The sequence below is a fragment of the Tamandua tetradactyla genome, chromosome 7 (genome assembly GCF_023851605.1).
Source record: "Tamandua tetradactyla isolate mTamTet1 chromosome 7, mTamTet1.pri, whole genome shotgun sequence".
In the NCBI taxonomy this organism is placed as follows: Eukaryota; Metazoa; Chordata; class Mammalia; order Pilosa; family Myrmecophagidae; genus Tamandua; species Tamandua tetradactyla.
Genome location: NC_135333.1, coordinates 115540122 through 115783914, shown reverse-complemented (window position 1 = coordinate 115783914; position 243793 = coordinate 115540122). Strand labels below are relative to the sequence as shown.

The 243793-nt window shown below is 47.9% G+C and overlaps 8 protein-coding genes and 2 long non-coding RNA genes across 24 annotated transcripts; 7 read left to right on the top strand and 3 right to left on the bottom strand.

Moving 5' to 3' along the window:
* Positions 1-3574: 3574 nt before the first annotated feature.
* Positions 3575-25561, top strand: ITGA5 (integrin subunit alpha 5). Of its 2 annotated transcripts, none has more exons than XM_077110916.1 (30): positions 3575-3785; positions 10758-10888; positions 13212-13324; positions 13801-13921; positions 14093-14154; positions 14253-14298; positions 14566-14691; positions 14920-14964; positions 15108-15151; positions 16148-16204; positions 16430-16482; positions 16771-16979; positions 17244-17435; positions 17650-17695; positions 17874-17975; positions 18158-18213; positions 18344-18498; positions 18787-18924; positions 19056-19123; positions 19472-19622; positions 19719-19811; positions 19966-20045; positions 20163-20243; positions 20351-20456; positions 20858-21010; positions 22060-22146; positions 22253-22366; positions 23009-23110; positions 23650-23772; positions 24456-25561. In XM_077110916.1, the coding sequence occupies exons 1-30, from the start codon at positions 3757-3759 to the stop codon at positions 24537-24539; spliced, it is 2967 nt and encodes a 988-aa protein (XP_076967031.1). In that variant the 5' UTR covers positions 3575-3756; the 3' UTR covers positions 24540-25561. The 2 variants fall into 2 exon arrangements, with proteins under 2 accessions (XP_076967031.1, XP_076967030.1); XM_077110915.1 differs by lacking the exon at positions 3575-3785 and adding an exon at positions 4214-4735.
* A 3694-nt stretch (positions 25562-29255) lies between these two features.
* ZNF385A (zinc finger protein 385A) lies at positions 29256-49571 on the top strand. 4 transcript variants are annotated; one of them, XM_077168008.1, is made up of 8 exons: positions 29256-29314; positions 35841-35977; positions 43201-43311; positions 44996-45158; positions 46961-47203; positions 47536-47705; positions 47941-48036; positions 48223-49571. In XM_077168008.1, exons 1-8 carry the CDS (start codon positions 29305-29307, stop codon positions 48451-48453), a joined length of 1161 nt encoding a protein of 386 aa, XP_077024123.1. In that variant the 5' UTR covers positions 29256-29304; the 3' UTR covers positions 48454-49571. The 4 variants fall into 4 exon arrangements, with proteins under 4 accessions (XP_077024123.1, XP_077024124.1, XP_077024125.1 ...); XM_077168009.1 differs by having other exon boundaries at positions 29267-29314; positions 35845-35977; XM_077168010.1 differs by lacking the exon at positions 29256-29314 and adding an exon at positions 34634-34730.
* A 3061-nt stretch (positions 49572-52632) lies between these two features.
* GPR84 (G protein-coupled receptor 84) lies at positions 52633-54679 on the top strand. The gene is made up of 2 exons (XM_077168007.1): positions 52633-52710; positions 53247-54679. Exon 2 carries the CDS (start codon positions 53255-53257, stop codon positions 54434-54436), a length of 1182 nt encoding a protein of 393 aa, XP_077024122.1. The 5' UTR covers positions 52633-52710; positions 53247-53254; the 3' UTR covers positions 54437-54679.
* Positions 54680-63665: 8986 nt separating this feature from the next.
* COPZ1 (coat protein complex I subunit zeta 1) lies at positions 63666-82284 on the bottom strand. The gene is made up of 9 exons (XM_077110914.1): positions 82171-82284; positions 72242-72310; positions 70859-70940; positions 70161-70252; positions 68876-68931; positions 67478-67555; positions 67263-67314; positions 65962-66000; positions 63666-65078 (listed from the first exon to the last, which is right to left on the bottom strand). Exons 1-9 carry the CDS (start codon positions 82186-82188, stop codon positions 65031-65033), a joined length of 534 nt encoding a protein of 177 aa, XP_076967029.1. The 5' UTR covers positions 82189-82284; the 3' UTR covers positions 63666-65030.
* On the top strand, positions 81543-101948 carry NFE2 (nuclear factor, erythroid 2). Of its 3 annotated transcripts, none has more exons than XM_077110905.1 (3): positions 81543-82802; positions 99428-99597; positions 100700-101948. In XM_077110905.1, exons 2-3 carry the CDS (start codon positions 99484-99486, stop codon positions 101705-101707), a joined length of 1122 nt encoding a protein of 373 aa, XP_076967020.1. In that variant the 5' UTR covers positions 81543-82802; positions 99428-99483; the 3' UTR covers positions 101708-101948. The 3 variants fall into 3 exon arrangements, with proteins under 3 accessions (XP_076967020.1, XP_076967018.1, XP_076967019.1); XM_077110903.1 differs by lacking the exon at positions 81543-82802 and adding an exon at positions 95075-95298; XM_077110904.1 differs by lacking the exon at positions 81543-82802 and adding an exon at positions 98954-99298.
* Positions 101949-103807: 1859 nt separating this feature from the next.
* Positions 103808-110256, bottom strand: HNRNPA1 (heterogeneous nuclear ribonucleoprotein A1). Of its 3 annotated transcripts, XR_013155676.1 has the most exons (12): positions 110123-110256; positions 109474-109590; positions 109045-109191; positions 108721-108931; positions 108547-108639; positions 108372-108464; positions 108063-108137; positions 107739-107888; positions 107081-107236; positions 106638-106699; positions 104168-104246; positions 103808-103941 (listed from the first exon to the last, which is right to left on the bottom strand). XR_013155676.1 is itself a non-coding variant. In XM_077110906.1 (11 exons), the coding sequence occupies exons 1-10, from the start codon at positions 110135-110137 to the stop codon at positions 106644-106646; spliced, it is 1113 nt and encodes a 370-aa protein (XP_076967021.1). In that variant the 5' UTR covers positions 110138-110256; the 3' UTR covers positions 106072-106406; positions 106638-106643. The 3 variants fall into 3 exon arrangements, 2 of the variants coding, with proteins under 2 accessions (XP_076967021.1, XP_076967022.1); XM_077110906.1 differs by lacking the exons at positions 103808-103941; positions 104168-104246 and adding an exon at positions 106072-106406; XM_077110907.1 differs by lacking the exons at positions 103808-103941; positions 104168-104246; positions 107739-107888 and adding an exon at positions 106072-106406.
* A 534-nt stretch (positions 110257-110790) lies between these two features.
* CBX5 (chromobox 5) lies at positions 110791-138284 on the top strand. Of its 5 annotated transcripts, XM_077110910.1 has the most exons (7): positions 110791-110937; positions 116045-116725; positions 117796-117962; positions 125135-125312; positions 132136-132322; positions 135760-135860; positions 138011-138284. In XM_077110910.1, exons 4-7 carry the CDS (start codon positions 125176-125178, stop codon positions 138159-138161), a joined length of 576 nt encoding a protein of 191 aa, XP_076967025.1. In that variant the 5' UTR covers positions 110791-110937; positions 116045-116725; positions 117796-117962; positions 125135-125175; the 3' UTR covers positions 138162-138284. The 5 variants fall into 5 exon arrangements, with proteins under 5 accessions (XP_076967025.1, XP_076967027.1, XP_076967023.1 ...); XM_077110912.1 differs by lacking the exons at positions 116045-116725; positions 117796-117962 and adding an exon at positions 124318-124455; XM_077110908.1 differs by lacking the exons at positions 116045-116725; positions 117796-117962 and having other exon boundaries at positions 110794-110937.
* Positions 138285-183586: 45302 nt separating this feature from the next.
* On the top strand, positions 183587-189497 carry SMUG1 (single-strand-selective monofunctional uracil-DNA glycosylase 1). Of its 2 annotated transcripts, XM_077168005.1 has the most exons (4): positions 183609-183691; positions 185213-185345; positions 186659-186960; positions 188012-189497. In XM_077168005.1, the coding sequence occupies exons 2-4, from the start codon at positions 185243-185245 to the stop codon at positions 188537-188539; spliced, it is 933 nt and encodes a 310-aa protein (XP_077024120.1). In that variant the 5' UTR covers positions 183609-183691; positions 185213-185242; the 3' UTR covers positions 188540-189497. The 2 variants fall into 2 exon arrangements, with proteins under 2 accessions (XP_077024121.1, XP_077024120.1); XM_077168006.1 differs by lacking the exon at positions 185213-185345 and having other exon boundaries at positions 183587-183691.
* A 27474-nt stretch (positions 189498-216971) lies between these two features.
* On the bottom strand, positions 216972-219747 carry LOC143642469 (uncharacterized). The gene is made up of 3 exons (XR_013155675.1): positions 219379-219747; positions 218736-218790; positions 216972-218309 (listed from the first exon to the last, which is right to left on the bottom strand). It is a non-coding gene; the product is annotated as an uncharacterized LOC143642469 (long non-coding RNA).
* Positions 219748-238137: 18390 nt separating this feature from the next.
* Positions 238138-242825, top strand: LOC143689986 (uncharacterized). Of its 2 annotated transcripts, XR_013178981.1 has the most exons (3): positions 238138-238362; positions 242299-242461; positions 242654-242825. It is a non-coding gene; the product is annotated as an uncharacterized LOC143689986 (long non-coding RNA). The 2 variants fall into 2 exon arrangements; XR_013178980.1 differs by lacking the exon at positions 242299-242461.
* Positions 242826-243793: the final 968 nt, after the last annotated feature.

Sequence of the window (243793 nt, the reverse complement as noted above, 5' to 3'; positions counted from 1 at the left end):
CACAGCTCCCACCCCGGATGGGTTTCTCCTCCAGCTTCCAGGGTCTTGAGCCAAGGGGCCTCAGGCACCCCTTAACTTTCCAGAGGTAGGAACATGGCAGCAAAGGGTATTAAAAGGAAGGAAGATAACAGGGGTGGGGTGAGGAAACAAAGTGAGGTCAATGCTTAGGACACCCCAGAGTGTCTTATTTCCCTTTTAACTTCCTATCTGCGGTTGTTACAGTCTGCTTTAGAATTCTGGGATCGCAAAACATGCAAAAAAAAAAAAAAAAAAAAGAAGAGGAAGAATAGGAAAACTAAAGAGAATTTGGAAGAGAAGACACTAGTTGAAGTGGGGGAAATTCCTCACCATGGATCTGCTTGTTCTGGACCCGTGGTCCTACATATTTTTTCATCTGTCCCTCCCCAGCCTACTCCAACCTGGAAAAATTCCCAGTTTGGTCCCTACAGAGACATCTGGTCCCCGTCTCAATCATAGGTACAGGAAAAGAAGTCCTGGGCACCAAGAGGACCCAAGCATCTTATCTCCCAGGACTGTCATCCTAGCAAACATCTTTCATCCACCCTTCCTACGCTCTGAGCAAAGCAGAAGTGGAAAGGAGAGGAGAGTCTGGGTTTATTTTAGGTCTGGGACATAAGGCAAGGTTTTCTCCCAGATCAGACAATGTGGGGGTGGTGGGTGGTGACTCACAGATGACGGAGCCGTCACCCCCAGGCAGAGACCTTAGTCAGGGTAACCAACGGAGCCCAAGGACTCAGATGGTCTGCTCCTGTAGTCTTTCATCTCTCTCTCAGACACATACACACATGCACACATACATGTGCAAGCACACATACACACACATTGGCAAGCTCTAACTTATCAGGTTCTGGACCAAGAACCCTAATATAAACTGCCTCCCACTCTACCTCCCCAAACCCCTTACTACTGCTCCATAATCTTCATAAGTATCCCTCCTTCCTTCCCTCTGTGAGACACAGCTCCTACTTATCACTCCACCTCAGAGCGGATGGAATGGGGCCTCCGATCCAAATCCGGGAGCCACAGACCAGCAAGCTCCTCTGACCCCTTGGTTCCACAAACTCTTTCATCAGTGCTTCCTAATCTTTTTTGTAAGATAACACATCAAGAAAATTGGGGTAAGCAAGAGAGGTTGTTCTGACTAGAAGCCACCAGCCTAGGGTCTCTGGTGGTCCCAAATCTCTATCCGCTGTAAAGATTAAGGGGATCGATATTTGTTAACAGCACACCATTTGTGTTTGCTACAACACACCAGTTTGCAGAGTTTTATTTTGCAGAAACCGCAGCCTAAGCCAACTCTACCCAACAGGGCTTCTAACAGCCCCAACAAGGACGGGGCCTATTCCTTGAAAACATGGCCTCCAGCCTTGGTGTTTTCAGAATCTTCAGGTATTTGAGGATATGAAAGAAGCTACCAGGTCTCCCCCCAGAGAAATCACATACATTTACACTCAAACTTCCATCTAGTTTCAGGGGATTACTGGATTGTGCCCCCAGCCCCACCCCTCCATTGTCCCGGGATAATGGAGCTAGGATAAGGATCCTTACTCTAGAATCTTCTTCCCGGTAAAAACACCACCCAGTTACTGCACTTTGGGAAAAGCAAGGGTTTTGGAATCAGTTGGGTTTGGGTTAGGAGTCTACCCTGTCCCTTTCTCTCTATTTATCTCAGGTTAAATTAGTCACTTCACTCTTCTGAGCTCAGTTCCTAACAGTAAAATGAGGACCACCATATTACCTTCAGTGCTGGATAGTTAGGTAAATTAAATGGGATGAAGCAGGTTAAAGGTCAAGCCCAGGACCTAGTACATACTAAATAAACCATTATTAATATTTCCTATAGCTCTCCCACCCTGTTGAAATACAGCATGGCTCTGAGTTTTAGAACTTTATCTATATCCTGAACACTGTGGGAATTCCTTCTTGTTCTAAAATTCCAGTCTTCAGGACAGGCAGGCTGGTGACAGCAGGGGTCTGGTGAGTTCTCTGCCCTTGCCCTTCGCTCCTTCTGCTCCTCCATTGAGCAGATCATGATTAGTAATAATCCACAAAGGCTATGATTAGTAATAATTATCACAGCGAATCATTCCTGATGAGCAGTGAAGGTACAGTGTACTTCTCAGGGTACCATAAATAGAGATACCTGGAGACACAGGGGCTAAGCCAGAGAAAAACTGAAACATACGCAAGACAGAGAAAAAGCTGAAAGGAGACAGAGCATTTAGAGGGGCAGTGGGCTTAGAAAGGAGAGGACATGGGGTTTGGAGACAAAACACTTAGACTCACCACTAACTAACTAACCATGTGACCTTAGACAAGTCACTTCACCTCTCTACTCGATTTTCTCTCCTGAAGAAGAAGGTTGGACTGTTGACCTCTAGAGACTACATCTTGGTTGGCCTTTCTAGGCCAGTTTCCGGGCCTCAAGAGCTGTACAGCAGCAGCTCCATTAAGAGGGAACCCCAAGTTCAGGCCTGATCTGGAGCAGAGGAAGGGAGGGCCAAGCAAGGCATAGTAGGAGGGAAAGCAGGAGGTGTTGGGGCCACTGGGAGAGAGGACTTATAAGGGCAGAGAGAGCCAAGAGAGGAGGGATATTGGGGAGAGGAGAAAAGCCAGCCAGAGAATGACTAAGGGGCTCCCGGTATAAACAGGAGCAGAGAATGGACAGGGAGGGGGCCTATTTGAGTTGGCCAAGGTTTGGGGGTGGAGTGGAGAGGAGGACTGAAGCAGGACGCTATGTCCCCTGTCCCCACCAAGGCTCCTGGGAGGAGCTGAGTCACAGACCTCCCTCTCTGCACCAGCCCCCACTCTCCACCCCCACCCCAAGCTCCGAAATCCTGGGAAAAAAAATTTCTCTGGGCTGAGGAACAAGAAAGCCTGGTTCATACACATGTGCTTTGCAGTGTTATACAGCAGTCAGTCCTCAGCCCCTCTCCACCCAAGGGCAGTTCCCAGGTCCTGTGGCTTGAGTAATTTTCACCTAGAGGTTATCTCTGCAGCAGTGCTGCTCTTAAAATCCTGACCAGATTCCTTAGTTCCTCACCTAAGAAAGGGCCAGGACCTGCGTATGTGAGAGTGGGATGGGGGCCAATGTTGCCCTGCGGTCTGACCAGCCAGCCTCCTCTTTGGATGCAACTGGCCTTGGAGAGAGCTTTTACAAACAGCTGGGTGATTTGGGTCAGGAAGGAGAGGGGAAAAGTGAGAAGAAGATTCATGGCAGAGAAAAAAACCATTGACTCTGAGCATTTTCATTCAGAGTGGGGCAAGAGACTGGGGAAGAGAGAGGGCAGGGTTATTCTGTAAAGGGAGGAGTCCTAGAGGAAAAGAGCAGGAAGGGGGCTGGAAAGAAGAGGGGTTTAGGAGAGAAGTTAGGTGTCTTGGTCCCCCTCCCCTAGACTAAGATGAAGATTAGAATCCTGAAAGGTGATCTCATTACAAAGAGCCAGGGCCGGGGGAGGGTTGGACTGGGAGTCAACTGCCTTCCCTTACTACACAGTCCCTCCCTCTATTTCCACAGGGGATCTAGGGGTAGAATTTAGAACCAATAAAAGCTGAAGGATGGGCCCCTTTTCAAGATCCCACCACCACAACTGCCTCAGTTTATAGGAATCCAATGAGTCTGATCAAGAAGAGACCGGGGTGGCTAAAGCCCCATCGTACCAATTCCAGGCTCTCGGCCAACTGCCAAATCCAAGTAAGGGGTTCCACAGAAGTTTCTGTACCCTGCAACCAAGAATGGAGAGAACCGGGGCACAGCCCTCCTGGTGAGTGACCCTAAACTCCTGGGTTTTCCACTCTAGCAGCTTGGGGTGAAGAGAGGCAGCTGAACTGGAAGAGCTGGTGTAGGACCTCTGTAAGGCTCCTAGGAGCACTGTGTACCTCAACTCCTGAGTCCCAAATCCAGCTGGCAGGAGCCCAGGCAGCCGGTGGCCCCGGAAGGCAAGGGGGAATCCCAGTTGGCCTTATGCCAGAGGAGTCTCCTGCCTCTTTAGACCCCAAAGTCTCTTCTCTGAAGAAGTGAGGAAGACCCCACACACGGATACAGGCTCCGTCAGCCCTCCAGAGGTGATTTCTTTCCTCATTAGGAAATTCTCCGCTCCCTTTTTCCGACTCCTTTTCCGAGCGTTTACGTTGTACATCTGGAAAGGAGGGAGGAGGGAGGAGGGGGAAGCAGAGAGAAGGAGGGGGAAGAGCCCAAACCCGCCCAGTCCGCCCCAGTCCCGACAACCGGCCTCCAGCTGGGGCTGTGGGAAGGGGGGCAGAGAGGTGCGGCCCCCCACACCCCTTCGGGGTGGGGGGCGCGGGCTTAGCGTTCCAAGGACCCAGGAATGCCCCCCCGCCAGCCCTCCCGGCGGGCGGGGGAAGGGCTCAGCCGGGAGTTCGGCAAACTCCTCCCCGCGTTGAGTCATTCGCCTCTGGGAGGTTTAGGAAGCAGCTCTGGGTCGGTGGCCCCAGGACAGGGAAGAACGGGCGCTATGAGGAGCCAGACGCCAAGGTCCCCTCTCCACGCCGTACAGCTGTGCTGGGGCCCCCGGCGCCCGCCCCGGTTGCGGCCGCTGCTGCCCCTGCTGCTGCCGCTGCTGCTGCTGCTGCTGCCGCCGCCGCCCCGGGTCGGGGGCTTCAACTTAGACGCGGAGGCCCCAGCAGTGCTCCCCGGGCCCCCGGGCTCCTTCTTCGGCTTCTCGGTGGAGTTTTACCGGCCGGGGGCGGACGGGTGAGCGCCGAGGGCGGGGGGCGGGTGGGGGGTGGGGGGATTCTGGAGACCCGGCGAGTCTGGGGTCTGGAGGGGACCAGGGCTTGAGTTGGTGAGGCGGAGCAGAAAGGGCTAGGGTTGGAGTCGGGGGCCCGCGCTGGAGTAGAGAGCAACAGTGACCCGCGTGGAAAGAGGCCTGGAGTTTGAGAGAGATTAGTGGGGAGACATGTGTGGCGTGGGGAGAGGACACGAAGCTGGAAGCTGGGAAAGTCTAAGCTGGGGTCTCAGGGCCACGGGAGAGGAGAGTGCGTGAATGGAGGGAGCGGAGAGCCTCGGGCTGAGATCCGATGGCTGCGGGGGAACCGAGGCGGATGGGGAGGAGAGGGGGCGCGGAGGCCGGGGCGGGGGGCCTTTGGGGGGCACTGCGGGACCTCGGGATCCATGGGGATCATTGTGCAGAGAGAAAACGTGTCCAAGCAGAATGAGCTGTGTGTAATAAGCTGGGAGGTCGAAGACTGAGGGGCTCGGAAGTTTAAATGGGGGCCCGCTACCCTTCCCCCTCAACTCAGACTGGGGAAAGACCCGGGAGGGGGGCACGGCGCCTCTCTTCTCTTCTCCTCTGTCTCCTCCTCTGCCCTCCATCTCCAGTCTGTTCAGACAAGAGGATCTGGGTACTTGGGGGGAGCCCCGGGACCCAGGCACTGAGGAACCAGTGCTGGGGGCAGGTTGAGCCAAGGGCGGGTGCTCGGTTGTGTCGGGAGGGGTGTGTGCGCGCACAACGGGGAAGGGGGGTGGGCGGTTTCCCTCTTCCTCTAACTCCTGAGAGGAAGAGAAAAACTGATTTCCTGTAGCTTTTCGGCCAGAGCTGAACTGAGAGTGGGACTTCTGGGGCTGGGGTGGGAAGTTGGGAAGACATCAGATGGGCCCAAGAGCCCAGAAAATGGGCTGCAGAGAACCGGACATCCCGGAAACCTCAAAGGAGGATCCTCATTCTCAACTCAGCAGGCCAGACCCTGGGTGCCTGGAAAATGAGGCACCCGCAAGCTTGGGGAAACCAGAGAGAGAGCAGAGGCAACAGTAGATAACAAGATATTTGTTTAAATGCGGGGAGGTGGTGGGAAGTAAAAGAGGAAGGTGGCTGCTCCTGAGCTGCCCCAGGAACCCGCAGAGGCCAGATTTCTGATCATCCAAAGGCTAGAGTAATCCTCTTTCTCCCACAGAGATTTCTGGGCTGTGAGTTTCCCACTCCAGACCTCCTCCAAGTATCTCAGGTTTGATAGGCCCTCTGTCAGTTGTGAGCTGCTTTTCACACGTGGAATACAGTTAACTGATTTCTACTTAGTTTCTTAAATATTTGAAGAAAAGGAGTTAATCTAGCTAATTGATTTGTGGGACACAAATTTCTCCATTGTCTGAAGGACTTGGGGGTGGGAAAAAAATGAGAGAAGTTTAGGTTCCAGCTCTTGGTTCTGGGCTATTCAAGGTCCCCACCCTAACCCCCTGGCCTCTTGCCCAAACCCCATTGCATCACCCCAGCCTGGAACCTCTGCCAGGCCTGACCTCCCCCGGGTTCCCCACACACTTCTAACCACAACCTTATTTGAATAGAGATGGAGGAAGAAAGAGATGGATCTCCTCCCCAAAATCAGAGGGTCTGACTTTTTACCTTCCTCTTACACCCCAACTAACAAGAGTGTCACCTCCCTTTTAAAACACTTCTCTAAAACACGGGAACTTTAACTCACACTCCTGTCCCCTAGGTGTCTATTTGACCTCTGGCCTGATCCTAGAGTCCCTAAAGCCCTCTTCTCAAACAAGACCCGGCTTTCTCCTCCCTTCCCCCTCTCCTCCTCATCTCCCCTCCCAAGAGAACCCAGGTGTCCAGCTAGCACTCCTCCCCCTCTCGCTTTCTCTTTACAATCCTCTTTTAGAGCAAGACTCAGAACATCCTACCTCCCCATAGCCTCCCTCCCACCGCTGCTGGGCCTTCAACCCCCTGCCCTCTGCCTGGGACAAACGAACAGCCCTTCACCTGTGGTCATTGCCTGAGAGAGAGCCGCAGTGTTGTCGGTCTCTCCTGTACCACCTCTCATGGTGTACACAGCATCAAGGGACAGGGCTTAGCATCAGGGAGGTTACGTGGTAGGGAAAGGTCAAAGCATTAAGGCCAGGCAGAGCCAGGGGTGAATCCTGGCCCCACCACTTAATGCATTTTTTGTGTGACCTGGGGAGAGTGACTTCAGCTCTCGGGGCCCTGGTTCTTCTCATCAAAAACAGACACCAATTAATGGCGTTCAGAGGATTAAGTGTGACAGTATATATGAAAGGTGCCTTGTCTACACAGGGGCTCAATATCTGGGAGAGATTTGTATGGGATAGCTCTTTTCTGTCTCTGATTCTCTCCCTAGCCGCCACCTAATACTTTGTCTACGTTTTCACTCATTTCTTACTGTTTTTCAGTACTTGCCTGTAATAGAGACAGTGATAATAGCACCTCGTGTTCCTTTTGTACTTTTATAACTATTTTCCCATTAGATACATGAGCTTGAAAGGTAGACCAGTCTCGGCCCAGTTCCATATTCCCCTCTGACACTGCCGGGGGGAAGCAGCCCTTCCTCCGCAGTCAGCCAGGCAGCCCCCTTGCGAATACACCAGGAGACCCAGAACCAGGTGTCCTCCTCTGACCTGGCCAGGGCTGCTGGAGGACTCGCGGGAGCCAGGCTCTGGGGCCACAAGTTGCTCCCCATCCCCGACCTTGTCAGTCCAATGGAGTCAAACAGTAACCGCATATTGAACGGACGCTCGGTTAATGAAAAGCCTAGCTGGGGAGATAGTGGAAAGGAGATGAGGGGGTAAATTGGCAAAGTAGTGGATCAGGACACTGGCCTAGGAGTCAGAAGTCCTGGCTTCAGGTTTTCATGCTGGCAACAACTTTGAATGAACTTGGGCATGTTACTTAACCTCACTGAGACTTAGTTTTTCTGTTTGTAAAATGACCTGGAACTAGATCAGTGGTTTTTCAAGTTTTTTCCTAAGAAGCAGAATTTTTTTACTCAAGCTTTTTTCTTTGTTTTTAAAATTTAAATGATATAAAAGGGTATCCAGTGAAACAGAGTCTTTTTTTAAAAAGAGAGATGATATCTTACAGGGGCAGTCTGTCTAAAATAGGTAAAAGAGATTGCTCTGAAAAAAGATGGGGAGAAGGTCAGGATCAAGCTGACCTTCCCTTGGTCCCTGTGCAGTCCTAAGGCTTAAATCCCATGGATGCTCTCCGTGTGCTTTGAGCTATGGTAACCTATGTCTCCAAGGATCAACCCTAGAATTTCAGAGTTCAAAATAAACTATGGCAAGGGTGCACGGGTAGTTCAGTGGTTAGAATGCCCGCCTTTCATGTAGGAGACCCGGGTTCAATTCCCAGACCATGCACCCCCCAAAAAAGAAAAAAATAAATAATGGCAATTATTTCTCCCCTTGGACCTCATATTTTGGAAGAGTTTATCTGCCAAACTGCATTTGCTAAGGAGTAATTCATTCCTTTTCCCACTTTTCATTAACCAAAAACATCGATACTTGCCATTTGGAGCTCCTGACCAGCATGAGATAACCAAGTTCTCCATGAGTTGATATAATTCCAGCCAAAAGCAAATACACTTGAGGTTTTAGTTAACCTAGGCAGTCTTATCAGGTAAATGCATAATTTCCATTAGGCTTTCTGAAATATTGAAAATAGCCCAAGGACCCTCTATTGTTTACTTTCTTGGACCCCCATGAGGGTCCTAAGCAAGAACTAGGAGTGGGAAGATAAGAACAAGCTACCTTATGTGGCATCCCTGGCACCAGGTGCCTCACCTGGCACACAGGGGGTGGCACTGTGAATTGGATTGACTTCAGGAAGCTGAGATGGAAGAACCACCGAATGCTCAGGTATAAGCCATGGGTAGTGGTCAAGGGCAGGACTGGGTCTGTGCCTCCTGCTTGCATGCCAGGTCTCTTAAATCTTCACAGAGCCAGGACAGAGGTCTCTGGGCTCGGGCTTGTGGGCTTTCTCAGCTTTGTCAGGCCTCTCACCTTCCATCTCTGCCAAACTCCAAGCGTCTTCCTCAGGCCATCCCAGGAGTCCTCTGGCTGAGCTTTTCCCCAAGAGCATGGGGTGTTGGAGAAATTATGAGTGAGAGTAGAGTCCCTTGGCCCCAGCCCTGTGCTCTCCTGGAAATAAAATGTGCAAGCTCCAGCAGACTTTGAGATAACCTGTTCAATCTCTTCACCCAAGTCACCGAGGAGCTAGTGCCTGAACCAGACCCCCCAGTGCTCTTTTCACTGCCTCCTGGTACCACAGCTCCTCTGATCTGATTCAGGTCAGCGGCCCTTACTGCTTTCTGCAGACTGAGAGCATCAGCCAAGTTGTCAGAGGGCTGCCCCCTACTAAAGGAGGAGTGCATTCCTCTCTCCTCACCCAGCCCTGAGGCCACTCAGCCTCCCCCCAACACCAGTGTCACCTATTAGGCCCTGGGAACTGACCACGTCACTCTGCCTTTAGAATGGCCAGCTCCCACCCCCTAACTGGATATAATGCCTGAGTGAGAGGGGTGGGGCCCAGTGGGTAGCAGACAAACGGAGAAGTGAGATGTTGGAAACAGACAGGAAGCCACAGGCAGTAAACATTTCCTGTCCCCAGTGTAACTGAGGCTGGCACCCCACCCCCCACCACTCCAGGAACTCTCTTCTGCCCCCCTCTTCTATTCCTCCTGGACCTTGCCTCTTCCTTCTCCATCCTGGTTCTCACAGACCTCTCCACATTCCCCACTTCGGTCCCCTGAATTTACTGTCTCTGCTGTTCCCATCCCCTGTTCCTCATGGACCCCACCTCCTCTCTCCTTCCCCTACTCAATGTGCCTGGTGTTCTTTGAACACACTCCAAGCTTTTGTGACTTCTACCACAGTCCTCCCACTTGGGCCCTCTTTCCTAGTGAGAAGGGCTGAGGAAGGTACCCAAATGTCAGGGAGTGTTGAAAGCTGAAAGGGGACAGAAACCAATAAAGATAGAGAAACCCAAGATATGAAATCTAGAGAGAAGCGGTAGCGGTGGGGTGGAGAGGAGCAAAACCAAAAACAAGAGAAAAAGAAGCCATAGAGGCAGATGTGGGAGGAGAACTGGCAGGGTTCAGTTGCCCAGCTTGCCAGATGCAGTCCTCCCGGGAGAACCTGATGGAGAAAGCCAAGAGGGCTGGGAGCTGCACAGATGCCTCGGAGGCAGGGAACCCAAGAAGGATTGCATGCAGAGCCCAAGGCAAGACGGTTGCCTGGCACCTTGGCTGTGACTAACCTAAGGGCTACCACCAGAGACAAATTTCTGTCATCTCAGGGGGAACTGAGGCACCATGTCCAGGACCACCCCTGTCCCCAAAAGAGCAGGATCTAGATTCAGACTCCTGGGGTTGGTGTGTTGGGGACGGGTTCTGGGGCAGAGCAGGAGACCCGGCCAGGATGGGGAGGCCCAAACCAGGGCCTGAGGCCAGGCCAAGGCCAGGGGAACAATATTTTTTCACCCATCCTTCAGCTCCTCTCTCCACTTCTGCCTGATTTCCAAGACTCACATTTTCCTCCTACGTTCCCCAGGACTGGCCAGCTCATTGCCTAGGTCTTGGCCCAGGGAATCAGGGAAGGGCTTTGCCTTGGGACGAGAGGTGCAGGTTAGGTGAGAGGACTCTGGGATACCACGGGCTACATAGCTAATCTTCAAAGAGACATAGGGGAGATGGAAAAACTGGGATCCAGGCCCCTTATTAACAAGAGAAGGCAGGAGAGGAGAGAGTGATAGGAGGAAGGGAGGGGGACTGTTAGTGACAGCAGCACATGGGGACCGCCTGACTCCAGCTTGTGCCTTTGGCATCTGTGGCATCTTCTGAGATATAAATACAACCTCTGGGGCATCTACCCCACCCCCCGGCCAGCCCTGGCCCAGAGGTCTGGGTCCTTCCTGCCTCAAGAGCTTGGGGAAGAGCTAGTAGCTGCCCCTGAGCCACCTCTCCTTTTCCCTCCACAGCGTCAGCGTGCTAGTGGGAGCGCCAAAGACCAACACCAGCCAGCCGGGAGTGCTGCAGGGTGGTGCCGTCTACCTCTGCCCCTGGAGCACCAGTCCCTCACAATGCACCCCCATCGAATTTGACAGCAAAGGTAAACTTCCTGGTAGTCTAGGAAAGGAAAGATTAGACTAGGGCTACAGCTCTGGAGTGAGCCTGGGGTGGGGCCTGGAGCAGGGGGTGGGGCCTGCCCAGTTCCTGTGGCCACGTGCCCTCCCAGCCCTCGCCCTCCAGCTCCCTGCAGCGGCTCCCTATGGCACTCACACCACGTTCCCAGTCCAGCCCAGCCCAAAGAGGGCGGGCATGATTCAGAAACATGTGGCTCTCATTTCCCCTGAATCACACACAACTCAGGGAGGCCAAGGCAGTAACACAGACAGACTGGGAGAGTCACACAGACCATTGGATTCATTTAACTAAGCACTGACTAAGTGATCGTACATGCCAGACACTGTGCTGGGATCTTCAGGGGATTTTTTTTTTAATACAAAAAAAATCAATTAAATGCAAACATTCCTATTTTGATCATTCCGTTCTACACATATAATCAGTAATTCACAATATCATCACATAGTTGCATATTCATCATCATGATCATTTCTTAGAACATTTGCATCAAAACAGAAAAAGAAATAAGACGAAAACAGAAAAAATATATATATATACATACCATACCCCTTACCCCTCCCTTTCATTGATCACTAGCATTTCAAACTAAATTTATTTTAACATTTGTCCCCCTATTTATTTTTATTCCATATGTTCTACTCGTCTGTTGACAAGGTAGATAAAAGGAGCATCAGACACCAGGTTTTCACAATCACACAGTCACATTGTGAATGCTATATCATTATATAATCATCATCAAGAAACATGGCTACTGGAACAGAGCTCTACATTTTCAGGCAGTTCCCTCCAGCCTCTCCATTACATCTTGAATAACAAGGTGATATCTACTTAATACGTAAGAATAACCTCCAGGATAACCTCTCGACTCTGTTTGGAATTTCTCAGCCATTGACACTTTGTCTCATTTCACTCGTCCCCCTTTTGGTCAAGAAGGTTTCCTCAATCCTTTGATGCTGAGTCTCAGCTCATTCCAGGATTTCTGTCCCATGTTGCCAGGAAGGTTCACATCCCTGGGAGTCATGTCCCATGTAGACAGGGGGAAGGGGGTGAGTTTGCTTGCTGTGTTGGCTGGAGACAGAGGCCACATTTGGGCAACAAAAGAGGTTCTCTTGGGGGTGACTCTTAGGCCTAATTTTAAGTAGGCTTGACCTATCCTTTGTGGGGTTAAGTTTCATATGAACAAACCCCAAGCCTGGGGGCTCAGCCTATAGCTTTGGTTGTCCACATTGCTTTTGAGAATATCAAGAATTCAACTTGGGGAGGTTGAATTATCCCCCGTTCTCACCATTCCCTGAACTTCAGGGGATTTAAAGATGATTATGCACCCACCCTCAAGAGGCTCATGGTCTGAATAGAGACAAAGCTGGATGAGGGAGAGACAGAGGCTAGTGATGAGTTAATAACATTTTCAGGGTGCTTGCTCTGGGCCAGCACTTTACATATATCAAGTCATTTAATCCTTTCAATGGCCATAGGAGGTATTATCATCCACATTTTATAGGTGAGAAAACAGAGAGGTTAAGTTACTTGTCCCAGTTTACACAGCTAGTAAATGTTGGGGTGAGGATATGAAATCAGGCAATCTGGCTCCAGAGAGAAAGACTGCGGTGAAGAGTGAAAAAGGGGAAAGCAGAAAAGACAGAGACAGGGTATGTATGTGGCAGGGAGGAACCCAGAAACAGAATGATAGAAAAAACTCTGAGAGGCAAGTGGGAACCAGAGGAATAAGAAAGGCTGTCATATAAAGCTCAGATTTAGGGCTTGGAAAGAGACAAGACAGACATACACAACACACGCACACAGACAGAAGGGACAGAGGTCCAGAGATGTGAGAAAGGTCAAAAAAGGGATAGAGCCAGATGCTGTCAGAAGCACAGGAACAAAGTATGACCAGAGGGTTACCCTCTTGAAAAATAACCATCCGTACCCATCAACCCCCACCCCCACCCCAGAGCGAGTATCCTTGTCCCAACTGGGTGAGGGGGTGGGGGAAGAAGCAGGATGGGGGCAATTCCCAGCAGGAAATGCCGGGTCCTGTGTGTGTGTGTGTGTGTAAGGAGGGTGAATCACGCTGTGCAAAACAGACTCCAAAGAGCCTTGCCTACTCTCCTCTCCCAGTGAGTCATGGTGGGGCCTGGAAGGGCTTGGAAGGGACCAAGCATTGCCAGGTGGAGGGTCAAGGTCCCTTGCGAGGGAAGGCGTTGGGGCAGGGAAGGGGTGCCACTCTAGGGCTCAGCTGCCCGTGGGGCCCTTGGCCCAGCATGACTCTCCTTTCCCACTTCCCCAAGGCGCACGCGTCCTGGAGTCCTCCTTGTCTAGCCTAGAGGGAGAGGAGCCTGTGGAGTACAAGTCCTTGCAGTGGTTTGGGGCAACGGTTCGAGCCCACGGCTCTTCCATCCTGGTGAGGGGGCAGCAGGCTCGGTGGTGAGGGGGCAGCAGGCTCGGTGGTGAGAGGGCAGCAGGCTCGGTGGTGAGGGGCAGCAGGCTCGGTGGTGAGGGGGCAGCGGGCTGGGCGGTGAGAGGGCAGCAGGCTTGGTGGTGAAGGGGCAACAGGCTCAGCAGTGAGAGGGCAGCGGGCTGGGTGGTGAGAGGGCAGCGGGCTTGGTGGGGAAGGGGCAGCAGGCTCAGCGGTGAGAGGGCAGCGGGCTGGGCGGTGAGAAGGCAGCAGGCTTGGTGGGGAAGGGGCAGCGGGCTCAGCGGTGGGGGGACAGCGGGCTCAGTGGTGAGGGGGCAGCAGGCTTGGTGGGGAAGGGGCAGGGGGCTCGGTGGTGAGGGGCCAGGGCATGGGCAGTGGTTGAGCAGGGCCAGGTCTAGAGGGAGGCAAGAGGGGGCCCCATTGAACTAAACCTGAAGCCCCCCTCCCTGGGGCACTCCCAGGCCTGTGCTCCCCTGTACAGCTGGCGTACCGAGAAGGAGCCCCTGAGCGATCCGGTGGGCACCTGCTACCTCTCCACAGACAACTTCACCCGGATTCTGGAGTATGCGCCATGCCGCTCAGGTAGGGCCTGCCTCTCCGCAGTGCTCACCCCCGGTGGTTCTTTGACACTCAGCACCTGGTCCAGGGAGGCCTTTCTGTGGTTCTCCCTCCACCCTCTTCCCACGCTCTCCCCTCTTTTCTGACCGCCTCCTTTGAGCAGGGCCCGTCCTCACTGCCTTTCCTCCCTCACAGATTTCAGCTGGGCAGCAGGACAGGGTTACTGCCAAGGGGGCTTCAGTGCCGAGTTCACCAAGGTAAGAGGGGAAGCTGCGAGGGAAGTGGCTGGGGGGGGTGGACCCAGAGAGATCAGGACCCAGTGAGGGATTCAACCTCCTTCCTTCCCCCCCAACAGACTGGACGTGTGGTCTTGGGTGGACCAGGGAGCTATTTCTGGCAAGGCAAGTCCTTCCTCTGCCACCGTTTAGTTCCCTGGCACACGGGCTCCCATCCCTGCTCCTAACCTAAAATCATTGGTCCTTCCTTCCTCTGTCTCTTCAGCCCCCACCCCAGCTGTCCTCTTCCTTTGAGACTTGCATGTCTTATTCCACCAACCTCCACACACTTCCCTCCCCTGGAACTGGACTTCTGAAATCCTACCCAGTCAGCCCCCAGTGTCCCCCTGCCTCCTCCCCCTCCATCCAGCCCCTCCTTGCCCCCTTCCCCAGGCCAGATCCTGTCCGCCACTCAGGAGCAGATTGTAAAATCCTATTACCCCGACTACCTGATCAACCCGGTACAGGGACAAATGCAGACGCGCCAAGCCAGTTCCATCTATGACGACAGCTACCTGGGTGAGCGAGCAAGCAGGGAGGCGCCGGGAAGCACTGACCTTCAAGTGCTTCTACCCCCAGTCACCCCCCGCCATCCTTCTCTTACTCTGATATCCTGGCCCCTCTGCCCTGCTGGATGTGTGCAGGCTGCCCCAGGCCCAGGAGGGGTGGAGAGGGGACTGGAGGACGGGCCAAAGCAGAGGGATCTCCAAAGCAGGAATCCTAACATCCATCCACCCTGTCCCCCAGGATACTCTGTGGCTGTGGGTGAATTCAGTGGTGACAACACAGAAGGTGAGTGTGTCTGCAGGCTGGGACCCAGGGATGGGGAGGATGGAGACTCGGGACCCGGGAGCACAGGAATGGAGTCGCCAAGCACGTCGTTGTCTGACTTTCTTTCCCCAGCCTCAGCCCGCAACTTTCTCTTCTCTTTGCAGACTTTGTTGCTGGCGTCCCCAAAGGGAACCTCACCTATGGCTACGTAAGACTCAGCCTGAACTCCCACCTCACCCTGCTTCCTTCTTCCCCTGGTTAATCACGAAGAATTGTGCATGGCAGTTTGTGAGGGTTCGAAAGATAGCTCTCAACACAGGCTCTGTAGTAAGACCTGGGTTCAAGTTCTAGTACTTACTCTGGCTGAGTTATTCTGTTATTTGTGCATACCCTGCTTCATTCTGTAAAAATCTTGAGCCTGACTAACCTCTCTGAGCCTGCCTAACCTCTCTGAGCCTTATTCTTCTCTGTATAATGGGACAATAATAGTTCTGACCTCACAAGTTTCTTGGAGGGATGCAATGAGATAAGACATGTGAAAGTACTTAGTGAACCGATAGGCAATCTGCAACTGGTGGCTGTTATTGTCAGACCATGACAAGTGCTTTAAAAATGTAAAGATAAAGGTAAGCGTGCATAGGAGTTCGTTCGATTAACAACATTTATTAAGGCAAGGTAAGAGATAAGAAGATGTATAAGACATAATACCCCATCTCATAAGTTGCTTCTAATAAAGTATGTAAGATAAGACACACACACATAATTATAAGGGTGAGAGTGAGAAATGATCTAAGTTTTGGACATATTAAATTTGAGGCCCCAATGTGCCTTCAATCACTCAGCTAAGGATTGCTGAGTGTTTAGTGTTTGCCAAGCACTACTTTGGGTTCTGGGGATAAAGGAAAAAGCAAACCAAGTTTCTGTTCTCATTGATCTGACATTCTTGTGGGTAGAGACGGACAATAGGCAAATATGAAATCTGTCAGTAGTTGACAAGTGACAAGGAGAAAAATAGTATAGCAGACGTAGGGCGAAACTACCAGTCATTGAGATGGGAACATGAGAGCAAAGCTGCAGAGGGAGTCAGGGACATGTGGTCTGCGTCTCGGAGGAATACATGCTCCTGGGAGGAATACATTTGTCCTCCGTCCACAGGATGGTCTGAGAGTCCAGGACTTACAGGCCTGTCTCCTCTTCTCCCTAGGTCACCATCCTTAATGGTTCAGACATCCGATCCCTCTACAACTTCTCAGGGGAACAGGTGAGGACACCCACCCATGTGGCCCTCTGACAACCATGCTTCCAACCTGACCCAACAGCCTCAGCCCATTTCCCAGCCTCCCACCTCCCAAGCCCCAGACCTGATCCAACAACCTTAGCCCACTTCTCAGCCTTCCAGGAATCTCTGAACTGCCCCTCATGGAGCCACTTGCTCCTATCTATTGTTGCTAGTTCTGACTCAGTGCTCCCGCTTTGTCCTCCCCAGATGGCCTCCTACTTTGGCTATGCAGTGGCTGCCACAGACGTCAATGGGGATGGGTAAGGCATGGAAAAGAGGCAGAAACTCTGCATAGGCCCAAGAGGTTAAGGGAGGTGGGGGGACATGAGCAGTAAAGGCAAGGAAAGTTTTCCTCTAGTACTGTTTCTTTGGGTCTCCCTTGCTCAGAACAAGGAGTGGGCTGAGAGCTAAAGACCAGAAGTCCTCAGGTCTTCGGACTTGGGTGGGAGGGAGTCTGGGGTCCAGGGTGCCTGGGATTTTCTGGTAAGATGGGGAGAGGTGCCAAGGTCCAGAGTATCAGGATGCCTGGCCTGTGCCGTTCTCCCCAGGCTGGATGACTTGCTGGTGGGTGCACCCCTGCTCATGGAGCGGACAGCTGACGGGAGGGCTCAGGAGGTGGGCAGAGTCTACGTCTACCTGCAGCACCCCGCTGGCATGGAGCCCACCCCCACCCTTACCCTCACTGGCCACGATGAGTTTGGCCGATTTGGCAGCTCTCTGACTCCCCTGGGAGACTTGGACCAGGATGGCTACAATGGTGAGCACCATGGGCCCAGGTTTCTGGGGAAGAGTCAGGAGCCTGAGTCAGAAGAGATTTGGGAAGGGTGAGTGTCAGCTAAGATACCCACCCAGGCCTCAGTGACTTCCCAAGGACATGGAGATTTTAGTCCTATGTCTGGGTCTTGGGACCTGAAGAGATTAGAACACTATGATTGAAAGATGGGGGCAAAAATAGAATCTTGGGTTCTGGGGTCCCCCTGGATTCCTGGCCTGCTGATTGGTGTATGTGTGTGCTTTGCAGATGTGGCCATTGGGGCTCCCTTTGGCGGGGAGACCCAGCAGGGAGTGGTGTTTGTGTTCCCTGGGAACACAGGGGGCCTGGGCCCTAAGCCCTCCCAGGTTCTACTGCCTCTGTGGGCAGCGGGCCACACCCCAGACTTCTTTGGCTCCGCCCTGCGAGGAAGCCAAGACCTGGATGGCAATGGATACCCTGGTGAGTTGTGCTCAAGGCTCTTTCACCTTAGAGTCCCTGGTCACAGATCCCTACACTCACTCAGCACCTTTCTTAAACTCCCGGGTACAGTTCTGGGCTATGTCCTCTGGGTGGCAGTGTCCCTTCACTTCAGCCTCCATAAGTAAAAGAACCACGCGATCCTAGATCCCAGCTTGGGGCTTACTGTAAGGGCTGGTTTCTTGACTTCTTTCAGATCTGATTGTGGGGGCATTTGGTGTGGACAAGGCTGTCGTGTACAGGTATGCATTCCAGAGGGGCAGCCTGGGGGAAGTGGGAACTGGGGAGTTTCTCAACAGGGCTGAAGTTGGGAAAGTCTGTGCAGAGGACACTGGGGTGCTGGAGCTTGGGCCTCAGGGTCTCATGCCCAAGTTAGCAGAGGAGTCTTGGGTCTATTCACTCCATATCCGCTCTTGGCAGGGGTCGTCCCATCGTGTCTGCCAGTGCCTCCCTCACCATCTTCCCCGCCATGTTCAACCCAGAGGAGCGCAGCTGCAGCTTGGAGGGGAACCCTGTGTCCTGGTGAGCCGGGGCCTGGAGATGGCAGAGCCTGAGTCTTGGATACCTCAGTCTGTACCTGAGAGTGGCTGGGGGACTGGCCTGTCTTAGGAAAAGGGCAAATGGAAGCATCCTCACCTGGGAGGTAGGTGGAGGATAGGATGCCGGTGCCAGTTGTGTTCACTTTCCTCTTGATCTTTTTCCAGTATCAACCTTAGTTTCTGCCTCAATGCTTCTGGAAAACACGTCCCTGATTCCATCGGTGAGGAAGGCTGCTTGGCTTTCTTAGGCACTAAGACAAGGGATGGGGGCACTGGGGGCCTGGGCACCCCCCTTCTCTGGGTAGATTAGGAAGAAGAGGCAGAGTCTCCTGGCCCTGTCCCTGGCTGCAGGCTTCACGGTGGAGCTCCAGCTGGACTGGCAGAAGCAGAAGGGGGGTGTGCGGCGGGCGCTGTTCCTGGCCTCCCGACAGGCGACCCTCACCCAGACCTTGCTTATCCAGAACGGGGCTCGGGAAGACTGCAGGGAGATGAAGATCTACCTCCGGGTACGGCCCTGACCGTGGTGGGTGTGGGCTGGCCCAGAGCGGGTGGCTGCATACAGTTGAGGGCCCCTGATGAAGGAAAGGCGACGGGGAGAGGTAAAGGGGACCCTTTGGTCAGATGGGCTGGGGACCAGGCTGTCATCCTCTGAAGCAGTGAGGATGGTCAGGTTTGGTGAGCACCTGGATTCTTCGGGGCCCTGAGTGGACAGAGATAGATGTGAGAGTCTGAGAAAAAGGTGCACCAAGTCCCCAGAGTCTCCTAACTCTGTGAACCCTGTCCCCTGGCCACAGAATGAGTCAGAATTCCGAGACAAACTCTCCCCCATTCACATCGCCCTCAACTTCTCCCTGGACCACCAAGCCCCCATGGACAGCCATGGTCTCCGACCTGTACTACATTATCAGAGCAAGAACCGGATAGAGGACAAGGTGAGGGCAAGTTGGGGAGAAGGACCCAAAGAGGCCTGGGTACCTGGGAGTGGGGCCCTGGGGAGGGGGGAGCTGCCAACCCGGGGTGGGGCGGTCCAAACTGCCCCTCTCAAGGCTGCCGTGCCCTCCAGGCTCAGATCTTGCTGGACTGCGGAGAGGACAACATCTGCGTCCCTGACCTGCAGCTGGAAGTGTTTGGGTAAGTGGGGCTGAGCGTGAGCTGGGGTTCCAGAGGCAGGTCGCCTGAGTCCTGGCACCTGAAAAAGTAGAGACCTATTGGCAGTGTGATATTGAGAAGTGGCTTTACTTCTCTGAGCTTCAGCTTTTTTTGTCTGTACAGTGTGAATAATGTCATCTTTTTCTCCCTCGTTTGGGAGGCTTACACGAGATAATCTACATAAAGCATCCACCCTAGTGCCTGCCATAGCAGTAGAACTCAGTAAATGGTGTCTGTTGCTATTGTATTACTGCCATATTGTGATTATGGCCCACGTGTGGGGATTGATGCTCCCTCACCCTGCATGACCTCTGTGCCACCCCCCTCCAGGGAGCAGAACCACGTGTACCTGGGTGACAAGAACTCCCTGAACTTAACTTTCCATGCCCAGAATGTGGGAGAGGGTGGTGCCTACGAGGCTGAGCTGCGGGTCACTGCCCCTCCGGAGGCCGAGTACTCGGGACTCGTCAGACACCCAGGGGTGAGACAGGGGACTCTCAGGCGGGGCTGGGGAGAGTGGAGGGAGACCCCTCCGGAGGGGGCACCACCCCCTGACCTGCACCCACCCCACTTCCAGAACTTCTCCAGCCTCAGCTGTGACTACTCGGCTGCGAACCAGAGCCGCCTGCTCGTGTGTGACCTGGGCAACCCCATGAAGGCAGGAGCCAGCGTAAGTGTAGGAGGGAAGAGCAGGGGGCTGGAGGAGAAAGGACCTGAGCGTCCTGCGCCCAGACTGGTAGGGCGCGGAGTGGAATACAGAAGGGAGGGAGCAACTGGGGTGAACAAGCACCCATCCTGACGGCCCCACCCTCCCTGCCCTGCAGCTCTGGGGCGGCCTTCGGTTCACAGTCCCTCATCTCCGGGACACGAAGAAGACCATCCAGTTTGACTTTCAGATCCTCAGGTAGGGAGAGGGTGAGGCTGAGTTGAGGGTAGGGTCGGGGAGGGCCAGGCAGGAGGAAGAGGCTGGCGCTGGGTAGCATTCTGGCTGCCACCACCGTGCTCTCTCGCCATCCCACAGCAAGAATCTCAACAACTCACAAAGCGATGTGGTCTCCTTCCGGCTCTCCGTGGAAGCTCAGGCCCAGGTCTCCCTGAACGGGTCAGTGCCGGGGTGGAGTGGGGCCTGTCTGGGAGGGGAGGCAGATTTTTAGGGAAGGGAAGCTACAGGGTCCCTTCCACCTTCCTCTAAACCACCCTCCTCCTCAGTGTCTCCAAGCCAGAGGCGGTGGTCTTCCCGGTGAGTGACTGGCATCCCCGAGAGCGGCCTCAGGAGGAAGGGGACCTGGGACCCTCTGTCCATCACGTCTATGAGGTGAGCAGGGAGGGTGGGTCCCGGGCGGCAGCGGGGAGTGGAGAAGTGGAGCCAGAATGAGTGACAGTAAAGGAGGAGCCAGGCTGAGGGACTGGTGGCTAGGGGCAGAGTGAGGGACAGAGAGGGAGGGGAGGGAGGCACCAGTGGCAGGCAAAGATGTGGGCAGGGTCAGCAGGAGAAGCAGCTAGAGGAGAGACAAGCCAGTTGAATGATTTGGAAAGAATGGAGCCACTGCCGGAAGTGTCCGCTGGAGAGGATTTGGTCTCCGCCCATTGCTTCCCTCCTTCCCTCCTGAGATCAGAGCCTTGCAGCGGGCTTCAGGGGGCCATGGTGACCTAGAGGCCCAGTGGAGCAGCGTCATTCCCTTCCTTCTCACGGTGACTGTGTTCTCCCCTCCTCAGCTCATCAACCTGGGGCCCAGCTCCATCAGCCGGGGTGTGCTGGAGCTCAGCTGCCCCCAGGCTCTGGAAGGTCAGCGGCTCCTCTACGTGACCAGGGTTACAGGACTCAGCAACTGCACCACCAGTCACCCACCCAACCCACAGGACCTGGCGGTGAGGGGCTTGGAGACTGGCATGGGGTGGGAGAGCCAGAGGATCAAGACAGAGGCATGGGGAAGGTTGCTGGTAGCCTGGAAGAGCCAGCGAGGATGTGCCTAAAGTTAGGACTGAGGCCCCTGGGAGGCGATCCAAAGATTCATGGATAGCTCAAGGCCCTGGGAGGAAAGATGTCTCTTTTACCTGCTGCATTTCTGTCCTTCTCTCTGAACCATCCTTCCCTTATTTCTTGCCCTGACATACTCCTAGGGCCCCCTTCTGTGGTACCTCCTCTGGAAAGCCGTCTTCAGACCTGCTCCTCTGAGCCCTTATCCTCATTTTAAAGTTTGCTTACTATTAACACTGAATTAAATTAGTGCCCACACTAAGCACTGCAGTGGGTTCAGGAACGATCTCACTGAACAAAACTGACAAGGTTGCCACTTTTCGTGAGCTTCCAGTCTAAGGAAGGAAAAGAGACAATAAAAAAAAGAGAGAGAGAGGGAGAAAATAACAGGCAATGAAAAGTGATGAGAGTTTGGTGCTGATGTGCTCTGGGGGGGCTGAGGGCTGTTTAGCTGAGCGATCAGGGAAAACCTCTTAAGGAAAAAACAGCTGAACTGAGGCCTGAACAAGGATGAGATTAACTGGGAAGACGAAGAGTAGAGCGTTTCCAGCAGAGAAAACAGCCCGCCCAGAGGCCTAAGGCCAGAACAGGGATTATTTGTTTACATATCTCCTCCATGCTCTCCCTCACTTTTTTTTTATTAATAATTTTTTATTTTTTTTAGAGAAGTTGTAGGTTCACAGAAATACCATGCATAAAATATAAAAAATAGAGTTCTCCATGCTCTCCCTCCATGTAAACTCCAGGACCAAGTTGTATTCGTTCCCATATTTCCATGTTGAGCTCGGGGCCTTGTCCGTAGGAGGGGGTGGTCATTGGATGGATCGATGAAGAGATGGATAAAAGAATAGGTTGAAGGTATGCTGGAACGCAGATGCAGTCTGCTGTAGAAGCTGAAATGAGGTGGGAGAGGCAGCGAATGGTCTCTATCTTCTTCCAGTTGGAGCCTGAGGATTCCCAACACCACCGGCTACAAAAACGGGACGCTTCAGGCCGGAGCCCTGCCTCCGTGGTGCCTCAGGTCCTGGTAAGTCGTACTGGGAATAAAGTCTGGGCCCAGGCATTGAAGCACGGGGTTCTCAGGGCCTTCAAAAGGGCAGAACTTCAGGTTCCAGCCTCCACTTTCTTCCCAGAAATGCCCAGAGGCTGAGTGTTTCAGGCTGCGCTGTGAACTTGGGCCACTGCACCGGCAAGAGAGCCGAAGTCTGCAACTGCATTTCCGAGTCTGGGCCAAGACCTTCCTGCAGGTGAGGGAAACTTACTTCATTCCTGCACCATGACCTTTAGCCCTACCTGGACGAACCCTCTCACATGCCCTGGCCACCTCACCTTTGGTGAGTGGGACCCACTAGGCACTCCAGCTCCTTGCCCTTGACTAGACTGAGGTGTGTGTGTGTGCGCGTGTGCCTGTGCGTGTGTGTCCCTTGGTACCACCTAGTGGCCACACTGGGAGTGACAACTTCCCTTTCTGGACCCATTCAGAGGAGGAGGGAGGGCTGGAGGGAGACCAGTGTGCAAAGAATGATGGAAAAACAGAGAAGGACGAGGAGTGGAGAAGCAAGCAGATGTAGGAATAATGAAGGCAGCCATCATTTGAGTGTATACCATGGGCCAGGCACAGTCCTGGTTGCTTAACCCACATTAATGATTTAAAAAAATGTTTTATTGAACATTCATTTATTTTATTGAACATTCATCTATCTAATTATACATTATCTGGTTACAGTTATTCAGTTACATATTTATTGTATCATATAAGGAACATGGAGTCCTCAGAAGAGAAGGAGTCAAACATAGGGAAAGATCACAACCTAAGCCAGACCATGGGAGTCCCATTTCTTCTAGATCCCGAGACAGGCTGTCCTGACCACCTCTTTCCCCACCCATAGCGGGAGCACCAGCCATTTAGTCTGCAGTGTGAAGCTGTATACGAAGCCTTGAGGATGCCCTACCGAATCCTGCCTCGACAGCTGCCCCAAAAGGAACTTCAGGTGAGCCCAGAGCCAGAGGTCTTGTCCAAGGAAGGCAGTGCTAGGACTGGGACATGGGTGGGGGCTGAACTTGTTATTGTAACAAATATTTATTGAGCATCTACTAGGTGCCAGGTACTGTGCTAGGTGCCAGGAATACAGTGGTAGGCAAGAATGACAAGGTATCTCCTGCTGGATCCAGTTTAGGGGGCAATGACAACGCAGTGTGACAAGTACCGGGATGTTTATGTACATCGTAGGGGCACTTGAACTGGGCCTGTAGGGTCAAGGAAGGCTTCCTAGAAGAAGGAATGCTTAAGCTGAGACCTGAAGAATGAATACCCAAGCTCACCAGTCAGGAAAGAAAGATTCTGAGGAGAAGGAATAGCAGGTGCAAAGGTCCAAAAGGAAAAGACAATATTACATATTTTAGGAACAGAAATTTCGAGTTCAGAATGCCAAAGTGGGAGGTAAGTCTTGGTCTAATCGCAAGTGGGGGCCAGGTGTAAGATGGAAAGAACCTCTGGGTTTTCAGTGATCTCCCCCAACTCACTCTCCAGGTGGCCACAGCCGTGCAGTGGACCAAGGCAGAGGGCAGCCAGGGCGTCCCCCTGTGGATCATTATCCTCGCCATCCTCATCGGCCTCCTGCTCCTAGGTCTGCTCATCTACGTCCTCTACAAGGTCAGCCACATCCTATCCACTCTCTCATCAGGTTCTGCCCTTGACCCAGCACAGCCCCACGGACTACCTCCAGACTTAACTTCTCAGCCACATGCCCCCACCTCTGAGCTGGCCCTGCGCATCCCACCCTGACCTTGTCTAGAAGATCCACCGCCACCACCACCCCTTGATTCTATAGCCCCCACCTTAGAAAGGAGCTCTTGCCTCATGTAGATGAGTTTGCCTATACTTGCTAAATCTGTGGAACTCACAGGTGGTAAATATGTGTCATTCATACTGCCACTTACCTCCCAAATCCATGATGGCTGTCACCCATCACTCCCTAATTAATAATACTTTGGAAGTATCCTCAAAAACCTTTTCTGATTGGCTGCCGCTAGTAGCCAATCAGAACTGGCACTTAAGTTCAAACCTATTTGTCATCCCTGGCTTAACTGGGAACATTTTTCTGGCACAAGGGAAAAATGCCCCCCTATACCAAACCAGCCCCAGCTTTAGCCCTCTTGGCCCCACTGGGCCTGTCAGAGGGGTAGTCTTAGTAGCCTGGATTCAGAGGCCACTTTTATAGAATTGGGGATGGATATGCTGGGCACTCTAGAGGGCTTCTCATTCCCTCTTGGAATAAATGCTGGGGAGAAATGTGAGCTAAATTATCTAAACTCTCCCTCCTTTCCCCTCTTTAGCTCGGATTCTTCAAACGCTCCCTCCCATACGGCACTGCCATGGAAAAAGCTCAACTCAAGCCTCCAGCCACCTCTGATGCCTGAGTCTTCCCAATCCCAGACTCCCAATCCTGAAGGCCCAGACACCCCCCTTCCCCCAAGTCTGCTGACAAGGAGGGGACTGGGTGCTTCCTGAAGGTGCTGAGGGCCAGGGAGAATTTCCTCTCCCCGGCCCAGAGACATACTTGAAGGGCCAAAGCTGGGAGCAAGGAGCTGGGGATCCTTGCCCCGATGCACTGTGAAGGACCCTTGTTTACACATGCTTTCCTCAGAGATGCGGGACCTCAGATCCAGGGGCCGAGGCCCCAGCCTCCCTGTAGCCTTTGCGTTTTGGAGAAAGAGTCCTCTGAAAACAACTTGGAACCATTACTGGGGAATCCAATCCCAGTTTTCTGGGCTAGACATGCTACCAGGACTTCTCGTCCAGCCCCACAAGCTGTCTTGTGACAGCCCCAGCCAAGGTCTGTCCTCAGCTTTGCCAGAGACCCCGGAGGAAGCCCCTGCTAAGAATCTGAGATCTGGGAGTGAGACCTGGCAGCGGTGGACAACCCTCATCAAGGAACACTAATGTGGATGGTGCCCCAGGACCAGCTCAGGGCAGATCCCAGCCAAGGATCAATGCTGGTCCAGAACCCAGCTCTACAGGGAACCAGAACTCAGATAGGGCCAGATCCAGCTGTGGACTGGGGCTGTTCTGGGACCCAGACTCAGACCATTGGTAACCCAACCAGGGAGATCCATGACTACAATTGGGCCTGCTCCAGACCTGGGCCTGGAGGCCCAATCCACCCCTGACTCAGAAGAAGTCAGGAGTTGCCCAGGACCTTGAAGGAGCCATGATGGCAACATATCTGGAACCTCAGCCTGACCAGATACAGGCCCTCCCAGTCCCCTACAGAAAGGGGAGCCCACTGTCCTGGGCCTACAGGATTTGGGTTCTGCCCACCAGCTGCACTGACGCTGAACTTCCCTTGCCCAAACCTTCCCTCGCCTCAGCTCCGGGATACCCGGGACTTATTTAAACTCTGTTGCAAGTGCAATAAACCCAGCCCAGGGCCCCCACTGACCAGAGCTGGAATCTGTGTCCTCCTATCTCCCCTCTTCCCAAATCCATCCTAGAACCAGATGGCTTAGTGGGAACGAAATATTTCTCATACTTTCTTTCTTCTGGGAGCCAGGAGTATGAGCCTCAGAAACCAGTTTCTAGGTTTCCCTTCTCCTAGGGAAGAGAGATGATAGAAGGGAAAGGAGGACTTGACTCCTCCACTGCTCACCCTGCCAGATCTAGTTGCCTCAAGGGAGAACGGGAAGAATTGCGTTTGCTCTGGGCAGGAGATTAGAAATGAATGCAAAGGGGGAGGTCCATGCTGACAATGGGGGAGATGGTCTAGAGGACTCATCAGGGCTTTTCTAAACCAGGATAACTTGGGAGGAGGCTGGTCATGAGCCATGAAATGAGTTGAGGGAAAAAGCCATGGAACTAAACCAGAGAGAAGAAAGCCAGTTACGTTTTTCTTTGGTTGTATGTTGTGTTCTGCTTCTTGGGTGCTGTTTGGAAAGAGTTTTTAATACCTTACTACATTCCCTCATTTAATTTCTATCAATAATCCTGTGAAGTAGGTACCATTAACCCCATTTACCCAAGGAGAAAGTGAGGTCCAGAGAGGTTATGTAACTTGCCCAAGGTCACACATCGAACGGCAGAACAAAGTCTCTCCCAGCCTTGTGGGACTGTGAAAGCCATCAACCTTAACCTGCCAGAGGGTTCAGACCTTCGAAGAGAAATCATGCATTTGAAGGAACCCCTTTGGGTCCTCTGACTCCTTGAGACCTATCCTAAAGTGCAGCAAGAGGAAGGAGAGGAGGGCTGAAAGTCTAATGGGGTTGTTTGAGGCAAAGATGATCATGGCACACGAGACCAGAATTTAGCCACCAGGGGGCAGCATAGCCATAAATTTATGGGGATTTTAGAAAAAATGGGTACGAGGTCCACTCACCCTTGTCTCCCATCACCAGGGCCATTCTTATTCACTAGCAATGCCTGCATCACTTCAAAATATCCTTCCTGGGAGACCAAGCCTGTTCTATCCTCCAACTTGTGTCTTCTTCATAATTCTGCATCTCAGGAACTTCTTCCCAGACCCACAAACAAAGAGGGACTTACAGGGAAGAGAGACTTAATGAAGCAAAGAGCTCCCCAGTACTTGCAAGAATGGCAGCTGTGGCCTAACAAGGCATCAGGAATTCTCAAGGAAGGAATTCCCTTACTTCTGACAATCACATTCTCCAAGAAGAGGTCCCTATCTTGGAGGAGGGGTGGGGTGGCACAACTTGGGAGCCATTTCTGAGATTTCTGGTAGTGTTGTCAGGAGAAAATAAGGAGGGGAAGTCAGCTGCGAATGATGGGCTGGTGTCATAGGTGTGTTTGTGTAGTGCCTGTAACTTTGAGTCTCAGAGTGAAAAAATCTTGCCCAAGGATGCGCAACACAGGGAATTCTTTGGGCTCAGAAATGCCGCAGGTGTAATCTAGGACCAGCCACATTCCTGCACTGAGACTCCCAGGCTGTGGTCTAGGTTTCCTCTCCCAAATCTCCCACATGCCTCCAATCTTTTAAGACTTGAGTGATCCAAGGAAACATGAAGGTGGGGGGCTAGAAGGCCTGAGTCCTCTCCTTACTAGTCTGTTTCAGTGGAGATGGGAAGGAAGAATGAGGAGGCTCCAGGAAGGGAACAGAGCAGCCGGGGGATGCAAGGAGGGGGAGGGGACTCAGGAGAGGCAGCTGGCAGGCAGGAAGTTGATCTGGGGGTCTCAAGTTTCTTGACATCAATTAGAGCAGCCGGCCTGGACTCATTAGTAGCGCAGGGTGCAGGGCTCATTAATAATGAATTCACCCCACACACTGCTCACCCCCACACACACCACCCCAACCTCGCCCCAGGCTGCCTGCAAGGTCACTCCGCCCTCCAGCCAGCTGCCTCCCCTTGGTGAGCTAAGCAACTCCTCTTCTGAGACCTCCTTAACTCGGGGGTCCCTGGAGGCAATGCGGGTGAGTGGACAAAGGCTGAGGGCAAACGGGTCCCTATCACCAAACAACCATGCCTCATACCAGTCCTTGTTTTGCCTCAGAATCCACCCAGGAGGAGGACGAGTGGGAAGAGAAAAGGAGTGTATGTGGGCTGGGGGTGGCTAGCAAGGTCTGGGGAGAAGCCAGCTGTGTGATACTGGAGTGGTGGTAAGTCAGATCTGGAACAAGAGGAGCTCCTCTAAGGACCGAGATACCACGCCCCCTTCCCAAAGGTCAGACCTGGGCAGCAAGGGCACAGTCCACTCAGACCTCTAGGTCACTAGATCAGAACAAGCCCAAGGCCTTGACGCCCCAGCATCTTCTTGCCCTTGAATCAGCCTGCCTGGCAGGTGCAGGAACAGATCCTTCCTTCAATCCAGATCAGTTGCATGGAGGGCAAGAGATTTCTGGAGTCCAGAGACAGGACTCAACCTTCCATTTAGTCATTCAATCCTAACCTCCTTCCAAAACCCAGGAATGCTGACCTATCATCCTCTTCCCCTCCTCAGTCTGTTTCTAGACTCCAGTTCTTCCCCTTTCACCCATCTTTTCCCGCCTGCTAGAGCCCTTCCCAGATCCCAAGTGTTCTGGTTCCCAGACACACCCCCTGCCCCTTTTACTGGGGCAGGCCTGAAAGCTGTCTGCTAAGAATTCTGGGAAGCTCGCCTGCTGCCCTCCCTCTTGAGGCAGGTGCCAACAGGTCCCAGGCTGCAACAGCTACATCTTCCCCAGTCTCCTTGCAGATCCCCAGTCTCCAGGTTCGTTCTGGGGATCCCAGTCACTAGCCTCCAGACAAGTTTTCCCCATTGGCCCCTAGAAAATGCCCTCATGGCATTCTACTCAGCCCATACATTCAGCCCTATCCTCCAACCCTCCCTGCCTGTCACAAAACACTCCCCACCAGTCCTCTTCAATCCAGTCCAAGCTTACCTTGGGGAATGTCCTGGGTTTAGACCCTGGGTTGATGCTCACTGCCACCCTGACCCCCTAGTCCAGGTAATCCTTCCAGGGTTGTTCCTCAGTTCTGGGTCTTCTGTCACCTTCCGGTTGCCCTAATGATCTCAGCTGCAGGCTTCTATTTCCACCTCCTCTGGTCCATTGATTACAGTCTCTTCCCTTAGCCCTTCGCTGAGGACCCAGGCATATAGATCCAAGAACCAGGGATCAATCTGGGATCCATCTTTAGCCCGTTTCACCTCTGAGACCCAGCCCCCAGGCACTCTGCTCCAAAACCAAAGAAACAAGAGGAACCAAACATTCTCTGCTCCTCCTGGCAGCCCATCACTGGAAAGAAGACCCAGCTGCCCCACCCAACCCGTGCTCCATGGCTCCCTAGAGTACTGAGGCATCCCCCCACCCCATACCAGCCTAGGGTCAGACATCCCACTTTCAGCCCTTCTGGGGAACCCAGGTATCTTGGTTTCCAGCTACTTCCATCACCTCACACTGTCTTCTAGATGTCTTGTGCCCCAGCCTTGGCTGCAGTGACACAGTTAATCAAGACCCAGAGGCAGCAGGTAAAAGGGCGGGAGGAAGCGGGAGGGGCCGGGAGTCGCCAGGACACCCCCTCACGGAGCGGGTCCTGGTCTCCCCTCCTCCCATCTTCACCTGCTGCGGGCCCCGCCCCCGCTCCGCCTCGGCCGGCCTCTGCTCCTCCCCCGACTCCTCCCCCCCGTACCCCCAGCCTGGCCAGTACCGCCCCCGGGACCGAACGACGCGGAACCCCGGCCGCTTGGGTCCCCAACATGATCCTCGGTGAGTGGGCTCTGCGGCTCTGCGGCTCCTGGGTCCCTCTCAGCGGGCCACCCCCCACCCCCAGCAACCTCCCGGCACCGCGGTGACTGCGGCCGCCCGTCAGCGACCGGTTCCCCCTCCCCCTTCATCTAGCTCCACATCTGGGGTCCCCGAGTCCCCTCTTCCTCAAGCTGTCGCTGCTCCCGGCAATCTCGGGAGTGGTAGGAGGGGAGGTAGAGCAGAGGGGAGTGAGACCCCCACCCCTTAAGAAGGTATTGCATATTCATGAGGTTCATGAATATTATATGATAGTTTACGAGAGGCTGGGGGAGGGGGTGGGTCCTGGCCTGGTGAAGTTGGGGGAGAGGTTTTGACCTGTCCTCCCCCCTCCAGCTCCTTCCCCTTTCCTGAGCTTAGACACTCCGACATCTAGAGTACTGGGCCTAGGATAAGAGGGAAGGTGGGGGGGGGGTGAAGATGGTGGGTGTAGCTTCGAGGTGTGTGTGGTGGGAGGGGGGAACCTGAGGGCTTGGAGATGAGGGGCCTGGAGAGAAGGGGTGGGAAACTGTCCATTCCAGGGCCCCTGTGGCTCCGATCCTGTCTCTGCAGCCGTCCTGCCCCAACACGCCGGAACCTGCCCTCTCCCTGTTCTGGCTGCCTGGGCCCTTCCTCCCTGTCTTCCTTCTTCCCACCCCCACCTCTTCCTTGGGTCGGGGGACTCCGGGCGAGGGAGAGGCGATGGAAGAGTAAAGATGGGGGAGGAGAAGTCCCCGCTGGGCCCTGACAGCCTGTCAGCCATAGCCACCCCATCCTCATGACCTACATCAGGAAGGGAGCCCCAGGGGTGGGGGAGGAGAGGGCCTCGCCAAGCGCTGGACTCCGCATCAGCTCCGGCTCCGGGCCCCTGCCCTCTCCCCTGCCTCCACAATAGTCCACAGGCCTCCCTGACCTCTGCCCTCTACCCTGGCTAGGCCGGTTCCTGGGCCCTGTTAACGGTGGGAGACCCCCATCAGGTCTAGACGCTTGTGGTCCCCCTGCCCCCCACTGGGGGACACCTGACTCCATGTTAGAGCCCGAGGGCTTGACTGGCTCCTGTGAGTCCCTCTGCTGTTTGTCTTCCTCGTTCCCTACCTACTCCGCAGCTCCTTTTCTTTTTTTCTTTCATTTGCCTCCCCCTCCCATTTGACTCCCCGTGATCAGTCTTTCTCCCCTTCTGCTCCCCTTCCTCCATCTCTTTTCTCTCTGCCTCCTGAAACTGCTTGCTCTCTCTCATCACTTGATGGCCTACCCCACTCTGCATCTATTAAATAAATGTGTGAATGAAAGAATGAATGAATGGTTGCCTGCCTCCTTCCTAAGACTATCTCTAGCAAGGGAAGATATTCTTTACCCCTTCTATGAACACCTCTCCCCACTTAGGGTAACTTCCACCAATACAGCTTGGACTGGGGCCCCAGAGCACAGGCTCCACATTCCTCCAACCTATACGATGCCTGCACCCTGCCCCACCCTGGGCACGGAGCCCCACCCTGGGCACAGGGCCCCACCCTGGGTGCAGGGCCCCAGAGGCAGAAACAAGCTTGCCAAGGACTGTCCCTAAAGAGGGCCACAGGGACATGCTCAAGCCCAAACAGAGGCCCCAACCACAGGCAGAACGCTTGGGCCCTCCAATTGAGCCCCAGCACCTCTCCCTGGAGGACACTCTAATTAAATCCTCCACGTGCTAACCCATGAAGGGGCAGAAAGCCAGGTGGGACTGCCACACCTGAGCCCTCTTTAAGGGAGAAAGGAAGGAGAGGAGGAGAAAGCTGCCAGCTGGGGCTTAGACCACAACCTCTGGGCGTGTCCAGAGGTTATCAGGACCTGGATGCTGAGATCCTGAGTCCATGCGCATGGTGGCCCTGCCAACCAATGAGGCCCAGCCTGGTGCTCAAGACATAGGCTCTGGGCCACAGGTTTAGGGTGGTGGTTCTGTACCTTCCTCTACAACTGAGCCCCTGCTCTGGTGAGTGGGCAGAGGGCCATTGGAGGAGGTCCTTCCAGTCAGGTTGGGAAAAATTTCCCAGCGGTCTCCCTGCTCTTCCCTTCTCTGTCAACTCCTCCCCGGAGGCCCCGCCCCCGCCCACATCCACCCTGGGGTCATTGGTGATGATGTTTTGAGTTGTTGTTCATAATCATCTTCTTGTCGCTTTCATCTTTGACTTCAAAGACCTTCCAGCCCTCAGCTTGCCTCAGGCCAAGAAGGGGGAAATCAAGGCAGAAAGGAGCAGATACATGCGACACAGTCAAGAAAACCAAAACCCAGGGATTCAGGGCTCTCCTCTCGCCTGCATTTCAAATATTTCTGGTGAGGGAGGAGAGATCAAAAGTCCAGAAGGAGAAAAGAGATGGATTCGAGATGAAATCCACATCCAGACTCCATTCTAGTTTCTCCCTTGGCCCTGGATTCTAAATTCCATTTTACCCCAGTGCTGACCCTGTGCTTTTTAACACCACGGCCCTAACATTACTTGCAACTCTAACCTCAATATTAAGCTCATCCTGGCCCGGTCATCAGACCAAAACTAGCCTACAGCCCGACCCTAACACTTTTCCTGGCCCCTGTTCTTACCCAGACACGGACACTCCCTGAACCAGTTCACAGCACACACTATCATTCTTTACCATCAGAGCTTGAGGCCCCAGACCCCACCTAAGATAGCCAAGGGCACTGGGCTCCAAACCTGGACAGAATTTCTGGGGGAAAGAGTATGGAAAAGACCAGACCTCAGTGGCATGGAGGGAGCTAGATGGACGCTTGTGTGTGGCTTGATTCTTGCAGGTGAAACCTGAGCAGGGCCAAAGCGCCTCGGGCTAGGTAGAGCATGGGCATGTTCAGGTGGACATACACCCACAGGTCTGCAGGTGCATCCCCTCTAAAATGCACTGGGATCTCTCTTTAATAAAGCATTTGGCAATTCCCCATGGAGCTGGGTGGGGCTCCATCTACTGGAGGTAATTACGCTAATGAGCTTCTCTGTGGTGTGACCTGCCCCAGCCAGGCCCCAGCTCCTCCCTGCCCTGTCTGACATGTGTTGTGTGTGCACAGACGTGCACACATGCACACACACCTATTTGCTCTCCACCTCCTCTTCCTCCAAACATGCCTGAAGCCCTCACCTAGCCAAAAGTCAGAAGCCCTGGATTTTCTACCTCATTTACTGCTTCTCCAGTCCTTCCTTTCTTCATTCCTGTCTTTCCCCATCCCTTCCCCAGTCTACGCATAAAAGTGTAGTTCTTAAAAAAAAAAAAAAATGTAGTTCTTGAAAACCCTGTCTCTGAAGTAAGGCAGAAAGGTTCACATCCCTCACTAGCTGTGTGACCTTTGTCAGGTTACTTCCCCTCTCTGAGCCCAGTGTCATCTTCTATAAGATGAGGATTAATTTATTCAGCAAATATGTATTGAGCTCTCATTGCTGCATGCCAGCACTTTTACATGGATTTGTTCAATCCTCTCCCCAACTCTATGAGGCGGGTACTATTGTTCTCATTTGACAGATGAGACATAAGATTGAGAGATTCCAAGAAACTAGCCAGTCACCTGGCTAGTGAGCAGCGGACCATCTGCAGGGAGATCTGTGTGCTAAGTGCTTGGCATGTAGTAAGACTTCAAAAAAAATGGCAACTATTTTTATTCTCAGAATAAAAGGGGGGAGGGGGAGAAGATGAGGTTTCAGTTGCATGAAACCTCGAATCCATTTCTGCCCACCTAGTACATAAGCTGCCATCTGCCCCTGCCCTAGCTCTGATCTCAGAGTGGACAGAGGAATCTGGAAAGCAGGAAAAGGAATCTTCAATTGCCTGTCCTGCTTCCTTCCCTCTTTCTGCCCTCATTCTACCTCTTTCCCACTTTCCCTCCTCTGGCTTAGGGCTCGCATCAGCAGAACAGAGGTACTAGCTGTCAGGGAACTGAGTGGCTGCTACCTGCCTGTCCTCTTGATGAAAAATGAAGATGCCAACCCCAAGAAATGCATGGAGTTTTCTTTCCCCTTCCTCTCCTTAAGCAAGGTGGAAGGCTGTGCTCTCGTCTCTGCTTCAGAATTGGATTAGAGCCCTTTGAGGACAATTTGCCATAGAGTGAGGCAAATCTTGGATAAAATCTCCTCTCTAATATTTATGCTGTTTGACATTAGCCAAATTTTAACATTTCTTTGAGTCTCAGTTTCTTCATCTGTCTAATGGGGACAATATTAGCTACCTCGTCAAATCATGGTCAACGCATAGGCTGAGCTCCCTCAGAGATTAAATATGGTAATACCAGGTATTCATCACCCTCACCCAGCACATTGTGGCTCCTCAATACATTTTTTTCTCTTGCATTTCCCCTGAGATGGGCTTTTGTGAGATGGGACCTGAAGAGTCTAGAGCTAATGAGCTGGTCCGGGAGCTGAGCTGTAGTCTCTGGGGCCCTGAGGCCGGCAAGTGCCAGCCCAAACCCAGCAGCTGGGGGTGGGTGCTGGGTCCTGAGGACATTGGGAACGCTCAGGTTTCTCTCACCATTCCTGATGCCACTCAGGGCTCGTTAAGGCTGCCCTGGCCTCATGTGCCAGGCAGCGAGGGAGGGGGCAGCCAGGTAGGGCACAGAGAGGAGAAGCCGTGAGGGGACAGACCTGGAAGGGGAAGTGGTCAAATTGTCCATCAGCCTGCCTGTCGCTCTCTCACTCACCCCTCTCTGTCTTTTGGACCTTCTACACTAGTCCCTAGTGTCCAGATTTCTGGCACTGTTTCTCTGGCTGTTTTAATGTCTCATTTCATCCTTTTCCACATTGTTCTCTATCCTTCTCTCTCTCAGTGGTCTCTGTCTCTTTTCTCAGTCACCTGTTCTTCCCTGTCCATCTCTCCCATTCTCTCACTCACTTTTTGTTTCTCCATCCCCTTCTCTTTCTCTGTCTCCTCTCCCCTAACCCCATCCCAACCCTGAAGGTTGCAAAGGGGGGAATAGATCTGAGGCATCCAGACCCCCAGCTGCCCAAGGGCCAGAGCCAAGCATCCTGCTTTTCAGCTTCAGCTCTTGAAAGTCTGGAGCCCAAGCCCCCCGCAGCCCTGACCCCTCTCTGCTTCAGGCACCTTGGCCCCCCAATTCTGGCATTGGGTGGAAGAGACAGACCCCTCCAGACCTTCCTGGACCAGCTCCCTGCCCCCAGCTGTGCCTGAGCCCTCCCCACCCCCTCCCTCTCTCCTCGGATTCCCCTAATCCCTGCTCCCCCGCCCTCCCCTCTGCCCCACTTTTCCAGGACTCTGATTGGCTGATTCTACTGACTGGGCTGGGGAGGGGGAGGGGGCTGGTAAGGGAGGGGGTAAGGGGCAGAACCAAAGGAAGGGGACGCTGTCAGGCCCAGGCCCCTAGGGGGCCAGGGCCAGGCCACTGCCTGGGGGCAGCAGGCACCAGGTACTGAAGGTATGAAAAGGGGGCTCTCCATGGGAGGAACAGGAAAAGACCTCAGGGAGCCTCTGCTCCTGTAAGGTCAAGGAAGGACGGGGCCTCCTGCATTTATCTTTGTTCCTGGGAGCACCAGTCACTGGCAGAGGGTCGCTGGAGCAGAGAAGGGCAGCCAGAATCCCCGACTGGGGGACAGCAGGGTTGCAAAGGGAATGAGGCCAGTGGAAGCCCAGAGCAACCTGAGGGCCTTTGGGCTGTCCCTTCAGAGCCTGGAGTGGTTTCTTCCATGGTTCTGAGGGAGGAGAGGAAGGTTGGAGGGGAAGACAGTTGAGTGAGTGGCCCAAACTTTCATTTCCCCTTGGGGTCAGACCCAGGCATTCCCCACCCATAAGCCGGTTGTAGTTCCTCCTGCAGAGAGGGAGCTGGGTGCTCCCCATGAGCCAGAAGGACACGGGTTGAGGGCGGGGGGGACATGGGAGGGTTGAGGAAGGTAGAAAAAGGGGCTCTGAGGATGGCCCCAGGCAGTCTGCCTCCCAGAATCAATACCACCTGCCCACCACCTAGCCCGAGAGATGTCAACAATTACTTAAGAATTATGATGGGGACCAAGTCATAACTCTTTGGGGAGTCTGAAGGATTTAGCAGCCTCCTTCAGGCCTCACTATCCCACCCACTCTGAGAAGTGGAATGAACCACCCACTGGACTCTTTCCTCCCTGGGGGCGATACCGAGCTTCGGGGATCCCCTGGGGGAATCTCAAAACCTGAAGAAGGGAGTGGCTGGGGGCTTGGGGCCCAGGAATCCTGCTGGTCCAGCAGGTGGCCTGCAGAGAAGGTCTGTGCTCTTCCTGGGTCTGTAAGGTGCCTGAGGGCCTTGGGGGAGGGAGACTGGAGAAGAGGGAAGTGAAACATCCAGAAGGGAACAAGGAATCTGTCCCCTCCCCACAGGCTCACGGCACTGTGCCAGCAAGCAGGGGAAGTATGTATGTGTGTGTGTGTGTGTGTGCGCGCGCACTTGGGGTCACACTTCTGAGTGTGGGGCCCCAGCTGGGAAGTGGGACCGATGGGCTTGGATGGGACCCCCAAGCTTCAGTCTTCCTGCCCACAGAATGTTTTCTTTGCCCTTCAGGCAGCCTGAGCCGGGCAGGGCCCCTCCCTCTGCTACGGCAGCCCCCCATCATGCAGCCACCACTGGACCTCAAGCAGATCCTTCCATTCCCACTTGAGCCAGCCCCCACCCTCGGCCTCTTCAGCAACTACAGCACTGTGAGTAGCAGCCTGCCTGCCCCACCCCTATTGTCCTGACTGACCCCTTCTCTCCCTCAGTCACCCCCCGCATGTTCTTGGGACCCATCTCCCTGAGACTTCTACCTCCAGTCAGTCACAGATATTGTTGGCTATCTGATATGCTACTAACAACAATAATAATCTTAGCAAATATTTACTGAAGTCTTGCCACAGGCCAGACACCAATCTAAGTGTCTGTGTGTATACACGCACACACGCACATATATATAATCTCATTTAATCCTCCAGTGAATCACCCCACCATCTAGAGAAGTTACTTGTAGAGAAGTAACGAGACCTTGGTTTGTAGGTCATGACAGTAGAGAGGTGGGGAAGGGTGTTAGAAGCTGAATCCAGAAAGGGTTAAAAAATGCCTATTTGTGAGACAGTGAGGTATCCGTGTCTCTGGAACCCCCAGTTGGGTGGGGAGGGTCAGTGGCATAGGGCTTGGAGGGCTGGCAAAGTTGTTGAGATTTAATACAATATGAAGTAGGGAGCCACTGTCCATTCTTGAGCAGGAGAGCAAGAGCAGTGTTTGCAGAAGATTAGTAGGCAGCTGGGTGGAAGGGAGCAGAGGCTGCATGAGGGAGGCCAGTTGGGAGGCTCTCCCAGGCCTGTGGGCCTGTAGGGAAGCCTTGTGACCCAGACGGGGCTGTGACCGTGGTGGTGTGATGGGGAGGAAGGAAGGATGGGAGAGGTGTTTCCAGGGAAACAATGACAGGCCATGATGACCATGAGAAGGAAGAGAAGGCATGACTCAAGCATGATTCCTGAGTTAAGGCCTCTGTGACTGGGAGGCAAAAGTCACTGTTGGCAGAGGCAGGGGCTTGGAGGAGGAAGCCATATGGGTGGGTGCTGAACTCATTTGAGGATATGATGAGTAGGTATACCAGTAGGACACTAAGCCAAAAATATCCAACAGGCAATTAGAATTTGGGGTCTAGAGAGAAGGCTGGGGCCGAAGATTTGGGGCAGAGTAATCTTATTCAATTCAATCTACCATCAAACCCAAATTCAGTCACAATACTGAGCACTGACTCTGTGCCCAGCCTTGTAGTAGTTTCCATACACAATCTCATTTAATCTTCATCACAACCAACAATGTAGAGAGTATTATTCCTTTTTAACAATGGAAGACAGAAACGAAGATTCAAACGGGTTTAATCGTTTATCTTAATTGACACAATGAGTACCTAAGCTAAGATGTGAACCCACAGCATCCGACTCCAAGTAGAGTTCTCCTTATTCCACAGTTGCTTCCCCCAAACTCCTCCCAAAGAACCCAAACCAACATTTGCATTGTGCTTCCAAAATGTGTTTCATGTCTTGATCTTTATAGCAACCCTATGGAGTAGCTGTTGTTATCTTCATTTTACAGATGAAAAAACTGAGTACTGACCATAAGCAAGGCGCTGTTCTAGATGCAATGGAGACATGAGAGTATTTGTGATATGGTCCTTTTTTGAAGGAGCTCATATTCAGAGGAGAAGATAGAAGTGTATACAGAGATCCATAATTCAAAACAGACAGAGGATTATACATATTATGACAGAGATACTAAAATAAAATTGCAATTTAGCAAATATTTTTTGAGCCCCTATTATGTGCCAGACTCTGTTCAGTCCCTGCCCTTGGAGAGCTCAGTTTAGTAAGAAAGATAGCAAGTTAACAGTTACCCTGCAGTGTGAGAAGAGCTGTCAGAGGTTCTTAGCATGCAAGGAAGCCCAAGGGGGTATCAAGAAAGAGGAAAGACTTGCTGGAGGTGGTGATGCCTAAGGGACCAACCAGAGTTAAGCAATCAAAATAGAAGGCAGAGAAAAACAGAATTTAACCTGGAGCTGGTGACATGTGAGTTGGGCTTTGAAGAATTATTAGTAGGATTTTAATAAGTGGTCTTAGAGATCTGGAACATTCCAAACTGAGACAAACAGCATGAGAAAGGCTAGAAAAGAGCTTTGGAGAAAGTGCAATTGTTTGGGTGTGAATGAAGCATAAGGTGCTGGGAACAATCCCCCCACCCCCCATCTGCATACCTGACTTACATTTACCTTCAAGCCTTAGTAACCCCACCATCGTGCCCATTTTATAGATGAAGAAACATTTTTTAGATGAGAAGCCCAGAGAGGTTAAGTGACTTGCCTAAGGTCACAAAGCTACTTAGTCGATAAACCTGGATAATCTAGGGTTTCTGACTCCATCCAGGGTCCCTGGCTCCACTGCCTGTAGTGGGGACCAGCTATTTAAAGCCACGAACACAGATAAACTTGGAGAGTACAGCAAGGTGTTGAGCAGCACCAACTTTGGCATCCGACTGGTAGATTTGAACTATTGTTCCAAACACACTAATGTGTGACTAGCGGTTAAATGACTTAACCACTCTGAACCTCAATTTTGTCAGCTGTAAGATAAGATAGTAACAGCACTAAGTCACAAGGTTGTTGTGAGACTCATATCACATCATCATAATGCCTAGCACAAAGAGCTTGATCAGTGTTAGCTGCTAACTGGCTGCTATTATTATGTAATTGCTATTATTATTACTGTTATTCCTATTTAAGGGTAGACTAGACAGAGAAAGGTAAGATAGCCAGGGCCTCAGCCGTGGGGAATAAACAGAAATAGGCAGGAGGAACAGGAGGAGGCGCCAGCAAAGGAAATGGAGGAGCCATTGGAGGGTGTGGGGAGGAAAGCCGGTTTCTGTAGAGTTGGAGAAGCCAAGGGAGAGAGTGTAGCAGGCTGCATCAATAGTGTCAAATTCTGCAGGGGAATGAGGACTGCAGAAAAGCTGCAGATGGACCTTTGGCAGTACTGGTGCAGCAGTTGGGCTTTGGAGTCAGGCTGCCTGGGTTTAAATTCAAATCCCCGTTCAGCCACTTAACCAGCTTATGACCTTGGGCAAATTATTTAACCTCTTTAAACCTCAGTTTCCTCATCTATAAAATGAAGGTAATAATAGTGCTTACTTCAAACAGTGATTGTGAAGATTAAATTTAAAAATCCATGAAAAGAGTTCAATACAGTGGTTGGCACATTCCAAGGGCTCAAAGCATTAGGTGGTGGTATTACTATCATCATGGCAGAGTCTCTGCCTTTGGGTGGGCTGGTACCCCCAATTCTCTCTCCTACATGGGCAATCTCTAATCTTATCTCTCTCCCGGAAGTACCCTTTCCCCTGCCCTTGCATGTCCCACTTCCAAAGCCTGCTCACTCTAGATCAGGTCCCCTGCTTCACTCATCTCTCTGCCCTAGGTAGAATCGGAGCGGAGGGAACCCAGACATAGGAAAATGGGAATCCCAGGACCTTTACGGAGAGGGTGAGGGGGTGTCTGGGGGGAGTGGGGCCGCGCTACCCTCCTGCCGCTCGCCCTCTAGCGCTACCTGCACTCGGCCGCCAGAGGGCAGCACGTGCACGAAGCGTAGGCTTTTAGGGACCCTGGTTGTCTGGCAGGTGGAGTGCGAGGAGAGGAGGTTGGAAGAGGTTAGGGAAGGGAAGATGTCCCCCAGTCTAAGGCTGCTTCTGTCCTGGCAGCCCCCCTCCACCGTTCAGAGGAGTCCCTGAGAAAGCAGTGCCAGACACTGGGATACCTGGGCTTGGTTTCCAGTCCTTAGTGGGGGAAGTGACAGGTAAAAGGTAACAGCTCAGGGGCCGTGTGCTAAGCAAGCGTCTTCTGGGGACTCGGAAGAGAAGCTGGCAGCAGAGGTCAGGGGTGAAGGAATGAAAAAAAAAAAGGGCAAGTCCGAGCAAGAGAAATAGGGTCCTCTATGGGATTAGTGAGGACACGGGACCCAGAAAAGGGGCCCAGTGGAGGCAGCCGAGGTCATTTTGTCAGTGCCCCCGCCGCCAGGCCGAGCAGTCATCGCCAGGACAAGGTCTTTTCTGGGAGGAGTATCGGGACATAAACACCCCCTCCTCTCCATCCCTCTCCCTCTCATGCTCTCTGTCCCCACCCACGTCCTCGGCCCGCCCTCGGCCCCGCCTCCGGGGCGGGCTCCGGACCCGGCCGGCCCCGCCTCCCGGCCTCCCGGCTGGCCGGGCCGCACAGCCCCGAGCCGCCCGGGCAACGAGCGCCGCGTCCCCGGCCTGCCCCGCCCGGCCAGGCTCGGGCCCCCCCACCCGGGTCCGTCACCTCGGGTCATGGAGCCGCGGCCCCCGGGGTCCTGCAGGGTAAGCCACCCGGCCCCTCCTCTCTCCCTGGCTTCCGCCGCTGCCGCAGCGCCCCCCCCACACCCCATCCCCGCCCGCCCCTGCCGGGCTGACTACCTCTCCCTTCTCCTAGTCCTTGGGTTATCCGACCCATCCCCCACAACCGGCAGGGCCCCAACCAATCTCTGGATCCCAGCAAGCATCCCCAGAATATTGCCACCATACTAGATACCCCGGCCTCCCCGATCCCTGGAGTCCCCCAAATCTTCAGACTTCAATCAAGTCCTACATCTGCCTTCAAATTACCATGCTGCCCAGATCCCTCTTATCCAGCCCTGGCCCCATCTCAGCCTCGCTCCCCTTCCCAGTTTCCCTCCCCCACCACTTCCACCTGCTCTTTAGACCCCTTTACCTCCCTCTGTTTCCTATCACAATCCGTCCTTTCACTCAGGTCTTCCCATCCCCTTTCCTTTGCGCCTTTATTTTGGGGAATGGGGGTGGGGCAGAGGGTGGTCAAACAAGGGCCAGCTGGTTCCATCAGATAAAAGGCAGTGGAAGGAAATATAATCATAGCCCTCTCCCCACCCTCCTGTTCCTGATCTGGTTTCCCCTCTCTTCCCTTTTGCCCTTCCTGATTCATTTTGCCCCAGCTTCAGGGAGCCATTCCCCTTCATGGGTGCTGCTGGAGGGCAGGTGGGAGGGGACTGCTAGGTGGGCCTCTCCAGTGTCTAGGCCAACATCCCAGGGAAGGGGCTCAGGAATGCGATGGTCTCTGGGAGATGCCGGCCCCCACCCTCTCCAGGGAGCCCTCATCTAGGTCACCAGGGCCTCCTGACCTTGGCCTGGAGTGGCACTTCAGTGGCTCACGTTCCACCTGGGCAGGGATTGGGCCCAGGAGCCCTCACCTTCAGTCCCGATGTCTCCTCAGTTCCTGGAGATGGTGAGAGGGACTCCCTGACCCAGTTGCTGCCCCCTACCCTGCCTCCACCCCCCCCACACACACATCACTTATAGGTGGTTATAGAATTAAACCTGCGGAGGGGGTGATGCGAGAGACAAGGCCATCACCCTAAAGGAAGGACCCAAGTGGGGCAGGGACCATTCTCAGGGGATGGGGATAGAGATGGTGAGCCCAAAAGTCATCTTCAAGACACTGAGTCCTCAGCCCACCCGGGGAACAGGCTTGGGGCCCAGACAGAAACACCCCTCTGTTCTCCCCTTTCCATCCCACTCCTCTCCCCCTACTGTTTTCATCCGACTTAGGTTTCCTGATCCGGATTGGGTTTCTGTTTGGACAAAATTCCCAGTCCCCACCCAGCATGTGAGGAAACCAAGGGGCTAGGAGAACCCTGAAGCCGAGTTAGGGGTCCCTGGATAGACAGGACTGAGACCTGAGTATGGGAGCCGAGCATAGCCATCTGTCCCCCCTGCTGATTAAAGCTTCTCTCCAACGTGGTCTGTCTTTCTTTCTGGCAGACACATCATACAGTCACACAGATAAACACACAGCTGAAGATTACACAACCTGGACGTTCATGGCGTCGGCAAAGCCCCTGACAGAAATGTTGATACATAAATTATGTACACACAGTACATGACACTTGCTCACACTCCACCCATACACAGACTGATCACAGCCAGCCTAGACACACACACACACACATACACACACACCCATTCTTTGCTTGTTTGGCTTTTCCTTAAAGAGACCAGGACTTCCAGGAAGCTTGTGGGAAATGAAAATGAGCCACTGTGAGGGGCTGCTTCCAGCCCAGCTCAGGTCAAGAGACTGGCACGTCACTCAGACCAGTTATCTGAACTTGGTCGTGGCTCCTGCCCCCCACCCTCACCCGGCACTACCGAAATGGGACAGAGATCGCAAAGCCCCTCTCCTAACATTAGTCCCATTCACCTAGGGAGTCTCAGGAGAAGTAGAGGGCAGGCAGGATATCTGGGCTGTCCAGAATCTAAGCACCCTCCTCCCACTGCTTCACGTTCCCGTCTCTCACTAGGATCTCACTTGGAACCCTGAAGACCTCGGGACAGGGAGGGGCTCGGCTGAGGCACTAAAGAGCCCTAAGTCCCCAGCAACTAATTTTTACTTGATCCCTCCATCTGGAAGACAAGTTTTCAGCCCTAACTTGGTCAGGTTCTTAGGAGAGTTCCCAGCCATCACCCAGTCCTTGGCTGTGAGAGGGGAAGAGGACTGTTCAGGGAGGTGGATTTCATGCCTCTAGGCCCCGGCTTCGTCCCCCATAGCAGAAGGCCTCGAGAAGCTCCATCCTCTCCCTTCCCCAAGCGAACTCTTGGCAAGGGACTGCAAAGACATCTGGTGACCCAGGGTGGGGGCAGAAGCTGTTCCTAATCCCTCCCAGGCCTGCAGCCCTACCCCAAAAGCTCTGGTGATCAAAGAGAAAGGGTTCAAAAGATCTCTGGGCCACCTCAGGCCAACCCAGCCATTTAGATTGCCCCCTCCCCCAACTTATTTCCCATTGTCCGCTAGAGCCACCTCCTCTCTTTTGGGGCCCAGAGATGGGAAGCTGGGAACATTTGTCTCCTGGGACCAGAGGCTGGGCTTGACAGAAAGTCTTGTCCAGAACTGGGGCCTAAAGGATTCAAAAAGTTCTCTCAGCTGGAGGCTCTAGGATCTGGGGGTGCTTTGAGCCTTCACATCAGCAGGCCTCTGATATATCAGCGTAGCTGTAGGAAATAGGATAGGTCAAGGTGACAGAATTGGATCTTCATGGCATAATGCACCAAGACATGAATCGCAGGTTCAAGTCCCAGCTCTGCTACTAACTCACGTTACGACCTCGGGCAAACCACTTCTACTTTCTGTCAAATGGAACCATTGGGCCGATTGATACATCAGGGCCCTTCCAGGGCTGTGAAAATTGGGCTGGGGGAAATCCAGGGACTGAAGCTCAGAGCCTCTGGCATATTAGAGGAGGAGGACAAGGATCTGGGGAACTTGGTTTAACCCAGCTGCTGCTGGTGGGGGGACGATGGACATGTGCTTGTGCTGGGGTTCCCGGCTCACCCCAGCCTGCCTCTGCAGATGGACCCTGTACAGAAGGCTGTGCTGTCCCACACTTTTGGGGGACCCTTGCTCAAGACCAAGCGGCCCGTCATTTCCTGTAATGTCTGTCAGATCCGATTCAATTCTCAGGTAAGAAGCCATCAAATGGGTAGGGCAGAGGCAGCCAAGGGACCCTGGGGGAGGGCAAGGGCTGGGGGAGGGCTGGGGCTGGGGGAGGGACTGGTGTGAAGAAGGCACAGGGACAGAGCAGAAAGCAGGGGTACTAGAAGAGGAATGGGAGCTGGTGGGAGGCACTTAAGAAAGGCAGGAGGTTGCTGTATGTTTTGACGTGAAATAGACCAAGTTCTCTCAGGCTGACCCCTCCTTCCCTTGGGAGCTGGCTATTCCTGGTTCAGGGCTTCTTGGAACAGAGGTGGCCATCAGCATCTGAGTATCTAGGTGGGAGAGTGGCCTCTGACCCAACTTGTCCTTAGGGCCAGAGCTGAGTAAGGTCATTAGCCTGTGTCCTCCTTGGCCTCTGTTAAACTCCTCCCCTGACCCGCCTACTTCCCTCTAACCTGACTCTCTTCTCTCTCCACACCATTTCTACCTTCTTCCCTCCAAATCACACAGAAGGCCTGGCCCCACTCCCCTCCCATGGGATGCTCCCATGGAGAGAAGTCACCCAAACTCAGAACTCAGGTGTCTGGCCTTCTAGCTTTCCTCCTTCTGAGGTTTCACTGGAACTTCTCTGTGGGTATAGAAAGGGCTTTGGAGGTACAGGCTCTGAGATATTTTGAAGAAAAACAGCAGAGCCTCATTCCGCTGAGTAGGGGGAAATAAAGCATGTTCTGTTTCACTACCCAGTCCGCCACACCCACCCCTGCTATGCTCCTGGGCTCTGCACACCACCACCTCACCCCTGCTATGCTCCTGGGCTCTGCACACCACCACCTCACCCCTGCTATGCTCCTGGGCCCTGCACACCACCACCTCACCCCTGGGCCGTCAGCCTTCTTTTCTTGCCTTTCCACACCTTTTATTTCGACCTGACTGGGTGATCTTATGGATCCAGGATTGTCCATTCTTAGCAGTGGAAGTGGGGGCCGGGAGGAGGTGCAACCAGGGCCAACCCAGCATCAGGCTGATCCTTTAGCTCAGACCCCAGGCATCACCTCTCCCAACCCTGCCTCCACTCAGGAGGGTGGAAGACTGGAAGGATGGAGGGCCTATAGTAAACAGCCGTCCCCTCTTTTTGCCCTTCTTTTCTCCCCCCCACCAAGCAGCTCTGTTTTGACAGCTGTCTCTACTGCTGTTTCTAGAGCTAGGCTTGGGGCCAGGGTCCTTCAGGCATCCACAGAGGCTTTAGGGAAAATGAGACCCAGCGGGGAATAGTCGGGGTAGAGCCCAAGCACTGGAGCTCCTGGGACTCATAGCCTCCGAGTAGAAGCAACAAAGGCAATTCTAGGGGCCGAGAGCATAGGCACATGCAGCCTAGGATCTAAGAGGATGCTGGCTGGCTGGCAAGGCCCCTCCCAGTTTAGGATTCTAAGAGAGGGATGGGGTCCTGAGTCAGCAGCCAGGCCCTAGGTGTGGCGGTAGGTGGGGCCTGGGTTAGGTGAGGATCCGTGTTCCCAGCAACTCAAGTTTGAGAATTCTGACCTGAGCCCCAGGAATAACCAGGGCTCCTTGGCACGGGCCTTTACATCTCACCGGTGGAGGGAGAGGTTCACTATAGCCTGCTGAGACCATTCCAGGGCCTGAAGGAGCTGTGTGGAGAAGGATCGGATGAAAGGTGATCTCAGATTCCATTTTTCTCCAACATCCCTTAAAGAGCCAGGCTGAAGCACACTACAAGGGTAATCGCCATGCTCGACGAGTCAAAGGTATTGAGGCCGCCAAGACCCGAAGCAGAGAGCCTGGTGTCCGTGAACCTGGAGATCCAGCTCCCCCTGGCAGCAACCCCCAAAATGGGGAGGGTGCAGCCTCTGGACCAGGTGGGTCTGACACCCCCACCTTCTTCAACTGGCCTCTCTGTCTTCTCTGTTCTCTCCCCTGCCTCCATCTCTTCTGCTTCCATCTCTCTCTTCCTCAGTCTCCTCTCCCCCTGCACAAGGTGAGTCCTGGAGCCAAGCACAGTGATGTAAAATTTCCATCATGTCACCCTCACCCCCGCCCCAGCTCCTCTCAACAGCGTCCCAACTGTCTGTTCTCCCTACCGCCCAGTGACTCAGAAAGGGGCTAGGGTGAGGCGACCTGGCAAACCTCTCCAAGAAAACCGGAACCATCAAATCTAGGGAGAGGCCCCTTCCTCCTGGGGAGAGGAACAGGGGAGGGAATCTAGATTTCTGAGTGTATGCCCTCAGGGAAGACTGAGAGAAAGTCCAGGAAATCCCCCCAAGTGACTTTAGGTAGATCTTTTGACCCCTCTGGACCAGAGTTTTCTCTTCTGGAAGTAAAGGGATGATGACACTTTAAGAAATCTGAGGTCTTTTTCAGGTTTACGAAAGACAACTCTGAGATTCTTTCTCCTTCATGGCTGGTGGCCATCCTCAGCCATACTCCAAGCCAGGAATCTGGGAAGAAGAAATATCTAGAGAGGAAGATATAAACCACCCCCCTTCCCGGGATTACCACCTCAGCTGTCAGTCATGGCCACGCCACAGAAACCCAACATCCGTGTTTTCCTCCTTCTCCTTCCCTATCCTTCCAGGTACCCCACTCTTAGAACACACACATACACACACACACACACACAACTGCCCCCAGGGATGTGGAGATCAGGCAGCCAAGTTCTAATTGTGATCAGGCTGAAAGGTTGGCTCGTTAATATTTCTGTAAAATGGGATGATGATGGTTGTGATTATCTGACATTTATTAAATAGCACTGTTCTTGGTGCTGTACACATATTACTTCATCATTGCAATATTACATATACTAACTCATTCCTACAGTATCTCTCTAAGGAGACAATTCCTTCCTTGATTCCATATTCCATGTAGTCCTGTCCAGAGGATTTGCTGTCTGGATTGGGATGGAGGTAGAGGATGTCCAAAATGAATAAGAGAAATCAGGGAAAAGATCACAGGACAAGCAAATGGATACCTGCAGAGGTTAGGAGTTTCCCTCCCACCAGCGCCCCACCCCCTCGGCCAGCCTCCTCATGACCCGGAAACTGGATCGTCTGCTGGAGCGAGAATGGGAGCGCTAGAGTTTCCCCTGTATAGAGGCCAGAACCCAGCGCTCAGGCCTGGGCCTGTGCATCTTTAATCGAGCCATGAATTATACAGCAGCCTGCATCCCTGTCCCTTCCCTCTCTGGTTCTGCTGTTTTGGTTTCCCTTTTGCTATGTCCATGTCTGTCTCTCTCAACCTCTTCTCACCCTGCCTCTTCCCCTCCCTAGGGCTCTTTGGCATGCCTCCCTGGGGGGCTGGACAGGGCCCTGGGGAGGGGCTGGCTGGGCAGGAAGCCCAGGTTGGCTGGCAGGCCATTGAAGGGTGAATCCTCTCTCCCTGACTGGGCTGGCTGACAGCTTTACCCTGAAGGGGAGGCTGGTGGGGCTGAGCCCTTCAACCATTCCCAGATTATGGGGTATGAGCCAGGCGTTGGATTTTCACACCCAGCCTGCAGCAGCTGGACCACATCTGGCTCTGGCCCAGGGCATGAGAGCATGCATATTGTCACAGGGTGGGGACTCCTGGGCCCTTGCCCTCCAGGAAAAGGGGTGGGGCTCCTCCACATGAAGAGCCTTCGCCAAAAGCCATCTGGGGTAACCCTGTGCTTCTCTCCCACCAACAGTGTCCATGGAAAATGGCTTGGATCCAGCTCCAGGGTCCCCAGAGAAACAGCCTGGCTCCCCATCTCCTCCCAGCATTCCAGAGACTGGTCGGGGTGCGACCAAGAGTGAAGGAGGGACCTCAGCCCAAGCTTCCCTGCCTGGGGGCAGCAAGGAAGAAGAGGAAAAGGCCAAGCGGCTGCTCTACTGTGCTCTGTGCAAGGTGGCTGTGAATTCCCTGTCCCAGCTTGAGGCACATAACAAAGGTATGGACTCCCCTGACCCATGCACACTCCTGCCCTCAGCTGACCCTACCCCTATGACCTAACTCCTTAGAGGTCTTATGACCCTCTAAGACCTACCAGCCTATTTCCATTCTCTGTCATTTCCCCCATTCAGCCCTTAGCCCCTTACTTCCTCAAGTTACCTTTTCTCCCCAGGATTTTCCTCCTGACTTACCTTATGTTTGAGAGGGTCCCAGGGAGCTTGGAAAGCTCCCACACTTGACACACACACTGGGAATGTGGGTATTTGGGGGCCTAGTAAGCCTGGAGAAGTTTTCCTCCATCCCTTACCTCCTGCCTTCTGTGGGCTCCAGGTACTAAGCACAAGACAATTCTGGAGGCCCGTAGTGGGCTGGGTCCCATCAAAGCTTACCCTCGACTGGGGCCTCCCACCCCCGGGGAGCCAGAGGCCCCTGCCCAGGACCGAACCTTCCACTGTGAGATCTGCAATGTCAAGGTCAACTCGGAGGTCCAACTGAAACAGGTGGGTCCAAGGCCCTTCATAAGAATCCTGGGGCAGTAACCCCAGTAAGGGGGTAGGGGTGGGAGTGGAGAACAGGGAGCTTGGCTGAGGCTCCTTCTTCAGGGTCATCCCTGGGATACCAGCAACAGGGGCCAGGCGGGTGCTAGGGGTGCAGATATCCGAGCTTTGGCCCTGCCAGCTCCTGGTTGCTCCTCTCTGGGTGGCTCACAACCCTGGCATCTATTTGCCCCTGCAGCACATCTCCAGCCGGCGGCACCGAGATGGCGTGGCTGGGAAGCCCAACCCGCTGCTGAGCCGTCACAAGAAGCCTAGGGGCGCCGCGGAGCTGGCGGTGAGGCCTGGGCACTGGGTGTTTGGCCTGGGAAGACCCTGGTGGCGAGGAGGAGGGGGCCCTGAGGCCATGTCAAGAGAGAGGTGGGCTTACAGGACTGAGGGTGACGTCTCTCTTCCTCTCTCTCTCTCTCTCAATCCTCCCTCCTTCTCTTAACCCCCACCCTGGCTCTCCTCTTCCCTACAGGGCACGCTGACTTTCTCCAAGGAGTTGCCCAAGTCCCTGGCGGGCGGCCTGCTCCCCAGCCCCCTAGCGGTGGCTGCAGTGATGGCGGCGGCAGCAGGCTCCCCGCTGTCCCTGCGCCCGGCCCCAGCTGCACCCCTTCTCCAGGGACCGCCGATTACCCACCCTCTGCTCCATCCAGCCCCAGGGCCCATCCGAACTGCGCACGGACCCATTCTTTTCTCCCCCTACTGACCTCAACCCTGAACCCCCTCCCATTCAACCCCCCACCTCCAGCCAGGACCCAGGCCTCGGGGCTCCCAGCCCGCCCCTCCTCCTGGCACTCCCTGAATGATCTCTCTCCTTCCCCTCCACCCCGAGGTACGGGGTTCCAGGAATGGGGAGGGACAGCGGAGGAGGGGGGCTTCAGAAGGGGGGGATACCCCAGATCTCAGGGAACCCCGCCCCCTGCTCTTCCCACTCCCCTAGAAAAGGGGGGGCCGTCTCACCCCCGAACCCCCTTGGAGACACCCCCCTCCCAAAAAGCCATGGCCATCCAGCCCTTTCCCTCCCAAACCTAGCACAAAACGGGGTTCACAAGCCATGGTCGGGGTCCGGGGGACAGATATGGATTTTCCTGGCAATAAGCGGACTCTAGGACTCCGGCCCCCTACCCCCAAACTGAAGCGCTTCCGTGAACACCCCGCCCTCCGCAGGGGGAGGGGAGCAGGCGGGACCGTGGGTCCCTCATAAGCACTTTGGTTTTACCGCCTGCGACCTCACTGTGCCCGCCCCGCCCCCGCCCCAGCCCCCAGGGCCAGCCGGACTCATCACGAGGGGCAGCACTTGGGGACATCTCCGGCACTTGGGTGGGACCAAGGAGATGCCCCCACACACCCTTCCCTCGCCTTCTCCTCCAGCCTGGGTTCCATTCTTTTCACCAGCACCCATCGCCCAAGGGGTATCTAGGGGGGCACGGGGTGTCCAGTCCAAGTCCACCCCCGCCTCGCCTTCCGCAAAACTGTGAGCAAAAAGCAATAGAAGCCTTGCCCCCGCCCCTCCCCTCTTCCGCAGGATTCGCCGAGTCTGTAGCCTCCCCCGCCCCAGTTCCTAGACCTCACGGCCGTACCCTCCCGCCTCCCAGACAACTCCACTGCACAACCTGGGCTGGGGCATGACACCCCCTTCCTCTGTGGTTTCCGTATCGTCAGCCCTTCCAGCTGCGGACCCCGGGAAGGAGACCGGCCCCCTGTGGCCTTCCCCTTCCCACCACCTCTTTCTGCTTGACGATGTAGCAGCCCTGGCCCCCCACCCCACCTCACCCCGTTTTTCCCTTTTCCCTTCCCCTGACAATAAAGTCTGGATTCGTTCTGCCCTCCGCTCCCTGGACTCAGACTCTCTTAGTCTTTGCCGGCTGTTTCGGGGGACAAGTCTATAGAGGGATGGATGTATCTGTATGGTGAGGGGGGCAGTCCGGCACACAGGAAAGAGGGCCGGAAGGAGGGAAGCGGGAAAGAGGGGTTAGGAAGAAACATAAAATGAGGCTTGTGCAAAGCAAGCAGACTGCCCACCCCACCCCCGCCATCCCATTCCGGCCCAGCTCCAGTGTCGGGAGATCAGTCAGAAGGAATCGAGTCAAGTCTCGGCTCGCAACCGCGGCTGTTGAGGATTCGCCGCGACTCCAGCAGGCGGCGCCAAAGACACGGAAACGGGGTCTCCCCTAGGCTAAGACGCTACAATGTTATGTCTCGCGTGATTCTAGGGAGACAGGTCTAGACCCAGTCCTAGACAAAGGAGAGAATCCAGGCTTTTGTGCCTCTGGAAGGGTGGCTGGGTGGAATCCATGCTAAGAAGGCTCAAGTGATGGGACGAAGAGGGGCAGGGACTGGAGAGCTGAGCTCTAGCCTCTGCGAGGCCCCATATAAATAGCGACCTTAAGTCAGTTCCTTGCCCTCTCTGAATCTCAGTTCCCCATCTGCAAAATGAGCAGGTTTGGGTGGTCTCATAAAAGCTCATTGAGCCCTCAAATGCCCACGACTAAAAATCAGGAAGGTACCATTTACAGTTACGCCACACCTCATCTGATCCTCTAAATGGTCTGTGGGGACAGGGCGGATGTTCAACAGCCTCTCATATGGTGGTAGTGGTGCTAGGTCTCCTCTTTATCCCCAGAATTCATGTCAGTCACACCCTCCTAAGAGCCTCCAGTTGTGAACCTTTTCTCTGGTCCCGCAGGAAAGAGCAGACGAAAAAGTTAAAACTAGAACCCAGCACCTGTCTGGAGTCCTTCTGACTTGCATCTTCTTTGCTCACTTCCCCCTCTCTACCCACTTCCCAATCTTGCAAAAGAAAGGGGAGAAAAAGTGGGATGGAAACTGTTAAAGAGGAAGGAAGGGGAATAGGGCCTCCTGGGTTGGCCAATCATGAAGTTGGGTTGGGGGCTTTAGTGTGGCTTCAGAAGTAGAATATTTTTTTCAGGTAGATCTAGCTCAAAACAAAATAGAGACAGGAGATCAAGAAGGATGAGGGGCAGGCAGGCCACGGTGACTCAGCAGGCAGAGTTCTCACCTGCCATGTTGGACACTTGGGTTCGATTCCCCATGCCTGCCCATGCAAAAAAAGAAAAGAAAGATGATGGGCAAGAGAGATCCTATAGGAGAGTTGGTGGAGAAAAGCAGGTCTGGGTCACACAGAGGTAGAGAGAGGGATAGGAGCTGGGATACTGGCATATGCCAGAGAAACTGCAAACAATCCTGCTGATTTAAATCTGAATTCATTATTACCCCTTTCTCTAAACCTGCCCCTCCTCCCACATTCCCTACCCTAATTAAAAGTACCACCATCCACCTGGAAAACTAGCAGTCATCCCTAGCTCTTGCCTCTTCTTAACCCTTCATCCTGTGAGCCACTAAATAAGTCCTATTTGACGTCTACAACGTATGAGTCCTGAGCATTGTTTTCCATCCCAGGACCACTGCCCTATCCAGGCCTGGGTACATGATTTGTGGGACTCAGTGCAAAATGAAAATGCAGAGTCCGTCACTCAAAAATTATTAAGAATTTCAAGACAGTGACAGCAGAACATTAAACCAAGCACAGGGCCCTTCTAAATATGGGATCCAGTACAACTGCACAGTTGGCCCTGGCCCTAACTCAGGCCCTTCCTATGTCTGGTCTGAACTGGTGCCTCTTTACAAGTTCCTTTTACTTCTGGCCTGCATGCCTTCACTCCCCACTCAAAACAGCTATCTGTGCGCAAACATCCCCACCCTACAGGATAAATTCTCAACTCCCTAACACAAAACCCACCTTGATCCCACTTTTGCCCCCGTCTCCAGGTTCTTCTCTCCTGCTCCTTGCCTGATACCTTTTGTGTCACCTCTACCTTCTTCCCAGGATATCAAACTTTCCCAAACCTCTGTGCTGCTGTGCATGCCATTCTCTCTTGTTTCAAATGCTTTTCTTCTGCTTATCTCCTCCCCCAAATTTCCCCATCCATCATCCAAACTCAGCTCAGACATATCTCTGAGAGCTCTTCCCTGATTTCCTCCTTAGTATCTCGCCCTTTCTTTTCTCTAAGTCCGTGCTATACTTTAAAGCAAGGGCTGGAAAACTTTTTCTTAAAGAGCTAAATAGTAAATATTTTAGGCTGTGCTATCCATGAAGTAAAACTGAGGATATTATGTAGGTACTTATGTAGTCATTTAAAAATGGAAGAAGCAGTCTTAGCTTATGGACCATACAAAAACAGATGACAAGCCAGGTTCAGCCCACAGGTCAAAGTTTGCCAACCCCTGCTTTAGGGAACTAATTGTGTATTTCCGTATTTACATCTCTGTCTCCCCTACTACGCTGTATGTCCTTGCATTCCACATCTAGTTCAGGGTCTGGTGCACAGTAGGTACTCAAAATATGTTGGTTGAGTGAACAGATGAGTGAATGATTGACTAAGAGTTTGAGTCCCTGTGAGAAGAGAAGCCAGAATTCTGAGGCCCTCATTTCCCACCTGTCTTCATCAGACTTCTTTTCCCAGATGTGCTAGGGTGTCACATGGGACCCTCTGATTTAAACCTGGAGCAAGGGAAGGCAGTGCTCCCCACAAACAAATTCAAGGCTTCTGGGGTGTCTAGAGTTGCTACTGAAACTTGGTCTTGTCCCTTTGTCCCTTCAGAAGTGACTCAGATGTTCTTATTATCTGTGTCCATGTCCCCACAATTCTCAGCAATGATCCTATAGGGCCCTGCCATGCAAAGAGAGGAAGGAAACAGAGTTTGGGTCTCAGGAAGGAGACGGGAAGGAGCTCTGGGGTGAGCAGCAGGGAAAATTTCAACAAAGGTGCCCAAATTTCACTAGCCAAAGCTAAAATGAGGAGGACCGGAGGTGAGAGAGGAAGTGGCTGAGTTGAGCAACTGGGGAGTTTCTCATTTTTTCAGTGTGGTATAATAGGAGACATGAGAGTAGGATACCACCTAATTGAAGCCTGACTGCCCTCCAGAAAAGGCCACTCTTTGGGTGAGTTGGACTTCTTCCATTAGAGAGAGTGGAAAGCTGGGAGACTCAGGTGCATACTTTTTTATGGTGAATGTGCTTTTAGTTTCTTTGTTTCCACATCTCCCAGGTGGCAAACAGAAAAAAAAGTTGAAGCCTGCATTTATGTACAGTGGAAAGGGTCAGAGGGGACCCTAGCAACATCCTGAATACAGAAAAGGGACTCCTGGGTGGTCTGGTCCTACTGAGAGTATCTGGATGGATATGGAAGGGGTCTGGAGTTTGGGCGTAGGGCCGGGGCCGGGGGTCAAAGATGGGACAGAGACTAAAAATTATTTACATAAGAACTTGGCAAAATCTTTGAGAATGAGAGAGGACTAAGAGAGAGTAAAAAGAGGGTTGGGGATCTTGGGATGAAGGGGCCTGCAAATGACTCAGAAGGCTGGAGAACTAAGGTGAACTCCAAGAGTAGTTCAGTTATCCAGGGGGCGGGAGCTGTTCAAGAGATTTAAGTTCCAGTCCGGGTTCTGACTCCCTCATTTCCACCCCTGCCTCTTCAGCATTCGTCATGTGGAACACCTCCAAGGCCAACTTCTCCTGCTACCATGAGTCTGTGCTGGGCTATCGTTACGTTGCAGTTAGCTGGGGGGTGGTGGTGGCTGTGACAGGCACGGTGGGCAATGTACTCACCCTGCTGGCCTTGGCCATCGAGCCCAAGCTCCGTACCCGTTTCAATCTGCTCATCGCCAACCTCTCCCTGGCCGATCTGCTCTACTGCACCCTGCTCCAGCCATTCTCTGTGGACACCTACCTCCACCTGCACTGGCGCACTGGCGCCACCTTCTGCAGGGTCTTTGGGCTCCTCCTCTTTGCTTCCAATTCGGTCTCCATCCTCACCCTTTGCCTCATTGCGCTGGGACGCTACCTCCTCATAGCCCATCCTAAACTTTTCCCCCGAGTTTTCAGTTCCAAGGGAGTGGTGATGGCGCTTGCAGGCACCTGGCTGGTGGGCGTGGCCAGCTTTGCCCCACTCTGGCCTATCTATATATTGGTGCCTGCAGTCTGCACCTGCAGCTTTGACCGTATCCGAGGCCGGCCCTACACCACCATCCTTATGGGCATCTACTTTATTCTTGGGCTCAGCAGTGTCGGCATCTTCTATTGCCTCATCCACCGCCAGGTAAAGCAAGCAGCACAGGCACTGGACCAGTACAAGCTGCACAAAGCAAGTGTCCGCTCCAACCATGTGGCTGGGACAGATGAAACCATGCCCGGACATTTCCGAGAACTGGACAGTGGGCTGGCATCAGGAGGGCCCAGCGAGGGGATTTCATCTGAGCCAGTCAGTGCTGCCACCACCCAGACCCTGGAGGGAGACTCATCAGAAGTGGAGGGTCATGGCCACAGCAAGGTAGCAAAGCCGAAAAGTTCTCCCCAGGTACTTGCCAAGGCCAGGCCAACCAAAGGAGCTCAAAAAGCCCAGGACTCCCCATCAGAGTTTGGGAAAGTGACTCGGATGTGTTTTGCTGTGTTTCTCTGCTTTGCTCTGAGCTACATCCCCTTCTTGCTTCTCAATATCCTGGACGCCCAAGTCCGGGCTCCCCGGGTTGTCCACATGCTGGCTGCCAACCTCACTTGGCTTAATGGTTGCATCAACCCTGTACTCTATGCAGCCATGAACCGCCAGTTCCGCCAAGCATATGGCTCTCTCCTAAGACGAGGACCCCAGCGTTTCCGCAGACTCCATTAGAACTGTAGCCATAGTCACCAGAATCCAGGACTGTCTGGATTTGTCTCCAAGTGGCCATTTGGCATGGACGTAGGTGAAAGTACACCTTATGGGCATCTTCACAGCTAACCCATGCCCCCAAAAGTCCAACCTTTGATCAGTGTTTCAACCCTTGACTGCTCAAGGATCATTATTAATAAATGAATTCTATGCTTTCAACGCTCAGGTGTGGTCTCTGGGGAAGAAGGAAAGAGGCCAGGGTTGGTTTGGAGCTGGAACATAGTAACTGAGGGTTCAGTCAGAGTACAGGCAGGAAGCACTGACCAAGGACAGAGTTTAAGCTGAGGAGTTTCCAAGTATAAAACATGTGAGCTAGTCTGAGAAGATTAGCCTGCCTTTTTATTTACTTCCCCCCAAAATGGCCTTCGCCCATAACCACTTTGCTGCCAGGATCCTCTTTCCCATGGTCACGTTGATTCCGCTCAAAGTTTTGTAACCCAGCTGTAATGTCCACTCCAGCAGGGGCAGCACCCTGGCTCCTGCCCTGTCCAAAAGAAATGGTTATGGATGAGGTCTCCTTTCTTTGTGGCAGTGGAAGAGCTTACCTGGGGTAACAACAGGCAGGCACTCCGGCTGCCCTAGCAGGGTCCCACAGGTTGAGGCTGATTGGCCTGGTCCGGGCCCTCACTTCCCCCTAGACTTGTTTTGGTTATTCCTGGCTTGTGAAAGCAAAACAGAGACTCTGCTTCAGAGGGCTCAGGGGCCAGGCTGGGGTAGACCTTGCTAGAGATACCTGTGTGCGTGCGCATGTGCATCCTTAAAGCACCTGCCACCAGGTGACGCTGGTTCCCTGTATTTCTTCTCTTGCTTTTTGATTGAGATCCTCTGACCGGCAGGGGTGGAAACCCAAGGATCTATCCCCTCCTTTCCCCCCAAAGCTTAGGAGGAAAAGTGAAGAATGAGCCATTTTATTATTCACGAGATATTTATTGTCTACTTGGTGCTGGGGGTGCCGGAGGTGGAGATGCAGGAGACGATGGGCGCTGTGCTGGTACCGGGATGGAGGGTGAGTCATGCTGTCCTGAACACTGGCTGCACACTGTTCCCTCCCAGACAACAACAGAAAGAGCCACAGTCTGGGTGGACAGATTGATTACCTCATATTCAACACAATTCCAGGACCCAGGAACCCTGCCTCCTAATCTGGAACATACGTTCCTGAGTATCCTCCGTCCACAAAAATATAGCGGCCTAAGCCAAGTCAAATTCCAACAAGTGAGGGAGGGGCCCAGCCAGGTGGGATGAACAGCAGGACCAATGAAGAACATCAGCCTAGTAGTGAAGAGACCAGGGTTCCAGGCAAGGCTCACTGGACCACGCTGAGCCTCAAGTTTTATAATCTATACAAAGGGTGGGGGGAGCAGGGGCAGGGTTGCACTCTTACCATGTGCTCAGTGCTGTTCTAAATCACATAAATACATTATTTCATGTAATCCTTACAAAAATGCTATGAGATAACTATTATAATCCCTTTCTAACTAATGAGAAAATGGAAGTGCAAATAGGTTAAGTAATTTGTCCAAGGCAGAATGGCTAGTAAGTGGCATGAGCATGATTTGAACCAAGTCTAACTTCAGTGTCCACTTACATGTCTAACAAGTACAAGACAGCTGCTTTTCTAAAACTAGAATCGAGTGGCCAGATGATCCCTAAAAGTCCTTCCAGCTTGGAACGTCTAAGAATCTAAAAGTTGGCAATTCTCTGAGGGTTGTAAAAGCGTTCACTTTTCATATTCCTTGAAGGCAATTCGAAAGCTTTGGCAAGGAGAGAGGAGCAGCAATGGAGATTGAGGTTAGACTTCAGGAGGGACTTCCCAAGTATTAGCCTCTGGAAAAAAATGACCCAGGGGACAGAGAAGGAAAACCCTGGAGTCTGAGACCTTAACAGGAAAGCAACCCCTTCCTCTCTCGCCATCCACCGACCACACCAACCCTCCCCTGCCCCTATTTTTAATAAGGATTGAATGAGTGAGACAGAAGAAAAACAAGATAATCTCTTCAGGCTTGCTCGCTCCTGAGGTGCATGGCATGTATGTGTCCAGGCACGAGGGGTCCCTCATGGTGCAGAGCTCACTCGTGTCTCAGGGAAGTGTGTGCGTTTGGGGACCCTGTATGTTCATGAGTATGAGTCAGTGTCTGTCTCTCTTTTCTCTCTATCTCTGTCAGTCTTCTCCGGAGCCGGAGTTCTATCGGTGACTTTCTGACGTTATCTCTCACGGCCTCTCTTTGTCTCTCTCCATCTGTCCGTCTCTCCTGTAGGCTGTCTTCATCTCTGTTACCTCTGTTATCTCCTTTTTCTGTTCAGCTCGGTCTCTCCCTCCCCCTGCTCTCTTCTCGCCTCCTCCCAAGTCCCCCGCCCGGGCTGCTCTTGCTCGCTTGCACACTCTCTCTCTTTCGCTGTCTCTTACGGGCAGATTTATGGTCAGCCCAGGGTCTTCCATTGGCCAAACGTTGACAGGACTTGATTTAACGCCGCTTTTCATTGGCTAAGCTTGACAGGGCGATTTACGAGACACTCTCCCATTGGCCGAACCGCCGTGGCCCTGATTTATGGCTCAGGGGCTGCGGGGAGGGGCGAGGCGCAGCTGGGGAGTGAGGCTGCCCCTCCCCTTGCCGCCGCTACCCTTTCCCTCTTTCCTCCTTTCACCCCTTTTTCTCTCCCTCCCCTCAAGGAATAATGCTTCCTCTACCTGTTTCTCTAGTGCCCGACTCCTCTTTCATCTACCAGCAGGGGAAAATGGGGGATTAAGGGGAGACAGAAGCAGAAGATGGGGTCCGATGAGGGTAAATATGGGCGGAGGAATCTGGAGATGGAGGGAGGTATAGCAGGGAAAGAAGACTGAAGAGGAAGAGAGCAGACTGAACTGGAGAGCTAAAGAGAAACTGAGGAGGCAGATAGGGTGAAAGAAAGGGGAGAGTTGAGGAGAAATGGAAGATTGAGAAGAGAAAGAGAGGGCTAAAGGGCTGGGGGGTCTGAGGAGAACAAAAGAGAGATTAACGGTAAAGAGAAAGCGAAGGTTTGAGGGCAAATGGACTTGAAGCTGGGCTATCCTGGCCCTGAAGGGAGACCTTTTCATTTCAAACCCTACTATTCAGACAATAAAAGATGGAAATTTCCTCATCAGACTGTGAAAAAGGTGAGGCTTAGAGAAGCAAAGACATGGAGAGAGGTGCAAAAGGGAGGTGAAGGAGAGAGAGTAGGAAAGGAGAACTGGAAGGTAATAGCAAAGAAAAGACGGTGATAAAAAGATAGAGAACTAATGGGGAAGACCACAACGAAGGTTAGTTTTGTGGGGGGTTTTTTGGGGGGGGGAGGGGCAGTGGGAGAGTGCAGTGGAAAAGGAGGAAATATTGAGAGAAACAATTCCTACTCTTCTTTAAAAAAACCATTGGACTGTACATGGGGACAAGTCAGGTGCCTCCCTCAGGAGACGTTCTGCTATGTCAAGGCTGCATTTGACTCCCCATTTGCTACACCTCACTCCTCCCCTTTGCCCACCTCTCCAGTTAAATTTATGAGTTCTGGGCTGGCCTTCAGGAATTAGGGATATTTATGCTTCTTTGAGAGTGAGGTTTGGAGGGTGATAAATAAGGGGCCATTGGGGGTGTGCTGGGAGCTCCTATTTTTAGTGTGGCCACTTTCACAGGGCCCCCACCCATTAACTCTCATACTGAGCCAGAGAAGGAAGCATTGAGAGAGATGGGGAGTGGGTTTCAGATATCTGGAAGGGCGTAAGCCCCTCAGAGGAATTCACAGCCTTTGCAGCAGAAAGGATTGAAGGTAGATGGGGGAGGAACTTTCCAAGCATCCTGGCATCCTTCCCTCGGTACCATTACAGCATTTCTGTGGAGGATAGAACAAAAGGGGGAGAAGCCAGTTTCCCCTCTGCCCTCCATAAGCTTAGTTGCTGAGGAGCAGGGACGAGGAGCCAGGAAATTCAGTGACAGGTTTCTCTGGCCTGTCACACACATGCACACACACAGGAAAAGGAAAATTTGAAATCCCCCACCTCCCCCACCACACACACACACATGCATACATGCGCAGAGACCACAGCCTAAGTCTCTGGGAGAGGAGGCTAGGAATGTTGGTCATAGGCCATCTCTTAGGAGTCTCATCCCCAAATTGTCTACCCCCACTGCTAGCTGAGAATTAAAAGCAGCCAGTAGTCCTTGACACCCCTTGCCCTGGGCCTCCAGGAAATGAGGGAGGGAGAAGGATTCTGCCCCGTGGATCCAGCATACAGTCTCCAGGTCTCAGCTCTAGGAGCCATGTGTCCACGATCCCCAGCCCACTCGGAGGGTTTGTTCTGGGGCTGGGTAGGTATTGGACAAAGATGGAAGGGGAGGGGGTGGTTAACAAAGAAAGTCTGTGATATAAGAAAGGTCTAAGGACAGGAGAGAGAGTTGGAGTAGGGTCCCCTTCCCCCAACTCCCACTCGAACATGCTTTCCCTCCACTGTAGCCTTAGCAGGGATGGCTACAGGGCGCGCACACACACACACACACACACACACACACACACACACACACACACCCCAGACTGTGCTGCCTATAGTGGGAAGCAGGAGGGAGGGAAAGGTCTAGACTGGCCCTTTAAGAGCCACTTAGGGTCAGAAAGCCTGGACTACAGAGAGGGGAAGGAGCTGATGTCAGAAGATGGATGGGCAGCAAGATGGGGATTGATGCTAATGGGGGAGTTAAAGCTAAGTACCCAGACACTCAGAGGGCAGAACTGCAGATCTGTCTTCCTTATGCTCACCCCCCACCCCCAAACCAAAGCTGTAAATCTGTCTCCTCAATTGGGGGGAGGGGTGAGTGAGGAAAAAAAACATGCTTTCCTCTCCCTTTTCCTATTGCTTCCTTACCCAGTTCAGCCCCCCAGTTCTTTTGTCCTCTCCCAATTCTCCCAATCCATGATCCCTTCCCACTAAAATTTCCAGTTTTCAGCTTTCCATTAGAAATTGAGGGAATGGTTTCAGCTTGTGGAAGAGTTTGAGAGGAAATCACAAAAAGCTCTTCTTCACTAGCCCCATGCTAGAACTGGTTAGTGGGATTGTGGGGAGAACCTGGTATGCTGGGAGCTCACAGTTGCCTCACTTGCTCTTCCTTCTACCCTTTTCTCTTGAAGAGAACCCTGGCAGCCTTTTCCCAGGAGAGTAGGGAGAGGGAGAGGTGGAAGCAGGATGTTGTGTGCCAGGGGTTGGAATGGGTATGGGAGCTTTGGGTTGGGTTTTGTGGAGGTCTCGGATACACTGGAGTTCTGCAGGGGCTGGTGGGCCTCCAAGGACAGCTGGGGAAGCTGCAGGAGCAATCTACTGAGAGATATATGGTCTAGTTTCTCGGAAACTCCTGGATCATATCATTCTCTCTCCTTGAGCACAAACCTTGTCTGCTGACTAGAGACAATTTCAGGCCAATAGTCTATTTACTGTAAAGGCAGACCTGACTGCTCCCTCTCACCTTTCAAGAGCGAGTTAGGGATCCTTCTCAAAGTGGCTAGAACTAGAATGCTTGGAGAATTCCATTTCTTTCTTTGCTTCCTAATGAGACTGTGTCTCCCATCTTTCAGGATTCATAATCACCCTTATCTCCTTCCCTATTGGCAGTCAGGGTCTGTTCTTGGGAAGTCCCTCTCTAATTGGAGAGAAGTCCCTCTTCATCTCATCTGTTGCACTGCTAGACCAAGGATTCCTTCCTAGTCCTGGGAACAATTGGTGCCAGAGCGCCCCCTGGTTCTTGAATTCTCAAAGAGTAGCATTCTTTTAAGAGAAACACTGGAAGACATCAATCTCACCCTTCTCCTCTAAGCTAGTTTCCCTTCAGGGACCTAAAATCACCTTGGAGTCATGATCTTCTCTGTGTCCTAGGTCTTCTGGGACAAGGAAAAGAACGAGGCCAGAGTGGGAAGAGTTGGTGGTCGTGACCATTTGCCTCTGGAACCCAGCCTCCCAGCTTCCCAGCCTCCCAGCCTCCAGCCCAGCGCTCACTCCCATCCCAGCGAGGTCAGCCATTGCTCTCAGCCCTGGGCTCTGGCTGCTTCTCTAACCCAGCGATAAATCCTGTCTTTGTCTCCCCTCCCCAACCTGGGCCCCAGGCAGGCTGGGGGTCAGAGGATGGGGGAGGGGTCAGTGTGGAGAAGGGGGAGATACAAGGAGAGTGGGAGGAGAAGACAGACCAGAGCAGCTGGTGGGCAGGCCTGGGGGGTGGGCCATGGGGGAAGAGGGCCTCTTGATTCCATGGATCCTGACTGCACATTCCAGCAGGCTGGCATTCCAAGTGAGAAAGCCAGGATTCCCTAGAAGATTTGGAAATACCTTGGGAATGACCCCTGGAGCATCAGGAATGCTAGGAGATGGGGAGAGTGGGGGTAGGTACCTCAAGGAAGGAGGTTATTGAAGGAAATGGGAGAATGTTGTGGGCATCATCCCTATCCCCACAAGACCCCATTCACATGCAAATTCCCCCCAGTCACACACACACACACACACACACACACACACACACATGATTTATGGCCTATCAACAACAGCAAGCCCCAGAGAACCAGTCTGCCCCTTGCCTGGCCCCTCCCCAGCGGCATTCTCTTACTGTGACTCCTGTCTCCATCTTTGGCTTCTTTTTCTCCCAGCCTTGCTGTCTGTCAGTTTCTCTTACTCTCCCAGTTTGTCATTCTTACTTTCTGTTAACACTCAGCCTCTGCCTCTGTCTTGTCACTTTTTCTCTCTTATGTTTCTCCTTTCATTTTCCTATCCCTCCCCTCCCCCACTTCCTTGGCGTCTCCATCTGTCCTGTCTCTGAAACTCTTTGATCCAGTCATCCTTCCCCTCATTCCTACCTCAGAGCCCTTTGTCCTGGCTCAGAAGGACCACAGGGAGTCAAGCTGCAAGGAGGAATAAGGCTCCCAGCGAGTCCCTGCTTTGGTGGGAGGTCTGGGATCATATTGGGATATGATGCCGGGAGAGGAGGCCAGAAGTCTTGGGCCAGGAGATGACCAGAGAGGGTACAACTAAGGGAAGAAAGATGAAAATGCAGAAGGGCAAATACTAAAGGGTAAGGATTTAGGGTTCCCTTTGTGTAATTTGGGTCATTCTGAGAGGAGCTGATGGGCAGTCACTGAATCATATTGAAACACAAATCCAGAGGCAAGGTCTGGAGACCTGGCTAGAGAAATGCAGACATGATGCCCACCAGGCAGCCACATTTCTGGGCTCTCTCTCATACCTGGGAAGCTCTCAGAGACCTTTCTCCTCTGCCAACAGTCTGAGTGCAGGTCTCCTCCCCACTCCCCCAGTTAGCATGACATCAGCTCTGGCTGCCACTGTCTTCAGCCCTGTTGATGTACTCTCCCATGGGTGAGAAAGAGGCCCCCGTTCACTCCGTATGCCAGATGCTGGGGCTTACACAGTCCAGCACCCCAGGGCTGAGGGTGGAAGGAGGCTGTACCAGAAAGGCAGTAGCAGGGCATGGTGGGAAAAGAGGGGGCATGGGCACCAGGGAAAGGGGAGGTGATGGAGGGGGACAGTTGAAGAAGAGAGCCTGCAACACTAAATCACCCTGTAGGGGGGATCCCTCTGCCTGAGCTCAGTGGGGTAGGGAAAGGATAGACATTTGTGGTGGGGAGGGGGAGATTGGAGAATTGCCACATCTGGCAGGCAGGTGTCTGGCACTGTTCAGGCTGCAGTCACTTTCCCCAGCCAAAGGGGGGAGAAGGAGGAAAGAGGAAGGAGGGGCCTCCCAGGGTCCCTTGGGGAAGGGAGAAAAGCTCAAAATAGAAAGACAGAAAGGATCTGACAGAAAGGATCAAGGAAGGGAGATAATCAGACCCTGCTCCCCTGTCTCTGCTTTAGTCAGATGGTGGAGTTTGCTCATTTCTGGCCAAAGAGTTCCATTCCTAGTGGGAAACAGAAGGCAGGGGGAGTTCAAACCATGCCAGGCTAGGAAAACCGAAGCTCAGAGAATTCCAGGTTTGGAGACTGGCTAGAACTCCACTCTCCACACCATCACTGATTACCATTCCTCAACTCCTACTGACACTGAGGCCTCCCCCACCCACCCAGAGTCAATGCTGGATGTTGAGTAGCATGATTAGGATAGAAAGGCTATGCACTGCTTCTCCCCAGCTCAGACAGCAAAGACAAAGATACCCGACCCTCATCGAGGCCCCTGTACTCCAGCTTTCAATGCAGGACTGCCAGGGTGGTATACCCAAGCATTTCTCTTTTTTTCTATCTGCTGAGGGGGATGCCAGGCTCAGGGGCCCTGCAGTTGGTGAGCTTTATTGCCAGGTTCTCATAGAGGAGCAGGCAAGACTGGACAACTCTGTTTCATGTCCCTGTTGCTGGAGAGGTTCTCCCCACTCCCATTACCTTACTCTCATCTTTCCCTATCTGGTGTTTCAATGCGGTCTCCTTTGCTTAATCCTGGAATTGCAGGTCCATCTTAGGAGTAGTAGAGGTGACTGAGGAGACCCTTAGAATTGCACTGGAGAGGAGGGCTCCCCACACTCCCGCCTCCTTAAAATCCTACAGAGGAAGGGGGAAAGAAAACCGAAGCATTCTCCTGTCGCCGCGGCAACCATAAAACCCCCAGCTAAATCCATCTTGTGAGCTCACCGCCCCATTAAGATGCAGGGCCAGGCTCTACGCCAGCTCAGCCACATTCATTTGTGCGAATAAAGGTGGAGGAGGGGGAGGGGAGCAGACTCTGGAGGGACGGGGAAATGGCGAGAAGAGGTTATTTACACCACCGTCCTGACCTTCTGGAGCAGCACTGGCTCCGATAAATAACCCGCTCAGCGCCGTTTTAGAGCAGGAGTGGGAGGTGCAGGAAGGGAGCTGGGGTTGGAGGAGAGCCCCCACGCAGGTGTGCATCTCTGGGTTACTAATGGCTGAGGAGAGAGCAGGGAGCAAGCAGCTGGCTTTGGGGGTGGGGAGTGGAACTCAGTTCTCCGGGACTCCCACTGAGAAAACACCATCTCCACCCCACCCCTGGCGCCAATTTCCAGTGGAGGGGACGGAGAGATGCCAAGGAGGCAAAAGCCCTGTAAATTAGGGATGGAAGGGGGAAACGTTGGGGGAGTCTCTGAGGTAGGAGAGAAGAAATATTGTAAGATGGGGAGTTAGGGGGGCTGGAAGAATGGGAGCAGCTGCCAAAAAAAAAGGAAGGGGAACAGAAACATCACACAAAGGCAGTTTGGAAAACGCAATGTTTTATTCCTTTTTTACACAGAGCAGCATACAAAGGTGGCTATCTCCTGATTCCATACAACTCTTACATAAAGATGCCCCCTCAAAAATGCCCAGTCTTCCACCCTACTTCAGTCTTGGAGAACTGGCAGTTAGTGAGGAGAGGAGAACTCTTAAGTCTCAAGAAGTTTTTTGTTTTGTTTTTTTTTTTTGAGACATTTTGTGGGGAGGAAGTTTGAATCAATGGGAAAGATTAGATCCAGAAGTGGGTGCTCCATCCTCCATCTTCCTGGGGAAATCTAAAACCCCAAAGGTTTTATAAAGGAAGGTATCTCTCTCAGTAACTGAGGGAAGGGATGGACCCAGACCTACTGCTTGGATACAGGGCAGAGGTAGAGAGAGGATAGGGTTAAACAGCAGAGATTTCAGACCCAAGGCAAAGGAGTGAAATGCATGTGGGGGAGCTGAGGGGACTGAGTGAGCCCAGAGGCCCAAGTCATAAATTCCACCCCCTCCCCAGTTTTGAGCAGAAACTCTTCTTCCCAAGACTAGAATGGAGTTTTAGTTCCAAGGAGTGGCTCTGCTCCAGGGGACAAGCCAGGCAAAGATCCCACGGGTAGTAAAGGTGACAAGTTAAGGTAGTGGACCAACAGAACAGACACTTGAAGTTCTAAGCAAGGATCGAGGATCACGGCAGAGAATACAACTTTAACTGAAATCCAGAATTTTATAAGCCCTATCCAATAAAATTTAAATCACTGTTTTGCCCACTCTGTCCCCTTCACATAAGCTGTTCCCAATCTCTTCCCATTACTAAGAAGTAATGGGAGAAAATGCTGAATCCAGTAAGGCTGCAGCTGAGATTAAATGCACCTCTCCCCACTCCTACTCATTCCACGGAGAAGAATTCTCTCCCTCCCTCCCTCCCCTTGCCGGACATATGGGCTGTTGGGATGAAGGCCGGGTAAAGGCAGGAAAATACTCAGCACATTCTTTCTCCTGCTTTGATATGAAGTATATCTGCAGCAAAGGGTACATAAGTTGAGGAGAAAATAAAGTAGGTAGGGAGAGTAGGAGAGCATGGGAGCATAATCCAGTGTAGAAAGAAAGGGGGTGTTTTCCTGCTGGGAGATTAACTCCCCAAACTGCAAGAAGTGACAGGAACAAAGGGGAAGTATGTGTGGGAAAGGGAGGGGGTGTGAGGGGCATGGGGATGGGGGAGACAACAATCACAGACAGGAGGGAGAGTAAAGCATACTTGTGATCCCCAAGATGACCCTTAGAGCATTATTTGGGGGTCTGGGTAAGAAGTCACAGCAGACGTGTGGATGTTTGAAAGGGGGTAAAAAGCTAACAACTGTAGGGTCTTCACCGAAGCAGTGACCACTTTATCTGTTCTTTGGCTGACTGCAGCACCTGCAGAGACAAGGGCAGCACTGAGGAAGGCTTTCTGGGGGGGGGGGGAGGGGGCTGGGGGGGGCGGCGGCAAGGTAGGGATGGGGATTGGAATTGGAGATCTTCTTCCCCTCCTTGCCTTCCCTGTCCTTGGAAAAATGGGATACAGAAAATCCCCAAGGGGTGAGGCTTGGGAAAAACCTCTCAAAGACCCCAGAGGACTGTAAGTTTGGGAAATTCCAAAAAAAATCAAATCCACTAGGATTTGAATCTTTCAAATCTCAGTAGCTACCTCTTCTCTGAAGAGAAAAGAGACATACCTAGGGGGAAAGAAAAACAAAACAAAACTGGGAGTTACTAGACTCGTTAAAAAGAAGGGGGGGGGGGGGGAGTACCACATCCAGATGGACTACTTGATGAGAAATCCCAGTGGGTAGAAAACAGAATCTTTCCCTTGCCTCCCACATCAGACAGACAATCTATCTGCAGTCAAGGTAGCAGGACTGATCTGAAAAACCTGCATATTCTGGAATATGAATTTCCAGTTTAGTCCTCATTTGAATAATAAGAGAAAGAGAGAGAATGTGTGTGTGCATAGACCATCTGCTTAAGGCAAGCCTCTGCTGAGGAATAAATCACTGAATGAGGCAGCAGGCACGAAGGGTTTGAAGAGTATACAACAAGGCTGACAGTCACTGTTCACAGGAAACTGGGATAGGAGTTGAGAGCAGGGATAGAGAACATTTGGCTGTATGAGTGTCAGTTCTCTGGAATAAGAGAGGGGCAAAGATGTGTCTTCAGTCTCTAGTCACATTCAGCCTTGGTGGGTTGGGGTGGAATGCTATTCTCGCATAATCTTTAGTCACCCAGTCCAGCTGCAGAGGAAGAGGGGAGAAAGCCATACCTGAGAAACTGTCTGCTCCGTAAGGGGCACATCTTCACCCTATGGCACAGAGAGACATTCAACGTGAGAGAAAACTGGAGTAAAACCTGATTGGAGTTTGGTAGCTGAGACGGAAAAGCTGGTCCTTTAAACTGAAGCAAAGGGCCGAGACCCTAGACTTCTCAGTCTCTCAGGGAAGGAGTCATCCATCATAGGACAGTCAAAATTTTACTTGAGCAAATAGGGCTCATTTCATTCCTCTGTTTTAAGGCAGGAAGCCTTCTTCAAAGATTTATTCTATTCCAAGTAATCAGCAGGTTTTCAGATCCTCAACTCCCTCAACATGGGGGTGGGAGACCTGATTCCCTAGTCAGAGAAGACCTTTCCTGAATACCAATATCACTAGGGAAAGGATGGGGGGAAGCCAGGGGTAGTTTAATGGATTGTGCAAGGCCTGATGGGTAACGACAGCATGTTAATTTGAAGAAATAAACTGCTGCAACAGCAGCCTGAGAAGAGGAAGGGGGGAGCAAGTGGGGAGGGACCCTCACTCTTGCCACATAGAGACATATGTTAGAGGAGAAGATTAAACTATGCAAATGGAGCCCACGGCAGTTAAAAGAGAAGACTTCCCATTACCCAGCACTGTCAAGTCTTCACTTTGTGGAGGTCAGAACCAGGACATTCTTTGAATGGGAAGATGTGCTTTACTCAGATATCACTATACCCCCCAAATTTGCTGGTAGACTCTCTCTGCACCCAGTATCATCTCCCCAGTAGACTCGAAGCCTATTATGGCTAACTCAGAGGCCCCTTTCTGATATCATTAGTACCAAAAACGACCGAGGTTCTGGTAAATAAGTATTTCCTGATGGAGAGGTGCTGACCTCACTCAGTTAAATAAGACTTTAAAAGACAAGGAAGGCACCCATTTGCCTCAGATGATTAGGATCCACCCCCAAAGGTGGAATAAGCCAACCTCAAGTTCCTTTATAGTTTCAGGACCATGGATATTAAAGTTTCTTTAATTTCATTTACTCATTCAATAAATATGTATTCAACATTCACTTCATGCAAAAAATGTATGCAATGCTAGGCACCATGTTTGTTGTAAAAATAAGTTCATTCTGCTTCCCTTCTCTGGGACAATGAGAAATTGAAAGGGAAACAGAAGGTTATATTTTATGAGCCCCAATCCTTAGATGCATTTATGTAAACAAAACATTAAACACAAACAAACAACAACAAAAGCATTCAACAGGTGTGGCTCCAGAGGGTGTTTGTGAGTAGATGGGGGTTTAGGGGAACATGCTCCTGCTTACCCTTAATGCCACTCGGTGTACTACTTGCTGGGGATCACTCTCTAGAATCACCCTGCAAAGACAAAGATCAGACCGTTGTTCACTCTGTCCTGAAGGACCAACTTGCTATGGGGATAGGATCGCTGGCCAGTCAGCCCACTTGAATTACAACTGAGGCATTTGCCCTACTCTATCAGCCCAGATCCTGGTAGGTCTGGACAGGTCAGAGAACTCACCCTCCATCCACGATTTCATCCACAGCTAAGAAGAGCCCCTCCATGTTCTCCAGCAGAGCTCGCTTTTCCACATTTTTCCTGAGCCCCCAAGAAAAGAGAAAATACAGCCTGTGTGTGAAAGGACTCCTAAGACATTATTTCAATTGGGGATCCCAAAGTAGACCAATAAATGTCTCCGCCAACCACAAAGACAAAGAGCTTTTTCCCTAATCCACTCTAAACCCTTTCCTACTCTTTGCTAAGTAAGGATCAAGGATGTCAGGAAAGAGATTTATAAAAAATAGCCAATTTTTGACTACTCAGAGGTTGGTTATTCAGATCTATTATTTCTTTCCTACCTGCTGTGTACCATGCTGCTCATGACACTGCTTGTGAACACAGACATGAATGAGTAAAAAAAAAAAAAAAAAAAGGAAAAATAAATGGAGTTAAAACTCAATCTGGAATGGCAAGAGGTTGGGAAGGACTTGAGTGCAAATAGTTTGCACTCAAGCTCTGATAAACCTCCTGTCCCCTCTCCCCTCTCCTTCCTCCCTCTCCCTCACCAGCTCTGTTCAGGCCCTGAAAAGAAGCCCAACCAGAGGGTTGGAAACAGTCAGGGCCCACATCCACCAAGCTCAGATCCGGTGGTTGGTGCATGTGGCTAATCCCATCCGTCAGTTTGATTCCTTCACTAGATCATCCAAATGAAGTCTATTCATTCGCCTAACTAAGAAATAAATCATTCCCTTCCTGAGGAAATCTGAGCCATTTGCCCTGCTGATTTTGTGGGGCTGAGAGAGCCTGCTGCTCTGTTCCAGATGGCTGTCTATACTGGGTTCACTTGGGAGTTGCTGGGAGAATGAAGTTCAGAGCCCTGAGGATGTTTTCAGGAAAAGTATCTTATATCTCCTCTACTACCCATCTCCATGGGGAACAGAGGACTGGTGGGGAGGTGGAAAGGGAGGAGAGTGTCAATGGCACATTCTTCCTGTTCTAGCAGAAGGGAAAAATACAAAGGGCCAGAAATGAAAAGCTGAAGCACTGCCTCAATTCCTGGGGTACTGATGTTTTGTTGGGGACATTTCCTATACTTGCCTTTTTCCTAACTTTTTTTCTAATGTAAAAAATGAAGTCTGTGAAAGCACTCTGAAGGTGCCTCTTAGAACTCTGATGGAGCCATGGGGAAATGAGAGAATAGACACTGAAGTAAGATTCTATTCCCTTACAATTTCCTTCCTTAGCAGAAGAATTCCAAGGTAGGGGCATGCTCGCCATCCAGTCGTCCCTGTCAGCATGAATTATTCAAGTTCTTTTACTATATCAACACCCTGGGGCCTCTGTTTATCCCTCACAAATCCCAGGTCCTGAAGAATAGATACTTCCCTCCCAAACCAACATCAAGAATGGTGTGCTCACCTTAGCATCTGGCTCAATGAGTCGAAGAGGCAATTCAAAACAGCCATGAGCATCAGCTGTTGAGGGACAAAGGAAGCAGAAGGATAAGGCTCTGGTGGCTACTACCTGGAAACAAAATCCTCTAATTCATTGAGCATCAAAAGACAGACTTTCACAAAGAACCAAAAGCATAAGGTGAAAGTGAGAGCAAGATAGGAAAAGGACCTGTACATTCTCACAGAAATAAATTTTGCTACATGATCCCCACAATTTGAAGTCTCTTTTGTCCAGAATGTTCAAACAGAACTTTTGTGTCATAGTCCGCTACATGTCTTTATCAACTGTGTATGTGTTACCTGATGTCTTAGGTAGAAAAGTCATTAACCAATCAATAGCTGAGGTCAGAGGAAGGTAGCAGAGTGAGTGGAAAGAGCATGGGCTTTGGAGTCAGACAGAAGTGGGCTTGAATCCCAGTGAGTTATTTACTAGACATGTGACTCTGGTAAGGTTGTTAGGTTGTACTATATGAAACTGACACTTCTGTAATTCAGCAATGGTCAAATACAAGTTATTTCATATGGTTCCTCGTAGATCAGTTTCCTCATCTGTAAAACAAAATTACTAATGTCTACATTAGTACCCACAGAAATGTTGCAAGACCATAGAAATGTTGCAAGGTCTGAATAACAATGTTAATGTACAGCAATAATGAGAGCTCGATAACAATTCGTTCTCTCAAACTTTTACTTTTGCCTCAATTTTTCTGGGAGTAGGAAGGCTTATTTTCACTTACCCACTCCCCCGGACGTTGCTACCTGAGGTAAACAGTTTTTCCTGTACATAGGAAACTGGTTAGGACTACACTCACAGCCTCCCCAAGTGAGTGACCCATTCAGAATGTATGGCTTCACACATTCAATTAGGGTCAATTAGGATGTTGGCTAATTGATCCAGACTAGGTCAGGTGCAAACCCTTCACAGCAACAGCAGGCATCTCCCCCTCAACCTGGACCACACCTCAAGGGAAAAAAAAAAGATCTATCATCTAGGGAGGGCCACTGATATTATGTTACTATGAATGAAAACATATACAGTGTCTCCCACATGGAAATAAAGGAAATAAACTTCCTTTCTAGGCTGACTCGTTTGCTGAGTCGTGTTTGTGAGGCTGGCACAAAGGGATCTCTGACACCCTTACTAGCCCAGTCAGAAGCCAGAGGGATGAAACATGCCTAGAGACCAGAACCAGTGGTTGCATCCTGCCTGTGGTTTAGGAAGTGGGATCAGAGAGGGTAGGGATTCTCACCTCATTTTCATAGGAGCTGCCAATCACATAGAAATAGAGATCGATACTGCTTTTATATACCACTGTTAGGCCTTCCAAAAGGGCAATTTCACCTAGGGAAGAAAAATGGAAACAGCGGGTATCCTGAGATAAGGAAGGAGGAGTCACCATGGACTCCTAGTATCCAGCTCTTTTGGGTTGCAATAAGGCAGGTTGTAATGATCCCCAAAGATTGAAGGGGAGCTGCTTTTTCTTTTCTGGAGGTAGCAAAAGAAGGGAAATATAAAGTTGGGGGAGTTTAAATGTATCTTTTTCCCTAACCCCCTGCCACTACCCCTTACTCCCCTCCTTGTATTAAGACAGGATACTAGTCGATCCTTCGGAGGTGAAAATGCAGAGCGGTCACCTTTACAGACTTCCATTTACCTGCCCTAATGGATGCGGTACAATAAGCAGAGCTGCAGTTAAATTTGTCAAGTGAGGCTCATAAATCCAGGGACTAGACAGGTAGCTAACAGCCAACCTTCCAGCACGGTATTCCCGTGTGAGGTACACTCACCTCCCCATTACATTTCTGAAGAGTTTATTATATGAGGGGAGGAGGAAAAAGAGAGAAAAAGGAGGCAGAGTCATTTGACCCTTTCTCTGTAGTCCTACTGCCACCCCCTTCTCACCACGGCTACCCTGACACAGGGAGTAGTGAAAGGAAAACGACCTACTGTCAGTCCGATGGGTCTTGTTGAAAATGTTCTTCTCAAAGGTCTTTTGCTCCTTGACACTGGGATAGGTGTCGTCATAGTACTGTCAGAAGGAAAGGAGAAGGAGTTGGATCATTAAAGCTGGAAGCCCAGAATGATTAGTGACTATGTTTTGCCCTGGGATCTTGAATTTCTCTCCTTCAAGGCACAGGAGGAAGGAGAAATATTGGCAGGGAAATGGAAGACGGACTGTAGAGGCAGGAAATGAACAGTGAGTAATCTAATACAAAAAAATTTTTTAATGTCCCTTCTGTGAGCAACCCCTCCTCATATTTCTAAAACGGTGTGAGGACTGAAGCCTATGAGCCTCATCATGAGACTCTATCCCTGTCTACACTCTGGGAGAGCTCTTCTGAGATGATGCTCGGAAAGTGCCTCCTAGGAGCTACCCTGTCGAGGAGCAGTATCAGTGGACAAAAAAGGCACTAGATGCTCAGAATATTCCTCTCAGACTTCATTCGCAGTATGAAGTTGAGCAATGGGAAAAGGCTGCAAAAACCTCCTCCAAAGAACAGCAGACCCTGCTCTGGGCTCTCTTATACCTTAGCTTTCCTTTGTACAAACTGAAAGAAGCAGGAAGCAAGCCAGCACATTGCTGAGCCCACTCCCAAGCTCACCCTGGCAAGGGGGTGGAGAGGCAGGCTGCTAAATCGCTCTGCTCTTTAGGGGCTAATCTGTCGCAGTCAGCTGAGGACCTATGACAGGTCTGGCATTTAGTAACTGGATAACTGTTTCAAAAGGTATCCTGCATAGTTACATCCAATTACAGGGAGGAACAGCTGGTGAATTCTAAACTAATCTCTACCTGCTGATTGATTTATGCTATGCTCGCCCGGAGTTAATACACCAGGGACAGAAGAAATTTCTACAGGAGGGGGAGAATATGGAGGGAGAGACAAGGGGTGTCCTTTCTCTTCTCTTTCAATAAACCCAAAGTTAGAAATGTCACACTGGAGAAGTCAGACAACAAGCTTGGTGGTAACTAAAGACCCAGGGCTGGAACCCTAGACCTACAAGGGATGTTCCTGGCAGTGTGATGAGGTAAGAGGAAAGGGGACAAAAAGTGATGGGATGGGCTGACTGCTTCTCATATCTAGGCACTGCTTCTGCAAGAAGCAAGGCTCTGAAGTTTTTTCCTGCTTTAATGCTGATAAGGTCTGAGGGTGGTAAGTGGGAAGCAGGGCAACTAAGGGACAGAAGCAGCTCAGGTTTTATCTGGAATGGACAAGGTAAGGTGGAAGAATTTTCAAAATTATAGTATCAGTGAATAAAAGTTGGTAGGATCAATCCAAATAAAAATAAGTCTTTGTCCTACTCCTGAACAAGCATAGAAGGGAATCTCACCTTGGCAAAAAGTCGATCTCCATCATTGTCCAGAATCAGGATGGCTTTGACAGTATACAGGGAGGGTTCCTGAAGAGATACGAACAAACTTTCAGCCTGAAGGATCCTGCCACTACTGGCAAACCAGATACCTTCTCCTAGTCCCACGGGGGTTGCAAGCAAGGTACAGTGGTGCCTTTATATGTCACCTATCCCAACCCACTTAGATTTTGACTTTTCCCACTGAGAATGACCAAGTGGTGAGTGAACTCAATTGAGGGAGGAGGCATTTCAACAAAGGACTCAAAAGCAGCATCAAAGAACCAGTTTCGTTGAGCCAGCTTCAAGAAGGCTTAACCTAGGTGGGTCATGCAGATATTTCCAAATATTAAACTATAGTTATTTTCCAAATTACCCTCCCTCCCTGGTCTTGCAGGCACAGGTGGCTAGGGAATGTGACTGGATTAATTAACAGGCACTGCACAAGGCCATTTGAAAACAGGATTGACTGCCCTAGTGTACCTGAAGTTTCTGCAGTCCCAATGCAGTAGCAATGCAGAGGCATAAAGTAAGTCTTCCCTAAACCACCTACACACCGGGCAGAGGGATATGAGCGTGCACAAATACAGACATGCTTGCACAACAGTTCTGAATGCAGCCCCAGTGAGACATCCATCTTCCAAGACCTCCCATATAATCTTAATTCCTTCACTACACTCCCAGCCACTACCACTTAGCTTGCTGCAACAAAGACCAACCTGAATGTTGGAGGAGTTAAGAAGCAGTGAGAAGATCTGTCTGAAAAATACTCTAGGGTCTGGAGATAGTCAGCAGGAGGGGGTTTTTCTTTTACTACCAAGAATCAGACTTTGCGAATACTAGCTTTCATAAGGAAGTGCAGGCTAAGCCTTGATAGTTACAAATACTTTCTTCAACTACAAGCCTATCATTTTGCAAAAGCTGCAGTGACCTGATGCTCTCTTCTCTCCCTCCAACTTCTAGGGAACCAGCTAACTAGGAGAGGAAGGAGAGAAAGGAAAGGAAGGCAGGGGTGTATGCATGGAAGTAGTTTCCAGCCTCACTATTTTTTAATCAACACTGCTTGCCATGGATGGCCCCTGTGCTATAATACAACGCGTTTCTTTGTCCTTCCCTTCCTGACCTTACCTAGAAAACTCACAGTCCTCACAGGAGCCAAACACATTCTCTAAGCACGTGTTTAACAAAGACCCAAGGGTAAGGAGGAAAGAATCATTGTCAAGGCCCCCAAAACTGTAGCTTCTGAAAAGGTAAACTGTCCTATGGGGCTCCAGGAGGTTTATGGTCCCACATAAAGAACCAACACTAGCTCAGGGGGTGTTAAGAATAAGAGTAAAGGGAACCCAATCTTTTGACAACAAGGTGATGGAGAATGTAAGTTTTTCCCACTTGAATTTCAGGGCAGCAATTTGTGTGTTTTGTTCACTGAATTATCCCAAGTGCCCAGAACAATGCCTGGTACATACTAAACTATATTTGTTGAATGAGAGAATAAATGAAGTTTGAACACAAAGTAAGAATTTCTAAGTATTAAGAAAACCTCTTACTATTAGACTTCTACACAAAGGTGGATTTTCTGTTGGGGAACCTTGGATGACATACTACTAATCTTGTCTCTCCTCTGATATGCACTCCTTAGAGATGCCCACCCTATAAACACTAATCTTTGGAATAAAAAAAGGCTTAAAGAACTCCTGTCTCAAACCAGGGAACTCTGTGACTAGCAGAGGGAAGTCCAGAGTCTCAGTGAAAAGGATACAAATAAGAAGCAGCTCTCGTAACCCCTAAATCACCACAGAAAGGTCTCTCCACAAAGCAGGCTCAGATCTACAGTAACTTGGATCTTCAATTCATCAAAACGGGGCCACCAATGGGATTCAATTTCCTTAACAGAAAACAAGAAGTTCACAGGGAGGGAAAATTAGAGGAAACAATTTCCCCCACAACTTTTTCCCTGAGATCTTTGGCTCTTTACTTCTACTCACATTCAGAGTAATCCTAGAGAGCTGCCCACTGGTTTAAACTGGGCTCTGATCTGGCATGGGTAACTGGTTTTTGCAGCCACGAGCCTGGCATCCCTAGAAGGATTGGGAACCTAGACAAAAGAAAAATCCTCATGGCCACTAGCCAACTGGGAGAGCCAGACATTGTCCTTCATGGCCAACAGGGTATAAGTGTCTAAACCAGCCATGCTGGCAAAGAGAGAAACAGATCCCTGGGTTCTGCTCCTGGCTCTTTTCAATGGTTTCCTGAAAGATGTTAACAAAGAAACCAAAAAAAAAAGAAAAGAAAAAGAAATACTGGATCTTCCTAGAAAAAATAAAAGGCAAAGGAAGGCAAAAAGAAAGACCAAATTTGGTGTATTATGGCTCCAAAAAGAGTAAGAAGGCATTACAGAAAAGGCTGGTCATTTGAAACTTGCAAAAGAAGAACCACACTAAATAAAGTTGAGAAACAAGACTAGAGCTTAAACACTGCTTCCATTCTCTACTCTGCTACAGCAGGAGCAAGCAGCTGCTCCTTCACTTCTCCTGCCACCTCCTGACTGCAGCTGGTTCCACTTCATCCTGGGGCCCTTACCTCTTTGGAACAGGGGAGGGCCAGGAGCTCCCCTAATACCATAAAACCAGTCAATTTAAAGGCCCCAGAAACCATTACTGATGATATAATTTTAAGTTTTTGCAAAGGGCAAGTTTATAAATAACTCTTAGCTATTGAGAAATGGGCTTCCTGGACAACGGACTAGGCTTGACCTTGTAAGAGATTAAATGCTGATTACTGAGAAAGACACTACAAGCTTAGGGGCATGTTCAAAGAACTTAAAAGTTTTATTCTTTCCTCTCACCCTCAAAATGCGTAGCTGCTAGAAAGCTTTCGAGACAAAGTTCTGTGATGCACTGACTTTCAGAGAGCCACAGCCTGAGTGTATAACAGAACTTCACCTCAAATGCTAACAGTGCCTGGAAATGATGTGTACGCAGATTGGTGTGTGGGAGGTTGAGTGGCTCAGATAAGATTTTCATATGTCTTTATTATCAAGAAAACCAGAATGCACTCCTCCAGAGTTGAAACAACAGTGAACAAGAAACTAGGCAGCTGAAAATGAGTCCTAAGATTTAAATCAGGGGCTTCCGAAGCCTGGTAAAAAACATCAACATCTTCCAGTACCCTCTCCCAGCACACAGAGGACTAGAGGGAAGAATCATTCCTAGTGCTGCCCCCTATGGACCTTCTGGAAGGCCTGCAGCTTCCTTAGGCTTGTAGTCATTAGCCAAAATATCAAAAAGGCAGCTCTGGATAATGTCTCTCTATTTGTGCTTCTTGTAAGCCAAGGTAGGGGAGGAGGAAAAAGCCCTAAATTAAGTATGTTTTTTGTGTGTTTATGTATGGTGTATATACGTACATACACACTTTGGGGAAAGCTCAGGAAAGAACTAGGGGAATAGTGTTTGAAGCAGGTGGAGAGGATGTATGGGGGCTATGATTAATTACTTATTTGATTCATTTAGGTGAAAAAAAAATCAAGATGACTTTAAGGAGTTAGAAGATGCTATCCACAGAGCAGAAAGAGGACAAGAAAGGATGTGATTGAGATTCCTGGAAAGTTTTTCATTTCCTACATACAAAGAAATCCTTAGGGAAATGTCAATAGCTTTTGATCAATTAGAAATGATATAGCAGTATGCTCTTTCCTCAACCTTATTTATAAAGTAAAACCAAAACAGGTCAGAGATCCTAGAAGGAGAAATTCCTAGCCACCACCCCCAGTTCTACAAGGCTAAGCAGGTATGTGCCCCCTTTCTGTGTGCCAACTTCTTTCAAATGAAATGCTCCTCAGGGACTGAGGATCTAACTTGTCAGCCACAACATTCAAGACCTCAGATGAAAAGAAAAGAAGAATTAGCTAAAAGTCTTTGACAGGGAAGAGCAGTTTTCACATACCACCTAATGATTTGCTTAGATTCAAGAAGCATAGCTGAGAAACGAACAGGAGCCACAAGTATCACAGAAACCTACCCACGTGACACAAGACTGACTACTGGTTATAAGGAGGGAACTGAATACCTGTCTTAGAAAGAAATGATGGCAAGAAGAGACATCTACAAAGACTCTTCCTACCTGACATAGATATAACACATAGTACGTAAAGCACAGCCATCAAGAATTCCGACATCACATATAATGCAACAGGATGGGATACACAGGTGGTTCGGCGGGAGATGCCCATCTTCCACTTGGGAGGCACAGGTTCGAATCCTGGATCATGCACCCCCTCGCCCCCCCCAAAAAAAGTTCATAAAATGCAACAGAAAATGTCTCTGAACTCCTGAAACATTTATATTATACTTTGGCTCAGCCATTAACTCAATAACTACCTTTCTCTAGGACTCAGCTTCCTCATGAGAGAAATGAGAGGCCTGACCTGTATCAGTTGAGGTTAATGCCTTTTTTGAGTTACAGAAGACCCCTTTGATAAGCTGATGAACTACGTACCCTGTTCCCAGAAAAATACACATTCACACATTTTTATGAGTTCAGGGTATTCATACACCTAAGTTTGGAATTAAATAAGAGATTCTCTCTGAAGACAACAATGGTGGGGGGAGGAAAGAAAGGGGGGGGATGAGTGATACTTTCGTAAAATCATCCCCTCCGCTTTCCCTGGTATCCAGCAATGACTTCAATAAACACGCAGGTGGCCTTCATAAATTAATATGATTGAGAAAACACACACAGCCAGCAGGGGGAGCAAAGGTCAGCACCATATTCATCCAGGTTTTCAGGGCTGAATCTGGTGGTTGTGAGATGGGCAAGACACAGATAATGAGGCCCCCAAGTTCTTCAGGAATGCAAAGTCTCAGTTCCTTCCTGAAAATTCAGAAAACCTATCTGTTGGAGAAATTTTTTGCTCAGAGATAACAATCTCTAATTCTTCAACCACCACGAAAGTGCAAAGAATCACAGAAATGCAGGACAATGCAAGACTGCTGGGAAAGGAGATAAATAAGTAGAAATCATATTGTACTCGACACCCTTAGGTCCAGAGCAGCATTAGAACTTCCTACCTTTCCAGTCTGATAATCTAGGAGCCCTCATTTAAGTGTCACTCAGAAAAGGGAAAAAACAAATGGGGTAAGGTCCTAGCTCATGATTTGTGTCATGATTTATGGCCCTCCCCATCCCCAGCTACTGTAAAGGAAAGGCCAGTCTCTGAAAGAATGAACCGATAACCTCTGTGTTCATCTTTATCTATTTGCTCCCCCAAATCAGCCTCTGAGGGAGAATTATTATCCTCTCTCTTATTCCAGGATCCCTCTAAAAGCCACACAGTAGTAGAAAAGGAGTAGAAGAAAACAGGTAGACAGAGCTATCTAGGATAGGGAAACTACAGACAGGAGTGCTCCCTCCAATCAATCTCATTAGAAGGGTTATTCTGCCCAGAATCAGGGGAGGTAGGGCAGAACACTGTGTGAGGGCCCTTGCCAGGGCAGGCACCTTATAATAAAAAATTCGGACTCCCTCTTCCTAATTACTCTGGCAGAAGTGGTTAAGTAGGCAGTGATTCAGTGATTCTTTATTCCCATTCCACCCTCTACTTGTCTCTTCTAGTTCCCCTCTTCACAACTAGTTTTCCTGTCAGTATCCTGACTCTAACCAGGTTATGCCGGCAGCATAAAGTAAAAAACAGTAGTCAAGTATCTAGATGAAAAAGACCCTAAATCTGCCTCCCAGGAAAGATTTGGCTTCTCAAGGGTCTGACTTTCTTCACAGGGAGGCCCCCTCCTCCTCTTTTGACCATATGACAGCTCCCCTAGACCTTTGCTATAATTTATACCTTGCCGGGGACCAACTCCTTCCCACTACTGTAAAAGAGAAGGAAAAAATATATATAAATACGTCGGAAATCTATAACGAGGTCTTCTTGGAGGGCAAGACATGGGGAGAGTTAGAAGCAGCGTCAATTGCTCTTTGGGGGTTTTAGTTCAAGCCGAGGTCTGCTTCCAGCAATCAACCATTAAAACAAGCCGGCCAGAGTAACAGCACAGTTTATTCTGATCATTTAATGTGAAGTGTCAATAAATTAAACTTCAATCAATTAAACTAGGTGTGCAATAACCCAGATGGACACCCCGACACCAACATAATCACAATAAAAAATTTTATGGCTGCCAGGGACCTCACCGGGGGCAGTGCTGGCACTGCTTGCGCCCTAGCTGAGAAATATATCTCCACAGTGCAGGAAGGAGGAGATTGCTTCTCCTAACGAAATGGAGGGGCCAGGCACTGGCAAGGACGCAGCTGGGAGAGGGGCACAGGGGACTGCCAGGGACGAGATGGGAGTGCTTTGGGGGCTTAATGTAATTGATACCTTTGCCCAGAGCAGGGGGAGGAGGCATTTAGGCCAAGTACCTCCACTGTTAGTGCCAAAGGAATTTAACAAAAGCCCCATTAAGATGATTCAGGAAGCCAAGGCCATGGAGCAACATCAACCTCTAAGAGTCATTGATGTATTCTGCACATATACACATACCCTCCTGCACTCTGGATGGCTTGACTTTTGTATAGGGTTTAGAATTCAGGATTTGGTCACTGTTTTAAGATAAAAACGTTATTAAGGGAAGAGAACGGATAGAATTAGAAGCCTAATCTGTAAAGTACTGTTCAAGTGAAAGTGAATCCAGAGAGTATATGGAAAAATGAAACTTAAGAGGAAAGATTTAAAGATCTAGACTGCTAGAGTAATTCAGCCTTGAGAAAAAAAAAAGGGTTGAAGGGGACAAGTCATTATCTTTAAGATTCTATAGGGTATTAATGGAGAATGGTGACCTGCTGAGATCCTTATCCATTCACAACTGAAAAAAGGAAAACAAGCAGAAATAGCAGGAAAGAGGAAGTAGAGTTCAAAGATGGAGGTTGGGACATTATTATTAAACACTGGAAACAGAGAGATGAAAGGGTCACTTTCCTTAGGAATTACAAGTAGACCTGAGAAAGAGGAAACAAATCTGTTTGAAAGCTAGAGCTGGATTACTTAATTCAGGAAAGAAATGTGACCCATTCTAACATACCTAAGTGAAGGGAACCTATTGGGATTAAGAAATTCTCATAATCAGAGCCAACTTTGATCAATAGTTCCACTTGATCACCTCTAGTTTACGCTTTCCTTCTTCTCAACTCTTTACTTCTTCTACAACTGTGTGCTATGTCAAGGTGAGTGAGGACAGAAGAATATTTTCTGATCAGATTTCCCCAGAGGTCCAGCCAAACCAGGAAACAGAAATGTGAAAGGAGGAAAAGGAAAGTTACTCTGAAAGGAGTTTGCCCTCTCTAGGGAGTGGCCTGTTAAACACTCAGCTGGTACAGTAAACTTTGGTTCAACAGGATAAAGATCTAAGGTGAGATACAGAGAGTCTACATTGTTTTCACAATGAAGATGATGACCTAAGAATCAGGAGATATGGCTGAGAATAGACAGAAGAGAGGATGAGATTTAAAAAAGGTACTGTAAGGAAGTTTGATTCTCAATCAAATGGAGCTAATTTTGGTAGACCAGTGTGTAACAATAATGAGGAGAGAATAGAGATTTAGGAAATATTACCTGATTCTCAACAAAAGTTCCTCATCAGAACTACATAACACAGAAAATTATTTAAGTGACCATTTTCTCACTTCCCCCAATGGAGGGTTCATAATGAATGGCATTCTGGATGCAGTGGATAGAGACTGATTCATTACAATGGATGCCTTAGGGCATTAAGGCTCATGGAACTCCAGTTGAGAAAGCTGGAAAAGTGAAGAAAAGTGTTTAAATTCTTAATTGAGAGCCCCAAATAACTGTATGTAAAGAGCAAAAAATGTTGAAAAGAGTTAACCCAAAGGAAAGATAATACTAATTTAATATCTTAAAATCTCTGGAGACCAGTACAGGGATTAATATCTGTTGGTGATGTTTGAAAGGACAATTTTGCATACAGAGGACGGAGAAAGCCCATGGTGAGAGAATCTTGGTAACATCATAGAGGGATGTGATCTTAGAGGTTGAATAAATCCAATCTAATCCTAGTTTTGATATTGTGCTTCCTTAAGCACAATTCTTAGGTCATCATCTTCACTGTGAAAAGAATGTGGACTCACTGTATCTCACCTTAGATCTTTATCCTGTTGAACCAAAGTTTTCTCGTACTTTGATTTCCCATTTAACATAATTACATTGGTCCCTCAGGATAAAAAAAAAAGCATGAGGATTATATTATTACTATGGTAACATATATACAACATAAAATTTCCCATTTTAAGCACTTTCAAGTACACACTTCAGTGGTAATAGTCACATTCACCATGTCATGCTGCGATCACCACCATCCATTACCAAAATGTCCATCAACCTACACAAAAACTCCCTACTCATTAGGCATTGATTACTTCAGTATGATTTTTAAAGCAAAGTTCTGGGGTACCTGATCAAGTTAGCTCTAACACCATGAATGCAGCATCTTAGGTACAGATTCAAGTGGATATAAGGAAGAAGTGAGTTGGAACAAATGTCCCTTAGGAAGAAGGGAGAGGAAACTGAGGTGTGAGAAAATGTGACAAAGGGAAGACTTTCACATATAACTCCCTCAATTCACCACTATTCATAAACCCTTTGCTAAAAGGGCACCCTAACTATCATTTCTCTTGCTCCTTTACTGCCAAGCAGGGTCCCTCTAAACATGTAAGGAAGGTATCTACAAATTTCTAAAAACTTCCAAAGAAACCAATTCCCTAGCATCTATCTATCCTATCTGTTAATTGGTTAAGGATACTGGTTAACTGCCTGCTACTAAAAATATATTTAAAAGTACCTGGATTTTAAGCTTTCTACCTAGATTTGAACAATCTAGGAATTATCTCCACCTTTGCCAGTTTTGAAGGAGGGGAAAACTGAAACCTGTTAGTCTCTTCTACGTGATGATGAGGATCTGGATACGGATGTGCATAAAGTCGGAGGAAAAGAAAAGTCTCCCGGAAAGCTTTCTAGAGTTCAACTCAAGGAAGGAGGCCAGGAACTAAATTCATATCATATCATAAATTCATATTCATATATATATATTTCCAAATTGAAGACAGGATATTTTTGAGAGAAATGCTTAGGTCCAGTCAAAAGGAGTAATAGGTATTTTACTGGTTTGAACAACTAAAATGGATGTTATGAATTAAAAACGGGCTAACATGCCCCTTTAACCACTACAATTCTCATGTATCCAGGGAGAGAGTCAGCATCGCAGATCCTACAGTAAGAATTCCAAAAGTCTAAATGAGGAGGGAAAAAGGAGAACAGAATAAAGAATCTGGAAAAAATATTCTACAATCCAAACTAACTCTATGAGCTATTCCAGAACTTCAGTGGAATAAACTTACTCTTCATCAAGACAGACAGACATAACAGGAATTAACGGGAAACCGAAGTAGGGAGAAAAACGGTTTTTGAAGGAATACGGCAAGGAATGTCAAACTCATAGCCATCAAACTCACAACTTGTGATGAGAAAACTCTAATCCTACAATTTGGGGCGAATTTAGATATTTAAGGAAACTCAGATCAGGAGATCACCCACAATGTAAAGAATTAGGGAAAATCTAAAGAAGCCCCCAACCCTGCACGCTTATAATTCTATGTATCCTCGGACTCCATGTGCTCCCTTCAACTTTTCACCGACTCTATGACCCTCTTTCTCCCCGGCAGGGCTTCCTACTCCGGTCCGAGGCTTTAGCTCCTGTGCTAGGCCACACGCTTATTCCGAGGGCCAGCAGAACCTCCGGTCCCCGAGGATTACCCAGAATTGCCCCCTCTCCTCCCTCCAGTCGAGCTGAACCCGACTCCGGCCCCTATGGACATCTCAGCATCTCGCCTGCCCCTCCGACTCCTACCAAAATCAGCGCCTCCATCTTGCCCCGCAGCTGGTGCCGACGTGGAGCCGCAAAAAGAACGCAGCCGCTGATTGGCTCTACGTCTCCATTAAGCAGCCCCCTAGGATAAGGGTCATTGGACACCAGACGCCAGAATTGCCTTACTGACCAATCAATGTACTAGCTTTCTCAACGGAAGTAAGATATCCAACCAGAAAACTCAGATATTTGATTGTCAGCTTGAATACTCAATAAAAAGCCAAATTCGCTCCAGGGAATGAGGCATAGAGTGACAGGGGCGGGGTTGTTTCCATGGGGAACAGAGGAAGCGATTATTAATTTTCGATTGGTAGAGTAGAGCGTACGTGATACCGTCGACTCGCCTAAGTAACTTTAATCAGCACTGCCTGTAGGGGGCGCTATGACCTTTTGGCCCTTAGCACTGGCAGCCGGTGACAGAATCCTATCCTAATCACTATACCAAGAGCCCACCCTAGGTCCATGTTACTTCGGGTTGCTGGAGCAGCTATGCCTGACACCCTCCAGGCTTGGTCAGCTATTTAAGCATCCTCAAAGGAAGTCTGTACAACCACAAAGTGGAGCCACTACACTAGATGCCTCGCGTTTTAACTAGAAGAACCAAGGCCGCCACGGTAAAGATCTCTCTAAGTTGGAGTCCCAGGCTTTGCAGGACCCAGGGAAGGAAAAGAAGCCAGTGAATTTCTCTATTAACAGTTTCCTTTGGTCAGATGTGAAATGAGACGTTAGAGCTTTAGACGCCTGAAAGGAGAAAAATAGGAGGGGTAAAGGGTTTGTAAAGGACCAGGACAAGGGAGGGAGGGTACAGGGAGCAGTGTCTGCGGTTTTCCAGTAGGGACAAGCCGTTGCAAAACGAGAAAAGAGAAGTTTACTAAGTGCAGAGATTTCACAATGGGGCAGGGTTTTGATCAAGTTTGCTTTCCCCAACCCTTGGTTCCTTGGTGCCTGACCCCCGTAGTTCGGCACCTCTCATTGCCTTATATTATCCCTACAGGAATTTATATTTCCCATCTCAGACAACTTTGTCTTTAGGATCCCTCCAAGAAAAGGTCCAAACCAACCCAAGAGTTTTTTTTTCATAGTTTCAGAGTAGAGTCAGAGGGCGTAAGAGAGAAGTAAAATAAACAATGGAAAAGTTTTGGTAATAGATGCTGGTGATGGTAGCACAATAACATCGCTGAATTATGTATTTGAATGTGGTTAAAAAGGAGAAATTTTACGTTGTATAAATGTTACTAGAATAACAATTTTTAAAAACCATAGGACTATACAACACAAAGAGTGAATTAATGTAAACTGTGGTCTATAGTTATAAGTATAATAATGTTTCATCAATTGTAACAAAGGTACCACACTAATGCAAAATGTTTATAATAAGGAAAGCTATGTGCGTGAGTGGGTTATAGAGGAACCCTGTATTTTCTGCATGATTTTTCTGTAAAGCAAAACTTCTCTAATAAAAAAACAAAAACAAAAACAAAAACAAGAGGAAGGTAAATGATTTTCTGATGAAGTCCCAAGTGACAAAGCTCAACAATCCAGGTCTCAAATATAAATTGAAAAATGGCAGAGAAAGTCATCTGGAATTGAGGGACTGGCGTGTGAGAAATTACTTCTTTTATACCTGATTGAGCTGACTTGATTTATCACCTTGTCCCTTTAAAATTGCAGAGATGCTAAGCCCTGGACACAAAACATGAAGGTCCATTATCTGTGAACTTCAGAGTCTCAAACTGGACGCTTATAGTTTAAGGAAACATAGATCCACCCCCAAGGCTTCAGTTGATGAGGTTGGAATTGAGCTCTCTTTGTTGTAATCTGTAACTCAACCTGCAACCTCTTTGAGAAAAGAGTATGGAGAGGCACAGTCTAAATAATTTCACAGCAGAAGACTCCAACTTGACGATCTTTCCACCAAGGTTTTGGGACAACTCAGATTAGATACTACATATAAAATGGGAAGGGAAACAGTTGACCAACTATGAGCCCAATCAGGGATGCTTAGGCTTGAATATTGGGGTTTGGACAGAAAGATGGTGATAAGGAGCAGAGAGGGGAGTATCTAGGTAAAAATCTTAAAATCCAGGTAGTTTTTAATAAGATATTTTTTATTGTAGGCAGTTAACCAGTTAACAGATAAGGTATCAGATGAGGTAGATACTAGTTTTTAGAAATTTTTAGATACCTTCCTACACCTATTTAGAAAGGAGCTTACTTGGAGGTAAAGGAGTAAGAGATGATAGGAAACTCTTTTTTTAATTTGTGTGCTGTAAGGCAGGGGTCACATTTCATTCTTTTTCCATATGAGTATCCGTTCATTGCACCACCATTTGTTGAATTTTTGCTTTTGTTTGGTTTTTTGTTTGTTTGCTTATTTGTTTGGGGAGTGCATGGGCCAGGAATCGAATGGGGCCTCCCGCATGGCAGGCGAGAATTCTACCACTGAGCTACCCTCACATCCCTTAGAGAACTCTTTTAACAAAGGGTCTATGAATAGTGGTAAGTTGAGGGAGTTATATGTGAAAGAAAATCTTCCCTTTGTCACATTTTCTCCTACCTCAGTTTCCTCTCCCTTCTTCCTGAGTGATGTTTACTTCAGCCCACTTCTTCCTTATATCCACCTGAATCTTTACCTGAGATGCTGCATTCATAGTATTCCAGCTAACTTGATCAGGTACCCCAGAACTTGGTTGATGGAAATTTTGGTAATGGATGGTGGTGATGGCAGCACGACATTGTGAATATCATTAACGTCATTGAATTCTGTATTTGAACGTGGTTAAAAGGGGAAATTTTAGGTTTTATATATATTACTAGAATAAAAATGAAAAAAAAAACCACATAGGACAACATGGCATGGTGAACCCTATTGTAAACAATAGGCTATAGTTAATTGAAGAGTTATAAAAATGTTATTGCATGAATTGTAGCAAATGCTACAATTTGTCGCAATACTAATGCATGGTATTAATAATAGGGTGGTATGTGGGAACTTTGTGTTTTATGCATTATTTTCCTGTAAACCTACAAATTCTCTAACAAAAAAATTAAAAAAAAAACCTAAGTGGTCTAGACAATCCTATTGATCAAAATAGTTGGGGTAACTGATTATTTTTTTCATTTAAAAACTTTAAGACTCTATCATAAATATCTTTGTATATGTTTTCAATAAATGTTTATCAAATGCCAGCCATGTGCCAGGCATTGGCTTTGGGCACTGGGGTTATAGCAGTGAACAAAACAATCAGGTACCTCTGCCCTTGTAGCATTTGCATTGTAGTTAGGCAGCGGAAGCAGAGAATAAACCGAAGAAATAAGTAACCTATATAAGAGTTAGGTGGTGATAAGGTTTATGGAAAAAAATTAAAACTAAAAAGGAAAACCGGGAGTGATCCCATTATGTTGCACAATATGGAGTGGTACCTTTCACAGTGAGATGTGAAGGAGAGGCAAGAGGTTCAATAAGATGGTCCCAGAAGACCTTACTAAGAAGGGTACATTTGATAAGACACCTAAAAAAAGTTAGAGAATGAGCCATGTGGATATTTGGGGGAAGAGCATTCCAGACAAAGAGAAAATATAGGAAAATATGGAAGAAAAATATTAACATAGGTTACCCTGAGAGGATGAGATGGAAAGAGTGGATTATTCAATAGATTTTCTTTATATATGTTGTTCCTGTAGGACTTTGTTACAACAAGCAATTTAAAACTAATAAATGAAAAAGGGACTATCATAAAATGGGGATAAAGTTGGGAGGATTAAATGAGATAATGTTTGAGAAAATGTGTGTAAACTGTTAAATGCTTAGTATTTACTTATTATTTTATAAATAACTGAACATAATTGAACACTTCTGAGCAGAAACATGAGTTTATGGAAGCAATTTTAAGATCATTAATTTGACTGCACGTGTGCAGGTAGGATGAGAAGAGGACAAGTGAAAGGCATAAAGACTAACTAGGGAGACACCACAGTTCTTTATGTTCAAGTGCACACAAAACAGTGACAGTAAAAAAAAACTCCCCAAAAGATTATGTGTCACAAGTGAAATTAGAAGTCAAAGTGTGATGGATAGAATCAACTGTTTGTAGAAGTAGCAAAAGTCTTGATGTAGTTTCAGGAAAGCGTAATTTCATCAACATAGCCAAAGCTCTACCTCGCCTAATCTCTTAAAGTAAAATGGCTGGAGCCATAACACAATCAAGCTCTAACCCAATCAATTATAATAAAATAGCTGAGGTGCATATAAACAGAATCAATTATATTAACTTGGCTGGAACAGAAACCCAATCCATTGAATTGTACCTTGGTTCTGAAATCCTACTTAATCAATTCAGACCTTGTCTCTATAGATGGATTGTAGGGGGATGGTCTACATAGAATCCCTCCCACCTCCCCAAAATAAGTTTGTCATTATTTCTCAAGTGAACTTTAGGGGAAAAGATTCCCTATTCTTCCACTAACACAAATGAATATCTTATATCTTTATAAAGGTGGTGGATTCAGCTCTGCCAGCCATTAAAATTAATCAACTAATTCCATTTGTTCACCAAGCAACCTTCTACTTGTAACATTGGGCTTTCAAAGTAGTCAACTATTTTGATCAGCCGATAGGATCATCTAGACCTCTTAGTTTTTGTTCTATTTTTTATTAGATAATTTCTAGGTTTACAAAAAAAAATCATGCATAAAATACAGAGTTTCCATATACCACTGTCATGGTCAGGTTCACGTGTCATTTTGGCCAAGTGGTGGTACCTGTTCATCTCTTTGGGCGAGTGCTGACTTGTCTGTTGTTATGAGGACATTTCATAGAATTAAATCACAATCATGTCAGCTTCATCCACAGCTGATTCCATTTGTAATCAACCAAGGGGAGTGTCTCCTGCAATGAGTGATGCTTAATCTAATCACTGGAAGCCTTTTAAGCAGGATTCAGAAGAGACAGGCTCTCTTTCTGCTTCGGCTGGTGAGCCTCTCCTGTAAGAGGAGTTAGTTGAGACCCTCCATCAGAATCGTGGACTTCACAGCCTGCCCTGCAGATTTTGGACTCTGCGTTCCCATGGTTATGTGAGACACTTTTATAAATTTTATATTTATGAATATTTCCTGTTGATTCTGTTTCTCTAGAGAACCCTAACTAATACAACCACCCTACCATCATCACCTTACATTAGTTTGGTACATTTGTTATGTTTCATGAAAGAACATTTTTATAATTGTTCTATTAATTATAGCCTCTTGTTTATGATAGGGTTCATGTCTGTGGTGTATAGTTCTATGTGTTGTTTTTTGTTTTGGTAACATATATACAACCTAAAATGTTCCCTTTTAACCACATTCAAATATACAATTAAATGATATTAATCATATTCACAATGTAGTGCTACCATCATCACCATCTATTACCAAAAGTTTTTCATCATTCATCTTTACGTTTTAAGCTTTAACTTCCTATTCCCTACCCCCACCCTGTCCTCGAGACAGTGACCGTAGAATCACTGAAACTCAGTGATTCTATGAGTTTGCTTATTTAATTGTTTCATATCAGTGAGATCAAACAGTAGTTGTCTTTTTGGGTTTGGCTTATTTCACTCCACACGTCTTCAGGGTTCATCCATGTTGTCACGTGTAGCAGGCGTCATTCCTTTTTAGGGTTGAATAATATTCCATTGTGTATATGTACAACATTTTGTTTACCCATTCATTTGTTGTTGACACTTGGGTTGCTCCCATTTTTTGGCAATGGTGAATAATGCCACTGTAAACATTGGTGTGCAGATGCCTTTTTGAGTCTCTAAGTTCTTTTGGGTATGTACCTAGAAGTGGAATAGCTAGGTCATATGGTAATTCTATGCTTAACTTTCTGAGGAACTCCTGAACTGTCTTCCGTAGTGGCTAAACTATTTTACATTCCTGCTAGCAATGAACCAGTGAGCATCTTTTCATGTGTTCTTTGGCCATTTGTTTATCTTCCTTGGAGAAATGTCTATTCAAGTCTTTTGCCCAATTTTATATTGGGCTATTAGTCTTTTCATTGTTGAATTGTAGGATTTCTTTATAAATTCTAAGTATTAAACTCTTATTGGATATGTGGTTTCCAAATATTTTCTCCCATTGTGTAGGTTATCATCTGACTTTCAAGTCCTTTGATGCACAAAAGTCTTTACTTTTCATGAAGTCCTATTTATCTGTTTTTTTCTTTTGCTGCTTGTGTTTTGGGTGTAAAGTCTAAGAAACCATTGCCTAACACAAGGTCATGAAGATGTTTCCCTACATATTCTTCTAGGAGTTTTATAGTTCTGGCTCTTATATTTAGGTCTTTGATCCATTTTGAGTTGATTTTTGTGTAGGTATAAGATAGGGAACCACCTCCATTCTTTTGCAAAAAGAGATCCAGTTTTCCCAACACCATTTGTTGAAGAGACTGTTCTTTCCCATTTGTGTGATCATTGTCCCTTTGTCAAAAATCAGTTGGCAGGTGGGCCACGGTGTCTCAGCAGGCAGAGTTCTCACCTGCCATGCCAAAGACCCGGGTTCGATTCCCGGTGCCTGCCTATGAAAAAAAAAATTCAATTGGCAAAAAAAGAAAAAAGAAAAAAATCAATTGGCCATAAAAGTAAATGCAATATAAGTTTTATGTAAACAGACTACATATGACTTATATTTCACATCAGTGAGTTCTCTCAAGCCTAATTAATTGACCAAAATCACACTTCTGAGCCTTCAATCTTAGAGGCTTAGACTCTAAGAGGAAAAAAATCAACAGTGTTTCTATCTCTTGTTACTCTAACATTAACCCAGGTATCATAAGATACTAATTTCACATACTCTGAGAAATAGAGTTTTTTGTTGTTTTGTTTTTTTCCATTTTGCATGAAATAGGACACTCAGAAAAGTGGTTCAAGTACCCAGGGCCACACAGCTTACCTACATTAGGTGCTGGGCCTCTTAACTCCCAGCCCAGAGCTTGTTCTGCCTCTTGCTGCAGCAATCATGGATCGTTTCTACTCCAGCCACCGCAGAATGGGAAACAGCTTGACACCGTGGTAATGAGACAGTGGAGTGTGGTCAGCTGCTGACCTAGAGATGTGGGCACCTCCCCATCCATGGTGCAACTGACTGGTGAGGACACCCCAAGTCTTGGGTGCTCACTGGGAGTACTTACTCCCTGGCAGTGAAGTGGGTCCCAAAGAGACAGCAGAAGAAAGGTGGCATCATTCTGAGCTATCAGCAGTTTGACTTTGTCTCTGAGATATAGGTATAGGAGGTGCGTCACCTCAGCATACAACTAGGATGAAACTTAGGACCACAAGAGGAGAATTCCAGGGGTTATAGGTTTTGCTTTCATCCGAGGAAATGAGTTGGAATACTACCTGGATGAACTCTGTAGACTGATACCTTGAGGTCCAGCCTTATCTCTGAATTATTCTACCATACTTCCCTAGGGTACTTGGAGAAAAGAGGGCTATCTGAGAATTTGGTAATTAGACTCCTGCCAGGGAGTGAGCCCTGGTCTCCAAGATCTACCCTGCTGCCCCAGAAAACTGGGAGAAACTTCTTTCCAACCAAACCTCCTTTTTATAACTCTGAGGCTCTCGGAGTTGTAATTGAGGTGTATACTGTAATTGATCAAACTGTTAATAGAATTATTTTTCCCCCACAACTATATCTTTGCATATATTGTTTCTTCTGCCTGGAATGCTGTCCTTGATTTTTCTCCCTAGAAAACTCAGATTCTTCCATCCTTCCAGACTAGCTGAAAGCTTTCTTCCTCCCTGAAGTCTTCCCTGAAGTAATATAAAGATATTTGTACAGAATGAAATTGACCCATCCTCCTATCTTTGGCCACATTCATTTATCTGTTTATATGTGTCTGCACTGTTGTACTGCGAGTGCTCAAAAGCAAGGATCATATGTTAATTATCATGGTATCCTCAGATTTTGGAAAATGCTCTATATTTGTGGAATGAATGAACATATATGGTACTAAGAACTAGACACCTTAAAGTGGATACAAAAAAGACAAAACATATGATGCAGTCTCATAAGAAGTTTACTGATTATTAGTTAATAATAATTGTTTCATGTGATAATGCTTTCTGTGTCACAGGCACTGAACCCGAGCCAAACATTCCCATTTTTTTAAACTAATTTACTTCTCATAATAATCCTAAAAGATCAGTGCTATTATTATCCCCAAATTATAGATGTGGAAAATTAAGCTCAGAGAAATTAAAGAATTTTCTTTAAGCTCTCAAAGTGAATTTCAGAACCAAGATTTGAGCACAAGCATTTCTGACTCTAAAACTCATGCTCTTAACCATTATACTACAGTGCCTGAGAAAAGTTGTGTAAAATATAATTTATACCACTGCTAGTATATGATGCTTTAATGAAACATGAAATTATATGATTTGGCCAATTAGGAAATAAAATATTAAAATGAAGCTATTGATTTTCTGGTACATAAAATATTTGTATAAGGCATAAGAGAAGGAAAATAAGTTTGTGGGCTGAGGTAGGGAGAAAAAGTGTCATGGAGCTGGAACTTGAACTGACCTGGGGCTTGGAGAGTGGGTCAGTGAATGAGAGCCAACATTAATATAATTTCGGTATAAGCACTGGAAGTTCATTTTCCCACCTGATTCCTCTCAACAACCAGGGACAGAAATTTTGTTCTCCCCATTTACCAAGGGAAACTGAGGCTCAAGGAGGTTAGATAATTTGCCCAAATCCAAGCTGCTGAGTATTGAGCTGAGGTTCGAACTCAAATTTTTCTTCTACTCCACACTGCCTGAGGTTGATAGAAAGGCCCAAGGAGAGCATTCCAGGTAGAGGTGAGCAGGAAGAGCAAAGATGGGAGGTTAAATGAGGAGGATGCTTACAAAAAGGGATAAGTAAGTAGCCAGTTATCAGGCCTCCCAGACTCTGAGGGACAGAGGGTGAGACTTCCTAGGAAGCTCCACCTACTGTAAAGGATTGCAACAGTGGTAAAGAGTGGGGGTTAAGGGGTTCCTGGAAGGTGATTGAAGCCCATTGGGCTGGCACTGTGCCCATTGTGTGGCTAGTACTGGCCACACCCCAGAGCCCCGGGGTGGGAGAGCTGTGGCCTAAGGGTTAGTTCCTGGAAGTCTAGCTGCTCCCTCTCCCCCTCCAGGGTACTGCTGTATCCTGGTCCTGGTTTGCTCCTAGAATTGGACTGCCACTGCCTTCAGTTCTGTTCCAAGCATCTCTTCCAGAGTCCGGACTTGAGATAGGTTGTTCTCAATTCCTTAAGCCCCCGAGGCACTTTGGCCTCCAGGTTTCTTAGCTTCCATGGTAACAGACTCAATTTATATTGATTTCCCCATTTTATCCTCTCAAGGACCCCACAAAATAGGTATTATCTTCATTATCTCCATTTTTCAGGTGAGGAAACAAAGCTCAGAAATGTTTAGTTGTCCAAGGTCACATAGCTAATAAAATCAAACCAGGACTTAAGTATAGGTCTTAAGGTTCAAGATCTCGTCCTCAGTCTACTACACCATGCAAACACACCTACTCCTCCTTCTAGATTCAGAATGAAGTGCCAGGGGTTATTTCTCCTGGGCTATTCTGGACTTATCTATCAGCCTTCATCCTTCCTGGGTTCAGTCACTCCTTCACAGGCCATATCTCCTAAATGCCAGGGGCTGGGACGCTTGAAAGCCCAAAAGTCAATGATCTCCAAGCTCTTTTACCCTGAGAGTGGGGCTCACTCTCCCCTCAACTCCTGAGTCAATCCTGTTTATAATTCTTATCTGAGAAAAGGAACCTCCTTATTCAAAGACATTTTTTAAAAACCCTATCCTTATCCAAACTGGAACATAAGGTAAAAGGAGTAGATGACACAAAGTTCTGGCCCACCATCTGGGCCTCAGTTTACCCCCCACCCCCTTACTTTGGTAATTGGTGTCTAACTATTCTCAGGTCCTAGACCCCCTCCACTACCTCCCCCAGCCATCCGGGGTAACCGCCCTTCTCTGCCCTGTAGGATAACACCCAGCCCCCTGTGGCTGCCTCCCCTTTCCGTCTGTTGAGAGAGGAAGCCAGGGGGTGGCGGGTGCAACCCTGCAGGGCACTGATAAAGGGCCTGTCCTGCCCCAGCCCCCTGGGGCCATTGCGGTCACACCAGCAGGCAAGGCAACCAGCTCCCTCTGGGACCTATGGCCCACCCCTGGTTCCACCTCTACTCTCTCCACCCTTCTCGGGAAGCTGGTTGCATAACCCAGTGGGGTGTTTGGCAATATTGCTTGTGGCTTGACCTGATGCTCATGGTGGTGTGCACATGCATTGTGGGGAGGTGGGGGAGGGAGTTGAGCAGTGACAACAAGTCAGCCTTTTGCAGGTTGGTGAGCAGCACGAATGGAGAATGGTATAATCATAAAGGTTTGTGACCATGTTTTTCTCCATATTCGGTCAGTGCTACCTTTGCCAAAGGAGGAGGATCTTGAGGATGGGAAAATCTTAGGCATCTCTGCCTTGCTAAGCCACAGGCACTATCCAACCCATTCAGACTGGCACTTGGACTCCTAATCCTCTGCAAATTATAAATCAAGAAAAGGAGAATTCAGATAGGTTGGTATTCACTCTGAACTATAAGAATCTTAGAGGAGGAATGGGAGGGTCATCTCCTCTTAGCCAGCCACCTAAGTGAAGACTGTCTGTTCACTTATCTTGCCCTACGTGACCATGTCTGTTTTTTCCAAATAAGTAGTAAACTGCTTCAAACACGTCTATGAGTCCCATTGCCTATAGGATGACACACAATCACCTAGCATAATTTGTCTTCTACAATTTCCCACCCTATACCCCTCTCTGCTAAACCCAAACTACTACCCTGTTTCCAAAAGGTCAATGTTCCATGCTTCAGTGCCTTCACATCTTTGCCTGGAATATCCTTCTCTTCCCTGCGTGGTGAGCTCCTAGCCATTCTCTGCAACCCAGCTCAGTTGTCACCTCTGTGAAGCCCTCCCTGAACTTCATCAGGCAGAATTTATTTCCTCTGTTTCATAGCACTTTAGATTGACCATTATTAATGTAATTACCTAAACTGTCCTGTGAGGATGTGGATTATGCCTTGTTTATCTCTGTGTTCCCAGAGTATAAAACATAGTAGACATACAATAAATATTTGTAGAATGAATGAATGATGAGGCTTGTGTTATCCATAGTTGTATCTGCAGTGCTACATACAGTATCTTGGACCAGTGTTCCCATTCAGTAAATGCTTGCTGATTAACTGTAACTTGATATCATTATTTAATCAGCCACAAGCATGTCTATCACCACTCCTCATCCCCTCTCAGGGGCCCAAACAAGTATGCATATCAAAGAGCTGTGTGACCCAGATTCACACCCAGGTCATCAAGAGATTCTGAACCCACATATAACATACAGTGAAGTCCTTAGGGGATCTTGTTGCCTCCTCTTCTATATAGATCATCTCTGTAGAGTCATGATCTCCTGGAATATGGATGGAATTCAAAACACTTAACCACAGGTTTGCACTGGGCATTTACCCCAGCACCTACCTGCCACAACGGGAGGCCCCTTGCAGTATCAGCATCCTCACCTTTCTGGTTGCTTGGTTGTATTGCTGGATTGCAGAGGTTCCTAGGGGAGAACTCAGTGGCTGAGGTAGTGGTGAGGAGCACTTGGAGCACTCCAAGCAATTGTTCTTTATCAGGTGGAACAGAACATTTTCATTATTTTAACTGTGACCATAATCGTATTAAGGCATGCTGGCTAAATGCCAGCTGTGCCTTGGGGTAGCATCTATCTGCCTCTCTAGTTTTTAAATGCTTCCAGTTTAACTTGAGTGCAATAAGAGAGGGGAAAAGGTAGGAAAAAAAAAAGTAAACTGCAGCTGTAAGGATTGTGGCTAGACATAAGGAAGGACTTTCCCTAGAGCTAAAAGCCACTGAAAGCTAGGAGGAAGCAAGACTCTTTCTCTCCTAGTCTCTAGAGAGAGTTCTGTTTGGTCTGGAGGTTGGGTTATGTGGCTTGGAGGCAAAGGGTTGAATGAATGACTTTTGGGTTACTTGGCTTGACACTGAGCTGTGGTGGTGACTAGGAAGGACCAGATATCTTACATTCATGTCCTGGCCTGCCCAGAGTGTGTGGCTGGAGTGCCTTGCCTAGGACAGGAGGCCAGAGGACACCTGGATACCCTTTAAGGAAGGTGAACAATTTCCCTGCTGGGCAAACCCCCCCCCCCCCCCCCCCCCCCCCGCCACACACACACACACACACACACACACACACACACAACTCCCCTTACACACTGGCAAAAACCTGGCCAAGAAAGAGGCCTTTGTCTTAGGCTATCTGAGGCTGAGGGGGGAGGGGAGAAGGCTACAGGTGAAAGGATGCATCAAAGCAACTGGCTGCCCCTCCTCCAAAAATGGCTCCCCTTTTCTCAGAACCTAGGCTTAAATGAAGGCCCCTCAGTAAATACCCACTTGCCTAAACAGCTGGGAATACAGACACCTGGTTCTTCTCTTCAGCTGTCCTCTACCTAGCTATGTGACTCAGTATCCTTAAGAGACCAAGGAAGCAGAGGGAAGGAGACTATAAGCTGTATAAAGTTTAGAGGCCATTTTTGAGTGGCCCATCAGGCTGAGATTCATCAAATAGATGGGGGAAACACAGACCTGTCCAGACTCCTGGGCTCTGAGGAGAGCCGGGAGAGGTTTGGAGCCATGTGTGTTCCCGCTGGCCAGGAGCAAGGTGGGGGCGGGAGTGTGGGCAGAAACCACACCGGGCTCAAGTTTCCTCTCTTGGCCAGAAGGGGCAGGAGGAGAGGAGGGCCACGGGGAAAGGGGAGGGTTGGAGGAAGGACTGAGAACTCAGGCCAAGGGCTTCAGAGAGAAGGCTGGTGTGCCCGCTCTGGGGCCTCCCTCCCTCATCCTGAGCCTCCACACTCAGCATTCAGAAATGGCCCAAGGGAGGGGCACAGCCCTCACTGGTTTTGAGAGGTAGCCAGGGATCCTCGCCCAGGAGGGGTCAGTCTAGGCCCAGCCTTCTCAGAGACGAGACCCGGAGCCTCATCTCCCTCCTCATCCAGCTTGGATTCTGCTACAGGTGCCTGAGGGCTGGGTGGGAGGAGGGATTCCACTGGGATCCCAGAGGCAGGCTGGGGAGGTGGAGGAGGCAGAGGGAAAAAACAACCAACTCTCGGTACATTCCTAGATATCAGCCTTCCCAGGCTGCCCCTGGTTTAGGGATTTAGGGACTTGCCATCTTCTGGGAGAAGACCTAGATGGTTTCTTGAGGGCTCTGGGATTCTTGGGGTAGGAGTCTGTAGATGGGAGACTAGAAAGTTGTTCCCTGGGGGGCCCCGGAAGGAATGGAGAATGGCCTAGAGGAGCACTTCATCAGGTAGACTGCTCCTGGGGAGATGACAGACTCCTGGGTATATAGAACCAAGCCTTTCCTTCACCCTATTTCATTACCCTGCCCAGGTAGCTTGGAAGGTTTGGGGGAAGCAGGGATCCACTGGATGTCTGGGACTCTGGGAAGTGTTCATTGCAGCATGATGTGCTGATGGGAGCAGTGGTGCTGGATTCTTCCCTCCCTCTGTCCCTGATCTTCTCTGGGCCCAGGAACAATAGAGATCTAGAGATCAGCTGGGACTAGAAGGGAAAAGAAGGTCTTCAACCCCCAATCCCCACCCCCATGTAGCTCCTTTGAACTGGAACAACTGGAGGCTTGGGAGGTAGGGGGCTAGAAAGCATTGGAAAAAAGGGGAGGCATGAGAGCTGCTGGTGGCTGGGATTCTCTGGCTTCCAAGGACAGGATAGCAGATGCTTGTCCCCATGTCCCCCATTTTCATACACCTGTCTTAGCCATGTATGCCCCACAGGGGACTGAAACTTGCTCTGATCAAATCTCTTCCCTTTTCCTCCATTCTGTTTGTATCTCTAGCTCACCTCTGTGTGTGTGTCTCTCTGTTTGGGGTTCTCCGTAATCTTTCTAAATAGGTTACTCATCAACCACCCCACAACCCAAGTTCCCATCTCTCTCTCTCTATCCTTTCACTGCCTTTATTTACACCAAGAAAGGTGGGGTGATCTGAAAATCCTCAGAATAGAGACCTTGAGGCAAGTGTCCTTTCTACCACATCCCCTAGTCAAGGAGTTAGAGTTCTGGGACAGCAATTAAAGGCCAAATGCCTTCCTCTCCCCAGCATCCCTCCCCATAGATCCTTACCCTGTATCCTCAAGTGTAAAGTTCTGATATCCTTCTTTATTTAGAATTGTGATAAAATCTTTCTGGGTTGGACAATCAGAATGAGAGTGAAGAGGATGGATTGCAGTCCCTGAAGGTTGCTCCAGTCCTATCTCATCCAGGATGTTGGGAAATAAGAAAAGGAACAGCCAACCCAGTGGGAGTAAGGTGGCTGTGTGACCTCCAAATGGGAACTAAACTGGAAAGTGGGGATTGTTTATTGTAAAGGAAAAGGAACACAGGGAGATTTCTTTCAAATCAGCTCCTCCCAGGCCTGCTCCTCTTTCCCAGTGTCTCCTCTGTTCCTCCACCCTCTGTTATGTGTTGTTGTTGTTTTTTCGATACAATTCTGAGGGCACCCTCCTCCCTGATCTATCCCACTGGCTACCAGTCCCTACCCCCACCTCACCCCACTCTGAAAGTTAGGCATCTAAGACCCAGAGGGGACTATGCCTCGTGTAGACACCACCACCCATCCCTGAGCATCTAGGGATAAATATACTGTTCCCCCTTTAGCCTGGTGCAAACTTGTTACTGCATCAGAGAACTGGTTGGAGCTGCTGCAGTTCTCAACTCCCTCTCCTGCCTTTCCCAGCTCCCCCCTCTGTTCTCATTTCTCTGTCCCAGGGAGAGGGGGAGACTGAACTTTGGATCTTGATGAGAAGGGGCTGATACCTAGGCTCAGAGGCTGGGCAGCCAGGAGCCCAGCCTTGCCTGGATCAAGATTTGACTCTCAAAGCCTGAAAAGCATTTGCAGGTCTCCTCTTTGTGTTCTTTCTGAGAATTCACACACTTGGACCTCTTTGGTGTTTCTCAAGGTGTAGCCAGCCTCTTGTATCAGAATTACCAGGGGCACATACTAGAATGTTGATTCTTAGTTCCGTGGGCCTGATTCAGTAGGTCTGAGCTTTCAGGAATCTGTGTTTTCACAAGTAGCCCAGATGATTGTGGCAAAGGCTAATGTTTGTGAATCCCAGAATAGATGCAGTCTATTGCTTGTCACAGCAGCGAAGTTTTCTAGTCCTATTTCCATTTGACTGCAGAAACTAACAGTGCATGCTCCAGCAATGGGAAGGGTTTTACCCAAGTTCATGCATTTGGAGGGTCAAAGAACCTGGTCTTCTGCCTCTTAGGGCAGGTTCCTTATACTGCTCTTTAGAGTAAGATCCAGGAAGATAGAGGGAGGGACAAAGTGGGGGGGAGGGAGAGAAGGACTATGAGGCAAGAGTCATTGTCCCTGCCCCCCTAACGCCCTTCTCCATTCACTTTGCCTTTGGGCAATTTCCGCCAGAACCTGGGTGGAGGAGAGTGGGGTTCCGGTGTTGAAATGGCATCCTGGACAGACATAAACACCCCACCCACTGGGCCCACTGGCCAGGGGCCTGTGCCTACTCCAACCCCCAGCTCTGGGGATACCATAGTAACAAGGGGTGGGAGAGGGGCTGGGGAAATCCCGTTTCAAAGGATAATTTGTAGTTTTTACTAATTTTGTGGAAAGCCAGAGTGGGTTTCATATTAAATAGTTGTGAAGGGCCATCCTTATGGTAGCCTAAGGCCATGCAATTTGAGATCATTCAGTCCTAACCTGTCCTTCTACAAGTTTTCCCCATCTACAGCCTACTTGCCTTCACTTGTGTGGGGCAGGGGGTTGAGGAGATGGTGTCTAGCACTAAGAGATCAGGAGGCCTCTGTCAAAACTACCGGGAATCCCTCGCTGAAGGCAGGGAGAATGGATGCAGGGAGACCTGGCTATCAGGGGATACGGAGGTAGACTGGAGAGAGGCTGACAGAAGAGAAGGTGGCAGCAGGGGTGAGGGTTTACTAAGAACTGTCCAAGCAGAAAGGAACTTCCAAGTTAAACTTGTCCAACTCCTTTGTTTTACAAATGAGGAAACAGAGGCCCAGAAAAGTGAGATGACTTTTCCAACACCACACTGTTGCTTTGTGGCAGGTCTGCAGTTGTGCCCAGATCAAAAGAAAAGGGGCTGTGGTGATGGTGACACAACATTGTTAATTCAGGAAGAACTGAATGGTGGAGAACACAACAAGCAGGGAAGGCCTCTGTGAGGTGGAATAGGAGGGTGCAGTCAGCCCGTGTATAGCTAGGTTCCAGACCTGGCCCTGCCATTTACCAGCTTTGGTCTTAGTTTCTGAGAGGACCTTTGTGAAAATCAATCTTATAAACTAATATTTGAAAACACCAGCATAGTTCTTGACGAGTGCTTAATAAGTCTTTGCTATGGTTGTTGCATTACCTTAAAAGAGGATAGACCCCTATGGTTGTTGTATTACCTTAGAAGAAGATAGACCTCTTGGGATGTGACCAAGATGACCCACAGGGGAACAGGGCAGAGGTCCAGTGGCTTCCAGAAACCATTCCTCCTCAGCCTCCTACAGCTGATAACCTCTTATCGGTCCCAGGCAGGGGAGCCCAGGGCCCGGATAGGAGGAGAGGGCAGGGTGGCTATCAGTCACCAGGCCTGGGCCATATCTCTGGGAGGGGGTGGGGCCATCTGCTTGGTTCTTTCCATACACAACACACTCCTTGGGGATCCCCAAACACTCATTCTCATCTTGGCAAGAAAAGGCTGAGACCCTAAAACTGAGGACAGAGGTGATCCCCTGATGTCTGCCTAGAGAACGGGGGAAAAACAAAACAAATACAGAAGATCTGGTTTCTGCTCCTGGCAAGGCCTACAGTTTTGGGGAATAAGAAGTATGGGAAAGAGACTTGCCTGAAACAAAAGCAAAGACCTACTGTGCTCTTAAAGGAACTGACTATAGCCATAGCACATAGTCAGGAAGTGGAGGTCACACGGCAGAAAAAGACCTTCCATCTTCAGGAGTTGATTGGGTGAGTCCACCATGTGTGTGTGAAGGAAATGAGGTCCCTTCAGCTGAAAGGACCCTGTCCGTGGATGCAGGACAAACATGCTGACCTCTAGAAGGAGCAGCCCTAACCCTCCTTCCTCCTTCTACACAGGTTGCTGGGACCATTTGGGCTTTGGGGGAACCTGGACCAGGCCCTGGCCCAGTAGGATGCCCCCGTGTCCTCCCCAGCAGAACAGGAACAGGGTGACACAGCTGCCCACTCTGGAGCTGGGTGAGATGGAACTAACTTGGCAAGAGATCATGTCCATTACTGAATTGCAGGTGAGCTGGGGGCAGGGAGTGCTGCGAGAGGAGAAGTAGGGACACTGACTAGGATTGAGACAGAGGGCTGGAGGGAGCAGGTTCAGGGTCTCAAGCAGGAGAATCAAAGGCTCGAGTCTGAGGGAGATCTGAATGAAGAAGCAGAACATTAAGAGGAAGGGAGCCTGGATGGGCTGTAGTGGATACAGGTGGTGGGAGGGACGCAACTGATTGGGGGTGTAGGCTCTCTCAGCAGCCACTATGCTCACATTTCACTACTCTACCTCCTGCCCTGCCCTCTTTCTCCTTCCCCCCTCCCTCCCCTTCTCACCTTCTGAAGGCCCTCTATTCCTACCCTGCCCATCTTCCTCCCTTTATTCCTCCCCCTGCCCTTAGCAGCTATTACCCCCAGGTAATAGAGCAGCAGTTCAGGGGCCTCAGGAAAGGGAGTCAGAATATGCCGGGGTCCTCTCCTCTGACTAGTTGGACAAAGGGGTGTCTGTTGGCTGAATAATGGTATCTTTGTTCTCAATAGGGCTCCCTAACATGGGTTGGGGGCTCTGTTTCCAGCATGTTCTCTCCTCCTTGGTGCACCTGGGCAGGGACAGAGGGGTTGAAGAGAAGGGAGAGCTTGTGCCAGCTTCTGCACTGCCCAGTCCTTTCTCCCTTCCCTGCCACCTTGCCTAGTACACTCAGAATCTGCCCCAGGCCTTCCTGCCATCCAGCAGCTCCCTCTACTGGACACCCGGTTCATGGCCAGGGTCTGAGCTTGACCCCTTGACCCCAGTTAGCAACAGCAGGAAAGGTTCTGAGGGGTCATCCTGGCTAATAACTCCTTGTCTTCTTGAAGGAAATAAAGGAACATGAGCCATTTCAATACAGTGAAAACTTCTCCAGAGGGGATTCCATCATTGTTCCAATATTAAGTAGTCCTTTCTGAAGTCTGACCTCTGTGACTTCCACCCTTGCTGCACTGAAAGTTTGTGAGAAGCTTCTAATGATTTTTAGCACCTTTCTGTTGCCTTACTATCATCTCACTAAGTTTTTCAGGAGGATGCAGCAGGTACTGAGAGCTGGTTTCCATTCCTCAGCCTGTCTCCAACTTTTTTGTCTTTCCTTGCAGGGCCTAAATGCTCCCAGTGAGCCATCGTTTGAGCCCCCAGCCCCATCCCCATACCCTGGACCCCCACCGCCTACAACTTACTGCCCCTGTTCAATCCACCCAGATTCGGGCTTCGCCCTTCCTCCTCCACCCTATGAGCTCCCAGCATCCACATCCCATGTCCACGACCTCCCATACTCCTTTGGAAATATGGGCATACCAGTCTCCAAGCCATTGACCCTCTCAGGCCTCCTCAATGAGCCTCTCCCAGACCACTTAGCCCTCTTGGACATTGGGCTCCCAGCAGGACCACCCAAGCCCCAAGAAGACCCAGAGTCAGACTCAGGATTATCCCTCAACTATAGTGATGGTGAATCTCTCGAGCTGGAGGGGTCAGACGCTGGACGGCGATGCAGCGAGTATGTAGAGATGTACCCAGTAGAGTTCCCCTACTCACTTATGCCCAACTCCTTGGCCCACCCCAACTACTTCTTGCCTCCTGCCGAGACTCCCTCGACCTTAGAGCCCTCCTCTGCCCCTGCGCGGGCCAAGTCCACTGCACGGGGGGAGGCAGGGAGTAGAGATGAGCGCCGGGCCCTAGCCATGAAGATCCCCTTCCCCACGGACAAGATTGTCAACTTGCCAGTAGATGACTTTAATGAGCTGTTGGCACGGTATCCATTGACGGAGAGCCAGCTGGCATTAGTCCGGGACATCCGACGGCGGGGCAAGAACAAGGTGGCTGCCCAGAACTGCCGCAAAAGAAAGCTGGAAACCATTGTGCAGCTGGAGAGGGAGCTGGAGCGGTTAGGCAGTGAGCGAGAGCGCCTTCTCCAGGCCCGTGGGGAGGCAGACCGGACCCTGGAGGCCATGCGCCAACAGCTATCTAAGCTGTACCTTGACATTTTCCAACACCTGCGTGATGAAGCAGGCAATGGCTACTCTCCTGAGGAGTATGTGCTGCAACAGGCCGCCGATGGGGCCATATTCCTGGTGCCCCGTGGAACCAAGATGGAGGCTACAGACTAAGCTGGTCCATAAGGTTGGGACTGCCAATAAGGATTTCAATTTCCTTCTGATAAACATACTCCCTAACTCTGAGTTCCAGAAGGGGTCAACAGTGTCATTTGGAGGCTCCAGAGTGTTCAGTTAGGCTTGCCTTGAGGTGGGTATGGGGGGACAGCTGGTATCTCTCTGTGACTCAGCTCCCCAAATTTGCAAGTTCCAGGTCTCGTCTAAACTTTGGTCTATAAAGCACTCCACAGAAATACCCTTCCCTTGTCTTTTGCTTCAAAAGGGAGCATTGTTCACAGCTCACTGTTTATTGGGGGTGGGGAGAGGATCCTGCCAAGCTCACTTTTCCCTTGGAGTTTGTGTATTGGGGAGAAAACGAGGGGTGCCAAATGAGGTGTACACAAAACTTGGGCTTAAACAGTACGGAGACCTATATGACATTCATACCCTTTTTCAGAGGGCCATGGATCATCTTAGGGACCTAGAAAACCTGAAGAGCTACCAGAGCTGGCTAGATCTGTTCAAAGTCCCTGGGATTAGTTTTGGCCTCTCAATCCATAGAACACAAAAGTCTAGAATGCCCACAGGAATTTTCTCTATTTCCCTCTAAGCAGGACTATGCTATGACTCCCTCAGCCTAGTTTCTCATGTGCCAGAACTTCCTCAGAAGACTAAGCCGCTTTTGGAGAGAATTTGATCAGATTTCAAAATTTCAGAGGATTTGACACCCAGGCCTTTTATAAACCTACTCTACAAGAGTGGAGTATGAAATTTCCCCATTTCCTCTGGTAATGTTGGACAAACACTACCCAAACTTTGTTTTGGGACCTTTTCCTAGATCCCTGGAAATCTGCCTTTTTGTTGGTTTATTTTCTCTTGAAACAGAATTCAAGTTTGTCTTTAGCTACATCAATCCAAATCAAACCTAACACACTTCATCAGGTTGGAGTTGGGTGGGTCCCAAGCTTCCCGATCACTGAATTAGGTTACTTATTTTCTTTACTTTTTCTATTAGCTCCATTCTAAAAAGGAAACCTTAGTTTTGATGTAATGCTGAGACCTAAAACCACGTGAAAATGTGGTTTCTAGCCTGGGCGTGGGACATGAAACTTCCTCTCCCCAATAGATGGGAAGACTTGAGGTTATGAAAATGTACCAATTTTCTCTCAAAAATTAAAAGTGGGATGAAGTTGTAAAGATCTGGGCCTGCTGAAAATTAAGTTCACCTAAGGACATTGGAAATTTTTATTCTAACCAAGCTTGCAAAAGGCTGTAATTCAGATGCAAATGCAGACATTTATTTAATATCGAGAAACTAAGTAATGTTCCAAGCACTGGTCATAGCATGAACAGCATAACCTGTTCTCAGAGATCAAGTTCTAGTGAGAACGATCACTATACACACCTGGCCCAACTGCAGTCTGCTGTGCATATGAAAGGTGTTTTTGGACCCAGGATGCCCTGGGTTGTGATCCAGTGGTTGCATGAACAAGAGGCTAAAAGTCAACCTCTCTCATTGCCTAATGTATTGTTCTATGCTTCCAGTCCTTGTTTGAAATGAAATTTCGAAAGAACCCTTGTAAAATTCTTACGCTTACCTTGTCTCTATAGCATAGCTCCTTGTCAGACATAATCATGTATTTTGTTGGAAATTTGTAAGACCTCAAAGACCCCTGAAAATATGTCCTTTCAAATAGTAAGCCCTAGCTAGGGTACAATCCTCAGTTTCATACAGTGGGGATTTCAGAATAGCTTAGTTGTTGGTAGAAAGTACAACTGTTGCTTTGTAAATTGCTTTAAGTGTTCTTCTCTAAGATATACTGAGTTCATTCTGACCCTTGATCTCTCAAAGTCCGAGTCAGCTGACCAATAAATTCAGCTTGTTTAAACTAAAATGAGATTACACCCTTCCAGAAATCCATAATATCTATTTAAAATATAGCTACCAGAAGAGATTCACGAGTTCATGCTTAAGTGAAGTGAGATAGTAAACAGCTTACTTCTACACGACCGTGTTTTTCTCTTGGCTAACACTTCCTCGCTCAAATCTGAAATGGGAAAAAGTAATGTAGCTTCAAACATATTTACCATAAATATAAAGAACAAAAAACAGAATCAAATGTAAAGAGTTTATTAAGAAAGCCATTCATAAAACTGAACGATCTGAGCTGCAGAGCAGCTGTCAACTGCATGGCAGTAAAATGAAGGACATAGTGGCTCAGATAAAGGTTGTCCTCATAAAGATGGTCCTGCAAAAAGAAAAATGAAACATTTACCTAAGCAGAGGTGAAGGACTCTAATTTCATTTTATCATGAATCCAGTTGCTTTAATAACTTCCAGCTGGTTACAATGCTTTTTGTATTACAAGTTATTTTTTGGTTCCAAGGGGCAGCTTGTCATTTTCACTTTTTACTTTGGGAATTCTAAGCATTCTTGCCGACAACTATCAGCATTAACTTATAAAAAAAACGTACCTTTTAGCCATGATTGTGGACAGATGAATTTCTGTTAAAGAGAGATGGTAAGCCTGTAGTAGCATAGCAGATTTCCTTCCTAGAAAAGCAAACAACCTTTAGAACTAAATTTTCTCTCAGTCCCAAATCCCATGAAGCTAAACCACCCCCCACCCAGTTTTATGGTCCACCCAACCCTCCCACCGTCATTTTGGGGAAAATTCTAATGCATTACTTTGAGCCATTATTTTAAGAAAATGGGTCAAAGGTAAAAAAATTAGAGGGCAAAAATATCACAGTAATAATGTAATTAAAGCGTTCACTTCCTTTATTGGGAGCCACCGAGACTAGGGTATTGATTTAAAATGGTTCATCTCCAGAAAAAAAACAAAATTGAGCTTAACTTGACTAGTTTTATCTTTTGGCTCAATAAATTAAGATTTAATAGAAAACCAGAATTTAGGTTAACTATATGGACATAAATAAAATCTGTTCTTACCTACCAGCATAGCAATAAAACCTTTCCTTCTGGTTCTGACCGCTAGTCCTAAGAGTCAGGTGTGCCTTACTCTTGTCTGCCTCCTTCCTTGCGATGATCACTGAAACTTCACTCCCTCCTAGCTTTCATGGAGCGTGCCGTGGCCTGCCCCTGGCTTATCTGTACTCCACATACCACAAGTGTCTACTCTCAGCTGTAGAGTGTCTGAGCTCGGAGCCATTCGCGCTATACTTGCTAGCAGTTCCTAGTAGCTGAACATCTCTCCTGGATCTTTAATGGCATTGTCACGAATCCTGAGGTATCTGCAAACTCCCTCAATAGTTAAGATTCCACTTGCTATGGCAAACTCAGCCAATATAAAAACCCATGGAACTACCATCCATACTTCCCCACCCACCACACCACCTCCCACCCACCTCTGCCCACCCTCCTCCCCAAACTTCCAACACAACCATGGGATAGAATATACAGTCCTATTCATCAGAAACAAATCACTATGCTACTAGATACAATGGCATGGATATTAAGAGGGCACCCAAAGGGAAGACTCTGAAGAACCTATGCACAAACAACAATGATTGGATAGTAACTGTTAAAAAGGTTTAGAAATCATTTTCTATACAATTAACATTTTAGGATGGTTGTGTACTCTTGGGCCATAAAGGAAAACTGCAGTTAAGAGTAATATATTTAAGAATGTGGCTTTGCACTCTTTCTACAGTTTTAATCCCCAATAACTAGTAGGTTCAAAACTATTAACTCCTAAAGATCCACCCAACCAGAACCCAGTACAACTGCAGTTTTCCTTTAACGTCAACCTATTTTTGTTAATAAAAATTTTGTATTGGTTGTTATTCCAAAAAGGTCTCCCAAACACTTCTAAGCTGTGGACTTGTGGGGTGGCATTAGCCAATAGCTGGTTTCTAGTATCTGGCAGAGTTTTGAACTTGAATTGTAAGAGACATTCAACATTGTCAAGGGTAGTGGGGAGAAAGGTCCAAATCTCTGCCAGTCCCAAATCCATACAGTTGTCATTCAATTCAAGAGGATATCAAATTGTTTATTGATTACACATGATAATGGATGATACAAAAGCTTCATTTCCCATCTATAATTTTAATCTGGTACCATTATTCAATTTAGATATATTGCATAGGATGTGCCAACAGTCAGTTTTATAACCAAATGAAATTCTGTACGTTTGATTGGGTGACCCTTTTTACTGATGAACTCCAGGTCACAACACAGTAACTGTCAGTTCAACTATACCAAGGTTTCTGAAGACAAAAAAGCTTCTCTGCCCACAAAATCATAAATGTAAATGAATTTTGAATGGAACCTGGCATCACCCTGAAGGAAGTCTAACTTCACACTGTTAGGGAGTTTATCAAGATGGCTTCAGAGTAGACTAACTTTACACAGCACATTTAAAAAAAGACACATTTATTCAGCGTCATGATCAGACTATTACATTTAGCAATCAACAGCATGGGTGCAAAAAAAAAAAATCTACATTAAAACCCTTTGTTGGAATGCTTTACACTTTCCACAGAACAGAAACTAAAATAACCTGTTATACAATTAGTCACAAATACAGTCCTTGTGTTTTTTTGCCCATACACATGAGTATTGTCTAAAACATGTCTTCTTTGTAGCAGCTAGGCCCTGCCACCACTGTGCTTGGCTGAGTTCACAAATCTGTTGTAACCTGTAGCTTCCCTGTCACTTCTCTGGCTCTCCTCTCCTGCTAAGCTTTGTTTCCTGTTGAACAATATGGAATAAAGTTGTTAATCTAAACATATTAAAACTCATGGCTACAATCCAATAGCAAGTTTTGTTTCCCACAAAATTTGCTGATCTGAATATTAACTTAATATCCATAATTTTACTGCAATTATAATGTTAACTATGTTGCACTGCTCAACTACATTAGGGTTACTGGATTCATTAGCGATTATAAAATCACATCAATACATAAAAGTGCTTACTTACCTGGAATTAAAATCTTCTGCCACTGCCGTAGCTACTGCTGCTGGAGGAACCACCATAGCCACCTGGGAATAAAATTTATTCCTTTTAAGTCTTAGAAGTTTTGTCAATAAAACCTTGGGTATGTGGGATGATAACATGTCCAATAAAGCTTATTCAAGAGTTTGACCACTTAAAAATAGCCCTTGCGTTATTAAGAAGATTTAGGCACTGTTAAAACAAAAATAGCCCTTGCCTGAGGCAGTAAGAGAGCCACAAACAGGTTCATTTTCCATTTCAAGTATACTTAAAATCTGAGCTTTTAATATATAAGGCAAGTTTTTAAGCCTATGCATACTACCTTGTGTTAAAGATAAGACAAAAGAAAACAAAACTTCAAGGCATCCCTTATCAATACTAGGCACAGCTATACTTAATTCTTCCAATACTACAGGTTTGTATCATACCTTGGTTTCGTGGTTTGGCAAAATATTGGCCTCCACCACCATAGGGGCCAGAACTTCTGCCTCCAAAATTTCCTCCCTTCATGGGTCCAAAATTTGAAGACTGATTGTTGTAACTGCCAAAATCATTGTAGTTTCCACCACCTCCAAAATTGCTTCCTAGGAAAGAAAACAAGTCCTTTGTCTGTTTAGTGTTCTGAAGTGAAACAAGGTTTATCATTTGCCCGACTACCAAGCTCTGGTCATCCTTGTTATTTCATCTTCTCTGGGTAAGGCATTCAGTTGACCAATCCAGTACTTTAGATAGTTCCAATTACCATAACCTAAAAGATTTCAGAGTTTTTATAGTGGCATTGAATCACTATAAGCAGCTTTCTTGGATTACTCAACCAGTACCTAAGTTCCCAAAGGAGAGTTAAAATACAACCCTGCTATGGAAGCTAATCTAACTCCAGCTGAAGACATCACTATCCACTTATCTATTTGTGAGTGAGGCGGCCCCAGCTTAAAGCTAGGAGGAGGTAGCACAGCAAGCCCATTTAAAAACATACCATGCAGCAGATCATCTAATGCCTTTTAAGAGCATCAAATCCCAATATAGCTATAAACTAAGAGGCTAGTCTAGCCCTCACACCAAATACTTTGATCACTGGATACCTACCACTACCACCGCCAAAGCCGCCTCCGTTGTTATAGCTGTCATAGCTGCCACTCCCGCCATAGCCACTGCCCTGGTTGCCATAACCCTGTCCACCACTTCCATAGCCTCTGCTTCCTCCAGAGTAACCAGGGCCGCCTCCTCCATAACCACCTACAAGAATACAATTCTTCTCTAAGTATTCAACTATTAAAATCTGTGTAAGCACAAAGGCTCACTCACAACATGCAGTTTATGGTGACAACTGAAGTTGTCCCGCACTAGTGTTAGCCTCTACTATCCTAATCTAAAACAGGTTACCCACATATTCCTTAAATTAAAACTCACCATCATTACCAAAGCCATTATAGCCATCCCCACTGCCACCATATCCACCACCACCTCGGCTGCCACCAAAACCACCTAGAAGAAAGCAGAATGTTAATACAATTAGGCTTGAGTATATGAACCACTTATTCTGAAAAAGAAACTATAATTTCTATGCCAAAGGGTTTTAAACTTTTGGTTAAGGAGAAACAAGCACTACATTTGGATAAATTAGTAACTTTGAAAATAAAGGCCAGTAGATACATACTACCACTTATCTGAGTTAATTAAATCACAAGCTTATTCTTAGTAAACTTCAACCATACATACCACGACCACTGAAATTTCCTCCACGACCAAAGTTGTCATTCCCACCAAAACCACCTCCACGACCACCACCGAAGTTTCCAGAACCACTTCGACCTTGTAAGGAAAGAAAACGTTAAGCCATACAAATTGAGATTACTCAGAATTACTTAATAAGGTTGAATTAAGTAACACAGACCTCTTTGGCTGGATGAAGCACTGGCCATCTCTTGCTTAGACAGGGCTTTCCTTACTTCACAGTTATGGCCATTCACAGTATGGTATTTCTGAACTAAAAACAGAAAAGATAAAAAGGTGACCCTAAGGAACACATGGATTTTGGAACTCTTAGTCTCAGTCATCTGATACTTACTGACAATCTTATCCACAGAGTCATGGTCGTCAAAGGTTACAAAAGCAAAGCCTCTCTTCTTGCCACTGCCTCGGTCGGTCATGATTTCAATCACTTCAATTTTCCCATACTGCTCAAAATAATCTCTTAGGTGATGTTCTTCAGTGTCTTCTTTAATGCCACCAACAAAGATCTTTTTCACAGTTAAGTGGGCACCTGGTCTTTGAGAATCCTAACCGGAAGAAAACCTTGTCAGTTACTTAAAAAAAAATCCCACAACTCTCACAAATCTGAAACATCTAATAACACATTTCCAAATGACTAAGGAAAGTAAAACACACTTACTTCTCTTGAGACAGCCCTCTTTGGTTCCACAACTCTTCCATCCACTTTATGTGGCCTTGCATTCATGGCTGCATCCACCTCCTCCACAGTGGCGTAGGTGACAAACCCAAAGCCTCGGGAGCGTTTGGTGTTTGGATCTCTCATTACCTGAGAAAGGTTTTAATTGACTTAAAGTTCCCAGAAACTGTCAAACGTTGATTACGTTTAACAGGCAAGTTTATAGTAGGGAGACCATAAAACTCTCGTTTCCCACCACCCTAGATTTTTAAAAAGAGACCTTAATTAAGTCATTAACAAAAAGCCACACCTTCCTTGACCAATCTATTTAAAAACACTAATCCTATTAACTTCATAGGCATTCAAATTAACAGTGTAGCCCTAGGACATCTACCAGGTTTTACTACCCTTTTTACCCCTTCCAAGTCTTACCACACAGTCCGTGAGCGTTCCCCATTGCTCAAAATGGCTCCTCAGACTTTCATCGGTTGTTTCAAAGCTTAACCCTCCGATGAAGAGCTTCCGCAGCTGTTCAGGCTCTTTAGGAGACTAGGAGTGAGTGGATAAGTATCAAGTGGAAATCTTACAGACAGGAGGGGCAAAATTAGCCGCTAGCATACATTGCACTTATTGTTCTTTCAAGCCGCGACAAACCATGTGCTTTTCCCTCTCAGGGACGGCTTGTTGCGGATGGAAGGCCATAAGCGCATGCGTCCCTATTCTCCTCCCGACGCACGCGCAACAAAAGCAGGGGGCGGGAGGGGTGCGTCGCCAGTAAGGGACGAAAAATTGTCAAGAAATTAGAACGCCGAGACAAGCTTAAACAAAACCAAAAAGATTGGACAGATCTAAGTATTTTACCAGGCGTTAGCATGAGCCCGTTGTAATAAGTAATGGTTGCCGGAAACCGGCCTCATGGCGACGACGAGGACAAAATGGCGACCCGAACTTTGGGAGGGGTAGGCCCTGGCAGCTACGGAAGGAATCGTTGGATGGGCTGCTGCAAGCACCGAAACGAAGCCGAATCCTAAAGAACTTAGGAAAGGTCGATAGAGACAGTGAAGTTGAAAAGAGAATTTACCTCTGACTTGGACATGACGGCAGTGAGAGGAATGACTTCAACGATGCTTCCCCAGCGGCGTCCAAGAGCAGAAAGGAGTAAGCTAACGAAACTATATGCCAACCTACCTTCTGCCTCTCCCTTTTATCCCGCCTCCTCACTTTCAGCATTGGTGGGTTCCGCCCCCTCTTAGCTATGATTGGATATCTGAAATTACTTCTTTCTACGATTGGCCTGTCTTGCCGCATTGCTATGCAACGTCATCCGTTTGGGCGTTCTACGCAGCTCCTCCCCTTAGAATCCATTGGTTCCTGAGTAATATTATTCTTAACCTGTCTGATTGGCTAGCCTACCAGTCATTCATATTTGAACGTACATAGACTGTTTAAAATGCTTTTTAATTATTAACACCCCAGTTATTACATTCGATTGACTTGGAAAATCACGCTTCATACTGTATTAAGACAGGTAGTTAACATGTACCTTTTTTTTTGCACCAACCCCCTTCAAAGCGCATGTGTAAGAAAATGGCGAGTTTACGCAGGCGCATTAAGAAGTTCCGGCTGCCGCTTGGAACACGCGAAATGGCGGACGGGAGAGGGCGTTGACCCTAGAGCGCCTGCGTAATGGCGGGAGTTTTTTTGCCCCTTTTTGCGCAGGCGCAATGGGCGGAGAAAGGGTCCGGTCCCAGGATTGGTCGCGCAGGCGCAGGAAAGGATCCGTTTTGGCGGGCGGTTGGCGTTGCGCAGAAGGCGGCGGCAGCTGTGGCCAGTAGTCGGACCTCACCACAGAGGGATAGAGAAGACGTTAGCGTGAGTGATCGCTCTACATCCCGGGTAAGTGGCAGACAATCTAGTCTAGCCATACGAGGTCTTGAACCGACTCCAGTTGGGCCCGTTATTGTGTGAAATGAATGGATCGCGGGGTGGGGGTTAGGGAAGGGGGAGCGGTGGGCCCAGCTAACCAATAGAAGATCAGGGGGCGGGATGTTTTAGCCCTGTAGGGTTTTAGAGTTGGGCAGCTGAAGAGTTTGACTGGCGGGTATATAGACCTATTGGCTCTCCCTTTACCTACTGACTGATCGGTCTTTGGGCCATCGGAATGTGGGAGACGGGTTTTCGCCTCCTGAGCAGCGTTTCACTGAGCCAATGAGTAGGAAGCGCGCGGTAGGTTGGGCTTCTGCAAGAGGCAGCCGTTCGACTCCAATGGGGAATGTGGGAGTCGGGCGGCTACATGGATGGACCAGATCTGGAACCAGTAGGCAGACAGCCTAAGGAAAGCGCTCGGGCTGGTGGTCCAATCAGCGTACCAAGAGAGGGAGGGCTGAGATTTGGGGGTGCAAGGAAGGGGGATCAATGCTAGTGATGGCGTGCGAGAGTGGGTATTTTATCCACAATGTCTTTTCTAATGAATGCTAGTTTAGATCTCCATCCCATTCACTTGCTTGGTAGGGAAACCATACGTTTGTTGGTATTTTTTTCACCCCATCGTCCACCACTTTTTAGGTTTTGGGGGGAGCCGTGGAGGCCTTTTGACTTTGGGAATTCGCTTCTTTAGGAAGACTGACAAAATGCTAAAACGAATAAGATACATCTCTGTATACAGTTATGGAAAGACATCGAGATACATCTACAAAATAATAATGCATATTTTACGGACAAATTAGATACGTTTATAAATCCATGGAAAAAGTTTTTGGAAAGCTAGACACCAAAGTATGTTATTTATCTCTTGGAACACGGTGGGATAGGGCGGGTTGGGTTGGTCCGTGGGCACTTAAGTGTTTATCCCTAGTGTTTAAATCTTCGCAGGGACAATAATTTGGAATTTAAAGTTAAATTTACAAAAATAAAGGTATGTCATGGATATGATGGTAATGGTAGCATAATATTGTGAATGTAATTGTTTGAATTGTGCACATGAAAGTGGTTAAAATGAGAAATTGTTTGTATATATGTTACCAAAATTAAATAAAATAAAAAATAAATGCAGTTGGTTTTTTTTTTTTTTGGTATTCCAGTCATAATCACCTACTTCTCACCACCCCTTTTCAACCTCTAAAGAGTGTTGTTTTCCCCTTAACTAAGGTGATTTTTCGGTATGAAAATAAGTAACTTTTTTTTGAGTACTTAGTAGGGCTAAGCATAATGCTAAGTGCTTTATAAGGATTATCCATGACCCTGTCCTTTATCTTAGTTTTTTTCTGAGGAGTGCCCCTAGAGATTTTTTACAACCCTAGAGATTTTTGAACACCTCTTTTTGCTGTTCTTTTTGAGAATTTTTGTATTTGTATAAGGAAGTTAAGGAGAATGATATTTAGACTGTTGGGGAAAGGAAGATCCATTAAACAGATAATTCATTGCCTTTTGATTATATTTCCTTCAAGGTGTTTATTTTATGGTCGCAAACCTAATTGTATGTATGATAATGATGCAGCTGCTTTCTTTTTAAGAACTGAAGTGAGGTTAAGGATATTTGTCTCCAGTTTGTTTAGGTTTGAAAGGAATACTATTTTGATCTCAAATTCAGCCTCAGCACAAGACATTTTGAGCTGGGTAATTCTTTGCTGTAGAGGGCTGTCTTGAGCATTGAAGGATGTTTAGCAGCATGCCTGGCCTCTACCCACTAAAATACAGTAGCTTCTCACCCTACCCCAAATTGCAACAATCACAATGTCTCTAGACATTGTCCGATGTCTTGAGGGGTGGAGATGGGGCTCAAAATCTTCCCCTGTGGAAAATCAGTGCTCTAAAATATGGCAGATGCTAGAATTGTCAAAACATTTTAACAATTTGAAATTAGGTAAAGGAGGGAAGAAGTGGCTGAAGTGTTTAGGGAGTGGCCTTTGGTGGTAAATGGAGCACTAAATCCTAGTAATTAGCTCTTGGATAATCTCTTCCGATAGTCTTGATCAGTGTTCCATTGGATAAAAGGAAAATTTCGTTCAGGTTTTTACGATTATTACATTTTAAACATATTGGTTAATTATATTTTGTGTTTGTTGGACTTCCTAAAATAATCATAAATTATAGATGGTTCTTAGGTTTTCACTTGATTTAAGCCTCTTTCCTGAGAATCTTTTTGATCAATGACTCCAAAACTTTTTAATACATTTTAGAAAAGAAATATGTTTACTTAGAAAGAAATACATTTTACACTGTCCATGTACACAAGTTCTACTAAATACATGGGCAAAGCACTCTGATATTTCTCATTTATAGTATACTATTACATTTAGTAAAAAATGAAGTTCCATTTTTCTACTGAACTGATTTGATTTCACAGCTTATCACCATGTATAGAACCACAGTTTTGGTGGGGGGAAAACCCCCACCAAAACTTTGATATGAAAAATAGATAACCAAATTGTGCCACGTCCGTAGATTCCTCTCTGAGTGGATTCTTCAAACACTTGTGCTTAGCTTTAAGGCATACAAAGCAATACCTAAAAGGTTTATTCACTACAAGGGAAAAATAACACATTTTCCCTGATCTGTCTGAAAGCTAATAAGTAGAAAGCTTCTATCTAGATAGTGAACAGGATAATGGTTGGGGAAAGAGAAAGAAGGAACATCTGAAGTGACTGGATTTTTATATGTCTGGGAGAGTTCTGGAAATTCTGAGAGTCCTTGACAATAGTGCTGAAGGGAGGGAAAGGTATCCAGGGAACAAAGTCTTCTGAGGAGGATTAGTGAGTGTTTTTTACTTTTATTGAGCCATTATATTTAACCATGTCATGTCATTTTCATATTTTATTAGAAATAGCCCATTTATTTAACAACACCCTATGGTAAATCATTTCTGGTTTTTGTATGGGTTTTTTTTTGTCTTTCTCCTCGGTCTATTTTTATTTCCATTCACTTTACATGGAATTGGGCCTAAAGCTGTGCTGTGGATGTTGATTTTAAAAGTGATAAATTAGAGTGTGAGATACTACTTATGACTATGTATGACTGCTATTTACACAATCTTTAATCATAAACTTAGACTCTGGGCAATCATCTTTTCTCCTTAACAAACCCTGATGTCCATTCCCTGCTTAAGCTTATAGAAGATGATTTTTACTGACTAATATACTAATTATACTACTGGGAAAGGAGTCCAGGTCATCCTGAGAAGAGTTGGCTTGTGCCAAGTCCAAGATGCAGATTTATTGGATTTCTGTAAGCCACTCGAAGCCAACTTAACACTCGTGTTGGCAGAACACCCACACTGACAACTACGGCCTATGTTTAGCCTGTCCAGGAGCTCTACCATCTAGCATGTTTGATGAAAACCTACGCTGACTTGTTAGTAGCTCTGTAAATACTAGGCCTTTCCGAGTTTGTCTTCTCGGGTCTGCCAAAAATTTTTTTGGCAAATTGCATCATGTGATTGCCTCAGTTCACCCTTTGAAATGAAGGATTAAAGGTTTTAGACATTCTTTGGGTCACCTGAAGCATAATTATTTTCAGATCACTATTCAACCTTATATGTGCCCAGTTTATTATTTTTCAAACTTTATTTCCCCAGTGTATTAGTTTTCTGTAGCTACTGTAACAACTTGCCACAAACTGGGTGGCTTAAAACAACAGAAATTTATTCTCTCACAGTTCTGGAGGGCAGAAGTCAGAAATTCAGACGGCAGCAAGGCCACACTCCTTGGAGGCTGTTAAAGGAGAATCCGTCCCTTGCGTCTTTCTCCTCCTGGCAGCTGTTGGCCACATCTCTCTATTCATCTTTTAGAGAAGATGTTGGACAGGTGTAAGATTTTTGTGAAGTGATTTCAGCAGTTATAAATGCAAATCAAGGACTCATTCTAACATTCAGGGCCAGTGTAGTACTATGGTAGCCTTGCCTAGAGCTTGAGGAACTGAAGCCTGAGTTGTTGGCTGATTGCCAACTCCTCAGGGAATTGACACAGGCTAACAGACCTATACTTGTTAACTATGTGTTTACACCTTTTTGAATAAAAGATTTGCTAAAAATGGTATGATGAACTAGCTAGGCCATTTTTACTCGTATCTTAATGAGAATGTGAGCTGTGTGGTGTGGATTTCCTTTCCAAGTAAAAGCAGTTTGTCAGAGTTAAACATTACAGACTTTCTACCTGAATGAAAATAGGTCATGGAAAGTGTAAAAATTTTCACATCCAATCTCATTCTTCTGATTTACCAAGTGCCTGTCTCATTGTGCTTCATTGCTAGGAAGGATACTAGAAAGCCTGGAATTGAGATGCCATCGTTGAAAGACTGTTTCAAAATAAAGTTTTATAAAGCACCCTCGTTTTTTCTTTCTTCCATAGAGAGAAGGAACCAGATTGAATCCAAGTATTTCTCTGATTGTAATCGATATTTCTTAGAATAAAGTGAGTTCATGTCTGAGCCAGCCAAGTATACTTATGTCAAAATAAAATACCCTGTGCTAAGGAGGTCAACTAACGGGATGGGAAATCCATCTTAAGTTTGGTTTCTGTGGCAAATCTTTGATCTCTGTGTGCCTTGTTTCTCATCCCTAAATCAGTGAGACTCATTTACCTCCCAAGTTGTTGAGGAGGGTAATATACTACTAATTTGTTGAGTATTTCACAACAATAAATTATATCTAGGATCTGATAACATGTAAGCAAACCTCATTTATATACAAGTAGTTGGAGAAAGGCTTAGGTAAAACTTACAGATAACTTCAGAAAATTCGTTGGTTATTTTTAACTTTCTCTTATCAAATATTTTACCTTCTATTTGAAATTTTTGTTTCTTTTTCCGTAACAGACCTATGAGATAGGGCACATAACACCAGCTAGGTGATAAAGTGATCAGTTCCTTAAAGGACATAACAATCCTAAATGTTTGTATAACTAATAATAGAGCTTCAAAGTATGTGAAGAAAAAACTGATAGAGCTGAAAAGAGAAATAGATATCCGTGATTATATTTGGAGATTTCAATACCCCTTTCTCGTTAAGGAAGAAGACTTGAACAACACTACCAGCCAACCTCATCTAATTGACAAAGAACATGCCATTCAACAGCAGAATACATAATCTTTTCAAGTTCATTTGGAATATTTACCACCATAGACCATCTTCTGTCCATGAAAAAAAAAAAGTCTGAAATTTCAAAGGATTTGACCATAAAAGCTTGTTTTCAGATTGTAATGGGATTAAATTAGAAATTAATAACAGAAAAGGTAACTGGAAAATCACCAAATATTTGGAAACTAAAGAGTACACTTTTAAGTAACCCATACACTAAAGGAGAAATTACAAAGAAAATTAGAAAGTATTTTGGACTAAGTGAAAATGAGACCGTGACATCAACTTGTGTGGAATGAAGCTAACGTGGTGCTTAGAGGGAAATTTGTAGCATTACAATTCAATTAAAAGAAAACAGGCTTAAAGTCAGTGACCTAAGTTTAAGAAACAAGCACAAATCAAATCCAAAGTCAGCAGTAGGAAGAAAATGAGAACGGTAAAAGCAGTAATTAATGAAATACAAAACAATAGAGAAAATCAATGAGACGGAAAGTTGTCTTTTCAGAAGATTGATCACATCGATAAACTGAACAAGTCTGATCAGGAAAAAAAAGATTACTCGTATCAGGAGTAAGAGGGAACATCACTTCAGATTTTACAGATATTAAAAAGGTAATAAGGGGATATTATGAACAACTATGCCAGTAAATCCAGTGTCTCAGATGAAATTAATCACTTTTTAAAAGAATTAAATTACCAAAGCTCACTTAAGAAATACTGAACCTTGCTGGCCTTATATCTATTAAGGAAATAGGATTTGTAGTTAAAAACCTTCCCACAAAGAAAACTCCAGGCCCACATGGCTTCATTGGTGAATTTTACCAAACCTTTAAGGAAGAAATAGTATCAATTCTAGACAAACTTTTTCAGAAAATATGAAAAGTGGGAATACTTATCAAAGTATTAGTTATTTTTTACTTCCTCTCCTATGAGACATTTTTCATTCTGTTTTATATTTTTCAGAGTGTTTTCTTGTTCTTTTTCCACAACAGATCTATGAGATAAGTAGGGCAAGTAATTAATGCCCAGGTTAAGTGAACTTTGTCCGATTTGTCCTCTCAGTGATATAGTCAGGATAGAACCCACATCTCCATTTTCCTAGTTCAGATCTTTCCACTCTTAACAAGTTGTCCTTTTAGTATCTTTTTCATAACTTTGGGAGAAGGTTCTAACCAGCACTGATTAAAGGAAGGAGAAACTTTTAAAACTGCAAACTTTTACCATTAAGCCCAAGACTAGACTAGACTCATGGTGTCCCTGCAATTGACACTTATTAGGCCCTCAGTAAATATTCCGTAACCAACTGAACAGTTTTAGAGCAAGGATCAGAATTACTATGTTAATCATCATCCCTTTGGCATAGGATTTGAAATGGAAATGTAGTTGGAACTTGAACAAAAAGAAAAATCTTGCTTGGCTAAGTTAAATGTCAAAACACTCAGTTGAAAGAGCTGGGTGGTCTGAGATTGGCCATCCCTTTAAACCATTTATCTGGTGGTGGCCTTTCTTTGCATTTAACATCAATATATCTGTAGTGTAGAGCACACTTTTATGATATTGTGCCATAGTAACTCACACTTAAATGTCAATAGAGACACTTGCAAAGACCTGCAAGGTTCAATAACTTCTGGTGTGGGTTTGTTTCTCCTGTCATCACCCATTATGTATTTTTTTTTTTACAGCTTTTAAATTGCTACAGAGAGGAATTGGTCAGGATCATAATAGATAGCCAAGGAGCTGCCAACGTTACCCTTGGATGATGTGGGGGAAAAGTTCAATACCGCTTGATTTTATTTATCTAAATTGTAGGCTGTGACTTCAGTATGATTGATGTTGCAGATACAACCAGGTAATGGTAAAGCACAAAATTATGCCATATGTTGAAGGAACATTTCTCTTTTACTCCCTGAAGTTTTATGAGCTGAGTTACATCTTATTCCAGTTATATAGAAACTCCTTTTTTGTCAACATGTATTAACCAGATTTTAGTATATTGACTTAAATTCTAATCTTTTCAGCATTGAAGTTAGAGTTATTTTAGAGGTTTTAGTTTAAGAATATGCAAATTAACTTTTAGGACTTTTGAATGTCTTTGCTAAGTTAAGACTATGAGAGAACCTAAATTGTCTGGTTTAGTATAGGCTTTTTGTTGAAATAGAGGATTTGCTGAAATTACCTGAAGGGGACTTTGTAGTCAGCCCTTAAGCTGCTGATGTCCAAAATCTGTGCAAGCTCGATGATGCTGGGGTACACTGAGTCTTAATTTTATACTGAAGTTTGAAGTACGCTTTATAGCTATGATTTTATTTAGGGGTGGGCACTTCAATTCTCTTTTAGCCCTTCCATATTTTGCAAACATAGTTTCCAAGAGTAGGATCAGGTATAAATCCAGGATTCTTGGTAATGTACTCAAATATTGCCATTATCCATTTTTCTTAAAATTTATGATTAAATCATCAGATGATTTATGAGGGGTGACAGGGATAGGGTCTCCTGATTCATGCTTCACATTTAATAAAGGGAGGAGTGGTTGTGAGATCCCATCTCAAGGGTCTGGTGCCTTGAAATGGGTTCAGTAATTTCCAAGGGGGAAGTTGTTGGAAAGCACCATCTGGAAGACATTTTCTTATAGTGGTGCCAGATTTTACCTTCTCATAAATCTTGAATGTTTGGATGTCTAGCCTCTTGCGTAGTGGTGAGTTTAGGTGTGCACTAACTAAATTTAAACAATGCTTAAGAGAAGAAATCCAGTAGATTTTAATAAAAGAAATTTCATGTAAAATTATTTTATAGGATTGATACCTGGTAATGAGATAATCAAGAATTTGTGTGTTACTGCTAAATCTACCTGTTTACCAGACTGATAACTTCAAACAGTTCTGAGACTTGAAATGCTATAGTCCACATCCATTTATATTTTTTAATGGTCAGCAGAGCTTGAGAGATAGATGGAACAAGCAGTTGAAATTTACAAGACAGCTTAGTTTAAAATATATATATTAAAAATGGATTATATTAATATGTATTATAATATGTTAATGGATTATAATATATATGTTTTATAAACTAAAAGAACAAAAGACTCTTTACTCCCTTGCTCACTGGGTCAGGAGGCATGGATAATCAACAAACAAGATACGTTGCCCCAGAATAATACTATGACTGGTTGAAGCATTGCCTTGGCCTGATTTTTAAAGGATCATGAACTGGAGCTGTGGTAGCCAAAGGGAGAGCATTTCCTCCTGACACTCCTCTCTATTAATAAAGTTTGTGTTGTCTATATGTGGCTTGTTAATGATAGGGGTGTTAACGACCACAGTTAATCTTCCTCCTCAACTCTTTCTTAATCCAGTCTCTTAAACAGACATTTAAAAAGCTTTTAACTCCTCTTGAATTGGATGCTCATGGGCTTTTGGTGGAGGTGGAGTGATAGTTATCAGCCCATTTAACAAAACCTGAGACAGCCAAGACAGCTGTAATGTGCATCTTTATACTGTGTTTTTGTTAAAATGCCACATGGCTAATACTTTGGAAATCATAAATCCAGTGGAAGAAAACATTTTTATAGAGGGTATTTTAGTTTTATGCAATATGTGCTATGTATCTAAGACCACTGATACTTCAAGATCCATAAAGAGCAAAGAACATAGAGCAGATTAAAATGATTCTTTAAATTTGGTATGTTTTCATTGGGTTTATTTCATAAGGCTATCTAGAGAATGCCTTGAAGACAGGGTAGTACCTGACAATTTAATCTTAACCAAAACTACTTCTTTCCCCAAAGACCTTAGGGAAGCAACAGGAATTTCTCAAGCCTGGGCCAACTCAAGTCGCCCATAAGTGGCATATTTAATTAATTAATATGATCAGAACTTTTGCATGTGGCCTCTTCCTTCCTTGCTCTTCAGCCCTGGCTTTCTGGAGGATTTTATCATCTTAGTAGGCTTAAAAAATTTATATTGAAACTATAAAATGAAGAGAGAGCTCATTGATTATGCATTTTGACATTTAAACTATCACCTCCAAATAGTTTAGTGGGTAAGTCAAATGAGGAAACATACTAATTGGTGGTCATTCCTTTCTGGACACTACAAAGAAAGCTTAGGGAAACATTTAGTGTTATGTTATATATGCTTTTGCTCATCAGTGATGATGAAAATAAATTGTACTACACCAAGATCTAAGTAAAGCCACCAAGATGGCTGCCACTGAAAAGCAGTGACTGAAGGAACTGGGACAGGAATCAGGCAGAGCAGACACCAGAGACCCTGTGTAGCTGGTTTTATCTGTGACTCCAGGACTGACTGGTTAATGCAGAGACTGATCCAATACATCTGTTGTTCTGAATCTCCCCAGCTTTCTGTAATGCCATCTTACTTTTTCTCTAATTGCTGGGACGACAGTTTTAAAATTTTTTTTTCTTTCATCCTTATGTTTGGTATGTTTTTCCCCTCTCCTCTTTCTGCTTCGCCTCCTCACCTCTTGTTTTGTTTTGTTTTAAGATTCATCTGTTAAAGAAGTCTTCTGTCAGGGGCTTGAAATGTAGGTTCTGACTGTGCTGACCACAAAGCCCTTTGATGTTTTTCAAGGTTTACTTCTCACCAGATTCCTGGTTTAGGTGCCTTTTCCCAGCATTCAAAGCCTATGAGGTGAAACTGCCTTGTATATGAAGGCTTGGGGGGCCTGCTGTTTTCTCCTATCCTTATGGGCTTTAGTTGCCAGAAACTATAGTTATAATCGAGGCCTTTACCAGAAAGTTCCTGTCTACGTTCAAGAGAGGGCTGAGAGCTGTTATGCCTGAAAGGCTCTCTAGAAACTTGAGAAGCTGCTTACCCCTTCCCATGGAGATTTCCACAAGGATAAGGTTGCGTTTAGAGGCTGACTGCTCAGAGGCTCACCTCTCCTTTCTGTCATGGTACTAGGGTTCTACCTTAATCACTCCATCATTCTGCCAGCCGTGTCTCATTTCTCATACTGAAACACCCCCTCTGCCCAAGCTCTGCGTGAACCACCAGTCTTGATACTTTATCTGATCCAGGCTCTAGCCTTTAAATTGTCCGTCTGGCTTTGTGTTTCATTTGACCCTAATACACTGGGTCGCATTGTCTAAAAGAGAATTATGTCCCCTCCGATGTCTGAGTGCATTTCTCATTTCTTACTGGTGCTCCTGAGCAAATCTGTAACTTCAAGGTTAAGATAAGACACATTCCATCAGAACTATGTCGTCATCCTTGCCAGTTTCTGATCTGTGACTGTCCAGGAGATTTACAAGACAATCACATGCCATTCTTTACAGAATATTATGGTTGGTCTCTGACTCCTGGCATCAGGCCCAACTTGATTTGTCAGCTGTTAAAAAATCCATTTCCAAAAGAGAAACGGACCTCAGTTCGTGTGCCCTTTAAGTAGTTCTTAAGGGTAGAAGGGAGGGAATCGATATATTTCCTGATACTGTAGGAGGCAGGGTGGACACCAGAATACTTTTGTCCCTTCCCTTGCTGATTGCACTTCTCTTTTTTGAAAGATTTCACTAAAATGTTGGTGTTGCTGTCATTCTTTCCTGTCCTTTATCCCTTCATAGAATTGCTATGAATTAGTCTTCATTCTGCAGTCTCCAATGCTTTTCTGAGTTTTTAGGAGTAAGAATAAGTATTTTACCCTTGAGAAAACATACCTGCCCTGTCCTCTGAAAGTTTATTAATTTTCTGATACTAGTTAACAAAGACACTGGTCTTCCTTTCCTGCTACTAACATGTTGAGCCGCAGGAGTTACTTTACCATATAGCATGTGATTTGGTTTAACAGTTCAGGAATTTGGAAGGTCACATATTTCCTGCTGCTATTATGTTCAGCCCTCCCATTTTTTTACAAAAGCTTTTCGTTGGGGAACTTAACAACTCTTTGGTTTTAACATAAACTCACGCTTTCGCTAGGAGGTAGGCAATAGGGATTTATTTGGCCCATTTTAGTGGGGTTAGATCTAAATTTTTTTTACTCCAGATCATACATAGCAAGTTAATCACAGAATCAGAACCCTGATCTAATTCCTTTGGCATTAGTTAATGAGAGACCAAAAAGGCAGTTTTCACTTTGATTTTCTCATGGCTCCATTCAAATTTGAACATATTCCTCTATAATTGAAAATTTTTTTTACTTTGCCCTCATATCCTATAATACCTTCTGTTTGGCAGCCAAAATAATCACTATTACCTGCTTTTTCCTCAGTTGGATTCTTTGCTTTTGATGGTCCCTTTTACTTTCCTTCCATGGCAGCAACTTCTGGCTCTAAAGACCCATCCGTATATGTGAAACAGAGCTTGGCTATGGAGTTCTCTGAAATGTTCTTTAGCGCCAGGAGAAAGGAAAAATTATGGAACGTCTATAAATATCTTTTTTGTATCTCAGTCCTCCTCTAGTTTTAGGAACTATTGTTGTAGGGAGTTTATAATGGTATTTAGTATTAATAATGTATCAGGTGGGTAAGAATTATTCTAAAATTTGTTTGATAATATTATAAGAACTAATGAAAAGTGATCTTAAATCTAATAGCAAAGATTATGGCTAGACTGTTCCCTCTCCCTTTTTTAAAAAAAACTACTGCTTATAAATTCTGTTGAAAACGTATTTTGGTAGTGTTTGGAGCCCCCTGGATTCTATATCTGTATCTAGTAACTCCCCAAAGAAGGAAAATTGTATCTTTGAGATATTTCCCCTACTCTTTCCTGTCTCTCCCACCCCACCCCTGCAATTTTAATGAACTGTTCAGCGACAGATGGTACAAAGGCCTTCTTCAGAGTGCTTCTGGTGGGCTGGATTGTGGGGCTGGTATACAGATCGTGGTGTAGAAAGACCTAGCCTTTCCCCTCCCCCTGCCATTTGAGCTATAATCCTGTTAGATTATGTTAAAATGCCATTGATTGATTCTTAGTGCTGTTTGAGAACTAGGCAGAAATTTTAGATTTAAAACCCAAGAAGCAGTTCCCTTGAGTACTGAATGCCTTAGCCTTGAAGCCAAGGGAGGTACCTTCCAACTTCTCCACCCCGTCTTCACTGAAAAGGAAAGTTAAGCCTTTTAACTTTTCCGTTTGCCTCTTCCCCCCCTTAGTCTAGTACTGCTGCCAGTAGTCATGGCAACGGACTGGGACAGCTGCGCAGTGGCGCCCAGGCAGCTGGGTGGGGGCGGGGGAGCTTCCAGCCCGCCAAGCCCCAGACCTGGGAGGGGAGGCCCCTCCTGTTAGTCCAGAGGGAAAGAAAGAACTGGGGCCATCCGGTAGGTAAAGAAGGGAACCCCCATTTTTCTTCTAGTTTTGGGGCACCTCTTCTGCATGAAGGTATCAAGGGAAATTTTTCTCTTACCTCCCTCAAACTGAAGAACACATGCATATCCTTGTTTTTCCTGATGAGGCAAGGGAGGCCATGACCACAATGCTTAACTGCATGCATCTAACACGGGGCTGGTTTTAACCCCAGCGCTCTGACCTATACTTCTCAGCTTCCGGAAATTCCAAGGTGAGTTGAGTGGGGTGGGGTACTCCCTGGAATATGACATTTCCTCTCTGTTGAGGTCGAAGGCAGTTTTTATTTCCAGTAAACAAAATTGGATATATCTTCTTGAAGCTTAGGGCTCTCTTCTAAGTCCATGAAAAAATTATTTGAAACCTCCCTACCTATATTCCTACATTCTCTCTTCCAAATAAAACGTTTTAATGAAAACTTAGTTGTATTACAGAACAGTAAAGGGTACAGGTAGTTTTTTAGATGGGCAAACCTATTGCTAGTAAGTTTTGGAGATGTGGTTTCCAACTATATCTTTGTAATAATTCCTTAAATTTTGCTAATTTGAAGTAAATTAATAAATACATCTTGAACATAATTTTGAGATTGGTAGTTGCTCGTCCTATTCCTGATAGTGATCTGGAATAGGGAGTAAAAATAGTGACCTTTTTCTGGTCAGGTTGGAGATATTTTAGGGAGTGCTGGAAAATATCTTTAAAGATGACAGCAAAATAAAAATGGAGTTCACTTAAGAAAACAGTTCCTATTACTCCATAATCCAGACTGTAGGCACTGTTTAACATGGTTAAGGAAGAATTCTTTACAATGATTATGGCAGCAACAACGTTGAAATTTTAAAAACTAGATTCTCTGTTGAGTACCCCCTGGTGTGCATATTTCTGAACTTAACTCAATTTCCATTTGTGTAGCCTTGTTTCAGCTTTCCTTGGGCCTCTGAATGGTTCCTCTGTGTTTTGAGGCTTCATGTTGATGCTGAGTCTGAGGCCAGACTTCTTTTTCCTCCTCTTCCTCTGGCCTAAAGTCAACTTCAGTTGAGAAGAGGAGAGGTAACTTTTTTAACTGTTTGGATTAATTGAACCTTGGGAATTACTGAACAATCCAGTGACTGATTTTGAATTTTAGGACTAAAATCTTTTTCTCCTCTCAGCCTCCTCCCCTACTCCCAAATGAGCTTGCTAAAGGAGGTTCAGTATGTTTGAGATGTCGGCTTTGCCTTTGTGAGCTGATGAATGCTCTGAAGGGACAAGCTCAATTTGTTTAAGGGAAATGTACCAAGTCACTAAAAATGTGGTGAAAGATGCCTGAGCAGGCCTGTTTTTTTTTTTTCCTGCCAAGAAATTGGTCAAGATGCTCAGAGCAGAAGAAGTTACACTTGGTGGCTTTTCTTTTTTTTATAGAGCCTCATGTATCTTAGAGAAAACGGTTGCAGTTATATCATGGTTCTTTTAACTGAAGGTTTTCTTCTTTTCTCTTTGAGTTCTTAGCCTGTAAGCAGATATAAAAATAGCCAGGAATAATATACCACACTATGTGTCTTTTAGAATCTGAAATTAAAGAAGTTAGACAATTGTGGCATCTAATAATTTGGGCTGTTTAGTTAAAGGGAAAGTTTTGGAGAGAAGACTTCATGGCAACTTTGTGTATACCTCCTACAACCCATCAAGAGGACACAGAAAGCTTTAACTCCTAATATGAATTCTAACCATTTGTCTTTTCCATTTTCAGGAACCCGGTGGCCTTAGTCCTTCAGTGAAATAGTGTGAGACATGGGAAAGAAAACCAAGCGGACAGCTGACAGTTCATCTTCAGAAGATGAAGAGGAGTATGTTGTAGAGAAGGTGCTAGACAGGCGCGTGGTTAAGGGGCAAGTGGAGTATCTACTGAAGTGGAAAGGCTTTTCTGAGTAAGTGTCCTCTCTCAGGCTTTAGGGCTCTGTAGAGGTAGACTTCTTTGGCTTACTTCCCCATGAACCACCACCATGTTTGTCTTTCTCTTCCCTCACTTGTACACCTTTCCTGAGAAATCACAGACATAGCAATAAGCTAAATAAAATCTCTTCCCTTGTGGAGCTGATGTTCTATTGATAGTGCTTTTGAAAGGAAGTATAATTAATTGATCAGGAACACAGACACGAGCCAAATTGGCTGGGTCCAGATTTTTGCTCCACCGCTTATGAAGGCTGGGTGACCTTAGTTAAGTTACTTAGTCTTTTTTCCTCCTCCATAAAATAAAGATAAGAAATAATACCTTCATAGGGTTGATGGGTGGATGTACAGAGCCTGACACATAAGTTCAGTGTAAATATAAACTGTTATTGATACTGTTCTTTTTGATATAACTAAGCTAAAGTACATGTTTAAGGGGGGAAAAAGTCATTCCCCTAGATGTTCATAACGCTCCGAATTGATCCTTGGATCTCGAAAGTGTCACAGAACAAAGCACCCATCTTTAAGGAGAGACTTAGATCTGAGGTCACATTTTTTTTCTCCAACATTTTATTTTGAAAATTTCAAAATAAAGGCAAAATCCTAGACATTCAAAGCAAAGGAAATTTACGGTGAACACTCAGATACACACCACCTAGTTTTTACCATTAATATGTTAATGTATTTACTTAATCTCTCCATTTATTAACTTTTCTATTTATCAATCCTATCTGATGTTTTTTGTTTGTTTTTATATTTTTTTAATAAAAAATTTTTTTAAACCTTAAAAAAACCCTCCTTTTAAGTCAAGAGCTCTAAGAATAATACTGAATTGTTGATTAGGATCTTAGGAGTAACTGGCTTTATGCTGAAATGCTGAAGTAGATTATTTTCTTCTTTGCAGTAAATAGGCAGTTATTGAAGCATAAAAGAGAGCTTGAAGATGAAATACCTGGGATTATGTAATCATTAGGTATTCTGCCTCAATTTCTGATGAATTATTTTCCCAGGGTGCATAATAAAGAATGGATCTCTAACAACCCAAGTGAACTGATAGGAACCTGTTTCGTTTTGACTCCTTAGAACAATGTTGTCCAGTAGAAGGTAATGCAAGCTACATTTGTAATTTAAAAATTTTCTGGTGACCAGAATAAGGAAAGGTCAAATAAATTTTGATAGTATATTTTATTTATGTATAAAATATTTTAGATTTTTTGTGTGTGCCAAGTGTTCTAGTTTGCTAGCTGCCGGAATGCAATATACCAGAAACAGAATGGCTTTTAAAAGGGGGAATTTTTAATAAGTTGCTAGTTTACAGTTCTAAGGCCAAGAAAATGTCCCAATTAAAGCAAGTCTATAAAAACATCCAATCAAAGGCATCCAGGGAAAGATACCTTCGTTCAAGAAGGCCAATGAAGTTCAGGGTTTCTTTCTCAAGTGGAAAGGCATATGGTGAACACAGTCAGAGGTTCTCTCTCATCTGGAAGGGCACATGGTGAACACGGCGTCATCATCTGCTAGCTTCTTCTCCTGCCTTCCTGTTTCGTGAAGCTCCCCAGGAGGCATTTTCCTTCTTCATCTCCAAAGTTCGCTGGCTGGTGGGCTCTTTTTCTTGTGGCAATGTCATTCTGCTCTGCTCTCTCTGAACTGCTCTTCTCCAAAATGTTTCCTCTTTTATAGGACTCCAGAAACTAATCAAGACCCACCAAAATGGGTGGGGACGTGCCTCAACCTAATCTAGCCCAACAACCACTCTTGATTAAATCACATCTCCAGGGAGATGATCTAATCACAGTTTCGGGTATACAGTACTAAATAGGGATTAGAAGAAACGGCTGCCTTTACAAAATGGGATTAGGATTAAAATATGGCTTTTCTAGGGTACATACATCCTCTAAACCAGCACACCAAGTCTTCAAAATCTGGCATATTTTTTATGTTTCATAATATGCCATATCTAATTTAGACTATCCATGTTTCAAGTGCACAATAGCCACTATGTGGCTAGTGGTTACAATATTGAACATCAAAGCCTGAAAGTGTAGGACCTGAATATATTTGATGTTTTGACAATATCTTTGGATAAAGTTGTGAGGCACAAGCCTTGGAACATACTGAAGGTTATTTCATTACATGAATCATGGTTTCTCATCTGGAGCACTGTTGGCATTTTAGATGAGACAATTCATGCATTACAGGATGCTTAGCAACTCTAATGCCCAGGGCACTAAAATGTGGGTAGACCCACCCCCACCCTACCAAATGCATCCAAACACTGCATTTATCAGAAAATGCCCTTCATATTTTTAAAGGGGAGTAGTATCACAATTTACTGTAGAAATAAGTACCAGTAAGTTACCTAATCCTGTAGCACTATGAGATAGTAGTTAAAATACCACCTAAAGATTTTTTAAATTAGACTTTTTTCTTTTTTAATAGACTTTACTTTTTAGAGCAGTTGTAGTTTTAAAGAAAAATTATGCAGAAACTAGAGTTCCTGTAATGCCCCTTCAAAAAAATCACACATTTTTTCCTATTAATATTTTTCATTAGTGTGGTACATTTGTTAAAAGTATTGAACCAGTATTATTAGAATTATATTATTAACTGAAGTCCATAATTCACATTAGGGTTCACTCTGTATGTATGGTTCAATTTTTTCTTTCATTTTTATTGTAGTAACATATATACAACATAAAGTTTCCCATTTTAACCACTTTCAAATATGCGATTCAGTGGTATAAATTACATTCACATTGTGCTACCATTACCACCATTCATTATCACAACTTCCATTACCCTTAACAGAAGCTCTTTACCCATTAATCAATAACCCTCCTCCTCCCCATTCCCCTTTCCCCTCCCCCTGGTTCCCTGTAATCTACTTTTTCTCTGAATTTGCATATTCTAGTTTTTTCGTACTAGTAAGGTCATGCAGTATTTGTCTTTTTGTGTCTGGCTTACTTCACTTAACGTGATGTCTTCAAGGAAACACCCAAAGGTTTTGAGGATGTTTATTGGGCCCTTTGAATCGTCACTGGAAATACTTGGGCATTTTGAAGGTACTTGAAGCTATCACTGTCTATAGTTGAGGCACTTGTACCTTACCATGAGTTGGGGTAGACGGATTAAGAATTTTATTTCACTTTTATCAGAAGTGTCTAGGATTTCATAAAAGACCGTAGAACACGGTTTTGCACCCCCTCCTCGACACTATCTATAACCAAGTACTTATGTTATAGGCAGTGGTCGGATTCTATCTCATGTGTTTTCTTCAATTGTCATAGCAGCTTTTAGAGGTATCTTCATTTTACAGATGATGAAATTAGTGGAGTTAAGTGATTTGTTGAAGATCATGTAACTAGTAGGTGCTAGAACAAGAATCCAGCAACAAGTTTTGTCTGGCAAAGCCTAGCCTCTTTTTAAATTATAGCGTGTTATCTTTGGGTAAAAATTGGTTGAAGCAAAAACAACAGTACCAAAATGGTAGGATTAATCCCATTTTAAGACTGGCTTTCCTTGCTATCAGCAGAGACTCTCCCCTACCCCCAAGTCTACTTGCTTATATTATAGTATTGGCACACCCCTTGATTTTAATGCCAGAGGAAATAAAACTATATGGTCTATGAATTTTGGGCAAAGTTACTGTGTGACAAATTTTTTTCTGCTGAGAACGGATATGAAAGAGAGGCTTTTCCAGTATTAACCAAATGATTTGGAAATAAATATTGTTTGATTCTTAAGTTCCTTTTGAGTAAAACTACTTAGGGTAAATAGCTCAGACTTTTCTCTAGATAGAATCATTCTGGTTCTAATTTGGGTCCCATTATTAAGGCATTATTATGAATGGCATGTGTTGAAACCATTCCCATCTAAAGATGCGTTAGTTAAAAACAAATAAAATATCTAAAATGGATAATGTGTATTTAAAAAAATTTTCCCAAGTCAAAGGATTATAGAAGCTGCTTTTATGATGCATTTCTGGATGTATCATAATATGAACTGGTCCTTTTCCTATAACCAGAGGAATCTCTGCCACTGCCTAAAGGTAAAAACGATGCCTCGTTTAGTTTTTTCCATATAGGTATATTTCTTCTTTGATTCCATAAACTTATTGATGTTGTTGGTGGTTGGATTTTCTGAAACCCACGCCAGGAATAGAGAAAACAACTTTCAGAATATCAACTATTGCTTTTCCTCATAACAGGACCCCTTTGGTCCAAGTTTAATTAGACCCAATTATTAGTAATTTTTTTGCTTATTAATACAAAAATATTGACTACCTACTGCCAGGAGACTTGTCCAGAGCATTTGAATTGATGCACTCCAAATTCCACTCAGTTGTCTTCTTCTTCCTGTTTGCCTATATTCTAATGATTTAAAACCTTTTTTGCCTTTTTTCTAAATAACTTTCCAATCCTCCAATAATTTGTTGCCATTTCTCCAAAATAGAATAGTATATGTAAGACAATGTAAATTGGCAATTCATAATTTATTAGGTTGTCCTCCCTGAAGAATTGCCTAGATGGATATAGATAAGAATCACATTATTTTACCACTTAGAAAGCAGAATTAAATTAAAATTTTTAAAAAGCAATTTTATTGGGTATAATTTATATACCATAGAATTCGAACATTGAAAGTGTACAGTTCAGTGACTTTGAGTAAATTTATAGAAGTGTACAACTGTTACCACTATTTTAGTTTTCTAGGCTGTTCAAAGCAGATACTGTGAAATGGATTGACTTAAACATGGGAATTTATTAGCTTACAGTTTTGAGGCTGTGAAAATATCCAAATCAAGGTATCATAAGGTGGTGCTTTCTTCCCACAGACCAGCTGTCTGTGATCTTTGTCTCCTCTGCCACATGGCAAGGCACATTATGGTTCCCTTCTCTTCCATGTTTTGTTGCTTTCAGCTTCATACTTTCATGGCTTTCTCTCTCCCCCTCTGTATTCATTCTGTTTATAAAGAACTCTGGTAATAGCATTAAAACACATCCTGAAGGAGATGGGTTACACCTTAACTGAGCCTCATCAAAAAGTCCTACTTAAGATAGTTTGATTGAACGCCATAAGTACTTGGAATCTCAGGTAGGACATGAGATTGTGCTGGTTTGTCCAGAGTGATGCCCCGATGAATCCCAGAGTGATTCAATCAGTGAGTGGAAAAGTATCTGCAAAGCCCCCTTCGGGGAGTGGTGAGAACGGAGAGAAATTCAACTTCCCCAAGTTGAATTCTTGATATTCTCACAAACAGTGTGGACAACCAAAGCTATAGGCAGAGCCCCCAGTCTTGGGGTTTGTTCATATGAAACTTAACCCCACAAAGCATAGGTCAAGCCTACTTAAAATTAGGCCTAAGAGTCACCCCCAAGAGAGCCTCTTTTGTTGCTCAGATGTGGCCCCTCTCTCCAGCCAACACAACGAGCAGTCTCACCACCCTACCCCTCTCTACATGGGACATGACTCCTAGGGGTGTGGACCTTCCTGGCAACGTGCGACAGAGATCTTGGAATGAGCGGAGACTCAGCATCAAGGGATTGAGAAAAACCCTAGAATGAGCTGAGACTCAGCATCAAGGGATTGAGAAAACCTTCTCGACCAAAAGAGGGAAGAGGGATGAGACAAAGTGTCAGTGGCTGAGAGATTCCGAACAGAGTCCAGAGGTTTTCCTGGAGGTTATTCTTATGCATCAAGTAGATATCACCTTGTTATTCAAGATGTAATGGAGAGGCTGGAGGGAACTGCCTGAAAATGTAGAGCTGTGTTCCAGTAGCCATGTTTCTTGAGGATGATTGAATAATGATACAGCTGTCACAGTGTGACTGTGTGATTGTGAAAACCTTGTGTCTGATGCTCCTTTTATCTACCTTGTCAACAGACGAGTAGGACATATGGAATAAAAATAAATAATGGGGGAAGAAATGTTAAAATAAATTTAGTTTGAAATGCTAGTGATCAATGAAGGCAAGGGGTAAGGGGTATGATAGGTATAATCTTTTTTTTTTCTTTCCTGTGTTCGTTTCATTTCTTTTTCTATTGTCTTTTTGTTTCTTTTTCTGAATTAATGCAGATGTTCTAAGAAATGATGAATATGCAACTAGGTGATAATATTGTGAATTACTGATTATGTATGTTTTATTTTGTTTCTTATTTTTTTAATTAATAAATAAACTTAAAAAAAAAAAGTCCTACTTATAATAGGCTTATATCCACAGGAATGGATTAGATCTAAGGACATATTTTTCTTGGGTACATATAGCTTTAAACTACTGTAACCACAACCCAGGTTTAGAATATTTCCATACCCCCCCCCCCCAAATTCCCTTGAGCCCTTTTGTAGTTAATCCCAGCTAACCTCTGATCTGCTTTCTGTCTAAATTTATCTTTTCTAGACATTTCATTTAAATGGAATCAGATAATATATAATCTTTTTGTTTGGTTTCTTTAACTTAGCGTAATGTTTTTGAGGTTCATCCATGTTGTAGCTTATATCAGTATTTCATTTCTTTTTATTGCTAAATAATATTCCATTATATGGATATACCACATTCTGTTACCAGTTCACCAGTTGATGAACATCTGAATTGTTTTCTCTTTTTGGCTGTTATGAATGACCAATGTGTACAAGTTTGTGTGGACATATGTTTTCATTTCTCTTGGGTAAATTCGTAGGATCACATTTCTTATCTCATTAAGCATAAAGTTTCTTTACTTTTCTCCTACATGTCTTCTTGCGTTATAATAAAGCTTTGGGTTTTTTGTTGTTGTTGTTGTTTTCTCCCTCTTCTTGTCCAGGGAGCACAACACTTGGGAACCTGAAAAAAACTTGGACTGCCCTGAGCTAATTTCCGAGTTTATGAAAAAGTATAAGAAGATGAAGGAGGGTGAAAATAACAAACCCAGGGAGAAGTCAGAAAGTAACAAAAGGAAATCCAATTTCTCGAACAGTGCTGATGATATCAAATCCAAAAAAAAGAGAGAGGTAAGCTTCCTTTTCCCAATTCCCTCTACCCCCAAATTATTCTGCCACCCCCCCCCCCAAAAAAAAGCCTTATTTAATTATTTCTTTTTTCCTTTCTAAGTAAGACCTACAAGGTAAATTGTTGAACAAAAGAGCTTCCACGGAAGTAGGTTATTGGCTAACTACAGTGTTCCCTTCTGGCTGAGTGAGATATGTATTTTATGCCCACTGAGTTGTCTTGAGGTGGCAAAATTAAATCTCTGTAAAACATCAAACCACTCTGTCTTTCCCATAAATAGAAGACTTAGTTATCTTACACAGGGAGAGTCTTTGTGAAATTTTTAAGGATAGAAAGGGTCTTTGAAATGTTTATCACTTCCTTATTCCCTTTGTATTTTTTTTTAAGAGACTACAGGTGAATTTTTTCTATTAGCAGTTGTAGATTTACAGATAAATTATTCATATATTCTCTCTTGATCCTACTGTTTTACATACTCTGAATGAGGAATTTTCATATTCCTTTTGAATATTTTTATTGTTGCATTTGTGATGTATGTTTTTATGAAATTTTGGTTTGATTCAGTTGCTGTAATCCTTTCTCTTTTAAAATTTTTATTTTTTCTGTCTGCACGTGTGTGCATGCAAGCGCGCACACACCAGCCAGCTTCCACTCTTCATTTATTTCAAGGTTGGGAAGGCTTTTGTGATGAAGGATGTATTATACCCTTAAAGTTTAATAAAATAAAAGTGTAAGTCCACTTCAGAATCTTCTAGTATCACTACCACAGGCATCCCTATTTGTCTTCATTCTACTTGGATACTCATCTTTCTAAAGCATTAGTTCTCAATCTCGGCTGCACATTATAATCACCTGGGGAGGCTTTAAAAAATTCTCCAGTGCCCAAGATGTACCTCAGACCAGTTAAATTGGGATTTCTGTGTGGGTTCCACCTAGGCATCAGTATTTCTATGCAGTCAGGATGGAGAACCACTGTTGAGAGATACATTATGAATTAAAACAACTTTTTAGTTTTGGGAATTCCTCTGGGGATAGGGAAAAAAAACACAAGTAAAATACATTTGATTGTTTTGCTTCCTAAATGAAGTATATGTATAAATTTCATATATTTCTAATTACACCATAGTGCTTGCAAAAGAATAGCATATTCGGAGCAATGAAATTGTTCTAAGATTGATTGTGGTGATGAATACACAACAATGTGATAATACTGTGAGCCATTGATTGTATACTTTGGATGGACTGTATGGTGTGAATATATCTCAAAATTACATTAAAAAAGGAAAAAGCATAAATGCCTTTTAATAACATCAACCCACCAATTTCTTTTTGTGCTAAAGGGCAAGTTTGACCTTCTTTGCACTTATATTTTGAATTTGTCTAACACATGTTTTCTTGTTGGATTGCTTAGAAGTGCCTTTATTAGGGCTTAAACAAATGATTCTTTGTCTCCATTGGAGAGGAAATGGGAAACCAGCGTTCCAAAAATAATTGAAATGAGAGTGAAAGATTAGAGGCTACAAGTAAAATTGGACTCTGAGTTTGTCCTGGTTTCCTTATTTATTTTCCTGATTAATTTTATTTTTTACAACGTTACTTTTTAAATTGCCCCATTTTGGTAAGGTTTGTATATCATTATGATATACCGTATTGATAAATTATTTGAGAAGGCCTTTCCTTCTCTAGAGAATGTGACTTGGTTCTTTGGTTCTTTTTTCTACCTTCCTCCTTTCTTCTGTCCCTCTCTCTCTCCCTTAGTGCCTTGTATTCTGACTTGTGTCATTTGATTCATTTTCTAGCTAAGAGTGAAAACAACACAGTAACTAGCTATTTGTGACGTAGTTTTTATTTTTTCAACCTAGGATTTTGTCCTTTTAAAAAAAAAAAAAAAAGAGCAATCTGTTTTAGAGCCACTGGCCAGGGCAGAGAGTTTCATTCCTAGGCCAGAATCTGATGCTGCTGACCTTGAAAACAGCCCCCACAAGTCCCTTATATCTTAATGTTCATCTGGGGCCCCTGGCAGTATTCTCAGCAGTGCTGGCGGCTGTCAGGTAGGCAGCTGGGAAGATAGGTGATTGTATGTTTTAAAGGTACAGGAGGGGATTGCGTTTCTTACTTTAGACCACTGCAGAAGAAATTTGTTAGTCGGCATTATGCCTGATTTAAGATTACTGCCTGTGCGATGATTTTAGCATTTTTCTCACCTTGGCATTTTTCTTGCCTTGGCTCCTTTTCAGCAGCTTTAACATTTTTCTTCCACCCCCTCCCCCTTCCTTCCCTATGTGGCAAACTGTTTTCAGCCGCCAGCTATGATTTATGACTCAGCCCTTGCGCCAGCATTCCAGCTGTGAGCAGCTGTATGCACATCTGGGAACTTCTTCCCCTTAAGCACCCCCAAAAGTGGCTATGTTTTTATAGTCAGTATCTCCCCTTGATCCATGCATGGAATTTCCTCTTCAGTGTTGGTTCTGGTATCTTTGGGAACTACCTGGATCCTGAATGCTTTGTATCTCTCGGAGCAAAGCAAGGTGAAAATCAGATCCAAGAGATTTTATTATGAAAATCAGACATGAGAGATTTCATTCATTTGGACAGTTTTTCTAAATCTTTTTCTGTGTTGCCACAAGATAAACTTGTATTATCTAACATAATAATGTTTTAAATTTTTCCTGATTTGTATAAAGTTTTACAATTTTGCTCTCAGCGGTGCATTTACATCTGGATCAGACTCTATTTACCTAGATTGCATTTCCACCAATTTAAGTAACCCCCTAGTGAATTATTGGTATTTTTCTTTTAATTTAACTTTTTTATTAGAGAAGTTGTAGGTTTACAGCAAAATCATGTAAAGAGTACAGCAGTACCATATATACATCTGCCCCTATTTTATTAACCCTTTGTATTAGTGTGGTACCTTTGTTACAATTGATGAAAGAATATTATAATTATAGTAATAACTATAGTCCATAGTTTACATTAGGGTGTATTATGTTTCCCCCATACCACCCTATTATTGATACTTTGCAGACTTAGTAGTTTTTGAAGTTTATAAATTGAAAATGGGCTATTTAGGGTAAACATGGACTTAATCATTTCAGAAGCTAAAACTTAGGGTATCATTAGAATAAAAGGTGGTTAGAGGAATTCCTGAATGATGAATCCAGAATATCAGGAAGGATATTAAAGAATTTTAGGAGTCACTCATAATCTTTCGAAGGAATACCATGAAGGACAACTCCATCTTCTTGCAATAATACCTCTTAGCATCACTGTCACTGGCTCACCCAGTATGATGTTTCTTAAGTTCTAAGAATTTCTGAATTGGTGACAAATGGTGTCAGGTGATATTAACTTAGGTTATGCTTTGTTGATCTGAGAACGGGGAGATTTTTTTGTTCTTCCTCCCAAACTGTAATCTTTCTTCATCTTCTTTTTATAGCAGAGCAATGATATTGCTCGGGGCTTTGAGAGAGGTCTGGAACCAGAGAAGATCATTGGGGCAACAGATTCTTGTGGCGATTTAATGTTCCTAATGAAATGGTGAGAAATTTGGGGCCTCACTTTAAAATTGTATTTCTTTGCCAATAACTTGAATTTGTATGAAAGATGAGTGGCACTTGATTCTTGAAGATTTTATAACTGTATAGCTTTTACAGTGTGATCATGTGAAAATCTTGTGTCTGTTATCTTTTATCTAGGATATGGGCAGATGAGTTAAAAATTAAGGAAAAATAAATAGAAAAATAATAGGAGGGGATAAGAAGTAAAAAAATAGTTGGGTAGATTAAAATACTAGTCAATGAGAGAGGGGAGGGGTAAGGGGTTTGGGATGTTCTAAAAATGATCTTGGTGATAAATATACAATTATGTGATAATATTGTGAGCCGTTGACTGTATACTGTGGATGGACTATGTTTGTGAAGATTTCTCAATACAAATTAAAAAAAAAAAAGTGACAAGGTGAAATATTCCTGAACTAAGAAACTTGTTTTTCCAGAACTTATCTAATACTAACCATTGGTATTAAATGAGAATTGTGACTCCTAAAATGGACTTAAAACTTTCAGCTTTAGTATTAGGCCAAATTTTATTATAATAGCTCATATAGCAGGAAAAAAATTGAGATAAGAAATATATAAACATGACCTAACCATTAGTTTATTCAGTTCTGAATCATTTACCATCGCTGGAGGCTGAGACTAGTGAGTGGTTTTGTGGGGTTTTTTGTATTTGTTGTTTGGCGTGGACAGGCTGTGGAAATCGAACCCGGGTCTCCAGCATGGCAGGCGAGAATTCTGCCACTGAGCCACTGTTGCACCGCCCCACTGAATAGTATTTAAAAGAGAAAAATAATCTCAACCAAAAACATTAACTAATTCTGACCAAAACACAAGTTATTTCATCTGGCAGAGAGACTGGCTCTTAAAGGAAAGTGCAGTACTTCCCCTCAATTTTGTTTCTTAAAGACAGGGTAATTTATGCTTGGCCCTTGCTACCTCTCTGTTTCCAGATATTCTGGGCTTGTGGTTTAAGTTTGATCTCTAAATAGAGGACTCGGACTAGCATGCCACTAAGGAAAGTAATTACCTTAAACGTTATATAATCATAAGACTTAACATTCAATGTGATAGAAGTGCTGCTAGTAAGTTACCCAGATATTTGTATTTAAAGTATCACTATATTCTGTCAGTAGTAAGGAGCTGTTGAGATTTTTTTTCTACTCACCCATATGTGTTACTTATGTTTTATAAAGGATGTTTTTTTCTGGGGGGGGGCGGAACATGGTCCAGGAATTGAACCCGAATCTCCCGCATAGAAGGCAGGCATTCTAACCACTGAACTACCTTTGCACCCTGTGTTACTTATGTTTTAGATTCATATATTAACTAGCTTTTCCCAGCATAGTCCAAATTTGAGAATCTGTTGTAAACAATGTCTGTCCCTTCTTCTCACCCATCATACCTCTATGAATTAACTTCTCTATTTTCTAGCAAATGAGATACTGATTTGCCTACATCTCAGGAAGATTCTAATTAAAAGTTTTTTTCATGGTTAAGGAATTCTTGCTAGTTTTTTTGTTATACATGGTAGTGGAGTCTGAGTAACTTGAATTATTAAAATTTGCAGGTAATTCCTACATTTCAATTTAGTGACTAGATTTTATATCCTCTCTTAGTCTCTCTTTAAAAAGTACTTTTGCTGATTTAAATTTCAGTTTTCTTCTTCTAATCCACAGTTCTTACCAAGGGGATAAAGGGTTTTAAAGGACTAAACAGTGAGGAGGGTTAAGATTCCTTCACTTGGATTATCAAAAAAACGGATTGATCAACTTTGAACAAAATCAGTAGGGTTGAGTGTAGGTTTGATTTTATATTCATGCATATGCTCATACATGCAAATAAAAGTCATAGAAGCGGAATTAATACAACTTTTTCAGTCTTTTTGACTGAGCTTGCCATGTTTTGCGTCTAATTTGTAGCTGAAGACTCATAGTTAAATGATATAGATGAATAAGTTAATTCTTTTACTTAAATTTCTACATGAAAATAATGATCTGTTTAGAGTCCTTTTCAAAATCAAAGTGAAGAGGAAATCAAGTTAGCTATATCCAGACAATGACATAAGTTTCTGTTTAGACATGCTCTCTCACTCTTACATTCTCTCCTGAGTCTCATATTCTTTCTCTCCAGGAAAGACACAGATGAAGCAGACCTGGTTCTTGCAAAAGAAGCAAATGTGAAATGTCCACAGATTGTGATAGCATTTTATGAAGAGAGACTGACGTGGCATGCATATCCTGAAGATGCGGAAAACAAAGAGAAAGAAACAGCAAAGAGCTAAAGGAGGGGGTGGTCTCTGTTATTTCTCTTTGTACATAATACATTCACCTCCCTGCCTCTTCTTCCCTCTATCCACCCTCTTCTATCCTAAACATATCCATAAAAAAATGTGCTTATCACTGTGCTCCACAGGAGAAATGTTGGTATTGGTTCTCTTGTAACATAACTGATGGTCTCGTTCATGATAAGTGTCTCCGTGAAGATCAGGCATTTACATATTGTATGTAGTTCCCACAGTCTTTTCCTTTGCCCCACTCTCTTCCTTCTGCTCCCCTGTGACCTCAAGAGGAGTTTTAACTTTTTAATCACCTTAGAGTCTTGATCTTTTCCAAGATTGGTCACTTTTTAGATTAGGGGATTTGTTACACTGATGGTGAATTTGGTTTCTTTCTTTGGTTCATAGAACATGTTGATGATCAGCTGGCCTTTGCCTTGAGATGTTGGGATGGAAAGGATGTTGCCCATCTTTTTAAAAAGCCGGTAGCACCTGCCTCCGTTCTGAGGCTTTCCCAATCTCATTCAGCCCTACCCAGGAGAATATAGGTGTCCTGGTGTGGTCTTCTGGGCCACCCTCTGTTGTTCATCCTCACTCATTTTCCCAGAATAATTCCATCCTGGAATTTTGGAAAATTTATGGTGAAATTTATTGAGACACTCTGTTAGCCCCAGGGTTTTTGACCATATTTTGTAGCATTAGCAATCCCTGATTCTGCTTCTGCAAGGTGGTGTCAGTGTGCCATAAAGTGACAAGATTGTTAACTGTGGACATTTTTAGCTATAGTATGTGAGGATGATGGGGTAGGGGTAGAATACACTTGTCTTTATTATTATCACATATGGAATATATGTATTATTTCCTTCTATTCTTCATATTTGGACTTTGTATTTATGTAGGTGTGAGTTGACTGCCTGGTGTTTGCTTGTGCCAAGGTGCTAGGCACCCTCCAACCCTCCTTATTTTTGTGGCCTCCCAAAGCATTTCTGTTACCAAAGAGGCTTCAAACCTTACCCTCACTCTTCAGCGGACCTAAGTTTCCCCTCTGTGCCATTGTTTTTAGTGGGGAATTCTTGGAGGGGAGCCACTGGCCACAATATCAATTTTAAATATTCATATCATTTATAATCTTAAGTTTTCCTGCTTTGTTGACTCTTGGATTTGCTACCATAAGTCCCCAAAGTATTAATGCTCTTCCCTTTTTCTTCCTTCTCTCCTAATTGTATCTTATTTTTTTAAATGCATTTCCATGGAAGACTTATCACCTCAGAAAGTAACAGGCCCTGGTATTTGCATATTGACATATTGCATATTCTCTCCCTACTCAGCAAATTATTTACCTTTTGGTTTCCTCTTACTTTGCCATTATTATATTGAGAAATTATTTTTCTGACCAAATCCTTGTACCTTTGTCCTCCAAGCAATGCCATACTTCTTACTCTTGTGGTTGAAGCGGGTGCTGGGGAATCAGAACTAAAAGTAAGGAAAAAGCAGGGTTTTGAGCATCCTTGTCCCAGCCCAAAAGCTGAGGAAATAAGAAGAAATGCTTGAAATAGCCTTAACTCTAGAGTTCATCGGCCACATAGGCTGTATTTGTTGTTGCTTTTGATTTCTAAAACATAGCTGTCTGGCCAGGAGTATTCAACCATTTCTAGATTATTCAGAATAATGAAAGGGAATGGATGGATTGCTCCAGTCCTCAGATGAGCCAAATAATATGCAAATCATATATCCATTCATTGCATTTGTTAACATTGCTTCCCTGCTCAGCTGCTGATTGAATTCTGTGTGCTTGTATAAATTATGTCAAAAATTACACTGCACAGTCGAGAAGACAGCTGTTGCTGCAGTGACGTGACAGACTGGAACAATGAAGCTTTTGGTTTAAGTCATCCAGGAAAATCCTTCTGAATGGTAATGTAATTGGGTAAGAATTCATAACCCATACCTCAAGTGGGTGGAAGTTTTATCTCCATCTTCCTTTGCTCTCTCCCTGAAGGAATTAGAAACCTAAATCAAAGGCTGGGTAATTGACAGTTGCTACTGCTTAATCTGGTGGGCATCTCAAAGAAAGAAAGGATGGTGAGGGAACAGATTTGTCATACAAGTAACCAAGGATATCGGTTAGGATAGACAAGAATAGGACAAAAGCAGGTCAGAGCCCCTGAGGATGTGATTGGGTTTCATTTTGCTGCTAAAGAAAATGGCAGTCTATCCATGTAGCCAGTGTGTACTTCCTAGTAGCAGTGGGCGTGTAAACTGCAGTGACCATATTTTTAAAATAAAAAATCTTATCATGTGCTTAAAGAACACAACAATATCTCATAATGATAAGGTCCTACAAAATCTGGGGCATATGACTGCCATAATTATAGGTAATATTTTAGACATATTCATCAAAATCTGATTTTCTTTTTTAACAATAATCCACTATCATCTGTTACACATTACCCCTTTAATACTCTTCATTCCATTCATCTTTTTCCTGTCCTTAGTTTATTGAATCATGGTTCTGCACTGAGTGTCACCAAAACAACTTTTGTTCTTTCTCTGCCTATCCCCAACTGATTCTGTAGGAACGTAGGAAGCCAGAGGCCAATACTGATTTCAGCCCTCAGCTCAAAGGAAACCAGATCCCTGCCTATGCCTCTGATATTTGTCAGTACTAAATGATTGTCCTGGCCCTTGGAGAATCCCAACCTCAAACAAACCTGTTTTTATGTAGCTTTCTCCTCAGAAGAGTTTGTAGCCATGGCTAAGCATTCTTTTTCCTTTTTTCTTTTGACTGAGCCCTCTTAAATGCCTAGGTCTCAGGTCCTCAGAGTTTATTTGTCCAATGTTTAGTCCTCTTTCACAACGTCTTTCTAATACTTAAAACTTCTAATCAATGATTTCCCTTTCCACAGAATGTAGCAGGACTTTTCCAAGCAGTCTACCAAGGTCATTTTGATCCCGAAGCTAGGCAGATGGCCCTCCTCTTCAGATCAGCTGTTGGGAAAGTCAGCCAGGGTGGAGCGCCCATTTAAACCTGAAGGGAGCCATATTGTTTTTTCTCCTTCAATCAGCAGTCCAGTTTTTGTCGGCCCAAGGGAGCATTTGGCTGTGTGGTGCTCCTTTATATTAACAGTCTAGACGGTCCTCGGCTGTCCCCTAGTTATACCTACTTAACTGCTTTTTGTTGTTGATAAAGTGTTGGTGCTGTTCCCATAGCTTGAGCAGTTAGGTTATTCTTACCTTTTCATTCCTTTTGTTATAATTACCCTACAGGCCATTTTCCTTACATTCAAGCCAAATCGTTAGGCCTTGGGGAGTTTTGGGGGATTTTTGTCCTATGATTTTTTTTGGACCTTTGATTGGCCCAGCTCACCTAAGGCACAGTAAAGGTCAGAGAGATCCCATGTTTGGACTGAGGAGTGATTGTCTTTGCCCTTTTGGTTAGAATTTGAGGATCCAAAACACTACAATGACATGTGAATCCCAGGAAGGGTTATGATGGTGATTAGATTAGATTTGAAATATGGAAATTGTTTCTTACAGATCAGGTCAAAGGAAAGGCACATTTGCATCTGTGACCCTTTTGATTTAGATTTTTAGAGCAAAAATCTAATGTTGAGGTGTCTGCTGTTGTAATCCGATTCACCAGGCATATCTGTGGCAAGGCAGAGACAGTATTCTAGTTTCATGCTAGCCTCACCTACTAATCATAAAAATCGTGTTTTCAAAAATAGAGGTGTTACCAGCCTTACTCTAAGAGCATATGCTCCAAATTGGGTACCCTTCTCCCCCTGCCCAAGTAATGGTGATAGATTTGAACTTGAGCAGTCCATATTCCATCCACATTAGTGTATACCAACATTTTATTCAACAAACATTTTGGCCTGGGGATTCAGAGTTCCAAAAGACGTAATCCCTATCCTCAAAAAACTTTTGTCCTGCTGTGTGTATTAACTGACCATTAAATAGTTTAGTGTAAAAAGTGTCATGAACAGGGGTGCACATTTCTAATTTGGGATCAGAGCCAATTGGCTTGAGATAGTTGGTACAGTTTTGTGACCCTGGAGGAGGAAAGTAACATTAGTTGGTTTATACATGGGAAAGACATATACCTTGGATGAAATGAGCTAACTGGTCATAGACTGTAACAGGTTTGTTTTATTACAGAAAATAAATATAGCTGAGGGTTACTTAGGAATGTTCTTATTACTGAGAGAAACATTGACAGGTTTAGGGGGGAATTGAGAACCCCTGAGTCTGTCTCTCTTTTAGGCTCTTTGCCAAAGTATTTAAAGGTGTAGTTAATCCTTGCTTCTGGTAACAGGTCAGAATTGAAATCTTTCTTAAGGTCAGAATTTTTTATGGGGCTAGGCCCCACTCTAGACTTCCCTAGACCTATTGAGTTTTCCACATAACTGCCACAAGTCTCCACTTGGAAATCACTATCTTGCAGTGCTGAATTTACACTGCCCAGAATAGATGTTATTCTGTTTTAGCAGATAGGCTCAAAGCCTTCTTTTTAGCAAACCTCTTGTCTTGTATTAACTATGTTGCGGATCTAAGTTATATGTTACATTATTGTGGGTTCTTTAACAACTTTTGTTCCTCTCAGACATTTTATCAGAATTGGTGACAACTTTTTCAATTTCTCATCCCTCTTGGAAGGATTAACAGGAGGCTGGCTTTAAGACCAGGAACAAGAAAAAGTATCTCTGCCTGAGTAATTAAGAGGTTACTAACTTTGGAAGTTAGATTCCCTGGAAAGTTGAAAGTGTGAAGTTTCTTTGGATCAGTTCATAAAAACAGTTCTAGTTTATTTTTTGCCTGTGCTGAACTTCTTGAATTTTAATCTACCTCATCTTGTCTTTTTAGAGTTACTTTAACTTCTTGTCATTGCCACTTTAATATCATGCTTGATGTTGGTTATTTTCTAAGATGGAATTTTTCCTTTTCAGTGACAGCATGTTTTCTTGCCTTTTCATCCTGATGCTCATTTCACCTAATGTCATCTCATTGCTCCTCTTTCAAAGAAATATTTTTAAATTTAAATCTTGATTTGTGGGAAGAAAATGATCATCCAACGCTTCTTGTCTGTGAAGTCAGTAAGAAAAGGAGTTAAAATAAGGTGGTGGGGGAGGTGATGGTGATCATCGAAGGAACCTGCACTGGAGGCAGCCGACAAGGAAAGAGCCATTAATTAAGACAATTTCAAAGTCAACTGATTGTGATCATTAATGTCACAATAGATCAAAACCTAATTATCACAGCCTAAGTAAGAACCATCAGTATTAATCAGAAAATCTAATAGGAAACTATTATCAAGGAATTAGGCCAAATTGAATGCAATGAACTTTTTATCATGTCATTCTCTTTTTTGTGTGTGTGATGTCCCCTGGCATTGGCAGGTGTGACCCTAAGAATTGATCTAGGCCCAGTCTTGAACTTTCTTACCACTTAAGCTTATCCTGTGTGATCAGTAGTCAGCGAAAGAAAGTTTATGTACAGGCCTTGGAATGATTAGTCCTTCTTGAAAATGCAATGAATATCCCTGGTGATCATTATATTGTGTGTGTTGATAAATTGTTCTTTGAGCTTCCATTGTATGTATGCTGCATGGCTACTGTTAAGGAGTAGGGAAGAGAGGAGAGGCTTCTTGCCTAGAGATTTTTGAGAAGACCTGAAAATTTTAATCGTTATCCCATCACTCATGAATCTTAAATCAGTGCTTTGCAGTTTCCGGTAGGTAGCCCTAGGGTTTGATTCTAAACCAGGCCTGGCTGTGGATTTAGTTCCCACCCTCCCCTCTTGTTTTAGGATAAGGGATGTAATTATTTCCACCAGAATCCAGAGTAAATCCAGAGTAAAAAGAAAAGGTATCAGCTGTGGTTTTTTTTTTTTTTTGCCTTTTGTCAAAGAGACTGCCTCTGGCAGGAGGAAACCATATTAAAAGTAGTGCTCATCCTCTCTCCCTGAGTAGAAAAATGGGTCACCATTTACACCCTTAAGTCTTGAGCTGTATTTGAAGATGCTGCAATGCTCGAAGTTGAGCTAAGTTAGAAAGGGAAGAGATGCTACCCTCTGGATATTGTGGGGAGGGATGAGAAGCAGCAGGACAGTGTTGGGTGATGCTAGGATTTTTAAGCTACTAGCTTATCCTGCAGAGAATGTCACTGCTTCCTCTGCTACCACCACCACTGTTGCTGGCCTTTCCTCACCAGCCGTGCAACTGAAAACACTGACAAGGCCACCACTGGGGAAATGGTTCTTAATTCTTCCCACTTGAGTATAATCTTGCTTCAATATGGATTATAGGGATTTGGGTTACTCAATACAGAATTTTGAGAAATCATTGTGACTTAGTCCTTCACCTGTTGGAATAAATTTTCTCTTTTGAAAGAGTATGGTATATGAAACTTTGAATTAATAGGAGACAGAATTAGGAGTAAGGATAAAGTGAACTTTTCTTTACAAAATAATTCACATCAGGGTTCTTGTGCGTACATTTAATGTTCAAAATGTAATTTTATTTTTAAAACATCCATTAACGCATGACTTTCAGAAGCAGTTTGTTTCTCTAAGCCTCCTTGCTTTATACTAAATAAAAAGGCCTTCAGTTAATACTTAGGAGTTGAGTTCATCTAAGCTCACAGGGTGAGGTGTACATCCCAACTTAATTCTTTTTTCCCCCAGCTGCACCCTGAGAAATAAATGCTCTAGGAAATGGAACAAAAATTGAGTGGTTGCTGACCATATCTGCCTACCTCCTCACCTGACTGACTCATAATGGCTGACCTTGGGCAAGTCACTCCTTTCAATGCCTCGGTTCCCCATCTGTCAAATGGGGATAATAATACTGACCTACCTCACAGGGGTGTTGTGAGGCATTGTAAATCAAAGTCAATAAAATACCTTAGGGTCCTCAATTGAGGATGCCTTGAGCTGAAGTCTAAGCCTGACACAGGCTTTAGTCCTCAATGAGCTGTCTCCAAGGTTGGAACTACTTAGTGACTTCAGCAAATCCTCTGCCCCCCACTCCCACCCCTCATTAAAGCTGCTAGTTCAGATGTTGACAGTGTTTTCCTGAATGTTAGACCACACTTAGGAAGTTATGGAGGAAGGCACTTAGTATTTTCAGTGTCTTGCAGCCACAGAGAGAGGCTGTTTCAGACCTAAGAGCATTGGATTAGGGAATTGTGAGGCAGAGGTGCTACTGCTTATTACTCTTCTGCAGGTTGGGAATTAGGGTTCCATTCTCCCTGGGCTTGAAGCAGACTTAGTCTGTCCCAGGAGCAAAGCAGCCCCAGTGGTTTTGGTTTTCTTCATTTTTTGCCACTCCCCGGACAGATCCCAGGACAGCTGGGTCACTGCACCCTTTTAGCGGTACCCGAGCCTCCATTTCCTCATTGGAACCAGCTGGTTCAAAAAACATGACCTCCATCTCCCAACATATAAGAGCCATATTGAAAAAAAAATTGTTTCCAAGAATATGCGTAACACTCAAGATTGGGCATTGATGCTCCATGAAACTTCATCCATTTCACTGTATTCAGCATCTGTCATCTCTTAGTGTCCAAAGTCTAAACCTGACATTGACTTTTTCTCCCTCTTGTTTGGGAATACTTTGGACATTGTATCTGTTTGCCCAGGTGTGGGCTCAAGAGCATTACTCTTTCCATCTCAGTTGAGGGGCTAAGCCCGCTCCCCTTCCTAACAGGGCTCTTTTTCCTTTCCTTCTTCTTGACCATAGATTTGTAACCCATGAAAAGCACAAGGTTTCAGTCCCTTGTTGCTGTCATATTTGGTTCTCTTTATGTTTTCTGGACTCTGCTTCCGTTGTTCCCAATGCTGACCATACCAGACGGTTCTGTAGAGTCCTGGAGGATGCGGAGGACACAGTCTGACATCTTACAAAGTAGCCAGGAGTTGACTTGCCCATGGCCCGCTGGCCTCCCCACCACTTCCCACAGGATGCTAAGACGTCTGTAAGGCTGGGTTTCTTTCCGCACCCTGTACCATCCTAAGTAGCAAAATAAACCACGCTTTGTAGTCAGATTTTAAATGGAAAATGGGCAATTGAATTCTCTGGATAGTTTGGTTTCTGGGGGAGTTTAGGTTGTGTTTTATTGGTTTTATTTCAACCAAATATGTCTGCTTTTGGTTTTGTTAAAGGATAAGTAATATATATATATTACTTAAAGGATAAGTAATGTATATATATATATGTTCACTTTTTAAATGTTAATGTTTAAAAGTAGGCATTTATGTGTTTCCACAACTGACATCCAATGCAGACCTCGTGCTCTCCTCTCTTCCACCCTCCTTTCCCTCTTTTCATATTCTTGTATTAGTTCTAATAAACGGTTGCTTTTCAAATATGGATCCTGAGTGGTGGTTTAACATCTGGGTCTTACACCCCTTCTTTATTTCTGGTCCTGGAATGTCAGCAGGTAGTTACTCATCCCAGTTTCTGCAAGAACAGAGGGAGAGTAGAGCCTTTTTTATAAAGACCATTGGCCTCTGACTTTCAGCCAATAGCCACAGGGTGGCGTAATAAACCTCAGGATTAAGAGAATGGGTACCCTGTAGAGCAGGAAAACCAGAACGTGTGCCTTTCTGGTTTTCATGCCCTTTGCTCCCAACAGTTCTGAGAAATGTTTAGCTTTCAGGGGCCCTTAGGAGAGTTAGCTCATGGTCATTAGAATCTGTGGACAACCACATCAACAAACACAATCTATATCAGGTTTGAAAATCCCAGTGTATGTGAATATGTAAATAACTTATTTTAGTATCTGATGTTTTTGAGGCAAATTAGAAAAACCGTCTTCACTGAGAACCTAATACTTGTGGGATAAGAACCAGGAATGTGGTAGTGAGCAGTTGGAAGCTGGTAAAGAAAGATTATGTGAATTTATTGGGGGGTAGTATAATCCTGGCGCAGTCCTGGATATAATGAAGGTGGGCAGAAACTCACAGAAGAGTGAGCAATGAGGAAGATGGAAGGGTCCTAGAACCCACACATCCTTTCATTGAGATGTAACAACTCTAAAGGCTGAGCCCTCATGTTTCCACCATTTCTTTCCTGCAGTTCTCCCCTCCTGTTTTTACTTCTTGCTGCTGAGTTATAGGGTCTCACCAGTCTAATCTTGTAAAGTCTTATGAAGACATCTGTAGGTTGGCTGGTTTAATGGTCCATGACCCCATAAACATGGGACAGGAAAGCCATTTGGTCCACTTCAGAGCCAGACCCTTCTGGATATTATTTATTTTCTACCTCTGAAGCATGGAACTGCTTGCCCCTTCCCTTTCAATCTCTTTGTAGTTCTCCCAGCGTCTTGCCACTTTGTCTCTGCTTTAGGCCCATCAGAAAGCACAGCTTGGGGGGTTTCCAAACCCCACTCCCATCCCTAAACAACTGCAACTTGGTTTCTGTTTCATTCTGAGCTCATCGCTGCTCATAACCCCACTCTGAGGAATTTTGCCTCGCAGTCTGCTGGAGAAGTCTAGAGCTGGGCAGTGTTCCCTCATTTGTCTTCACTAGAAGGCTTCAGAGCAGTGAAATCCATGTGGTATTGACAGCCTAGGGAAAATAGAGGACCACTGTGCGAGAGTCTGCTTAGGAGGGTGGCTGAGCGCGCTCTCTACATTGCCCGTTAAGTCAGCAGCCCGCAAGCAGCCTCTGCCCTTTGGAAGGGAGCGTGAGCTGGGGCTGATAGCCCCAGTGCCATGAGCTGCTAAAACAGGAACTTGTGCTTGTTGCTTGTTCAGAGAGGAGCTCATAACAGCCTGCGGCCAAGCCTTGAGCATGATCTGGGGCCCAAGCCTTGAGCATGATCTGGGGCCGGGTGGGGTGGGGTGGGGTGGGGGGCGACAATTGGTGTGTGCATGCATGTCACACTGGCACAGTGGGCCTCTTATTCAGGCACACTCGAGTGTGAGAAAACCCCATGAACTCCCCTGCTTAAAATCATGGACAAGCTGAAGCAGATGCTGAGTCTCATTCTCAGTTCCTGGTCCTTTTTTTCCCTCCGCGTTGCTCCCTCCTCCCTACTACTCTCCTGCTTTCCCCACCCCCTCTGCAGCTGTAACATCTTGCTTTCCAGGTGCAGGCTCCCTCCTCTCAGCTTCTGTCTTTATTTGTGTGGATTTTTTTCTTTTATTATTACTTTTCCCCCTTGTCTACTATATTATGTATGTTTTTCTCTGTCTTTTTTTCATTCTCACTTCTGGTCTCTCCATCCCATGATCTCGCTACCCCCTTTAAATTCCCTAAGCAGCCTCGGTTTGGACATTTAATTTCAACCTCATCAAATTATTACCTTTCTTGCAACAATCTGGGACTCTTTACAAGCTCTTTTTGCCCCATGCTACCTCTGGAAACAGGTGTATCTGTCTGTTCATAATGTGACCCCCAGCCCTACAAGACTGAGAGAGGTGATGCATTCTCAATAGCCTCATGCTCCTCAGCAAAGCCTTGTTTGGTCATTTGGTTATGAGTTGGGGGGGGGGGGTCGCTGATAAATTTGGGGACTGCTGAGATGAAAAAAATTGGGGCTTATTATTTCTTTCTTTCCTTTCCTCTCCCTGCTGCTGATGTCTTCTGAGGAAAGAAGCTGGTAGGGAGCTCAGATATTGGCCACAGCTGCTACAGCTTGTGAAATTCTGCTTCTACATCTGCAGCAAGGAGGGGAGGTGGAATCGGCAGGTGTATTGGGGCCCTTGACTGGAAGGGTGGGCCATTTCTTTCTGCTATTTGCAATACCATTTAGTGCTGCAATACCATACAGCACTTCCTTACACAGCCAGTTTCTCCTTGCTTCCTGAGCCTCCCAACGCGCAAACGCACAATAATCCTCTGCTTCTTTGTCTCAGCTATTCCTGGCAGAAGCCAGGAGAGTCTAGCTCCTAGGAACCTGGGCCTGTCTGTGCTCCTTTGTTGTCTGCCACGTACCCTCTTGCTTTAGTTCTTACCTCAGCATTGCAGTCATGTCTGCACATGCAGCTGGGAGGTGAAGGGGATGGAGCTGCCATAAAGCCCCCAGGAGAGAGCAAGGCTGGAGTGCTCTAGGGAGCAGGCATATTTCGCCTTGCTTCTAGAACAGGACACAGGCTCACTCCATGTTTTCTCTGCCCTTCCCTTCTATGCCCTTCTCCCTCTCCCTGACCTTTTCTCTTGCTAATTGTCATTTCTTGGTTACTGTCTTACCCTTTTAACCTCTGCCTGTTTTTCATATTTTTAGGAGCAAACAGCTATTTTGAGGGATTGGGGGAGGGGTTAAGAGGGAAAGGAAAGTATTATTTTTCTTCTTCCCCTTTAGAGATCTGGGGAACGTGAAAATTGTCTCTTCCTGGGAACTGAAGAATCTCTCCATCCTCAGCCCTCCTGATTCTCTCAGCAATGATGTCTAAAAACGGATTTTTAACCTTGAAGAACAGTTTTAATTCTTATTGGGTTATTTGTATTTATGTGTATGAGAGAGACCCTTGCCAACCCCATGATAACAAAATCAGTTTTCTGTCTGGTATATTTCTCTTAAAAAAAGTTACGAGGTCACTTGAGAATTTCATAATCCTCCTTGAAATGGTTGGAGCTATTTGGGGAGTTGCAACTAGACTGGAAATCACTGATATTTAATATCCAGTTAAACCATTTGGCTCCTTATTTCTATAGAAATTTTTGCTTCCTTTCAAAAATTCTTACTGGAATAAGAATTTCTGTCGTTGGGGGTCTCCTGTTTCCCCATTCATCAGTGAGGAATTGTGGAGCAGATAAAAGTCATTTTCCTCATTCCCTCCGATGGCTCAGCACTCCTGTAGAGGGAGGCCAGGAACAGCGCCTAAACATGGAGAGTGGTTTGCTCATCTGTACCCTTTCCTTCTCCCCATGCTTCTTGCACTCAAAGCAAAGAAAGGTCTTGTACCAAGTTGCAAGCTTGGATAGAGGAGGTAGGAGAGAGAAGGGGAGAGAGGCACAAGGTCATTCTGTGAAAAGCAGAAGGAATGAAATAAGGAAGGGTAGAGAAGAGACACTTGGAAAAACAGATGACGTGCGGAGGACATGTGTACTAAAACAGATGTGAGGAATGTAGAAGCTTAGAGGAGGGCCAGAAGAGGTCCTCCGAGGCTATGCATCCTTCTGTCTCCAGGCTGAATGTCTTCTTCACCCAGACAAACAAAGATGGCTGGAACATCACTTCCGAAGATCTCTGGGCATTGAATCAACTTAGCATTCACTCTCGTGTTTTCTGAGTTAGAATCGTCTTTGCACTGGACTGGATGAGTGTCCTAAAATCTAAAATATTTTTATTGCTGCAGGAGGCCATTCTGCATCCTGAATGACTTCCATTCCACCCTTGTATGGGGGGGATGCAGGATCTGGAATCCCAGTGTTTTCTTCCTTCAATCCCCAGTCCTACTTCAAGTGATACCAGGAAAGGGAAGAGAGGGAAGTGTGTATAGGGAGGGAGGTTGGGGGGTGGGCAGTACAGGTGTCTCATTGCCACAGATAGGGGTATCCCACTCCACATTAGAGATGTATCAGAACTGAATAGCTGTCTCCAAAAAAGATGGGGCAAACACCCCCTCTAAAGAAATGTCAGGTCTGTGTGTGTATGAGGGTTGGAGAGATGTATCAATTTGAATAACTGTCCAACATTGGTGCTCATTTGAATATATTAAACTCCACTGAGCCCAAGTTGAGTCTCTCTAATTGAGGGGAAGCAATGGCCAGGTAATTCAAAGCAGAAGACAATCCCCAAATCATTTATGAATATGATTGAAAGGTGCTTTGGATTCCTCCCCGCACCCCTATCCTCTGTAGTTTTTACCATTAAATGGATGAGTTTTCATTCCCTGAGCACATGCAAGTGGGAGGTGGAAGACAGGGAGGATGCTGAGCAAGCAGACCCAGGGTCAGATACATTTGCTGTGCATAATCCACCACGATGTTATTTGAACACTGATACTTTTCAAAACTGGAGCCAACTGGACCACTGGATGTAGTTAGTGGCACCTGGGAATGGCTTTAAAAGGTGTTTGGTGGTCTTCCCTGGCCTAAGAGGAAGAAAGCAGTGGGTACAAACCAAAAGCTCTTCTTCAGTCTGTACCAGGACAGCCGTACAGATCAGAAGCAGAAAATGGGAGCAATGTGTCTTTTCAGGCAGAAAGGCAGGGAGGCCAGAAAGTGGCAGTGGCAGCATGCTATGGGAAGGTCAGACAGCATGCTGCAAGGCCAAGGCACAAAGAGAGTAGTGGCAGGATACAGTGTGGTTTGAGAGAGATTAAGAAGCAACATAAACTCACAACTGATCTGGGACCTGAATTTTCCAATGCACTAGCCAGCACAGCTTGGGATACTGGGGAAAAAACTTCAATAAGAATTCAGGTCTGTTTTTGTCATTTACAGACTATGTGATATTGGATAAGTTAATTTCCCTCTTTGGGCATTAGTTTCCTCCAGGGAATTAGCTCACATATCAGTAATGATTTCATTTTTTCACAAAATATTCTATCTTTTTAAAATTATAATCATAGCAAGAAGTTGACAAAAGGAAAAACCCATAATCCTATCACCTTAATATGATATTTATTTTTATGTTTGTGTGCTTGACCAGATTTTGTCCATATAAACCAAATTCCTATTTTTTAAAAAAATATTGTGGTAACATTTATAACTTGAAATATCTCATTTTAACATTTTAAAATGTACAATTCAGTGGTATTGCTTTCAAACTGTTGTGCTACCGTCATCCCCATCTATTACCAAAACGTTTTCATCCTCCCAAACTCTGTACCATTAAGCAATGATTCCCCCTTCCCCTGGCCTCTGGCCCCTCATAAGCTCTAATCTACTTTATGATCCTATTTATTTGCTTATTCTGGGAATTCCATATAAGTGGAAGCATACAACATTTGTCCTTTTGCATCTGGCTTATTTCACTCAGTATAATGTTTTCAAGATTCATCCATGTTGTGCATGTATTAGTAATTTATTCCTTTTACAGCTGGATAATATCCCATTGTATGTATACATCATGTTTTGTTTATTCAATTCATCTAATTCCTACATTTACATAAATAGTATATGTACTTTTTTTTTTAACTCAACATCATAAACAGTTTGTAGCATTGTGTATTCTTAACTATTGTTTAAAATTATGACTGATGTACTAAGTATGGGATTCTGTTAGGATCTGTAGTCCGAAGGCCTCCTTCTTCCTCTTTGGGTACTTCATCTCAGCTTCTTCCCTTTGAAATAGTGGTGGTTCCAGTGTTCCATTCTCAGCTCTGGTACTCATCCTACTTTGTTTCCTCCTTCTGAGATAGCTCATCCACTCATAATTTCAACCACTGCTTACGGTCTGATGATCTCCAAACCTGTTTCCCTGGGCCTCAACTGTTTCTCTGTTCCCTCTGTTTCCACTTGTCTTCTGTTGTCTCCTCCTGAGTATCCTGGAGACTCCTCAAATGTAATCCCTTCACAGTCTGACCCAGTCTTCCTTTTGCTGCATCCTTTCCTGCTTCCTTTCTCCTTGCATACCTCTCAGCATTTCACAGAGCTACGCTCCAGGCTCCAACATGTTGGTCCCTCAGATTATAATCACCCTCCACCTATCCACCACGCATATTTTCAGTAGTTCCTTCCTCCCTGATTCCCTCATGTATTCCTCCAACTAGAATTATTCACTTCCTCTGCTGTACTTTCTAGAGCTCATGTACCTCAGCTGTATCAACACATAAATTGAGTTCTTGTGGACAGAGTCCATTCCTAGTTCTGGATCCCCAATTCCTACTCAGTATGGAGTACATGACAGGTTCTTAATAAAGTTTGTGCAATGAGTGCATGGTCACCATTATGATTCCCACTTGCTTCATTTTCTATCCTTATTGCCACTGGGCAGCACCCAGACTATCACTATTATTAACTCGATCATAGTCACCCTCCTTTCATTGCCACCATTTCTTTTTCATTTTTACCGATAAAACCAAACAATATACAAACATGAACATTCTTAACATATGAACATTCCATATTTTTTGTGCAATCAATGGCTCACAGTATCATCACATAGTTGTATATTCATCACCATGATCATTTCTTAGAACATTTGCATCATTCCAGAAAAAGAAATAAAAAGAAAAATGAAGAAACTCATACATACCATACCCTTACTCCTCCCTCTCATTGACCACTGGTATTTCCCTCTCCCCAATTTATTTTAACATTTGTTCCTCCTATTATTTATTTTTAATCCATATTTTTTACTCATTTGTCCATACCATAGATAAAAGGAGCATCAGACACAAGGTTTTCACAATCGCACAGTCACATTGCGAAAGCTGTATCATACAGTCATCTTCAAGAAACATGGCTACTGGAACACAGCTCTACAGTTTCAGGCACCTCCCTCTAACCAATCTAATACACCTTAAACTAAAAAGGGATATCTATATAATGTGTAAGAATAACCTCCAGGATAACCTCTCGATTCTGTTTGAACTCTCTCAGCCACTGACAGTTTATTTTGTCTCATTTCTCTCTACCCCCTTTTGATCAAGAAGGTTTTCTCAATCCCTTGATGCTGAGTCCCAGCTCATTCTAGGATTTCTGTCCCACATTGCCAGGGAGGTTTATACCTCTGGGAGTCATGTCCCACGTAGAGAGGGGGAGGACAGTGAGTTTGTTTGCATGTTGGATGAGAGAGAGAAGCCACATCTGAACAACAAAAGAGGTTTAAGTAGGCTTAGTCTTTCCTTCGCATGGATGTTGTGTATAAACCAACCCCAAGATTGAGGGCTTGGCCTATTGATTTGTTTGTCCTCACTGCTTGCAAGAATATCAGGCCTTCTCCAAATGGGGAAGTTGAATTTTCCCCCCTTCTCGCCATTCCCCCAAGAGGACTTTCATTACCACCATTATTAACTTCCTTCCCTACACCATCTCATCGATGACAACAACAACAACAAAAACCTTATTAAATATCTGTGCCCGTGGGACAGTGTGCAGATAGCTTTATAGATGCAGTTAGATGTTACCCCTGCCTTCTAGACCTCATAGTCTAAGACAAAATTGGTGCTGGAAGATGACCATTACAGACTTTGCAGTGAAGAAGAGTATGAAAATAATATTAAAAGATGATATGATGTGGCAGGCGATTGGATTTGTCTCCATTGTTGCCAAGTGTGGAACTCACCTACAGCAACAACAGTTTGCCAGAGCTACTATCACAAATACTACATGATGGGTTGGCTTAAACCATGGGACTTTACAGATTCATGGTTTTATTGGCTCATGATTTTGAGGCTAGGAGAAGACCAAACTCTTGATATCTTCAAGGCCTGCTTTCTCCCTGAACTCCCTGAAGACTAGCAATCCTTGGAGTTACTTGGCTTTCCTGCCACATGGTGATGTCCTTTCTTTTTTCTTTTGGGTTCCTTCTAATTTTCTGCTTCTGGATCCTTTCTAAGGCTTTCTCTTATAAGGCCTCTGGTACTCTGGATTACTGTTTGTCACATCATTTTCAAAAGGTCCTATTTACAGTGTGTTCACACCCACAGGGATGAGGAATAAGATTAAGAATTTATCTACATTGGAAAACATAATTCAACCAGCCACAATTTTCAAGACCTTCACTTGCCCAGTAATTTTCATCACCTCTTGGCCCCAGTCCTTATAGTCCTCCCTCCTACCTTCCTATTTTCTGCATAGGGCTGTCCTGGTCCTCTTACTCTCATTAGTGAAGTCGGTCACAACAGCGAGGTGGCGCTTGAAACCCCTTGAAGTGCCAGAAGGTGTTGTTTTCTAAATCTGAGACCTCCAAAAAGTGACACGTAAATCACTTGGATCCTCGTGGTATCTCAGGCCTTGAGGGAAACACAGAAGACAGAGAGAGATGTTGGAGAGGTGATGGAGAGCTGCTGCTGGTGGTAGTGGTTCTAGAGGAAAGCATTTGGAATGGACAGAGGATAGGATTTCAGACGGTGAGAAGGCTGTGAAGAAACCAAGCCCCAAAAGGAAGAGGAGAGAGGAAATGGAAGTAGAAAGGGTGAGTGCAGGAGAGTAAAAAAAAAAAGATGAGAAGGATGAGGTATTGTCGTGAGTGAGAAAAAAGGGACTACATGAAGGAGGGGCTAAGTTGTGTCAGGTCCCTCCTGGGCACTACCACAGTGAAAGAAAGTTGATGAGATCTCAGAAACTTCATCAAGCCATCCTGTCAGTTACAGTGGTGCCCCATCGTCTGGGATGTCATAATTCCTAACACTTGCACCCAGCCCCTATAAGATCATTGAGCTGTCATTTGTCTCACCCAAAAAAAAGGTGCCTGGAGGGGCTCCATAGGTGAGGATGGACGGGAGCCTTACATCAGCTCTCTCACTACTGGGCATACGCATCTTGCGTGAAGCTGGACCTAGACTGCATCTCTTGGTGGGGTGGGACTCAGTATGTGCATCCAAGGGTAAGTCAGTGTTAAGGACTATGGGCTTGTCATCAGTCCAAAGTGCTGGCCTGCACAGGACAGGGAGAAGCCTTGGAGAAGTCAGAGGGAACAATGTTTAAGAAGCAAGCATAGAGCTAGAGCCAAGTGAAGCCTACCATACAATGAATGCGTTTACATCTCATAACAACCCAGAGAGGAAACTGAGGCCCAGAAAGGACTATGACCAGCTCAAGGTGTCGCAATTGACCAGTGGCAGAACCAGGCCTGGAACACAGGTCTGTCTCCTGCAGAATTCCCCATCCTATTCTGTTCCAGAGGCTTTGACCGTGCCCCCTCCCAATCCTGGGACAACCACTTGAGGCAGCTGTTGGCCATAGTCAGGGGCCGGCTGGGTAATTTGGAGGCTAGGCACCTGTTGAAAATCAGCCAGGGCAGCACAAAGTCACAAGAATAAACAGGAGGCACTGTGGCCAAGGGGATCAAGATCTGCCTAGAAGAGAATGGTGGGAGTGTGTGTGTGTTGTGCAGACCTGGACTCAGTCCCAGAATAAGGAGGACTTATAGGTACAGAAGGGCCTGTCTACCATTAAGGGACCAGACCAGGTGGAAAAGGCAGTCCAGTTAGTCAGCCAGGGGAGATCTGGGGGGTTGTGCTGCCCCCTAGTAGCCATTGTGGGAACAGCAGGAAGGACCATCCTCAACCCCTAAGGAGGTATAATCCCATCCTGCCTCTTGACATTTTGCTATTGCAAAACAATACACTGGTGAAATATTAGTCCCTGGAAATCTCAGCCTCTTAAGTGTCTTGGCGTAGAGGCACTGTCATGTCACCTAACTGCAAACTCAAGGAATCCAACACTTTTTGACATGCTGTAAGCATTTCATTTATTATTGCATTCAATTATCATGATGCCACCAAGTAGTCAACATTATTCCTGCTTTACAGTTTAGGAAATAGCCTCAGAGGGAGGAAGTGACTTATCCAAGGTCATGCAGTGCCAGATTGTGAACCCAGGCTTCCTGATTCTGAGTCCAGTGCTCTTTTACTGCACCAGCTTTCCACTCATAACCTCCCTGTTTTCTCACCCCTTATAGTGTTGGGGGTGCTTGGAGAGGTATGTGAGGACCCAAAAGGTATCAGGTGGGAGGAGAAGGGGCTCTGCTCATGGATGTCAGGTTAACACTGCTTAGGACCAGCGGAGCTCTGAGTGTCTATGTATGTGTCATACTTGGAGTGCCTGAGAAAATCACGGCTTCATTCATTCACTCATTCATTATATACTTAGCATCTCCTGGGTTCCTGGCTCTGTGCCAGGAACTAAGGACTCAGCACAAAGAAGGTCCCTGTCTTTACTGAGGAGCTCACAATCTGGATAGTACAGGGGACCAAATGTTTACGCAGTGAGTGCTAATAGATGTTTTTGCAAATTTTCAGGGATGGTGGTGGTGGTGAGAGGAGCCAGGGAGGCTTGCCTAGAGGAGGAAACATTTGAGATTACTTTTCAAGAAAAAAGCAGGCAAGAAAGAAAGGCAGTCCAGGTAAGCAAGGCTTGTGCAATGTCCAGGCAGAATGAGAGAGCACCTGAGGCACTTAGGAAATCTGGAGTTTTGTGTAACTGCAGCACAAGCTGTTGTGTGCCTGCTTCTGGCCAAAACGCAAAAGATAGGGCTAGAAAAGGAAACGTGGGCAGAACGTGAGGGGCTTTCCTTGCTAAAATGAAATAATAAGCTCATGAGCTTTATTCTGCAAGCCTAGGAAGTCCACAAAATTTCAAGCTGCTGACCATGATCGCATCTGTTTTTGTTTGGTTGTTTTGTTTTTAAGATACCCCCTGAGCAGGACTACCACCTAAGAGGTTAATGCCCCAGTCCTGATAGAAAAATCTGACCAGAAGCCTCTGACCAGAGGCGTCGACCTTGACCGGAGGAAACTAAGGAGAGATAGGCTAAGGGATCAGAAGCTGGAGTTTTAGGCTTGGCCCGCGGCTGTGCGAGGCAGACACATACCCAGGAGGTGGCACGAGCTGGGGGAGGCGGGTTGGGGCAGACTGCGAGGGCTGCTGCTCCCGGAGGCGTGAGAACCCGCCTGCACCCCGGGCGTGCACAGCCGCGGCGGAGGGGCACCGACCGAGCGCCCGCCCCGCGTGAGGTCTGCTCTTCCGCAGCCGCCAGCCACGAATTTATGGCCCAAAGCCGATGCAGCTGTGCGCAGCTGGGTATGCAAATATATGCAAATTTGCGCTGCCGGAGCCGATTCCCGAGCAGCACCGCAGGATGGGGGAAGTGGCACAGCATTGTTACGGCTCTTCGGTTCCCTAAAGGAGTTCAGACGAGTTGGGGGGGGGGGGTTTAGCATCTTCCCTGTCCTGACTGTCCTGCCTCAGAACCGTGACCATTTGTGATGAGCGTGGGATTCCTTCCCTGCACCCAATGATTTTGTGTTCCCACATATGTCTTCCCCACCCCCACTCCCCAGCCCCGCTACTTAGGGTGCGGGCATTGGGAAGTCCCCTGGCACCAAGAGTCTCTGAGCCTCCTTGTTGATCCGAGCTTCCCTTCTTCACCGTGGGCGTCAGGGAATCTCAGGGCAGGATCCGATAACCCCATTTCTGCCCCTGTCTCAGAGAATCCTCTCTCCCTACAGCCAGGGGAGAGGTGGGGTCGGGAGGCCTGCCTTCCATTTCGTTTCTTAAGAAGTCCTTCCAGAAGTCTAACCACAGTCACACTTGCTGCTGTTTCTATTTTATTTTTCTTTGTGGTTTGGCTTTGGCGAGAAAACTCTATTTCTGAAGCCTCAGTTGGTGGGTTTTGAGGGTGTGGGAATGGAGTGAAGGTAGCCACCAAGGCCCCCCAGGGAACAAGGCCCGCCCCAAGCAGGATCTGAAAGTGGGGGGCCCGGGCCGGAGACTACCAACTCCTTGGCGAGCTCTAATTCCTCGCTGGTTCTCCTCACAATGTCCACAAGGGGTCTTCCTTGCGCTAAAAATGGAAAATCGTCTGCACTAGGCTCCAGCACCCGGAGGCGAGGGCGTCTGGCGCGAAATCCTCTCTGCGGTTGGTCTCCGCCCAGGCCCAGGGGCGTCCCCGCCCCATCCCGACGGTTTCACTGAGTCGCCGACGACCTTCACCCTTCCTCCCCCCCGCATTTCGGGGTCCTTCGATCCCTGCTCTTAAGCCTCGGGAACAGCGGAGGGGCGGGGAACCCGGCAGGACACATAGTAGGTGTTCAATGAATGTTTTTGAGATGAGTGAAAGTGGCGGCGTCGCGTTCAGAGGCGGGGCAAGAGGCGACTCGGAAGCGGTGGGGCAGGACTCCACCCGCGTAGGAGGGCGCCGCAGAGGTGGTGCAGATCGCCACCAGGGAAACTGACATCATCGATGTTCCTAGCTGCGGGGGACTTAGATATCCGTACAGTCGCGAATCCTGTAGTTCGGGGGAAACTCCGTCTTGGGTTACCTTGACGACTGAAGGCGGGAGAAAAGAAAGATTGGGACCGGTAAAGGGGGAGGGGAGACATGTAAGGATGAGGAAATGGGGTGTAATCGTGGAGAAGGAGCTGGAAGTCTGGATTTTTAGCCCAGAGAAGGAAACCTTAGGCACCCACTCTTTTTATCCTGTGGGGGCAAAATTTATTAGGTTCACCTGAAGCTGCAGCAGGAGGAATGGTGGTCGGATACCAGAAAGAACTTCCCCTATTAGCATCACACTTAGGGAGATGGAATAAGGGGATGATGACATTGTTTGCAGGCGCTGTAGGAGAATTACCTGAAATCGTTTTACAATGGAAACCCATCAGGGGTGGTGGGGGCAGGAGAGATCGAATTAGGGAGATTAGACACAGTGGGCGGAAGCCTAGGTGGAGAGGCGGTAGCCCTTTCCCCATACTGGAAGCGGCTGCAGGACCCTAGGGGTGGGTGACGTCCAACCAGGTGCGCTCTCTCTCTCTCTCTCTCTCTCTCTCTCTCTCTCTCTCTTTCACCGCCCACCAAGCCACACCTGGGTGGCCCCGTCCCTGCCCCGGGCTTTCCTGGAGCCCCTCCCCTGCCGGATGGGACGATCTGCCTCTGGCCTCAAACTCACTACACAGACCCTCCCAAGACCCCCACAAGGGCTCTGGTAACATCTCACCAGCTCCACGACCTCAGCCTGGAGCGCTCAGGCCCCCTTCCGAAATGTTTCTCCCCGCACTTGCAGGAAAAGAGCTGTTAGGGCTCAGCAGAAGTGCCCTCTCTTCCTGGAAGCTAGCGCTGCTTCCCGCCTGCCGGGCAGGAAGTCCTCTCGCTCCCCTAGTCTACTATCTAAGTGTCTATGTGTTAGCAGGGACCACATCTTGTTCAGCACGAAGTAGGGACACCAAATACAGCCTTGGGGTGGAGGCCTGGGTTTAAATCATTCACTTACTAACAGTGTGACCCAGGTTTGAAGCCTCTGTTTCCTCAGCTGTGAACTGAGGATATATTCCTGTCTTGTTCACCTACCAGGCGGTTAAAAGGAGGACTGCGTGAAGTAATGGAAATGAAAGCATTTTAGTTTATACAAATGTGAGCTATAGGAGTCCGAGCCAAGCAGCACTTCCGTGCACAGGCATAGGTGCCCCCACATTCACATATGTTGAGACTCCTGGAGGGGCCCCGCAGGCAATCCAGTTGAAGCTAGAGCGCCAACTGTCAAAAGACAGTAGAGAGAGAGAAACCCCAAGGATGTGAAGGGTTCCAGACCCGTGATCCGACTCTCTAGGGCTGGATCCCAGTTCCTTGGGGGTTTCTGGGTGTAGCCCAGCGCACGTGGGTCCAGGAAGCAAGGACGGACGTCCCCACTGTAGGATCCGTGAGTCCCCGCCGCCCGGCCCCCGGCAGAGGGCGTCCAGGGGGCGAGGCTGCCGCGCTAGAGCACTCTCCGAGTCAGGCCCGTCTCGCTCGCGCCCTCTGCTGGTTACTAGGGGCACAGCTGGAGCGGGCTCCGTCCCTATGGCCACGGAAAGGGCGAGTTTGTGCTTATCCCTGTTTTCTTGGCCGCACCCCACCTGCTGAAGCCCACGGAACTCAGACGTCCGATCCCATAGCCAGGCCTGGCTTTACCTCCCGGCATCCCTCAGTTCTGTGCTGGGTCCACTGCACCCTCACCATCCCGGTACTCCCCTACACCAGGCATCAAAAGTAGGGATGGATCACAAAGTACCAGGTTCCCTGCCCAGCTCTTCACCTACGTTGGACAGAGAGGGAGAGGTGATGAGGTGAATCTCAGCAGCCTGGTGTTTAGGATCTCTCTGTGTCCAGACTAGACTCACAGAGGCTTGAAATCCAGGCTGCTGGCTCCCAGCTTCCTGGCCACCTCCTGGTTCCAGCCTGTCTGTCCTTCAGAAACCCTCTCAGCACGGGCATCACTCCAGCTCTTCTCCACTTCCCTTAGTATCTTTCTAAAACACAAATCAGGGCAGGTCACTCTCCTAGTTAAACCTGCAGTAGATCCCTGTCGCCTACAAGAAGAGGTCCAGGTTGGCTCTTTATCATCCCTCCCAGTTCTAAACCTCTAAAGTCATCAGGTTGCTTTCTTGCCTCCCCACTGGCAATTCCACTGTCCTCCAAACGCACCCTGCTCTCCCATGCCTTCACACATGCTTTTCTGTCTTCACTTGGCAAATTCCTGCTCATTCCTCAAGACCTAATTCCAGGATTTTTTCTCTGAAACCTATAGGCAGGGTGTCTCTGTGCTCCCACAGACTTAATACACACTTTTTTTAAAAAATAGAATTTATTCTGGGGCGTTATGTATTTGCAATTCTGTTTTCCTGTGAGGACTTGAGCTCCCAGGGCAAATCTGGTTGTTATTTTTCCTAGCATATAGGTCAGCTCAGCAAATAGCCGACTGCTACCTTAGGCCCAGACGTGGTCCTGCCTCTAGAGAAGAGGTGTCTGGTGTCTGCCCCTGGACCGGGCATGTGGCAGAAATGCCCCTATCTGCTTAAAGACTGGATCTGCCAATTATCTCATTCCAGGGGTCTCTGCCTCCCTCTCCACCCTTCAGGAGATCAGCTGTCTCTTTCTTCTCCTGCTTATCTGCTCCCTTCCCTACTGGGTTCTGGGGACCCAAATCTAAGTCCTATGCAGAGCTTTATCTCTTAAGAGTCAAAAAATAAAGGGAGGGAGGCTTCTCTTGCAGAAGCTCAGGAAGTCCCCACCAATTCATGGACTGCACCTCATATCAGTTCATCCCCACTGGAGAACTCACCCTGTCCCAGCTTGTCTAGCCTGGGGCTTGGGGGGAAAACCATAAATTTGGGAGACAAGAGGCGAGATAAAGATCATTTGTTGAAAATGGTGTCATTAATCATTTGCTGGAGAGAACACATCCGAGAATTCCCCAAACCTGGATGCTTAGCTGCCTCCCCTACCTAGGTTCCTTGTTATGTTCCCACCCCCACCCCCACCCCGCCTCCCTGCTCGGCTCCCTTCCTGAGCTTGAGATTGTCTTGTCAATTTGTTTCAGTCCCTTCCAAGTCTTCATTCTCAGAAAACCCTCAGGCCCTTTCTTCTCCTACCTTGGGAGGGTTTCAGGAGGAAGGAGTCTCCCCACCCCCCCACCCCCGCCCCTTCCCTCCCTACATTAATGATCACATTTCTGAAAGAGCCTGGAGGGGAGATTCCCAAACTCCTTGTTGCGGAGTTTCAGGCTGAAGATGAACAGATAAATAATGGCTTGCCAAATTAATTAATTATTTTATTAACCTGAGTAATTATTAATCAGGTCATTAATCAACCAGCTGTGCTCTATGAATAGTAATGGCATGGGGTGGGGGGCAGTGGTGGGGCAGGTTGAAGCTCTGAGGTCTGGCTGTGACCGGACCTTCTTCTGGTCCTAGGGGGGTTGGGATGGTTTACGGGCCCCAACCCTCCCTCCACCCTCTCATCCGGGCATAGAGATTAGGGACAGAATGCCCTCTACCCGGACCCTTTCACACAGGCAGGAGGTCGTCCTGCCTTCCAAAGTTTGGACAAAAAACAGGAGGTAGAACATACACAGGGAGGTGAAAGGAAAATGAAAAGAAATCGCATTTGTAAGTGTGTATGTGAGAGAGAGAAAGAGAGAGAGAGACGATGAGAGGGGACAGGGTGTGAACTGGTTGGAGGAAAGATGAAGAGACAGAGACAAGCCCTAAATATGCCAGATGTCGCCATGACCTCAGAACGACTGGACATTTGATATACGAAAGTGATTCTAGGATTAATTCAAAATTTTGCCTTTGAACCTGATGCTTTGGGGTGATATAGATGCCATCAGAGAAAGGGAGAAATAGAGGAGGCAGAGGACTGGGTGAAGAAAGAGCAAGGTGAGACAGTAAGGAGAAGAGAGAAGAAAGGAGGGAAGGGTAGAAATGGCTTCTTTCTTTTGGATTTGGAACCTTGCAGGCTTCAGAATTTAGGGTTTCCGTCTTGCTGGGATGGCTGATGATTCCTAGATTCCCTGTCTGTGCTCTCCTTTCCAAAGTCCCACCCCACTCAGGACCTTCTCTCTCCTGAGGTTTGAAGTGGGCCCCAGTCCGTGAATCTTTCCTCTTGGGCCATTTCCTAGGACTCCATTTACTGCAAGTAGGGTGGTGGGAGGCTACATGTAAGAATAAAAGGATAGCAAAGTGGTGGCAGATTACATTTGCTCTTGACACCAGGAGGTCTTCCTGCCGGTCTCACCTCCATCCTTCTTGCTGTTTGGAGGGCTCACAGCTCTGCCCCTGTGCGGTACTCCTTCAGACGGAAGAAGCTCTTGTGCCTGGTGTCCCTCTCCCCAAACCTTCTTTGCCCCAGGGCAGGTGCTGCCAGTTCCCCTTCCCTCTGATTAAGTTCATAATCACCCGTGTCCCTGTATTCACAGGGCGTTTCACTCTCTGTTTATGACAAATTTCATTCTTTATTTACAGTTGGTCCTGCTTTGTTTATGACCTCCTTGGGGTCAGTTTCATTTTTGTATCTCCAGTTCCTCTCCTGCACTGTTTGTTTATTCATCCTCTTGGCCCTTCCCCTCAAGACCCCGCTCTGAGAGGGTGCAGGGGAAGGGGAGGTCCTGGGTCTGAGAACCTGGACCCTGCAGGCTAGAGCACGTGGTCAGGATAAGCAGGGGCTCGGTGGTGGTAGATCTGATCGCCGGGTCTGGGAGGCTGAAAGTAGGAATGCCGAGGAAGAGGCAGGAGCTCAAGGAGACCCCTAGATCTTGGGAGACTTTCAGGAGAAATCCACCAGAGAAGAGGCTCTTGCATGCCAGCCCCACCTATTTGGGGCTCAGGGTGCTGTGAGAGTATGGAGCCCATTCCCCCCCGCCCCCGCTCAGGCCTGGCCATGGGGCATCCCTGTTCAGTGTATCCTCTGAGCAGAGCAGAGCTCTGGGAGCAGGGCAGGGGGTCAGGCTCAGGGGCAGCTTCTGACATGACAGAGCCCGTCCTGAGATAAACACAGGGCCTGGAACCAGCCTCTTGTTTGGAATTCTTGGCGGCTGGGGATGGTGGTGGTGTGGGAATGGGCAGCTGGTGGGAAAGGGAGTGAAGGGGGAGAGTAGACCTAATGGAGAGGCTGGGCAGGAGCAAAGAGGGGACCGCAGCCCTTGACATTGCTCAAGGATTTGTTGCCAATGGCTTGAGGAAAGATCTAGCGTTGAAAATCCAGTGAGACTCTTCTGCAATGAGTGATGCTGAATCTAATCAACCGAAGGGTTTTAAAGAGAGTTCAGAGAGAATCTCTCTCTCCACTTTAGCCAGTCAGCCTCTCCTGGAGAGTTTGTTGAGGATCTTCACCAGCGCTGCTAGCTCACGGCCTTTCCTATAGATTTTGGACCCTTGTGTCCCCATGGTTGTGTGGGACACTTTTATAAATCTCTTATTTACAGATATCTCTTGTTGGTTCTATTTCTCTGGCCCCATCTGGGGCCACCTCTGGGTGGGCACCTCCCTGTTGGGGCTGGTGGATGAGCAGAGGATGGGGCAATCTGTGGGTTCTTGGGATCTCGGGGTCACACAGGGTAACACTGTCCCATCTGGGCCATGGTTGCAAGTCAGGGCCATGAAGGCCCAGACTCCTTGGTCTTCCTTCTAGATTCTCACCAGTGGGTTGTTCAAGTACAGTCAGGTTCTGAGCATTACCTAGAAGACACTCCTGGGGATCCAGCTCCAACTCTGTGGGAGTCTTTATCTTGCTTGCAGACAGACTCAATTAACCTCTTCTCACCTCCAGGGTGTGTTCCATCCCTGGAGACCCCCTTTCCGTGTTTCTGCCTGCATGTCCCTCCCCACTCTCCAGTCTTTCTCAGGCTGGGACCTCTCTGGAAAGGAGGTGTCTTATATTTTCTCTCACAACCTTTCCCTTAGAAAACCCTGCCCTGCCTTACTGGGAATCCCTCCTGCATGTCCTCCCATCTCCTTCCTCTCTGTTCACTTTCACTTGCCAAATTGTTTCCTTAGAACGTAGGCATTCTTGTCTCTGACTCCTATTCCAAAACTTCTCTGGGTCCTATCATCCATAGTCCTTTTGTAGATGCCAGAGATGTTTTCCCCAACACTCAGAACACTGCAGAGCACCTTTCCGCCTTCCTGGGCCTCCTCTCCTCTCAAAACCTCGGGCTCCCAGAGGAGAGTGGGTGCAATTCTTCTCATTGCCAGCAGAGGGCAACACACACAAACCCAGGCAAAAGAGTACAGGGTGGGGTGACCCTGGTGAGAGGCAGGACAGAGGAAACTTGGAGCATAATAACCAGCTTTGGGGCAGAGTTAGAACAACATTTCTAGGGCCATTAGGCTGGTACTAAGTGGGGTGGAAATCTCTACAAACTCAGCTACAGTTTGGGGCAGGCATTTTATTTATAATATGTCAAATCCTCAAAAATGACCGTGAGGCAGTATTATTCTCATTTTATAGAAGGGGAAACTGAGTCCAAGGAAGATTAAAGCCTGTGCCCAAGGTCACACAACAGGGAACTGGGCAGAGCTGGGATTCAGTGTCGGGTCCTCGCGAGGTGGCCCGTGCCTGGGGCTCTGCCTTCTCCCCCACAGACACGCAGTAAGGAGCCTGGAAGGGTCCTCGTGCCGCCCACCCAGCCCCTCCTTCTGGCGCCCAGCAGGGTTCAAAAGAGGGGCTGGGAAGCTGGTCTGTGGCCCCCTGCCCCCACAAGCTATCCTCCCTCAGCTTGGCCAGATGCCTTTGGGGCCTGGAGACAAGGGCCAGAGAATGGAGCTGCCATAAACAGTGTGCTGGCTGCACCAGGAGGCCGTAAAAGCAGCCTGGCAGAGGCTGGAATGTGGAGGGATCCGGGAAGGATTTTCCGGGCGGGTCCGGCCTGATAGCATCTTTGGAGCCTTGGGGTCAGAGGGGAGCCTGCCTCCCTCCCCTCCCTCTTCCCGGCCATCCTGCTGCTCTCTCCCCTCCTCTTTCCCGCCTCCTTTCCCACTTCTCCCCCTCATGTCCCTCATGTCTCACAGAGACTTCTCCCACATTTAGGTAGCTGTGTGCACCTTCTCTCTGAGAGGATGGCACAGCCTCTACCTCCAGCCACATGCCTCTATTTGAGGCCATTGGTGGCATAACTTTGGGTCTTAACTTTTCTGCTTCCCTTGCCTCACCTGTAAAATGGAGAATTATGTTGGTACCTATCTCAGAGGAGAGCTGAGGCAATATTTGTAAAGCACCTAAAACAGGGCCTGGTTCCTGATAAGTGCTATCTGATTGCATGTCTTTTTATTCGTGTTTCTCTTCCCTACAGAGAGATCTGGGTCAGCCCAGGGCCTTTCCTCCCCTCATTCCTTCTCACAGCTATTCCTGGATTCTGGAAGGGAAGCAGGTGGGTGGGCTGGCTCTAAGGACAGGGTGCAGGCTAGACCCCCTACCTATCTCCAGGCCAGGCCTCTGCATGTCAGGAGGCCATCCCTTCTCTAGCCAGAAGGGGGCAGCAGATGCCCAGACTGTGATGCGCAGGAAGGGGTGTGCCCAGGGAAAAGGGCCAGAAGCAGGAAAAAGAGCCCAGTTGTCGTGTGTCTGTGGCAAGACCAGGTTATTCTCAGTGCCTCCCTCTTGCCCGTGGATCTTTGTGTCTGTGTGTGCATGTGTGGGGTAGTCAGAATGTACCAGAACCACCAATCACAGCCAGAAGGGACTCAGATTGTCTAATGGTTCATTCAGTCCCTTCTTCGGATGAGGAAGCTGAGGCCCAGAGAGGGCAAGCTGCTTTTTTTTTTTTTTTTTACAATATGAGCATTCTTTTTTTTTCATCACATATTTGTATATTTATCATCATGATCATGTCTTAGAACATTTCCTTCAATTCAGAAAAAGAAATAAAAAGAAAACACAAAAAATGCATAAGTACCATGCCCCTTACCCCTCCCTTTCATTGATCACTAGCGTTTCAATCTACTAAATTTATTTTAATATTTGTTCCTCCTATTATTTTTTTATTTTTAATCCATATGTTTTACTCATCTGTCCATAAGGTAGATAAAAGGAGCATCAGACACAAGGTTTTCACAATCACACAGTCACATTGGGAAAGTTATATCATTATACAATCATCTTCAAGAAACACGGCTACTGGAACACAGCTCTACATTTTCAGGCAGTTCCCCCCAGCCTCTCTGTTACGCCTTAACTGAAAAGGTGATACCTATTTAATGTGAAGAATAACCCCCAAGATAACCTCTTGACTCTGTTTGGAATCTCTCAGCCATTGATACTTTATTTTGTCTCATTTTTCTCTTCCCTTTTTCAGTCAAGAAGGTTTTCTCAATCCCTTGGTGCTGAGTCTCAGCTCATTCTAGAATTTCTGTCCCACGCTGCCAGGAAGGTCCACACCCCTGGGAGTCATGTCCCACGTACACAGGGGAAGGGCAGTGAGTTTGGCAAGCTGCTTATTTAGGATTGCACAGCAAGTTTGTGTCAGAGCTTTCAGTTCTCCATCGCTCTTACTAATGCATATCTGTGTGTCAGCGAGATGGGATGTGAGTGCTGCTCTGTTCGGAAAGTCAGACTTCAGACCAAGTGGCTGCTCAGTGCCCCCACAGTGGGGCTGCCTCCCTCCTCAAAATAATTTTATCCTCCCCTTCTCTAGCGCCCTCCTCTCTGCCCCTCCTCTTCCTCGTGGCCCAGCTGAGCTGCTGGATGGCAAGGATTTGCCTCCTTCCCCAGAAGCTGGGTGTCTGGAGATTGAGACTGTCATAGTAACAGTAAAACTATTACTGTTACTACTATCGTGACCGACATTTGTAGAGTGGCTATTACACATGCATCAGATCATTTCATGGCTTAATCCTTCAACAACCTTACAAGGAGGCACTCTGATTACTCTTATGGTACATTGAAGAAAATTGAGGCACAGAAAGGTCAAGAGCCTTGCCTGAGATACTGCAGCCAGCAGGTTCCCAGTGTGTCCCTGCCAAACACTGAGCACAAAGTGTAACGTACCCCAGGCAGTAGAGAGAGCCCCAGCCCCAGCAACCACCTCTCATGGCTCACTGAGCGCTCACCACGGACCATGCGCCATACCAGACATCTCCCCTATGATTTTGGCCTTTGATGATGCCTCTTATCTTCCCGAGCACTCTCTGAAGCAGGCTTTATTATCTCTGTTTTACAGAGGCGTGTACCGAAGCATCATTTAGCAAGCAGAGCTAAGCCTCCGTGCGAGCTGTCTGGCTTCACGGTAAACCCATGAGCTGTTGCGGGGCTGTCAAATTTTACGTGGCCTCGAGAGCCTGTCAGAATGAGGGTTCCGAGTCAGTCGGCCTGCGGCAGGCGAGACCTGAGATACCGCATTTCTGTAAGCTGCGTTGGGTAGTGCCGACACTGCTGGTGTTCGCCTCGTACACCGGGCAAGCGCTAAGGGTCTAGGACGCCTCCCATTCCTGGGCCTCAGTGACCCCATCTGTAAAATAAGAGGATTCAAGGGATCCACATGGTCAGTTGCGGCTCTTTTAGCCACCCCTACTGCCTTATATCATCTCCAAGCACTCGGCATCATGGGTTCTCAGAAGGGAGGGGTAGAAGTGCTCTTAAAGACCCCCCAGTGAACACCCCCCAAACACACATACTCTGTTTTAATGTGTGGGGGGGATACTTTTTCAAAGTCACAAAGCACATTAATGGCAGATACAGAACTAGAACCCAAATCCGAAACCCCCAGTCCAGTGACTTGCACTCTTCCTGAAAGGGCATTGGGTGCCTTAGGAATCCTGAGGGCGGGGTCCAGTCGTTGGGCAAGGAGGACTGCGGGCTCCCATAGGAGTCAGGGTGATGGGCCTTTGATACAGGCAGTGGCTTCCAAAGGGAAGCCTGTCTGTCTTAGTTTCTGTCTCCTTATTCCAGGTCATCTCTGTTTCTTACTGCTCTACTCTCTAAGTCCAGGTGTCTCTCCCTATCTCTTTCCCCCTCTCTGCCCAGCCTGTCCCCAGACTGTCCACCTCACTTGTCCCTAGCCTGCCAGGACTCAAGAGTCCCAGGTGTGACTTTGAATGGTCACTGACTGATTGGCATGGACATCTTCACCCTCCCTTGCTTGGGCTCAACTTGATCTTCCCATGGTCAGGCTCTCCTGCCCTTCTGCAACCGGAGAACTTCACCCCAGACAACCCTCTCAAGGATGAGGGAGAGGGGCCTGCCTGTCTGAGACATCGGAGAGCAGGAAGGTGGCTCCATTTCCCTCAGGCTGGGGGCAGACCTCCTGCATGGGCCAGGCTGGGCGGAGGGGTCCCAGAACCCCAGCCCTGCTTCCAGCGGCAGCTTTCAGGTTGATCGCTCCCCTGGCCTGTGGATGGGGTGGTGCGTTCTGGCTTCCTGAGGGGTCTGCTGGCCTTGTACATCTACCTCAAGGACGAGTAGACCAGCCCCTCACCCCACCAAGGAAGCCACAGCTCAGAGCCGAGTCTCGCTGCCCTTCCGGGGTCGGGTGAGGAGGAGCTGAAAGGAGTCAGGAGCAAGCAGCTGTCCCTTTTGCCTTCTCCTAGCGGCTCCAGGATTGTTCCTGCCTTCTGGGTAGAGGTCAGGAGGGAATGGCTGGTGGAGTCATTCACTCCACCAACAGCCACGGCACACTTTCCATGTGTCAGGAGGTGGGATGGACTGAAAGAGGAGGGACAGAGAGCTGGGGGCGGGGTTGGGTCCCTGCCCCATGAGGACTGAGAGGCCAGGCCAGGAAGACCTTTCCTGGAGTCTGGGGCTGGAAAGGCCCGGAGGAGAGGTGAGAAACGCCCCGTGCCTGCATGTGGGGTCCAGTTCATGGATGGTGACCTGAGCAGGTCGCTTCCGCTCACTGGCTCTCACCTCCCTTCTCCAAAAATGACAACCTGAGGCTAATGCAGCAGTTCTGAGGAATTGACTTAGAATCACTGGGGGGGTGGTTAAAATCCATATTCCTGGACCCAGACCTGGAGCTCTGGGACGGGTCATCGCCTTGTTCCCTTGTTGCCTTCTTCCTAAGCCCCATCAAGTTTGGATGAGGTGGCGGCTAGTGGAGCTTGAAGACTGGGAGGTCTTGTAGGACCCTACCTGCTCTCACTCGCCAGCCTGCAGTTCGGAAGAAGCCGCTGTTTGGCTCTGTACAGCCCTGGGCACCGCGCGGCATTCATTTAGACCTCAGAGAGGTTCTGTTACCCCCATGCTGGGAAGGAAACTGAAGCCAGAGAAGTAAGTGGAAGATTCCTGAGCTTTTGCTATTGCAAGTCTCCACCACGTCAGGCTTTCTTCTCCACTCTCTCTGCCTCTGATTCTCCTCTTTTGCTGCACACCACACCTCCCTTTTCCCTCTTCTGCCCACGTCCCTTCTTTTCTTTCTCTCTCTCCACCGTCATCCAATTTTCTAACAATCTAAAATATTTTCAGGGAGAAAATCCCTATCAACTTCTTTCTGGGAAGTCTTCCCATCATCTCCTCCAAGGGGAGTTAGTTGCCCTGCTCCTGCCTTGTGTGTGTGTGTGTGTGTGATAAACACCGCTGTTCTCACTGTCACCTGTCCCACCTTACTCCCCCTTGCCTTCTGTTCTTCCCTCTCATCCATCACCATTTTTTCTCCTTTTTCTTCTTCAGGATTTCAAAATTGTTTGTTTGGTTTATAACAGAGGCAAAAAGCCAGAGTAATCCTCAGGGAGAAATCCTCTCTGATCCCAGAAGGAAAGATTGAGGTTAGATGCTTGGAAGAATTTCCAAATAGCTAAAGAGATCAAGGGATCCAGGGAGAAAGATGGGTCTCTCCCTAGCCAGGCTTATACCCGCTTCTCCCTGGTCCCTCCTCTTGGCATAGCCCCAGGCCCTGGGGAAGGTGATTTTATACCCGTCCTCTGACCTCTTCATGAACACTGGCGGGGGGTCAGATGCCATGGGCTCTTTGGGGCCTCACTGAAGCTGCAGGATGGTCGGAGGCACCCTCCCGCCCTGGCTCGCCCAAGGTCCCAGCTCCGGGGCCTGTGCCCTCACCATCCCTCACCTTCTCATGCCTGGGGCTGACAGAGCATGCGAGGGCAGGCATGTCCCTTTGCGGAGAGAGCTGCGTGAGCGTGCTCTCCCTTTGCGGAGAGAGCTGCGGGGTGGGTGCGTGGGTGGGGAATGCATGCGGGGGTGTCCCAAACGGGGTTGTCTCAGGCCCTTCCATGAGCTGCAGATCATCCCTCTGGCTTCTGCCCCCACCCCTGCCCCTGAGCCTGGGGACACGCTCACACCTCAGGCTCCCCACACGTCGTGCTGTAAGCCCCTCGTGCCCCAGGACAGCTCTGCCATCTGCCATTCGCCTGGCTGAGCAGCCCGCCCTTCTGAAAGGGGGCACTGGTGGGAGGTGTGGGGTGGCTGGGTTGGGGCACCCGTGTGCTCTTCCTTCTAAGAATTCTTGAGTGGTGGGATTAGGGAGAGGCAGAGCCCATCCATCCCAACCACACCCTATTCCACATCCAGAATTCCTTCTCTGCCTCCAGTTCCTGACCTGTGCTGTCCCCTCTCTCCACTTGATTGAAGAGGAGGTTTTAAGACAGTTTAGAGTTGTCCGTACATAGAACAGTAACATCTCATTTAGTTCTTACCCTACTCCTGTAAGGTGTGGTGGGCCAGGGGGAGTTTTCATCTCTTGACAGATGTGAGAACTGAGGCCCAGGAGGCGTGCCCAGCGTGGCGCTGCTGGACAGTGGCAGATTAGGGGCTGAACCAGGTTGGCCCATCGCCCTTCCCAGTGCTCTCTCCAGGCCTTGCCGCCTCCTGGTCAGGTGCCCTTGGGGCTATCAATTGGGCCTCTCACTGAAGGTGAGGCCATGGGGGCTGCCTGCCCGGCCTCAGCCCCTGGACTCCAGCTCTGACCTCTGGGGAAGAAGGAGGCCGAGCTACCTGTGCTGTCTCCATATGGCCACAAGGGGACTCCCGAACCAGGGTTGTTTTTACCCCGTCTCTGCTTTGGTGCGGCAAGGATTCCCAGCCAACCCAGCATGCTGAGCTCTCCTGGAAGTGCTGTCACTGGAAGGTCTATGCCAGCTGGGAGACCCCTGGAGGAGGATGCCACCTCTGCCTCTTCATAACCCTATTCCAGAAGTACCTCCCTTCATTCAGAGGAACTTCCTGACAGAGAGGGCATGAGCCACTGGGTTTGGATATCTGCAGGAGGTTGAACACAAGGAAGTTGCCTGTTTACCTGGGAAGAGGCTCTGGTTCTGTGGGGTCGGGGAGAGCCCTCTGGGATCCGCAGCCCCCACGGAGACCTCCCTAGCAGTGGGAAGGCTGCTGGGTCCAGTTACTTGCCACTGTGCATCTCTGCACCTCAAAGAATCCTGGATGTTGCTGGATCGTGGGCTTCAGAGAGGGGAAGAGATCCACGTGGTATCTTTCAAACGAGTCCAAGGGAAGGCACCTGAACCACTCTCTCCCCTGGCTGGTGGCCACCGGCTGAGGGAAGGATGAAATGACTGCAAGCTTTCTGCACTCACTTAGACATGTCTCCAGAGCCTCTGTTGGGCCTTCAGATTCTCGGATTGAGCATCATCAACCTATTAGGCAAAAACTGAGTAAATGGGCGGACCACGGTGGCTCAGCAGGCAAGAATGCTCGCCTGCCATACCAGAGGACCCGAGATCGATTCCCGGTGCCTGCCCATGTTAAAAAAAAAACTGAGTAGAGAGGAGTGGGAGATGACACCACAATGTCACACACCTCCGTGGGTGGCTGGTCCTCAGTCCTTTGTACCTCAGCTTTCCAACTGAGAGTGCACGACCGTCTGCCTCTCTTGCTTGTCTGTCTTCACGGCTGAGTGCGTCCTGGGCTCATGAGAAAAGCACAGTTTTAGAGCCAGACTCACCTCATAGAAGCAGATGGCTTATACCTGTCTGCCTCAGTCCCTACATCTGTAGAGCGGGAGTAAATAGTTTCTACCTTTCAGGTGCACTTTGTGAGATAGTGTCTGCGAAAGAGCCTCAGGGCGCAAGGTGGCTGCTTTTGTCCTTCCCTCTTTCCCCCAGGATTAAGTGTCACATAGGAAATTGGGGGTAGGAGTGAGACTAAGGCCTAAAGCTAGGATCTCTGCTGGCAGGTCAAAAGTTTGGGTCCCTTCCTTCTCCTCCCCTTCTCTGTTTCCGCTCCTCCCACTTGACTCCCTGCCCTTTTCCGCCTCTCTCCCTTCTCTTGTCCCTTACCCTACCTCTTTTCTTCCTTTATTACGTCTCCCTTTCTTCTCCTTTTCCTCTTCCACTCTATTTCCTCTGTTCCTCCACCCTCTTTCCCTACCTTCTTTTCTTCCTCCCTCCCTTCCTTTACTGAGCACTAACTCAGGTGAAAGGAATTATTTAGAAAACAAAAATTCTGTAAAAGTTCTGTATCCCTGGATCTTTTCCTAAGACCTCTTCTCTTGCATTTTGCCCCAACTTCTTGGTCTGACTTCCTGACCTCCCCTGCAGGTTGATGTTACTGCTCCTTGGGCCTGCGATGGGGAAGGAAGGTGGTAATGAGACCTGGTTCAATTCAACAGTGTGCCTGTGCCTGTGTACGCTCTGGGGAAGGAGGTGACCAGGGCAAGGTGGTCCCCGCCCTTAAAGGACTTGTGGTTGGGGAGGAGCCTGGCTGTTGGCACCTACGTGACAAGTCCTGCCCCAGAGGCTTATATACAGTGCCTGGAAGCCAAGAGGGAACATCAGGGAAGGCTTCACAGAGGAGGTGATAGCTGATCTGGGGTTTCTAGGGATGAATTGAAATTTGCCATGTTCACAAGAATTGAAATTTGCCAGGTTCACAAGGGGGTAGGGAGAAAGACAATCCTGGGCAGAGCTACCGTGGGTGAAGGCATGGTGCTAAGAAAGGACAAGGAGAATTCAGGGGAACTGCCAGTAGCTCCATAGGGTTAGAGCTCAAGGAGCTTGTTGGAGATTTAACTCCCAACCCAGAAGTTAAACAATACTCCACAGTTAGCTCACCAGGCATACGAGAGGGGTCCGGAACAGGGTGTGGCTCATGCCATATGAATGATGAGAAGAGGATGGAATGGAGGTTGTTGAGTAGAGTGCAGTTCCTCTGGACTGTCTGGCTATACTGTCCTAGGAAGCTTATTTAACCAATCCTTGCCCTCAGTTGCCTCATCCATAAAATGGGGATAATGATGCCTTAACTGCCAGAAGACAAGAAGGATGGGCTGTGTGGCTTCTCAGGGTGCTTTCCAGCATTGAGAACTGCAGTTTTATGACCGCTCTGAGCTTTTGTGACTAGGGTCACAAGAGGATGCCTGGCATTAAAGGATGGCTAGGATTGAACTAAATAGAGAGGGCTGGGCAAACGCTATGGGGAACCATGAGGACAAAGGTCAGAGGAGAGACAGGACAGTGAAAGTCATGTGTGGAGGAGAGAGTATTTGTGTGGATCATGGGTTGAGAGGCTGGTGCTGAGGTAGAAGGGGGGTGCTGGTTGGCAGGACAAGAAAGTGACTTGTGATGGCAGGAGGTATGGGAGAAAGACTCCTGGGCACCAGCACATGAGACTCAGCCTGCCCGCTAAACTCGAAGCCTCCTAGGGGCCAGACAGAGCAGGCGGGAGCCTAGAATTGGAAGGTCTGTGGGGATGCCTGGAATTAGGAGCATGCAGATAAGATGCTAACATGTAAATCAACCACACGGGCACACACACACACCCCAACCTGTGCCCCCGTGTCCTAGGTCTGTCTTCTGCAGGGTTAAGTGGGGTGGCCCAGAGGGTCCTTTCCACTTGATCTTCCCCACCCGGGCTCCTCCTGCCTCACTGGCCGAGCCTAGCCGAGGTGGAGACAGAGTTCTATCTTGCTCTTGTCTATCTGACCTCCATGGTCAGGTCCGGGCTGGGAGCTGACCTCTGGGCTGGGTCCCTTGCCCCTCCTGTCCGCCCCTGGAGGTCTGGCTCCTGTGGGAGCCCCCCCAAAGCCTGCAGGAAGCATCTAAATTTCCTTGAGAGGGAGAGTGAGGGGCGGGCTAGAAAGATGGGCTGAGTCAGAGAGCGCCATGAGATGGGACCTCAGACAGGGAAGACTGGAGGGTAAGGGACCGGGTGTGGAGAGGCCTTAGCAAAACAGAATTCCCAGGAAAATGGATAGAGGCAGACCCACCGCACTAAAAAGCTCCAGAGACCCTGAGATACACATGCCAGCAGAGGCCCTGACTGACAGCACAGACGGAGGGGGCGCTTCTCACGTGTCCGGCCTGGGACACGCCATAAGTAGCACCGCCGTCGGCCTTCGCACCCTTCTGCCTGTCCCTGGCTTTGGTCGCTTTGTCTGTCTAGCTCTTTGTTTGTTTGTGTCTTTGTTTGCCTGTCTCCCTCCCAGCTCCCCTTCTTTCTCCCTCTGCTGTCTATCTGTTGGTCTGGACCTCTCTGTCTGCCACTGCCCTCTGCCTTGTCCATCTCTCTGTGGACTGAAAGCTGCCCGCTGGGATCCTCGGACCCTTGGGTCTTTGCCTCCTGGTCTTGGGCAGGTTCTTGCCTTTCCTCCTCCTGACCATGGGCCTTATTTTCCTCCTTTCTGGCATAGCCCCACCCCCGTCTCCTATTATATTTATAAGACTTGGGAGTGTGGACGGGTGACTGTATTTATGATTGTTCTGGCATTGGAACAAAGGGGTCAATGCATCTGAAGGGTAATTACTGCTCTTCAACCTTCTAAAGACAAAGCAAGATGAAAATGACTGCAGCATGAGGTGCAATGGTTAGACATCCAGAGGGACTTCCCAAAAGGGAGGCACGGGAAATATTAGAGGAAGTAAGGCAAAAGAGGTTAAACGACCACCTTCAGAATTTCCTGTGGAGGGGCTCCATGGGGGATGAACAACATGACCTTCCCTAGAGCTGTACAGTCTAAGAAAGAAAAGGTCTTTTATGGAAGGTAGCAGTAGCTTGCATGAGAAGGCTAGCGTGCCATCGCCTACCATAACCTGTCCTAGGATCCCACCTGCACAATCTCTCAGGTGGCTGGGGAGATGGTCCTGAGGGGAACTGGGGTGTGGAGGAAGTGCTACCCATCTCCCCATCTCTACCCTGCTTCCCCACCATCTTCCCAAGCTCAGGACCACCCCGCCCCCGCCCCCCACTCCCCCCCCCTCCGACAATCCATGAGAGATGGCTGCTGGGGACGGAGTGATGTATGTAATGCAGATAAAATGTCAGCAATTCTAAATGGGTCCGGAGATGCAGCCGTGGGGGGGGGGGAGGGATGGAGGTGGGGGGAGAGGGTAGAGCAGGAGGGGAGAGAGGAAGGGAAAATGAGATGTGGGTCCTCACCAGGGACGACAGCAGGGGCAGACAGAACCTCCCCACCAAAGGCCAGGCTTGGGCCCAGGCAGCAGGAGCCCAAATGAGATTTTGAAGAGGGAGCCAGGGGTGGGGGTTGGAGGGGAGGCAGCGGCGGCGGGGGCGGTGGGGCCGGAGCTGCTGATGTATAGCGGTTTCATAACTTCCTCAGTATTAAAGGCAGGTTCATGGGGAGGGCAGCGCCATTAATCACCAAGCTGAATGGGGCTGGGATTTGCTGAGAGGCGCGCTTGCTGTCTGCTGCGCCCGCCCGGCTCAGGGTGGGAGGGGGCAAGAGGGGATGCTCCTTCTGAACTAGGGGGTCAGGCCCCAGGAAGCTACTCTGGTTTGGGCAAGTGGGTCCCAGTTGGTGGGGGAGGGAGTGAGAGCTGGGGACTCCGGCAGGAGGGAGAAGGATGAGGAAGGCAAGGGTGGGGGGCAAGGGGAGTCTAGAGGAAGAGGAGCAGGGGCTGGGGGGAATGTGGGGGACAGTGGCTGAGGGGACCCTGGGGGAGAAAAACTGGGAAGGGAGGATTGGGCATTTGAACCTGAAATTGATCACATGTAAATATAATGCAAATGACATGCAAACGAGCACAGGATTTCTCCCTGGTCCACAGCTCAGGCATTCTCTTTCTTGGACTGAGAATTGGGGCCAATTTGCATCCAGTTCCATGCCCAGTGCCTTGTTTCTTCATTATTAATATTTTCAGAGGGAGATTTCAAGGTCTTACAGGGGGTGGGGGAGCCAAGGTGGAGCTTGGTTCGCTGGGCAAGGCCACCATCCAGAGGGGTCACATCAGGAAAATTGACAAGCCTGAGTGACAGCGAGGGAGCTGCATGGCAGGACTCCCTGGCTATGTGCCTTAATTGATGAGGGTCGAAGGGGCAGAGGCTCTACAGTGAGACGAAAAGAAAGATTGACCCTGACAACTTTGGAGACAGACCCTAAGCAGGATGACAAGGATGTGTCACATGTCAGTTGGGGTAGGCATTGTCATCCTCTCTTCCAGGTGGGGAAAGAAATGATCTGCCCAAGGTCACACCACTGGCAAGCGTCAGACCCCAACTCCAAGTTCCTTGCTTGAAATTACAGTGCTTCTTTCAACCCACCATAATAAAATCTCTGAAAGAGAGGAACAAACATAGAGAACAGATATTCATGTTTGCCATAGGGATTTATTGAGCACCTGATATGTACCAGGCAATGGGCCTGTGTTCAGGAGAGAGAAGACTGGGCATTGACCTCTCAGAACACAGTCCCACAGGAGCTATGGGCATTTGAGCAACAAGTGAAACACTAAACAGATGGTGAAAAGAGTCACCTGAGAGGGACATGTGAAGGGAGCATCAGGGAATGTTTCCAAGGAGAGGTAGCATTTGATTTAGGCCTTGGGGAATGGAGAGAATGTATTCAATGGCAGAAATGGAGTGAATAAAATGTTCCAGGCAAAGGGGGACAACATGGGCCATTGTGCAAAGGCAAGAGAGGGTGAGGGAGTCGAATTTTCCAGCATGTTGGAGCATAGAGAATTTGGAAGGGTGGTGGGGTAAGGGGAGATTAGCACACGAGAGGGCTGGAAGCCAGGCCAGGGAATGTTGATATTATCAGGGGCCAGCAGGGAGTAAGTAAATCATTCATTCGATCACGGATTTACTCACCAGACATTTATTGTCCACCAACCATGGGCCAGGGCTGTCCTGGTCGGTGGCATGCAGAGATCAGATGTGTCCCCTCTACCTCAGGGAACTTCAGACAGCAACAGTGTCCTCATCAGTACAATGAGGATGGTGACAGCATGTTCCTCACAGTGTCATTGGGAGGATTAAATGAGATCATCCACCTCAAGTACCTAGGCTGGTGTCTGGAGTAGAAGGAACACCCAGTAAAAGTTGGCTATTGCTTTTCTTTAAATATTTTTAAGTGGTGAAATATAACATATATACAAAAAAACAATAAATTTCAAAGTATATTGTAACAAGTAGTTATAGAACAGAGCTCAGAGTTGGTATGGGTTACAGTTTCAATTTTAGGTTTTTCCTTCTAGCTGCTTCAAGACACTGGAGACTAAAAGAGACACCAGTGTAATGATTCAGCAGTCGTACTCATTTGTTAAATCCTATCTTCTCTGTTATAACTCCTCCTTCTCCTTTGATCCTTCTCCCAATCCTTAGGGATATTTGGGCTATGCCTATTCTAACTTTTTCATGTTGGAAAGTGGTGTCGATAATATGGGATATGGGGACTATCTGACGTTCTGGCTATTGCTATTAACATCCTTATCACTCACTATTCTGAAAGGGATGGAATAGAGGAGGGCAGAGGGAGGAAGAGGAGGCAGACGGAATGGGGCAGTGTAGATGGGAAGGAGGGGACAGGTTCAAGAGGGCTGCAGAGGCAAGAGAAGGCAAGTGACAGGGCCAAAGACAGGGGCAGAGAAAATGTGAGCTGGGAGCATTGTAGGGGGACAAGCAGGGCTGGAAAGGCTCATCTTCTGTTCTAATCCTTACTTTGGTGCTTACTGGGAGAGTGGGGTCTGGCAGGGCTTGGGGGATGGGTAGGCAGGAAGCAGGGGTTCTTAGGTCCCCTTTGCACTTGGCTACTTGGCCACTTTCCTAGCCCCCTCTTGGCTCTCCTTTCCAGTTGCTTAATTCAATTCAACCTGTGGGAGATGCTCCTCCCACCCTGCCAAAAGTCTGACTTCCATCCTTCTTGCTGCAGGACCTTAGGGTCAGCCCATCTTGGCTGTCTGTCTGTCTGATGTCTGTGTGGTCCCCTCAGAATAATTGCTCAGGACAACTCTAACACTGCTCAGACAGATTATCCAGCTTTCTGGCTCCGACATCTCCCACCACTGCATCAAGCCAAATTACTCAGCCCCCCCCCCCCCCAGCCCCAGGCTCTGGCGAAATCCGATTAGCAAGGAGAGAGCTGCGCTGAGTTGACAGCTCCTCCGATAATTGCTTCCCAAGTAAGTGATGCAAATCAACCCATCCAGCCTCTGCTCCTCTCCTGAGGACCCAGGCATCCAGGCACCAAGGAGAGGGAGAGCACCTTCCAAGTTAGGGAGACTTGGAAGCTGTCACCTGCATCGGTTAAGTGACCATCAATCCATAAATCTGGGCTCTGTTGCCTCTGGGGCTGAAACTGGGATGGGAGGGTAGCAAGGCTGAGACAGGGACCTCACTGGCTCTGCATTTCTGTCTTAACTGAGAAGGCGTCTCCTTGCCCCTCCATCACCCCTTTAAGAAGAATCCTATGTACCCATCTCCCAGTAAGGTAGACAGAGGCAGACATACAGAAGACACAGAGATAGGGAGATGACTGAGGCTGTTAAGAAACAAATGGAAGGGTGGGCCACAGTGGCTCAGGAGGCAAGAATGCTTGCCTGCCATACCAGAGGACGCAGGTTTGATTCCTGGTGCCTGCCCACGTAAAAAAAGAAAAGAAAAAAAGGAATAATTCACAGCCTAGCTCCTCTGGCTCTCCAGTTCCAGGAGGGAACTGGGAGTGGGACCTGTGGACAGCCTCCATTTTAAGTGTCCCCTCCAGGCTGGGGAAAGGCATCGAGGATTAGGTTTTATTGAGCTGGAATGGGACAGTGACAGCAATATGATACAGTATCTATACATCATACTCAATACAGTATAAGTATGATCAAACAAACCTCAAAACTTTTGTATCTGTAGCTAGGAGGATACGCTGTTGGAACACAGTGGCCCCTGCTCACACACACATCAAAGACACCACACCTTTTTCCCTAAATCAGGGTCCTTTTAAAGGCCTGTCAATGCCTCTCCCTTGACACTTTTCTTTCCTGCACCTTTACCTCAAGATATATCTTTCTCTGACCTCTTCATTCCATCTTCTGCTAACCATGGAGACCCAGAAAAGTATTTTCCTTGCAATCCTGAACTTCCAGCTCCAAAACCTAGCCCGTATTGAAATCTGCAGGGAAAAGCCACCCAGTCATTCCTCTGTGCTTGGTGTCTGGCATGCTTCTATGGCTTGGGTGGGACTGGCACCTGCCTGAGACCCTGGCACGTGACTGTCGTAACAACCATAATTACCACAACAATGACAAGGTGACTGGCATTTATGAATTTGAATTTGGAGCTTGAATTCTGGGCTAGGTACCGTATTAAAAGTATTAGATCATTTAATTATCACAAAAGAAGCCATATGTTTGCATGATTATCGCATTTCACAACTAGGCTGAGCCGCAAAGAAATTAAATAACTTGTCTGAGGTCAGTAAGTTGCAGAACTGGGCTTCAAATCTAGGGGTCTGAGTCCAGAGCCCACACTCCAAAGGCCTCTGCTAAGTTGCCTCTCCTTTCCAATGCTCCATCCCCGCCCCCCCCCCCCCCCCCCCCCCCCAGTGCTCCTTTAATTTCTGTTGGGCTGACTGAAGAAGGGTGATTGCTTAGTGTTAGTGGAGCTCGGAATTCCTTTGGGATTCTCCAGGCCAGATGAAGAGGGAGTTGACTGGGTCGACACCTGGTACCTGAGGTGCGGGAAAACTGACCCTCACCTTGTCTATCCCCAATCCCTGTTTTCTACAGCTGGACGGGCTGCAGCTAGACAACTCCCCCCACCCCCCACTCCGGAAGCATGAAAGATCTGCCTCGACCTAGCGAGCTGGGAGCCAGAGCTAGCACCGCTAGTGGCCGATAGATGGCGCTCACTGTCCAATGCAGCCGGAGCAGCTGGGAGGAGACCAAAGCAAAGCAAGACCAGCAGGTTAACCCCTTCCTAGCTGGGCTCAGGCTGAAGAAGCAGGCTGGTGGATAGCTGAGGACCACATCCCAGACCTGGCTGGTCCCAGCGTAGGTGACCCAACTCTCTAGGCTCTCATCCAGGCCGTAGCCTGGATCTGCTTCCGCCCTGGCCCCCCACAAGTCTCTGTCATAAATTACAATCAGCCTGCCCCTCGGAGACTGCCCAAAAGGCAGGGAGACTAAGAAAGGGACAAGGCAGGTTGTTGCCGGTTTCATCCCTCAGACTCCCTCTCTTGAAAGTCTCTGGGCCTCTGTCTCTAAGCATCTTGGAGTCGGGAGGCTTCTCACTCCCACTTTCATGAGAGGGACTCACAGGTTAGGGAGGAATGGCATGGACTAGAGGCAAGAAAGGCCCCCAGGCCCCTCTGGGGTCAGCTATAGGGACTCACCAGGGGCTCCCCAAGCCTCAGTTTCCCCTTCTGTCTGGACTTCTTCACTGTGGGTTAGGAAAAAACATTTATCCAACTCTTCCAGGAAGCTGAAATTGGGAATGAGGGGTTGAACTCTGCTTGCCTGTCACTCATTAGTGGCCTGTCTCAAACTTTCTGCCAGAGCAAACTTGGAGTGCGGAGGAGCTACCAACATGATAAACTGGAAGCACTTGGCAAGAAAGTGGCTGAGGAGTAGGGTTGGACAGGCTGGGTTGTCCAAGGGATGGTGGGTCTCCCAGGAGGCTTAAGCAATGAGATGACCCCATAGTGTGGTTCCCCCTCTCCCCTCATTTTTGTGTAGAGACACATAAATACACCGATATACACAGGAAGAGGAACCTAAGGGTGAATCTATTCTAGAAGCTCAAGATACCCTTATTTCAGTCATCCCAGAGGAAGAAACAGACAGGGAGAGGTACACAGAAGGAGAGAGAGAGGCACCGATACACAGAGAAAGCTATACAAAAGACTTAGAGAGATATAGATACTTTCTCATAGGTGGAAAGAGAGGCAGAGATGCAGAATGAGAGGGAGAGAACCTGGTACAAATTAAAGCTCAGGAAATAATGGGTTTCATAAGCGGATGATGAATGCAGTTTCTTCAGTTTGGCAAGGGTAGGGGTGGTTTCTCACCCTTGGTGTCAGAGGGTCACTGCTCATAGCTCCCTGAAGCTCCTGCTGTACCCGATAAGTTTTTGTCTGTTGGTAGAAGTCTGGGGGGCGGGGGGCTTGGGAAGGGGGAAGCCTCCTTACTCTCTCTTCTGGCGTCTATTGTTCTCCTTCCCTAGCACATGCATGGAGACCTTGCTTCTGTAATCAGAGTTCTGGCTATGCTGAGGGGTGTGTTCAGGGGGTGGGGGTGAAAGAAATCTAGAAGACAACTGGTAACAACGGTTTATTTTATGTGTCAACTTGGCTGTTATGGCTTCCAGTTGTTTGGTCAACATTGGCCTAGTTGTTATTGTGAAGATATTTCTTAGATGGGATTAGCTTGCACAATCAGTTGACATTAAGGAAATAACCCTCAGCAATGTGGGTGGACTTTATCCAATCAGTTGAAGGTCTTAAAATCAAGAACTGAGGTTTTCAAGAAGGATTTCTGTTTTAACACCACATCCTCGAGTCCTCCGTGGTGTACTCCATACAGCCTAAGGAATTCAATATCACCTTATTGGAAATTTCGGCCTCTGGACTGTTCTACAGAATTTGGACTTGCCAGCCTTCACAATTGTGTGAGTGAATTTATCAATTCATTATAACCTCCCTCCCCCTCTCTCTCTCTCCCAATATATATACATCACACTAGTTATCGTCTGGGGGTTCCAGTCTTACCAGTCTTATAGTCAAGACACAGGCAGATCCAGATAGAGGGCAAGAGGGCAAGAACCAGACTTTCCCCATAACCCCAATATGGGATGGGGATATGGGGAAAATGAACTGTTACAGTGCAGGCGTGGGGTTAGACTTGATTAGGGAAGGCTTTGGGGCCAAGTAGTCAGGGCATGGGTGAGAAGGGTGACGGGGCAGAGAGCATAGGGAAGAATGAGAAGGACTGGGCAGAAAGAGAAGGGAGGCAGAGGAGAGAAGCCAAATGGCATACCCGTGGATATAGGAGCTTGAACAGTAATGGGAGATGGAGAAGTCTCAAAGGTGCTGCTAAAGAGTTGTTGGGAGATGGCAGAACTGCCTCGGTGGACATCCTATATACACTAATGGCTCTTGCAGGGCTGCAAATAAGAGATATCTCTTTTATCTGGGGCAGCAGGAAGGCTAGATGTAGTCTTTAGCAATCGTTAATATCTCTCAAGTGGGTGAGGGAGTGGGCACGATTGAAGCTCCATGACTCGGAATCCCTTTGGGAAAAGTGGTGTGGATGAACTTTCAGAAGGATGATGGCTTAGAACTCAAGGATCTCTGGGGTCCTCACAGAGCCTGGCCACTCACGTCTCAGGACTCCTTTATCTAGTCCTGAGAGAATATACTACAACCCCCAGCAGCACTTAGTGTTAACGCAGCACACCTTCCGGAGATTGGGATATTTCCGGCGGAAGTGACGGTGCCGACGCCAATCTCCTTCTCTAAATAATGAGGACTACGATTCCCACTGCCCTGCGCGCCCGGGGGGTGGGGAAAGTAAATGGAAACCGGATGGGGAGACGGACCAGGTGAGGAAGTAGGAGGCTGGGAATCTGGGGCATCTGGGCTTGGCCCGGGGCTGCCGCGTCTCTCGCAGCAGTGGGGAGTCGTAGAGTCTGTTTGGGGCAGGGGGGTGTGTGTCCCTCGCTCCGTCTGGGTGTCTCTCCCGCGTAGGGAGAGCCAAGCTCGCGGAACAGACCAGGAGGGCTGCCGGGTCGAGTCTTCCCCGTCCGGGCGGAGCCCGGGGGCGGACGCGGAGTTTCCTGTAGTGCCTTTGCCGTCGGGTCTCTCGGAGCCAGGAGGGGGATGGAATGATCATTTTTACTCCGTGCCCTATTATTAGTGTTAGTATTCGTATTTGTATTCGTATTCGTGTTAGTGGTGGTTTAAGAATTTCCTGATTCGCCGTGGATCCTTGGAGTGCCCCTACGGGACATGGTAGTTCACAGCCTGCCCCTGATTGCTTCTTCACTTCTTGGGTTTGGTGTCAGAGCATTTGGTGGCCAGACTTATCAACAGGGTCTATACGAGTGGCTATGCTTTGATTTGAAAATCTCTGCAGAACCCCGCAGCTTGGCTCTCCTGCACCGAGAGAGCTGCATGTTCTGTGTATGGGACTCTACCACTTGCACAGAAGTGACGATTTCGCCCTTTCGACTGCCTTGGAAACTGCATTCAGTCCCCTCAGCACATCTGTTCGGTGACAGTCTTCAGCCAACTTTAATCTCATTCTGCAGGGGCAAAACTTGTTTATTTTTTCTAGTGCTGATATGCCATTTTCACTATTCTCCCATCTAGCCATCCTTCAGCTAGCCCAGCCCACTTTTAGGACTCAAGAGAAAAAAAAAAGTGGACTTCTTGTACTTTTTCAGCTGCCCTCCTTTGGGCTCCCATAGTGTTGTTCCCAGATTAAAGTTTGGATTGCACCGTTACAGTTAGCTGCTTATTACTTCTCAGAGTAATTTCTGAAGGCCTAGTCTATGCTTTATTCATTTGGATTTCTTCCTCACCAAGAGACAGGCACAGTGCCTAGCATGTAAGACTTATAAATATTGGAAAAGTAAATGAGTGAATACCTGTTGGTAGTTTGGGTGAAATTTGTGGTTTTCATTTCATAAGAGAGGAGAATTAAATTATTTGCTCAAGGGAACCTTCCTAGTTAATAGATGAAATCAAGCCTAGAATTTGGGCCAGTTAACTTCCAGCCTGTGGCTCTTGCTATCAGATCAGGCCTTGAAACTTGAACACTGAAAATAAGGTCCTGTCACTCTTGTGTACTCCCAGCCTTGCAATCTCCAGCACAAGTCTTTAAAGTGCAAGGTTAGGTCCAACTTGAGAGAGATCCTAGAGTTGCAGTAGCCAATCCACTAATGTTGGTGCTTGATAGGGAGATATAAAGACAAGTTCACAATCCCCTTCTCAGCTTTTCCTTTGAGCCCAGTTGGCCTTTGGATAGCCACCTGCACAAATCAGTTAAAGACCCTCAGATTGGCTGGGGAAGGATTTCCTAAGTTTGGTCCTCGATTTCTTTTCTCTCCCACTTCCCCTAGGCTAAGGCCTGAGACAGCCAATCAAGTAAGATGGCTCAAGCTATTATGACAGCCTTCAGTCCCCATCTGGAGGAAAAGGTCACTTTTGATCTGGCCGGGAGATTGAGAAGAAGAACCACGGTCCCTATAACAGGTCCTGTCCCTGATCTCCCCGAGTCTCTTTGGGGAGGAACGTATGAGTTCATGAAGAAGCCACTAACCATGGTAAAGTGCAGTGGTTCTCAGCCTTACCTGACCATCAGAAACATCTGGGGAAGCTTGTTTAAAATACAGATCTTCAAGTCCCATACCAGACCTACTTGTGCAGATGGGTTGGGAAGCAATGACAGATGCTGCAGTGTCCGTTGGAGGGAAGCCATCATCAAAGGATGGTTTGAGTTGCATCTTTAAGGATGGATATATTTTGCTATACAGAAAGGAGGGGAAGTCACCTTCTTGATTGGGATTTGAGAGTATCTTTGGCTGGGTGTGTAGAAATGTCGTGGACAGGGTTTTGGGGGTTGGGAATGGGATGGCATTTTGAAAGTGTGTGTGGCTTGATCAGAGTGGAACACTGAATTTGCATGGGAATGGAGAGAAAGATTGGAAAGAATGAACTTTACAGCTTACAAAGCCTGCTCACACGTGCCCTTCTCCCTCCACTTCTTCCCTTATACGTGGTTCATTCCATCCTTATATCAATGCTATGAGATGGATCTGATTATTTTTAGTATTCAGTGAGGAAACCTGAGGCTCAGAGAAGTGGCATGTCCTGGCCATGGTCACCAAGCTTATAAGAGTCTTTATGAGACCAGTAATTTCTCTATACACCACTGAGGATTCTTGAATATGGGAAGTACTCGGTTGGGATGGAGAGGATCATGGGTTGTGGAATTATTGGGTGACTGATCTAACCAACTAAGGGAAGGTGGTATGGGTGATTAAGAGCGCAGCCTTGAGTCAAATAGGTTAGGTTCAAATCACACCTTCATTTACTGCTAGCAGTGTGACCCTGGGCAAGTTGCGCGAACTTTCTAATCCTCATGCTTGCCTGGAACACTGAAACACTGAGACACTGAGACACTGGAGTAATAATACCCACCTCCTAAAGTGCTTGTGAGGATCAGTGAGGTGATTACCTGGCCCGGAGCAATTGCTCACCAACTAGAAGCTTGCGTTCAGTCCCGACACCACCACCTCCATATCTCTGGTCTGTGCACTGCATCTCATTCAGCACAATGGCTTTTTGGACACAACCTATCCTGGTGGGGCTTGCAAATGGGAAGGGATATGACTCTTCATTATGGAAGAAGTGAGGTGAGCTCAGTCCTGCCCACAGGCTGGGAGTGACTGATAGCATCTCTTAGGGTCTGAGCCCAGGAAATGGTAGGAGGGGCCCTGGCCAGCATGGGTCAATCCTACCCTGGGACTGAGGGCTGATTGGGCCTCTGTCCATCTCTTTCTTAGGTGACAGCAGCATGGCCATGTCCCAGACTTTCTCACTGGGGCTCCTCCGTGAGTCGGCAGGTTCCCTGATGGAGCCCCAGTCCTGCCCTCGAAGCCTGGCTGAGAGCTTCCTGGAGGAGGAACTTCGGCTCAATACCGAGCTGAACCAACTGCAGTTCCCGGAGCCTGTGGGCATCATCTACAATCCTGTGGAATATGCGTGGGAGCCGCATCGCAGCTATGTCACCCGCTACTGCCAGGGCCCCAAGGAAGTGCTTTTCCTGGGCATGAACCCTGGACCCTTTGGCATGGCCCAGACTGGGGTAAAGGGCCTGACTTCCCCTGGTGGGTGGGGTGGGAGGCTCCCAAGTTGAGGATGGTTGACGGGGTATGCTGTGGAGCACAGCATGTGGAAGCACATGTATAGCTGTGGACATGTGGATACGTATGGGCTCTTCCCCCATCCCCTTCCAGTACACACCCTGTCTCCTGTGGGCTGAGACACTCTTCTATCTAGCCTTTCTGCCGCTAGTTAACCAAGCACATTAATGGTAGTTCCGTTTCCCCTGTGAGCTGTCTACTAATTGCCTCTGAGAGCCCTTTCTTCCGCCAACCCCATCCATACCTTACCTTGCCGGATCTCCCCTCTCCCTAGAATGTGATTGGGGTTAGGAGAGGGACCAGGGCTACTGGGTCCTCAGGGTAGAGTTGTTGACGAGTGTGGGTATGGAAGAAATGCAGAGCATTCAGGCAACCTGGCTTCTCTTTCCTAGCCAAGGAGAGGATCAGAACAGAGCCAGGCTCCAGGGCATGCGTGCTTTCCTCTCAGACCTCAGGATGACTGACTGCCCCTCGGTGGGGGTGCTTGGCAGATAGGGGGAGGGGATGAGGCTTCAGGGCAGGAGGCTCAATCGCTTTTATTGACCCCAACCCAGTGATGAAAGGTGATCAATAATGATCGATGGAAATGACAGCCTGAGTCTTGGGGCTGGGAGGGCACCCAGAGAGCAGTGGTCAGCTCTGACCTTGTGCCTCCTTTAACCTGGCTGCCTTTCTGTCTTGGGCCATCTGTCTGTCAAATAGTGCCTGGTATAGGGCTAGCCTATCCCAAAGTACTCCTTGCACTTGGTCCCAAAGGGTGGTAAAGGGAGAGGCAAACAGATTCTCCTGGACCACAATCCACAATGAAAAATTAGAGGATGGTCAGAGTCAAACCATAGGAGCAGAGATCCTTGTCACAGGCCTTTGGGTGAGGGGGTGAGGGTGGGGGTACCAGGCTGGATCCTTCTGGCGGGTGGGAAAGGGCCAGCTGACCCAGATCCCAGGTGTCAGGTCTCCAGTTTGGATCCCTCATATCTCTGTCCTTCCTCACAGGTGCCGTTTGGAGAGGTGAATGTGGTCCGGGACTGGTTGGGCATTGGGGGGCCTGTGCTGGCCCCAACCCAAGAGCACCCTAAGCGGCCAGTTCTGGGACTGGCGTGCCCCCAGTCAGAAGTGAGTGGTGCCCGATTCTGGGGCTTTTTCCGGAGCCTCTGTGGGCAGCCTGAGGTCTTTTTCCGTCACTGCTTTGTCCACAACCTGTGTCCTCTGCTCTTTCTGGCTCCAAGTGGACGCAACATCACCCCTGCTGAACTGCCTGCCAAACAGCGAGAACAGCTTCTTGGGGTCTGTGATGCAACCCTCTGCCGGCAGGTGCAGCTGCTAGGGGTGCGGCTGGTGGTGGGCGTGGGGCGAGTGGCAGAGCAGCGGGCACGGCGGGCTCTGGCAGGCCTGATGCCAGAGGTTCAGGTGGAGGGGCTGCTGCACCCCTCACCCCGGAGCCCACAGGCCAACAGGGGCTGGGAGGCAGTGGCTAAGGACAGGCTGAATGAGTTGGGGCTGCTGCCTCTGCTGACAGAGTGAATGTTCCTGAGGCCTGGGCAGCGGACACATTCAAGGCCCCAAGTTCTTCTCAGGCGAGCAGATGGCTACTCACCTTCCGAACTGCAGCGACAGGTTCCTCCTGGGCTGCCTGGTTGCTGGGAAACAGTTCAACGTCTGTCAGACTGTCTCCTGACCTGCTGTGGAAATTTTGAAAAAACACTACTACTCCCCTTCCTGACTCCTCCTTTCTTCACCTTCCTTTGATCATTGCCCTCTTTTGTCTTGTGTGGTCCCTTTCTGCACAGAGAATCAACAGAAGGTGGGCTCTCCTGGCCCCTGTGAACTGCTCTACCTCACTGGTTCCTTGGGAGCCTCTGATCAGCTGAGAGTGACCTCGACAGTGACATATAAGGCCATACTTGCTGTTTTAGAAGAAGGATCATGCCAGGATCCTCACGCATCCTCACAAACAGCTTCCTTCAGCTGACCCCTTTCCTTACAGGGATCAGGTCAAAGAAAGCATCAGGCACAGATTAAGTGTGAACTTTTGGGATGCTGAGGCTGAACCAGAGGGAGAATTCAGGGTGGCAAAATGGAAAAGGCACAGGCCTTAGAGACCAAAGACCTGGATTTTCATCTCAGCTCTGAGACTTGGGGACTTTGTGACACTGGAAAAGATGATTAGCCACTCTGAGCCTCCATATCCTCATCTATAGTCCCCACAGGGGAGTAACTGAGATAACACTTGAAAGTGCCTTGCATAGTGCCTGGTGCTCACTACATTCTTTGTCCTTTCTTGCTTCTGGATTGGGGGTTGCTGTGTTGCACTACAAGGGAAGTCCCTCTTTTCCTGACAACCTTGCAATAGGAGACTCTGGGCCTCTACCTGTGGCCCAGGTGAGGGGCAGATTTTCTGCCCTGACACAGGGACCAATGACTTCATGAAAATCCCAGCCTATGATTTTTCAGTCTAAGCATTAAAAACTCCTAAACCCTCTTGTCTTGCTGCTTTTCTTTGTCTTGGTACGCCTACATATCAGGAGTAGGAGATAGTTGTTTAGATTTTCCCCTGTCTTAGCTCCTTCATATTTGCAAGGGATTTTTTTGAGTAGCTAAGGGTGGGGTATAACCATACCTCTAATTACCTTACCAAAGCCTCAAGGTAGGGTCTCTGTTATCAACTTGTCCAGTAGTTTGATACTTGGGACACTGAGGAGCAGGTGGTCAATGGATGGGAGCCTGATATCTCTAGCTAACTCAGTCCTTCTGTTGAATGGCTCGTTGGGTTGCCTCTTTGGTGAGGGCTAAGAAAGTGAGTCGACCTGGAAGCAGAGCAGGTCTTGAGACGACTGTAATGGGGAAAACATGGTCTGAGTCTTTATTTCTTAGGATGGATCATCTCCAACTTTCAAAATGAGTAATATTTTAAATATAAATCATCCCCATATCCTCTTTCCCCCTATGCTGTAGACTCCTTTTAGTATTGTAGAGTAATTGCAAAGTGATGGGAACCATTATTCCCTAATATCTAGCTGTGGTGGTCAGGGGAGGTTCTCTTGCGGAAGTGGCATTTCAGGTAGCCTTAGAAACCAGTTTTGGAGAATTTAGAGAAACCACTGTTAACTTCAAGGGATGGCAAGTAGATTAGTGTTGGCTTGGTCCACTTGGGGGAGAAAGCTGGAGAAGTTGGAGCAGGCTTGTGAAGTTTTTGAATATAAAACTATTTGAGAATTTATGGCCTAATGGGGGAAATTAGATGCACAGAAGAGAAACACAGCTAGCCAACCACAGGTGGAAATCCATAGATGGGGAGGAGCTGGCCATATAGGAGGTAGTGTACGTACAATAGAATCAGGGTGGGAAAGGAAAGGGTTAATGTATAGGCAGAAGGTCCAGGGTCTGGGTGAAAGCATTGAGTTGGGGTGGGAGTGATGAGGTGACAGTGGTAAAGGGTCCGGAAGGGGGTTGGTGGTTGGGCAGCGCATAGATGCACATGGACTGTGAAGACTTGAAAGCCTGGCTGTGGCAGAGGCACTGCTGGGTCTATTGTCGAGGGAGGTTTTTGCCCACAATTCCTTGGGTGCCTCTTGTCTGGGAATGGCTGGCTGACTAAGAGTCCTGGGTTTGCCTTTTCTCAAGGGCACTCAAGGTCACGTCACTGTTTTTACTGTCCCCCACCAATGTCAGCCTCAAACAAACATGGGGTGTTCAAAAGTGCATTTTCTCCATTTGGGGTGGGTGAAGACCCGTCTGGCAGGTTAGCTGGCCAATAAACCATATTCCCAACAGATTGGATCCTAACCCCCAACACAATTGGAATGGTTTCTCTCTTCAGAGTGGTTCCCCTAAGGGCAAGTAAGCACCTTTAGGGAAGCTTGGTCTTTTTTTCCTGAGCCAAAAGGAATGGAGCCTTCAGTTGCTACGAAATGATATTGTGAGAAGTATACTAAAGCTAAGTTGAAATGATTTGGGATCATTTAGGTTTTTGTGTTCTAATATGGTAGCCATTAGCTATGCATGGCTGTTTAAATTAAAATTAGCTAAAATTAAAATATGAATTTCTTGGCCTCAGTTGCAAGGGGATAGGAAACAGGAAGAGGGAATGGGCACAGGAGGCAAGAATTAGGCAGAGGTTAGGTGTGGTGCCAAGGGAGATGGGGAGTGGAGCATTCTGGGATCTTTTTTTATCTTTCGTAACCTTCATTTCTGGGAAACTGCAGCAAGTTGTGTCAGGAGTAAGATCAGAAAAGACTGGTGATTGAGCCTGAGCACAACTGGGATAGAAAAGAGGAGGGTGAAATGGAAAGGGGACAGAGATTGTGGCTCTGTTCTAGGTTGACTTTTGGTGGATTGTTGTTTAGGAGGGCATAAGGCCTGCTGTTCTGTATTTACTCCTAATGTCCCAAAGAAAGAAAAAACTTCAACTAGAGCATGAGATCTTACGGTTAGACATATGGATAAATTTCCCAGCTAAGACCATCAGGTGATGCAGAAATAAATTGGGGGGAAGCTAAATTGATTTCTTCTCCAGAGGCTTTAATGCCAGCTTGACCCAAGCCCAATCTTTTACCGAAATTGAATTATAGTGTTCTGGGGTGGGGTGGGGGGGAACTTTCCTCTTTTTCCCCCTCTATTTTGGTCCTAATTGTCTCCGAAACAAAACAAGAAACAACTGTCGCAGAATTTTCTTGCACAGCTTGTCCCGTGCCTGCCCCCGTGCTCCACTCAAGGATCCTCAGCCTGACGTCAGTCTCTAGGCCAGGCTCACAGAGGGGGTGGCTGAAAGGCCGGAACAGCAGTCCGTGGTAGCCCGTTCCAAGCCCGTTACCATTTCCATTTCATTAATTGAAGTAGCTTGACCCTGATCATTTCAGGCCAGCAATTTCCTGACTGCTAGTTGGGAGTGTGTAGAGGACATGCCTCTGCAGGTCATTCTGTCCTTCCATCTGCCTTTATAGTGCTAACTCCATATCCAAGCTGCAAAAATGGGTCTCCCATTGCAGTTAATAGGGGAAAGGCCCAGCTTGACATAAATGCCAGTCTCGCCTCTTGGGATCTCAAACTGTCTTAGGAAGGCCTTCCTGCTGTCTGCTTAAGCCTGCCTGTTGTAATTTTGGCCCTGTTTTTTTTTTTTGTTGTTGTTGTTATTGTTCAGTTTTTAGGAACTTAATAAATGATGCAATTGCCTCTCAGAACCTCATCTGATATCTGATGATACTTTCTGCTGTGGTGTGGAAGAACAAAATGTGTTTGAAAGAAGGGTTTGCCTTCCAGCCCTGGAAAGCCACATGGGTGATTGAGGTGTGATGGCTTTGCTGAGTGTGAGAGTGAATGTGTGTTTTGCTCATTACCTGGCTTAGAGGAAGGTCAGTGTGTCTCTCTGTGAAATCACCGAGTTAGGGTTGTTTTGTTACCTTGTGTGTTTGTGTCACTTTGTAATTACCTTTCCGAGGAGTTGGGCGGTGTGTTACTTCTGGAGCATGGACTCAAGTGTATTACCTGTATTTGTGTACTTTGGTGATCCACGGGGATCTCTTTTGCCTCTGCATTTTTTAATCTTCTACATGAATACTTGTGTAATTTAGTGTCCCCCATTTTTGCTGTTGTGTCTTTAAGTATCCGTAGTATTTTTGTGTATCCTCAGTGCTTTCATCCATCTTTAGGGGGGTTGTGGTGACTTTCTGAGTGTCCTCTGGCTCTCTTTGGGAGGGGAGAACAGAAGGAGCCCAGACACGAAGGGGAGTCGTCAGGGTCGGGGGGCGGGGGGAGCGTATTGAGAAGGGGGCACTGCAATCTGTGACTTGGAAAACAGATTTGCGGAGGAGGCGAGCAGCCCGGGCGTGCGGAGCGTGTGGGGTGGGGGCGGGTGGGGCCGTTCTGGCCCCCAGCTCCTCCGCAATCCAATTAAATAACATTTAAATGCATAACCAGCCCGCGCGGCGATGAGGCTGGAGATTGGAGCGGGCGCGGCGGCAGGCCGCGCGGGCGGCGTTTTGTGGAGCTCAGCGATTCTGCCGGCAATTTCCCCGCTCGGCGCGGCTTTTACGAGCCCGCTCCCGGCGCCGCGCCCGCTCCGCTGCGCCCGCCCCGCTCCCGGCCGCTTCCCGCCACTCCCCGCCTCGCCACTTTTTTTTCTCCCTCGCCTTCTTTGCTGCCTTCTGGTGTGTCTCTGTGCGTGTCTCTCCCTCTCGGTCTCTATCTCTGTCTCCCTTTCTCTTGCTGTCTCTCTCAGTCTTTTTGTCTGGGACCGTCTCTCCTCGCCTCTCCCTCTGTCGGGTTGCTCATCTGTCTCGCTCTGTCTCTTTCTTTTGGCTTGTCTCAGTCTGTCTCTCTCTGTCTCTCTCTCTCTCTCTCTCTCTCTGGGTGTCTGACTCTCTCTGCCCCTCCTATCTGCAGTTCCTGCCATCTGTCAGCTTTTGCCTCCCCTTGTCTGCCACTGACTTCGACCCCCTTTTGCCTGGCTGATGCTATCGCTGCTTCTCTTTGGTTCACCATCTCAGCACAGCTGTTTCTCTTTGCTTCAGTTTCCTTGTTTCTCTGTCCTGCATTCTTCCATTCCCTTCAGGTCTCCTTGCCTTCTTCCTGTGACTCAGAGCAGAGGCCTTGAGTCCCAGAGGTTGCAATGTCCAAGAGATTGTGGCCTCATCACTTCAGCCATCCGCAGTCCTCAGCCTCTGTCCCTTTTCAGACATCAGAGCGAGATCACAAAAGTGTGCTAATGGGAAGCCTGGGATTGGAAGCGGCAAGAGGGTACAGAGGAATAAAAGGGAGGAAAATCTAGGTAATGAGAACGAAGGGGAAGGGGCTGAATTAATATAGATAGGCCTAGGGAGAAGATGGTGGTAGAAGACCCATTTTTTCCTATGTCCTTTAGGATCAAAGCCTGGGGAGTGATTCTTCTGATGTGTCAGTTAGGACTGAGCTCAGCTAGCAGAGAGCAACTTGCTGAACCCAGATTCAGGGTTCAGGGGAGGTGTTTCCATTTGAGTACATCCAGGTGCATACTTAGTGCAATTCCATCAGGGCTTGAGGCTCTTCTGAGAGTGGGACAGAGAGTGGGCCCCTCCTGAAGAACCAGGATGGGGCAGATCCTCCATAACAAGACGCCCCAAGCTCCTAAAGCCAAGTGCCTGAGGAAGACAGAGCAAGCAAGATGAGCCATTTTATTTCTTTCACAGGAATCCATTGTCACCTCTGCCTCTTCACCCCCTTTCTCATCCTTCTCAAGCCACCCCCAGCACATAGAACCTGCCATTTACCAGTTGCTATGTGCCCATGCAGATTTCTCAGGGAAGGACCTTCCTGGTAAAGCGAATAGCAAGGGCAAAGGCCCTGATGCCAGTATGTCTAATCTGGTGAGCCATGAGGCTGATATGGCTGGAACAGAGAATAAGGGAGGAGAACAAGTGATGAGATCGGAGAGGAAGCAGGGAACCAAATCATATAGGGACTAATAAGCACAATAAGGACTTGAGCTTTTTTTCCAAGTAAGATGGGGAGTCATTGGAGATTTTTGAGCAGGAGAATCATGTGATCTGCCTTGCAATTTTACAGAAAGTTCTTACTGCTATATTGAGAATAGATCAAGGAAAGCAAGAACAGAAGCAGGGAGACCAGGTAGGAGCCTATGACAGTACCGGTAAGAGATGATGGTAGCCCAGACCAGGGAGGGTGTAGTAGCGAGAAGTGGTCAAATTCTGGATAGATTTTGCAGATAGAGCCAAAGGATTTGCTGATGGATCAGATCGAGAGTGTGAGAGAAAGAGAGGAGTCAAGGATGAGACTATGTTTTTTGGCTTGAGTGACCAGAACGATGCAGTTGCTATTAACATATGGGGAATGCCACAGATGGGGCTGGTTTTGGGGGGAGTATCAATTTTGGACAGGTGAGATTTGAGATGCCTGTTAAGCATCCAAGTAGAACTGTTTAGTGGGCAGATGGATACATGGGTCTGGAGTTCAGTGGTGAAATCTAGGCTAGAGATATAAATATGAGAGTTATGTTGTGGAAACTGCTGCAACTTCGGTCACTTCTGCAAATACTGCAGTAACTCAACTTAATTCAATTCTGACTCTGCTGGGAGATTGGCCAGACTCCACATGGTAAGGGCAATCCATTGCAAGATTACCTTTCAGGCACCAGTCTCAACTTCTCTTAATGGGGTGGGGCTCAAATCCCCAACCCCCTAATCACAAGGTTGGACTTTCTGTGGTGGTCACCATCCCACCCTAAAACTACTGATATGGCTGGCCCCACCTTGGCATCTCTTTAGCATAGGAACTTTGAGGTGTGGTTCTGGGCCCATCATGAATAGAAAAGATGCTCCTATCAGTTCTTATCACAGAAAAGTACAAAGATTAAAGATAGAGCCTGCTTTCCCTGGAACCCGGGACAAAGACCAGTCAAGTTTTTCATTTAGGAGTCATCAGTGATACCAGATGGAATCTCCTGAGGAGTAAATACAGATAGAAAAGAAAGGCCCTCCAGTGACTAAATCTGAGAAATTGCTGAGTTGCAGAAAAATGCTGAGACACCCAGGGAGGAAGGTTTAGAGACTTGATAGGGGTAGGTGGTGTCTTGGATTGATCATGCTTCCTCATTCCCAGCCGCCCTCCAGTCCACTCACGAGTCTCTGCTTTCCCCCCCTCCCCCGCTGATATCCATGCAACAGCCAGATTTAGCACTTTAAGCCACCTCTGCTCAAAGACCTACACAGGCTCCCAAAACACAGCATTCCAGTCTTTGAACCAGGAAAAGAGAATCTGGGCTAGAAGAGATCTCGAAGATCTCGGCCCCCCTCCACTGCTTCGCTAATCAGACAACTGAGGACCCAAGAGACTGACTTGTCCAAGGTACCTCAGCCGATTGGTGGCCAGGGCCCCCAAAACATAGTAGCACTCCCCACTGCTTTTCGGATCATTCCTTAACAAGCAAAAAATGTTTACTGAGTACCTGATTGCACTCCTGTGTGCGGAATAGTAATGGGGGTCTCTAAGGAATCTAATAGAAACAGAAGATGCAATTCAAGAATCTTGGGCTAAGGACCCCTGAACAATGTTCTCATCCTTTTCCTGTCCCATTGCTCTTATTTCCTCTGACTTCCCTACATGGACTCTCTTCTTCCCCATTCTGTGTTCTTGATATTTCCTTCCCTCCAAACTTTTCTCTGATCAGATCATCCTGGATTACCCAAATCCACCTCGTGCCTCAGGCCCCAAACCCCAAACCCAAGCATCCTCCTTTCCTTTCTTTCCCTCATCTCTCATACCCAATCCATATGCAAGTTCTACTAGCCTTCTCCTCACAACTTCCCTCCTGTCTCACTGACTGGTTCTTGGTCTTTGGATTCAGTCTTTGGATTCGAATGCACCCCTATTCCTCACCCGGCCTCCTTCCTAATCTGGAGAGCTGGCCTGGGACAGCCAGGTGGGGAGCATGATTGGTGAACAGGTGAGTGAAGTTTTGGTATAAGTGAGGGTTTTTCGTTTGTTTGTTTTTAGCGACTATCTGATTTCATTTTGTTTCAGTGTTAGAAAGCCAAGGACTAATTTTGGGTTCCTCTGCAATAACAATCCCTACTTAGGTTTCCTTTCTAGGGACAGTTTTCTCATCCCTATTTCCTTACCTGTCTTGTTCTTTCATCAGATGGCCTAGCAGCCCCCAAATCTGTCTCCCTGAGTTTAGGGGATTCAAGATTTTTATGGATTCAAACAGGAGATATGGAGTTGTTACCATTACAATAGTAAGTGTGCACAGGGCTGAGACTAGGCTAGAATAGCCATTACAATAGTAGGTTTAAACAAGAGTGAGACTAGTTCAGTTTCAGTAATTTCAGGTATTAATTTTTTCTATAACACATAAAGTTCTGTTATATCTCTGTCATATGGTAGGCTATGTCAGATTTTGGGGGGAGAAAAGCAACTCTGAATATACAGTCATATTTCACTTCAGCTGTTGGATGGTTTCTTTTGGGTTGCCACCTGCCAGCTGGCCACCGAATGAAGCGGCTGCCTATCATCTCTGATCACCCCAGGTCCTATTGGTCACTGAGGAGTGCCTGGAAAGCAAACCAAAACCAACTTGAAGTTGGTAAAGTTAGTGAAGCAACACTATTGAAAGAATTAAGGAATTAGGGGAAGAGAAGAAGAGAGAATAGAAAGAGGGTCAAGCAGGCAGTAGCGATCAGAGAAGAGGCAAAGATGGGCATAGGATCTGATTTTCCTGCCATCAAGACAGCGGGAGTGATAATGCCCTCTAGAGCTGTTGTCAGGAATAAGGGAATGAATACACGTGAAATGTTTAGCAGATATTAAGCATTATATAACCATTTGACGATGCTAATAATAAAAATGGAAATAATATTGCCTACTTCACAAAGGTTGTTGTGAGACTTGTAAAACACTTTGTAAATTGCAAAATGCTAATGATTTAGCTATTATTATTATTATTATTATTCCACTCTTGCAGTTCTTTCAGCCTCTGTCCTGTCTTCCTGCTGATGAAGGGGGAGCTGCCAGAAGGAGGCTGAACCCCTGGGTTCTGTGCTATTGTAAGGACTGTTTTCCTGCCTCCTCTCCTCATCCCCTGATGGGTCAAGTCCAAGCCCCTCACCCTCCCTGCTGCCACATATGCCTTGGGGCAGGGTGGAGAAAAGGTAGAGGCTGCAGGAGGGGCGCAGGAGGGAGGCCAGGGGGAAGCCAAGCTGAAAATGAAAGCTGGGGAGGGGGCAGCAGAGCAGCGCCTGGAATCACGTTTGCATAACAAGCCACCCGCGTCTGCTCACGCCGTTTGCTGTTTTCCCAGACAGAGCTTTTCCTCCTTTGTCTTTCAGCCTGTACTTGGGTCTCTTCTTTCTTCTCTCCTGACCACTTCCCCGCATTTCCTTTGCTTCTCAATAACTTGCCGCAGTCCCCCCAGACCCCCTTCTCTCCCTTTTACTCCTGTTCTGAGGCTCCGTTCATTTTTCCTCTTGACATTCCCCCCCACCCCTGATTGCCACTGTGTCCCTCCACCCTCTGCCATCCATTCCTCCCCCTATAAGGTTCCCTCTCTCTCCCTCCATCTCTCTCCCCCAGCATTCCCTTTACCACACATCTCTGTGCCATCCCCTGTCCTCTCTGGCTCCAAATCTCTTCCATTTTTTTTTTCTCTGCCTTCTTCTATCTTGCGCTTATGTTTTCTAGCTCCTTTTCCCTATATTGACCCTTCTGCCTTCCCCCTACTCTTTATCCCCTGCCCTCCTCCTTTTCTCTTGCCTTTGTCAATAGAACCTCCCTATCAGCTGTACTGCTAGGGTTGGGAGGGCTCAGCAGCATCTAGATTCAGGGTCATTGCATAGTCCTGGCTCTCTTTACGAAATAATGGTAATTATCAGACTGAAATTTAATGAGCACTTACTATGGACAAGGTGATACTGGATAAAGGTGGTGAATTCTCTGCCTGATTTTTCAAATGGCAAATTCCTGAGACACAGGGATTCAAAGAGAGAGTGTTTATTGCTAGGCACAAAGAAGATCGGATGGCCTAGCAGCCTCTAAATCTGTCTCCCTGTGTTTAGGAGATTCAAGGTTTTTTTAGATTCAAACCAGGGGACATAGAGTTGTTACCATTCAATAGTGAATGTGCACAGGGCTGAGACTAGGCTAGATTATCCATTACAATAGTAAGTATAAACAAGGTTGAGACTAGTTCAGTTTCAGTAATTTCAGGTATTAATTTTTTCTACAGAAAGAAAGAAAAAATCTGTATAATGATTCAGCAACCATAATTATCCCTTAAATCTTGTTTTTGTTTACTCTTCTTTTCAAAAAAAAATTCTTATATCCCTTAAATCTTAGTTTCTCAATTTCAAAGTTACCGCTAAATACTTTCTATATGTATTATCTCATGTAATCCTCTCAATAACTCTGCCAGGTAGATAGTATTCCTGTTTTCCAGATGTGGGAGTAAGACTTAGAGAAATTAAATAACTTGCTGAGGGTCTCAGTTGAAAAGTACTGGAATTTGAATGCAGGTCTGTGTGACTCAGGGGCCTGTGCTCTTCATCATAGGAATCCACGGGACATTCCTGGCCCTGGGAGAACCTGGTCTCACTTTCTCAGGGTTTTTAGAAGTCCTCGTTTCATTAAACATCACCTGGGCTCCCCCAGATTCCTTCAAAGGTCTTTTCTATCGGATGGTGCTATGAACAATTTGTTGGATACATTACTACATTTCAAGCTCTTTATATATATTCTCTCATTGAATTATCACAATAACCACGTGAGGCAGCTACTATTCTCATCCCCATTTTACAGATGAAGAAACTGAGTTGACAGGGAGGGGAAGTAACTTGCCCATGGGCACACAGTTAAGTGGCAGAGCCAGGATTTGGGCCTAGACATTTTGGCTCTAGAGAACCTTCCCTCCTAACTATCATATTTCTTCACCCAGCTCCTGGGAATCCCGGTTTTAGTTGCCCGCTGGGTATTGCTAGCTCAGTAGCTTTGAGCAGTTCTCCTTGTCCAACCTCAAGCTTTTGGCTGCAGCCTGTTCCTGTGGGCACTGCCCGCTGTGGTGTAATCTCTGCCACCAGCGCTGGCAGCCTCAAGGTCTGGTCAGGCTGCCAGCCCTAATGGGTGCCTGAGGGGATTTATTGGCCACTGCCCCCAGGGAGCAAGGACAAGTGTTTTCCTCTCCAGTCCTGCTGTGCAGCCTCCCAGCCCGACAGCTCCCTCGTTCCGGCCCATCACGGCAGCTGATTTACCTCTGTGGCTGGGGGATTTAGCTGCTGTCCTGGCTCCTACTATAAATCCCCAGGCAAATAACCGAGTTCTGCATCAAAGCAGCCGACAGGGGAGCGAGCAGGAGCAGATGGCCGCTTTGGCCGTGAGGTGGGGAGGGCAGGGGCAGGCTGCGAGGCTCTCTTATCCACTCCCGACCACGAGGCCAGGCTGCACTTTGGACCTGTGCGGTGTCTCCTCCCCTCTCAGAGTATTGCATTACTCTGTCCTGGCATCTCCCAGCCCTCGCCCGACCCATCAGGTTCTGGTTGATGTCGAATCTTATCCCTGCTGCTCCACTGAAAGTCTCTTTGCCTCACATGGCTAGAGAAGGAGAGAACTGACTGCCATCCTTGGCTTTGCTCATACTTCAAAAAGCTGAGTTATTGCTTGGTTTTCTGGGACCCCGGCCCTGCCCATACCGGATGTAGGTTCTGCCCTCCCGAGGGAGGCTCAAACTGAAGCAAGAGGTAGTAAGAACTCAGTGGGAAGGGATAGTAGATGCTAGAATGTAGCTCTGGGGAGCGGGGCTGAGAGGAACCTCCAAAAAGTATGCCAGAGTCCAGGTGGATGAACCCCAAAAGGGTTGAGGTACTTGGTATAAGGGAATGAGGGAAGATTGTGGTAGCCATGGGTGGGACCCCAAAACCTTCCATGTTGTGGGCTAGACTAAGGAGCACCCAGGGATCCACACTGGGTCTGGGGGATGAGGTGGGGCTAGGCGGGGTCAACCCTTTGTGGACACCCTTTGTTTTTCTGGCTCTTTCCCGGCCCGCTTTCTCTGACTTCTCCAACACGGTCTCCCTGCTGCCCCCTCCCTGCTCCCCTCTGTTCCTTTCCATCAGTCAGCCTGGTTCTTTCCCTTAGCGCCATCTCTTCCATATCCAGAAAGCATTTCTTTCGCTCAGCTGACCAGCCAGCAGTGGTGGGATTGGGCTGAAGCTCCGGGCACTGGTTCTGCTGCCCGGAACCTCGGCTCATGCCCAGAGCCTGTCCCTAGTGTCTGTGCCATTTTGTTCTTACCCTCCTCATCCATCTTGCCTGCCCCCCCCACCCCCCCACCCCCCCCACCCCCGCCATAGCCACCTCCTCCTGGGTGATTACAGACCCTGAATCAGCTGCCGGCTCCTGCATCCTGCTGACAGGGGACTTTCTGCCTCTGAGGGCTCCTCCGTGGGAGCAGGGCCCCTCCTGAGGCCTGGAGATTTGGAGTGGGAGGAAGGCAAGGCTAGGGATGGAGAACAGGTGGATGGATAGGTAGAGAAGGGCAGAAGGTAACGGAGAAAGGAGGGATGATGGAGAGATAAAGCGAGAGGTGGAAAGATGAAGAGAATTGGAAGAAGAAAAGAGGAAACGATGGGAACACAGTAAGGGAAGTAGAGAAGGAAGCAGAGGGTAGAGAGATGGGAAATAAGGTGGGTGTGGAAATTAAGTGGGGAGCTGTCTAGTAACTGTTGGGGTGAGGGGGCGGGGGGCTGAGCTCTGTCCATTGGTCTGGAAGCCCAGCTCCAGCTCTGCCCCATCCCCTATCCTAGCACCCAGGCCCAAGTTCGCTGGGGCTGGACTGAGGGGTGCAGGTGGGGGCCTACCGGCCGTGGATCCGGGCTCTGCCTTGCGCCTCCCTCTCTCCCACTCACGTGGCAGTTTGTACTTCATCTTGTTTGCAGGGCGGCTGGGCCTGCTCTCGGGGTTTAATGATCTGTGCCATTATTTATAGCTTTGCGCGCCGAGAAACACACTGAATTTATCGCTTGCTTCTATAAATAACCCTGGCAAACTGGTGCCCAGGGAGGAGAGCGGGAGGGGGAGTGAGAAGCAAAGAAAAGAGAGGTGGGGGTAGGGCAGGGGAGGTCTCTGGATTCTGTCCCCAAAATGAAGTGACGTGTGTGCACGAGCACAGTGGGATTGTGTAAGTGTGGGTGTGTGTCTAAGTGCCAGTTAATATAAAGGGGCAGCGTGGGCCTCTGGGATGAGGGAAATGTTTGTTTGCATGTTTCCGAGGGTGGATGTGAGTTGACTGTGTGTTACTGTATGTGTTTGTCTCTGGTGCCATGTGGATGGCAGTGAGGTTGAAAAAGCACAAAACAGCCTCAAGAAATGGCTGATCTAAAAATGCGTGTCCAATGGAACTGAGAGTAGGGGCCAGGGGAGGGGCCTTGGCCAGAGTCAGGTTTCTTTCTCTAGGTTTGGGGTGACAGAAGACTGCAGTGAGACTGTTTTTCTGGGTGTTTAACAGCAGAGGTGCAAGAGAAAGAGATGAGTCTTGGGGAAGCAGGCTATGCGTGAGTCAGGCTGGACCACAGGGGGTGAGGAGGCCTTAGGTTGGCGCAGGGTGGGCCAGGGTCTCCTGCTCCTGGATCCAGATGGACCCGGGCTCGTGGGCTTGGTGGATGGAGAGGTGGTGGTGGGGGTACACCCCACCTAGCCCTGCTCCTATAAGCACCCTACAGGCAGCACTCCCCATAGGACCTGGACCCAGGTTGCAGATGGCGGGGTGGGGTAGCTCAGATCTGCCTGCACGGGCAAAAGCTGTGGCCTGGTGACTCTGCCATGCCTCCCATAGCAGGGCTTTGCCCCCCTCACATGCCACTTGCTACCACCTCCAGGATGTGTCTGGGGGCTGAGAATCCAAGCACTGTCCTGCCTCCTCCCTCTCCCCCAGCCTGCAGTCTCCTCCTGCTCAGCACATCCACAAGGATAAGGCTGCAGCAGTGATTAGCTCAGGAAAGCACTCTGCATCTCTAATGAGGATATTTGCATATATAACGAAGAACCTTCACAGGTGTTGGCGAAGCAACCCCCCCTCTTTTCCTTTTCTTCTCTCCTGCCAGCTGCCACCCTGACCTGTGGCTCTGGGCAGGGGTGGGGGTGGGGGATCCTTACCCACTCAGGTGACTGAGGGGCTGTGGTGCAGACAAGTCGTGTGTGTATGTGTGGGGGGAGGGAACTCCCTTCTTTGGGTCAAACAATCAAGGTGAAAGCCCATGGTATGGGTGTGCACAGATGGGCCCAGCAACATGTGTGCATGTGAACAGGGGCCTGGGCACACGCACAGAAAGACAGGCACAAGGGCAACACGCCCATCTCTGCTCCAAGTGCAGCACGTGATAATGCATCCGGGTCAGTGCAAGCATGCAGACCACGTCCCAGCTACACCGACACGGACGTGCGGGCACGGGCTGCCAGCAATGCTCCTTCTCACTCTTCACGCCCGGGCACCGACGTGGGCTAGTAAAGGAAAAACGCACCTGCACCCATACATCCCAACAAGGCCCCCTAGCTCCTGCCTTTCCTTTCTCCTTCCGAACCACAGTGTGTTTCTAAAGGAGTCATCAGCCCCTATTTAGGACAGAAAATTCCCCTCCCTTCTTAACTGGCTCATTCAGATATATTAAGCACACAAGGGGCCATTTTCATTAAAAAAAAAAAGCGCACGGGGGACATTTATACCCTAGACTGGTAACATTGAAAGGGAAAAGAAAATGCCAGGACCAAAGCGACAGTAGGGCTGGGGGTGAGGAAGTGGGAGGTGGGAGGTTGGTGTCTAGGGAGGAGCAGAGCCAGGGGCGCTAAAGTCCCTACAAGGTCACTTTCAGGTTATCCCCTACAGCCCCTGACTCTCCAGCTGCAGACCAGCCAATCCCTGGCCCTGCGGCCTCCCCCCGCCCCCCCCCCACCTTCCTGTGGGCCTGCAGAGCCATGCGAACCCCCCACTCTGGCAGCTACCCTCAGATGATGGATGCAGCTGCTCAGCTGTACCTGTTGGGGGACAGGGACTGCGCAGCTCCTAATTACCTCCTTCTCCTGCGAGGGCTGGGGGCTGGGCTGCACGATGGCTCCCCCTCCCTCCACTGGGGCTGGGGCTGCCATCCTGAGCTACAGGCAGGCCTGGGGGCAGACATCCCCTGACTGCTCCAGGGTGAAAGGAGAAGGGGTGTGGGGGCACGGGCCAGGGGTGTGGTGTGAGGGTGAGATTCTGAGAGGCTGACGGAGCGAGCGGAAGCACGCCACAGCCCCAATGTCAGTAACCTACACCAGGAAGGTGGGGTAGGGCTTTGAATAAATGACCTTTCCAAGTCCTTCCCACTAAGGGCAAGATTCAGGTTAAATACAGAAATGTGGAGCTAGAAGTTTGGAAGTCCCTTTAGAAGGCAAACCAGGCCATCCTTTTCCTTCTTGGTGAGTGGCTAACAGCTGCAAGAGAAGTGAGTTGGAATTAGAGTGAGAAGGTTTGAGGTTAGAACTTGGAATGATTTCTTGGAGGGTGGGATTGGATGACACCAGACTGGACATTCGAGGAGCTTGTCACAGCATGGGAGGTTCTGTGTCTGGGCTGGGGGAGAGATGGGATTGTACAGATGGCAGGAATCCATCAGCCTTCTCTACAGGGCACCACGGTCTCAGGGGACAGAAGCATGTACTCAACAGTCCCCCGGTGGAGTGGGATGCGCGGTGGGGTGTGCGCCCCCCAGGCTGGAGGCAGACAATTGGATGGTTACAGAGGAAATGGGTCCTCTACAAAATTTGTTCTGACTCCAAGATCCTAAGAATCCTAAAATTTGGATTCTCCATGGGTTAAAGAAGGGAAAGAGGGAAGGGTGAGTGGAGGGGAGGTACGTGGCACCAGGCATCCTCTCCCTGGGCAGCAGTGCTGAAGTGCCCATGAGAATTACTGATCGCTATTAACCGATCCTGTTGGGCACAGTAATGACAGCTCCGGCAGGATTCAATAGTCACAGTCACCATCGCTTGAGGTCTTTTGGGTGAGGAAAGTGGGAGGGGTTTCTGAGGCCCTGGGCACCCTGGTTCCTAAAGGAGGACAAATAGAGCAGCTGGGCAGGTGGGGCAGGTCCGCCCCCTTACCTCCGTCAGGACCTGTTGTGAAGAGGGTAGTGAGCAGGAAGGCAAGAGGCAGGTGGGCTCCTAGTGCCCCCCTAGGGACCATTCTGAATGCCTCCCCCTCCTGGGCATTTCTGCCAGTCACCCCTCACCTCCAAGTTCACACGGGTCCGGATCGGTTGGACTGTCCTCACCAGCAGTGCCGCCCATGCCCGCCGCCTCACTCCTCATCGTCCCGCCGAGTTCCTCGGTCCTCCGGAGTCCTTGACCTTTCACAGTGCGCAGGGTGTCTTTCGCCACTGGCCTGAGATTTGAGGGAGCTGTCAGGTGGAGAGACATTTACTCTGCCCCAGGGTGTGTGTTTGGGGTGGGGGGGGGTCCCTGCTTCTAGGAGGGCTTTCTCTGTGTCCACGCTGGAGGTGCGGGGCGTGCAGCACGTCTGGGGGAGGCGGCAGCGCTCTTACCCATTCAGGGCGGATTCCGGAGGGAGGCTGAAGGGGCGGGGAGGTGGTGATCCATCATCCCCCCCCAAGGCAGACCTGGGCAATTTTGTGACACCAGGCTCTCCTGGTCTCAGCACCACGTTTAGGTGCACACACACGCGCGTGTACGTGCACACATGCACACACACATGCATGTACACACATGCACGCATGCATGCACGCATGCACACACACACACGCATGCGCACACATGCACCTTCGCTCCTAGAGGCAATGCACACTCCTGCTAACATGTTTGGTGCCTCAGATTTTCTCCCAGTCAGTCTGCCTTGTAAGATGTTTCCAGGGTAAATTTTCTAATAAACCTTGCATGGCCCCCCGTCCTACCGGAGACGTGGCTCCCCACTGTGCAGGAGGTGAAGCTCAGGCTCCCTAGCCAGCTTTCAAGGCCCTCATTGATCTGCTCCCGTCCCGCCTTCCCAGCCTCACCTCCCGTCATCTCTAACAACAGAATCTTCCCAAAGAAAACGGGGTCATGTGCATTTAGGTTTCCTACCCCTGCAGGGACCACCAGGGGAAGTGTCCTCTTCCCATTCACATCTCTCCTGGCTTAGGCCCACTTCCTCCAGGAGGCCTTTCTTGATCACTTCAATTTACAGCCTCTTCTTCCTAAGCATGTAGTGCTCGGCATTCGGAGAATAAGCCTTTTTACAAGTTGGGCACAGAGGGCCCTATCTCCTTGCTTCTGAGCCTCTCAAGGCAGGGGCTATATTTATTCATCTGTATTTCCCTGGTGACTAACTGAAGTAAATAGCTGTGAACCTAGCTCTGGGAAAGAGCATCCATATGAATGAGATTAAGTCCCTGCCCTGACTCTTCCTGGCTGTGTGACCCTTGGCAAACAGCTTGCCCTCTCTGAGCATCAGTTTCCCAATTGTACCATGAAGAGGTTGGCTCTTTCTGCTCTAAGATTCTGTGTTTCTGTGGTGGTGAGAATGTAGACAAACACTGAAATACAGATCAATGCACAGATAACCCTTTCAAAATAGAAGGTAAGGAGGCCAGCAGTGATAAGCAGGTCAATGACAATTAAACCCAAGAACTCGTGAGAGCTTCTCACCAAGGGAGAAAGCAGCAGTCTGGTGTCGAGTCTACGCAAATCCATGGGATCTTGGACTAGTTCCTTTACCTCTTGCACCCTTAGTTTATTTATATGAAAGATGGTGATAATATTATAGGATTTTGGGGGGTATTAGAAAAGATTGAGTATGTGGTATCTTAATTCACAGCACACATCTCAAAGTCTCAGTTGTGTTTGGGCCTTCCTCCATTCCCATCTCTCCTCTTGTAGGCTCTCCTCCGTTTCTTTTCTCCTTAATTATTGCCTGGTGGAGCCCACATTCACATTCGCTCAAATCAGCCCCAGTGGCTTGGCATCGGGTCTGAGTGGGGAGTCTGACCCCAGATGCTAGGAGAGTCTGGGCTGCAGAGGGCTTCAGTGAGTTTCCAGTCACTGACTCTTCTTGGCTGTGTGCTTCTCCTATGCAAATGCTGGGACTGCAGGGATCACGGGACTTCCACCATCTCTGGCTCCCATATTCCCGGGCCCCCTGCCTCCGGGACATCCTGCCCCGCTAAGAGCCTGATCTCTAAGGTCTCTCTCAGCCTGAGAAAGTTCCTTTTGCCTCACTCATCACCCTTCCCTGGGAATGCTGAGGAAGAACTGTACAGGAAGGCCAGGCAAATTCCTAAGAAATGTGAGAAAGGCGGAGTCTTAAATAAGGGGAGACCCCTGTCCCACATTTCGGCCTCTGCTTGTTTTCATTTCCCACATTACTCCTGGGAGAGGGTTGGATGGAGACAACCCCACACCCCTGTGTCTTGGCCTCCAGACGACCTTAGAGGCAGGAAACTTTGCAGGGAGTAGAAGGAGGATTAGAGTGTGTTCCCGGGACCTCAGGGGCTTAGCTGCCCAGCTCCTGCCCAATCTGTGATCTCCAAGGCCCTGAGGTGCATCCAGAGTGGGGAGCAGCTGCTCTGTTTACAGTATGGGCGTGTTATTCCTGCTGACGCCATTCGCCATTCGATCCATGGCTCTGGAGGGAAGAGGGGCTGGACTGTGGGAAAAGCAAGGGAGAGGAAAACAAACTCAGCTTTGGAAGGAGGTGGGTTTGGTGATTTTCCCCTTCCTTGAGGGCAGTTGGGAAGATTCAGTAAACGCAGCACTTTCTCCTGGGGAAGAACAACCCTAGAACTGCAAGCAGGGAAGTCAAGAGGGAGGAATTAAGGGCAGAGAAGGGTCAGCAGTTTGCTGGGGGCTGAAGTTGTTTGGGAGTAAGAGCTGGAGAGATCTAAGAGCAGAAAATCTTCAAATTCGGGATGCTGAGATTGGTTTGGTTGTAAATAGCAGCTTTCGGGTCATTGTGCATCAGTGTGTGAGGGCTCTAGAGGCTGGGGCTGAGTCATGATGTTTCATGTTCATTAGGGGCTGGTCTCTGTAACAGGCCCAGAGAGGGAGGAGGTTTGGGCAAAGTCACACAGCAGTTGCTTCTAACCAGAGACTGGCCTGGGCTTTCTCTTACTCTTAGTTTCCCAGCCACTCTTGACCTGAAATATATATCTATTCTCCTCTCTCCACAATCTCCCAAGCTCTTCCCAACTCTCTTTGCCCTAAATAGTTATCTGTGAACTTTGACCCCAGGAATCTGCTTTGGGGGAGCATTTTGGGAAAACATGATAGAGCCCCATAAAGAACTCAGACAGCTTGCAAATGGCCTGTGCTAAATTGCCCCTTCAAGTGAAAATTAAAGCAAATGTCTGTTTTATAGCCATGTTTTTTTGGGCTACAGCTCTGGTGGGAGTGCAGGCAGCTCAGAGCTGTGAAGTAGAGAGAGGGTGGAGGCCCCACCAGGCCTGGGCTGCCTGGGCAGGTGAATGCATCACTCCACAGAGCGGAAGTTCTCCTGCATCCCTCCCTCCTTGCCCCTTTTCTGTGCAGAGGGAGTGTTGAAACTGTCCTTATCCCGGGGAAGTTCTTCTTAAGGCTTCTTCTCTCATGAAGCGGCTTTGGTGGGTTCTTGTTCTCAGCGCACTCCCTAGAGGGCCCATCGCAGAGGGCCGAGGTCATCCAGACCCGGGTTCTTGACCCAGAATCTGTGAACCGGCAGAGCTTCCCTAGCAGGCCTCTGGGGCTGCTGCTGGGACAAAGGAAGGAAAGTGTCACACATACCCCGCCCCCCGTTTTTTCCAGGAAAGATCCACTTTTTCTATATACTGAGGTTCTGAGTGAGGTTTGTTTATAAAGAGATTTCTTTTTTTAAAAAAATATTTTTATTGAGATACCTTCATGCACCAGTCCATCCAAAGCATACAATCAAGAGCCTATAATATCATCACATAGTTGTTATTCGTCACCATGATCATTTTTAGAACATTTGCATCACTCTATCCCTCCCTCTCCTTGACCACTAGGATTGCAATTTACCCAATTTTTTTTATGCCTTATCACCTTCTTCCATTATTTATTTATTCATTGTACATATTAGTTTTTTTTTTTTTTTTACTCATCTGTCCATACCCTGGATAAAGACAGTCTCAACCACAAGGCTTTCACAATCACACAGTCACACTGTAAAAGCTATATACAACCGTATTCAAGAATCAAGGCTACTGGAGTATAGTTTAACAGTTTCAGTATTTCCTTCTAGCTATTCTAATACACTAGAACCTAAAAAGGGGTATCTATATAGTGTATAAGAATAACCTCCAGAATAAGCTTTCAACTCTATTTGAAATCTTTCAGCCACTGAAACTTTATTTTGCCTCATTCCCCTTTTTGGTTAATAAGGCTTTCTCAATCACATGATGCCAGATCTCAGCTCATCCCTAGGAGTCATGTCCCATGTTGCCAGGGAGATTTACACCCCTGGGAGTCATGTCCCACGTTGGGGGCGGGTGGGGAGCAGGCAGTGAGTTCACCTGCCAAGTTGGTTTAGAGAGAGAGGCCACATCTGAGCAACAGCAGAGGTCCTCTGAGGGTGACTCTTAGGCATAATTATAAGTAGGCTTAGCTTCTCCTTTGCAGTAATAAGTTTCATAAGGGCGAGCCCCAAGATCAAGGGCTTGGCCTACTAAATTGGTTATCGCCACTGCTTGCAAGATTATTAGGAAATCCCATATGGAGAAGTTTAATGGTTCCTCCTTTCTCCCCAGTTCCTCAAGGGGACTTTGAAAATACTTCTTAGATACCTCTTTTTTTTTGCATGGGCAGGCACTGGGAATCAAGCTCGGGTTTCCAGCATGGCAGGCGAGAATTCTGCCCCTGAGCCACCGTTGCACCGCCCTGCGAATACCTTTTTATTCTCTTCCCAAATTACTCTGGGATGTATCAGGACATCAAACTAAGCTGTACAAACCAACAAAATCTCACTCCCTATTCAAGATTCCATGAAATTATGGTGTCCAAATAAATTGAAAAAACAAGTTAAACTAGATAATGTGCTAGCAAATATATAAATTTTGCACTGAATAAGCATCTCTTCTTTTGGTCTCACACAGAAGTTGAAGTTTTTTTTTTTTTTAGAAATCATTCCATTCTACATATGCAATCAGTAATTCTTAACATCATCACATAGATGCATGAGAAGTTGAAGTTTTAAAATACAGAAAAATCACCCTTTACCTTGTATCCTGACTTACCTTACTTGTAACCAGATCAGCTTCATCCATGTCTCTAGTTGACGTCTGATCACTTTTTCAATTTTTTAACCAGTTGCTATACAGGGTAATGCTGACGTTCATAGCTTCAGAGCTCTAACTCTGAGTCTCAGGTGTTACACAAACATTCAGAGTTCCAGGGAATGACAAGGTTACACACAAATAGCTCAGCAGCTCAGGATTCAGATACAGCAGTTACAACTCGGGAACAGATGTGGCTGCTGTAAGAACGTACAGTCTAGGAACCTATATAAAGAGATTCTAAGGCAGGGAAAGACTGCAAGAGAAAAAGAGTAAGAGAGGGAGAGAAAGAAAGGAAGGAAGGAAGGAAGTTAGGAAAAGAAGGAAGGGGGAGAAAGAAAGAAAGAAGGAGAGAGTGAGAGTGAGCGGAGAGAGAGAGAGAGAGAGAGAGAGAGAGAGAGAGAGAGAGACAGTGAGCAAACCACTGGTCTACTCTAATTCCTTCATTCTACAAATGAAAAAGTTGAGGCCCAGAGGGAAAGTGTTGAGGGAAGATTCTTGGACTGGGTGGAAGGGAAAAGGAAATCTGGGCTCTATTTCTGAACCAAGTCACTTCCACTTCCCAGCCTCAGTTTCATCATCTGTAAAACCAGACGATCAGATTCATGACCCCCAAGGCCTGTGAAACTTTAGATAAATAAGTATAGAACAATGGCAAAAATAGCCCACTAGCCCAGGTTTATTGACCTCCCCTAGGATATCCCAAGCGCTAGGTGTTGTGCATTGTCCAGGGCACATCCCATTCAAAACTTAACAAGTGTGTTATTCCCATGAAGATGCTAAGGCACAGAGAAGTTAAATTAACTTGGCCAAGCTCCTTAAAATGAAAATTTCGGGCAGAATTTGAACCCTGGCAAGGCCCTCTCCAAGGCCTGTGTGCTTACCCCTCACTCCCTATTCAAGATTCCATGAAATTATGGTGTCCAAATAAATTGAAAAAACAAGTTAAACTAGATAATGTGCTAGCAAATATATAAATTTTGCACTGAATAAACATCTCTTCTTTTGGTCTCACACAGAAGCTGAAGTTTTAAAACTTTTTCAACTTTTCCCTAACCCCACTCATATGAGGGCTGTATTCAGGCTGCTCAGCGACAGGGTGGGATTCGGTCCTGCTGACCCCTGGGCCACTGCTCTTTCCACTGAATCAGTCCAGGGCAAGGCTGGCCCCAGGTTTTCTGGAGGCTGTTTCACCTGCTGTCCTCAGGGCAGGGAAGCAAGATGCTCAGGTCCACCCTGAGGAAGGGGGCTCTGGGATAGAATGGGGTTTCTTAAAGGCCTCAAAAGGCTGAGAGGAGCTTTTAGATTTGTTATAAGGGACCCTAGAAAGCTATAAGGATTCTTGATCAGGGCAGGAACTGTGCAATATTTTATGAATACCCTTTCTTTCCCTAGCCCAGTTAGGCTGAGCCTGTTGGGGCTCCCCCAGGAGACCGTGCAGTGGGCAGCTGGACTAACCTGGCCTGTAGAGCTTCTCCATGACCCCTCTACCACCCCCAGCCCTGCGCACACATACACACAGTGCCCCTTTCACTCGGTTACCCCAGTCTCTTCTCAGGCTTCATTGCCAGAACTGGATGTTGTATCTGACTTCCTCCTCGTAAGACAATTTATGGCAACATGTCTGAGACTCTGCTTTAATGAAGTTGCAGAAGTAGGTTAATGGGCTGTGGGTGTTTTTCATTCCCCTGCCCCTGCCCCATTTCCACCCCTGGGCAGATGAATGATGCCTCTCTCAGCAAGATGCACAGTCAGGCTGAGATCTGGGGCCTGGACTTATAAGCTCATACTTTCCTTCCTTGGCCTCCCACTCAACTCCCCAGAACCGCTCTCCCGTGCGTCTAGGAAGGTGCTCAGAATGTCCAGCCCAATCCCTCCTGCTGTAGCTGTGGCCCAGAAGATGTTCTAAAGTTTGTCCAAAGGATAGGAGGAAGTCATGTTTGAGTGGTAAAGAGGTAGAAGCCTGGAAAAGAAGGAAGCTAGAGTTATGGAGAATGAATTTCTTTTGGAACGGAGTGATGTGGCGGTAGAAGCTCAGCAGGTGTGGACCCAGAGAATGCTGCAAGCTGATGCTGGCATTTTGGGGGAAGGACTGTTTCTGGGAGTCTCCCCAGTTCTTGGCTCTTCCTTTCTATTTTGTTTCCGGGTCCCTGGTACCATATCTGACATATAGTTGTCCTCACAACTGGTTGCTCAGTGAATGATGGATATGAATATGAGTGAATCTTCTCTCCTATCTGCATCTCTGGGGGCTAGAGCTTATTCTAAAACTTGCTCACCTCTGAAATGTCCCTCAGCCTGGGTCCTGCTTGGGAAACCCACCTGTTGGGGTTTGAATCATGACTCCCACAGAAGCCATGTTCAAGTTCTAATCCCTGGTCCTGTGGGTGTGAATCCACTTGCAAATAGGACCTTTGAAGATGTTATTATTAGTTAAGGTGTGAACTCATTTGTGAATAGGATCTTCGAAGATCCCACTTACATGAGGCCAAGTTGAATCAAGTCAAGTCTTAGCCCATATGACTAGAGTCCTTATAAGCAAAGGAAATGTGGATCCAGTCAGGCAGCAGAAGCCAGAATTCAGCAGAAATCAGAGGAGCAGAAGCAAGGAGAGGGAGAAGACCAGGTGACAGAGGAATGCTGAAATGCTGCAGACTCTGGGAGAAAGCATGGTTTGTTGAGAACTCAATTTTGGACTTCTTGCCTCCAAAATCATGAAACAATAAATTCCTGTGGTATAAGCCAACCCATTGGGTGATATTTGTCATAGCAACTCTGGAAAACTAAGACACTTCCTTTCTCACCTCTCTGCCCAATCCTTGCTCCACACTCCCCACTCTCAGGACGCTTTCCATGATCATACAGTTGAAACAATTCTCTCTTTACGTGCTTGGTTCCAAGATGAGGGTCTCTCATCCTCTAAGACCAGGATCTCCAAAGAGAAAGGTCTGTACCTTTTCCCTCTGGATTCTCCCCTGCCTCAGCAACACTCAGGGCAGGTCTCTAAAAATGAGGTGGGAGCTCAGACTTGGTTGTGTGGGGAATACACCCAGGAAGACCATTATGGGCCCCTGGGAGGATCATCCTGCTGCTGGTGCTGCCCTGCCTGGTCCTTCCTCCCTACAGAAAGCCAGGATCCTGCTAGACAAGTCCTACAGCCACTCCCAGGGGAGCACGGATCCCTCTTTACTCCCAGCCCCTTGCTGCCAACAAGTGAGGCTGTAGGCCAAAGTTTTGGACCCAGATACCCAAGTGGGACAGACGAAGGCCTCACTTCCCTGCAACCTCAGATGACCCCTTTCTGGGCACCTGGCCCACCTCTGTCTTTCCTTCTCCAAGTCCCCTAGCTTTCCTTTACAGCTGTAGCTCCCTCCTCTCTTCTGGGTCTAGATAGTTGCACAGGCTTATGGCCTTCTAGAGTAACCCTTTAGAACCCCCAGAGCAACCCTACCGTTTAGCCCAGAAAAATCCCACAGGAATCTCCAGGGCAATTAGGCAGAAATACCCCATATTCTACAACAGTATCCAGAATGTGCAATGCTACTCCAAAACTCCTAAAGAAACAACCAGAATGACTAGTCCAGGGAGTGCTACAGCACCACCCAAGCATCGCACAGGAACGTCAGCACAGACCCTCCACAGGGACACCAAACTCTTCCCAGCTGGTCCTGTAGCTTCCTCGTGCTTCCCGGAGCCAAACAAGACATCTTTCTTAAAGACTCTAAAATCCTTGATGGACCTTGCTCTCCAACGAGCTTCGCTGTGTTGTAGGGAAGGTCTGGGGTTCAGGGCACAGAGTGCAAGCATGGAGAACTTCCTCTGGGTTGGGTGAGGGTTCCAGTTTTTCTACCATCTCATCAAAATGTCCAAAAAGCTCAAACAAGAAATCTAGGGGTTAGACCTTGGGAAACTCGGCCTAAATTGGTTGGGTTAAGTTTTATTCAGAGATAGGTAAGCAGAAAGAGGATGTAACTTCTCTTTGGCTTAGTCTCATCGGAGGGCCCCTCTCACCTGAGATGCTGGTATCTGCGAGGACAACAAGGTCATTGGCATCTAAAGGGCAGGGGAACCCAGAGGCCACGATGGTTTACACAGGATGTGATAATCCTGGGGCTTCTGTGGAAATTTCCACTGGTAGAGAGGAGGTAGGCTTCTGGGTTCCCACAGTCACAGGCACACACACAGGGTGGGTGGGAGGTGGGGTAGGTGATGGTGGGAGGGTTAGGAAACAGCAGTTCAGAGGCAGGACACATAAGCCCATTCCTCTAGTCTGAAAAGAAAGCAACTCAAGCCCAGGATCTGACTTGGGAATAGCTGGAGAGAGAAACCAGGAAAAGTGGAACCAAGAATTCCAAATCAGGGAGGGCTTCATGGGGGAGGAGAGTGGGCAGCAGGACTGGGAAAGAATGGAGAAGGCTGGGGAGGGTCCTAGGTGGGGACTCTGTGGCTCTCACAGTGAGCAGTGGGCAAGGATTACTTTTGGCTACAAGGTAGATTTACCTGGCTAGGCTGAGAGTTCAGCCTACAGAGTCACCAGAAATTGGAATCTGTTGGTGTAAAATTCTGAGAACAAAAGAGTGTGGACATGGAGTAAGGAGGCTTAGGGGCTCATCCCAGGCTGTGCCTTTAAGCCTTAAGCTTGGGCAATTCACATACACTTCTAAGTGTTTTCTTTCTCTAATATGTAAAGAAGAAATACGGACCATTGATCATACTTGATTTTTTTTTTTTTTTTTTTTAAAGGAAAGACAGAGAGAAGGAAGGAAGGTAGGAAGAAAGGGAAACATTTTTTAAACATTTTCTTGTTTTATTGTATTCTGTTTCTCCGTTTTTGTTACATGGGCTGGGGCAGGGAATCGAACCGAGGTCCTCCGGCATAGCAGGCAAGCACTTTGCCCGCTGAGCCACCGCGGCCCGCCCCCATACTTGATTTTTTAAAAAGCTTCTCCAGTGGGTGAGAAAAACACTTGGGAGGAGGCTATACAGGCCCATGATTTAATAGATTTCAGCCGTGTCAGTGCCTTCCTGGGACTTGAGAAGTCAAGATCGGGCGGAACGAGGACAGCATTCCAGTCCCAGCTCTGCCACCAGCCAGTCCTTTCTACAGGTCTCAGTTTTCCTATCCGTAAAACAAGAGGAGCTGCATTTGACTGAGCTCTCAGGGTCCCTCCCTCATCGGATATTTAGTTAATAATTTTCCAAGTCCTTACAAAAATCCAATGTGATAATGAATGCCGAGAAGCTTTGCCCACTGTAAAGCAAGCCCAGTGGGCGGGGTTGAGGGGTCCCTGGGGGACTGGGTGCTTTGAGATGGGCTTTCGCCGTGGTCTGTCTAGGTTCAGATCCTTTGAAGGGAAATGCCAAGGGCCGCGATTATGTTGGCTCCACCCCTTTCCCGCAGCCACGCCAGCGCCGGCAGCATTCCCTTCCCCCTTCCCAGTCTATCCTCAGGCTCTGGGGACCAAGCCCGGCTCGGATGAGGGTGGGGGCTCCCAGGGGCAGGGGCAGGGGGGGTGGGAGCCTCCTTTCCGAGGGGCTCTGAGCTGGAGCACAGCAATTACGCGGGAGGATTTATGTCCCTTTGCCTTTAATCGGAAACTCCGTGTCAAGAAGAAAAATCTGCACTGTCCTCCGGCCCGGCTTCCTGCTTTATCATTATTATTGGAGGAAGGTTGATTTGGAAACTTAAAGAAAAGTGGGGTTGGGGGTGGGAGCCACCAGGGAAGGGGAGGTGTGGGTCAGAAGGATGACCTGCCTGCTGTCTGTACTGGTTTGTCACAAGAAGGGGACAAAGGGTGGGGCAGGGACTGGTGGTCCTGGAGAGCAAGTGAGAAAGGATTGGGGGGTCATGGAAAGAAGAGGGACCAGGGGCTGGAGGTTACTAGGAAGGGGGAGGGAATGGTGGGCAACTAGAGGGGACAGTCAAGGGCTGAGGAGATAAGGGGATAGGGCAGAAGAGAGCTAGGGGTCATGGCAGAGGGAAGGGGCAGTCAGGGGTTGGAGGGACACTGTAGGTGGGAGGGAGAGGGTAGAAAAACCAGAAGGGACGGCCAGGAGCTCTCCAAGGGATGCTGTGGAAGAGAAGGAGAGTGTGAGGTCACCAGAGGGGACAGACAGCTGGACACTGAGGGGACATGGGGTGGCGGGAAGAAGACTGGGAATTCATGGAAGGGAAGAGGCACCCAGGGGGAATGGGGAGCGCCCTGTTGAGGGAGGGATAGCCAGAGGCCAGGGTTCATTGGTGGGGTTGGGCCGGGGCTCTGGGCCTGTGGCTTCCACCTGTAACCACAGAGGCTGCTCCTCCCCTGACCCACCCAGGATCTGTTTCTCCTGGCTGGAGGGTTCTGGCTTCCCACAAAGCCCCAGATTTCCACCTTCCACTTTGGGAGCCGCTTCTCTGGGGGCTGGGGGGATAGCAGCTGGAACTACACTGAGGGGCCTCAAGTCGGGAACTGGAACAGAAGCGTCGAGGGAAGGGTAGGCCCTGCACTCTGGGGCGTGGGAGGGACCAGGGAGAGAAGAGCCACAGTCCAATTCAGCCAGCTGCCCTGACGACCCCAAATATTTAGAAGTCCCCCTTAATGCCTTACCTGTTATCCTTCCTGCTGCCAGGAATTCCTGTTGATGTGTGGAAAGGGAATCAGCTCTGGGCTTAGGCCTGGGTTTGAATCCCATCTCTAGCACTAAAGACCTGTGCAAACCCCTCTGAATCTGTTTTTGTATCTGTAACATGGTGACAGTAATAACTACATGGCAGGGTTCCTGTCAGGATTCGAGATAATCAGGCAAAGTAGCCAGCCCAGATTAGGCCTTCTAAACTGCCCATCTGGGGGTGGCACCCATGGTACACAACCCCTTTCATCTACAAAGCACTGATTGATTCTCTATGCATTTCCACATTTGATGCTCATGACAACTTAAGGAGGGAGCTTGGGTAGGTGTCATTTTTCTCCCCTTAGCCATGGGAGGCCATGGCACAGAGCAGCCGAGTGATTCACCCAAGGCCACAGAACGAATCGCCGGGGCAACCAGGTGAGACAGCCCCATAGTATCTTCTGAGAGGCTTGAAGGGCTTCCCTCGGGTCTCTTCCCTCCGTCCTTGCCCCAAGGGTCCCACACCCAGGCTCTTGTCCTGGGACTTGGGATCGAAGTTAGGGTGCTCAGTGGAATGTCTCCACTTCTGATCCTCTTCGTCCATCCATGTCCACCTCATGCACCTCCTCCCCAGCCCAACTAAGGTTTTATGGCCGTGTATGAGCAATTTCTGTCCATAAATCACCGGAGATCTACAACCGGGCAAATATTAGGGACCCCAGCGAAGGTTGTAAGAGGCAAATTTTATTGCTGCTGAAAGAAGGCACATTAGACAGCCAGTGGTGACCCACCTTCCCTCTCGCTTGGCGGCTGGGCAGTGACAGCATGGCCTGGGGTTCTGCTGGAAAAAGCCACTGCGAAGCTGAGCGTGTGCCGGCACCCAGGGGAGCGCCGGTGGTGGGCAGTGATCAGAGGGTGGGCCTCTGTTCCTGAGGGAGCAATGCTGGTGGGGGATGGGAAGGGGGAGGGGGCTGAAGGAGGCCAGAGGCCAGAGGCTGGCTTGGACGGAGCACCCTCTCCAAACCCGAGTGGGAGGACGCTGAGTTCCAGCTCCTGCCTTGGAGCTAGAACAAGGAGTGGATTCACAGGACAGAAACAGATTGAAATGAGACCCCCGCAAAGGGTTTTCCCACACTGGCCAGAGGAGGAAGCCGCAGCCTTGCCTTTCCCAAGAAGTCTTTAAAAATTGGATCTGAACCAAAGGGGCCCCTGCCCAGAGGCAAAGGGCTGGACCAAATGACCTCTTACACTCCGGGGTCCCAGGCCCTGGTGACGCTGGGAGGAAGCCATCCTCGGCCTCCTCTCCCACTCCGTCCCAGGCCCGTGGGCCCCAGGCCGCCTGCCCTGAGCAGGCCCAGGGCACGGGAGAGCGGCTGAGGGGTGAGGAATCTCCTTGACTTGCAGCATCTGGTGAGAAGATGTCCCGGGGAATCCTCGCTCCTGATTTAAGCAGCTCCGACAGCTTTATGGCGCCTCCTCAAGTGAGCCCCCAACGTTGGCCGTTTAACTTTTTAGCGTCGTTTAACGCTTAGGCTCGGGTGGACGGGCAGGCCCCTCGGCCCCAGAGGCAGCGGCACTAAATCAGGACACTCTGAGGCCCCGATAAATAATTTTTACAGGGCACGCAGCCCATAGATCACCAGTGGGGGTGGGGGGAGAGCAGCTGTGATATTTCAACTGATTGTCATATGTGACTACCCCGCGCTCCGACTCCAGCCGTCCACATGGCAGCCAGCTTCATCACCACGGTCCACTCTGGGGGCTCCACTCAAGGCAGGGGGAGGCCGAGTCGGGTCACGGTGCCTCAAGACTGCCAGCAAGTGACCCATTTTGCCTCCCAATTCCTGGGAATGGCGTGATTTGGTCAACTCGCCGTTGTCCGCCCTCCGTGGGTGCCCCAACCCACACCTCTTCTGTGCTGGGAGAAGAGAAGGCTGGGGGCAGGATGGGAAGAGAGAAAGGGAAAGAACGTTTAGTAACCAACAGGTCACTTTTCAGGTCACCTTGCTTGTTCCCTCGACCTCCTCCAAACCTGAGGACCCTGGTGAGAAGGGCACCGGGCAAGCAGCCAGAGGGAGCCCACCTGCAGCCCCGCCCTCAGTGCTGGAGGGCACGTGCTAGGGTCGGGGAGACTAGACACTGGGCACCACCCCCCTGTGCCATTTACCTCTAGTGAAAGAGACAACGCAGCAAAGAGACAGGAAGGAGACCGTGGAAGGAGAGGAGGCAGAGAGAAGCAGTGCAGAACAGAACGACTAGGAAGGGAATAAAAAGGGATGGGAAACGGAAGTTGGAAAGACACAGGCAGACTCAGAGAAAGAGAGGGAGACGAAGGCAAGGAGAGACAGACAGAAACTCACCCGGAAAACACACTCCAAAGATGGGTTTGCAGGGAAGAAGGTCTTTTCCGAAACCCTGGTACCAAGCAAGAGCAATGGCGGGGGGTGGGAGGATGGACAGGCTCAGGGAAGAGCAGCGCTGTGCCAGGAGGTCCCACTTGTGCCCTGAGGGCATCCTCCACCTGGCTCCGGGCCCGTTTCCCTGCACCCGCTTCACGCTGCTCTCCCCACCTTCACCCCGCCCCTCAGTGCCCTTGCCCTGTCCCCTCATCTATAAGATCCTGGAATTTGCGGGGACACTTAATCCATATGGAGCTGATTCATTCCCATCTAAATCATCTCCATGAGCTTCCCTAAGAGCCCTCTGATGTGCCAGCCACCATTCCTCTCCCCAGGCGACAGCGGGCTGGGGGCTGCCAGTAAACAAACCCCAGCCACTGCCCATCCATTGTGGCAACGTACATCAAGCCAGCTGAGACCATTTCTCTCTCCAGCCCTGCTCCCCAACTCATCCAATCCATCCATCCGTCTGTCTGTCCTCCTGTCTGCCCTCTCCTTCTCATGCCTCTCTAGTAGAACTGCTACCCCTCTGCCTTGTCTTGGGTAAGATCTTGAGGGGTCATCTCAGCCATCCCCCTGCCTTCAGACAGGAGACTTGCCTCACCCCTGGCTCAGCAAAAGAAGGTTCAAGATGCGCCTTCAAGTCTGATGATTTTGCTGTACAGCACAGACAACTCATTTCTGCAGGGAAGTTCTTTTTTCTGTCTCATTTGTGTGCTTGAGCTCTACATGTCACGTGACTGAATGGGAATGAGAGTAAGATTATGGGATACTGTACAAGCACGAGAGCCTCCATATTTGTCATATCTACCTCTATGGGTCAATGTGGTATGGAGCTGTGAGACCAAGGAAAATGGCCCTTCCTTCCTTCATCACCCCTCTCAGAGCCCAGCACATGACGGGTGCTCCTTCCCACCCATGCTCTTCCTGCCCAGTTCCAGTGAGTCCAGTGGCCTCACACACAGCCTGGGGAGGTTTTCAGTAAAATGACCCCATGGGCCTGACTGCAGGATTCAGGAAGGCCACTTCTAGCCTGGTAGGGTTTGCAGGAAACTAAGGAAAAGTCTCTCATCTCTATCCTCCCACCCAACCCTATTAACCCAGGCCTGGGAGTGCAGCTTGCCCAGACAACTCATTACCACTGGTAAGGAGGAGGATGAGCAGCAGGTGCTGTTGGGGTCTTCCCTAGCACATCCTGGGGGAAACCCTTATGTGTGCATGCACTGATAAAGAGAGAGTGTGGGGTGGCATTGCTGCTCCCAGTCTCAGCTGTATGCGTGATGGCCCTTCCCCTCTCAGGTTCTTTATCTCAGCCTGGGAGTGGTCATTCTGATAGGGCTGAGGTCTGCCTGCCTCTCAGAAGAAGAGATGGGAGCAGTTCTTCTGGTCCTATCTTGGTTTCTCCATCCATACCATCAGCGCGAGCTGGGAACTAGGTCTGTCTCTGGAGTATAGAGTTTGGGTCAGACTCCAATAAACTTACAGGGGGAGACTTTGGGTTGCTTCTTTGGGGCATGGGTGAAAGGGTTGAGTAGTGGGGTTCCAGGGGGAGATGAGGGAAGCACCTGTGACAGGTGTATCCTCATCTGGATTCCATAGCAATGGTGAGTAGAAGAGGTAGAGCAGAGGGAGTTGGGGAAGACCGGTTTTCAGATGCCTTGAGTGGGCTGGGGCCTCTGCCGGGCCCAGGCTACCTCGTTGAACACAAGACCCAGCCCTCCCCTCGTTCTCCCCAGTCCTCATGCATTTTCCTGCACTTTTCGCCCAGGTCCTTTGTCTCTTCCAGGGAGTCACAGTGAGTGCACAAAATAGGCAGGGCTCTTCCAGCTGCTATCCAGATGTCATGATCCCTGACCATGCCTCTCCCACAACCTTTCAATGGGAGAGGAGGCACTAATTCTGGTCAGAAAGATGAGAAGGATGGGGTGGGGAAAAGGCGCTGGAAAGGGGCTATGGGAAGTTAATTGCTTGCCCCAGTTGTGTGAGCACGTGTGTGTAGGAGGAGAGGGACCTGCAGGTGGCAAGGCCTAGCTTAAGGATGACAGAGTGCTTTTAGCTCTCTGAGCTAGAGACATATGGGCCATGTAAGACCAGGCAAAATGAGAAATTATTGCCTAAGAAAGACAGAATAAGAAAAAAATTCAAGCGAGTGAGGCCCAATGCCACGCCCCCCCCCCCATCATGATCAAGATTTGACCCATATGTGCTCGACTAGATTAAAATCTGGGGGAAGAGGAAAGCCTGAGAACTGTCCTCAGGGTCCCCAGGGGAAAGGCTGATCCCCAAACCATGCATTTCCCCCAAAGTTACTGGGAACAGCCACTCAAATTTTCCAGGTGGAATTGTCAGATGGAGCTTTGCCCATCCTCCACCTCCCTTCTCTGTGCCTGCTTCTCCCCCATCCTCCTGTCTATCTAGAACCACGGGGGGCTCAGCACCCCGTTCTTTCATTGGTCTGTCTCTCAAAGGTTTCCCCCAGCGTTTTGTTCTGAGCCCTCCTTATCCACTCAGTGGCTCCCAACCTCTCTTGTTGCCTCTGAAACTCCCCTTCCTGAAAGAAACTTCCTAGGTATCTTCTCTCCCCATACAGGGCCCTCTCCCCTTAAAAAAAAGTACACTTACCTGAATGTGTGGCTGAGGAAATTCCTTCAGGATCCACTTGTGGGCTCATGCCTTGGTCCAGCAGCGTTTAGAAATACTTTTGTCTCTCTGTCCTCCATCGCTCAATATCCACATTTCCAACATAGGCTGTGACCTCATCAATGCAGGCAAGGATCAGAGTGTTTATGTGGTAGCCAGCACATAAATCTAGGAGCAACCTGACTTTTGACCTAGGTGACAGCCCTTCTAATGATTCCATGAAGCAGAAGTGTCTGGAAGGATGCTGAGGACCAATGACGGTGCTGATGCAGTCTCCCCTGGAAAAAAACTTCTTGCTACAGCAAGCAGTGGCTGAGGCTGGCCAACAGGAAGGATTTTTGAAGTTTCTTAAGATTAAAGGAAAGATCTCCCAGGGTTTCCCTGAAGTCCTTGAGGAGGGATGACTTTAACCTTTTCAAGCTCCAAAGGAGCAGAGAGGTCTCTGAGTCTGGAAGGGTTAACTTCCAACCTTACAGAACTGATCCAAAAAAGGGACAGCCATTTCCCTTTTCTAGAGTTCTGACTCTGAACAAACTGGTATGTCCATACCGTGAAATACTACTCTGCAGCAAAAAAGGAATTAGCTACTGATACAAGCAACAGTCTAAATGAATCTTCAGAGAATTATGCTGAGTGGAAAAAGCCAATCTTGAAAGATTACACACTTTATGATTCCATTTATATAACATTCCTGAAATGACAAAATGATAGGAATAGAGAGCAGACTAGTGGCTGCCAGGGTTTAAGGAGGGTGCAGGTGCGAAGGAAGTAGGCATGGTTATAAAAGGACAACATGAAGGATCCTTCTGATGATGGAGCTGTTTTGTATCTTGAATGTATCAATGTCAATATCCTGGTTACAACATTGTATTAAAATTTTGCAAGATATTCACATTCAGGGGATCTGGGTAAAGAGTACACCAGATCAGGAGGGCCACAGTGGCTCAGCAGATAAGAATGCTTGCCTGCCATGCCCAAGGACCTGGGTTTGATTTCAGGTGCCTGCCCATGTAAAAAAAAAAAAAAAGAGTACACGGGATCTCTCTGTATTATTTCTTACAACTGTATGTGAAGGTACAATTATCTCAAAAGAAATTTTTTTCAAAATAAAATTTTAATTAAAAAAATGAATCCTATATTTAGAGATGAGAACGAAGTCAAACAGGTTGGGGTTAAAGTAATTCAGAACATGGGGGCAAGGAAGACAGTGTCTATATTTTAGAACCACACATACTCTTTCAGACCAATGGAAGAAAGGTTTATTTGGTCTGGAACTGAAATTTTCTGTAGTGCATCCAGGCACTAGAGTAACTTTCCAGAAACCTACAACCTCTGGATGGGTCCCTGGTCCAGATAAGTCCTGAAACCTAGCCCAGCCGCTCCAGAACATCAGATAGTTCCATCTCCCTACCCTATATTAGTGACAGACCCTTCCAATATGAAAAATTTAGAATTGCCATAGCCCAAACAACCCCAAAGAGAGGGATGGAAAGATCAAAGGTGATGGTGGAGTGATATAGAGGAGATAGGATTTAACAAACGAATATGAATACTGAATCATTAAATTGATATCTCTTTAGTCCCCAGTATTTTAGAACAGCTAGAAGTAAAAACCTAAAATTGTGGAATTTAACCCATGTCAAACTCTGAAATATGTTCTACAACTAACTGTGGTGCTGTGCTTTGAAATTTATGACTTTTTGTATATATGTTATTTCTCACAAAAAAAGAAGGGAAAAAAGTCAATTGTGGATGATAAAAAAATATTTAAGTCCTCTAGCCTCCTATATTCTGGAGCAGCTAGAAGGAAAAATATGAGAGGATAGCATGGTAGCCCATGACAAACTCTAGGATCTGTTCTGTAACTACTTGCTCAAGAGTGCTTTGAAAACTATTGCTTTTTTACTTCTTTGCTTTGTACATATGTTATGCTATACAATAAAAAGTTAAAAAAATAAACATAAACATCTCCAGCCAAAAAAAAAAAAAAGAAAAGAATCTTGACTCATCTACTCTTCTGCACCATTCCATTCAGAAAGTCTTAGATTAGTGTTTGTTCCTTGGCCAGAAATCTGTTTTTGAACTCCCTCTCTTATTCTTCCTGTGATCTGGGAACCATCTTTGGGAACCAACGCCAACGTCATCTTTTTGGGGCCAGAGGAACAAATAGGTAGAGCTAATTCTGGACAGTCACAGAGCAAACCAACAAGGAGCTGTGAATCCCCCCCCCCGCCACAACCCCCTTCTCTTCTTTGGACGTGAAAGGAAAGGATGGGATTATGGGGGGCAGGGTGGGATTGAGGAGACCAGGGGGTGATATCAGCTGGAAGAGCACCCCCGCCCCTTCCGGCCTGGATCCAAGTGTGCACATGATGGAAATGCCTTCACAGCCAAGGGCCCCTCCCTCCCTATGAGAAAATTCCACAACTGGGGAACATCTGGATCAAACCTCAGCCATGAAAGCCCAACATCAAACGAGGGTTTCCAAGACACCCTCTCCCCAGGCCCTGGTCCAAGGGAAATTGCAGATCTTCCTGCTTGAAGCTTTTAAGTGTCACAGAAACCTTCAGGTTTGGGATCAGTCCTTTTTCACCGGAGACAGATGTCCCTGAGTGGGCCCGGTTGGGTTTGATTAGCCCCAGCGGGTGCGGGAGGGTGTGACCTGATCCTGGTGGGGTGGGGGTGGGTAGCCTGGGATTTAAAGCTGCCATGAGGGGCTGCAGCAGTTCAGGCTGGGGGCTGGAGAGAGAGAGAGAGAGAGGGGACAGGTGGGCCTTCTAAAACGTGCCTACATCAAAGGTTTGAGTCTGCTTCTTTCCCAGCCTCGGCGCCTCTGGGGCAGGGAAGTGGTGATTTCACTACATAACTGCACGTAGGATGGAGCTCAGCCTAAGAACTTCTAGGGAATGTGGAGAGGGGAGGGAGATGCTCCCCAGAGGGGAGGAAAGGGCAATGGGGGTTTCTCATTTCCAGAATAGCCTACCCCCGCCATGGAAAATGGGGCCATCTGCTGCCTCCCTCCCACTCCACCCCCTGCGGTGGGAGAGCTGGGGGGGGCACATATGCTCTTCCAAGGTGGGGGGGGGACTAAGCAGCTGCAGCAGTGGGAGGGTGGGAGCTGCATCAGGAATGGAGAGTGAGGGGAAGAGCAGGGGCATCTTCCCCACAGGGTGAGAGGGGGAGGCTGCAGGATTCTAGGAGACTCTAGATGCTTCCCATACTCCTCTCCATGCTCCTTCCAGACCCATCATCGAAGAGCACCTGGGAACCATTCTGGCAGGTTAGGACGGCCTGTGGGGCAGATGGGTTAGGGAGATACACTAGGTCACCTGGAATCTCAGTTCAGATTTGGAATGTCTGCCCAGAGCATGAGTGACAGTGCCCTGGGATGCTGACACCCCACTGTGACCTTAGTTTGAGAAGGCAATGGTTTATTCTTGGGGTGGAAGGTGGCTCTCAGTTGGGACAGGTGTGGGGAAAAGCAGGGGTACCATTTGCATACCATTTTACTTGCAGTTTACATGCCTGCTACCCCTTCAGAAAGCCTTCTCTGACCCCTTCCTCTAGTGCATGGTGCCTCCATAATGCCCTGGGAGTTGGTTCTTTCCACATTGCGGTGTGAAGATCTCTTTTATAAAGACTGCCATTGCCTTAGAAGCAGGACTTTCTTATTCTTGCTTGCGCTCCTAGCGTCCGGCACAGGGCCTGGCACAGAGTAGGTGCTCGACAATGCCACTGCAGCCCATTCTTCCAGGCCGACGCTCTGGAGAAGCAAAGGGCCGTCCTTGTGATGCTTCTTCAACTGCTTGAAGGCATGGGATGGGCTTCCAGCCTTTCTAAAGCTGCAAGGGAAGCTCCTACCTGACCTCCTCTGGGAGTCTTTTGGGAAGACCCCAGTTGACAGCCCTCTCTTCCACCTCCGAAATTTATTGTCCATAAGGCTTATCTTCGTGGGTAGATTTATTATTATTTTAAAAATCTGGGATGGACATGTCTTTTTTGCCACACGAGATCAAATGTTTTTTAGGGCCAAGATGACCCCTCCTCGTTATATGGCTCCGGAGTGTAGCAGGAAGGAAGAGTTCGGTTAGTATAGGTTGACTCTTGACTGGTCGAGCCTCTCCTTTGAGTGCAAAGGTCTCAGTCTTTGATGTGGTGGTTTTGTCTGGGACTCTAATGACTGAGGCTCCACCAGTGGCTGAGTCGGGGGTGTCCTGGTAGAATCAAGTGAATAACTCCCAAGAAGGAGCTCCTGCCCCAGAGAGGTAAGGGCCTGGAGCCTGAAGGCTCTGCTGGAGGAGGAAATGAGTGCCTGAGGGGAATGTTGTGGAAGTGACAGAGAGCAGTGGGTTTTACTCAGAAAGGCTCTTTGGGTGAGGAGAGTGTGAAAGACTTTGAGAGGAAGGGAAAAGAAGGGTTAGGGAGAGGATGAAGGTGATCCAGATGGGACAGGCTTAGCAGAGGGTGAGGAAGCACAAGCAGCTTGCCTGCTGATGAGGGGCCAAGGGTGAGCCTGGTAGGCCTAGTGTCTAGGATGGCAATTGCAAACACTCATGCTGCACCCCTAGGAAACCCCCACCCCTTTCCACTACGCAACCCCCTTCACTTCCCAAACCCCAGGCCAGATGGGGTCTTATGCCTCATTGATTTCTAGGCTCAGCCTGATCTGTGCTCCAGCAACATCAACCAACACCAAGCTCGGGTCACACCAGCTTTGCTCCACACCCTTGAGGCCCTCTCTGGGGCTGGAGCTGCCTTTGAAGTTGATGGAGAGAAGATTGGTGAGCTGTGTGCTGAGCCTAAATCTTCTCCGCCCCATTGAGGCGGGGAGGATTTCCACTTTGAGTCTTTTTTCCAGGGCCGAGGTGTTGACACCTTGGTTGTCAAAACTTGAGCTTTTCATCCTTGAATGCTGCGTGAGGCTGACTGAATTACCAGGCATCTCTGAGCTGCAGGGCGCCAGCATCAGGGACCCCATTCGTTACATTACTGGAGCACAACTCTAGGTGGTGCCGTTCACATAGGATTCGGTGTGCATGGTTACCCCTGTGATTGTGCAACAGTGGGCTGTCATAGTGACCTTTTTGGGGCAGTTCTGTCCACCAGCCCAAGCTGGTCAACCTGAGAACTAGGATTATTCAAGTGAGGTCTTGCCAAGAGAGAGATATGGACAAAATGATCTTCAAAGTTTCCTGAACAGGCACCAAGAAATGGGAGCTGTATCTGGTCTCCGAGAACAATAGGGTTTGAGCAGTGTGCAGCCTTAGACTAAGTAACAGGGAAAGGAAATGAAAAAGTCAACCAGAGAAGGAGAGCTGTCCAACATCCTCAGACCGAAAGGGAGAACCCTTACGTGAGTGCCCAGTAGGACTGGCGCTTAGTAGGTATGATGTTTATACGAGATGAAGCAGAACCGGAATCTACATTCCACTCTCTAGGTTTGCGGTTCTTGGAAGGGGAAAGGTCCAGCTATTGCTGGTTACACTTGTGCATGAGAATTTGCAGAAATCAGAAATGGGTCCCAACTCATACAGGGGTCAAGAAGTTGTTTCCTTCCCTTTTTGTCTTGCTTAGGGGACATTTAGTTCATTGTTTAGGATGAAAAATAACAACCAGATGAACGAAAGAATGATCATCAGGGATGATAAATAATGTGCTCCATATGGGCCTATAAAGAAGAACTGCATGTGAGCCAGCCTCGTTGCCTCCAAGTGGTCACTTTAGGGGGTGAACCTCTTATTCCAACAAGACTGCGACGATGTGAATGATTTTTTATAACTCCTTAAAAAAAATGTCTTCAGGGTGTGTGATTCAGTTTTTTGAATGTCCTTATGGATGACAAATCTTTGCCCTTTGCTTTTTTGGAATCAGCCAAAAATAATTCATGGTTAATAATATGTGTCTGGAATATTTTGTAAACTAGCTCTGAAGCCAGTGTTTAAAGGAGACTTTGCAGAAATGTCCTAATCAGTACTGACATATATGGAATAAGTATTTATGTCCTTCTAAGGAGAATATTTTGCATGATAAACAATGTTCTTCCATGTTTATTTTGAGAAGCAATCTCAGATATAGATTCCATATTGTATTTTATATAATAAACTAATATAATATGTTATTGAAGTCTGTATTCTAATCACCTCCTCCTCCTCCCGTTAGTATGAAGTAATGCCTCTGATGATTTGTAGTGCATTGGCTTTTCCCAAGGAAGGGAGAGAATGGAGGCCCAGAGGCTGTGTCTACACAGGCATACTCAAGTGAAGAATTGGCACAATTTTCTGGGGAAAAAGTTTGGGTCCCCATCTATACTCAAGGGTTGCTTAACTCGGCTGTGCCCACTGGACCAGCTCTATGTTCATTCTTCCTTTTAGGCAACTGGGCAAAGTGGGCACAGCCCATTTTTTTAAGGGGAAGAGCCATTTCTCTTAATGTGGTTCTCTGTCATTCAACCTGCAAAAATTAGCACTCTCTGAGGACCAAGAGAGAGGACCTGTCCTTTAATTATGTAAACATGTATTTTTTACAAAAGGGGTCAAAATAAGCCTACACAGCAAACCTATCACCCATAAAAAACCTATAACAATTAATAAACTAAGATAAATGAAGAATTTTCCAGTGAAGACGTTTCCTAAAGCTTTCTCTGCCTGAGGAAAGCTTTCTTTGCGGGGAGAAAAGGGTGACTCCTCACATCAGTAATACTCAGGAGTACTTGCCTGCTTGGGCGAGCATTTATGAGCAGCCATGGCTCCTCTGTCTCCTTTGAAGGGACCTCTGTCTGTCTGGGCTTGACTTGGGTATGGGGGGCTGGGGGCAGAGGGAGGGATGGAATATGACCTCCAGGAGGCTTAGCCAGGCAGAACGCTCAGTGCTCCTTTGCTGATAGACTAAGCTGCAAATCAGGAATTTATTAGGAGCTGAGACTCGTTTTCCCACCCTTTATAGCCCTGACGACTCCGATCCAAACTCTGGCACGGGGCTTCCTCATGGTTTTAATTAGACAATTAATTTTTTATTGGGCCGTTTGATTTCCAGAGCGATTCCGCGCTCCCTCTTGTCCCCCACCTGCCTCCCAGCTGTGAACAGCCAAGGGAAGAAAGGGGGATCCAGGGAGGGAGCAGAGGGAAAAAATCCTATCTGCCTTTGAGCTGATTTAGGAGTCAGTGTAGAGAGGGGGGTGGGAATCCCTCTGCCACCCTCCGCTTGTCGAGCACCAGAAACACCATCCAGAGCTCAGAGCCCAGCTTGCAGCGCCTGCACAAAGGAATTCTTTGCTACTCCTCCCCAGGCTTCTCCCAAGCTGCTGGGCTAATTAGTAACATGGGGTGGGAGTGGGGCACTTAGTGGCATTTCTGTGGTTAATCCTGGTGGTGCTCGGAGGCTGTTTACCCTCTGCCCAGGGATTAGGAACCTGTTTGACTTAGAAGGGCAGAGAGAGGCCACAGCTTGACTGTGTCCCCCACCTGCTTTCAAGCGCTGGGGCAGGGGCGCTGAGTCAGTAGGGAAAAAAAAGGGATAGAAACCGGTCTCCAACTTGTCTTCTCTATTGATCTTCTGGCTTTCCAGCTGCTTGGCTTAATTTGAATCTTGATCCTCTCTAACACTGCCCTTTCACCCCTCCCAGCTACCCTGGTTGTCAAATGTCAACCTGGCTCAGAAAGGTGGGGAGGGAAAAAGAGGAAGGTTTAGCAGTGGGGATGGGCCTGGGTGTGGCAGGGTCTGATATATGTTCTCTTGGAGTGGATGGGGAGAACCCCCCCACCCTTCAAGATCCCTGCCTCTGCCCACACTCCATTTGAAAGGAAGAGGAGGAGGCTAGACTCTAGGAAGAACTTACTTTTGAGGCTGGTGTGAACTTAACGCATCAGAAACAGGTGGCACCTTCCGATGTGTTAAGTTCAATGTTTTATTGAGAACATTTCTCAGAGGCCTTAACATGGAATTGCTGGAAGAAGACTGTTTCCTCAGGTGTCCTGTTGGTGGGGACATTGTCACTTGTTGTTCCAGCACAAGGGATGTTCCTGGTGGAGTGTGCTCACACACCCACACACTCGCTGATGCAGCCACTCCGAACCGAACTGCCATGCGTCTGCAGACACAGGAGTCGGCTCTGAGGAGCCTCTAGGGATGGGGCTCTGTGGCCCTTGCAGGCAGGACAACCCCCTCCCCCTGCGAAGAGTAAACCAGGACCCCATCCAAAGAGAGGGGCTCCGGTGACCCCCTGCCCCCCCCCCCCCCGTCTCTTCTAATGTGAATATTGTCATGTTGGTGAATGTGTAATATGTAGGGCAGGGCAGCCTCCCCACCCTGCCCCACGGGGGGTGGGCTCCAGGACTAGTAAAATTGCAGCTCATATTTGTACTGGATTGTGAAGGATACAAAGATTAAAGGACCCAAAGATAAACAGGCTGCCCTGAAGCTGTGTGCAGACTTCTGGATCCAGGATTTGTTCTACAAGCAACACAAATATTCTTCTCTTTCTGGGGAAAGCTCACAGAGAACAATCTCTCTGCTAGGGCGTGAGGTGGTTCCATGCAGGGAGGGAGGGGACAGCCCAGGGACGGGCTTCTGGGGACGCAGTTCTGCATCAGCGGTGCGGGCACATCCTTGCTGGCCTGTCCACTTCCCCACTTCCTCCCAAGCTGGGCAGAATGGTATTTAGAAATCCAAAGAAGAAAGGGGCAGAAAGAGGGTGTGTGTGGGGGGGGAAAGGCCGAGCAGGCTCACTATCATCTACTGACATTTGTGTTTCACGTGGCCTCAAGCAGGAGAGAAGTGAACTCAGACCTTCCAAGACTTGGAGAGTTGGTTTAAGGCAGGTGCGGTGGATGGGGGTGGGGATGCGGGGTGCGGGGAGCTGCGTGGAGATGAATCCGGAGCTGTGCACCTATGGGACAGTGAGGACAAAGGGGCCAGGGGGCAGGCAGACCTCCGTCTGGGAGGATGTGGGGGGGGTGGTGTCAGTGTCTAATAGGGAGAAACAAGGGTAGGAAAGAGAGAAGAGAAAGAGAAAATGGTGAAAGTAAAGGAAAAGGAGAAAAAGAAAAATGAAGGCACTGACAGAGAGAGAGAGAGAGAGAGAGAGAGCAAGCAGCCAGAGACCCACACAAAGAGGCTGACAGACCCCGCACAGGCTTGGGGAAGCAGCAGTGAGAGGTAGGGGAGAGCCTCAGGAGGGGCAGTGACCAAAATAGCTGACCAGGTTTATGCTTGGAAAGTAGGCAGGAAGGCAGGAAGGGGAAGGAGCCGCAGAGAAAGACCCTGGTCACCAGGCAGAGGAGAAGGGGCGGGGATTGGACCAGCTTCTCCCAGCTCACAAGCTAATAGCATTTTTCCCCTGCCCTTCTCCCAGAGCCCAGGGCTGAGACTGACGGGACTGCATCTTCTCCAGCTCCTGGGTGGATTTGAATAATTAAGTCATCTGGATTCTTATGATTTACCATTTTCAATGATAAATAGAAGCGCCCAAGCCAGCCAGTTGGCAAAACTCTGGCTGCTAGTTATAATTTGTCAAGCTGCCAGCAGATTCATGTTTTATGCTAATGGGAGAGAGACTCATTGACTAGGGGGAAGCGGTGACCGGGTCAGCTCTTTCCTCAGGCACCCCAGAGGTCGAGAGGTCGGGGGAGAAAGGCAAGGCTGGTATGGATTTTCTGTAAGGGTCAGTGTAATTTTGTAATAATTCAGCAGCACACACACTCTTGCATACACAGGGGGTCACGTGCAGAGATATGTTCAGATCTGCGTGTCCATGCAAACACACACACAAACACACACGCACACCTGTGCAGGCCTCTGGGGTCCAGTGCATAGGAACCTGGCACAGGCATATTTGTCCACTCCCAACCTGTCCCCCCACCCCCACCCCAAGCTCACTTGCACACGCGCACCTTTGCTATCACTTCCAGGCATGTGAGCACACCAAGGCAAACTCACAAACCTGCTCAGCAACCAGAGAGACACAGCACCTACCCCAGACCCAGCAAAGCACACCACAAAGATGGGGAGCTCTTTTCTGAGGGCACCCCTACCAATCACCCCAAATCCTTTATTTTAACGCTTTCGTATCTGCTCATTCCAGCCCATGCCTAGTGCTCCCATTCTAATACTTTCCCAGTGGGGAAACAAATGGACCCTAGGGCAGTTCTGCTTTTCAACCAGTTGGGGCTGGGTAGCTGGAGCTGGGAAAACTGGAATTCTGAGACTCAGTGAATGGAAGGCTGAAATCAAAATCAGCTGAATCCAGATCAAACTTTCTTCCCCATTGGTTTATTTATATTTTTGTCCACAATACATTGAAGCCCCACATAAGCAAGCACCTTGTTTAACAGTGAGGGTAAACTGGAGTAGACAGAATGCTTCACACACAGTAGGCACCAAACAGATATTAATGGTGTGTACAGATGAAGCTACTGACTTCTAGATGGCACAAACTGCTTGTTTCCCCCTCTATCCCTTACCTCAACAAAGCTTTAAATCATCTTGGGTTTGAGAAGCCAGAGAAGAGGCATGGGTCTGGGGAAAGACCTCAGGGGCTTCTGTTCCTTGATGTGAGAAACCTGGGCCTTTGGTGTAATAAGAGATGCTAATTTTATACCAATCGGAAAAAATCTGGTCTCAATTTTGACCCCCAAATGCCCTCAAAATGGATCAATGAGCAAGGCAGGACCGAGGAAGGAGCATATGCCCTTTCTCCTGCCAGAAGGGAATCTGAATTTGCCCAAGTACCTTATGAGCAGGGCTGGAAGCTGCAGTTCATTACCATCAGCAGTTTTAAAGTCAGTGGGGCCATGGGAAAGGATTTAGAGCATGGGAAGAAACGATTTCATTTCCCTGTTCTCCATCACCCTCAAAAGGGAGGAAAAACACAATAGCAAACAGAACAGAACATCAGAGGCTGAGGCAGGGGTGAAAGCTCAAGGCAGAAGCCATTTCCAGCATCAGGCTCCAGGACTCAGCTGCAACTGTTGGCTCTGTCCACTGAGATTTCAGATCCCGAGAAAGGAGTTGGGTTCCTTCCACCCCTGCAAGGCTGGGGCAAGGAGGCTGCTTGCCGAGTAGATGGTGATGGGCATGACTTATTAGGGGTGTTCCTTGGAGAGTCAGCCAAAGGCCAGACTTGACCCGCCTCTCCATCCCACAGAAAGCGGACCACTGAACACACTGGAAATAGGGAACGACGCCTGGATTGTTTAAGAGTTGGAGGGTCTGGCCCAGCATCACCGCCCTCATGCCCCCTGTGCTGAGGTCAGCTCCTGCAGGCTTCGCTAATCCTGGCAGAGCAACAACAATTCTGGGCGCACCATAACTGTACTCCCAGGGGCGAGTGGGTGCAGATAGGGGAGGATTTTCTGGGATGAGCCAAGGGGAGGAAAAGGTCATACACATGATCATTACAGAAAACAAGCCAATTTCATCCTGTACTAGTCAGCAAAGCTTATTCCCCATTTTGCTCCTCATCTTCCAGTCCCAAACCCAATCTACACTCGGGTAGGGAACTCTCGAGGGCAGAGTGTATATCAGTTAGCATCAAGTCTCAGAGCAAAGCCTTCTGGGATACAAAGATAGTCCAGAGCCCAGCTTGGACTAGATGAAAAGGGAAGGAGAGAAAGAAAAAAAGAGACTAAAGGGAGGAAATAAGGTAGAAAGATAGGGAGAGAAAGATACATAGAGTAAGGAAAGAGATAGAGAAAAGAGGGGAGGAAAAGGTTAAAAAGCAATGCTGGGGGCGGGCCGCGGTGGCTCAGCGGGCAAAGTGCTTGCCTGCTATGCCGGAGGACCTCGGTTCGATTCCCGGCCCCAGCCCATGTAACAAAAACGGAGAAACAGAATACAATAAAACAAGAAAATGTTTAAAGATGTTTCCCTTTCTTCCTTCCTTCCTTCCTTCTATCCTTCCTTCCTTCTCTCTGTCTTTCCTTTAAAAAAAAAAAAAAAAAAGCAATGCTGGGGGAGGGCCACGGTGGCTCAGCAGGCAGAGTTCTCGCCTGCCACTGGAGACTCAGTTTGATTCCTGGTGCCTGCCCATGCAAGAAAAAAAAAAAAAAAAAAAAAGCAGTGCTGAGGCATGCTGGCTTGAGGCCTCTCTGAGAGGGAATTGCAAGGTTTACTATGAACATGTCCATCCTCAGGGCTCACACTGCCCTTGGAAGACGTGGCTGACCTCAGTGACTTGCCCAGAACCCCACCTTTGAGATACAAAGGAATTATCTAATGGGCTTTTTTTTTTTCACATGGGCAGGCACTGGGAATCGAAAATCGAACCCGGGTCTCCGGCATGGCAGGCAAGAACTCTGCCTGCTGAGCCATCGTGACCTGCCCTGTCTGATTGGCTTTTAAAAACCCACTGAATGAAACTGGGCAGCTGCAGCCAGAGAATACAAACCGGGTGGGAGAGCATCATCATACGTTTGTACCTGCAACTCTGAGTCCATCCGCTCCGCTACACACATGCGTGCATGTGTACCTACCCACCTACCCACAACTTCAGGTCCGTCCACTCTACAGGCGGAATCTAAAGCCACGTTGCCAATCATCCTTCCTCTGTGAGTTCAGTGAACTCTACCGACCCCTTAAGTCCACCTGCCCTAGTATGGAATGTCCTCCTCTTTCAAGTGTGAGATTCTTCCTCTGGCTCCTCCAGAGTTTGGCTCCTCATGCCAAGCTCTTCACAGATGAATCCAGTCCTTTCTGACCTGGAGGAGTCCCTAGATCTGGAAAGCCATTTTCTGGGTCAGGGATGGAGATAAGGATATTAAGGAGGAAGTCTCTTTTTTCACCAATGGAAGAAAATGAAGATGCCCCCTACAAAGCAAAGCAGGCCTTTAACTTCACCCCTTCCTTACCAGCAGACATAACAGCAGGGTAACCAAAGTTAGAGAAAAATCCTCCAGTGCTAAGAGGCTCATTTGACAGATGATCAGATGAGGCCCAAGGTCACAGAGTCAGAGCACAGCACAAGAGCCAAGAGGCCCAATCTCTAGGCAGCTTCCAGTGTGGTCAGCGTGGAGGGGCTACCGACTGCCGCTGGGGGACAGAGCCAGGGAGTGGGGTCACCCAGCCAGGTTCGCAACCAGCCCTCTTTCGCCACCTCTTCTGCTTTGGACCCAGGTTTTGGAGATCTTGACCCGCGTCGTTGCGGAGGTACAAGGCCGCAGCCAGCTCAGGGCGCTGGGATTGGAGCAGGTACGCTGCAGGAGCTCCCTCTCCAGCTTGGTCAGCCGCTTCCCGGAGAAGCTGGATCTCAGGGGTTGGGCCTCCGCCTCTGCTTCCCCGGTCGCCGCCAGCCACTGTCGCCTGGGCTGGGTACATGGGGTGGTGGTGGTGAGTCAGGGATGCAGTCGCCGGGATTAAGGGGGTCCAGGTACCTGGGAGAACCCACAGTGGCCCCAATCTGGCCTCTTCAATCGCCCTCCACCCCATGCCCCTCTCTCACTTTGTGTCCCTTTCTTTTAACTGGTTTTCTTTTTGTCTCTCTTTTCTCTTTATTTATCTGTCTTTGTTTCTCCTTTTCCTTCCTTCTTTTGCTTTCTTTCTGCCCTGCTTCACTTTTTCTCTTTATATCCCTCCCTTCTTTTCTTTCCCCCCATGGTCTCTCTACTTTCATCACATTCCTTTTCTCCTACATATATTTCCTTCTTCCATTTTTCTCTTCTATATCCCTTTATTTTCTTCTCCTCTTTCACTCCCTAGATCCTTCCTTCTTTCATTTTTTTCTTTCTTGTCCTATTTTTCTTTCTTCCTTTTGTCTTTTACTTATTTTTCATTTTTTTCTCTCATTAAAAGACTTATAATCTTGCTTCCTAGTTCTGCCCTTTATCAATAACATTTTGTGTGCATCTCTCTCCTATCCTCTCTCAAGTCCATTCCATCTCTTCCTACCCCTTTTTTTCTTTTTGTTGTTGTAAATTTTTCCAGACTTTATGTTGTTTCCCTCAACCTTCTTTCCATCCTCCTTTGTTACTAAATTCTCTCTTTGCAGTGGGCATATGGCATAGAACTGCCCCCTACCCACCCCCGGGGTTCCTGTCCCGTGTTAGCCCAGCCATCCATCCCGCCATTCTTTCCAGACCTCCCTCAACTTGGGGCTCAATCCCAAGGACCCAAGAATGGGGCTGTTTCCCCCTGGTTGAAATGTCAGGGCCGAGCCCACAATTCTGCACTACAGGCTTGAGGAGGAGCCTGGTCAAACTGCTGCCACTCCATCAATCCTAAGAAGAAAGAGAAAGAGAAGAAAGAAAGCGACAACCCCACAGAAGTGTGAGATGAGGGGTGTTTGGAAAGTTGGGGGGGGCAGGGGTTTAAAGGAGCAGGTTCATCAAGGGGGGGGGGAAAGCAAAGTCCAGAACCAGGTCCCCTCTCTCGGAGCACCCAGAGCTTGGGCAGCTTCAAGGGAAGCCCCAACCGGCTCCCACGTTAGTTCTGGGATTGGGGAGGGACCAGGCCTTCATTCAACAACTCTGGGCTGGAGAGGCCCATAAGGGTACGGAATGGGAAGAAAGAAAAGGCTTAGACTGATTTTGAATATCAGTTGCCCCTAGACACGTCCGTCTGAAAGAACGAGTGGACTGGGGTCCACGCCAGAGTCGCTCTGGGCGGTGCCGCCTGCGGCCCTTCCAATGCTCTCCGCCCCGGCGGCCTCAGCTCCGCGGCTGGGGAACCGGCAGGTGCGGTGCCGCCGCTGGGCCGCAGGCGAAAAACCTCGCAGCGGCGAAAACAAAAGCCCGGGCGGATTCGCGGTTCCCGGCCCAGTAGGGCCCGGCGGCCGCTGGAGGTACCCGCGGGGGAAGGACCAGTGACAGCACGCGCCGGACAGGAGCATTTTCTCTCCTGGGCACCACAGTTCCTCCCGGGCCTCCCCAGGAAGCGGTCCAAATGCGCCATCTGCCTCCCGCGCGGCTCCGCCTGGCCGGGATTCCCCGGGAGGATCCGGACCCGAATTCTCCCGCGCCGCGGAGACCTTCCGCCCCGGGAGTTCGCTCCGGCCGGGTTTCCCCACCCAGGGACAGCGCTGGGCTCCAGGGTTCTCCAGGCCCTGCCCGCGCACCTGCCACGGCCTCCGCACTCGCTGGCTCCCCCAGGCCACCCGGCAGGCGGATCGCAGCGCCCACCCTAGCCCAACCCCAGCCCACACTCTCGTCCCGATGCCCCAAGTTCAGCCGCGCCCTCTGCCCTTGATCACCCTCTTGAAGAGGCTCCCTCATCTTCCTCCCCGGGCGTCGCCTGGGGGTGGGTGGGGGGGCAATCTCAACCTGGGAGGAGGGAGGAGGCCTCGTTTCCTTGTAGTTATTTGGGAAGTGGAAAAGTGTGGAAGGTTGTACTAAGGTTGGGGCGAAGGGGAGGAACTCCCTGACTCCATTTTAGGGAAATGGGTCTTTCTGTCACACTAGATCTAAGAAAAAAAAAAAAAAGGTTTTCGAGCGTGTTCCCCTCTTGTGTCACTTAAGATAGGCGAACGGATTTGGGGAGCAGGAGAGGCTGAGATTGTCCCAGGCTGAGGCTGGGGGCCGGTCCCCATCCCGGCAGAATCGGCAACTCTGCGTCTTTCCGCTACTACTTCTCTCCCCTTCCGCGGAGACCCCTTTGGGGATCTCCAAGCGTCTCTAAGGGCTTGCTGGGGCGGCAGGTTTGGGAGCCGGTCGGGTTTTCTACCCTGATTAACAACCGCAATTGGGAAACAAGGAAACGCATCCCCCCATCAGTATAGGATGCAGAGGCTCCTCCCTCCCACTTTAAACATCAAAATCCCTACTCTACTCCCTTCCCCATCTCCCTTCACAAAACTTTTCCGAAGTTTCCGCAAGTTGCATTTGGGGAAAGAAGTCATCCCCCTTAGACTCTTGCCATTTCTCGGCCCTTAATTTCTCCCTTCCTCCTATCCTCCCACCCCCGTCCCTGCCAGCTGTTGTCGCAGTCCCCAAAGCCAGGGAAGGAAAGCTATCCTGGTCTCACTCATCTGACAGACGCCCACCCCCAGGCCAATTTCCTCCGCGGGTGGCCAGATCAGGGACTTTCTGCAGGAGGAACAGGATGGGGTAAAGAGGGAAAGAGGCAGAGACGCTGTCGGGGTGAGAAGCATTATTTTCAAGCGAAAGCGCCCTCCTCCAGGGCACAGCTCACCTGCTCGGGTTGGCCTCCTCTTGATTTTCAGCCACTCAAAAGTTTGTCCTTCTCTCAAACGATCCCAGGGAGCTCGGCCCTGGGAGGGCGACCCTGAGGGCACAGGACCCCGATCCAAAGCGGGCCCCGGCGAAGCAGGACTCGGACGCCCCGTCGCCAAAGTGGAGGCTGGAGTTGTTCTTCGAAAAGGGAGCATTCAAGTGCCTGGGGCAGGGGGCAGAGCAGCTGGCCCGGGGACCCGCTGAGGCTGAGTGGGAGCCAAAGAGGGAGTAGCCTGCGGGGCGGGGCGAGCCGAGGGAACTGGAAGGAGAGGGCCCTTGATCCCTGGCGACGTCTCTGGCTTCCTCCAGTTTCTGCCCTCCCGGGTGTGCCCCAGCCCACAGCATTCCCTCGACAGCTTCTGGGGCGGCGCTCAGGGCTCCGACACGGCGGAGGGGGGGTGGGGGCGAAGAGATTCCCCCTCTAGCTCTTCCCCAGTCCCCGCGCCGTGTTCCCCCCCCCCCCCGCCCAGAGTCAAGGGACAGAAAGAGAATTGCAACCAGAAATTCGATCGATTGGTACGAGGGACCACGTGGTCTGTGGCTGGCCAATGACCAGGCCGCCCGGGATGAGCTAATAATGGAAGCAATTTGTAACTTTCAGTAGCTCTCTGGGCCTGGGAACCCGAGGGAGGAAGGCGGGCGGAGGTGGGGAGATAGGCACCCCAAATCCTTCCGCCCTCCTCATTCGTCCAGGGACACTCAAATCCCGGATTCCTCTTTCTTCCGCAACACGCAGGCGCTCGCAGGGTTCTTCACCCACTCCGGTCCCGCCGCCGCCGCGCCAGCGCAAGGTAAGCGGGTCCTCCACCCAGCAAACGCCCCCACCCCATCTTTTCTGGCACCTGCAAACAACGCCCCCCTCCTTGTCCCATTAGACAGTGTAAATGCGATTTTGTTTTTCTCTTAGTTGAAAGAAAAAATCCCTTTGTATTCTTTTGTGTAATCCATTTCAGATTTGGCAAAGGATTAATTTCAGATTGATATAATTTCCTTGAAGAGTGAGCGGTAGTTTTTCTCTTTTTTGATACATTTAATCTCCCCTCTCTTGAGGATAGTTTGCTTTGAGAATGAGTTGACCTTATGTTTTTCAAGTTTCACTTCTTTAATGATGTCAAATTCACTTTTTCTCCATCCCTCCTCCAATTCCTGTATTTACAAATAATCACTTAGCAGATTTTAAATTTTTTCATTTTTCTCCTCCCTCACTACTTTTTCAGCTGCTGTGGAATCTCCACAGTTTTTTTTTCTCTTTGTGTGAACTGAGGCTTTAGTTTTGAATTAATTTTTCTTTTTGTTTTGTGAATGACTTTATTGTTTGAGAAATTCTCTAGGGGTGTGAACAAAGTCTCTTTTGATTAATCCCAATCTCTCCTTTTTTTTAAAGAGCAGTTTACTTGATAATGTTTTATATCTTTTCCTCTATTTTTAATATGTCTCGAATTTGGTATCTTTTTTCTCCTTTTAGAATATGGCCTCTTCTCTAAATGTAATCTTTTCTATGTTAAACCATTTTTTAAAGTTTTTATTTTTTGAACTTCACCATTTTGTACATTTTTACCCTTCCCTAACTCCCTTTGCACTCCTGCCTCCTTCATCCCCAAACCTCCCAACTTCCACAGTTTCCAATTTCAAATATGACTCACCCCCCCCACACACACACACACACTACAGAAGGAAAATCCAGGGGGACACCTGGGAAGAAGAAAATATCCGACTTGGGTCAGAGTCTTCTCTTGGATTCTAGCTCTGGCACCTCTATTTAGACTTGCTCCCTCCTGCCTTCCCTTGCGCTGCCCCCCTCCTCTCCTCCCCAAACCAGCAAAATACAGAAAGCAGAATATTTGTTCAACTTTTTAGTCTTTCCACTTGGCCCTAATCTGGACAACTCTCTGGTAAATGCAAAGCCAAATTTTAATTCTCCTCTTTCCCTGAAGTTCTAAGAAAAGTGCAAAGAGATTTTTTCTCCCCTTCCCTAAATGCAGACTGTTAGCTATGGTTTAGCCTGTTAGGTCTCTGACTTCCTGGAGGAGAATTCCCAAAGAGACACCAGGTCATTTATTCCCCCTTTTATTTGGGGGATCCCATTTTTGATCCCTGGCTCTGTCTTTGAGCGGACACTGTTGAGGTTTGGCTTAGGAGACTTTGGGTAAATCCCAGCTCTAAGGAAATTCTTTTAATATTACTAAAAAGTAAGCCATTCAAATGGTTTACCCCTTTAGCCTATTCTGCCAATTCAGATTCATCACGGCCACAAAAATGAAATATAAGACAATATCAGTGAGAACAGAAGTTACCCATGTTTCCTGAAGATCTGCCTCCACTGACTTTGTCCGTCCCTTTGAGGGAAACGGCATCCAACTCGGGAGAAGTGACGCCACCGCCCCTCCCCTCTCCACTCCCAGCCTGGTTGTGACATTGACATTCTGGGCACATTCGGCCCAGCCCCCGTCCCTGCTTCTCCCCAGTATGAATCTAAATTACTATTAATAAGCAGCCGCTCCAAGTTAATTGGCATTAAAAGAATTCATTTCAATTTGTTAATATTAAATGAACGCTCTGCACTTTAGCTCCCTTCTTCACCCTGGATTCCCAGATGAGTGATGGAAAGGGGGTGGGTGGAGGAGTAGAATGAGGATTTGATTTCTGGCTCTCCAGCTAAGCCACTCTGGTGCCTCCCTTGGGGGTCGGCATTCGAGGCACAGTGGGCCTGACTGGGGAACATCTGGTCTTTTTTGGTGAAATTCATCTGATTCAGCAGGAGCTGGACAGGAACAGAGGGAGAGGAACGTAGAGGTTTGGGGGACTTTGCGGGGGGGTGGGGGGCGGTGCTGGGGGGTGATGGGAGGGGGAAGGGACTGGAGGAACTGGGGAAAAAGTGGAGAGGGAAAGGGACAGAAGTGAACAGGAGTATTGGAGAACAAGGGTTGTGGGCTGTGGCAGTAAGACAGATTCGTGGTGAAAGGATTTAGCAACTCAAAGATACACCCAGAGGAGGAGGGTCTGGGGAAGAGGGGAGGCAGGTGGAACTCTCTAACTGTATGACTTTAGGCAAGTTAACTTTTTTTCTCTACCTTAGTTTTTTGAACTTTAAAACAGGGATAATAATCATAGTGTCTATCTCAGGTGGTTGTTTGGGATTAAATGGAATACATGTAATGTGCTTTCCATAGTGTTTGGCACATAGGCACTGCCAGCAAACATTAACATTCATTATAGCATAGTGATTAAGAACACTTCTGGAGCCAGGCTGCCTGGTTTTGAATCTCAGCCCTGCCTTATAGTAGCTGTATGACCATTGGCAAGTTACTTAACCTCTCTGGGCTTCCATTTCCTCATCTGTAAAATGGAATTAATAGTAGCTACCTCGGGGGTTGTTGTGAGGGTTAAATGAGTTAATATGTGGGAAGTGCCTGGAACAGTGCCATTCTCACAGGAAGCACTTTGTAAGTATTTGTTATTATGATGTTTCTCATCTGATTTAGGAAGGTTGGAGACAAGGGCCCAGAGGAGTTCTCTCTTAGAGAAGTTCAGTGGATTCCCTAAATTAGTGATCAGGATCAACTCTCTGACCCCCAGTCTAACAACTGGAACTGCATGATAAGAGAGGTGGGAGAATGAGACCCCTGGAGCCTAGGAGCGGGGACCCCTCAGTTCATTCCTGGCCTCTGCTCTGGATTTTGGGCCAATGGTCCTCTGCAAGGGAAAATCACTTCTCTTGCACCTGGGAGAGGCTGGTAATAAGGGAATTACTTTCTTGGTTTTAATATCTCCTTTGGTTCAGACAAGGTCCAGTACTGGGGGTGGGTGGGTAGATATCCAGAGGGGGAGACACACATTCCTGCCTGGGGTGTGGGATGGGGGAGGTTGGGTCAAGCAAAGGTGATTGACATTTACTAAACACTTCTAAGTCTGTACCAGCACCCCCCCCCCCACGCTTGATTTCACTCAAGGGTGGGGGAGGGGGAGCAGAGGTCCAGAGAGATGACTCACCAAAGTCATAAAGCCAGAAAGTAGCAAAGTCGGAATAACAAATCTTAACCCCTTTCCATTCCACACACTTACGAAGGAGGTGGGGGTGGGATGTGGTTAAACTTGGGACAAGGACAGGGCGGGGAAACCAGGGTAGCTAGAAGGTGGGGGAGGAGGAGAGAGGAGGCCAAGTGAGATTTTTTTCAGCCGGGGAAGACATCCTGGAGGAGGAGAGTATGGATCAGCATTTAGATGGCCGGGGAATAAGGACAGAAAGTAAAGGAGAGGGAAGGAAGGGAGTCATGTGTTAGCAAGGATGGAGAGGAAGAAAAGACCCACACAAAGGCTGGGCGAAGACAGGGAACATGAATCAGACTTGCCTTGAATTTGCTTGCTGGCACCAAGTAAAATGAGTTATTTATTGAGGGTCTGCTATGTGCCAGGCACATTAGTTATCTCAGTTAATGCTCACAACTCTGACAGATGCGTTTCTTATTCCTGTTTCCAAAAGAGTCAGTTGATGCTCGGACAGCTCAATCCGGCCTTAAGGTCGCATAGCTGGTAGCCCAGTTTGCTCGGCACAACCCCTGCCTGGACTGCCCTGCTCAGCCTGGCCTCCCAGCTCTCAGCTCCCCTGCCATTCTAGCTCAAGCCACCCTGTACCTCCACACCCAGAGCCACACCCAGTAACTGGGTGCAAGGGGATAGAGAATGGGGTGAGAACAAGACAGAAGGATAAAAGGGTGTTCTCTCTGCAGGGAGGCTTCCAATTCTCTTTCCTGGGGCTGCTGCTCTTGGGACAATGGCAGGCACAGAAATGGGAATTACGTTGTCTTCTGGACTGTGGATTCTTCCCATCCTCTGGGAGCCGAAGAGGAAGAGGGTGACTTAGGTGTGGGCTTTGAGCCCTGGATTAAGATGGTTAGTTGCCCGTAAAACCCATTCTCCCCTTGTGTGTGAGGCTAGAGTTACAGCTGGGCCCAGCGCCACCCCAGCCTCCCCTTGCTGCCAGCTGTGGCCAGAGGGGAATGTGAGCTGAGTGATGTGGTCAGAGCCTTGAGACATTGGGTAACTTCTCTCTCCTTCATGTTCTGTTTCATAAACTGGAACCAGATGCACCTGAGAATGAACTGTGACCATGCAATTAAAGAGAAATCCCCGAGAGGCAAAGCAAGGGTATGGAAAGAACCCAAGACCCTGACTGACCAGGTGGAGAAGAGCTCCCCGCCATTTGGGATTGCCCCTTCCAGACTGTGACGTGAGAAATAAACTTCTCATTTCTATATGCTACTGTCTTTGGGGGCCTTTTTCATATAATAATTTTTCCATCACCCTTATGAATATACCTTTGCATGTCAGCAAAATTACATCAGGTCATAGAATATTCAGAACAGTATTTATTGAGTGCCAGACACTATATTAATGACTTTAAGCATATTACTTTATATAACCCTCATGACATTACTTTCAGCTACAGGGTATTATTCCAGCTTACACACGAGGAAACTGCGCTTAGAGAAGATGAGTAACATGCTCATGGACACACAGAAAGTGGGGGAACTAGGATTCCAACTCATGAGTGTGCAGTGCTTGCAAATCTCCTCTCAAGGACAGAGCTAGAGAGAACTTGGAGTGCATCCTGTGGTTGGCCAAGCAACTTCAGAGTCACCACAGAAGCCTGGGCATCTAGGCTTCTCAACACCCCCACCACACACACACACACGCACACACACACACACACACACACACACACGCTTATACTCAAGAAGTTCAGCAGGGCACCCATATTTTATGTTGGGTCACGACATAATATTTTATTTGCACAAAGGATCCCTCAGCGAAAATCAAAATGAGTTTTTCTGAATCCAGAATGAGTTCTCTTATCTCCACATCAGGCTGCCTCAACAAGCAGAGTAATACAAAATTAACCAAATCCAAACAGGAGGGCCTGCAGCTTTCCATTCATACTTTGGGATAGCCATGCCTCGTCTCCCTAATTTCCCCTGTGCCCCTCCTGTCTGTGTTGGATCTTGGCCTCCCCTAAACCTGGGGGAAAGAATGGGCTGAGCTTTTCTCCTCTCCCTCATCACCCAAATAGTCAAAAAATTCAGAGGGAAAGGGGAGCTGGGGCCAGAGCCAAAGCAGCCAAAGGAGTCCCTCTGACACACTCTCTAGTCTTTCCACATTTATATCTGGAATCTAAAGACCCGTCTTCCCCCAGATCCCTTCCTAGTAGCCCGCCGGGGAGGAGAA

Bases quoted from the DNA above. Each gene is read 5' to 3' on its own strand.
- HNRNPA1 (XM_077110906.1), bottom strand. The intron at 109,192-109,473 runs GTAAGACTTGGA...AACCTTTCTCAG, and splicing joins GAACGCTCACGGACTGTGTG to GTAATGAGAGATCCAAACAC. The intron at 108,138-108,371 runs GTATGTATGGTT...GCTTTCTTCTAG, and splicing joins AGGAAATTTCAGTGGTCGTG to GTGGTTTTGGTGGCAGCCGA.
- ITGA5 (XM_077110915.1), top strand. From the start codon at position 4,350: ATGCCCCCCCGCCAGCCCTCCCGGCGGGCGGGGGAAGGGCTCAGCCGG. The intron at 10,889-13,211 runs GTAAACTTCCTG...CACTTCCCCAAG, and splicing joins CATCGAATTTGACAGCAAAG to GCGCACGCGTCCTGGAGTCC. The intron at 20,046-20,162 runs GTAGGGAGAGGG...GCCATCCCACAG, and splicing joins TTTGACTTTCAGATCCTCAG to CAAGAATCTCAACAACTCAC.
- COPZ1 (XM_077110914.1), bottom strand. The intron at 70,253-70,858 runs GTAGGTCGTTTT...TTTCTTCCCTAG, and splicing joins CAAGACCCATCGGACTGACA to GTGAAATTGCCCTTTTGGAA. The intron at 65,079-65,961 runs GTATGGCTTTCT...TTGTCTCTGCAG, and splicing joins CGGAGCAGACAGTTTCTCAG to GTGCTGCAGTCAGCCAAAGA.
- CBX5 (XM_077110912.1), top strand. From the start codon at position 125,176: ATGGGAAAGAAAACCAAGCGGACAGCTGACAGTTCATCTTCAGAAGAT. The intron at 132,323-135,759 runs GTAAGCTTCCTT...TTCTTTTTATAG, and splicing joins AATCCAAAAAAAAGAGAGAG to CAGAGCAATGATATTGCTCG. The intron at 135,861-138,010 runs GTGAGAAATTTG...CTTTCTCTCCAG, and splicing joins TTAATGTTCCTAATGAAATG to GAAAGACACAGATGAAGCAG.
- GPR84 (XM_077168007.1), top strand. From the start codon at position 53,255: ATGTGGAACACCTCCAAGGCCAACTTCTCCTGCTACCATGAGTCTGTG.
- SMUG1 (XM_077168005.1), top strand. From the start codon at position 185,243: ATGGCTCAAGCTATTATGACAGCCTTCAGTCCCCATCTGGAGGAAAAG. The intron at 185,346-186,658 runs GTCCTGTCCCTG...TCTCTTTCTTAG, and splicing joins AACCACGGTCCCTATAACAG to GTGACAGCAGCATGGCCATG. The intron at 186,961-188,011 runs GTAAAGGGCCTG...CCTTCCTCACAG, and splicing joins TTGGCATGGCCCAGACTGGG to GTGCCGTTTGGAGAGGTGAA.
- ZNF385A (XM_077168008.1), top strand. The intron at 47,706-47,940 runs GTGGGTCCAAGG...TTGCCCCTGCAG, and splicing joins CGGAGGTCCAACTGAAACAG to CACATCTCCAGCCGGCGGCA. The intron at 48,037-48,222 runs GTGAGGCCTGGG...TCTTCCCTACAG, and splicing joins GGGGCGCCGCGGAGCTGGCG to GGCACGCTGACTTTCTCCAA.
- NFE2 (XM_077110905.1), top strand. From the start codon at position 99,484: ATGCCCCCGTGTCCTCCCCAGCAGAACAGGAACAGGGTGACACAGCTG. The intron at 99,598-100,699 runs GTGAGCTGGGGG...CTTTCCTTGCAG, and splicing joins TGTCCATTACTGAATTGCAG to GGCCTAAATGCTCCCAGTGA.